General features: G+C 39.7%; 12 protein-coding genes and 1 long non-coding RNA gene across 23 annotated transcripts in view; 4 read left to right on the top strand and 9 right to left on the bottom strand.

Moving 5' to 3' along the window:
- Window positions 1-10898, bottom strand: part of fbxo38 (F-box protein 38) — a 33149-nt gene extending 22251 nt beyond the window's left edge. For both annotated transcript variants that reach the window (XM_077577918.1, XM_077577919.1), the window contains exons 1-6: window positions 10748-10898; window positions 9324-9549; window positions 8703-8836; window positions 5692-5855; window positions 5210-5375; window positions 1114-1389 (exon numbers count right to left, since the gene is read on the bottom strand). In XM_077577918.1, coding sequence (XP_077434044.1) covers window positions 1114-1389; window positions 5210-5375; window positions 5692-5855; window positions 8703-8836; window positions 9324-9490 — 907 coding nt within the window. In that variant the 5' untranslated portion in view covers window positions 9491-9549; window positions 10748-10898. The remainder of the gene's footprint in view (window positions 1-1113; window positions 1390-5209; window positions 5376-5691; window positions 5856-8702; window positions 8837-9323; window positions 9550-10747) is intronic.
- A 2397-nt stretch (window positions 10899-13295) lies between these two features.
- On the bottom strand, window positions 13296-14990 carry LOC144059022 (uncharacterized). Its single transcript, XR_013295544.1, has 3 exons — window positions 14919-14990; window positions 14076-14185; window positions 13296-13677 (listed from the first exon to the last, which is right to left on the bottom strand). It is a non-coding gene; the product is annotated as an uncharacterized LOC144059022 (long non-coding RNA).
- Window positions 14213-22420, top strand: magt1 (magnesium transporter 1). The gene is made up of 10 exons (XM_077577789.1): window positions 14213-14372; window positions 14938-15107; window positions 15280-15397; window positions 18365-18505; window positions 20520-20660; window positions 20781-20870; window positions 20980-21043; window positions 21373-21447; window positions 21677-21767; window positions 22143-22420. The coding sequence occupies exons 1-10, from the start codon at window positions 14292-14294 to the stop codon at window positions 22156-22158; spliced, it is 987 nt and encodes a 328-aa protein (XP_077433915.1). The 5' UTR covers window positions 14213-14291; the 3' UTR covers window positions 22159-22420.
- A 1308-nt stretch (window positions 22421-23728) lies between these two features.
- Window positions 23729-33691, top strand: tmem129 (transmembrane protein 129, E3 ubiquitin protein ligase). Of its 3 annotated transcripts, XM_077577787.1 has the most exons (8): window positions 23729-24020; window positions 24402-24460; window positions 25373-25630; window positions 27369-27529; window positions 27603-27762; window positions 27828-27900; window positions 28220-28395; window positions 32621-33691. In XM_077577787.1, the coding sequence occupies exons 1-8, from the start codon at window positions 23816-23818 to the stop codon at window positions 32621-32623; spliced, it is 1095 nt and encodes a 364-aa protein (XP_077433913.1). In that variant the 5' UTR covers window positions 23729-23815; the 3' UTR covers window positions 32624-33691. The 3 variants fall into 3 exon arrangements, with proteins under 3 accessions (XP_077433913.1, XP_077433912.1, XP_077433914.1); XM_077577786.1 differs by lacking the exon at window positions 32621-33691 and having other exon boundaries at window positions 28220-31987; XM_077577788.1 differs by lacking the exons at window positions 23729-24020; window positions 32621-33691 and adding an exon at window positions 24034-24219 and having other exon boundaries at window positions 24379-24460; window positions 28220-31987.
- A 5634-nt stretch (window positions 33692-39325) lies between these two features.
- Window positions 39326-55976, bottom strand: atoh8 (atonal bHLH transcription factor 8). Its single transcript, XM_077578918.1, has 4 exons — window positions 54478-55976; window positions 52812-52967; window positions 50877-51068; window positions 39326-39921 (listed from the first exon to the last, which is right to left on the bottom strand). Exons 1-4 carry the CDS (start codon window positions 55066-55068, stop codon window positions 39895-39897), a joined length of 966 nt encoding a protein of 321 aa, XP_077435044.1. The 5' UTR covers window positions 55069-55976; the 3' UTR covers window positions 39326-39894.
- Window positions 55977-62761: 6785 nt separating this feature from the next.
- Window positions 62762-75563, bottom strand: rnf103 (ring finger protein 103). Of its 2 annotated transcripts, XM_077578526.1 has the most exons (8): window positions 75509-75563; window positions 74945-75371; window positions 72522-72670; window positions 71591-71706; window positions 69189-69611; window positions 68984-69116; window positions 68780-68866; window positions 62762-63811 (listed from the first exon to the last, which is right to left on the bottom strand). In XM_077578526.1, exons 2-8 carry the CDS (start codon window positions 75168-75170, stop codon window positions 63005-63007), a joined length of 1941 nt encoding a protein of 646 aa, XP_077434652.1. In that variant the 5' UTR covers window positions 75171-75371; window positions 75509-75563; the 3' UTR covers window positions 62762-63004. The 2 variants fall into 2 exon arrangements, with proteins under 2 accessions (XP_077434652.1, XP_077434651.1); XM_077578525.1 differs by having other exon boundaries at window positions 74945-75537.
- A 1789-nt stretch (window positions 75564-77352) lies between these two features.
- On the bottom strand, window positions 77353-89866 carry abhd18 (abhydrolase domain containing 18). Its single transcript, XM_077578569.1, has 14 exons — window positions 89768-89866; window positions 88904-89012; window positions 87526-87610; window positions 87341-87441; window positions 85701-85776; window positions 85527-85611; window positions 85203-85230; window positions 84733-84871; window positions 83642-83731; window positions 83272-83373; window positions 82946-83184; window positions 81542-81678; window positions 81236-81398; window positions 77353-79507 (listed from the first exon to the last, which is right to left on the bottom strand). Exons 2-14 carry the CDS (start codon window positions 88993-88995, stop codon window positions 79450-79452), a joined length of 1395 nt encoding a protein of 464 aa, XP_077434695.1. The 5' UTR covers window positions 88996-89012; window positions 89768-89866; the 3' UTR covers window positions 77353-79449.
- A 2078-nt stretch (window positions 89867-91944) lies between these two features.
- Window positions 91945-94843, bottom strand: igbp1 (immunoglobulin (CD79A) binding protein 1). Its single transcript, XM_077578944.1, has 3 exons — window positions 94340-94843; window positions 92870-93199; window positions 91945-92736 (listed from the first exon to the last, which is right to left on the bottom strand). The coding sequence occupies exons 1-3, from the start codon at window positions 94814-94816 to the stop codon at window positions 92464-92466; spliced, it is 1080 nt and encodes a 359-aa protein (XP_077435070.1). The 5' UTR covers window positions 94817-94843; the 3' UTR covers window positions 91945-92463.
- Window positions 94844-95136: 293 nt separating this feature from the next.
- On the bottom strand, window positions 95137-112117 carry ccdc142 (coiled-coil domain containing 142). Of its 2 annotated transcripts, XM_077578786.1 has the most exons (18): window positions 111813-112117; window positions 111449-111523; window positions 109335-109369; window positions 109099-109144; window positions 108523-108761; window positions 108099-108326; window positions 105478-106490; window positions 104048-104328; window positions 103708-103794; window positions 102115-102297; window positions 101675-101841; window positions 100289-100441; window positions 99975-100089; window positions 98639-98816; window positions 98461-98571; window positions 98117-98217; window positions 96461-96629; window positions 95137-96037 (listed from the first exon to the last, which is right to left on the bottom strand). In XM_077578786.1, the coding sequence occupies exons 2-18, from the start codon at window positions 111504-111506 to the stop codon at window positions 95929-95931; spliced, it is 3273 nt and encodes a 1090-aa protein (XP_077434912.1). In that variant the 5' UTR covers window positions 111507-111523; window positions 111813-112117; the 3' UTR covers window positions 95137-95928. The 2 variants fall into 2 exon arrangements, 1 of the variants encoding a protein (XP_077434912.1); XR_013295684.1 differs by lacking the exon at window positions 95137-96037 and having other exon boundaries at window positions 96581-96629; window positions 98414-98571.
- Window positions 112118-112316: 199 nt separating this feature from the next.
- LOC144059235 (uncharacterized) lies at window positions 112317-117209 on the bottom strand. Of its 4 annotated transcripts, none has more exons than XM_077578182.1 (8): window positions 116924-117209; window positions 116753-116858; window positions 116372-116550; window positions 115722-115932; window positions 115495-115599; window positions 114453-114622; window positions 113606-113747; window positions 112317-113516 (listed from the first exon to the last, which is right to left on the bottom strand). In XM_077578182.1, the coding sequence occupies exons 3-8, from the start codon at window positions 116426-116428 to the stop codon at window positions 113089-113091; spliced, it is 1113 nt and encodes a 370-aa protein (XP_077434308.1). In that variant the 5' UTR covers window positions 116429-116550; window positions 116753-116858; window positions 116924-117209; the 3' UTR covers window positions 112317-113088. The 4 variants fall into 4 exon arrangements, 3 of the variants coding, with proteins under 3 accessions (XP_077434308.1, XP_077434310.1, XP_077434309.1); XM_077578184.1 differs by having other exon boundaries at window positions 112317-113473; XM_077578183.1 differs by having other exon boundaries at window positions 116753-116809.
- A 16539-nt stretch (window positions 117210-133748) lies between these two features.
- Window positions 133749-142169, top strand: slbp (stem-loop histone mRNA binding protein). Of its 2 annotated transcripts, none has more exons than XM_077578980.1 (8): window positions 133749-133964; window positions 136667-136786; window positions 139028-139141; window positions 139435-139500; window positions 140476-140598; window positions 140744-140899; window positions 140980-141088; window positions 141669-142169. In XM_077578980.1, the coding sequence occupies exons 1-8, from the start codon at window positions 133906-133908 to the stop codon at window positions 141738-141740; spliced, it is 819 nt and encodes a 272-aa protein (XP_077435106.1). In that variant the 5' UTR covers window positions 133749-133905; the 3' UTR covers window positions 141741-142169. The 2 variants fall into 2 exon arrangements, with proteins under 2 accessions (XP_077435106.1, XP_077435105.1); XM_077578979.1 differs by having other exon boundaries at window positions 133751-133964; window positions 139429-139500.
- Window positions 142170-143036: 867 nt separating this feature from the next.
- immt (inner membrane protein, mitochondrial (mitofilin)) lies at window positions 143037-167999 on the top strand. Of its 2 annotated transcripts, XM_077578541.1 has the most exons (15): window positions 143037-143200; window positions 143627-143694; window positions 143775-143964; window positions 144363-144507; window positions 145829-145846; window positions 147941-148033; window positions 148157-148279; window positions 148391-148524; window positions 148928-149031; window positions 150427-150562; window positions 152444-152573; window positions 152808-153031; window positions 153112-153243; window positions 155791-155920; window positions 167014-167999. In XM_077578541.1, the coding sequence occupies exons 1-15, from the start codon at window positions 143159-143161 to the stop codon at window positions 167619-167621; spliced, it is 2277 nt and encodes a 758-aa protein (XP_077434667.1). In that variant the 5' UTR covers window positions 143037-143158; the 3' UTR covers window positions 167622-167999. The 2 variants fall into 2 exon arrangements, with proteins under 2 accessions (XP_077434667.1, XP_077434668.1); XM_077578542.1 differs by lacking the exon at window positions 145829-145846.
- Window positions 168000-170360: 2361 nt separating this feature from the next.
- fgf4 (fibroblast growth factor 4) lies at window positions 170361-174397 on the bottom strand. Its single transcript, XM_077578188.1, is given in 3 exon segments — window positions 170361-170537; window positions 172513-172616; window positions 174136-174397. Coding segments are annotated over 3 exon segments (453 nt in total). The 5' UTR covers window positions 174308-174397.
- Window positions 174398-282649: the final 108252 nt, after the last annotated feature.

The raw sequence follows: 282649 nt of genomic DNA, 5'->3' as shown, positions 1-282649 counted from the left end.
CGGGGGTGGATGAGATCCGCCCGGAGTTCCTAAAGGCTCTGGATGTTGTGGGGCTGTCGTGGTTGACACGTCTCTGCAGCATCGCGTGGACATCGGGGACAGTGCCTCTGGATTGGCACACCGGGGTGGTGGTTCCCCTTTTTAAGAAGGGGGACCGGAGGGTGTGTTCCAACTTTAGAGGGATCACACTCCTCAGCCTCCCAGGTAAGGTCTATTCAGGGGTGCTGGACAGGAGGGTCCATCGGGAGGTCGAATCTCGGATTCAGGAGGAGCAGTGTGGTTTTCGTCCCGGCCGTGGAACAGTGGACCAGCTCTACACCCTCAGCAGGGTCCTCGAGGGTGCGTGGGAGTTCGCCCAACCAGGGGTGAGAATAGGGTGAGAAGCTCGGTCATCCGGGAGGGACTCAGCATCAAGCCGCTACTCCTCCACATTGAGAGGAACCAGTTGAGGTGGCTCGGGCATCTGGTTCGGATGCCTCCTGGACGCCTCCCTGGGGAGGTGTTCCGGGCATGTCCTACCGGCGGGAGGCCCCGGGGACGACCCAGGACATGCTGGAGAGACTATGTCTCTCGGCTGTCCTGGGAACGCCTTGGGGTCCCGTCGGAGGAGCTGGCTGAAGTGGCTGAAGTCTGGGCTTCCCTGCTAAAGCTGCTGCCCCCGCGACCCGACCCCGGATAAGCGGAAGAAGACGGACGGACGGTTTGATAATTACATTATTTTTTTGTATACAATAAAAAACTATTTTTTCCACTTGCTGTCAACTGAAGATGACATCACCTGTGCTGAGGACGTAGGTAACGACTAACAACCAATCATGACTCACCTGTTTTCTGAGTTTGGTCAGCAAATTGAGCCATGATTAGTCGTTTAAAAAAAAAAATGAGGAAAAATTGGGGGGAGGGTGATTACTCGATTAATCGATGGAATAATTGATAGATTAATCAATTTAAAAAAAGATTAGATATTGACAGCACTAGTTCTAAGTTACATCACTGCAAAATACAACCACAATAATAGCATATTGTTGAATTAATACCCCTCTAAAAGGGTCAAACAAATTATTAACCTGGATATCATTACAATGCAGTTTGCGGAAACATATTTTTCCTTACCTGATCTCCAGCTATCCTCCACTACATGTTGGATGAGCCCTCCAAGGAAGGGAACTCTCACCAACTCCAGCTGCTCAAGATTTCTGGCTGAAGCTAAACCAGTAACCAAGGGGACATATTTGAGAGAGTTGGTTGGACCTGCACAGTTCCGCATTACAAAGGATCTCAGGCTCACACAGAGGAACTCCTTAAAAGGCTGAGGTTTGGTGAGACGGACCCACTTTAGGTAAAGGTGGCGCAGCATGGACACACAGGGGATCTCTGGGACATTTACACCTGTAACACCCAAAAACAAAATATTAAAATAAATACACCAATGTAGCAATGGGTCATTACAGCTGTAGAAAAATTGGTTATGGTTGCTGTTGCATCAATAATATGCAGACTTCAAGAAGCAAGAATACTAACATTTGCCAAGAAGGTTATTATTTTGGTCTGTCTCTGTCATCGTGCACTGTACCTACTATCCTACTACCATAACCATCTTTTTACAATTTAGTCTTGTGGTGACATACTCATTTGTGGGCATAAAAACCTTGAAAAGCGAAAATAAATCTTGCAAATTTGACACACCACAGTGGCAAATGTTGTTAATGCCAAATTTTAATTAAATTAATACATTTAAAAAAAAAATCACCAATTATATAAAATTAGGTTTCAAAATCATGAAAAAATTAAGACAAGCTCTCAACACAATTCTGTTGAATCAGGTGAAGCCAAGTCATGCCCATGTTAAATCAACTACTACAGCTCGCAGTTTAGACATGCACCAAAAAACAAACAAACTAAAAATGGTAACGGCATGGCTCAGTGGTAGAGTGGCCATCTCCCATCTGTGAGGTTATGGGTTCCATCCTCACCCCTGGTGACAATGCAAGACACTGAAACCCAATTTGCCCCCAGCGGACCGGGCAGCGCCTTGCATGGCAGCAGCCGACCACTGGTGTGTGTGTGTGTGTCTTTAATTGTAAAGCACTTTGGGTAGATAAAAGCGACATATAAAAAGCAGTCTATTTACCATTTAGCATACAAGATGATCATATTAGGACGCTCACCGTAAAAATTGAATAGATATAGTACTCTGGACTGTAATAAATAAGCAAATAAAATAAGCGCCACCTTCCAACTTACACTTATCGGTGGGGACATAATGTCATTGTCAACTGGTCGCGATACCAACTACCAGTATGCTCTTTGGCAGCTCAAAATTTTATATAGTAGGAAAGGGGCAGCACATGCACCACTGCGGTCCATTTTAGCCATGCCTCACAAAAATATCAACAACAAAAAAAGTAAAAACAAGTTTACCGCCATCTTCACAATTCAGAACAACATAGTTTTCTGAGTCTTTTCAGCAATTATTTTCAAACTTGTACATGTATTCAGAAACAAATCTATGATTTCACTTTACATAGACTATTAAACTAGGTAAGTTTCCCTCAAGTCGGGAAATAACTGGGTTCAGATACTGTGCACATGTGAAAAGAAAAAAATAAGTCAATACTTATACTAGGCAATACCCTGCTCAACAAGAGTGGAATATCATATATATATACGTATATATATATATATATACTGTATATTTATATATACAGTATATATATATATATATTTCATTTTTATTATTGGTATGTTTTGTTGTTTTGATTGCATTACGTTTCCCTACATGATGCAATAAAGTTAATGGGACAATTAAGCCCCTCTTCCCTTGTACCAGTTCCACACTGGAGCAGCTTTACTTGGCCCTTAGTAGTTGCGTTCTCATGATACTTTTTCCATGCAGCGCGTTTACAATGTAACCGCTTTCAAGTGGTACTGGTTTACAGGCCGACCAGGGGGGTTGTGACATCACCGTCTTCCGATAGGCCAACAAATGTAGGAACTCCGCTGCAAACGCCCATTTCCTAGCTTTAAAGCCAGCGAGACAGACAAGAGCCAGCCGCTATTTCCGCCAAGTTATAAAAATGCAGTATACACTAGTGTTGCACGGGATACCGGTACCAGCACCGTACCTTTGATGTTTCAGCGTCAAAAATATCTTGGTAAAATTTTATAATTTTTTAGCACTGGTATTTGAAAAATAAATAAATACGAGACAGCTTGCCAACTCTGTGTTTTAAAAGGCAGGTACACATACATGCATGGCTGCCTTAAAGGTCTCATATTATTCAAGTTTTCAACATACTAAAATAGTTCTCAAATGAGTAAAAGACATGTCTGTGACATGCATTCTTCAAAATTGACTTTGGATCTAATATTTATGCTGTCCCTTAATCAGCCCAAAAAACGCTCTGTTCAAAACAGTCTGTTTTAGAGGTGTGTCACTTTTATGTAAATAGCTGCACCAGGCCACGCCTAGGCCATACTTTTCTCTCTCGAAGGGGCAGTGATTTTGGTCATGTAGCCATGTGCTAATGTTGTGAATGGAAACGACTGGCCATGGGAACTTACATCTTTCCCATTTGCAGTCGTGTCACACTGTTGGAACTGATCAATTATGTTTAAACGTGTTGCAAATCCAGCTCTGAACAGGCTTTCACTAACAAAACAGTCCTTTGAGAAATGATGTCGGTACATGTCCTTCAAAAATAAAATTAATCCACTGTCTTCTCAAAGACTTGGGACGAAGGAAGCAACCACTTTTTCCTGATCATTGCTTCCCCTCTCCACGGAGCATTTTCGAGCAGAAAAAGAGAAAAATAAAGGAGCAGTCAGCATCTCGAATTTCAGTGGGCGTGACAAACCTTTACCAGAGGTGGTGCCACTAACCCGAGGGGGCTGGGTTGAGTGCACGTCGGGGACTGACTTTTTTCATACCTGGTTGGATTGTAGACATGCCGAGGATGCATATTATTGATAGAAAACCCCACTAAAGTGCATTTTCCTCCTATGGTACCTTTAAAATCTGCAAAGGTTTGAACACTGAGTGTGTATAGTCCTACTGTGTTTAAATAAGAGATACAGTATGTAAGAAAATGTTAACGCCTATCAAGAAAAGTGCATGTATAAGTGTGTGGTGAGGTGTTAGCCTTAAAACGAATATAATAAATGAAAAAATATATAGTATGAACAAAAATACATTTAGAATAAACGAAAAAATATATACTGTGTTGTATAACAACTAATTAAATTTTAAAAAATACTTTTAATGGAAAAAAATGACTAAATGAAAAAAAAAACATATGTGATGAATGAAAAAGCATTCATAATAAAATAAAATTATACCAAAACAAAAAAGCATACATAATAAACAAAAAACAACAACATATAATTAACAGAAAATAAAAACTAAAAAATGTACGCGGATTTCCATTATCGCGGGTAGTTTTTGGAATATAACACCCGCGAGAAACAAGGGAACACTGTACTTCAAGAATATGGTATGCAACGTGATAGCTCATACAGTATGTACATACATTAACAGGTATACATCCTATTTTGAATTAATAAAAAATAAAAATAATTTGAAGTCCTTTTGTCAGTTTTAATTTAGCTGCTTTTGTTGATGTTTTAGATTTTTATCGAGATACTGTTTCAGTACCGGTATCGAGGTATAGTATTGAAGTCAAAATTTTGGTATCGTGACAACACTAGTATTCACAGTACGCATAATTGTTTTTTTACAACAATATTTAACCATATTTGGGATTTCATAATGGGTGCATAAATGTTTAGCGAGCGCAAGCACCGCTGTGTCTCGCTGACTTAAACCCGGAAATGGATTTTTCGTCTATATGTGAAAGCTTCTGTGTATTTGATAGGTTGTACTTTGCAAAGTTGCCACATACAAATCCGCAATATAGTGAATCCGCGATAAGTGAACCGCAAAGTAGCGAGGGACTACTGTAAAGCCATTGTCTTATTTCCATTGGGTGCCATGGACAAGATTGCAGTTGGGTTTGGTGCTCATCAAAATATGGATTGTTACAAATTCTGTTTTAGTTTTTTTTTTTAAACTTGGGAGGAAAAGCAACAGATGTGTGTGTGTGTTTCTTTAGTGACCAAAGAGAAACCATCAACTATTGGCCTATCATGCATATTGCTGTATTTTGTCAAACTGTTTTACTTGAACATTTTAGTGGCACAGCATACTCACCCACAAGGTGAAGTGTCTGAATTTTTGCAGTAATGGGGATGATCAGTTTATTCTCAGCAGGAATTGGGAAGGCCCCGTTCCGATTGCGGAACTTCCCAAGTATGTGAACCTGTGGCATGTAGTTCCAAATGGCCTCCACCAGCTTAAGGTGGGATGTCTCAACACCCTGAAATACAGTTAAACGGGACACTAGTACTTTGTTATATTTAAAATTTAGAACAGAACAGCTTTTCTAGCCATATGTATGTATGTATGTACCACCGATTCTCATCACACTGGTACAACATTCATATTGTCATCATCAATTGTATAATGCAAGACAACTGTTCATCACCCGTTGCTTTTAAAATCCTCATCTTGATCAAAACTTTAGTTTTGTTTTACCTTACTAACAAAACAACACATGATCTTATACTGTTATAACTAAGAATGAAGCGCCAGGCAGTCACAGTCACACACTGCCTAGTCAAGTGCATACTGACCAGCAGACTTGGACAGGCTTGGAGTGCCTCCACGACACCAGGTATACTGAAAGCCTCGTAGCCTCTGACTCGTCTCCTCTCGAGGTTTCGAGGGTGGAGGCCATATAGCTGTTCCAGATCAGGCATCTTCTTCAAAAGGAGCAAGAAGCTGCTATCTGTAAAACCTGAAGCAAAAAAATATATATATTCTCAAGCTGCTTACCTATTTAGTACTACTTACTGAACTTGACTAGTGGACAGCTGATGAAGGTTTTGGGACAAATAGTTTGAAATATCAGGTCCTTCATACATTTGTGTGTGTGTGTGTGTTTGTTGTGTTTCTGTCCATTTTAGGAACATATCATACTGTTCAAGTGCACTTTCCCAGGACAACATTTTGCAGATACATAGTCATAGTTTTTTCCTGCAAGGTGGAAAATTCCATAGTCACATTCGTCAAGACACACTTGAAAGATTTTTTCTCCATATAATCCATATATTCCCTTTAGCAAAAACTCATTCACCAGCATTATTATAAACACTAATTCATGTAAATAACAAACTGCTCAGATGTAATTTTTACTTTACAACCACTTGTTGGTTCTAGTCTATCATTACATAAATATTACTTGTGTCTGCTGCCATGTTGGCAATGCAAATGAGAATCCAATATATATTCTCAATTGCCTTGTCTGGAAAAATGTGATTTCACTTGTGTATCACGTTTCTACTTTTAAGTTAAACAAAGAACTTTAACACTACATTCACCGACTGATGACTCAGCACCAGGAGCAACAGGGGGTTCAATATCTTGCTCAAAGATACTTGGGCATCATCACTGGAGCTCAGGATTGAACCCATGACCTTTGGTTCTGGAGGTGACCACTTTGGCCACCAGAGCCATACCGCCCTCACAAAAAATTAAATAAAAATAACCTTAACTCCACCAACCATCATCAAGCGTCCCTTTGTGAAAATGTGTACTTCTTACTATTCGAATGAACATGTCTAAGATGCAGCTTTCTTATCAAATGTTAAAATACTGCTGGCCTTGCCACCAGTGCACTGCTAAAGAAGCCAGAAAATAACATTTGTCAACCCTTACTCAGGCTAACCGGCACACTCCACGTGTACTATTGAAAACCACTGACTCTATACTTAGGCCCCCCTCAGCCTATTTGCACAAAGTCTTGCCCTGAAATGTGCAATAGATTCCTGCACTTTTTCATTGATAAGGTTGCTACAGCTAAGGCTTTCATTTCAAACACCACATTTGAGCCCTCTCTGTCCATGTCCCTTTTCGGCAGTATTTAATTATTTTGAAGATGTTTTCTTGAGCTTTTTAGAGGATGAAGTTTGCCAGATTAAGCCATCTGGGTCCCCCCTTATTACTCTTTTCCTAAGGAGTCCTCCCGAGTATTGGTCAATCAGTTTTGGCAAGGTGTGCTGTTAAATTTTAGACTCATTTCCAAAGTGCTTTTTATTTAATTTTTTAAATCTGGAAAAAGTGATACACACTCAATTGAAAAATCTTTTTGGGATGAACATACAGGTAATGTCATGCAAATTTTCCAGTCAAGTTTTAAGATCCTGGACAGCACAGATAAGTTTTTGACACTGGAGACTACGTGTATCTTGTTCTGTTGGACATGACTGCAGCGTTCGATAAGGTGGACCACGGTTGGATGGTTTGCAGCCCCATGTGAGTATTAGTGGTAGTGCTCTAGCGTGCTTAAGATCCTATTTGGTAAGCAGGACTTTTTGTGCTAACCTAGGTTGTTCTGAGTCCCACTCTGCTCCACTGAAATATGGTGTTCCGCAGGGTTCGATTTTGGGACCCCTGCTGTTTTCATTGTATTTGCTGCCCCTGGGTTCCATCTTAAGAAAGCATGGCGTTTCCTTTCACTGCTATTCGGATGACAGAACTATGTCCTGCTAAGCAAAAAGGACGCGTTCTCCTTTAGGCCACTGAAATTCTTGAATTTCATTGAAAAAAAAACAGAGGCTATTATAGTGTTTGGTCCCAGTGGTCTTTGTACATCATGCCCCTGTTGACTTGGACCCCTCGGCATCTTATCTAAAGACAACAGTCTTGAACTTGGGTTTTAAATTGGTGTTGTTATTAAAATTCAGCTTTTTTTAAATCTTAAGCAGCTGGCGAAAGTAATGCCTCTCCTATCATAACAACACTTAGAAACAACATACATGCCTTCGTTTCATCCCGGTAGTGTTGCCAATTTGCCGACTGTCGCTTAATCTGAAACTTTCCAAAGACTCTTGGCAACTTTTTTTCTGGTGTTCTATAGGGTTTGTTTTTTTTACTCTTCGCCTCTCCCACGATGTTATTCCGCTCTCCTATAGCGTCCATTACTATTACATGCAAATAGCCAATTATGTAAATTAGGTAATGATGTCATTTAGCAACTTCTAGCCACTTTTAGGACAGCCAATATCCACTTCCTTACTGAGAAGCTGGCAACGCTGTACCTCGGCTGAATTACTATTTTTATTTTGGAGTGAACCAGTCATCCGTGTTGGTCTAAAATGCTGCAGCTCGCTTCCTAACTGGACCTCGTAGGAGGAAGCACATAACTCCAAATCTGGCCACCTCTCATTAACTTCCTGTACAATTCAGAGTTTATCTAATGAATATTTTGTTTTTAAATCTTTACATGGTCCCCAACTTACCTCTCTGAGCTTCTCAATCCTTAAACACCAGACGCGTGTCTCAGGTCACCGGACCAGACGCTACTGGAGATACCAAGGATTCACGCGGAAGCTCAGAAAAGATCGAGCTGGTTCCGTTGCTGGTCCCTGTCTTTGGAATGAACTCCCACTAAACAACTCACCCTGAGACCTAGTGTTTATTGTGTTTGCGTTTTTTATGTTATTAACTTATTTAACCATCTTTGTTTTTATATGTCTGATTTCTTACTATATGTATAGCACTTTGTATGCAGCTGTGGTTGTTTTTAAGGTGTTCTATAAATAAAGTTGAGTTGAGGTTTATGACTTGACATGGAGGGGCTTACCTGAGGGCATATATTCCCACCAGTGGCCAGCACAAAGATCCACAACTTTGATCACTCGCAGATAGAGGGTGACAGCTTCTCTGAGCTTTCGGGACAGACACTCCATGCATATGATGTCCTTCATAGGAAGGTACCTAGAAAAGATTGTGTATCTTTCAAACGTATGACAACTTTCAAAGATTTAAAATAAGGATCAACAATGACTGGCAAGGGTCTCATTTACAAACACTGCATGACAAATAAACCTAAAACTGCTTATCATCTACCACCATCATTAATGATTTTCACTAAATATCAATTGTTAAATATGGACATCTACATTCTACAAGCTTCTCTTCGCCTGGATCAAGGTTTCTAAAGGTTGTAGGTTTATGTAGGAGCATTAATAAAAATAATTTCCAAGCTTGTTTTTAGTATGATGTGTGTACATTGCTTGGCTAGATCTAACAAAGGAGCATCTTGATTTTTCCAAGCACATTCATCAGTTATGTGAATGAAAAAAGTAAGTGAAAATGTATGCATTTGCAATTCTTATTAACTACCTTGCATAATCCAGCAGTCAGGAATATACATAATATACGAACACAATAACTGTACTGTGTAACTGAAAAGGAAGCCTACCTGAATATATGACAGAGAACTTCATGGGACAGTTCATTGATGTAATCTTTGGGCTCATTTGACCTCAGAGGCACTTCCCATCCACAGTTGGCCCCTAAAGGTTGAAGTTTAGAGGCCTTCCTCCTTGGACCCATTGCATTAATCTTATTGGTAAATCTCAAAGGCATTTAATTTCTTCCCTTCCACAGGCTGAAGATTATTTCTCAGGCAGCACTCCACGTTCTAACTACCAAATTACAAAATGATAAAAAGTCATTAGGTAAAGGTATCAGACCTCATAGAGACAAAAGTACACTTATTTTTCACAATTAAATAATAAATGCTTTCAGTAAGTGATCAATTACATTGTAACAGTTTCACAAAATGGATAACTGGATTGGACCCGTTACAATGCATGCATTTATCCTGACAGAAGTTACAAATGCAAAAGAGAGATTAACAGCACATTTCCAGTTTCCTGCTGTCTAATATTTAATTCCATGCAGTGTATATTTTTTCAGTTGGCACAAAGATGATCACAGATGCATTCACAGTAAAATTGGCAATGTGCTCTTTGGCCTTTTCAGAATTTATTGTTTAACTGATGGTCAATAATAAATTCTAAAATACGACTAATAAAATATTCCTCAATATTGTATCAAAACAATACTGAGATACCTCTAACTATTGGTTACTGTTTCATTTCAACTGTACATTTTATTCTGCTATTTCTTCCCCGGTATTTTCATCATCTTTACATAATTGTAGTAATATTATATAATTTGAGTAGGGTGCAGTGGCTTTATTAGGTTCAAATATCACCAAGTCATCTGCAGCAACAACTACTTTTATTTAGAGGTGGTTTAAGACCATGCTCCTCTCCTCTTTACTACGTTGCTACATGTTGTACATGTTATATTTTAATAAACACTCGTGTCCCTGGATTAAATGTCAAGGAGTAAATTCTGTGCCCTTTCCCAAATTCGACATAAAATATGCTATATGATGTCTGCGAAAACACGTAAACAGAAGACAACAACACCAACAAATTAAATAAGTCACTTCGTAGGTTTGGAGCCGTTTTGACAAAGTTTTAGTCAAGGATGAAGCCAATGGTGGAAAATCCGCCACCAAACGTAAACACATGTTAAAGCAGCTGAGGTGTGCCTAGAGAAATCTCAAATATTGCTTGTAATCGCTAGCCTAAAAAAAGACAGTATATAAAACGAACACAGCATTTAAAGATCGACTCATACAATGCCGTGGGGAACTAAAGTAAATGGCGATTTGTACAAGTGTCAGAGTGATTCATATTAGCTTTCAAAATCAACCTGGGTCTTTGTCAAAGCTAGCTACTAGTTGTTAGCTTACCCGCAGCTAAAATTGTACACACAAGAAAAACCCAAGTTAAACAGTGTCACGTCGGCATTATTATAATTGAATACCTGTTTTATTGCTACCCATCCCACGATTACATTGCTGTTCAGTCATCGCTTGCGCATATCGGAGATACTCGTGTCGCATCACGGACCGAATGCAAGCACAACTTAACTTCCCATGCGACTCTGTGGACGGTTGTCATTTCCTGAATCTGGATCACTTGGGACCCATTACGCCCCGCCCCTTCGTACGTAGCTACATACCGCACGCTGAAAATGGGCAATAATTATTGCTTCAAAAGAAACACCCCCCTCCCTTCAAAACATTGAAATCCACACATCTGACATGTTCTTTAATTTACTGTGACCTGTTACAGACACGAGTTTGATAGTACAAAGCAGTGCGAGTCCTCAGTGGTATAAAAACTCAACCCAATTTTATCATGTTTTTTTATTATTATTATTATTATCATTTTATATTTTGATTATGTATTTGTTTGTTCATAGAGCACTGCAGTTTAGGGGTTAAGCAGTACAGTAGATTATAAGAGCGCAATTACACTCTAGGTGGCACTGTGGCGAAAAACAAGGGCCCTGAAAATACTTTACTTTCAAAGAGTTGCCGTATTTAGGTTGTCAAAGATTGTATTTTGTAAGAAGTAGAGTAGTTTATGATTCTGTTTCGTCCCTCCCAACCGCCAGGTGACGGTGCTGAAACAGCACGGTCGTTCGGGACTGAAGGCTATATATTAAAAAATCCATACTTTTGCGTGTCCAATAAATCAAATGATGAGATAAGACATGAACAGAGTCCCTGCGCAGGATGATTTATTCCGGAGATCTCCAGTCACATCATTGAATCAAACTCAAAGCAGTTTCAGATCAATAATGCCCTTCCTCCTTCGAAAAGCCAGCTTTTTATTACAATCAAGTCTAAAAGAAAAATACCTCTTCCTCCTCCTCTCATGAATAAGTAAATATGTTATATAAGAGACGAAAACAGATTATAAAAACAGAATTCTCAGTTGCACCTGTGTTCATTATTTTTAGACAAAATATACTTTCAGGGCACTTCTCGTACTTCTTCCCATAACAAAATCTCACAAACAAGTTGAACTGTACAGCTCCTAATGTAGTAGAGTTGTGGGAGTGCGCGCTCTCTCTCACGAAAGAATGTGTTTTCGCACAGAACACTGAGAAGGAACTTCTAAACCAAACAATGTGTACCAGCTTAGTTTAAGATAGAACCGTAGTTACATACGTTTTACAATTTCTAGTTTGTTTTAAAGGGGAAAACAATGTTAAGTAATAATAATAACAATACTACTACTACTACTACTACTAATAATAATAATAATTTAATCTCAAATTGGTGCTGGGACATAAATACCATGGAATAAAAAATGGAATTCTGAACCTTTTTGAATACTGTCGGCTATTTACGTTTTGATCTGATACCCAAATGTGTTCAGTATACAACAAAATCAAATGCATTATACTTCAGCATCTACACTTGCCATTCCAATACAATACTTTTGGAGTGGATTCTACATCACCAAGTGCAATGCAAAGTGCAGATGCAGTGGTGTGAAGCACACTGGAGTGACGAATGAGTTGACACTTCTCAATCTGATAATCTGATGGACAAGCCTGGGTTTGGCATTTGCCAAGAGAACGGTATGTCTGACAGCCAGGCATAAAGTTTGGTGGAGGAGAGATTATGGTGTGGGTTTTCAGAATCTGGGTTTGCTTCAGCATACCAAGAGATTCTGGACAATTCCGTGCTTCGAGCTTTGTGGAACCAGTTTGGAGCTGGTATCTTCCTCTGCCAACATGACTGTGCAGTGTGCACAACAAAGACATGTGTGACAAGAGTCTGGTGTGGATGGACTTGACCTGCCTTGATAGAACACCTTTGGGATAAATTAGAGCAAGAATTTAGAGCCATGCCTTGTCATCCAACATCAGTGTGTGACCTCACAGATGCACTTCTTGAAGAATGGTCAAAAATTCCCATAAACACATTCCTAAACCTTGTGGACAGATTTCCCAGAAGAGTTGAAGCGACAGTGTTATAGCTGCAAAGGGTAGACGGGACATCATATTCAACCCTATGCATTAGGAATGGAATGGGATGTCACTTAAAGAAGAAGTAAAAAAAAATATTTACAATAAAATGTTCTATGCACCCCTATGAGTCTAAACAACATAGCATTCTGGTTAATATTACATTTGTGAAATATGAATTAAGCAGCAAAATCCACCTGTTTTATACATCTCATTGGGCGGCCATTTTGCCATTTATTGTCAACTGAAAATTACATCACAGTGCCGCAGGGCTCAGGTAATGACCAATCACAGCTCACCTGTTTTCTGGGTTTGGTCATACTGATGTTCGCAAGCAGAGCTGAGGTAGATACGACACACTTCATTTTGAGCTGCATGCCTACTGTCAAGAGGTGAAGTTGTCAGCGCATTCCATGTGTGGATGACAAGAAAACCAAAATTCCAAAGATGCCAGCACATTGTGTTGCATAGAGTTGCAGACAACGCCTTACAATTACGACAAGGTAACTGGCCTTCCATGGGTATAAAAGTACATCTTTTTGTCAATTTTTTGGAAATGGTATAACACATTATAGCATTAACAAAAAAGTAAACCTTATGCAAATCGGTTGAGAAATGAGCAAGTTACAACTTACTGTCACTGTTTTTCCCCCTTCACTTTATTAAACATTTCTATGAACATACACTCGCAGAGGATGTGACGCCTGAACATGGCAACAATATAAAACAAAAATGAATATGAATGAAATAAAAAATAACATTTGCAAAATTCTAAATATGCACAAAAAAGTGATGTGCAGGAAAGAGTGTCATAATTAACATTAACATCTTTCAACTTCTTTTTCCCGAGTCCAGGCTTTGGCCTTCCTAGGTGGAGTTTGCATGTTCTCCCTGTGCTTGCGTGGGTTTTCTCCGGGTGGTCCAGTTTCCTTCCACATTCCAAAGACATGCATGGCAGGTTAATTGAACACTCCAAATTATCCATAGGTGTGATTGTGAGTGAATGGTTGTTCGCCTCTGTGTACCCTGCGATTGGCTGGCAACCAGTGCAGGATGTACCCCACCTACTGCCCGAAGCCAGCTGGGATAGGCTCCAGCGCCCCCCGCGACCCCGGTGAGGACAAGCGGTTAAGAAAATGGATGGATGGATGGAACTTATTTTTCCTTTCTTACTTTTTTACCCCCTTTCTTCTTCTTTGTCCCTTCTGCAACAACCCTCAACCAATCAAAATTGACAAAAACGCAAAATAAATAACAATACCTACACTAGATCAAGGCAACAATTGAACAGTTTCTCAATCACGATCCACACGCTGATTATACTTACTGTCAATGTCCATGCATTGCCTTGATAGGAAAGCCGCCCCTGCTAACATGGCCGCCACGTAGGCATTGCGTTCAGCCGGGCCGCCACAGCGCGCTGGCTGGTGTTCATATCTGTGCCAACCGCCACAAAAGACCATAGAAGAAGACACATAACAGAAGAAGAAGAAGAACGGCCAATAGAAAGTTGACAGGAGGCTGTAGGTTGCAGTGCAATAGAATGTGTGGAAAACTTTTATTTTCGTTGTTTATCCTTTTCATATTCTACCATGACTGCATTGACGCGCAGAAGAAAAAAGAGGTATTCTAGTTTATTTTTTATTAATGCTGAGTGGGAAATGTTCCTACAACACATGGGATAGTTTCACGTCATTTCTAACTTCTCTGTCGTTCTTCCTGCATTTAGCATTTAGGCTAACAGTCATCAGAGAAAAGCTAACATGCGGATTATTTATGATTAGGCGGTTAATAAAATGCGAGGTTTATATACTGTCCATGCAACGACAGGCGCCATTATGGACAATCTAATGCGATCTGTATAAAAAAGGGAAGAAAAGCTAGTAATGCTCAGTTTTGATTGACACTATAAATGCATTGTTGTTTTTTTCTATTAATGCCGCTCGGTTTGATAGGGATTTTGTGTTGGATCTTATTAGATTTTGCTAGGTCAAATGCTGCGTAAGTGAACAGTACCAAACTACAACTGTAACTAAGCAAATAATTTTATCATGTTTCAAAACCTTTTTCTCATATGAATACGGTGTCCTGCGCGTTTATTTTATATTGCACGTGCTATACTATTTTATCACTTTACAGAACACATAACATTATCATTAAACAACCATACCTGTGTTCTGTCTATGTAGACTCTCCTTTCTGAGAAAGTGACCCAGATGATGGAGTGGACCTCCAAGCGTTCTGTCATTCGAATGAATGGCGATAAATTCCGCCGCTTTGTAAAGGCTCCTCCCAGAAACTACTCAGTTGTCATCATGTTTACAGCATTGCAACCCCAGAGGCAGTGTGGGGTCTGCAGGTAAGGAGCAGACAACGTACTGTAACATGCATCTCTTGTATATATTCTCATTGTTTCAGGCATTTGTCAAGAATACAATTCCATATTAGTCCATGTGAAATAGTGAACAAACCCAAATAAGGACACGTGGTATAGAAGATGGTTGGAATTCAAATGCATGTTTTCATTACAGACAAGCAGATGAAGAATTTCAAGTGTTAGCAAACTCCTGGCGTTACTCCTCTGCCTTCACAAACAAGGTCTTCTTTGCATCTGTTGATTTTGATGAAGGATCGGATGTCTTTCAGATGGTGAGATGAGTTTGATAGCTTAACCACTCTGCTTATCAGCCTTTACTTATGCCAGCCATAACTAGTACTTAGTAATTTCGCTTAGGGATGCTCCGATCCGAAATGTGGCTAGGGTATCGGCCCAAATATTGGGGGAAAAAATTGATCAGTTGTCTGTCAAAATGGTCCTATCCACAGAGGCTTATCTCCTGGGTGCACACATGTGCACGTCTTCAATGATGAGGTGAAATGGGGAATGGTGAGGTAAATGTTTCCCCTTTGCTAAATTGGCACAACCAATGTCTGTCAAAATTGCACTGGGGGAACATCGGAAGGCGGGCCCTGCATCGCCAGCTAGCGGAAGCCGTTCGGCAGCGAGAAGCCGCCTCCTTGCCACAGGCTCGCTGCCTCGCCGCCGTCGGGGACCTTCGCGAGAGAGAGCGGGAGCGGTTTGGTCTCACCGCCAGCCAAGCGGGGACCTCCGTGAGAGCGAGCGGGGACTGGTTGGCTTCACCGCTGGCCAAACGGGGACCTCCGTTCTTTCTCTCGTGAAGGTCCACCGCCGTCTGATCAGGGCCTGTCTCGCTGCTGCCGCGAGCGGCGAGCCGGCAGGCTCCATGGAAGGACGGCCGTGTGGGAAGCGGCAACAGAGTTTGTCGAGGCGGGCGAGACAATGAATAATGTCATTAATTATGCCTGTTGTAATGGCATTTTGTACATAAAGGTGGCATTTGGTGATCATCTATTTTCTTAAACTATGAAGCGCAAAAGAGCATGTAGCCTATGAATATTTCTTTACGTGCAGACATGACAAGACGGTGTGTAGACAGAATTAAGTGGCGCAGGAGAGCCCTTAGTCACATCAAACTCATTTTGTAAACAAGCGCTTGGAATCAGGCGAGCCTTGGCCACATTTATGCACAGTTGAAACATTAACACTGCTTGAATGTAAGAAAATAAAAGTGTACCGTCACTTAAGTAACGATTACATTCATTCAATATACATTCAATACATTTGTTATGTTGTATTGGTACTGATTTGTGTTTGCATGAGACTCCTCTGTGGAGCGTTGGCCCACGTAAGGCTGTAAGTCACCATTTATGTTGAAGTACATACTTTTTTGTTAGCTTTAAAGAGTAAATAAGTTAAATCAAATGTTTTGGGAACTTAAAATGTTAGTAAAATTGTCTAAAAACGAGTCACTGAAGACGTTAGCATCCGTTAGCATCTTATGCTAGTGGACTTGAGCTAATTAAGCTAACTGATAGTGTACCTTGTTTGTGTTAGATTATTTATTTATATTTGTGATAAGTGTATACTAATTTCTTTACATTTTCAGTGCTGTATTAATGTTGTGTTATTTTTATTTGTTTCAGTTTTACAATAAAGAGATAAAGGCAACATCTCTTCTGTTAACTGTCTGTCTAGCTGGATAGAGCAGTCACACATCTAGTGAGAACAGAACAACATGTATTGAAAATATTGAATTAAAATCATACTCCAATAAATGTTAAAAATATATTTTGAAGACATTAAAGAACATCTAAAAGCATTTTAGTTTTTTTGTGGAAATATCCATCCATCATCTGCCGCTTATCCAGGGTCGGGTCGCGGGGGCAGCAGCTTTAGCAGGGAAGCCCAGACTTCCCTCTACCCTGCTACTTCAACCAGCTCCTCCGACAAGATCCCAAGGTGTTCCCAGGCCAGCCGAGAGACATAGTCTCTCCAGCGTGTCCTGGGTTGTCCCCGGGGCCTACCGCCGGTGGGAAATGCCCAGAACACTTCTCCAGGGAGGCGTCCAGGAGGTATCCGAACCAGATGCCCGAGCCACCTCAACTGGCTCCTCTCAACGCGGAGGAGTAGCGGCTCGACACTGAGTCCCTCCCGGATGACCGAGCTTCTCACCCTATCTCTAAGGGAAAGCCCGGCTACCCTGCAGAGGAAACTCATTTCGGCCGCTTGTATCCGGCATCTTGTTCTTTCGGTCACGACCCACAGCTCGTGACCATAGGTGAGGGCAGGAACATAGATCGACCGGTAAATCGAGAGCTTTGCCTTTCGGCTCAGCTCCTCCTTTACCACAATGAACCGATACAGAGTCCGCATCACTGCAGACGCTGCACCGATCTGACTGTCGATTTCCTGCTCCAACATACCCTCACTCGTGAACAAGACCCCAAGATACTTGAACTCCTCCACTTGGGGCGGGATCTTCTCTCCGACACGGAAAGGGCACTCCACCCTTTTCCGACTGAGGACCATGGTCTCGGATTTGGAGGTGCTGAACCGCTTCACACTCGGCTGCAAACTGCTCTAGCGAGAGTTGGAGATCACGGCTTGAAGAAGCCAACAGCACCACAATATCTGCAAAAAGCAGACATGCAATGTTGAGGCCACCAAACCAAACCCCTTTAACGCCTCGGCTGCGCCTAGAAATTCTGTCCATAAAAGTTATGAACAGAATCGGTGACAAAGGTCAACCTTGGCGGAGTCCAACCCTCACTGGAAACGAATTTGACTTACTGCCAGCAATGTGGACCAAACTCTGACATTGATCGTACAGGGACCGAACGGCCCGTATGTGGAAATATATTGAATATTATTGGGGGGACTAGTGCAAAGACAATTTAGTATGGATCGGATCGGTATCGGCAGATACTGAACCCAAGGTATCGGTAATGAAAGAAGTGGATCGGAGCATCCCTAATGTCCCTCTGTGTAGCTTTCTAATGTGTATGAATTTTTGATTAACTCAGTGTCAGCAAAACCTGACCATGCCAAATTCTGCTTAAGTGTCCAGATTTCCAGGTGTACGAGAGTGATTCATTAAATGAAATCAGTCCTAGTATAAATGGTTAAATGAGGTGAAAGCTTAAAAAGTGTGTATTCGGCCAGTAATTTCTATTGTAGTTTTCTTTGTCAGATAAAAATCTGTTTTAATAGGACCTTTGACGTGTTCAATATATAAATTTGTGTTTTTGTTGCAGCTTAATATGAACTCTGCGCCAACCTTTCTCCATTTCCCTGCCAAAGGGAAGCCTCGTAAGTCTGATAACTACGAACTCCAGGTCAAAGGCTTTGCAGCTGAGCAGCTGGCGAGGTGGGTGGCGGACCGGACTAACGTGCAGGTATGTGTAACACCTGGAAATTCATACTAATAGGCTTAACTTTTATTCATATTAACTATAAATGTTTTGATGCCCTGAATGAAAAAACAAAAATAACCAGACATTAAACTTGATATACTCATTTAGGTAAAATAGAAACCAATGCAAAAGCAAATCACGGTTGTAGATGAGCGGCAGTTTTATTAAACAAACACCGTAATTTCCTGTGTTACTAGAACCTCACAACCCAAATCCATGTGAAATAGCCGTGAAAAGGTATACTACACCCTTTTAAATGACATGTGTCACGCTGTATGACACGGAGTACATGCCATTGACTCTCACTGCCAAATTAATCTCTAGTCATTTACAACTATTTTTTTAGGAGTTGTGACTGAGTATGGCGGTAAGCCTGCAAACATGATAAGAAAAAAAAAATATTTACTTGCTTTTGTTTATTAAGTATTCGACATTTTGCCTGTGAACCTTCATTGATACCCAAATATACATCTTACAGGGCCACAACATTTTTTTTTTTTAATGAGTCAAAGGTGCATTCATTGGTGCATCATTTACGCGATAAGAGCAGTATTCAAAACAAAATGTCTTATATTCAAAACAACTAAATACAAACAAAAATTAAACGGCCAAACGTTAGGCCTGTTTGATATGACATAATTCCTTTTTTGAGTCATGGTAATGCATCACAAACTCTTTAGGTTTAGTCATAATAGATCAGAAACGCCATCAGATGGGAATCATCAGTGCTTTCGTCACACCTATTATCTCATGATACACATGTTGGTCACACAGGCACATATTGGCACATTGGTCATTTGCGGTTCGGCGGGCAACTCCTTCAATTGCTAACGTCCATGATTCTTTCAGAACTGAACATGGAACACCATTTTCACTTAGAACACACATGGACAAAATTGTTAGTGCTGTAATAAATTCGTACAAATTAATAACAACAATAATACCTAATTGAAATCAGAGATTGTTTTGTGGTTAAATAAAATTATTCTAAAGACAACCTTGTGAAACAGGCCTGGACAAAAAAACTGAAGGTACCTCTAGAGAAGATTGAAAATAATTGGACCATAGGGATAGATTTAACCAAGTTGTGTTCTCCAAGGAAATGGAGTGGTACTGAATTCAGGAAGTAGTGGATTTGTGCAAAGGGCCCATTAGCATCACAGGTGTCTTCAAAATTGTAAGCAGTCAGCCAGCCTTGGCAGCACAAGGTAAATTGCTGACAAATTTGAAGAGACGGTTAATGCAAATGGTTACAACAGAGCCCAGAACAACGAAAGAAATTTAAGGTGACCTTCAAGGTCACGGTACATCAGTGTCAGATCACACTATCCGTCGTCGTTTGAGCCAAAGTTGGCATTCATGGGACATGCCCACTGTTGAAAATAAATCTTTAAAAAAAGATTGCATGTTACCAATCCACAAAGCTTCTGGGAGAATGTCCTATGGACAGACGAGACAAAACTTTAACTTTTTGGGAAGGCACATCAGCTCTATATTAACAGCAAAAATTAAGTTATTAATTATTGAATCTGTACAGGGTGCAATACAATGTCAAGATATTCTACAGAAAAATGTGCTCCCCAGTGTCGGAAAGCTTGGTCTCTAGTGTGACCCAAAACACAAAGCTTAAAAACATTGAACAATAGTGAAGAGCAAACCCTTAAACTATTCTGAAGTGGCCTTCTGTGACACCTGATCTAAATCCTATTGAACATCAGTGGAAGCAAGTAATCACCCTTCAAACCTGGGACAACAAGAGTAGTTTGTTTATGAAGGATGGAACAAAATTTAAAAAACAAATGTAGAAAGAAGTCTCATTGAAAGTTACAAAAATGGTTTGATCACAGTAATTGCCTAAGAAGGTTGTGCAACGAAAAGGCTGCCATCATTTTTGTCCAGGCCTGTTTCATGAGTTATGTATACCATTTTCATATTTGTCTGTTTTTGTTTTTGTTTTCATTCTGGATTTATTTCAATGTTGAATGTTTGTTTTTAGATACGGGTCATTCGTCCTCCGAACTATGCTGGGCCTCTCCTCCTTGGTTTTCTCCTGGCTCTTATTGGTGGACTGGCATATCTACGAAGGAACAATTTGGAGTTTCTCTTTAACAACAACGTTTGGGCCTTTTCTGCACTGGTAACTATGAATGAATGGATCTCACTCGAGTTCAGACCTCTGCCAATGCACTTTTACACCTTCATAGATGTGTTTGAAATGGTAGAAGATTGCTGTTAACACTCACAAATCACATTTCAGTGCTTTGTCCTGATCATGACCTCTGGCCAGATGTGGAACCACATCAGAGGACCCCCATATGCTCACAAGAACCCCAACACTGGCCAGATTGTAAGATGACTACAAAATGCTTAGGAGTAATAATCATTTGTAAGCTTAACCAATTCACTGTCAAACAATTGTTTGAATGATGTGCTGGGTTTTGTGTTTTTTCCCCCAGAGTTACATCCATGGCAGCAGTCAGGCCCAGTTTGTGGCTGAGACGCACATCGTCCTACTCTTCAGTATCCTTCACCTGTGTGCAGTCTGCCTTTTAGTGTTAGAGTGATATTAATGTAATTTTGTGATGACTTAAAATTGAGTGTACTATTTTTATTTCCTAATTATAACAACATACAGAATGCCTTTATATTCAAAATTAGCATCTTATTAAAACAAAACAGACCATTTTAAAGCATTTGATAAATACATTGTTAATATGAGACATACAATTAAGGTTTGCTTGTTGGTGTGGCTCTCGACAACTTTTCCAGTTTCTCACATGGCCACTTGGGAAGTTAATTGCCCACTCGTGGATTAAAGTGATTAAACCTTAACCTCCATCCTCTATCAGATGCTGCTGTTACCATGGGAATAGTGCTGCTGTGCGAGGCCGCTACCTCTGATGTGGACATTGGAAAAAGGAAGAGTATGCACATGCTTCTTTTTGTTGACTGCAGCTCTTTAGTCAGTTTTTATTCAGTTCAATTTTGCTTTGATTGCATAAAAAAAGCAAAAAGTGGGCTCCCAATCTGGAGCTGCAAAGAATAATAACCTGATTGCTCACTTTGCCATTACTAACACACCAAATGTAAATCTGACTGTAGTGTTTTGCAATTTGTAAACATCCATAAATTGAATTTGTGTTTGTGTGTCAGTTATGTGTGTTACAGGTATTGCTCTGGTGGTGCTTTTCTTCAGCTGGCTGCTGTCTATTTTCAGAGCAAAGTATCATGGCTATCCATATAGGTAGGCATTTGTATTTATTTGACCTTCTGTTAGTGAGGTAGAGAGACTATGTATAAAAATGTTTGCCATCTAGTGGTGAAGTAATAGAATGCAATGACCTAATTTCGAAGTGTGCATTTTGAAGCACGTGCACTACGGTGCCTCAGAGAGATTATTACCAATTACTAGACCTACAATTGTATGTTTTTTTTTGTTTTGTTTTTTAGTATGTTGTTGTGCTAGAACATATCCCCCCCCCCCCCATATTATTAAAATTAATAGTGAATTTTAAAAATGAATGAACATTGAAAAAACACATTTCTCACATACTTTCCTTTTAAGGAAATGTCAGTTGTACTATATCGTATCCTAAAAATCTATTTGCTTCCGTTCCAGCTTCCTGATGAGTTAGGACAGAATGGCATCCTCTTCCTGATCTTAAGTAGCCAAAGTGCCTCCATTCTACATTTTATTTTCCATGGGAGCAATGTCACAGTGTTACTGTAAGAGCTTTTTTGTCCTCTGATCTGAACTGTTGAGCCAAAGATGTTTGTGTGTTCACTGTTCATGCACACATTCTCACGCAGTGCTTTACAAAGGCTTGTCTGAAAGAACTGATGATGATAACATACAAGTGAGAAAGAAGCAGTCAATAAATCGTCACTGTCAATACATTTTAATGCCTCATTTTCCAACTTCTGTAATATAAATTCCCAATTAGGACAATTTGATTTGAAAATTTAGTTTGTCTAGAAAATAGCAATTTTATACATGGAAAGGCATACTTCAGGAGCAACAAGTATACAAAAACGGCTTATTTAAAAAAAAAATGTTATCATTCAAATAAATGTTCTGCTCTGTTCAAATCCAACATTAACAGGTATTTATAATAATAATACAGATGGAAAATAGCCTTCTGGCTAATTCTGGCTTTTTTAACTCATGAATTTCTATGTGTTTTATTAAATTGCACTGTCCCCTTTTTAAATAAATCAAATTCAAATTATTTAATGTGAATTAAATTTGGGTTTCAATCTGAATAGTTTATGCTCTTTATTGTGATTTTCTGTTACTTTGTACTAAATTGTGTTAGTGTGTGTGTGTGTTGTTTTATACAGAGACAGCAGAAAACTGAGCTTTTGGAAGTTTTTTTTCCCCCTCCACAAAAAATTAAACGTACACATGGATACAATTGTTGGTGAAATCAATACCCACAATGATGACAAAAATAACTTGAATAATCATCAATAAACAATGTTAATACGAATTTCCTGTGGCCCAGATTCACAGAATTGCATAGCTCAGGATTGGTACCTAATTAGACTGATGACGTATGCAGCTGGAGGTGTTACCGTTACTCATTGACACCCCATGGCACTTAAAAATCATTGCAGTTAACAGAAAAAGCTTCTGACAGTTACCTTTCACGTTTAACAGTAACATATTGGATAACTTTAAAATCAGGAAATTATTTGTAGAGTAGTGTATTAAATGTTAAAGCTTTGATTTAATAGCACATTTCATACACAAGGCAAAAATAATTCATACACAAGGCAACTCGATGTGCTTTTACACAAGCAAAGACAAGACCTACAAGTATCAACAAACAACAGTTAATGGCATACGCAAGAAATGCAGAGAAAACAAAAGTAGCTTTCAAAAAATAAATAAAATATACATTAATTAGCAAACCTGGCTTGGCAGCGGTTAATTAAAATGGGCTCCTTTTTTTCAAGGTTTTAAAATGTTTATTATACTGTTATTTATGTGCGTTATCATTTGTTTGAAACCACTCTTGTTTTTGAAGTTGTACGAAACAATTTGATTCACGTTCCACCAAAATGTGTGAATTACGTAGTTTAGTTTCACAATGAATACAATAGATGGCGGTAACGAGTCGCTGGACAAATGCCAAAAAGCGAGTAGAAGGCGGAGGGGGCAGTATGCTTCGACTTCTTCGTGTGTTTTACATCATTGGCGCAAAGAAGAAGAACCTCATCAGGAAACAGAACAGCGGGAGCGGAATTCCTGCCACTGTCGTTGTAAACACTTGTTCAATTGGCCAAAATATGGAAAGCCCGGAGTTGACGTTCACGTTAGCCTACACAGTTTTCTCTCTGTGCTTCGTATTTACGCCAAATGAGTTTCGTTCGGCCGGTTTGACTGTCCAAAACCTATTTTCTTCTTGGTTGGGAAGTGAAGACATGGATTTCGTACAGTACCACGTCAAGAGGAGTAGCACTACCCTGCTTGTCCACTCCGCACTGCCACTTGGTACTGTTCGTAACAGGCTTTCATTAAAACTCTTACATTGGCCTGCTATAAGACTACATTCCAGTCTGTACTTTAAATAAGGGCACGTGCTTAGTAGTACACACACAGCGTGGAGTGACAGCCAATTTACAGTTTCTGACCAAAATAATCATGTCATTTTGACAACTACCTTCCTGCTACTTGACATGTGATATAGACAGTGAGTGTGAGATATAAAAGTAAACTCATAACACATAATTCAATATGTCACATTGAAACTTGTGTTTATGTTTTGTGACTGACAGCACAGTTAGGGGGAGCACATGAAAAACAATGTTTTCAGTGTGTGTGTATGTATATATGTTCTACTTAAGAAAAGGCATCTGTTGTCCATCTGTGCAGGTTACTACATGGTGATGTGTATCGCTGCTCCGGAGAAATATGTGAAATACATACACCAGGTAGACTGTCTTCTGTACTTCTTTTTGTTTTAGAAAAAACGGTACATGTCATAGGTTCTAATGTTTAATATGAATTGCTATATGGCAAACAATTTAAATTAGACTGTCTCACGGAATTCACTCTACTGTTTTTAGAAAGACCAAACACAATGGCAACACAGGCTTTTATTGATGATAATAACAAACCAGCGTAAACATATTTCAATAAACATAGCTTTGATGACATTAGCTTTGTGGCGATGTCAAGTGTTATCCTTTAAAACCACCATCTATCTTATCCTATTCCTCACTAAGGTCACAATGAGCTGGAGCCTATCCCAGCTGACATTTGGGTGATACTGTATACTATAATGTGTCGAATGTTTACACTGGGTTATTTTATGAGTATTTATTTTTGTTGGATTTTGCACTTTACCAACTATGCTGTATGGATGCTCCAAATGAAGTTTCGTTGTTTCTTTGTCACAATGACAATAAATATACTGAATACTGAGAGGTTGAGCCACCAAGGACTGGTTGACAGCCAATCACAGGGCATATATAGACAAATGCACATTTGTACCTAAGGACAGTTTAGAGCAGTGGTTCTTAAACTGCGTTCGATTGAACACCAGGGGTTCGGTGAGTCAGTCTTGTGACGTCATGCATCATGGGCTGCATGATCATGGCACATTGCTTGGACATTTTTGGTGTCAGTGTCATCAAATCCTCCTTGCATACTGTATCTTACATTTTTAGTTTACTTTCCTGAGCAATTTTGGTTGATTTGATGGTTTACGCAATGGCACATTCATAGTTCTCTGGAAACTAAAATTGCAAACTCGGTATGTTGTGCTAATGTTTACAAACTGAACGTATGGACTTCTTCACCACACATTTTTTAATTTATACAAAATGTATCTTCCCCACTAGATGAGTGACAACTGGAGGGTGTTTGTTGTCCTGTCTTTGTGCGTCCTGTTGGCCAGCTGTACACTCATCTTCTACTGGTCCCGCCGACGCTGGCACAACCATCCCATCAGCAGAGCTCTGCAGGCCCATGTGCGTCCTCCTTATTCCAACTGGGGCTCGGTGGCCAGCAGCATCAACACAGAGTTCAGACGCATCGACAAGTTCGCTACAGGGGCACCTGGAGCCAGAGTAATTGTCACTGACAGCTGGGTGTTAAAGGTCTGTTTGCATATATTCACTCATGTTCTGTAGCATGAAACAAAATGGGCTTTAGGTTTCAGATTCAAGTATTAAGTCTTTTTTAAATTTTATTTTGCTTTTGTTTGGATTTGGCATCAAAAGATGATTATGAGTAGTGCTGTCAAAGTTAAAGCGTTAACTCATTGATTAAGCACAAAAAAGTATCGCATTAATCGGGTATTAACGCAAATTAATCGCACTACTTGTTTTGACTGCAGATAATCCTTTAGCTTGACAGTGGATGGTTACGTTAAGGGTAGCGCATGCATTACTACAACTACATGCGCATTAAAGTAAAGCATTTAATAAAAGTTTGCGTATGACATTCAGAATATTTGTTGTAGTCAAAATATCGGGGTAATTTTTTTTCATTTTAAATTATGCAAGTAATTAACTGATTAGAAAAAGAGGATGTGCAGGTGTGCAGTGCAGTGGATAAAAAAAATGTGGACGACATCCTCATAACATTTAATGTAGAAAGAATTAACAAAAGGTGCTCTTCAAAATGTTGACAAAACGCCTTTTTAATTAAGTGGTTAATCATGATTAATCACAATTCTAAGATGTGATTCATCTGAATAAAAATGTAATAGTTTGACAGCTCTAATTATGAGACAGGTGGGCTTCACTTTACCGTTTTTATGATGTACAACTGAGAAGATGGCATTACAAAGTAACATATCACTCTAGTGAAGTGGATAATACTGAAATTCTAACAGTTACAAATTATTTGGTGTGCATGTTTATTTCTTTTGTGTGCCTTGGAACAACAGAAAAAAAGTCAAATGTGATCATTCTACACATTTCTCCCAAAATGGACTGGACAAAATGATTTGCACCCTACCCATAATATTTGGTAGCGCATTCTTTGGGGAAAAAAATTAATAGTAAATGAATCACATACTGTGAACAATAGGGATGTAATGATAACGGTGATATCATGATATTGTGATATTAAAACTGCCACAATATCGTCGTCTTCATGTCACGATATTAAAAGCAGCACATCTGTTAAAAAAAAAGTCAGGTAGATTTCCATTTGTGCAGTTCTAGCAACCCCTGGTGGCTATTTTTTAGTGCAATTTAATTTCCACGAGGCATGTTTTAGCCCTTCTATGTTTAAAATCCACGCTAATGGTCAGATGAAGGAAAACGTAATATGCTTGTAAACAGAGCCAATATGTGGAGGAACTTAATGTGTGTGTGTATTAGCAAGTACCAAGTATCGTTCTCAGCCGATACCCAGCCTTATTTCAAGGTATATCAGCCAATAGACAACAGTATCTGCTGCCCTCTTGTGGTCAGGAACTAGAAATTGCAAGAATAGAAAATTAGGGCCAGTAAAGAGAAAAAAAAGGGTTGGCAGGATTCTCACTTTATTCTCAGAATTCTGACTTTAAAGTGAGAATTTTCACTTTATTCTCAGCTCACTTTAAAGTGAGAATTAAAGTAAGTCACTTTAAAGTCAGAATGCTGAGAATAAATTCAGAATCCTGCTAACCTTTTTTTGTCTTCACTGGCCCTAATCCTCTTCTGTAGGTCTGTTTAAAATTATCTGCCATTATTTTGTTTTTGTTTGTTTGTTTGTTTTTTTTGGGGGGGGGGGGGTTCTTGTATGTATCTAGTAGTATCAGTATTAGTGACTGCATACTGTATTGGTCTGGAAAAAAGTGTTATTGAACATCCCTCGTATTGCTATTATTTTCCTTATGAGCAGGTGACCACCTACAACATCTGCATGGCTGCGCAGAGTGACTGTCATGTGACTGTGACGGAGTCCAGGCAGCACCAGCTGAGTCCCGACTCAGCCTCTCCCATACAGCTGCTCACCCTTAGAGTGCAGAGCATCAACCCCGCTGTTCGACCATTTCATATCAGGTACAAGTCCAAAACCGTTGCAACTGCATGTACGCTGCTGAAAAGCTTTTTCAGCCATTTTGTTTGCCCCCAGCCTGAACTCTTCAGAGTACGCCGAGCTCAGGGAGAAGCTCCATGCACCCATCAGGAACTCTGCTAACGTAACGATTCATCAAACAATTAGCGAACTTTTTTTGGAAACATTCCGAGCTCATGTAGAGCTCAACCCGCCTTACTCGCTCCCGAGTGGACAGGTAATGGATGTCGCCACTGCTAGTGAAGCTGATAAAAGATAAACAAATTTGCTGTGCATATGCAGGAGGTGGAAGCGTGTATTGGCTGTATGCAGGCGCCAGCTACCACCAAGCTGGTCAGACTTTGTCATGGAGATGGTAAGTGGATGCTTTGGGATTTTGTATTTTCATCATGTGATGTTGTTTCATGGTCTCAGTTTCACAAAAGGGGTTCATAGGTGGCAAATCCAGGTCCAGAAAGTAAAAAACCCTGCCAGCCAGTTTGGCTTTAGACATTGATGCTGGCTAGCTAGCTAGCTCCCTAGCGGGTAAACGAGCACCATGGGAGCTAGCTAGCACCTGGGGCTAAAGCCAAACTGTGACAGGGTTTTTACTTTCTGGACCTGGATTTGCCACCTCTATTTGTGAATTGTGACGATGTCATAGCACCTAACTGTGGAACTGCTGTTTTACGTAGGGGTTGACGTTGAGCCAGAATGCGAGCAGTGTTTCTGCAGACCCATGTGGTGTTTGTCCTGTCTGGGTCGGTGGTTCGCCAGCCGACAAGACCAGCAAAGACCCGAGACCTGGTTGTCCAGCCGAGTCCCCTGCCCCACCTGTCGAGCCAAATTCTGTATACTGGATGTTTGTTTGGTACGCTGACACACGCACACCTTCGCTCTCAGTAGAGACAACAGTGATTAAGGAATAATTGCTTTGTTTATGTGATACATGGAGTAATGCCAAAATGACTGAGTCTGACATTTTTTAAGAGGGTTTCGGTAGGTGTAATGCAGACAAATGCTTTAAGAGAGATAACAATACAGAACTTATGTTCAGTATGTCTTACCACACTAACTTGAAGGCAGGCAGAGTAAAAATGGTAACTTTCAAAAAAGTCATTTTTATCCCGTGGATTTTCAAAAGTCCATGTACCGCGGTATATTCTAAAAGAAGCCTCAACAAGGATTGTTAAAAGAAGAACACAATTTGGTTTAAGAAAGCAGACTTGCATTCATATTAAAAAAAAAAGATTGACGCCACTGTCTCACACATTTAAGGAAGATTGTTTCATTCTTAGTTTTGGTTAACTTATTTTATTCTTGTTTTATCAAATGAGAATCATGAGGCACATTTGCAACCAAATCCCCTTTTTAGTAGGACTTCATTGTTTTCTTCTTCACTATACAAATTGTGAATAAAAACTGAATGCAATTATGTGGAAGTGCCAAATTTCAATATTTTGTTCAGAATAGAACATAGATGACATGTCAAAAGTTTATGCTGAGAAAATGTATCATTTTAAGGGGAAAATATGTTGATTGTAAATTTTATGGTGCCAACAATTCTCAAAAAGGTTGGGACAGGTAGCAATAAGAGGCTGGAAAAGTAAATTGCACTTGTAAAAAAAAATACAGCTGGAAGACCAGTTACCACTAATGAGGTCCATTGGCAACTTGATTGGAGTATAAAAAGAGCTTCTCGGAGTGGCAGTGTCTCTTAGAAGCGAGGATGGGTAGAGAATCACCAATTCCTCCAATGATGCACAGAAAGATAGTGGAGAAATATCAGAAAGGTGTTTACTAGCAAAAAATTGCAAAAAGGTTGAAGTAATCATCATCTACAGTGCATAACATCATTCAAAGATTCAGAGAATCTGGTACAATCTCTGTGTGTAAGGGTCAAGGCCGAAAAATCATACTGGATGCCCATGATCTTCGGGCCCTTAAACGGCACTGCACCGCAAACAGGAATGCTTACTGTAAGGGAAATCACAGAAAGGGCTCATAAATACTTCCAGAAAACATTGTGGGTGAACACAATCCACCGTGCCACCGCCGTTGCCAGAATGAAACTCTACAGTACAAAGAAGAAGCCATTTCTAAAGCAGACCAAGAAGCGCAGACGTTTCTCTGAGCCAGGGGTTATTTAAAATGGAGTGTGGCAAAGTGGAAACCTGTTTTGTGGTTCACTTCTAGAGCACATTTGGTGCATCATAAAGGGGAAGGTGCAACAAAGAAAGCCCAAGACAGTTGAACAGTTAGAGAGACGCGTGTTAGACAAGAATGGGATAGCATTCCTATTTATAAACTTGAGAAACTTGTCTCCTCGATCACCAGACGTTTGCAGGCTGTCGTAAGAAGAAGTGGGGATGCCTCACAGTGGTGAAAATGGCATTGTCCCAACTTTTCTGATATTTGTTGACACCATGGAATTTAAAATCAACATAGTTTTCCCTTAAAATGATACATTTTCTCAGTTTAAACTTTTGACTTGTTCTCTGTGTTCTATTCTGAATAAAATGTTAAAATTTGGCACTTCCACATAATTACATTCAGTTTTTATTCACAATTTGTATTGTGTCCCAACTTTTTGGGAATTGGGTTTGTACTTTGACATTGTACTGCTTACCGTACATCGGCAAAGCTGATCATAAATAATCATTGATTATTATTTCACATGAAAAAAATTGGATACTAAATCCAAACCAATTAGAGGTCGATCTGCATCCCAGAAAGTATTGTTTGATCTTAGAGGTTCCACTGTACAGTATGTACGGAAAAAATAAATGTGCACTTTAGGACAGCAGTGGCAGCAACTGTTCACAACTTTACAATTACAACGTCATCATCATCTCTTTAATGCTTTCAAACCGATGAAACTGCTGCTTGTGTTGTCTCGAACATCAGTCGACACGCAAACCTCAGTGCCTTTGTTGTTGACCTCTACTCTTGCATTTATTTTTTTACAAATACTATTGGGGGGGCTTTCTGTTATTTTACAGAACACTTGCATCTGATACAAAGTCAAAAACATTTAGTCTGGTTAGGAGGACCAACATCCCATCCAACTGTTCAGGATGATCAATATACATTTGTTATCATAACTAGGGTTTAAGATAGCTAGTTCCATTTGCAAGAGGAAGTATTTGAACCCCTTCGAATGACCAGAATTTTGAATTAATAATAAAATGTGATCTAATCGTCATGTAAATCAATGCAGTTGACCAACAGAGTCTTTTTAAACTAATACAACACAATGAGATTGAAAGTGTTGTTAAAGTTGCCCTGCCTGCTAAGAAACATGTTTTCTGTTTGCTATTCTCAAGAAGCATTTATTGATGTAAAGCATGCTTGGCATGAAAGAGCTCTCTGATGACTTACAATTAACAATAGTTTGCTTGTATGAAGCTGCAAATGCTTCTAAAAATATCTATAAAATAAAGTCATCTGTATTGATACCTGGGCACGACCCTTTATGCTAGACCCTGGACAAAAATCGCTAGGTGGCATCAGGAAGGGCATCTGGTGTATTAAAAACTGCACCAAACTTTGCTGTGGCCATCCCTGACAAGACGTCATTGCTTGCAGTATCAACGTTCCATCAATAGTGTGTGCTAATGAGCTGTGAAAAGGTCATTCGTAGTTTGAAATGAGCGTCATGTGAATTGGAAACAAAGCCTCAGGGCAAAATGTTCGTGTCGACCTGTTGTTGTGGTCGACTAATTCGACTCTGTTGACTTCTTTCTCAAGAAGGGGATGGGCTGTAGCCTGTGTGGAGAAAAAAAGCCACCGCATAACCCCGAAAAATAAACTCATCTCAACCTTTAAAGTATGGTAAAGATGTCATCATAGTTTGAGATGGCTTTGCTAACTCAGGGCCTGGACCCATTGCGATCAACTTAAAAATGAATTCCCAACTTTATCAAGACATCTTGTAGGAAAACTCAATTGAAACTCAAAAGAGGATGAATAATGCAACAGGACAAGTAAATACTATGGTCTCAGGAGAAGAAAATGGCGCCTTCTGGAGTGGGAGATGTTGTGGCGTGACCTCAACCAGCATCCCAAGAATAGTATTGAAATGAAACACTTTTGTCAAGAGTAAGGCTCCAAAATTCCTCTTGATAGTTGTGCAGGTCAGTTCTCCAACTAGAAGAAACATAAAACATATTTTACGTGAACATGCTTTTTCCACTTTGCACTGTGACGTTTACATGGAAACATTAAATGTATGGTACAAGAAAACTATTATTCTATTATTGACATTAAGATGAGAAAATCACATTTTATGACCAATGCTGAAATCCAGGGTTCATGTAAGTTTTTTTTTTTTAATTATTATTATCAGCTGGTACAGAAGAGGAAATTGTAATACATGTGACACATTGTGAACCTTCTACAGATGATACTGTGTGGGAAATGTATTTATTTCTTGAAACATTTGAATAAAATAGGCGAACAGGTATGCTGTCTGTGCCAAATCCTTGAAGCCGAAATGCTGTTTGTATAAAGCATCCAGCCATCCAATTTAAGGAACTTTTGTTAATACAATTCATGTCAAATCTGTTTCAGTGATGCATTTGTTCCACTAAGCCAGGGGGGTCCCCAACCTTTTTGAAGCCAAGAGCTGCTGCTTGGCTCCTGATTATTAATGTACAGGGCTACCAATTTCTTCTGAAATACCAAATTTGCTCAATTTGCATTGAGTCATATGTTACTATTAGGGATGTCCCAATCAAATTTTTTCACGCCCGAGTCCGAGTCTCCTGATTTTGAAGATCTGCCGATACCGAGTTCCGATCCGATACCTCAACAAAGTATTAGGAGAAAAAAAAGTGCCTCCAATTTTTGATTTTTTTTATTAGAACAAAACCATCCCCATAATTTTGGGGGGTGCCATCAGAGGTGCACAAAATAATGTTGCAATTACATTTAAATTTCCTGTCTTACATAAACATATTAAAAAAATATTTGAAATTCCACTTATTACTGTAACATGCTGTAACAAACGTGTGAGCGATCATTCATGGCTTTCTTCATATTTTGTGCATTGTCCCGCAAAATGACATGCTCCCGTTCCTTCTTTAATCCCCCAGTGATAAGCATCCTTTCTATCGCCTCTTTCGCATGCTCCGGGTATCCACGAAGGTGCTGGATATGCAAAGTTCCACGCTGTAAATTAAAACGAGTGTCAACCCATTGCGCTGTGGGACTGAGAAGTGACATCGGGCACACGGACAAACTCTAAATGCCCGTACAACGAGCAGGTGGTCACGTACCTCCTTCTCAAGACGCGGGAGAACTTTGTCGCAGAAATAGTGATGAGAAGGTATCGCATACCGCGGTTCCAGTTACTCCAAGAGACGGCGAAAGCCAACGTTTTCCACCACGGACAAAGGTTGGTCATCCAACGCGATGAATTGAGCTATCATGGTTGTGATTGTCTTGGCTTTTTCACTATCCTTAGACATTTTTTCTTTGTTCTGTTAAGTCTGTTTCAGCGTCGGTTGGCTCAATGTCATCTTTACTACTTGCGTGGCTGCAGTAAACTTGGTGCGTAGTGCTGTTTTTTTTTTTTTGTATTTCAGGTGGCGTATTCAATTTGTTGTATTAAACGCACTCCAGTTCTTTCCGCCACGCAAATGCTCAACTTGAATACATTACAAGTTGCCGTTAGATTGTTGCCACTTACTAAGTTAAAATATTTCCACACTGTTGACATTGCTGTTGCTATTGTTGACATTATTAACATTTTTATTGGTTTATTTGACTTTTTACCTGTTTTACATTTCATTATAGATGTGTTGATGAAGGTGTAATTATGTTGACCTGATATAACCTGTGTGAGTAATGCTTTTGACATTCTTGCTATCTTTTCTACTGTTTTCCCAGAAATGAGAAAGTTAAAATGTTTCTATGTTTATCTAAGAAGTCTAGTTGCTGTTCATTAGAAATCCGGTTGTCAAAAGTTCAAGGACGAGCTAGTTTACTGGGAAAATGCAAACTCATTCTGTGCGTCACGGGATGACAGAGGCGTTTCCTCATGTTTTGAATAAAGAGGCTGTGTGGGCAAAAGAAGACACACACATTGGATGACACTGCTTGGGTGATGTCTAACTGTCTGACCAGAGATCTCTGTAATAAACCAACCTTGCAAGGACCCTCTCCACCAGAATCTCATCTTGCAATTATTTGAACACGCAAACGATTACAATTAATGGTAATTCCTTCACTACATGAAGCTAGGTTTTGGCCACAACTACCAGAACGTTGGCTTTGTTTACTTACGGTGTTGAAGGCTATGTAGCGATGTTGCATAGTATAAAGCATTTTTGTTTGGCAATATGTTTACCTCTGGGTGATTTTATTGCTTTGTGGCCCCTAAAATAATAATAATAACAAAATTGCCAAATATGAAAAACCCGATCATTTTCTCCCGATACCGATGAGCTGAAAATTATGTCATCGGGACTCGGTTTCCGATCAGGTAATCGGGATACTATTATTAGGGCCAAACGACTAATTGGTCGTGTAAAAGATACAAACATATTCTCTTTATGGTCATTTTTCACACTCAAGTTTCCATTCTCCTTTCTTCTTTATTTTTATTTTTATTCTTTCCCCCCCCAAAGGCCATGTGTGTCTCTGTCATCACAGGTCAACCCTGTTGACAGGTTTGCTCACCCGTCCCGAACGTGTTACCACCTGAGTAGTCGAGGAACTTGAGGACGTAGACTCACCCTGACTTACAGGAACAAGCTGGGGAACCGGCCCAGGTTGAAGATGATGGCGATGCCGCCTCATCTCTGCCCCTTGTGGCGTCCGGATGATGAAGGATCTTGGTGTTGTGCTTTGTTGTGAGACCACCGCTGGAACACACCCAAGACTTCTCGTGGTCCAATTTGGAAAACACCTGATCACCAAGCTGTAGGGCAGGCAAGGTTCTGGCTCCATGGCGATGGTTGAAGTAATGAGCTTGTTTCGCCTTCTCCTTCTTGTCGGTTTCCTCCACGGCTGTCCTGCTGGGCCACTTTGGTCTGAGGTTTTTCTCCAGAGTCGGGAGTGTTGTTCTGATTTTCCTCCCCATCAACAACTCAGCTGGACTGTATCCTGTGGTGGAACAGGGAGTAGCTCGATAGCACATGAGCGCCATGGTAGGATCCTCCTGCTGTAAGATCTTCTTCGCCGTCTGCACAGACCTCTCTGCATGCCCGTTGCCCTGTGGATGATGAGGACTGAACGTGTAATGTTGGAAGTCGAGTTGCTTTGCAAACTCCATTTGGAATGCCAAATTTTAATAATTTGCGTGCTTGTTGTAGATGGCAGGTGCAGTATTTCAATGAATCTCGAGTAGTAGTCAGAGATGACAAGGTAGTGGTGTTGTTTAGATTCACAGAGGTCCATAGCTACTCTTGCAGGGTCGCTCCGGAAGCGGTGTGGATAGGAGTGGCTCCTTCTGTTGAGTTTTTCTAATTTCGTAGCACACTTGACATGAAGTCACAAGCTTGCTTATTTCTGACGAAAGTCCAGGCCACCACACCGATGAAACTGCTCTCTGCCCACATTTGATAAGGCCCTTGATATGCCCTTCGTGAATTTTTTGAAGAACTTCATCTCTCATCAATCTTGGCACAACAATCCTACATCCTCTCAGATCTAGGCCATTGTACAGTGACAACTCAGATTTGACTTTACTGATGTGCTCAGGCCATCCTTTCTCTATGAGTGATGTCACACATAGCAGTTCGGCATCAGCGGCTGTTGCTACCCTGATTTCATCCAAATTGCTTGTAGACGCCACACTAGCCACATAGCTGGCCACATCACTGTGCGTTTCATTTGCTGTGCTAATGTTCGGCATTGGGCTGCGCGAGAGCGTGTCCGCAACAATCAGGGTTTTCCCAGGAGCATATTCGCATCGTTCTTTAGGAGCTCATGCAATTGGCTGGCCCACCGTCGAGAGGTTCTGGAATGTACATTCCCAGGTAATTCACCATTCCCAATATCCTCTTCAGCTCTTTCACATCAGCTGGTGGCGACAGCTGCCGAATAGCCTCCACCTTCTCAGGGTCGGGCCGGATGCCGGACCCATCAATGAGGTGCCCAAGGAATCTTAGCTGGTTTTGTTTAATTGAACACTTCTCTTTGTTTAGCTTTAAGCCAGCAGACTCAACCTTTTCCAAGCGGTCATCATGCTCCTCCTCTGTGGCCCCGTACACCAGGATGTCATCCATGAAGACCTCAACATCTTCCAGGCTCTGAAGAGTCTCCATCATCTTGCTCTGAAAGATCTCTGGTGCACTTGTGATTCCAAACGGGCGTTGTTTGAAATTGAAGCGGCCAAAGGGTGTAATGAATGAAGTGAGCTTCCAGCAGTCTGGGTGGAGGGGTATCTGGAAAAACCCGCTGGCTGCATCCAGAGAGGAAAAGACTGTATCTCTTCTGCTATAAATGTCCGTTCTCTTTTAACAGCTTCATTCAGCCTTTTGATGTCGACGCAGATGCGGGCTCTGCCTGTACTTTTCTTCAGGACTGGCACTATAGGTGCACACCAGTCAGTGGGCTGGGTAACCCTCTCTATTATGCCATTTTGCTTCATCCTCTGTAGCTCATCTTTCACTCTTTGCATCTTGGTTATCTCGGGGTTTGGGGGCCTGGGGGCGGCGAGGACTTAGTTGCGGTGGGTGGCGGGTGTGGATAGGGGGGCAGGGGATGGGTCGTGGGGGGAGCGGGGGCTGTGGGCCGGTGGGGTGCCTGGGCCTGCCGAGCCCCGTTATAATGCGTTGGGCTTCGGGCGTGGGCCGTGTTGGGGTGGGAGCGGGTCTTGGGGTGGGGGGTGGCGCTCCTGGCTCCTGGGTATGCTCTCTGGCCAGTGGCCCTTGCGGGGCCCGGGGGTTGTGCCTTGGCGCTGCCGTGTGGGAGGCCTGGGAGGTTGTGCTTGCTCTGTCCTGGCCGGGGTCGACGGCTCTCCTCTTTGGTGGAGGTTTTCATGCATGCCAGATTCACCACACCAGCATCTACCGAAATTCAAACACAATCTGCTTCTTCCTTTGGTCGTTGAATCGGTGTGGAGGCTGATGTCTGTGGATCTCACTCTGCTTCATCTATCCTTCCTTCCTTTCCTCAGTCTTTCCTTTGGTCTCTTGAGATCTCCCTAATGTATTGGAATTTACATGTTTCTGGGGTTGGTGAAAGATTCTGGTTGGTAACCCGATGGGTAGAAGGTGATGTCTGGTCGGTGCTGGATTTCACTTTTCTTTCTTTTCTTTGATCCTTCCTCGGGTCTTCTGACAACTTCACAACTCTAACTGGATTCTGAAGTATTCGGTATAGGTGAGTGGTATGGAATTTTTAATAGGTTTTAGGTGAATTAATGAGTACACACTCACACGCACGCACATATGCACACACACACACACACACACACACACACACACACATGCACATACGCACGGGAAAAAAAAAGAAAAAGAAAAAAAAGAGAGAGCAATGATGATGACATGTCGAACCGGTAAGATTACCGAATGAACAATACTGAGCTCTTTCAGAAAAAACAAACAAAAATTGAATTAAATAAAAAACTAAAAATAAGGTCTGTTCATGGATGACGTTCACGTCTGCCCCTGTGTCAATTTTAAACTCTACTGGTATACAACCCAGTAACAATTTGACGGCCCTTTGTTCAGAAGACCCATCTGCTTTTGTCACTGCCCCAAGGAAATATGGCTGCTGTAGTTGCTCTTGTCGTTGCTCAGCCTGCTCTGTGACCTCACCCACTGCTTTCTTATTCCTACACACTCGGCTCCAATGTCTGACTTTGTTGCACAAGTTGCACATGGATTTTTTAGCGGGGCAATTTTCATTATTGTCCTGCTTTGCTTTCCCGCATTTTCCACATTGTCCATTATATCCATCTCTTTGCTTACCGTGGCCTTTGGTGCGCTTTGTTTGTGACTTTACGTACCATCCCCGCTGTTTCTCCCTGCATGCTGATTTGAGACATCACCTCCTCACTCTGCCTGACCGTCTCAAAGGTCAGCGCCAGCGTCAGGTTGTTCGTCAGCTGCAGTTTACGTGAAACTTTGTCCAATATTCCCACGATGATCCTGTTGCGGATATTCTCCTCTCAGGTTGCGCCGAAGTCACAATGTTCCGACAGTTCGTACAAGGCTCGGATGAATATCTCCGCCTTCTCACCCGGCCATTGCACCCGCTGGTGAAAACATGCACGTTCATGTATCACTTTCCTTTGCGGCACAAAGTATTCATCGAACTTGCCGAGCACACGTTCAAAGTAATTTCTGTGTCCCTCCTCGTTGAAAGCAAACGACCTGTAGATGTTTTCGGACTTGCTACCCATGGCGTATATCAGGCTGCTAACTTGCACCGCGCCATCTTCTCTGTCGAGTTTCGTAGCGGTCCCAAATTCACAAAACGATGCCTCCAATCTGGCCACTCACCAGGCTTATCAAAGGGGAAGCTCGTCGGTGGAGTAAACTTTGCCATCGCTTTGAGTTTACTTCTGACACCATGTAAAAGATGGCAAGGAGGATCTCTTGTCTTTCTTTATTTTCTGACACCAACTTAACACGCGCATATATGAACTCTCTCGCAAGACTCCACGAGGTATTGACATTGAATTACCATGCAGCTATAATGTATGCACAAACACAAATCTAGCATCATTATATGACAGGCCACCGATTATAATCGGCCAATTATGGCTCTTCAAACATCGGCCAAATAACGATTGTTTTTTCCTTAAAAACATTATAATCAAAAAACAATGAATGTTTCCAATGATGTGAAAGTACCCTGAATGCACCATTTTGCCTGCATAGCATTAACAACTAGCAAGCGTGTAGTTTATGAGATTCTGTTGTCCCTAATCATCTTTTAAAATGTTTAATGACTCCCAGTTGCAATTGAATGCAAAGCTAAACACACAACAAAAAGAATTACACACATTGTACATTTGAATATAAAATGTTCTTCATTTTTAAAACATCGTTATTGCTAATGCTAAAGTCAATGGGGGATCCCATTGACATGCTAACAGGAAAGTAATATTCCTTCAAATAATGCATATTAACACACAAACAACTCTTCCCAATCTGTGAAAAAACAAGTTAAGGGTTCCATCGCAACTTATGTCATATTCTCATTGTAATAATGCAGTGTTTACACCATGGCTGCACGGCACCACACTGCCCCTAAGAGGTCAGTATTTGTTGTTACTGTTTTTTCTTTTTTTTTCAGTTTTTGCAGATTAATCGGTAATTTGTATTTTTTTTTTCCTGCCAAAAATTGGTATCAGCATTGATATCCATAAAGATCGGGCCTTAACTATTATAACATGTTATTATTTGGGTTAGGGTCAGCTAAGTCAACCACAAAAATTGGCTGACAAAAATGTCTGCCTTGAAACGGGCAATTATCTGAATCAGTAGGATAATCAATTCTAAAAAGATTTTTTTGTGACAGCCCTAGTTGTTACTAATAATGAATTACATTTATTTGCTGTATGTGACAACACTTATAATGTTTAATTGCTCACAGAAATTAGGAAAATGATTCAATATGCAATCCTTTATTTCTTTGTTTTGAACTTTTCAAATGATCATTTATACAACATTCCAAGAAAATCCCAATGCCCTATCACTGGTGAGCTATTTTTGAAACAGCTCCGCGGGCAACTCATGTTGCGGGCACCACGTTGGTGACCCCTGCACTAAGGTATGAAAATACCTTTTGACGAAAAAACGAACACCAATGGACAATCATCTCCATGGAAACACACACATGTATTACATATTTTTATTTGCTTTGCAGTTCTTATATTGTAAAAATACTGCCTTTTGTTGTGAAGATAGATTTCGATTTAAAAATTCACATTTGTTTTGTAATTTGCATTAGGAACCATGATCTTTTAGTAGTGCATAACAAATGGAAAAATGAACAAAAAGTGTATAAAGTGTATGAATTCTAGTGTAAACATGGTCAGTCTTTTTATATAGAAAACATTTTATGTTGACATTGCTAGCTTAATTACACTCATCCACAATATACTGGCACTCAATTTTCCACAGAGAAAAAACTTATTTGTTTTCAGCATGTTCATCACCAGCTACAAGAACGTACAAGGACGTTTTACAAACATAACAACAGCAAAATGTTACACATAATTGAACATTTGATATGTTATACATTTGGAGCATTTGTTACTTAAATAAAAATGCTTTAAAAATATTCTGCTCAGAACTTTGTTAACCATAACATGATTAAATCTGCCAGTTGATGCTGTGAATGGCTCCGTCCACATCAAAATGACATTTTGTGCCTCTTACTGAGAAGCTTCTTGTAAAATTCTTCAAATATCCTCTGGCATCCTTCCAACCTGTTGAAATAAAATCACAGATGTAAATCGAAACAAATTTCAGCACACAACACAACAAGCTGAACTAAAAAGGTCTGCACTTAAACAACATCAGCGCTTCATTATTCCTTGAGCAGTATTTGTCCATCACCTGAATGTGTGCATACACTCGAGCTGCATGGCTGAATCTTCCGTGTGTCTGGTGTATAGCTATAGCCTTTAGCTTAGTGTCCACCCCTTCATTCACAATACAACAGGGGGCAAACACTGAACTGTAGATACAACATAATAATGAGACCACTTTGAAATGTAAAGTAATTTTGAAATGCCTTTAAAGTGTTTTGTGACAATAGTTTGTGGTATGTTTGGTTTAAACTAAATTGGCATTTATTCATTGTTGGTAATTCATTATTTGCAGTTAGACTCCCTATCTCACTGTACTTATCGCTGTCACAATTTGGTAAATTTTTCAAATATCTACACTATTGATCAGTCCACATGTGTTGGTTATATTTATTATAGGGGTGTCAGGTAGTTAACACACGATTAATCACAAATTTGTATCTGTTCTAAATGTACAATTAAATGAATGAATGAAATGTAAAAAAAAAAAAAAAAGATTGGTTTTCATATTCTTGTTAACTCTTTCACTGCCATTGACGTTTATAGACGTCAAGTAAAAACCTATGGAGCACTGCCAATGACGTCTAAAGACGTCATCCAATTTATTATTATTATTTTTTTGAAACGGGTGCGGGCAAGGCTTCCGGAGCTGTGGTGAAAGTTTCCAGCCGGTCTGTTGTGCCTAATGACTATTTTTGGCCCCTAGAGGGCAGCGATGACTCTCTTTTGACAAGATCGGGTGGGCGTCAGTAGAGGCGGAGCTAGAGCGTCGAGCAGGAGATGAGAATGGAAAACAAAGGAAAAATGGCGGCCGGTCGCGAGGAGCTCACGCCCGAGCCGTTTTTTTCAAAGACCAAAAGCATCGCTGAATGAGCACATTGTTGACGACGATGATCATCATCGATGATGAAGATGAGGGTGGTGACTCCGTGGTTGGGAAGCATTGACGCGGCAGTAGAAGACGTTAGATGGAGCTAGATGGAGGAGGGAACGGGCAATGGCGAGCGTTTGCAAGCAGCTCTACACTTACAAGACGAAAGGCATCGACCAACGCTAAAATAGTACATTGGTGACGACGATGATCATCATCGATGATGATGAAGGTGAATCCGAGCTTGACGGCGAAATTGGAACTGCTGACGCGGCGGCTATGACGGTGTCGTAACACGGAGCATAACCGAGCACGCACAGGCGGACGTTCGATCGGACGACGGAGAGTGCCCCGAGTCCAATGCATATTCATCGGAGGAGTGTGTACAGTCTGCTACTTGCTTTTTATTCCCCGGAAAAAAAGGCCGTCAAGAAAGTGTAACGTTTGCACGCAAAACGGACCAATGCGAAAGTGAAAGTAATCTGTTGTGCGAGTCCTGGCGTCTCCTTGCACGCAGGAGAGCGTTACAAAAGGAAAAACTGTATTTGAAACATCCACATAATTGTAAGTAGTACCACAGTTGCACACATTTGTAAATAGTTTGCGAAATTGTTTTGTCAAATTGTTACACTGTTGAATGGAAAAAAATGTATTTTGCAATCAAAAAACACTTTTTCATTGTTGGTGAAAGCGTTTTACAGAAGTAAAGCACTATTTAGGTGTTTGTGGCATCATTCATGGACAAAAAGAAGTGTACAATTCACTAGAGTGCATGAAATAACATCGTTTCACAAAAAGCTCTTTTTCTCCGTTTTTTGTTTCAAAACAGAGAATTTCGGTGAAAGTAACCATTTTCTATTGTTGATTACTGAAGAACAGAATAAGGTAGAAACAAACTTTTTTTCTGATGAAAGCTGAGAGTCCAATCTTTCATTTGGTAGTATGTGTGTTTCCATAGTCCAAACACAACATTTTCTGTGGACCTTGAAAGATCACTCAAAATGCTTAAATCGGCTGGCAGTGGGGACAACCCGTTTCTGAAAACGTCTGGCAGTGAAAGAGTTAATATAAAAGTGGAAAAAGGTTAAACTAGTAGAAACATGGCTGCATCTTTTAATCATTGATACAGTAATTTCATAAAATTGAGTTAAAATTAAAAAGATGTACTGTACAGTAAAAAACGAGTGTGATATTGATTTGTGTTGGTCATAATTCTGCCACTAGATGGCATAATTGCATTTGTAAGATGGTGACAGCTCAGTGCATTTTTTTTTCATATTAAGAGCTATCTAAAAGAAACATGTGAAATTCTGCACATTTTTAAAATTGTAAAATATAACTTGACCCGAATCTGCACAAATATATGCATTATTATTACATTTATTACTGCAAAATTTTGACATGGATGTGTCTGCTGCATTGTGACTGGAATTCCCCCAGTACAGTGCGTTAAAAAAAATAGTGGTGTTAAAGGAACTTAAATTAACTCAAAATTAATACACCAATTTTGACTCCTCTAATTTATTTATTTATTCATTCATTTATTTTTATTTATTTTTACAAATTATTGACCAATTTTAAGTGTTTAAAATGGATTGTTATTTTTGATAATGTTAATGAAATAAATGTTAATGGTTGAACAAATACTGCGTTTTTGGGGTCTCTTGAAAAGTGACAATTTTGGAGGTACAAGGTTTGGGCCCGACAGCAGCGTTATGTCAATTGTAAGGGGACCAATGTCCTAGCCTTTATGGCGCATATACAGTTAAATAACGTGACTTTTATCAGAACAGTTGTGCCTAAAGAAGCATGAGGCAACTTGTGAAGGAGCTCTATGTACTAATTTGACTTTTGCATATCTTTTTGTTGATCCTGATCACTTTTCATTTTGAAAGGTCTTAGATGAATAGTGACACTGATTGAAATGTTGAAGAGAATGTAGCATCCTCTAGTGTTCTGATAAACCTTTCTGGGCCAGTACGATTTCCTGCACCACTTGTCCTTATTAGGGTCAAGAGTTAGCTGACGGCTAAACCCTGGTGTGGTCACCAGAAGCTGATAATTACAGCACATGCATGCAGTGAAATCTCAATACTAATGTAAAATTTCACCTGCTAAGGGTTTGTAAATGCTTGTAACCAATCACTGCATGTTGCATGCTTGATGCTGAGCAACAAAGGTTTTTTGATAGCAGGATGGAGATGGGATTTAAAAAAAAACATACAAAAAAAAAAGCACACAGGCACATAATTGTGGGACTGCTGAAAGCAGCGTTGATAGCTTTCAGCATCAGATGACACTTTTCAATAGTAAGTATGCCATAAGCCATGATTTGGAGCGAGACATGTTGGATCAGTGGTTTAAGAAATTGCCTGTGACCAAGGAGGACCTGGGTTCAAACCCCGCTTAGACAACTCTTAAGTAGAAATGCAATATTGAATACTAATCATTGTCAAATTATTTCACATCCGTTACTTTTGATGTCATTATTAAGTTTTGTTTCAATATTATCCGTTCTCTATTACAAATTAAAATTCAACGCAAGATTTCAACTTCATACCTCAATATTTACTACATTAACAAACAATGTCACCAAATTCTTCTATGGCAGCAATGGCCCAGTGGTTAGTTCAGCAGAGCTTTGACTAGTAGACAGAAGACGAGGGTTTGAATCCCATCTTCATCAGACTGCAGTTCTAGTTTTCTTTTTTTTTTTTTATCTTTCCACTACAATTAAAACTTTGTCTAATTGACCTGAGGGGACCTGTGGAGTTAGTGCTGCTTTTTATTAGATAAAAAGAAGCACACGCACACAAACGATGTAAAATCTTGAGTATATACTGTAAGCTGTTGAAATTCCTCGAGTCAACGTTGGCATGAAACCAAAATGAAACAAAACGGTGTTTTTCCTGCTAGCTGTGTACACAGACTTTGCGTCTCTAAGAAAGAAAAAAAAAAATAATTCCTGCCAGACACTCACTCAACTCCTCATCACACACACGCACGCGCGCACGCACACACATACACTTCTTCCTCCACTCGTCCCCCACCCCCCCAACCCCCGGTCTCTTGCTGTCTTTCCACCAGCTGCTGCTTGCTGTCTGACAAACTGATGATGACTGTGTTTTTCCTCTTCTTGTTTCAAAGTATGTCGGAGCAGATGGCTTGGAGAGGCAGAGTGGGGGAATGTGTTGGAAAGGCTGCTGGGGAATGTGCCAAATGTGTGTGTGCGCGTGTGTGAATGTGTGTGTGTGGTTTCAGTTCGCGTGCCTTTTCACTGCCCTCTGCCCTTCATGGCGCCAGCTCCACTTCCCTTCCACTCTAAACATCTGGTGTCTGGGACTTTGAGAACACACACACACACATGCACGCGCGCACACTGGCATGCACGCAGAAAGACGGCCTGCTAGCAGGGGGAAAGCCCTCAGAGAGTAAAATGTGAAGCTTGATGCTACCATTGTACTGTTTGATAAAATAGAGTGGTTTCATGACAGGTATGATTAGAATCTAGTAGGGGTGTGCGGGAAAAAAAATATATTCTCATAAGAATCGCGATTCTCATTTAGTACGATTGAGATTCAATTTTAAATGTCCCAAAATCGATTTTATTTAAATTCTTTTATACTGTCTTGCCCTTCCTTGTTTGTGTGTGCCTGCGCTGTTTATGTTGTACCCGATTTGGCCACTTAGGGGCAGTGTGGTTCCGCACGTTCTGATACAGTTAAGTTGTAGTCATATTAGAGAGTAGAAGGAAAACGTCACGTCAAGTTATTGCAATAAAAGTTGTTGTTTTTGCAGCGTAGGAAGAGCATATGTCGGTGAGTAATGTTAAGATGCTTCTCTGTGTACATTCCTGAAGCGTTTTGTATGAATAACCGTTCTTTTGAGTGATAAAAGTGCCGTAAGTAGCGCGCTAATTAGCATTAGCGTGTCAGACTGGAGTAGGTCATGACGATTCTTTGCACGTCTATAAATTGAAGCAGAAATCATTGTCAATCAAATCATTTTGAATCAAAAATTGTTTTAAATCGAAAATCGATTCTAAATCGAATCGCAGACCCAAAAATCTGAATCGAATCGTAAGACAGTCAAAGATTTCCACCCCTACTCTTTAGGCATTAAAAAAAATAATCACCTTCATTTTATTTTTATTTATTTTTTTCAGTTTTTGAAATTTTTTGATTTTTTTCAAGGAGTTGATGACATGTCCACTAAGGTGGACAACGTGCATTTGAGCAACTGATGAAATATGTTTGTAAGAAAAGAATAAATAACAAAAAAAATAATGTTAACACTATAGAAAATGTCTGTTTGATTTTTAACATTGTGTTCACATATTTGTAACATATTTCAAAACATGTATTGCAAAAACATTTACCCACTGAAAATGAGCTTTTTATGGAGTACAGATAGTAATTTTCTTTTTTCTGGCAACCATTCTATATCATTGCCACTGTCATCATCCCTACTTGAGTCAGATGGTATATGGTCAACTATCCTTTAGGTTTTGCTACCATGTTCTGCACGTGATGACTACAAAACATAAGGACCAGGATCCTTACTCTCATGTGAGGACTAAAATCAATAAAATGTTGCTATAATGAAAATTAAATGATGATTTAAAGCAAAAAAAAAAACTGCAGATGAATTATTTTTAAAAGCAACAAAGTTACAGCAACATTAAATTGTAGTCACAATACAGCTAGTGATGTCCGATTTAGTGGACTCATGATCATTCGCCATTTTCTCAAATGACAAAATCATTACTTGGATATTTTAACAATTATATTACTCCTTAGTTGTTGCTCCAATATATTTTTTATTTGCAAGGACCTCCTGGAATAGACACTTATTCCTTCCTTTTACGTCACATCTAAACTTCTGTCGGCCATCTTGTTGTCAGTCTGTTTTTTTTTGCACTTACAAATGTTGACCACTGGATGGCAGTGTATGTCTAGACTACAACTAGTGTCCACTGGAGTGGCTAATGGCCAACTGTGGCAAACAGATTCAATTATATAGGAGAAAACAATGTTTTAATAGCTGTCCACTGTATTAAATGTCAACTCCACAAACATCCATCCATCCACCCATTTTCTTGACCGCTTTTCCTCACAAGGGTCGCAAGGGGTACGGGAGCCTATCCCAGCTGGCTTCGGGCAGTAGGCGGGGTACACCCTGAACTGGTTGCCAGCCAATCACAGGGCACACAGAGACGAACAACCATACTCACAATCACACCTATGGACAATTTGGAGTATTCAATTAACCTGCCATGCATGTCTTTGGAATGTGGGAGGAAACCGGAGTACCCGGTGAAAACCCACGCAAGCACGGGGAGAACATGCAAACTCCACCAAGGAAGGCCGAAGCCCAGACTCGATCTCACGTCCTCTGCACTGGGAGGCGGACGTGCTAACCAGTCAGCCACCGTGCTGCCCTCCACAAAGATTAAATTCCAAATAAAATTTTGCGGCGGCAGTAACTGTTTAAATGATTTGGTTTATTAATGAAAGTAGCACGTGTTATAATCACTTAAGTGCTACACAAACACACAGGGAGGGGGGTGGGGGGTAATTTTGACACTTGCTGTCAAATGAAGATGACATCACAGTTGCTCAGGCAACAACCAATCACAGCTCACCTGTTTTCTGAAGCTGCACTGTGATTGGTTGTTACCTGAGCCCTGAGCAACTGTGATGTCAACTTCAGTCGACAGCAAGTGGCAAAATGGCCGCCCCTGGATTGGATAATAATGGCTGGATTTTGCTGCTTAACTCATATTCCCTTTACGCAATATCAAACAGTATAACATATTTAGACTAGTGAGGCTGCATGGAGCATATTATTGTCCCAACATTTTTGGGGGTTGGCTTCCCCTTTAAGTAACACAGATTTATAATATATATATATATATATATATATATATATATATATATATATATATATATATATATATATATATATATATATATATATATATATATATATATATATATATATATATAGCTCATGTTGGATATTGGCTGATTAATAGACAAACATGTCAGAAATGTAGGATTCTTTGATTACTGGAATGGCTGCTAACTCCTTCCATGCTATACGCTAACTAGCCTTAGTAATGCTAGGCAAAGTAATTTATGTCTCTACTGAAGTAAGCTCAGTTATCAAATGTTCTATTCTTACCGTGTCTTTGCACACAGTTTTGCGGTGAGAGATGTTTTAATGGTGTCGTTATCGCGGTTAGTTGGCCACAGAGGACCACATTGTCGTTGAGTCTTTGTCACTACAGCCAAAGTTTCTCTTTAATATCGACAAATAGCTGGTATTAAGTGATTACAATTAAAACAACCAAACAAAGGCAAAAACAAATCCGCTGTACGAGTCTTTCTGTTTAAAGTCCAGCGTATCGTTGCAATCTCGACGTCCGTAATGGCGGACAAACAAATATCCATCACATTCAACTAAGGACAATAGCAGAGAAAGAGGTAGAGGTGTGTACATCTCATCACTGTGGCCCTGAATCTATAATCTATGAAAGTTGGACTTTTGCTTGGAAGTTATTCACCTTTTCCAAGATCACATCAGCATAGTTAAAGGTACAGTGTGTAAAAGTTCACCACTAGATGTTGCTAAATAATAGAAAGCCTCTGAATCGTGTGCATTTTGAAGCACCTTGCATTACGGTGACTCCGAGAGACCACATTTCACAAGTCTACCACCAATTATTATTGGATATAGCGAGCGAGCATCTCAGTGAACAACGTCACTTGGCAGCCGGCAAGAACCCCCACGAGTGACACCAAAAGACCGTGCAAGCTGGAGTTAGTCGGAGCAATAATAAGAGCGGCTAGTGGGAGTTAGTCGGGGCCATAGGCCAGAGTGGCTAACAAGAGCGGCTAGCAGGAGGAGCTTGTAAAAAACAACAACAAAAACATGTTGTGAGACCAAAGCAGAAGGCAGCAAGCGGTGACGGGACTCAGCGACTATCACCAGCAGGCCCCAGCTGTGGGAGGTAAGCGGCGGTTGATCCATTAGGTCCTACACTAGCTACTAGGACAACCAGGACTAACGACGTTTGAGTTGTCCTTCGGACGTCCGTAGCAGGAAGATGTTGGCCTCCTATATGTAATATAATTAGCGATTACTCGACCTACGATTATATATAAAAAAATGTATGTTGTGATAGAACATATTTTTTTGCATATTATTGAAATCCATAGTGGGTTTTTAAAATGAATTATTAATTCACAACTAGATGGTGCTAAATGTTGCACACTGTCGCTTTAATGTAGAATATTTTGTAGCTTAGCTCACTACATTTTCCAAGTAGTTTCCGAAACACTACTTTTTTGGCAGTTAAGAATGTTACCTCAAATGTTAAATATAACTCCTTATAGGGCAAAAATCCCTCCATATTTCAGCAGTGGAAACATGCCACAAACTGATTTGATTTGGCCAGTTAGTGAAGAAAGTTATATTAATGTACAAAGTCATAATGAAAGTGTAATATTCTTGTATTATTATAATACAAATAGAAAAAAATGACAAATTATTACAGTTATAGCCACACTGTAAAAAGTGACTACAGGACGTGTCAAATCGCGATAGCATAGAATGCAGCCGAAATGCATTCATTTAGAAGCACACACACTATGGTGGCACAGAGAGATCACACTTCACAAGCTTACCACCAATTCTTATTTTACGGGAGAAAACGAACACCTCGGCAGGCGACGGCGACTTGGCAACCGGTGAGCGACACCGAAAAACAGAGTCAGTTAACATGAGCGGCTAGCGAGAGCGAGTTGGAGCCGTAGACTGGAGTGGCTAACAAGAGCGGCTAGTGGGAGAAGCTAGTAAAAAAAAAAAATCTTAAAAGCGGTTTGACTACTTATGGCAAATGGACTGCTTTTTATATAGCGCTTTAACTACCTTAATACTTGAGACATTTAATTTGATTGCTGGTTGATGGTGGCACCAACTGAGAGGAACCTTGTCTATAGACATATATGACATCAAGATCAGTTGCGGAAAGAACCTGGCTCATGAAGCATCATTGGGTTGGTCACATGGGACGCATGGAGCTTGAAAATGGCCAAGATGAGCGCCGTTGTATAACAGGTATATACATATATAGGTTATATACAGGTAAAAGGGACCAGGTATTAACGTCCAAAGTTAACGTACGCTTATGTTTAAGCACAAAGTGAAAGAAACCTTTCTTAGGGCTGTGAGCGATGAGGTTATCAAAAAACTGCCTTTCCAGTCCACTGTGTAGAAAAGTTAGTGAGTTGAACTGTGACGCGGTGAGTAGCAACAAAAGGCGCTTCAGCCCCGTTTCCACCAAGCAGCTCAGTTCATTTCTGTACACCGCAGTACGGTTTGGTAAACCCTGACCCAAGGTTGTGTTTCCACCACAGTATTAGCTAAGTTAATAGTCCAATTACATGACAGACAGAAAAGCAGCAAAAAAGAACATGAACAAGTGCTACATGCTGACGTTCATGTTTAATTCATGTTAGTGATTATTGAAGTCATCCAAGGTTTTTTTTCCCTCCTGTTACACTCTTACGTTCAATTATATTAGGGTCACGTATAAATATATTTTTTTAGAGGGTGGGGACAATATTCCAAGAAAAAAACTTTATAAAGTGGCAAATTTGCAGAACTCCCCAGAAACTCATGAGCAATACACATAGCGTACTACTTGGATGTTTGTGCCAATACTTTTTGGTCGGGTTTTCAAATACGGAGATAGTAATTGCTTTAGCAGAGATTAACCATATCAAATTAAGCATTCACACTTTGAAGCGTTGGGTACGGCTAGCGACAAAGACGCCTCACTTTGCGAAGGTCCACACCCTGAGGATCAAGCATTTCAGTTAACTTACTTGTTTCAGTTAACTAAAATGTATATTGTACATTTATGTTTCCAGAATTATTATTTATACATTCAAACATGTTGGTATTTTTTTGTACAAGTATCTAAGTTGATGTGTCGAATCTGCCGCTCTCCGTCATTCACTTGCATTTACCTCAAGTATGCTAGCTTCTGATTGGTCAGTGTTAGTCAGCTGATAGGGGATCTGGAAGTGTTGTTGCTCTCGCTGCCGTGTATGACGAGTAAAATTTAAATTGAGAACAACTCCCGTCTCCATCCTGCCTTTTCATTTTATAAACAGTATCCCTTTAACCACCAATGAATTCTCACATTAGACTATAGCTACACTACGTGTATTTGTCGGAAGTTTCTTGCAAATCTGACACTTTATAAAGTCGCAAATTTGCCAAAATTTATTTATATGTGCCCCTAATACACCATCGTACAATTAAGATAGAAGTTACAGCTCTCTGATAACAGCCGTGTCTAGCTCAACACAACCAGTAGCCTATAAAAGGCCACTGAAGAGTGAAAACTTTCAATAGAAACCAACAAAAGATGCATACCATCGGAACTGAACCAAACGGTACAACTTAATGAAAGTGTGGATTCACGTTTGTGTCCAAAGGGTTATCATCCTGCTATACGTAAAAGAAAAAACTGATACAAACGCTCTTCTGATAAAAAATTACATCAGGAGAGGAGTAACACTTGATTGCAGTGGTCAGAAAGAAGAGAAAAAAACACTCTACTGCAGTCAAGAGTTTTCTCTCCAGGATGAGGTGCAAGTGGTAAGCAAGGAAGAATGAGTGAGCACGACAGTTGGAATGCCGCAACCTGTACAGGAAGGGAACAGGCAGGAGCACAAATTCACACGGGCCGAGGTTTGTCCAGCGAGTCAACGTTTTTGTCCATTCGTCTACATTTTTCATATTATTCTACCAAAATACTCACACCCTTTTTATTGGGTGTATCCTGAGGCACTTCTTTATGGCAAATAAATACATTGTTAGTTTGTGTATGGCACAAGCGTTGATTCTCTCATCATGAGCCAATGCACATTAAAAATTTCTTTCCAGAGTGAGAATGAAGCCTCACCTTCCTCTTCTTGCTCCGACCCTCAGCCTGCAGGGTTCTTGTGCACTGCTCCACACACTGAGAGAAGCTTTGACTGCCATGCTCAGGACTATAGTCCAGCTCGGCCAACTGAGCGAGAGACAGGATGTAGTTGCATGCTATCCGTAATATAGCCAACTTGGAGAGCTTCTGCCCGTACGAGTAGCAAGGCACCTGCAATTGAATCATGCCAGAGAGAGGAGAGAGAATTATTTAGAATGCTATTAGATACTGATAACCTTGTTTTTAATCAAACCCAAAAACATATAAATACGTTTTTAATCATTTGTCCTTCACTCCCAAAAACGTATTTATACATTTGTTTGATGTTTTTTTTTTATGCTAAAGCATACAGAAGGCTTTGATGCAGCTTCTGGCATGAAGAGGTGGCTTAAAGCAATAGTAGTTATTACAAAAAAACGGCCAGCAGGTGGCAGCAGAGTATAAGAGATCAGCCAGGGCCATGTTGCAACAAGCTCTTTTTGCCACATTTTCAACCGGTTTGTGAATGATGATAAAACTTCTAATGCTAATTTCTGCAAAATGGAAACAGATACAAAAAAAAAATTCTTGATGAAAGAAGCGACTCTAATCTTTCTTTTGGTAGCTTTTGTGTTTTTATAGCAACAAACCACAATTTTCTGTGGGCCTTGCAAAATAAGTAAAAATCCAGTAAAACAGCCGGGAGCAAAGGGGGTAGCTTCAGTAAAAATAGCTGCGGGTGAGTGAGTTAAATCAACAAGCCGTGTAACAACTCTCACATAATACTTCCGATTTACACTGTTCAGATTTCAACTTGCTTCAGCCATTCACGCCTCCCGGGGTATATACCTTCTGATTTCACATTACCTACAGTAGTCGCACAATTTACTGTTCAATATCAACTTTTCCCCATTAATTTTCAATGGAACAGACATTGACATTTTTCTAAGTCTCACTTTTCACGCCCACTTCCATACATACAGCTTATCATCAATACCACGGGTTCGAATTCTAGCTCTGGCTGTACATTGCAAATATATCCTTGAAAATTATGCTAAGTGATATACATGTATGCCAACTGACTATCATATCAGGAAATGCATTATAATCTCACTGAAATGATGAAATGCTTGTTAGCATTCAGCATCAGATGACACTTTTCAAAATAAATACGCTATTAGCCATGACTTCAAACAAGTTAAGTTAGCTCAGTGGTTAGAGCAGTTACCTTTTGTACCTATTTGTGTTCAAACCCCGCTTGGACCACATTAGAGTACTTTAGTATTTTATCTTTCAATTTACTTCATAAGCACATGCATTCAAATCTTAGCATTCAGCAAATGGATAGCATTCAGCTTTTCAGCATTCCCACGCAATTTCTGCCGAAGATGCACTGTCTAGTTACTAGTGCTGTTGAGATGAAAATAATAATAATGAGAGATTGATTGATTATAATCTTTAATGAATTGATCAACCTAAAAATTGCTGAGAAAAGCCACGTTGAGGAAATGTTTGGCACATTTATCAGCAAATGCCTGGTTTCTGCTTTCACGACAGTCAGTGCAAAATGAGTTGAGGTTGATCAATAGTGACCAATCATCCCAAATAGTTGTGGTTGCCAGTTGACTTCCCGTCATCTTTGGTTCTAGCAACACAGTTGGCTGAATCCTCCACGAAAATATTCTCGCTACATTAGCACTTTTGTTGTGGCTGCAGCTGTGGAAAGTACCCTAAGATGCGCGGCAATACGTCTAAGGGGGAGTTAACAAGTACACAGTAGGTCCAATTTAGAAAAACATTTGCATTCTTGAGTACATTTTTAGGAAGATCATACTTGGCGAGTTCACCATATTGAGAAACAACCTGAATTTGGCAATATGTCTCCATAATTCAGGTCAAATATTGTACACTAAGAGAAACGTTGTCGTTTCCCACCTGTTTCCTTAAAGCCTCAAAAGCAGCACTGATGGTGTGGACACGGGTTCGTTCACGGGCGTTAGCAAGGAGCCTCCTTGTCTGCTGGATGGCTTTGACCTCCGGAAGTCGCCCACTTGCCTCAGTGTTCGTTCCAGTTCGCTTCCCCGAAGACTCCTAGCAGGAAGAGATGAGGGAATATCACGTCAGATCTATTAAGTCATCAGTTGGTCAAGTGCACATTAGGGATAGACCAGCTATCGGTCAAAATGCCAAATATCGGCATCAGCCTTTTTACGAATCCAAAGGCCAATAAAGCAGTGAATGCTAGCGAATGTATCGAAATTTAGGCTTTTCATCATGATTTGTAAGATATTCACTGTTTTTACTTGTAGCAAATTCATTCCAAAGATATTCAGACAATTTTTTGATGTCTGAAGATCTTTTGTTCATAAATGGTTTCACTTTTACGAACCTTGACGAAAACCCTAAATTAGCTATAAGTGCTGTCACTATCGACTATTTTTACGATCGATTAATCTATCGATTATTCAATTGATTAATCGACTAATTGGATTAATTTTGAGTAAAATGTATTAAAAGCAATTTTCCCCTGATTACTGCTTATTAACCAGTGATTGGTGTTTAATTTGTACTTTGTATTTGTATAGTGACGGAAAAAAGGGATTTGTGGTGCACTATGTTACCGTTTCGATCACCCCCCCCCCCCCAAAAAAAAATAATAATAGATGTTTGCAAATGTCTTCTTTTGATTAAACACAGAAGATAATCAGTCTTCTGTCAAGAAGGTCTATAGAAATCAACAATTACTGTTGATACGCTAAAATCTGAGGATTTGGACAATTTCAAATAAAAAAAATGGCTCCAAACGATTACTCGGTTATTTTAAAAAAAAGTTGTTTAATTTGATAATCAATTACTTGCCGATGAATCGATAAATTTTTGACAGCTCAAATTCACATACATTTGTTGCTCAGTGTGATACAGGGAACTTTTCATTTATGGATTTATTTAAATTTCCACTTGAGAAAAAAAATTATGCTGACACTGGGAACTTCCTACACTTTTTATTTTTAAAAATCAAACCAAAAAAATAATGTTGAAATTTTGGAAAACTTTTTTTACAGTAGAAATCTTTAGGGAACTATTTACTTTACTGTTTTAATTTAGCTTAACACATGCTGATGACCCCGGAAGCTCCTTGCAATTTTAGAATTTTTAAACAAAGCTGTCAATTCTTTATACATCTCACTGAAAGGATGAAATGCATATTAGCAGTTAAAGTGAGAATTCTGACTTTATTCTCAGAATTCTGACTTTAAAGTGAAAATGCTGACTTTAAATTCAGAATTCTGAGATTAAAGAATTCTGAATTTTAAGTGAGAATTCTGAATTTATTCTCAGATTTTAAAATCATAATTCCGAGAATAAAATCAGAATTCTTACTTTAAAATCATAATTCTTACTTTAAAATCATAATTCTGAGAATAAAGTCAGAATCCTGCCAACCTTTTTTTCTCTTGACTGGCCCTAATTCTCTTCCGTATTTCTGTTTAAAATTAAAAGAAAAAGTAATTTTGAATAAAGTTGCCACTATTTTATCTTTTACTGCCTTGAAAAAACATTTATCGGTCTATCACTAGTGCGCATTCGACATTTTCACTACCTTGGGCGAGTGGCCTTGATGCTCTCCATGTTTGTGGCCTTGAGAGTTCAAAGACGTTTGAGAGACGGGCCAAGCTGTAGTTTGTCCCGACATAGATGGATCCACGGAGAAGGTTGGCTGGTTGGGCGAAAGACTGCGAATGTTGCCGGACGACGCTGTTATGGAGAAGGTGGATCGGGAGCCTGTTTTGAATCTGTTTGAGAGAGGCTGAGAAATGCCTGTGGGCCAGTGGATGATCTCTGGACTGGCGAACGGAGAAGTGGGTAACTGAGACAGTTTGGAAGCCACGGCGCTCCCGATCCTCATGTCGAGAGCACCGCTCTGCGGCGGCGCTACCATTACGCCGGACAGGATCCCGGTGCCACTGGCCTCATGTGACACTGTTAGGTGTCTGTGGAGTGGGGCCAACCTGTTAATGTGAGTGTCCTCCAGCAAGTCCCCTGTGTATGCTTTCATTCGGTCAGATTCAAAGCCACTAAAAAGTTTTTTCGGCTCACGAGACTTTCTTTTGAACTTCTTGTGAGAGCCTTGCATTGGGGTAATCATTGGGTCTTTAATCCAGTTATTGGTAAGTGGATGAGGGTCCTTCATTTTCAAGAACCCAATCAAAATAAAAGCCAAAAAACAGTCAAGAAAAACAATCGTGTGATTTGTTTAAATCTCGGTTGTCGCTGCGCTTGCTATGCTGACAGCGGCTGCACTGTCATGTGTTACTTGAACTTGAGCAGCAGGTTTGCTGTGGCTCCACTCTGTCTGCATAGCAGCATCCTGAACAAGCCACACTCGTACACAAAGCTGTGGAACATATGCGATTCCGCACGAGTCGTTCCCTGGGATCACGGCGTGAAGAAAGAGAGATAGCTTTTCTCCTCACTGTGAGTGTGGCGCCCCTTCTTTTTGTTTCTCTCTGGGAAAGCAGTCCGGGCGAACGCACACACACACTCACGCACACACTCACACACACTTGAGCTTCAGTGAAGCCGTGACTGTCTGAGTGTGGCTCCAGCCAGTCTGCATAGCAGCACTGTGAATAACCCACACTGTTGCGCGCGCACACACACACACAGGAGCAGTAGTCAAGCCGCAGCTGCTGATCCGAAAGCAAAGCAGTGTAAAAACACTTCTCAAGAAAGTTAATTACCTCAACAACTCTAATGTAACAAATGAGTAACCAAACTACATCCAGAGAAGATGTCACGGATGAGTGTTTTCAAGCCATGCAAACCTCTCGTGACAGTTGTCATCAGTGGGGTGACATCGATTAAATGGACTTAACTGCTCCATCCAGCGCTCTGGTGTCCCTAAATGAGGCTCTGGATCCCGCCCGGTGGAACGTTATGTCCTTTGTAGATCCTCACTGACAACAAATCTGCTATTAGCTCCTCCGCGTTGAATCCAAGTGTCCGAGAAGCCCGCCGGGAGAAGAGCGGCGTGTGGCGCGCTCACGCAAACTTTCAACCTGACGACTGCTTGGCGTCTGACTGGCTGGCCAGAGCTCTCTCGCCCACTACACTCCCCCCCTCCTCTCTCTCTCTCTCTCTCTCTCTCTCTCCCTCTCTCTCACACTCACTCATCTCGATCGTTGTTGATCTATCAAAAATACAATAAAAAATTGTTGTCAGCGTATAGCGGCTGATCATGCACAATCACACACATCTGCCTGAAGACTTTAAACGATGACGTCACTCCTTCCAGGTGGTAGAAGCCGTATCAAGCTTCTTCGCTAGTCAGTGGTGGCGCTAATGGCGCCATGTGCGCGACCCCTCAATGCCCCCACCCCAATCATATTCCTAATCATCATTGCTAATGGCAGTATGTATGTACCATAATATAATATAATATAATATAATATAATATAATATAATATAATATAATATAATATAATATAATATAATATAATACAATACATAATTAGCTCTTTTACTGCCAAAGACGTTAAATGACGTTCTGCAAAAACCTACGGAGGGGCGCCAAAGACGTTAAAAGACGTCCTCCCATTTTTTTTTTTTTTTTGAAACGGGTGCTGGGAAGGCTTGCGGAGCTCTCCTGAAAGTTTTAAGTAGGTTTTTTGAGCCTAATGACTATTTTTGGCCCCTAGAGGGCAGCAATGACTCTCTTTTGACAAGATCGGGTGGGCGTCAGTAGAGGCGGAGCTAGAGCGTTGAGCAGGAGATCAGATTGGAAAACAAAGGAAAAATGGCGGCCGGTCGCGAGGAGCTAACGCCAGAGCCGTTTTTTTCAAAGACCAAAAGCATCGCTAAAAAAGCACATTGTTGATGACGATCATCATCATCGATGATGAAGATGATGGTGACTCCGTGGTTGGAAAGCATTGACGCGGCAGTAGAAGACGTTAGATGGAGCTAGATGGAGGAGGGAACGGGCAATGGCGAGCGTTTGCAAGCAGCTCTACACTTACAAGACGAAAGGCATCGACCAACGCTAAAATAGTACATTGATATCCATGATGATGAAGGTGAATCCGAGCTTGACGGCGAAATTGGAACCGCTGACGCAGCAGCTATGACGGTGTCGTAACGCGGAGCGCAACCGAGCACGCACAGGCGGACGTTCGATCGGACGACGGAGAGTGCCCCGAGTCCAATGCATATTCATCGGAGGAAGTGTGTACAGTCTGCTACTTGCTTTTTATTCCCCGGAAAAAAAGGCCGTCAAGAAAGTGTAACGTTTGCACGCAAAACGGACCAATGTGAAAGTGAAAGTAAACTGTTGTGCGCGTCCTGGCGTCTCCTTGCACGCAGGAGAGCGTTACAAAAGGAAAAACTGTATTTGAAACATCCACATAATTGTAAGTAGTACCACAGTTGCACACATTTGTAAATAGTTTGCGAAATTGTTTTGTCAAATTGTTACACTGTTGAATGGAAATAAACGTATTTTGCAATCAAAAAACACTTTTTCATTGTTGGTGAAAGCGTTTTACAGAAGTAAAGCACTATTTAGGTGTTTGTGGCATCATTCATGGACAAAAAGAAGTGTACAATTCACTAGAGTGCATGAAATAACATTGTTTCACAAAAAGCTCTTTTTCTCCGTTTTTTGTTTCAAAAGAGAGAATTTCGGTGAAAGTAACCATTTTCTATTGTTGATTACTGAAGAACGGAATAAGGTAGAAACAAACTTTTTTTTCTGATGAAAGCTGAGAGTCAAATCTTTCATTTGGTAGTATGTGTGTTTCCATAGTCCAAACACAACATTTTCTGTGGACCTTGAAAGATCACTCAAAATGCTTAAATCGGCTGGCACTGGCGACAACCCGTTTTTGAAAACGTCTGGCAGTCAAAGAGTTAGGGGTGTCAAAATTAGTGCGTGAATTCTGAGTTAATTTAAAGTTCCTTTAATGCCACATTTTTTTTAAACACACAATTGATGAACGCCCCTACTTGGAAAGCCTTTACTGGGGGAATTCCAGTCGTAACACAGCAGATACGTCCACATCAAAATTGAGCAGTAATAAATGTAAAAATACGGAGACATGGGGTCAAGTTGTATTTAACAGTTATAAAAATGTGCATTCACATGACGTCACCGACCCCTACCTATTGACCCAGCAGGCCTTTCGTGGGGCAAACGACCAGCAAGACAATGCAACCAATCGTTTTATTTAGGTGTGTGGAAGCAGAAAGGAATTACACATCTCCACCATCTCTTCTCAGATAATATATTTATATCATATACATCCTTGCTCCAAAAATACAAAATAAAAAACTGAATTCTTTTACATTATCTACAAGTTAAAAATATGATAAATAAAAAAATACACTTCAGGGTACGCTCCAACCGCCTGCTAAAGATATTACCAAGCTTTCTCCGACAACAACAAAAAAACTTTCAAAAATATATAAGTTACTTTCATATACTGATAAAATGTCTTTACCCATCTCGAAATGGGAGACAGACTTGTCTATAGCTACGGAATCTGACTTTTAGATTCAAGTTTGTGAAAACGCATTTAAAATGACAAAACACACAAATTTACAACTTATCCAATATAAAATTATTCATAGAACATACATTACTCAATATATGATGAAGAAAATGGGACTCTCAGACCTCCGACATTTGTCTCCAATGTTTACAAAACACTACAGACACTTATGTTCATGCTTTATGGTTATGTCCTCCGGTTATGTATTTCTGGACTAAAGTCTTAGAAAAACTTTCCGCTATTTTGGACTGTAGGATACCTTTATCTCCAAACTTGTGTTTGCTAGGTGACCTAACAACAACTGACTTACCACATAAACAATTTCAATCTACACTTGTAGCCTTTACTATCGCAAAAAAAACAATTCTTGTTAACTGGAAAAATAAACAAACTCTGAATATCGACCAATGGTCTAACCTCCTGATAAATCACATTTTAATGGAAAAAATATCTGCCTCAAATAAAAAACAAATATCAAAATTTATAGAAACATGGTCTACGTATATAGGATTTTTTAACCTAATTCTGGTTACTTAATTCTGCCTGTTAGCGAGAGCCACCACATCGTGATAACTTACATTGATGTTTCTGTATTTGGCAATTTGTAACTAATGGTTGTGTTTTTATAGTCAGTAAACCAGTTGCTGCCAACAGGATCGAGCAGATTCACCTCCAATGGGCACTAAGGGTTAATATTCGGATTCACTGCATGCCAAGGGGTTAATTCTATAGGTGCTGTCCCCCCCTGGCTGGGCGTGGGCGGGTCTGCCCCTCTGTTGGCTGCTGGGTGGCGGCTGCGTCTTGGCCGTTCCCTGGGTCTCTTGGGGGGTGCTGCGTTGAGGGGCTCTCCCTGGTGTACAGGCCGGTGCCGCCCCGGCACGGTCCGTCGCGGTTCGGGGCCTGTGGGCCGCCGGGGTGCTCCGTGGTTCCCTCTCCCCTCCCCCTTCCTCCCCCCTTGCTACCTCTCCCTCCTCGCCTCTCCCCGCCCGTCCCCCGCCTCCCTGTCCCTTCTCCCTCGTCACCCTTCCTCCTCCTCTCCCCCTCTCTCTGCGGTCCTGCCGCTGCCCCCTGCCCTTCTTGTCGTCTCCTTCCCCCTCCCCTGTCCGCCTTCCTCCCCCTCCCCTGGGCCGGGGGCTCCATCCGTGGCCCGGGTCTCGGCGCTCCGAGAATAAATAAAATTAAAAATAAATAAACTTATTTTGATATCAAAAAAACACTTTTTCATTGTTGGTGGTAGTGTTTTATAGAAGTAAAGCACTGTTTAGGGGTTTGTGGCATCATTCATGGGGGAAAAAAGTGTCAAATTCACTAGAGTGCATGAAATAATATCGTTTCACAAAAAGCTTGATTTCTCCGTATTTTGGTCCAAAACAGAGCATTTGGGTGAAACTAACCTATTCTCTATTGTTGATTACTGAAAAACTGAATGAGGTAGAAACAAACTTTTTTTTCTGATGAAAGATGAGAGTCCAATCTTTCATTTGGTAGTGTTTCCATAGTCCAAACACAAAATTGTCTGTGGACCTTGAAAGATCAGTCAAAATGCTCTAAATAAGCTGGCACCCACATGTTCTCTTTTCTGAAAATGGTTGGCAGTCAAAGAGTTAAGATCTCTCCAAAAACCCTCCTTAACTCTTTGACTGCCAGATGTTTTCAGAAAAGGGATGCCGTGGGTGCCAGCCGATTTAAGCATTTTGACTGATCTTTCAAGGTCCACAGACAATTTTGTGTTTGGACTATGGAAACTATGGTTTCGGATGTTTCCCTTCTCCAACACAGCTGATTCATATGATCAGCTCATCGGGAAGCTCTGGCAAAGCCTAATAACAATCCTTACCTGTGTTGGAGGAGGGAGACATCTAAAACCTGCAGGACTCTGGACCGAGGACTGAGTTTGCCCACACCTGCTTTAGATAGAAGCCAGGTTTTTGACATTTTGAAGCTGAGAGGAGTAGGAAAATCAATCTGAGCTTTTGCATAGCCAATACAAACCATTTGGAATGTCCTGAAAAAGACTGGTGCACTGAACAACAGACATCAAACAGGTTGGCCAGAGGGCATTCAACAGCAGTTGATGACACAAACAAACATTGTGTTATGATGACAAATAAATATTGTTGTCTTCTTCAGGGAATTACTCTAGGTACTCTGGCTTTCTCCCTGTTCTAAATTGTCTGTAGGTGTGAATGTGAGCGTGACTGGTTGTTGTCTACATGTGCCCTGATGACCAATTCTGAGTGTACGCTGTCTCTCAAACTCAGCAGAGATAGGCTCCAGCTCACATGTGACCCTAGTGAGAATAAGCAGTATAGAAAATAGATGGATCAATAACAATAATGAACTAGACAAAGTTGGGTTAAACTCGTTGAATTGTTTACTGATTTTGACACCGATCGATTTGTTAGAAAAATCAGATATGCAGTTATTTTACCAGACAGGTGGATAATTAATTGCGGCTTTCATAATAAATAATGGGATATTCCTGATTTGGAGGACTTTTGGTATTTAAAAAAACCCTTCACTTTTCTGATGTTTTGCTACATATTCATCGATAACAGGTAATAATGCTTGTTAAATGCTTGATTACCTCATTTTAAAAATCAATGGTAGCATTTGTTTGGTGTTTATAATAGGCTATGGTGCAACCCTGTCACTCTAATCACAGTAACAGGGTTGCAAGTCCGGGCAAATGTTAGCTTTCTCTCAGGAGTAGAAGCTAGCTGTTACTGCTGACCAATAGGACATACTTACTTCATGTAAGTAAAGAAAAATAAATAAACAATTCTCTTATTCTGATAATATACAGAGCAGTTGCCCGAGGCAGAGTAACTATGTTAGAAAAATATGAAGAATAGAAGAGATGCTCTCCTCGTACTTTTGGAAAACTATTTGTTTGATGATGTCAAGTCGCGTATCATATGATACACTGCTTTCTTTTTCTTCTACCATGCTAAAAAGGTTGTGGTGACAGGGTTGCATGCATGTGAGACACACGTTCTATGAATAATAAAATATTCCCACAGTTACGGAGAGAAAGCAATGCAATTAAAACGTGTTTTTTTTTTAAAGAAAAAGTTTTAAAGAAAAGACTAAATGCTGTTTCATTAGAGATAAGCACAGAAAAAGCAACAACGAATTTGACCATATCATTGTTGAAGTGTGGAATTGATTGAATAATTAAAATCTTTATAATTAAAAGCTTTGAAAGCAATGAAATATATGCTAATCTTCTATTTTGATATCCGCCTCGAGAGCAGTCAGTACTTCTTATTGCTGTTGGGGAATTACTGCCATCTAGCGGTGTTATTGCAGCATTACTGCAATAACACCCAAATACATGTCAATTTCTCAAATAATACTTGAGAATAAAATCGGGGCACAAGTTATACTGTATGTTTTTGCTTATCGACAAGGATGCATGGTCCCCTGCATATTTGTTTATTTTAAAATTCTATGTAGACGGAAATTTGCTGTTAATACATAATATACATTTAGATTACATGCCAAACTAATCCAATAACTGTTTATGATTTTGAACGATCATAGTATCCCGAGCCAATACGATAGGATGAAAAATCTGCCCTTCGCATGCTACCAAGTTTGTTTTTATCTACACACATTAAACATAAGAGAAATTTAATATTGTCCATGTATAAATCAAATAGTTAATCCAAATTGAGTGTTATAGGCTTTATATATATATATATATATATATATAAATTTGTGCTGGCTCTCATTCATGAAAGTGTAAGTATGCACGTTACCCTCGTAATAATTGAATGCATTTGCATTGAGGCGCTCCATTTAGTGCAACAATCGGATGCCCCTATAACATGGTCTTTATTCACCAAAGAACATTTAGCATCATTTCTGCTACTTGATGACATGCTTAGTCTAACGAGATGCCGTGATTGTCGGAAGTCGGATTTATCAAGAGTAGTTTTTTCCCAGTTCTGACCTGAAAGAGTTCGAGGCGAAAGTAAACAACCAAAATGGCGGCTAGTGATAAATTGTTTTGTTTTTTTAAATTTTGGTCCTCAAAACTCATTTTGACCTCCAAACTTGACTTCTCGCAATTTTACTCCATTTATTGCTTTTATCTTACCATTCACGGTCTGTGTTTCCAAAGGGGTCGCCATGTAGCCACGTCACACGTCACATTGCGGACTTCGCAAGTGGAATTTCCGAGTTCAAAGGGGCGCTCCCGGACACACTTCCTGGTTTGAAGTCGGAAAAGTCCGACTTCCAACCATCCTTGAATGCAGCATTAGTATGTTTACGAATTTCTATGTAAGCCCCAAATTCCGAGACCCAAACTAACCCAGAGACACGTGGTGACTGGCCATTACAAATTTATTAGCAGATGAGAGCATGAAGACACAACGTTCAGCACAGAAATGGGAAACAAGCAAATTGACGGTCATGACAGCAACTTGGATCACACACGCGTTAGCTTTGGCATCCCTCCCCCGTCTCCACCTAACCCCAAGCAAGTTGTGCTACACTCTTGCTTCTGGTGCTAATTAACCCAAAAATCATGATGAGAGAAGAGAAAGAGCTGAGGAAGGATCTTTTTCATTAAGTGTCCCAACTAAGACTACTGTGCACATGCTGCGGCTGCTTCTTCTTGTAGCTGGGCCAGCGACACACGGGACAGCAGTGCCGGCCCGCATCCAACCACAGCACAATGCACTGCTGGTGGAAGGCGTGGCCGCAAGGCAGACCCATCAGTAGTTCTCCACTCACAAAGTTCTCCAGGCAGACGACGCACTCGGAGCACCGCAGAACGTCACGGGGCCACCCCGAGACTCTTTCGGCTGATGCGGCCTCCGCATCGCCTCGGCAACAGCGGCGCGTTGCCGCCTTGGTGTTACTGTTCACAGAGAGAGCGTCGCCATCACTGCTGTCTGTATCTGAGCGACAATTATCAGTTTCTTCTTCCGTCTCGTCCGTGACGCGACATTGGAACTTCCATGCAGGTAAAGCTTTAATGTAGTCCATGTTCACTAATGGGCGGAGCCAGAGGTCGGGGAAAGCCAAACGCTCGAAGAGGAAGTTGGGGTCATCCTCCCAGTCTGATGGCACCTGTTGTAGCGATGCGATTGGGTGGAGCAGGTAGGATGTGTACCACTCCCACAAACTAGCCAGCCACTCCAAGTTAGTGCTGCTGTCCTCTTGGCTTCTGTTGCCGCAGCGACGTTTCTTCTCAAAATAATCCACCAGCAGGCCGTGGGCCAGGTAGGTGGATAGGAAGAGAGCCGGGTGGGATGAATAGAAGGTCCAGTCGGCTCTCACCACGCTGGCTAGCGTGGTGGTGTCAGCGTAGCGAAGCAACTTGAGACTGTAGCCATACAGAGCATCCAGGTAGGACAGCTGGAGGAGGGCCTAAGAGGAAGTTAATAACAGTTAAATAGTAGAGCTATAAACATCATTAGGAATTAGATACTTAGAATTAGATGCCAGAAAAGACCTCAGTATAGAGCAGTGCTGCGATCCCCTGTCCATGTACCCGCAACGCGCCACACCCCCCCCCCTATTTATTTTTTTAATGCACCACATACACTCACTGACATGACTGGGAGGCAGGCAGGTGAATCGGAGCGTGGGGATATAATTTCCCTCTGCTCCGGCTCACCTGCTCCCAATTTTAATGCACCACACACACACACACACACACACACACACACACACACGCACACACGCACACACACACACACACACACACACACACACACACACACACACACACACACACACACACACACACACACACACACACACACACACACACACACACACACACACACACACACACACACACACACACACACACACACACACACACACAAACACACACTTGTATATACACTGGGTGGGGTCACATTCAAGGTGTAGGGGTAGAGTTCGCCAGTCCTGCTGCGTTGGATGCGCGGGCCGTGTTGGGGTGCTGCTCCTGGGTTTGCTCTTCGGCCGGTGGCCCCTACGGGGCCCGGGGATTGTCCTTTGGCGCTGCCGTGGCCTGGGGGGCCCTGAGGCGTTGCGCTTGCTCTGTCCTGGCAGGGGTCGACGGCTCCCCTCTTTGGTGAAGATTTTCATGCATGCCAGATCCACCACACCAGCATCTAACGAAACTCAGACACAATCTGCTTCTTCCTCAGGTCGTTGAATCGGTGGAGGCTGGTGTCTGTGGCTCTCACTCTTGTTTCGTCTGTCCTTCCTTCCTTTCATCAGTCTCTCCTTTGGTCTCTTGAGGTCTCCCTGATTTGTTGAAATTTAGATGTCTCTGAGGTTGGTGAAAGACTCTGGTTGGTGGCCTGGTGGGTGGTGTCTGGTCGGTGCTGGATTTCACTTTCCTTTCTTTTCTATGGTACTTTCTCGGGTTTCCTGACGGCCTCACAACTCTGGCTGGAAGTGTTCGGTTTAGGGGAACGGTATGGGATTTTTTAATAGGTTTTAAGTGAACTAATGAATACACACTCACACGCACATACAAAATAAAAAATTAAAAAAAATAAAATTAAATTAAATAAAAAGAGAGAGCAATGATGATGACAAATCGGTAAAATTACAGAATGAACAATACTGAGCGCGCCAGAAAAAAAAAAAGGATTTAGATACTACTAAACAAAGATAGTCATAACAAAATGATGTTCATACGGTCAATCAAATCTAATGAAAGAAGCCTTGACAAAATTTGTGATATTCTAAGAAAAATTAAGATTATCGTGTTTGCCAACAGGATTCTGGCCCAAAAAAAACACAGCTAGGTTTTAAAAGTAAAATATGGATTATTCTGAAGCGGCCTTACAGTATCTCACAAAATTGAGTACACTCTTCACATGTCTGCAGATATTTAATGATGCTTTTTTTTCATAGGACAACACTTAAAGTGAAAGTGTGTAATAGTTGACTACTAGATGTTGCTATATCATGGGATACGTCCAAAGTAGATGCATTTTGAGGCACATACACTATGGTGGCTCAGAGAGACCACACTTCACAAGCCTGCCACCAATTCTTACATGAGTGAACACGCAAGCGGCGAGCGACGGTGACTTGGCAGCCGGTGTGAAGCCCGGCGAGTGACGCCGAAAGACCGAGTGAGCCAGATTTACCCTGCCTTCACGTGCTATGAATATTTCTTGCCATTCACAAATCCTTCGTCGCTCTCCGCCGTGTTGAAACTTAGAAGTTCTCTCAACTCGGAAACTCGGGTATCAAAATAAATTCCCAGTTGTCCAGTAGAAAATACGACATGAGGGGGCGTTCACGTGCAATTTTCTACTCGACATGTGGTATTTACCATAATTTCACTATCACATGAAGGCAGCATTAGCTGGAGCAGCGAGCGAGAAGCTAGCGGGAGTTAGTCAGAGCCATAGGCTGGATTGGCTAACAAGAGTGGCTAGCGGGAGAATCTAGTAAAAAAAAAAAAAAGCTAGTACAGACGCTCACCTACTTACGAACATTCGTGTTACGAACAACTGTACATGCGAACATGTCTGCGCGCATGTCAAAAAATGTTCGGAAAGAGATGCTGTAAGTTAGATTTTTTATTGCGCACCTTTTTCCGAGTACTGTAGTGCTTCTTTCCGCCGCTAATACCGACGCTTGGTGCTGTGAGAGCTCACCCAGCATTGGAGGCTCAGCAACGTGTCGAGGAGGGGGAAGAAGAAGAAACGCCTGTCGCTCATAGATAAAGCCATCGCACTCTTCGAGCAGCAAGACCCAAATATTGAACGTTGCAAATCAATTGAATGATGCCATACAGTGCTACCGCATCATTTATGATGAAAAAAGAAGAAAACTGTGCAATCGTAGTTAGATCGCTTCTTTCGGCCAGTTTCTAGTAAATCCTCCAAAGAAGATACTCATCAACCCTCATCTTCTTCCTACATTGAAGTTACGGAGGAGGAAGTAACTTTTGAAGCCCATTCCAGCGACGACGAAGAACCTCTCATGATATAAAATCCTCCTCCTCCTCCATCAAATCCTTAAGCATCGAGTACATCTTCCAAAAGTAAGTTAAACTTCATTTTATTTATCTTATTATGTACATGTACATACTGTGTGTGTCTCTCGCTCTCTCTCTCTAACATACGTAGTACAGTACTGTACGTATTCTCTTTAAACATAAATTATAATACAAAATATAGCACTGAAGCAACTTACGAACAAATTCACCTTACGAACGATCGCTCGGAACGTAACTCGTTCGTAAGTTGGGGAGCGTCTGTAAACAAAAAAAGCTAGTAAAAGCTTGCGAGAGCAAAGCAGAAGGTGACAAGCGACGGGAGCCCAAATCACGGGACCCAGCGACGACCACCTGCAGGCCCCAGCTGTTGAAAGTAAGCGGCGCTCAACCCATTAGGTCCGACACTTGATGCAAGCACCACCAGGGCTAACTACGTTCGCGAAGTTGTCTGTTGGGCATCCGTAGCAGGAAGATGCCAACGAAACATGGCAACTCTAGTAAGGTGAGACTCCAGCTATGTAATATAATTAGTGATTATTAGCAGACATACGATTATATAAAAAAATGAATGTTGATTTGATGGAACATCTTTTTGTGCATATTATTGAAATCAATAGTGGGTTTTTGAATTGATTGAATTATTAGTTCATCACTAGATGGCGCTAAAGATTACAGTACACACTTTTACGTCAAGAAATTACAGACGCAATGAAAAGTAGTCAGGGTATTACTGTAAATGTATTGTTCCCTCAAAATAAGTAAAAATAGAGCCATTAGTAGTTAGTAGTAGTTAACATAGTTAAAACCCTGGCAACAAAAGTGAGTACACCCCTAAGTGAAAATGTCCAAAGTGAGCACAGTTAATCGTTTCCCTCCCCGCTGTCTTGATTCGTTAGTGTTACAAGGGAGCAGGTGTGTTAAATTTTGGTATTACAGCTCTCATACTCATAGAGGTCACTGAACGTTCAACATGGTTTAAAAAAATAAAATAAAAACTCTCAAAAGAGCTGAAAAAGTCTACATGAAGATGGCCTAGGCTATAAACAGACTGAAAGTGAGCTGCAGGACAGTCGCCATTGGCCAAGACCATCCTGTGGTTTAATAGGACAGGTTCCACTCACAACGGGGCCTCGCCATGGTCGGCCAAAAAAGATCACATCCACGTCTTTGGAAAGTAGACACGAGTGCTGCCAGCATTGCTGCAGTGGTTGAAGGTGTTGCGGGGAGTCAACCTGTCAGTGCTCAGACCAGATGCTGCACACTGCATCTTAATTGGCCTGCATGGCTGGCATCCAAGAAAGAAGCCTTTTCTAAAAATGATGCACAAGAAAGCCTTGAAACGTATGCTTAAGACAAGCAGACTAAGGGCATGGATTACTAGAACAATGTTGTGTGGTCTGATGAGACAAAGATAAACTAATTTGGTTCAGATGGTGTCAAGCGTGTGTGGGAGTGTCATGGTCTGGGCCTGCAATTGGAACTCCAGTGAACTCTATACCCAAGAGTGTTAAGGCACTGCTGGAAAATAATGGGGCCACACAAAATATTGACACTGGGCTTTTCAAGTTTAGGGTGTACTCACTTTTGTTGCCAGGGGTTTAGCTCTTAATGGCTGCATTTTGAGTTACTCCGAGATTAACAATACTGACTACTTCCATCATTTCTTTATTGTTGTTCAGTGAAAAGATAATTAAATATCTGCAGAACTGTGAGGGGTGTACTCACTTGTGTGACATACTATCTAGATCCAACTGACCAATTGGGGAAGAAGCTGAAACTTACTAGCAAATCACTAAGATGCCTGGAGCAGTTTGCCCTCGGGAAGTGGGCCAAAATACAATGCGTGACTGTCATTTCATTAACTAATTCAAACCCCAAAACGTAAAACTACATTTTTTAATACTTTGTTCTTCACCCCCCAAAACGTATTTATACGGGCTGTTTTTTATGCCAGAGCATACAGAAGGTTTTGATACAGCTTCTGACATGAAGAGATCGCTTAAAGCAATGGTAGCTATAACAAAAAAAAGGCCAGCAAGTGGCAGTAGAGTATAAGAGATCAGCCAGGGCCTTGTGTTGTAACAAGCTCTTTTTGACAGTGTTTTCAAGTTTGTGAATAATGATGAAACTTAGCTATATTCCAATGCTAATTGCTGCAAAATGGAAACAGATAGAAATACACTTTTTTTTCCTGATGAAAAGAGACTCTTTCTTTTGGTAGTTTTTATAGCAGCAGAAGACAATATTCTGTGGGCCTCGCAAAATCAGTCAAAATTCAGTAAAACAGAGCGAAGGGGGTTGCTTCAGTGAAAATGGCTGGGAGTGAATGAGTTAATTACAAGCGTGTTTTTTTTACAGTGCAATATCAACTTTCCTACCAGAAATGGAAGCCAGGACACCAACAGGATGGAGTTGTAGGTCCCAAGTGTTCGGATTAGAACAACAAACCGTTTCACTGTTGCTCCCTGCACATCAAAATGATCAATATTAATGTACACATCAAACAACGTGCAAAATCACATTAGATTGAGTATCATTCAAGGCGTATCATACATTCAATGCAAATTAAATCAAAAGTCGACCTGTGTAATGAAGAGATCCATCCACGCCAAAAGGTTGATCAGGACAAGACTGAGGACAAAAAGATCATTGACCTCAGGTTGGACCGATCGCAGGAAGGTGTCCATGGCCGCCACAGACAAGAACTCGCCAGTACTGCACACAAAGACACAAACAATTCAGATACACAGAAATCTAAAGCGAATGCGTATGTTAGCGAACGTTCACCTGTTGCCATAGTGATAGATGCCCTCTGGCATCTTAAGTATGTAGGCGGGGCTCTGCGTCACACCGATTTCTAATAGGCTGCTGCGGTTGTCCCAGTGACTTATGTCCACAAATATGAACTCGATCCTGCCGGTGAACTTGACGGAGAGCGAGGAGAAGAAAACAGGCGGCTGGGGCAGGGGCGCAAACAGGAACATCTTCAAGGGGTGGAGCGGGTCGGGGCGCCACTCCTCCAGCAGTTTCTCTGAACGCCACAGCGTTTTGATGCGGTGGGACATCTGGGAGGTCATCCAACGGAAGATGTGCTCGGGCTCGATGCGACGGCCGTTGTATTCTTTCAGCATGACTTTGCCCTTGGATGCTGACGTCTGTGGGACCGACATGACCAGAGTGGAACGTTGCCAGCCGCGGCGGATGCATGACCTGGTGGGCACAACAACAGAATATCTTCACATGGGAAAAATATATTCCACCCTTAAAAAGGTATTATACCATTCAGATCATTTCATATTTTTGGAGCTAAGGTTCTGTAATCAACTCATTCACTCCCAGCCATTTTCACTGAAGCAACCCCCTTCACTCTTCACTGTTTTACTGGATTTTGACTGATTTTATAAGGCCCACAGAATATTGTGTTCTATAGCCATAAAAACATATAACCTACCAAAAGAAAGATTAGAGTATCTTCTTTCATCATATTTCTATATACAAGTTTTTTAAAAAAAGTATATTTCTATTTATTTTTTATTTTATTTTAGTTAACTAAAACTAACAAAAAAACTAAAACTAAAATTAAAAAAACTATTTTGTTAACCAAATAAAATGAAAACGAAAATGCTTTTTTAACAACAAAAACTAACAAACTACATTTTATGTTTACAAAACTAACTAAAACTAATAAGAATTATAGTAAAGATGTCCTTCGTTTTAGTCTTTGGTAACTTAATGCATGAGCCTTTGGGGATGGTTTTAAATGTGATTTCAAGTAGATTTATTTTGATATTAACCAAAATAAGGACGTTTGAAAGTGTGTCACACAAAAGTGATATCATCTAGCAGCAGCCAATAGAAAAGCACCTTCAGATGACGTTGCTCCCATGGTGTTTTTCAAATATTGCGCACACGTTTTTTTAAAAACTAATACTAAAACTAAGCATTTATGAAATAACTAAAACTAATGAAAACTAACAAAAGCAACTTGAAAACTAATTAAAACTAACTAAATTTAAAAACCAAAACTCAAAACGAAATCAAAACGAACTAAAATGAAAAATTACAAAACTATAATAACCCTGGTTGCAACATGGTTAATCTTTTATACTCTGCTGCCACCTGCTGGCCGTTTTTTGTAATAACTACCATTGCTTTAAGCGACCTCTTCAGGTCAGAGGCTGCATCAAATCCTTCTTTATCCTCTAGCATAAAATAAAATAAAATAATTAAAACACATATAAATACGTTTTGGGACCATGTCAATATTTAAAATAGAACTTTTTTTATACATTTTGGGAGCAAATGAGTGACAATTGATCACTCTGATTGACTGTTATCTGCGAATCAAAAAAGCATTTGCATTTTATTTCATGAAAACTATTTTTCTAATAGATTCAACTAACTATAATTTATTACACTAACTGATTGTGATTAATTTATTGGTTTGGACCGTAACATGTCAGAAAATTGTTTAAAATGTTGGTTGTCGTCCAAAGTAAAAGCAGATGCTCGCACTTTGATTCAACACAAAAGTCATCATCTACTTTCATGAAGGATTACAAAGAACATTCACTGTTAAGAGGCTGGAATTAAAGAGATAGTGACTGTAAACAATTAATTGATTATAAAAATAGTTAATTAATTGGATTGATTCATCGATTAATTTTGACACCTCTAGTTAAGGGGAAGTGGTTACATTATGATGAGTAGTTTGATCTTATGGCATGGTGACAGACATTTTCTTTTTCCCTCTCCCCTCCCACAAATTTCAGACTTTGTAATTTGAAATTTATATCCCCCTACATCACAATGTTGGTTTGATTTCGATTAATTGTTCAGCCCTATATTAATCAATATGAAAAGACATGAAGACTTGCTTGCACCATATTTAGCAGAAAGACACTATTTTACATTACAAAGCAGTGTACAGGTACCAACAAAATGATTTTGTGGTCAAATAATTAACAATAGTTTTCTAAATAGTGCTAGAAATCCACCCCCACCACCTACACTTTCATTTACACATGCTATTACATTCATTAAATGTCATTATCAAATACACTTCTCCATCCTTGACACCCAAATTCTGAGTTTTTCAGTTTGAGTTCATTCATTCGTAAGAAATAAGCAAGAAATAAAGACTTCAGAAACCAGAAGTTTGCTTTTGCCCTTAAATTTCCTGCTCCCACCTGTAGTCATGAGAGCAGTTAAATGTTCCAGTTCGGATTCCAAACTGTGACACTTTCTGTACCATCTTCCCCCAGTTGGGCTTACTGAGCAGAGCTTCTCGGTCCTGAGCAATGACCTGCATAGACACCATCATTATTAGAGTTAACCAAAACAAACAAAATAACAAAAAGCTAAAATTGGAAGACCCCCCACCACCACACACACTTTTGTTAACTCAGTCACTCCCAGCCATTTTCACAGAAGCAAACTCTTTCACTCCCAGCTGTTTTACAGGATTTTGACTGATTTTGCAAGGCCCACAGAATATTGTGTTCTGTTGTTATAAAAACATGGAACCTACCAAAAGAAAGATTATAGTCTCTTCTTTCATCAGGAAAAAACAAGTATTCGTATCTGTTTCCGTTTTGCAGCAATTAGCATTAGAATATAGCTAAGTTTCATCATTATTCACAAATCTATTTAGAAATGTGAGCAATGAACTTTTTTCAACATGGCCCTGGTTGATATTTTTTGCTCTGCTGCCACCTGCTGGCCGTTTGCGTAATAACTACAATTTATTTAACCGAGAGGCTGCATCAAAGCCTTCTGTATGCTCTAGCATAAAAAATATATAAAAAAACAAACAAAACAAAAACGTATAAACACGTCTTTGGGACACTTCAAACATTTAAAATAGAACCTATTTATACGTTTTTGGGAGCAAATGAGTTAACAAAATAAAAACTAAAGGTGTTTATAAGAAGAAAAAAAATAATGCACAGTACACAGTTGCGTCAATGTAAAACAGTTGCAAATAATCATACATCCATGATACTTGGTGCAGTTGCAAAGTTGTAACTTGCTGTGTTTCTTCTCCTCACACAAAAACGTTGTATCTGCATTCATATGTGTGTGGTGAAATGATTTTCTAATGGCAATAAATGAGATTACCTGAACCAACCAGATGCCATCTTTCGTATCCTCCACTAATTCATAGAAGTGCATCTCGCCACTAAAATGTGTGCTGCTGGCATCGCCTGCTTCCGTTTGCTCGTTCTCCTTCTTGATGACTGAATATAATTCCCCGTGTGTCAGCTCTCCTGTGGTTTTGAGAAGAACGGATTTGTTTTCATCAAATGCTGTCAACATCTATTGTCGAGTCGCATGACTTCAGTAATTAAACAATGGAAGCAATATGAACGGAACTAAATAACCTCTTGTAATCATTTAGTCCCCAAACTATGTGAACAAGTTAGTCAGCTTGTCGTTGAAAATATGTATTTTTTTTTAGCAACAATTAAGAAAGGTATTTTTGATGCCAATCTAAAAAAATTATTTACTTTTTTTTTTTCTAGCACACCAGGTTTTTGAAATATTTTCATTTATATCGTTTTGATGAAAAGACAATAGCAACATGCAATATCTGAAATTCAAAGACAAGAAACACATCTTTCAGACGCAGGGAAGCTAGCTGTGTGAACTGTCAAGTTAAGCTAGCTAAGTTAGCTTGACAGTTTAGTTCACCAATAGCTGGTCTACAATTAACTATCATGTCAGTTATGCATTTAAGAAGCCAATAAAGTGATAGATTAGACACCATGGAGACTGTAATGTTGAAACTTGAAATTATAGCAATCGTTATTTAAAAGCATAAACGTCATCTACACAAACTCCATTTTGAGTACTTTTCTGGTTGTGAGTGTGTCCCCTTATAATGTTTGATGTGGCAGGACCCCCGTAAACTACACGTCAACTTCACTCAACTTTAAAAAGTGTCAACGTGCACAAAGTGAATGCCTCTCATTTGCCTATTTACACACTCTTATTAGATTTGGAAAACAGATTGGCACCGGAAACAACATAGTCAGTTTATAAATCTGATGATTAAACTGATAAACTTTGACAAAAAAGAAAGAAAAAAAAGTGCTAAAAATATCTTAATGATTAATAGGTAATTTTGGGCTGCTGAGTCTGAAAATTACATATTTGAATTGGCTCTATTTTCTGAGATCAATATTTTTTTGCTGGTTGATAATTATTCTGATTTGACAGTTTACTGAAAGTAGTGTTTGTTCTTTGATGTCACCTCTTTATATTTGTTTACAGCTAATTTTGTCAAATTTTCTGAATGTTTGTTTGATTTTCAAATGAAACATGATTGGCATATAGAATATCACATCAAAAATAAAAGAATACTGTATGGACATATTTATTAAAAAATTTTTTTTTTAAAAAAGACAGATACAGTCTCATCAAAGTTGTAGCATAAAGAGAAGCCCAATGTCAAAATTTTCATATTTCTTTTTAAAACAAAAATATGGAATTTCTCAAAAACTAGAGCCAATTTGGACAAATCAATATCATTTTCAGTGACACACTGTTAAAATACTAGAATATGCTGAATGTGGGAGTAAACATTTATAACACTAGTCCACACACATTTTGGTGGTCTTGATGGTTTTAGGGTATTTTTGTGTCGCTGAATCTCATAGAAATGTAAGCGAACGAAACAGACAATCTTCTAAATAATTCGAGTTTGTGTAATTTTTGAAAATGTAAATGATCATTTTATTTTTGGGGAGAGAATACTTTTTTTGTGTTAGTGAAAAAACATTTTGTTAATATATGTTGTGATGAACCAAGATTTTATGACTTGCTTTATTTATTATTTATTGCTCGGTGCGCAATAGCTTGACTTGTTTGAAACCCCCGCCCACCCCACCCCCCACAGTGAGCCTTGAAAGCTTCATTTACTTGTGACTTGCATGTATGTCTGGATTTGTCAACTTGACAGAGAGAAAAATTGGTCCATACTTTGGAGGGGTGGTGAATGTCATCTTTGTCTAATGTTGCCATGTGTTATATGTTAAAAAAAAATTATCTACAACAACGATTTCAAAAGAGCTAATTTCAGCTGATCAAATCAGCCAGCTGATTAATCATTGGGCCCTGCAAAATACAAATCTAATATTGTCATACGTTTGGTTATAATACTAAAAGTATTCTCCTTTTGTTGACAGGTGGTCTTTTGAGTTGAACAGTTGTAAAATCTCTTTAAAAATGAAATATTGTTGTAGCGTATGGCCTCTAAGTTCCATTTCTGGTTTTATGGCTGTCCTCATCAGTGCTTGTGTTGCTATACTGTACAGTCACATTTTCAAGCTTCAAACCTGAAAAATCATTTCGTTCATATCAACACTGACAAGTGTGATGGCAAGTAAACACGTTAAAACAGATATTGTAAGGTTGCACTGTATTCCGTTAACCGAAACAGACTCCTGAAGCCAGGCCTCAGTGACTAAACAACCAAACAGTGTGGTACATTTTTGTAACATCGAGAACGGCACCGGCAGAGACAGGATAAGGACATCTACCTGATTTCTCCACCAGCTGGCTGACATCCTTCTTCTCTGCCAGCCCGGCGTACCCCAGCCCACGACACTCCAGGATGGTCTTCAGCTTCTTGTAGCTGAGCGAAACCGGGTCGACCAGCTGTGTCGCGAACACGCCAGTCTCATACCAAACCACCGCCTCGAATAGCCGAGCTAACATAAACAAAACGATGAAATACAGAAGCAAAAAGAACAACTTGAGCCACATGGTGTAGCTGGACGTCGACGGCGCAGAGTGCTAGACAATTCCTCAGTCAGCCTCCGCGGACTTCCACACAAACGTTCATGTTTGGTTGAGGGAGGTTGGGTCGGGAGGCAGGCAATTCCCTGACCAGCCAGCAGCACGAAGCCTGCCCACTGTCAACAGTTAGCCCGTTAGCTTAGCGTCCTGGGTGATTTTCAGCAGGCCCTGATGATGTAACGACAAGAAAAAACCGCGATTGAGTCTCGCGTCAGCAGAGAAGTGAATTCCAGACAGCACAGCGCAAAATGCAAGTCGCATTTTAGGTTCGAATCACACTACAAATGAAACACCATTGCACGTACGAAATCGATCGGATCAGCTGACGCTAGAAAGTGACGCCATTTCCGTCCACAACAGACCTTCCATTTGTTTTTGTTGTGGTTCATTTATTTTATCTCAACAAGTGAACATTTTCTGATCCAGGCTGTGTGTGTGTGTTTTTAAAAAAAATAATATATATATTTTTTATAAGAACTTAAATTAACAAAGATTTAGTTTTATTTTGGAAGCATGTTATTTTTGGTTTTGTTGAAAGAAATGGAAAAAGCAAGGCAAATGTGTTTTTGCTTAATGTATTTATTATTTTGGCAAAATTTCACATATATGAGTGTAAATTTATGGGAATTAAGCTATATTTTTGGCTTTCATTAACGAACTCAGGCAACTATTTCTGCTTGTGTTGTTGTGTGTAACATATTTGTATAATTGTATTTGACATGTATTTTTTATTAACTCCCTAGGGTCTTTTGTTTGATGTTCATGTTTGAAAGGTACTGATTTTTGATTATAAATTGAAATGATTGATTTTTTAAAAATAATTAAAAAAAAAATACTGTTAAGTTGTGGCAACTTGACGATGCATTCGAGAGAAAAAAATGTAAGAAAATGTTTTTGTCGATTTTTAAATATCACTTGTTTTGCATAAAGAAATGTGCTATATTTTTTAACATTTCATCACAAATTACAAATCATTGGTTTTAGGGAAAATCAATGTTTTGTTTTTGTTTGTTTGTTTGTTTTAAAGAAAATGTGATTGCTGCATTGAGTCTCTTGAGTTTATAAACAAAAAAGTCAAAAGGATTTTTGACATTCAAAGTTTCTCATTCGAAGTCTGTCGATGTATAATAGCTTTATGATGATGTATGTAACTCAACTGGAATGTCTCATTCTTTGTATATGTTGTTTGTTTATTCCTAGTGATAAGTGGGTCAGGAAAATAGATCGATCGATTTTATACAATGTTGACAAATTAAAAATTATGTGAATATGTTGTCAACTTGAATGGCGTGTCAATAACAACAAAACGTTCCAAAAATAATACAGCTTGCGTATGAACAACCCACAAATTGTCTTAACAAGCGGTTCTTCAAGTGGAAGTGGAAGGTAGACTGGTGAAGTATAGTAAATCACCAGACCTAAACTCGATTTTGGGAAATAAATGCTGAACCATTGGGCTTGTTTTACAGTCATCTTCTGATGTCAAACTCAAATGTATTCAGTCTACAGCAAACACAAACAAATTTGCGTTACTCTACTGTACGGATCCTTCAAAAAGGGCAGTGTGTCCCTTGTTCTCGCTCGGCCAGCCCTATCCACTCCGTGACAAACAATGGGCTCTTTATCTGCCTTCGTTTGATCACAACTGTGTTTATCACTACATTTCCTTGTGGCTTTACTGCATGTGCATGACTTCTGCCTCCCAGACAGACACTGGAAAAAAATTCTAAAACCCTTATCCTCATTAGGATAGGCAGCAGGTGAGCCAACCAGACCCTATCATATCATACTGGTAGCCAGCATGGTGGGAAATTGAAAATCTGTTCCACAATTAGAAGCTTTTTGGCAAAGTATAGCATATAGCATAAGGAACTTTTAACATTGATTAAGTATTTAATCATTGTGTCTGTGTGTGTGTGTAACTGTACAGTTTCTGATCCTAGTCGTTAGTATAGTGGTTCACATAGCATAAATTGCTGTCAATCAGTTCAAAGAGGTGCAAAGAGGACAGGCGAAGAATTTGTGTGGACAAGATAATCTTAGGACGTCACCCAGAAACCGGTGGCTGTGAGGAACCTCTAATGCAAGATAAAGATGAATAATTACAACATTTGTATAAGACAAAGGATTTTTTTTAAAACTTCCAAGATAGGTTGAAGGTCAATTTATTGTCAAGATTTCAAGAAAATTTTTAATGTTGCTTTCTTTGCTCCATAAAAGACAAACAACAGCAAACTATTATCAAATATATGAATAGAAAGCGTTTAAAACAAACATTGACAAATCTGAAGTGGTAAAAGTAATACACTTCAAGTGACACTTGTAAATGAAATTTAATAAGGTTTAAAATTGGCATTCTGAAAATATGCAGAAATCCATCCAAGTGCACAGTTTTAGTTGATTAAGATAAAATCATTTGTTTCTGTGATTTACTCACTGTGGCTCCTTTTTTAGATCAACTAGCGGTACATACTAATGAACAACTAATTCAATCGGTAGCTCAACTGATGAGTAGGTCATAAATTATAATAAATGTGACTTTTTTTTAAATAGTTTACTGTGGTCCACTGTAACACCAAAGGCATCACCACTTAACACATTCCAGTACATTCAATTCGCATGTCATTTTAGAAATTATGAGTAGCATTAAGGCAAACTGAGTATTGACATATTGTAATTACAAGACTTTACACCGATCTAATCAGCTGGATCGGGATCGGGATCGGATGATATTTTGCATTTCACGCAAAATCGGTGATCGGCTATGATGTCTTTATTTGGCCAATTGATCTATAACATCGGCTCCACAAAATCAAACATTACCTTTTTCAGCAATTTATACAGAACGCCCAAATGCATTTCAATTTATTTCAATTATACAAACGTGGGTTTTCATATTTATCCTAATCATGTAAAGCCTAAATTTTTTTTAATTATATTGAGTATTGCTCTATGAGAGTAACAACATTTTTAGTTAAATGAGTTCTTTGAACAGTTCCAGTTTATATTGTGATCAATTGATCAGCCTTGAATAAACTAGTGGTAGCATGGTATTTTATTCAGGGTAATGCTAAAAACAACATGCCCTCAATTCTAGCAAAGTACGTTGTCATGTATCAAATGTATATTGTTTCAACATTAGCAAATGTGCATCTAATTGTGATTTGACAACAGCAAATTTTGCGCAGACCCCACAAAATGTGCACTGCCATTCAGATGATGGTTTAAAAACCTGACTCATAGAAATGTATTTTTAAAATACTTTAGAAAAATTAAGGTAATTTCACGTTTTCAATGCCAAATGACAACAGTTTTGAGAACAAAACAAAATACATACTGCACATTTCTGGGAAATTGAATTACTTATTCTAACTTTGAAGGACCAACATTCTGTAGGAATAACATATTGCAACTGGTGTACAAATATTGACCATTTGGGTAAATGGGGGTCATTAAAAATGGGGTAGATTAGAAAACACAGTATACCATAACAAAAAAAACAAAAAACATTGTCAGCAAATGCGGTATGAGTTGCACATAATCTGTGTAGTCATTGACGGTTGTCATGTTTGATAGATTAGTGTTATCTAGTGGTGGATTTGGTATATAAAAAGAGAAAAAAAACGGAAGTCAATTTAATTGTAGACATCGTTCTTTCTACAAGTCATTTCAATCGTCAAACATCCTGACTTTACGTGGCATTGTCTTTTCACTATACGGTCTCCCATTTCTCGTTAGTGAGGAAGGCACCTAACAGTCAGCGTCAACATTAGAGAAGGACTATAGTGAAAAGATAATGCCACATAAAGTGAGGATTTTTGACGATTGAAATGATTTATAGAAAGAACGATGTCTACAAACAAATTTACTTCCGTTTTTGTTGTCTTTTTTTGTAAATATACCAAATCCACCACTGGATGGCACCAATCTACCAAACATGACAGCAGTCAACGACTACACATAAACAATACAGTAATTAAAAAAACCACAAGGCAGTAACATATTCAGAATTAAATGTTTTAAAACAGCCACATAGAAAATGTGTTTTAGGGAAGTCACAACAGTTATCACAATCCCTTAACATCATTGAAAAACCACAAAATATTTTAAAGCTGCACAATCATACAGGCTGAGAGAGAAGTTGCAAGTGGACGGTCTGGGAGAACTCATTTGCTCTGTGCAAAATACCGTACACACAGTGTAAATTACTTGTCATGATGAATATGGACCTTCAGGGCTGTCATAGCTAGACAAGGTGGGGATACTTCAGGCAGAATCTGTTGAACGCATCATAGATGGCCTGTCTAAAAAAACAAAAACATAAGTAATCCATTAGAATGCAAAAAACACAAACAAATAGTGGCTAATAGTAGAAACAGAAAAACTTCAGAACACAGTCCCTAATCTGTGCTAACACAGACGTCAAGGCATATTTACAGTAGATTTTGTGTGTGTGTGTGTGTGTGTGCGTGTGTGTGTGTGTGTGTGTGTGTGTGTGTGTGTGTGTGTGTATATATATATCTCTTTCACTGCCAGACGTTTTCAGAAACGGGTTGTCGCCAGTGCCAGCCGATTTAAGCATTTTGACTGATCTTTCAAGGTCCACAGAAAATGTTGTGTTTGGACTATGGAAACACACATACTACCAAATGAAAGATTGGACTCTCATCTTTCATCAGAAAAAAAGAGTTTCTACCTTATTACGTTCTTCAGTAATCAACAATAGAAAATGGTTACTTTCACCGAAATTCTCTGTTTTGAAACAAAAAACGGAGAAAAGGGGCTTTTTGTGAAACTATGTTATTTCATGCACTCCAGTGAATTGTACACTTTTTTTGTCCATGAATGATGCCACAAACACCTAAATAGTGCTTTACTTCTGTAAAACGCTTTCACCAACAACGAAAAAGTGTTTTTTGATTGCAAAATACGTTTATTTCCATTCAACAGTGTAACAATTTGACAAAACAATTTCGCTATTTACTATTACAAATGTGTGCAACTGTGGTACTACTTACAATTATGTGGATGTTTCAAATACAGTTTTTCTTTTTATAACGCTCTCCTGCGTGCAAGGAGACTCCGCTGGACTCGCACAACAGTTTACTTTCAATTTGTCCGTTTCGCGTGCAAACGTTACACGTTACACTTTCCTTTTTTGCCGGGGAATAAATAACAAGTAGCAGACTGTACACACTCCTCCGATGAATATGCATTGGACTCGGGGCACTCTTCGTCGTCCGATCGAACGTCCGCCTGTGCGTGCTCGATTGTGCTCCGCGTTTATGACGCCGTCAGCGGTTCCAATTTCGCCGTCAAGCTCGGATTCACCTTCATCATCATCGATGATGATCATCGTTGTCATCAATGTGCTCTTTTAGTGTTGGTCGATCCCTTTCGTCTTGTAAGTGTAGAGAGCTGCTTTCCAAACGGGCACCACTTCCTCCTCAGCCATCTAGCTCCCCCCCACGTCTTCTACTGCCGCGTCAATGCTTTCCATCCACGGAGTCATCATCATCATCATCATCATCATTGATGATGATCATCGTTGTCATCAATGTGCTCTTTTAGCTTTGGTCGATGCTTTTTGTCTTTGAAATAAAAAGGCTCGGGAGTGAACTCGCAAACGGTCGCTATTTTTCCTTTGTTTTCCATTCTGATCTCCTGCTCGACGCTCTAGCTCCGCCTCTACTGACGCCCACCCGATCTTGTCAAAAGACAGTCATCGCTGCCCTCTAGGGGCCAAAAATAGTCCTTAGGCACAACAGACCTAATTGAAACTTTCACCAGAGATGCGGAAGGCTTCCCCCCACCCGTTTCAAAAAAAAATTAAAAAAAATTGGATGACGTCTTTTGACGTCATTGGCAGTGCTCCGTAGGTTTTTACTTGATGTCTTTAAACGTCAGTGGCAGTGAAAGAGTTATATACACACACACACACACACACACACACACACACACACACACACACACACACACAAGTACAGCCATGTACCTGCCCACCATATGATTCTGGTTTGTCAGAGTGGTACCTGAAAACGTTCTGTTTGAAAAGATAAGCACTGATATGTCCTCCATTCAGATAGCGAACTTCACATCCAGGCCAGATCTCCTGCAGACTGAGGACCCCTGTACGAGGGACATAGGCGTCCTCTTTGGCCTGCACCACGATGATAAGACTGGTGTCAACGGGGACTAGCAATGACAGAAATACATTTCTCAGTTGGGACAATAAGTCCAAATCATACACTTTGTTAACTACCACAGCCACAAATGCACACAACTAACTGAAAATTAAGTATGATTGTGTTTACGACTGCATGCACATCTACACTCACCAGAGAAATTGGCCATGTGTGTACACTCGTCCATCACTCCCTTCATGAAGCTTATCGACTCGCTGTGCAATGATGGTCGACACGTTTTAGCTGAATTTGCCTTCATCCCAGTCAGTGATTTGTTTGCTTGGTAGCCACTTAAAAAAAGAGAGAGAGGAAAAAAACTGTTTCAGAGAATAGCTAACACTCAAATACAAAAACATTTAAATACGTTTTTGGTACTTTGTCCTTGACTCCCCAAAACGTATTTATACGTTTTTTTTAAATGCTAGAACATACAGAAGGCTTTTACGCAGCTTCTGACCTGAAGAGGTTGCTCAGAGCTATTGTAGTTATTACAAAAAACGTCCATCATTGGCAGCAGAGTATAAGAGATCAGGTAGGGCCATGTTGTAACCAAGGTTATTTTAGTTAACGAAAACTAATGAAAAAAAATACAATTCAAAAAAACAAATTTGTTAACGAAATAAAATAAAAACAAAAATGCTTTATAAAAAAACGAAAACTAACTGAAACTATATTTTATGTTTACAAAACTAACTAAAAATAACTATAATTATAGCGAAAATGTCCTTCAGTTTTAGTCCTTTGGTAATTAATTTAATGCATGAGCCTTTGGGGATGATTTTAAATGTGATTTTAAGTAGATTTATTTTGATATTAACTGAAATAAGGACGTTTGAAAGTGTGGCACATAAAGGTGACGTCATCTAGCAGCAGCCAATAGAAAAGCACCTTCAGATGATGTCGCTCCTAGGCGACAATTTTTTACGTGCTTGACTCTTAGCGCCAATGGCTTGGCTCGCCTACTTTTTTATTTAATTCAGCCAAAATGCAACACTAGGTAACTAATTTGTTATTTTACCATGGTGTTTATTAAATATTGCACACAATACACTTTAAAAAAATCTGAAACTAATACTGAAACTAAGTCAAACCAAGCATTTTTTAAATAACCAAAACTAATAAAAACTAACAGAACCACATTTGATAAACTAATTAAAACAAACTACATTTAAAAAACAAAAACAAAAAACGAAATAAAAACTAACTAAAACAAAAATTCCAAAACTATAATAACCCTGGTTGCAACAAGCTCTTTTTGCCAGTGTTTTCAACAGATTTGTGAATAATGATGAAACTTAGCTATATTTTAATTCTAATTGTTGCAAAACTGAAACAGATACAAATATGCTTGTTTTTCCTGATGAAAGAAGAGACTCTAATCGTTCTTTCTTTTGGGCCTTGCAAAATAAGTCAAAATCTAGTCAAACAGCCGGGAGCGAAGGGGGTTGCTTCATACGAGACTGTACTAGCAAAACATTTGCATTCCAGAAGTACAACTGCATCTTAAGTGTACCAGAGTACAAAATGACAACACTGACATGAACCACAAATGATCACCTTGGTAAAGTGTCGAAACTTGTCTTGGTGTTATCCACTGATAATATTGTGTCTAATTTGTCCCCAGCCACGCCTTCTCCGACCCACAGACCAGGCCCCATTTTTGCCTTTCCTCCTACTCTGGAGCAGCAGTCCACTGGCACGCCATCTTCTGGAGGCTGCTCCAGTAGATGCTGGAAGGAATTCACTCTACCTGAAGAGTGTTTTATAAACTCTTGAGCCATCTTGAAGGAGTCGGCCTAACAGATGGAGACATGCCAGAGATGAGCTTACATTACAAAATAATAAGCCCTCAATAGTTCGGAAAAGCAAGACTGTCAACAAACCCCGCAATACTCCAACAGCTTAATGATCTCTTCTTCATACACTGAATCAATGGCATATTGCTTCTCCAGCTCCGACCAATTCACTGCTTTACTTAGCACACCCTATAAAGGAATCAAACACACAAAAAAGAAGAAAGAGAAGAAATTCAAGATTTAATAGTTCTCTTAAATGTATTTTGTATACAATACCTAATGACTGTAATAGCGTATATGGATCTTGTCGATACTTTGGGAAAAATATAATGCATACAATCAGAAAGACAGGTTGCTGGAAATGGAAACTGATGGCGGTTCACTATCTTCTCAATTTCATCAGTCAGCCAGGACGTTGGTAATGCAATTCTACTAATGTGTGTAGATTACCGCTTACCGTGGTGAAGACACTTGAGGCAGTGGACCATGACAGGCAGGGAATCAGAGGGATGGGCTTTGGCCAATTAGTCACTGCTAAGGACGACATCTTAAGACAAACAAACGTTGAAAAAGATAATTAAACTCTCATTCATGGTGTTTACAGTACTAGGGAATTTTGCATATGTCTTCAGGTAAGGAGAGGAAAACACATTGATGGGAAAATGTTCTCATTCTGACTTCACCTTGTCATCTCACTTTATTTTGGAGATTAATTACATAACTCAGTTTAATGTTTTGTATCATTTCAATTGCTCCTCTTTTTACCCTGACTGGCCAGTTACTCGGTCAGGAACTCAATAAATTCAGACTAAGTAATTAATCCAGTCTTTATGTTTCCAAGAAAACTGACGGTTTGCTTTTCATTAGCCTTCATGACTTTTACATAAAGCAGAACAAAACAACATTTGGCTCTCGTTGATTATAGCGGCACCTTTGGACAAAAGCGGTGACTTGTTTTCCCTTTAATTTCCCTTAAAAGAATGACATTTCCCATGAGGCCAAGCGCATATCATCGTGATATCCGGACGGCCAAGGCGCCCGTAGTTGGACTGAATTACATGGTTTCTTTTCTGTTTTCTTTATACAGCACTGTAACTTTTCTCATGTATGTTAACAGCAGACGATGGTTGTGATCCTACCTTCTTTATTGTACCCCCCCCCCCCACCTGTCTACTAATATTGTCTACATGTCCTGGTAATTATTTTGACATTTTAGTGCATGTTTGTTGAAATTGGGGGCAAAAACCATATGTATGACGCCATCTTTAGGTTAAACACTGGGATAAACACAATTTGGCTGTTTGTCCTCTCATGGACGAGCAGAGATTACAGACATTGTTGGGAATGTTACTTTATAAAAGTAATAATTAGTTATAGTTACTCATTACTTGCTCAAAAAAGTATATATATATATATATATATATATATATATATAGCTGTGAGTTGTACTGTTTATTTTTTATTTTCTTTTTTATAGCTATTTCGTTTCACCAAACTACCAGATCACCAGAATGAGATGACAGAATGCGGGATGATATTGTCACTTACATAGCCTCCCATGGAGATACCGGTCATTCCAACAGGTGAGTAGCCCTCCCTCTCCAGCCAATGGAGAAGCACAGAGGACTCCAAAATCAGAGCTCCACCCATCACAAACAGGTCTGACACATTCTTTAGACAGGACCGCCTAAAAGAGATAATTGGCCATTAGATTCTGAGTCTTAAAAAGCCTACAATACAGCGACAGGCCAAATAAAACAATATGTATACAAAATTGTAATTTTCAGATAGAAATAATTCAAAATGACACTGCATTGCTCATCCATTGAATGGCATTTTATGGTCATTCTTAATAAATTCATTCTTGTGCGTTTATTGGTTCTCCACGTGCTTCGACTTCCTCTCACAGTCCAAAAACATTTAAGTTAGGTAACAGTCTGTTAAACACCAAACTGTCCATAGGTGAGAATGTGTATGGATGGATGGTTGTTTCAGCAAGTAAAAAGGTTGAAACTTACAACTGGTCTTTTGGTTTACGATAGCCATGTGAAACGGAAAGTCAAGGTATAACATTTTTGGAAGCGGAAAGACAACGGGACAAAAACAAACGATCGGCAGAACAAATTCAGACAGGGCAACTCACTCAACAAAGGAAAAATCTATTTGAAAAATAAATAAATTATACACTGCATGAAATAGGGCCGCTACAGTGAAAATACTTGTAGTCCGATCTATTTGAAATGAGAAACTACGTCTCGACAGTAACAAAACCTTGGGAGCAGCAACCAATGTAAACAGGTTACGTTAAATATCGCCAGTGTGCAAAACCAACAGAAGGATATAATAAGGGTTCTCCAAAAGGAGAGAAGCCATTCCTGCTTCTTTGACCATAGGCCTGGCCATCAGGGTCCTTCGGCGCCAGAAAAACTACAATGAGAACATCTCGTTAAAATGACGTTTAGTGTATAGACATTTGTACAAATGGATTCAAAAAAGTTTAAAAAAGAAAAGCTTACATGATCTCCAGTGCCAGCCAAGTGAATACATACTGGTCTGTTGATCTGCCATCTTTTAGGAACTATAAACTGGAACCTGAAAATATGTCACTTTAAATAACAATGCATTTGAGGACATTTTAAGCGTGTTCATTTTATCCCCTTGACCAACTAGGTGCTTACATCATTTATATCACACACACACCAACAATTAAAATACTACTTGCATGATCAACGACATGTAGTGTATTGTATACCCAAACATTATTGATTCTCTTCCAGACATATAAATGACATAGATTGTACACTCTACACTGTGGTCAATACATTCACACTCAAACAGCAATATTTTTTTTGTGTATTCAGAGAGCCATGTTGACCGTTTGTTACACAATATAAACGTTTGGGAATGTAGTACTTAAGTCCAGTTTTACATTTTATTTTATGCAATCCAAAGAGTGTCATTCACATAATTGATTTACTATTTATTGTTTCATTTGTTTAACCTCTATTTATTTGACCTTTATTGAACCAGGTAGGCCAGTTGAGGACCATTTCTTATTTAGAATCTGGCCAAGAAGGCTGCATAATTAAAGGTGCATTGTGCCGTTTAAGAATATAATATTAAAGGTTTTTCTACATCATGCATGCTCGACCAATGCTCAGATGAGTACGAAGAGCCCTGACTCTTTTACTCTGACTGCACCTATCAGCTTTTATCTTCCTTTATAGTAGAGTGTGCGGACCCTTACACGTTGCAGTTCCTTTGGGGAGGGGAGGGGCGGAGCTTTTCTTACCTCATTTGAAGTCATATTTTCGTTTGTCAACTGTGGCTGTCACTTTATCGTGCACGTACTCACACGCGCACCATGAACAAGCCTGACACAGATGCTGCAGTTACGCTTTGGGCCAGAGGTGGCAGCCGTGAGCAAAAAAGTGACAATCTTTTCAGATTCTGTGTAGTCCCTGTTCTCCCACTGTACAGTGATCATTATAATATTGGTAAAACATATACAGTACTGTGAATCCCTACATACTGCAAGTTTGGCCTTAGCAAATTTGCCTATTAGCAGATTTTTTTGAGGGGGTTGGGGGAGGCTGCACTAAAAACTCACCTATTTGCTGTTTTGTCCCATATATGGTGTTATTTCAGTGGCAAGTAACAAATGATGAACTGGGAGTAGCTGCTTCCTTTAGACAATTTTCCCCCCCACTGTACTCTTCTAAGTGTGGCCATGATTGTTGTTTGGAGCCTTGCAATGCAGCAAACATGGCAATTATCTGTGATATGCAAATGCAATATTCATTTAGCTGGTTGTGCTGTAACTCGCTCATTGGGATAACCAAGCAAAAAAAAAAAGGGGGGGGGATAACCAAGCCAACCACTAAATTATCAGCAACGTTAGTATAATTAACTTAGTATTAATTAATTACCGGGGAGTTTTCCCAAACACTAAATGCATTGACCATGACCAGCTCAGTGGTCTAGTTAGTGGTAGAGTGTCCGCCTTGAGGTTGGGAGGTCGTAGGTTCTATCCCCTGCCAGTCATACCAAAGAGTATAAGAAAATTACGCTAACTTGAGTCATTTCGACTGATCTAATTGTGCAGATGTGCAGTCAGCTGCTGTGTTGTGTGTTAATCAAGTATCAGGTTTAATACCTTGCTTTCACAGCCTCGGTTGGCAGGATTCCAGGTACTAAGTGCTCCAGAGGTGAAATGAAGACACCGTCATGGATGTAGCAATCAGCGTGTGCCTCTGTCTGTGTAAAAATGCACTTGTACATAAGAACCAACAGAAACTGTAGACTTATGAAGAGTACTCAAAGAGAGACAAGCTGAAGTACCTTGTTTATATGAACTGGATAGTCCCTGGGCACCAGAAACTTACACCTCTCTCTGTCTGCAATGATCTTACGGAACTCAAAAATTCTGCAGAGAACAAGAGTTCAACATCAGTACAAATCCATTTGCTCCATTCCTGATTGTCAGCACTATCTCAGAGAAGTTGTACAGTACTATTATTTTCAGAATTAGCTGCCAAGTAGGTAAAACATACACAAAATGTTCCTTCACAGTCACAAGTCATCCAAGAAACATGAAAATAACAATGACCAACAGAGGGAGACAGTACGGGAAGCCTGGTGGGCCAGTATCAGGGTCATTATAGTTTTGGGATTTTCATTTTAGTTAGTTTTTATTTCGTTTCTAGTTTTGTTTTTTAAAGTTAGTTTAATTAGTTTTCAAGGTGATTCTGTTAATTTTATTAGTTTTAGTTATAAAAAAAAAATAAGCTTAATTTTAGTTGAGTTTGTTAGTTTCTGTATTAGTTTTCATTTTTTTAAATGTACGCAATATGTAATAAACAGCAAGGTAAAATGAAAAAAAATAATGCATTTCTTACCTAACATTGCATTTCGGCTGAGTTAAACGAAAAAGCAGGCGAGCCGGGCCATTGGAGGTAAAGGTCAAGCATGAATTGTCGCCTAGGAGTGATGTCATCTGATGGGGCTTTTCTATTGGCTGCTGCTAGATGACGTCACTTCTGTGTGACACTATTTCAAACGTCCTTATTCCGGTTAATATCGGGAACAAATACTGTATACTTGAAATCACATTTAAAACCATCCCTAAAGGCTAATGTATTAAATTAATTACCAAAGACTAAAACAAAGGCCATTTTTGCTATATAATTATAGTTTTAGTTAGTTTTGTAAACATGAAATGTAGTTTCTGTTAGTTTTTGTTTTTAAAAAAGCTTTTTCAGTTCATTATCGAAATTGTTTTTTGAATTTTATAGCTTTAGTTTTTTCGTTCAGCGGCCCAAGTTCCTTAGATGAGAACAGATAACATGGATTTGGGGTGGCATCTCAATATCTGTGCTCCCTCAAAGGGGCGCACAATATGAACCTGGAAAACCCCCCAGCACATACAGACACATAATGAAAACCATTTTTAATAAGAAACCCAAATTCAACAAACAAAACAACTTAAGTTGGTTGACTCAACCTATGTGATGATACAAATATATATATTAAAAAAAGTATTTCATCTCCAGTACACTACACAATTAAGAAGTACATCATGAGTGGGATCTCTCGCATTCCAAAAATAATAATATATGCTTGCGATGGTAAAAATAGGTATGTGTATAGAGGTTAACAATGGTGAACAATCATGACATGCAACCAAAAGAGCCCTGGCATGATTTCCTTCACTACCTACCTCTTGAGGTCTTCAGGCTTTCCCCAACCCCCAATGAAGAGTTTGCTGAGGAGTAGCCTTCTGTAAAATACATCAAGTCGACTCACACCCATGGACCAGCACCAGGCATCTAAACAGAGAAACACGTACAGTAGTTTCAAATCAAGTAATCGGTTAAGAAAATAGATGGATGACCAGTGTTAAGCGCTACTGACTCAAATCAACTTCTTAACATCAGAGTTTAAAAAGGAGGTCACCATAAGGTCCAGGAAAACAAATCACACATAATTTGTTTTTAGTCAACGCGACTACTTTGGTGAGCAAGTAATAGAATTGTAACACACAAGGTCAGTTGTAATAACTTGGGTGTGTGGTGACCTTTAATCTGAATTCGCATTTAGAGCAACAGCCGTAACTATGCAAACACTTGCGCAACAACAATCTACAATGCATGTCTGTTCACAGCTCAACAGGAAATCATTGCAGGGATGAACAACGAATTCGAACCTACCTAAATACTCCACGAAAATTCCAAGCAAACGCGTATCGGTTAGCGGACACAATATTTGGGCAGATGTTATAAACGTGCATCAACTCGCAGTCGCAATGCTACAGAACAAGTTGTGGCTCCGAATGCAACCATCATATCCATTGACCATTCGGTGACTTTCATGCGTGAGTCGCGACGCTTCCCGGTTGAACGAAGAACGTCCGCACGTTTTCTTCATGTCGGGTTGTCCAAAGTTTCATTCCGAGTAACTATTAGCTTAGCATTGCTCATTCATTCTGCAAGGTTTTCAGTCGGCCTGCAGTGAGTCAGATGAATAATATGTCAAGCGAACAAGCAGAGACATATTTCTGATAGAAAGTGATAAATGACATTACCTCACTGTGTGTAAAAACGTTTCTGTTTGCTGTGAATTTATTGGTAGAACGGGTTGGCAGCCAGTAACCCTTCAGATAAATGTCATGGCCATGGCATGCACATCATATATGAATAGATTCGATCTTAATCTCTAACGCCTACGTCAATTTAGCTGCCATATTGGATGTGGCGCAGTTGCTGGTTTGTTTTTTTAATGCTTTTATTGTGCTTTTATTTAATGCAATTCAACACAAAATCACATTCTAGAAACATAAAAACACATCTTACAAAGTTACCTGACAAAATCTTTGTTCATTTTAAAGAAGGTACAATACCTAAAAAACAAAACAAATAAAACAGACATTTCACATGAAAACAGGTCAACCATCTTTGGATATGACACAAACGAATCATCATAGAAGAAAAACATCCAAGAGATTCGCCAATTTACTGATTTTCTTATTGTTGATTAATTTTATAGCTTTTAAAATGGATTTCAATTCCAGAAGAAAACACACAAATCTGGAGTAGGACTTGGAAAATGTTGGTTTGAGAATAAAAATCTTAGCATAAATAACAAAATTAAATAAATATTCCAAATTGTTGTCTTCTAAATTACTATAGTAGCAAACTACATCTTTTAGATTAAGACTGTAAGGGATTTGAGAGGCTTTAAAGAAAAAACCCACTAAATACACCCAAATTGTTTAGTGATCACAGTCAAAAAATAATTGAGATACTGTTTCAACTTCATTGTCACAAAAAGAACAAATGTTGCTAATATCGGCAAATTTGGATATTAAGTAATTAGTAGGATATATATTATGCAAAATATTAAGATGTATTACTTTGGCTTTATTAGTAATACAATATTTATAAGGTAAAAGCCACACCCTTTTCCAATTTATATCTGTAATTTTAGAATCCCAGAAAAACTTTCCTCTAGGCACAATTTTGTTCTTTTTTTGTAGAATCTGGCATATGTTTATTATTACATTTTCTGTCTGTTAATTCAATTCCGTCAAGCTTCAGAACAGCAACTGTTAAAACAGTTCTATCATATTTTAAATGATTCACCATAAGTTGAATCAGGCCATTAGGAATAGCATGTACTACTAAATTCAAGGTCTTGAAAGGAACTGGAAAATTATGTACAGACACGAATTGTTCATAAAACAGCATATTACCAGATTCATCAAATAAACTACAAACATGATTAATTCCTTTTTCATACCAAGTATGAAGGAATACAGATTTGTTTCTGATAAGTATATTAGAATTGTTCGAAAGGAAAGGCCCGTTGACAACTGTGTGCTACGAGTACTGCTAGTAGTGACGTCACGTTGTGAAATTCTACTAGTCAACATGTAGTTTTTCACTAGCAGTACTAGAAGGGAGCAAAATCAACATTAGTAATATTTACAAAAATTACAAATCACATACGTTCACTTTTTATTCATGCCTGCTTTCCAAATACGCTTATATTAGTCTGCGTGTGGATGGGTGAACGAGAGGCATTATTTCTTATTTTTTTAGATGAACGGTTTCTGAAGTTCGGCCCATTCACTTGCATTAGCTACCGTGGACTTAGCTATGAATGGACTGTCAATAGGACCCTCGTGACTGATGTGTGCACTTTTACTGACAAATTATTTTTTGGATCAGTGTGTGTTTTATGCTAACATCCCTGTAAGAAGTAATGAGATTTTCTCAAAGAGCAATCTTCGCTGTTCGCGTCGACCATTCAGAGTATTTCTATATTGTGAATTGTGACTCACAGAGGTTAGGTTACATTTTGCAGAGAATTTCTTCCTTATGGGCTTTACTTTCACTCAGGGCTAGACTGAGAGACACACGCACACACATGAGAATTGGCCCTGGCATTGTGACTTTTAGGCCTACCTATCGGCCTCGACCACCCCTGGCTACCATGAAGCTCTGATGTTGACTGGTTTGGCTTGCTATCTAATCATAAATAGATTAATGGAAAAAATGGTTCAGATTATGGATGGATGGGTCGTTCACTCTAAATTGTGGGCTGGTCTGCTGGGGTCAAATTGAGGAAAATTATTATTAAATAACAGAACACATAAGCACTTCAGTCGTCGATGCCCACCTTTCGGTGCGTGCTTCGGTGACAGTTTGTATAAAATCAGTGTTGTATACAAGAGGTGTGAAAGCAATACGATACGTTGACTTGACTGTATTTCTGCTCATTTAATTTCATTTGACAAAGTCTGACAATTTTTGCGAAGCCAGAGACATGTGACAAATCAAAACAAAAGCATTCCTTACTGTTGGACAAACAGTCTTCTCACATAATTGTAAATGCCTCACCTGGAGGTAATGTGGAGTTTGCACCCACACACCTAATGTTATGAATTATAATTAATTATTATTGTAAATGGACTGCTGACTGTTTCCGTGCTTTACTGAGGCGTTTGATCTTTGTGGCAGGACTATTATACACATTTAACAAAGCTGGATTCCATTCAGTCAAGCCAAAAAGAGAAGTTTAAGACATACCAATAATTTAACGTCCTTTTAAGAAGAATACTAATGGAAATTGTCGAATGAATAAATCAGTGGCACATTTACCAATCATTTAAAGAAAAAATACATTTTGGTGACCTATAAATAGCAACCGTTTTTTCAGAGAGTTTCTAAAGCGTGTGCACAGAACAAGGCATGTTGGGGCAATTGGTGTTGGGACCAGTTAGCCCATGTTTTGGCGGTTTCCATAACCTCTGCGATGATCGTCTTTCCAGTCATCCCACTCCCTGGCTTTCATCAAAGACTCTTCATCGTCGTCCTCAGCCTGTCTCTCCTTTTCTTCTTCTTCACGCTCCTGTGCATCAGTGTCCTCCTCCAATGCAACCCTTCGGGGAACTCCCTGATCAGGCAGGAGTCCATGTTTCTTGTGCTGATCATACCAGTCATCCACTGTCATGGTGGGAAGGCTGGGATAGCCCGCCCCAAACACCTGCGCCTGGTGAACAAACAAATATTAAAGTGAAATAAATATTTGCTTTTTCAAAATGTTTTTCTCTTGCATTCTACTACAACGCAATGTCAATTTGAAGCCAATGAATTGTTCAGCTGTACCCCATATCCAAACTAACCTGCATAGCATCCTTGGTGAGGATGAAGGGTTTCATGGGGGGCCTGCTTGGTCTCGCGGGCTGTGTGGCACCAAGTTGCATCTGATCCATACTCTTCAGTATTTCCATCTCCTGGTCTATGCTCTGTACTTCATCCAGGCACAGAATCACCCATTTCTGGACATTGAGCAAATAAAAATCCCTGCTGGTTTCATCATCAGCCTGTCCACTCTCCACAGATCTCCGCACGTCTGACAGTCTGGCCTCCAGCTCCTTCTTCTGACTGTAGCGCTCAATTTTAGCTTGTCGTTGTGCGGCCATGGCAACCAAATTTGAAGTACTAGGCATAGGCTGGGGAAGAAATACAGTGCATCATTAATAATACTGTTGATAAAGAATTTTGCTGAATATATGAATTGCTAATGACAATTCATCATTGGAAACTGCTCCATTATAAATTAAAGTAACTCAACTGACATTTGTCTTGATAGAATAGTCAGGCCTTCTCTGCTGGATTAAACACTAGCAAAAGCAGTAACCACTATTTACAACCAAAATTAGGAAATTGTAATTCAGTGTTTTCATTTTTCTCTTTGCTGCAGTTTTCGTCCAATCAGATTTCAGCCTTGATGTGCTGCCATGTCAGTCTAATCTGCCCAGAGCTGTTACAGCAGTAGTACTACTACTGGCAGACTGAAAATTGTAATTTAACTACATTAGTAATTATACTGATTCTTTAGCAAATCAGATTTCAAATTTTGCTAGCTTGACCCCGATAACGTCCACAGTTTTGTCAAGTTATTTTATCCTTGGTGTCTGTAAAAGCGATAATGATAACATTTTCACCAATAATTTTTAAACAATAAAACTAACAATTAATTAATGACATTACAGTAAAGACATATGAAAGATTTCAGCTTTCAAAAAAGGATTTAATATCTCAGTATTTGGAGGTAGTTTAAGAGTTGGATAGGGTCAGTGTTTCAATATTGGTTACGACATTTAAATCATGGATATTTTTGCTGTGACCTGCAGCTCTCCGGTAAAACAACACTAGCAGTTGAAAGATTTCAGCTTTCAAAAAAGGATTTAATATCTCAGTATTTGGAGGTAGTTTAAGAGTTGGATAGGGTCAGTGTTTCAATATTGGTTACGACATTTAAATCATGGATATTTTTGCTGTGACCTGCAGCTCTCCGGTAAAACAACACTAGCAGTTGACTTGTCGGAACCGGTCACAGCAAAATAACCACTGCTTAAATCATGACACTGCAAATATCTGCAAAGTGTGGGGAGTAAAGTCGCAGTAACAAAGTACAAAAAATATTTAGAAAAACCTTATTTGTTATAAGTAATTTGATTGTGTACATGGAACACGATATTAAGAAATGTGAAATTCGATTTGAAAACTAAAATATGGAGCAAGTAGCAAATATCGTTGAAAACAGCCTTGAAGTGCACGAAATGGATACAATCCCATTTTACACTTACCGTGCAGGTAGAGGGGGCATTTTCTGCTGCTTCGTCAGAAACTGTGCTTTCGGTCACGGACTCCGGCAAGTGAAATTCAGATACGTTATAGTCTTTACATCTCTTCAAGAAATCCATAAAGTAAGCCCGAGCTGTTTGGACAATCTCCAGTCTTTTGTCGCGACCCGTCAGCTTCATGGTCAGGGCTCCTAAGAGAGCGGAGCTTAGCAGATATTTGAGGTCCGCTGTGGCAATTTCCTCCAACTCTTCGTTGGGACTGAACAAATCCAGCTGAGCAGCCATTCGAGATGTTTCTTCTAACATACTGATCGCACGTTTAACTCGGATCTGAACACTGTTTGAAGCAAGAGGATCATTTGTATTGTCTACCTCATCAAATATTTTCCACCCACGGTCAAACAAGTCCGATAATTTGGGCGCTTCGGCACCTGATTGCGAGTCGTGCCTCTCACTGCCGTTTGTTTCACATTCCGCCATGTTGGTACAATTTCCGGGATATTTCTTCTTGGTTTTAATTACTACACGAATTCAAGGGGCGTTACTGCCCTCTATCGGTACAAAATATCATCTCATTCTTTTTTTACAACATGTATGACCTCCTTCAATTTATTCCTCCCTGTTGAAAAGGTCAACATGTACTAAAAGACAAAGTTTGGGCTCTCATTCATATTTTATTTAGTAAACTGAATTCTTATATCAGCTCATCTGCATTATGTTCCATAATAAACATTGAAATACCATGGGAGCCCATTTCCGCCAGTAAAAAACAAACAAAACCAAACAAAACTGTGAACCTGTTTCCGCCAGTTGGTTATTTATTTTTACTGCAAGAACTCCATTTCCGCCAGTGGGGAATATTTATTTATTTGTGTCCTTTTTCCACCAGTGGAAATACATATACACACTGTATGGACTGTTTAGATAACCTTATGAAATTGGCAGAACCAGGGAGATGAAATGAACACAGCAAATATAACGATGAATGGCTTTGCAGCTAAATATGAAGTCTTATTCACATTAATCTAACTCTTCCACCACCTTCAGCAAAGGTCCTTCGGTCGCTCACCTAAAAATGTATCGTTTCATTGCCCATCATCATGATCTTCTAATTCAATGTTTTGTATCACATATAGATGTAGATAAATGGTCACATGGTCCATGTTAGTTTAATCTACAGAAATTTTGTTCTAGTACTTTTGGATTTAGCAGTTGGTGGCAGGTTGCCACAAGAAAAGAATTTCACATTCCCAGGCAAACTCATTTACTGTATATACAAAGGGAATGTTGACTGCACAGCAAGGAGCCACAGTTTAAATAAACAGTTTATTAGAAATGAGATGATTTTGTAATTTTTTTTAGTGCACCCGAAGAGAGTATAAAGTTGAAAATTGATGGTTGGCTGCATTTTACAACACAGACCAACAGGTTTCAAATGTTTACTCATGGCTCAGAGAAACCCTTACCAAATAACTTGTGTGATGATGACTATATCATCACATTATTTCAAAGTAACTTTAAAAACATTTTTTATTGCTTGTAAAACGCAATGTCCCATTAAAGGAGTTGGAGCTCTGGTCAGTGCTTGTTGTTCAGGGTTCAGACTTGGAAAGACATTGCAGTCCTGGCAACCGCCAGCGGCGAGAACTGGTTTGGATCCTCAAGTCCAGCCAATCCTGTTGAGAAGCACCCAGAGCTAAACTGGAAAAAAAAGAAAGCACAATATTTATTTTTGGTGTTCAAAACACTGGTGGTTTGAGACATGAACATGCAAAATGTAAATCATGTTGAATTTTACTATATGCTGTGTCGAGATTCTTACTTAGGATAAAAGGTAGTAATTAGCGTATGAAATGAAATAACCTCATATAATCAACCTCTGCTGTAAATTCACAAGTTATTGACACCCACCCAAAGATGTTTATAATTGCCTACAGATACCACAATATAGAAGACAAAAGTTTTGCCTTTGAAATGGTTTCACTGCATAATATGGGAGTTTGGATTCGAGAGGAGAGAAAAAAGAAGAGAGTTTGTCTTTTTACACGTGTCTTACCTGGGTCAAAATGCTATAATTTTCATAGATATCAAATATTGGACATGTTAATATAGTTGAAAGTCTACCTTGGTGCAAGGTAGGGCTCTCCCGGGATAAACGGGTCCACTGAAGGAATGTCAGTGCTTTGAACGGAGGGATTAGACTGAGTCATGTAGTCCCCTTCCATACCCCTCAGGTTGGTTATGCTACTCCCCACCGCTGCACTCAAGCTATCTCCACTGCTCTTTGTGGGACCTGGAAATAGTTTGTTCCATTCATTTGGGCCGGGTGGCACAGATTGGATTTAAACAGTTCAAATATGGCATCATTGTACAGTATTTATTATACAGTGGAACCTCAGAGTTTGAACGTCTCGCAACTTGTACTTAAACCAAAAAAGTTTGAACTAATTTTTGGAGTTTGACCACCCAAGGAAAGCAAGCTAAGATGAACATACCTTGAAAACAGGTAGCCGAGTGAAGCCGAGCGAAGCAGAGTGAAGCCGAGCAATGCCGAATGCTCACGTTACGGTAGTTGAGACGATACACTGCTCATTTCCAGTCAGATCGTGAATACTCCCGGGGGTGCTCCATACTTGCGAGTGCATTTAGATTTTTCCACGACAATTTTTCTTCGCCATGGGCCCAAAGAAAGACAACAGCGCCAGTGGCAGCAAAGAAAAACATACAGTGCTACGAACCACAGTGGATTTAGGAAGGAGATTATCGCGCCGTTGTAACTACTGTCACTATTTCTGTAAATACTGGCACAAGGACCCCCCCACCAGCTGTTCAACAAAGTGCCTGACGTTAAACAACACACGCAAGGACCGCTTAGTAGCCTAACAATATGCCCAATGTAAAATACACAAACGCAGCACTGAACTAAAGCAAGCATTAACATAGCATTTATAGTCCACTGATGCCATCACACCACAACGAAAACGGTAAAGTATTTTTTTTATTGTTTAAATAGTGTACAGGGTATAAATGTAAAAAACATAAATATAAATTAAAATAGCAATTTTCTGTTTTTGGAGCTTGGGAACGGATTAATTGCATTTACATTATTTCCTATAGGAATTTTTTTTTCAGAGGTTGAACAATTCGGACTTTGAACACTTCACAGGAACGAATTATGTTCAAACTCTGAGGTACCACTGTAGTTATGGTAATTAAGAGTATATTGCGAAATACGAAAAATTACAGACACCAAACGCTAAGAGCCTATTCATGCCCTCCATATCCACATGCCTGCAGGCTGAATGTTGGTCCATCTTACTTAAATATTATCATCCACATGTGTGCATTGGCCTGTGCAGACCCCTCTGTGGTTGAACGCATAGAAGTGCGGTGGCAGAACATCGAACAACATTGCCTCACGCTTGTGTGAGAGTCGCTTGTATCCCAATCCTTATAACTCAAATATATGAAGAAAGCAGGCGTAAACTATCACAAACATTTAACAACAAACACAGAAGCTCTGTTTCTTTTCACTTTCACAAGAACTAATGCAGATGTGTGGAACATGTGCTTGTATGAAAGGAACAGCTTGTTTACATTAAGGTATTCATGTCAGAAGCTGTATCAAAGTCTTCTGTATGATGTAGCATAAAAAAACACCCATAAAACAAACATATAACATATATATACATTTTTAGAAGTGCAGGACAAAGTATTAAAAACATATTTTTACATTTTTGAGTTTGAATGAGTTAATTGACTTAAAAGTACACAACTCACAGCAGCGTATGAAAGGTTCCCAGGCTCTGCTCTGCAGGTATGGTCTGACCTGTGGCTGCTGAAGCAGGCATAATACTGCAGAGTCCATCTCTTGAAATACTCTGAGAAAGACAAGGGAAATAAGCATCCTGCTCATCAAAACAACTGTTTCAGAAATTATACCAGTATACATTTTCACATTATATTGTGATCTATGTGATGCTTCTCATAATGATTAAAATGATTTGTGCACGTTACTTAAAGTAAGACAAACAATAGGCCTTTAATAGCATCTCAATTAATATCTAGAATACTCACAATGCCTTCATATTATTTATGTAAGTTACACCAGGGCATGATGATACCTAAGGCTGAGCAGTTGCTGAAGGAGTTCCTCCGGCAGGCCATATTTGTCAGAGCAGATCAATTCTCTGATAGAATCAAAGTCCTGCTTTAGTTGGAGCGCCCCCTGCACACTGAGGGAAGCAGAAGACATTTTGATATTATACTTAAGTTAGTAACATAATAGTCGGCGGAATATACCTGAATTTTATGCGTAGTTTTAGGATGTGCTCCATCCATGCCTCCATGAAAGCCGTCATGGTTAAACTAAGAGCTTGGATGCGGACATCATCAGAGAGTAATGCCACACCATCCAAAACCTGACCAATCACATCCTGAGCAGCCTGTGATGCGTACTCACTGGGGTTGATAGGAAAGCCTGTTTAGCAAAAGAAACAAAAAATGTCAGCAAAACAAATGTCACAATTTCACCTTCAGCACATTTAAGAGCCAGCATATCCTATAAAATCATTGCATGATTATTTTTTTGCAGGAAAAATACAGATTCCCAATTAATCTGCCAATTATTTAAAAAATATATATACACTGCAATGCATAAAATTACCTTCCCAATTCCTTTTTGATGGGTGTCACGCACAAACCTTCGCTATTAAGATTCTCTGCTTTGAATGGCAAGTCCATAGAATGACCTTAACCCTAACCCTAAGTCTTTGAATCCTTGAAATAGCTATTTTAAATAAAACTTGAAAAGACAATGACAAAATAAAACAATAAGAAAGTGAAAAAAAGATTAGAATAAACTAAAAATAATAGCAACTGAAAAAAACAGTAAGAACAAATACTGACTGTTCCTGTGTGTTTTGGCCTCTTGGTGGCAGTGTGGTGCCGTGCATCCATTGCGTACACACTTAAAGTAAGTACAGAAGAAAGTTGCTATTGAATTCTATTAAAATAACTCGTTTTTTTTATACATTGGGAATAATTTGTTCCTTTCCGTAGTGTTATCGCACCTGTGGGTATGTGTTCCCACACCATTTGTGTATGAATATTCATTATTTGAAGGAAAAACACTCCCGAAGCCGATGCTAACTTCCTGTTAGCATTTGAATGGGATCCTCCCTTCCCTTTTAGCATTAGTGCTAGGCTAGCGATGTTTTAAAAACGAAGCATGTTTTGTATTTAAATATACAGTGGATGTAATTCTTAACGTCGTTTGTTTAGTTTTACTGTTAAAACTGAGGTGTCACTAAACAGATTGAAGGGGACTACAGATAACAGAATAACATACGCTACACACTTGCTAGTTGCTAATGCTACACAAGCAAAATGGTGCATTCAGGATGCGTTCACAGGGTCAAAAACTTTAGATTTCTTCGATACCATTTTAAGGGGAAAATAATCAGCCAATTGGCCGATATTTTTGGTCAATGTTTGAAGGCCAATAATCGGCCAGGCCCTATTTTCATTTTCTACATCGTATCCCGTAGGCTAAATTAGAGAAAAGGGTTCATACACATTTCTCTGCAAAGAGGATTTTTGTATGGATTTGCAGTCATACTGAAATCCAGTACTGTACCTGGCCTGGGGTTGAGTCTCCAGTGTCCAGCAGAGGGCATGGTCTGCTCAAAGAGTTTGGTAGATATTCTTTTGCAGTCATCAGAAAAGGTTTTTAGCACCAAAGAGGAAAAAGCCTGTTTTTTAAAAAAAAACAGACAACAGTATCAACAGTCTGTGGGTTGCCTATTGCCACAGTAAGGATGCCTGAATTAAAATGGAGCCAAGGTATCTCCATGGATTCTACACATCTGAAGTATGTCTGCTCATGTACATGCACCAAAATATTTCACTTGACACGTTAGTTTCTTGCCTACAGAGGATGAAGTGTGTCACCTGAAGCTCGGAGGAAGCTGCATCAACCTTTTGTAGCTGCTGCTTTAGTACAAGTTGATGATGGACATGAAGAGTGGAAAGACAATTGCTGTCTGAGTTCATCACCAAACATTTAGTCTGCTGCACCATTTTGTCCAACGACTCTTTCAGCACCTGTTTAGAAAAATCAATCGTCTTATTTATTGACATACTATTGGCCCTCATTTAATGTGAGTTGAGCGTACTTATGCAAAATATTAGTCATGACAAATGCATAGTGGCCCATTTTCTTCGCACCACTACAGATATGTTAATGAATCAGAATTCATTGCAACTGACAGTGTGCCCCTGCAGAGCTCTAATTTGTTTTGTTTTTATTGTTCATTTTTCCTTTCGGACAATCATAACAATTTACAAAAATCCCTTTTCACATACAAATATACCCGAAAAGAAAAAGGGCTGACAGGATAAAGCCGAAGCTTATTGGTTCCCGTTCCCATTCTCTTGCATAACGTTTCTCTTTTCACAATCTTACTGCAAAAGTTGTTACAATAGAACGTAAGGAATACATGTATTATTATTGATTGAAGAAATTACTACTTTCAATACATTGTGTAGTTTGGGTAAAAGGTGTGATTGTTGGCAAAGTATGCACATATTCCAGAACGGACATGTTGATGAATCACAGATTCAAATACGCACAATCACGTGAATGAGGCCCATTAACATTTCGTTTTTTTGTACACTTAAGGCTAAATAAGGACAGCAATTACTGAGACTCACCTGTCACTTCACAACCCAATCTGATCTTAACACACAGGTGTCAAACTCAAGGCCTGGGGTCAAGATGTGGCCCATCTCATCATATTTAGTGGCCCATGAAAGCAAATACAGTGAATCTACTGCACCTTTTTTTTTTTCTAAATGGATTTGTTCTTTTTATTTTGGCTTAAAATATGTATGAACATTTTTCACTTTTTTTGCAAATATTACAAGCATTTTTGTCCCACCAAGTCCCTTGTCTACATAAATTGAATAATAGTATTTATTAGTTGCTGTTTGCCATAACTTCTGATTTCAAACTAAATTGCTAAAATGATCGCAATGAAATGCAGGGGCAATCATGAATACGCATGGTGTGGAGATGACACATTTGTAAGATTTTTAGTCATAACAACCCTCTGGGGGAAGCCATAATTAAAATATGGCCTGCGATGAAAATAAGTATGACACATCGGCATAATGCTGTCAGGATAAGACATTTTGGAAAATAAATGACATCGCAAAATTCTTTGTCCAACCCATCAAACACTTCTGAATGAACAAGAATGCTAATAAAGCCTAGCCCTCCAATCCAACATCAGTGACCCCAGCCCAATTACTTTCATTTTTCATTAGACGACTTACTTTGAGGTCTCCTTGTGTGATGAGTAAGAACTTGTTGAGGGTCCATGAGGCAAGGAACTGGTAGGCCTTTGACATGACCCACACTGTGGACAATTGCACTGTAGCTAACGTCAAGCTAACAGTCCATCTGTGGAAAACGAGCCGTGTTGGGAAGAAGCTCAAAGAACCTAAAATAGAAAAGCGTACTTAAAAACTGTGCTGTGATTGACTTTAATCAACAAGGGTGAGATTAAGTGATTAATAGTATTTATTTTTTAATTTAGGTTCTATTCAACTTGATGATGCCTGATGGGCTTTTTGGTCAGATATGCATCAAACCTTTATGTTTCTTGCCACTATTCAAAAACTGACCAAGTACATGTTGAAGCTTTTGAAGTGCTCCTAGGCAAAGATCTAATCACTGCTATTAATTCATCTGGTAATAACCGCAGCATGTTTACCTGGTGCATTGCAGCAAAAGAGAGAGGACAGTAGAGGCTGAGTAAGCTGAAGCAAGTGCTCAGCAGTCACAGACATCATCAGACGGTCATCTTGATTTGATAAAGGCGCCAAAGACCTGCTGTGTTGGTTTGCAGCTGCCAGACAATTGTCTCTCAAAGCTGCACCCAAACCTCTGCACACCACTGAGAAAGGACAGCATGAGGAGATGGTACAGTATACAGGTTTTATCAAAACATTGTCGAGGTACACAACTCACTTTTACTTTTCAACTTAATCAATTTACTGGTTCGCTAGATTAAATATTGATCAAGTATGCTTGCTGTTGAATTTTTGCGACAATCCACTTATAAGACCGGATAACGTGTCCAGTTTTTTTTGTGTGATAAATTTTTCTTCAATCATAAAGGACATCAAGGCCAAACACAACCAGGGTGCCGTTTTTAATTCTTATTCTAGGATGCGTCTAAGGACCTTCAGCAGGTATGACTTACCAGTACATCCGTAGCAAAATAAAAAGTGACAGTCAAACGTATCGCCAAATGATTTACTTACTTAAAGGGGAAGTCAACCTGAAACATTTCTTGACAACAATATGTTTTATGTGACATCACTAGTCTAAACATGACATTCTGATCAATACTACACATTTGTGGAATAAGAGTTATGAAGCAAAATCGAGCCATTTTTATCCATCTCAGGGGGCGGCCATTGTGCCACTTGCTGTTGACTGAAGATTACATCAATGTTGCTCAGGGCTCAGGCAATGACCAATCACAGCTCACCTGTTTTCTGAAGCTGAGTTGTGATTGGTTGTTACCTGAGACCTGAGCAACATTGATGTCATCTTAAATCAACAGCAAGTAGCAAAATGGCCACCCCAAGATGGATAAAATGGCTGGATTTTGCTGCCTGACACATATTCCACTAACACTATATTAACCGGTATACCATATTTAGATCAGTGGGCTGCATAAAACATATTATTGTCCCCCCCAAAAATTGGGGGGTTGACTTCCGCTTTAAAAACACTTTGCTCAAATATTAACTCATTCACTGCCATTGACGTCTATAGACGTCAAAAATTAATTTTAACTATTTTTATTAGTTTTACACTTTTTGAGTATGAAAACCTATTTTTTTTTTTTAACATTTAGAACAAATAGAAAATTTTTGATTAATCGTGAGTTAATTATTAAAGTAATGTGATTAATTACAATTAAACAAATTTAATCGCCTCTAAAAAAAAGAGAAAAGATTATTAAAAATTAGGGGCATCAGGCAATTAAATTTTTAAATTGTAATTAATCGCATGACTTCACTAGTTAACTCACGATTAATCACAAATGTTATATCTGTTCTAAATGTAAAATAAAACAAATCTAGGTTTTCACACTCTGGTTAACAAAAGTGGAAAAAATATGTTAAAAAGAAATAGTTAAAATGAATTTTTGACGTCTATAGCGGTCAATGGCAGTGAATGAGTTAATAACAGTGGATACAATCTGTAATGCTGGACAGTAGACAAAACCCTCAGTTTGGATTGCTAATGAAATCTGGGGTTTTGTGTATGTGTGCTTGTTTTCGGCACTAACCATAGTCCCACTGAGCATGTGCTGCACTGACTAACATATTTAGATTGAACTCCTCCAGCATGGCTTTGCACTCCGTTGGAAGTATACCTGCAATAAACAGAAATGTCACATAGAATTTTTTTTTTAATAAAATTGGCTGATGAAAGTAAAACTATTGTTGGTTTGTGAGGTTGTGATGGAGTAGAAGACCTCAATAGAAAGAGTTAATAAATCATTTAAGAGTTCATAAATCTCTGCTGTGTTTGTTGTTCACCTATTACAGTACTTATGAGTTTTTCTCATTCCATTTCCGAGTGTGCTGGAGCCTATCCCAGCTGACTCGAGTTACGCAACTTCTTACCCGTCTTTGAGGCCTGGCTGATTATCTGAAGGACTTGGAAGATCCTGAGGTTGTCCTGGAGGTTGATGCTGCCTGCACTTCTTGCTTCGTGTGGCACATGCATCTGCAGCCACAGCGCTTTGCTGCAGCGAGCCCACAGCAGTGTACGATACTGTCCAAACAGATCCTCAAACAGTATTGATTGACCGAGGTCCAGCCACTGAACGGAGCGTGGCTGTCGAGCACATTCATCCTCAGCTTTTTTAACATCTTCACTGAGATCTTGCTGTCCAGCATCTGAGCTATAAAAAAGGCACAAATAGAAGAAGGCTGTCATACAAGATGAACTTGGCATGTTGAACCTTCTTCCATTTCCATTTATTCACGCTGTGGTCATGAATAGTGTGTCAGGTCAAGCATGAAAGCAAACATCTCCCAAATTGAAGGCAGACATGATCATTACGCTTTACACTTCCGAATGTAATAACCCCTCAAATGGCAACCAATTCAATATCTGACATCTCAAGTCTTCACAGAAACCACCAAATAAGAGCAATATATTTATTTTCTGAAACTCAGTAATGTTTGGTTTGCCTCCCCCAGTGAAGCATCCAATTCCATTCAAAGTTCATTTTTCGCTTGTGGCACTTTATAAAAAAAAATAATAATAATAATAAAAAAATAAATATATATATATATATATATATATATATATATATACATACTAAATTAAAGATCCATGGATGGGTAACCAGCCTAACCCCAGACAAAAAAACGTTTTTAATTTATTAAGAGATTAGTCTCACTAAACAAATATCAACAATTTAAAACATTCAGTGATCCCTAGCACCATCTTGTGGTGAACTAATATATACATACCAAAAACTCTTTTTAATTAAGTTTTGACTACATAATTGATTAATTGATAAACATACACCTGTTATTTCATATCAAATGTAATGGTTCAGATTGAACAACAAAATCAGGTTGAAACAATTGGAAAGTCCAAATTACTCAAGAGGTTCACAAACTTTTGAGCAGCACTGTATATATAAATAAAATCGTAGGTTTAAAGACAACTTTACAAATGTAGTAGTTAGCCCGGGTGGTATTGCATCAAGTGTCGGACCCAATGGGTCGACTGCAGCTTACCTTCCACAGCTGGGGCCTGCAGGGGGTCGTCACTAACTCCCGTCATTCGGACTAGTCACTTGTCACTTTCTGCTTTGCTCTCGCAAGCTTTTACTAGTTTTTTTTTTTTAAACTGTCTCCTCCTATTAATGCTATTCTTTGACCACTAAATGGCGCTACGGACCTTTAACTGATTTTTGCCACATGGGAACTTTTTCACCTTTTTATGCTCATATAAAATCAAATGGCCCAAAGAGTGATTCAGATTCTCTCATGTCAAAGCATCTAAAAACCGTGACGTTGGCTGATGAAACAATTACCTGAGATTGGCTGCTAGCCTGTTGGTTATGTCCAGTTCAACAATCTCCTGGTGAGTCCTCTCCATACCGCAGTCCCTTATCCTTTGATTAGGATCAGCCTTCCCATTTGGTGCTAGCATGTGTATTGCTACGGCGTGAGGAAACATTTGTATAGTGGGTGTCAAAGGATGTGATAGCAGCAGGTCATTTGAGGAAACAAGCACATGAAAAAGAAGCTCAACTTTGGACCGGTCCTGTTGGCAAAAGCATGCCAGTGGGTTGCAGGTGGTGGGTTGACTTGACTTCTGCAAATGTTGAAAGCTTCTTAAAGGGCTGTTATGTTCTAGATCGGTCCGTACTGGACCAGTTTTGGAGATACATGATTGGCACTGAAAGAATAAGTTCTTCCCATGGATATCCGTGACAAAGGAGGACTTTTCTAAATCCGAATGATGCTGCTCCCAAGTTGCCGTTGAGGGGAACCTGGCAGAAATCCCCTGCTTAGTATGGGATTTACACACACATTGCTGAGTGCTCCACAAAAGGAGCTGATTGGCTGCCGTGTTGGCATGATGCGCTGCCAAACTACTCAGCAGGTTTTTCACTGAAACAGCAGCAGGTTGATGTCTTTGACTGTTGGTCAGCGTGGTAGAACAAATCTGTTGTAATATTTTAGTCTTCAGGTGGGTGGTGGTGTGCTGTACTCTCTGCTCCTCCAATGATTTGTTATAAAGGTCTGTACACGCTAAAATATCTACCATGAGTTTCCTGGGTATTTGATCCAAATCAGACTGTCCCATCGCAAACAGAACAGCATGTACATAACGTTCCATTAAAAGTAGTGCTTGCAGGCCAAGCAAGTCAAGAGTCTGTCGAATTTGTTCCAGCAACTTGTTGTGCTGTGCCAGAGCACGCCTGAGGTGGTGGTCCGACTGGACTTTTGCATATAGACAAGACCAGTGGTTGAGGTGAACACGAAACTCCTGGCACACGGAGACAAGATGAACTTTGGCTGATGAGCAGAGATGGGGGGTCTGCAAACCATAGAAGAAATGTTGAACAAATCAAAACATTGTAACTTCAGCATCAAAATCTCCCTCATCAAATAGTAAAGCATGCTTTTATATTTAATTTTGGCATCTATAAAAGTGCAAAATAAACTAACACAATAATAATGTTGGTTTAATAATACTTATTACTGTACTAGGGGTGTCAGGTGATTATTATTATTTTTTAATTAATCGCATGACTTCAATAGTTAACACACGATCAATCGCAAATGTTATATCTGTTCTAAATGTACAATAAAATATATATTTTTTATAAATGTTCATACTCTTAACATAAAAGTAGAAAAACATTTAAACTAATAGAAATATGGCTGCATCTTTTAGTCATTGATATGGTAATTTCATAATCATTTATAAAATTGAGCTAAAATTTGAAAGATGTCCTGTACTGTAAAAACCCAGTGTGATAGGTAATTTTTCTGCCACGAGGTGGCATAATCGCATTTGTAAGACAGCTTGGTGCATTTTTCTTTTCATATTAACTCATTCACTCCCAGCCATTTTCACTGAAGCAACCCCCTTCACTCAGCTGTTTTACTGGATATTGAATGATTTTGCAAGGCCCACGGAATACTGTGTTCTATTGCTATAAAAACACGGAACCTATACCAAAAGAAAGATTAGAGTCTCTTCTTTCATCAGGAACAAAAAGGATATTTATATCTGTTTCCTTTTTGCAGCAATTAGTTAAGATTCATCATTATTCACAAACCTGTTGAAAACTCAAGAGTTTGTTGCAACATGGCCCTGGTTAATCTCTTATACTTTGCTGCTACCTGCTGGCCGTTTGTTGTAATAACTACCATTGCTTTAAGCAACCTCTTCTAGTCAGAAGCAGCATCAAAGCCTTCTGTATGCTCTAGCATAAAAAAAGGATAGATTTTTAAAAATCGTATTTATACGTTTTTTGGGGTTTGAATTAGTTAAGAGCCATTTAATCATTAACTCATTCACTGCCATAAATGAATTTGAACTATTTCTATTAGTTTTACATTTTTTTCCACTTTTGTTAACAAGAGTATGAAAACCTAAAAACATTTTATTGTACATTTAGGACATAAAAGAAAATAAAAGATTATTAAAAATCTGGGGCGTCAGGCGATTACAATTTTTAATCGTAATTAATCGCATGACTTCACTAGTTACCTCACGATTTATCACAAATTTTATATCTGTTCTAAATGTACAATATTTTTTCCCCTCGGTTTTCATACCCGTTAACAAGTAAAAAAAAATCAAATTAATAGAAATAGTTCAAATGAATTTTTGACGTCTATAGCCGTCAATGGCAGTGAATGAGTTAACATAAAGTAACTTTTTTAAAATTGTAAAATACAATTTGACCCCAGTCTCCGCAAATATCTGCATTACTATTAAATTTATTGCTGCTAAATTTTGACATGGACGTGTCTGTCTTGTTGCGACTGGAATTCCCCCAGTACATGCTTTGCAAGTAAGTGGCGGTCATTAATTGTGCGCCCAAAAAAATAGCGGCGTTAAAGGAACTTCAAATTAACTCAAAATGAACGCACTAATTTTGACACCCATACTTATTACACATTTTGTACATACCTGGTTCGATGAAAGATATGAGGTCCTCAAATGATTCTCAAGCAAGTGACCCACTTTCAAGATGTACACAGCAGTTAAACGAGCCCTCCTGGTGTACTCGTGGAGGAAGAGCAGCAGTGATCTCTGCTCCAAGAGCCTCCACAAAGCTTGGTAGTGCTTATTCAAGAAAGCCGCCGCGGGCACGAGAAGAACACTGTCACCTGACGCAGTCCTGCCCTTGACACAGAACTGGACAAGGATTACAGGAAAAAACAACGATTTAAATCAAGTTTAAAAAAAAAAGAAAAAACCTTGGCCTGACTTAATTCCATGCTCATTTCATTGCTTTTACATCTGTGTTTTAGTTTTAAGCCTTTTAATTCATCACTTTGACACCAGCCTTTGTGCAAACCAAATTACAATGAATATAACTCCAGCAGCTGACCTTGGGAGATTCCATCTGTGCCCCGCTGACGAGTTGCCACTGCATTGACACACTCAGAAGAGCATGTTGCAAACGCAGTATACGGGTCGAGGATCGGGACACCAGGTTGCAGGCCACAATAAAGTTTCCTTCTTCCCCTTCTTCCTCATCATCTTGACTGTGACCAGGTAAAAGCCACTTCATACCAGGGTTTAAGGTGCTTCTGAGTAAACGAGAGATGGTCCTCTGTGACCAAGACCCTGAAAGGCATAAGTCGAACATCAGATGGATGTGACTGTAAATCTCAAAAAAACAAAGCAAGTGATTAACTAATAACTAAATGTTTTTTCAACATTGACAAAAGTTGTTTTAAAAAAATACTAATAATGCTGAAACCACTCTACTTAAAGAGCAGTAGGCCAACTGTACAATGTTTATTAAAATTTTTGCCCTCACTGTCACAAAGGTGTAAGAACATCTTATTTTATTTTTAGGTCTGCCACTCCAAAAAAAAAAAGAAAAGCAGAAATTTGACTAATGCCTCTTTTCAAACAGGTTATGTTACAGGAGCATATGTTCCATTCACACCGACTGTACCATTAGTGTTCAGATCTTCTTCTGCTGTACAGGATATGCACCCCTTCTGCAAGATAGGGGATATGAAAATTAGTATCTTCAGATTGAAGATACAGTATGTTCTATATATGTAATCCTACTGCTGATATAGCCGTACTGCATCAGGCTAGATAGGATTAAAGATAACAGAAATAATGACAATAGACAGATACATTGAAATGTCTCAAAGGGGTTCTTTTTTAACCAAAACAACTTACCTTCTCCTCTTCTAGAGTGAACGATCCGGATTTCTCTGAAAGCGAAAAGAAATAAAAACAAACTGAAAATGAAACATAAATGGAAGCAAAACAACATGAAGGACGCTCATTAATTTTACCTTAAGCCATGCATCTAAAATATATATTCTATCTGAGCTCAAACTTGTACGGTTCCTAAAAAGATATATATTTGGATTGCACACATGGCACAAGTGTATGTGTGCTACATAAGACCTTGCCACTGCTGCATAAATAATTAAATTTACAGTCCACCAATGAGATGAAGGAATTCCACGTGTTGTTATGTTTAGTATGCATGAGTGACACATGGTCCTCCCTTATTAAGTGAGCTATCCCATGATCCCAGTAAGCCCTGATCACAGTCTCAGTAGTTCCTGTTAATACCTCAGACACTCGGTGAACACACTTTTACAGGTATGCTGGGACTAATACGTCTTGCGTTAAGTAGTGATAATATTTATCATATTTAATCATACTGCTCATATTGTACCAATCAGCCAGCCACTTTTTATGTTGTAGCCAGTAATTTTCATTTCCTGTTCAGTGGTTATCAATATATTTCATATATCAATGGTTGAATGAGCCAAAGTCTCACAAGATTTGTTGACATTTCACATGATAATTTTTTCAAATCCATTTCACTTTTGAGGCATATTTTTACAGAAAAAAATTGGTTGAACTTCTAATGGTACAACATTTGTGGCAATTAATTCTGGTTGATGATCCACTGTGTTACTATTTGTATTACCGTGCGGGCCGTGCGTAATGATGCTACGATACATACGGTATTATAATTGAGAATATTAAAAGTTATCTTTCAAAATCAAAATCACCACCAAAGTCTATCGAAGTGAAGTCATAATTACAAGCAAATTTGTAGCCCATAAATATAAAAGAATGAAAATAATATTTAGACTTGTCGCTCTGAACAACTCAAAACTGAAACAGCCCCCGACTCTCAAACTAGCAACCATCTCATCCAGTGTCGTGTCTGTTGACCCATCTGATGGTAAATGTATGGTGCCTGAACTCTGATCTCATTTCCAACCTTCCCTTCATTTAAAAAAAACAAATCAGTAACAGGCAATTGCTGCCCAACTTCAGACAGACTAAGAGCAGCATTAAACACCATTTCTCACATGCTACTTCTGGACTGCCTGACTGGCTTCTCCTAGTTTTCATCCTACATCACTGACTGTCAACAATTTGTCCATTTTGGCAATAGTAAGTCTGGGCACACGGATATCACACTGGGTGTCCCTCAGGGGTCCGTATTGGGTATCCTTCTCTTCACTGTCAACCTCCTACCATTACCATTACATGGGATCCTTCTGTACTCTCATGCTGATAAGTGATGACGCACTGATGTCCTCCAAACCACCTCTGCCACGCCTACCATTTCTCTCATGACATGGCCGAATGAAAATTTCCACAAACTAAACCCCAATAAGACTGAGGCTCTATTCATCGGATCATAATCCAACCTCTCCAAGTCACAGGTTCACAAGTTACAACACACCCTTATTCCACTAATGATCAACGGCTTTTCCTCACAAGTCATGTCAAAAGTCTCAGCGTCACCCTGGATGGCACATTCTCATTTGCACCTCACAACATCACCCAGACTGCTTTCCTCCACCTCTCATCTCCAGATTCCGCCCCAAAATGCAGCACTGAAATCCTGATCCACTTATATGTCACATCCCGTAATGATTATTGCAATGCCCTCTTTTCTGGTTTTCCAAAGTAGTGAAGAGACCCAAACCATCCATAACTCGGCTGCCAGGATCATCATCCACGTCAAGTCTGACCTCTTCACCCCTGTTCTAGTCCAGCTTCAAAATCTAAATCAAAACTCATCTGTTTAACTCGTCTAATCACAACCAGCCACTTGCACTACGCCGACTTGCTTTGTTTTCACTCATTTTGGATAAACGGTTAAGATCATGGATGTTGTTCTTGTGTTTTATTGATGGTTTTAATGATGTTTAATTTGTATTATTCTAATTTGTAAGGTGACCTGGGGTGGCATGCAAGGCATCACTAAATAAAATGAATTACAACAGTACTGTGCGTGCGTATGTCAAGATCACCTGCTAGTGCAGGCTTCCCGGCAGGGTCTTTCAGTAAATCGAAATTGTTTTCATCCATTGCTGTCTCAATTTTTCCTGAAAAGAAAACATATAATTATGTATTTCATGCAGTTTCATGTATAAATAAATATATTAAATGATCATACAATATGGAAAAAGAAAGGCAACTATGGCGTTAAACTTCCCTGAATTTATTCAATAATCAAGCACTTGATATGTATTTAAGGCAAAACAGAAACAATGAGAGACATTTTTAAAGGTGAAGGCTTTGTGTACAGTTATTTTTTTCTACTATTGTACAATGTAATATCTGCCATGAACAATGTGTATTTTACAAGGTAGCGAGCTGAAGCCTAAAACTTACATTTTTCTGAATGAGCAGCAGGAAATGCTCCTTTAGGTCCAAGCCTGGCACATCCTTGTGAGTAACAAGACCAAGTAGTTGGACAGTAAACATGTCTCCATCGTGGAGAGAGCTAACGCTACAACCAGATGACGCTAGTCTGACATCGGATAAACTCACGTTACATTTAGGCAGAGAAGAAAATATCGTTTTATCCGTGCTCGTGAAACAAACAATAATCCTTCAATGGCATGTTGGACAATAATAAGGCTTTGTGAAATGTCCATCCATGTATTTGTTAATCCTCGCGGGTGTTAAAAATAGCGTTTGCTCGCGAGACTATAAATAAGGCAGTAGCCAATCCAACGTTTGCTTTTCTGTTGTCATGAAAACACAAATGAAGACTTCCGGGTTGTTTCTACTACGTCACAGGTCACCGACGTGCCTGTTGCTGCAATACTGTCATCTTTTGGAGGCACGTAACTACTGCAATGGCAAACTTATTTTTACTTGCAACCTTTATTTTACAAGGGCAGGGCATGTCATACATTACAGATTAATTTTATTTTAAACAAACCCCACAACGAATCAAGACATTTATTTTAGGTATTCATACAAAACGTGAGGCATTTGAGAGCTTACAGTATTTGGCACTTTAAAACAACATATATCACTTCATATATTTTAAACATTTTTTTTGTGATGAAATATGTCTTGGCTTCATTATTTTAATAAGCTGATGTCAATATGGTCGTTTCAGGCATGTAGGTGAATAAAAGTCTGACAAAGTAACTGCATTGTTTTGTTTCTCTCTTTTCCATTGTCACCTGTAATGTTATTTTAATAAAACAATCAGAAATGTGAATATGCCTTTACTTATGCCTTACATGTTCCGCCTCAAAAGTTTCCCACAAACGCCTATAGTAAATTTACACCAGTAGTACTGTACATCTTATGGCACAGTACTGTTCCACAATGGCAATTCACATCCAACACGTATCTTGGGAAGGGAACATTTGTTAAACAATTACATCTTTACTCTAAGCAACGAAATCACAGCTAGCCTTCAACATTATGGCACCAAACTAAAGTCTTCTCAATGTCAGGCTGATGCCGACATTCCTTACATTTATTTTTAACTTCTCAATAGTTTTTCTCTCTTTTCTTTCATTGTAGTGGTGGATAATATTTCTCATGAGAAAGAAGTGTGTTGAAGGAGACATATCATTCATGAAGTAATTATTCTCTTCCATCTCTGAGAAAAACGGTTCAGCTCCTTGGGTGTCGAGCCACCCTGCTAGCTCAGGAACAAGACTGACCGACGAAGAAGGTCTTTCTCTTCCTTGCTGGTAGGGCCATGTAGTTCGTCACACAGAACATAGTGATGAGAGGATCCTGTTGATGGATGACTGCCACCTGTCTCATTTTCACCGTTTCGCTCCAAAAGCCAGGGAAGGTGTATCGTCAGTGTTTGGTTCTTAGCTGCCTGTATGTTCTCAGCTGTTGGTGGAGCAAGACGTCCTTCATGTGGCTGGAACGGTACATTTTCTGCCTCTCTCAAGTTGGTGTGGTTCACAAGATCGTGCGCAGAATCATAAAGTGATACGTTGGGCAGATGTGTCCATGCCAGCAACATATCCGCAAAGTCCCTAGGGCCGTCTGCCCTGATGTTGGATTTCAAGCTGTACACCACACCACAGGGACACATAATCACAGCAAAGCCACCTTGATGAAAGAAAATAATTCAATAAATAACATGTATATACAACAATAGCATAAAATTAGAGCCGATCAGAATAATGCGAAGCTCTCACCTGATGCTCCCCAGATCTTTTCAACCAATTTATCATAGACTTGCCTATTTTTCATTTTAGTCCTGATGCGCAGCATGAGATCAAAGTGAGAACCTTTGGCGTCGACACGACATTCGTTACAGCGCTTACGCAATTCATTCATCTGTGTAGGTCAAGAGCAACAATCAATACACTTGACGTGTGGTGAGTGTATGTTACATCTGCTGGAGGCCTTCTGTTGTGAGTGACAAATGCAAATTTCTTCAAAATGCTATTTGCTCCATGCAACTGCAAAACAGCCATTAAAAAAAAAAAAACACAATAAAAATTTAGATTACAATACGATAACAATTATAATCACGATTATTTTAGGAATAATTGAAATAACGATTATTTTTTTGGTACAAAACAAGAAAATGTTTGAGCATTTAAAAATATTAAGACCACTTTAAAAAAAAAAAATTGAAACACTATAATTATGTAAGTTCCTTTTAGATCAAACATAATTTATAATAATATATATTTATCTATTTATCTTGGCAAAAACTTGAAATTGGAGTGCAGCATGTGCACTGTGCAGTAGGACGATCATTTATGTTTTGGTACAAAACAAGAAAATATTTAAAACTTAAAAATAAAAAAAGACAAATAAAATGATTTGAAACACTATAATTATGCAAGTTCGTTTTGGATGAAACAAATATTAAAATAAATTAGTTATTTTAAAATTTAAAAAATGTCCAAATGTATGAATTTAAACAACTCAAAAATTAGAATTAATCATCTTTTTTTTTACGATTATATCTTGTATTTGTGGAGTGTAATAATTAAAATTGAAATTGAATTTTGATTAATTGCACAGCCCTACCTCCAATTTCATCAATTCATTTATGATTCTGTCTTCAGTTATCTTGATGTCACTTTTAACTTTTAAGAATTCAGTGTTCAACACTGTGTTGGAGTTTCGTGTGCCCCGCCCAATCCAAGGTGCCCAAAAATGGTAACTAGGAGGGACAGTAAAAGGGTTCTTCCTGTTACCTGTTAAGATAGGACAAATTTGTTAAACATGAAGTTGTTAAACATATTGCAAGCAGATGCTTCTGTTGCTGCATTTAACAATAAATTACATTGTTCACTTTTTTATGTTCTATGTACAGAATCAGAACTACAGGATAGACCAATTATCGGCCGGGCCGATTACGGGTGCCGATGTTTGGCATTTTGAAAAATATCGGCATTGGTCTTTTAAAAAATCTGAAGGCCAATACAGCTGGTATCTCACGGAGCGGTGAATGCTTGCCAACGTAGCGAATTTTGGATATTCATCAGGATTTGTATGATGTTTTTACTTGTCGAAAATAAATTGTTCAGACCATTTTTGAGCATCTGCAAAGATCTTTTGAAACCTTTTACGAACCCAGACTAAAACCCAAATTAGCTACATTCCCATGCACTTGTTGCTCAGTGCGATACATTTAACTTTTCATAAAAAAAGTTGAAATTTATCATTTAACTTTTTTTTTTATTTTTTACAGTAGATGACTTTAGGGGGCTATTTACTTGCTTAGTTTTTAATCTAGCTTAACACATTCTGATGACCCTGACAGTTCCCTGCAATTTTTGTTATAATTTTTTAACAAAGTTGTCTTTTCTTTATATGTTTAAAATTAAAACAAAAACCTTCTAAGTGTTGTAAAAGTTGTTTTGACAAACATACCAAATGACATTTCAATAAAGTTATTTTTTTTAAATTTTGATGCTAATATTTTCTTTTTTAACTGCAAATTAAAATCGGCTTGAAATATCTGTTATCGGCCTCCTTGACCACCAATAATGGTTGACTTTTAAAAAAACATATCGGTCTATCACTGCTCCAAATCTGAGCCAACATAAAAGAGAATTACACTTACTCAATATAAGCCCTCTGGCAATCATCTCCATGGAAATGGAATCCCAGAATTCTTCTATGTTCAGCTCACCTGTGTAATCCTCAGGGACCTCCTCTACATCACTGACTTGAAAGATAAGTCAAAGTCACACAACAGTGTCAACATCATCTAAATGTTACTCTCAAATATGGTGAAATGACCTCATACAATGATCAAATCATATTTTGTTCTGTTATGAAAGGTCTTACCAGGCATGCTAAACAAGCACGGCGTCTGTTTATGTAGATCCATAATTACAATAGGTGGGAAGGATCCACAATTCACACATGAGAATTTGTAGTCATGCGCTGTGATAGCTTCAAAATGCAAATACGCATGAAGAACTTTATCCCTGCTGAGTAACACGGTGTTCCAAGTCGCTTCCAAGACATCAAAAACTCGACCAATGGATGTGTGAGACTGTAAAGTCAAACAAAGCGTTCATTCAACAGATGTCAAATACTGCATTCAACATGTTCACTATATGATTTATAGGGCCCGACCGATGTGCATCTTTTTATAGACTGATGTCAATAAGTTTTTGCCCGGAAAAAATACCGATTACCGATTAATCTGCTGATTATTTATAAATTATATATTTAATGCATAAAATTATCCCTTCTCACGCAATTATTTTTTAATGGGTGTCACGCACAAACTTTCGCTATTAAGATTTTCTGCTTTGAATGACAAGTCAATAGTAAGACCTTAACAAATTTGAATGAAGTATACAAGGTTTTTATATACATTTATGGGTCAATAAAAAAAATTCTCACTTCTTTACAATTGCTGTATAGCATTAACCTTTTCTTTGATATATTTTTTATCTTGTGTTATTTTCACAAGTCGTGGGACTTACTGGGCTAACCAAGGACCCCGGGATATTGCGTTTTGTGCCATCCATCCATCCATCCATTTTCTTGGCCGCTTTTCCTCACTAGGGTCGCGGGGGTGCTGGAGCCTATCCCAGCTGGCTTCGGGCAGTAGGCGGGGTACACCCTGAACTGGTTGCGTTTTGTGCCATGTCATGTGGAAATGCTGTAAAGACACACACACACAAATCCTTGGATGTTTGTATCCTTGAATTTTGAGGGGAAAAAGGTCTTTGAAATCTTGAAATATCAACTTTAAATATAACTTGGAAGGACAATGACAAAAATAAAACAATAAGAAAGTGAAATAAGAATAGAATAAACTAAAACAATAGTAACTGAAACAACAGAACAAATACTGACTGTACCTGTGCGTTTTTGGCCTCATGAGGGCCGTGTGGTGCCGTGTGTCCATGGTGTACACACTTAAAGTGAGTATAGAAGAAAGTTAGAAGACTGGACTCCGATTGAATTCTAATAAAATAAATAATTTTTCACACATTGGGAAGAATTTGTGCCTTTGCTTAGTGTTATCTTACCTGTGGGTATGTGTTCCAATACCATTTGTGTGTGAATATTCGTTATTTGAAGGAAAAACCCTCCCGAAGTCGATGCTAACTTCCTGTTAGCATTTGAATGGGATCCTCCCTTCGCCTTTAGCATTAGCGCTAGGCAAGCATGTCTCATAAACGAAGCATGTTTTGTATTTAAACATTTAGGGGATGTAATTCTTATCATCGTGTGTTTAGTTTTAGAGTTAACTCCAACTGGGGTGTCATTAAACAGCTTAAAGGACGCTTAGGGACAACGGAATAACACGCTACACACTTGCTAGTTGCTAATGCTACCAGGCAAAATGGTGCCTTCAGGGTACTTCCACAGCGTCGGAAACTTCGGTTTTCTTCGATGATGACGTTTTAAGTGGAAGATGATTGGCCATTTACCCCAATTGGCCGCAGTTTGAAGGGCAATTATCGGCGGTCGGTCAGGCCCTAAATTCATTTATATACAGTACCTGGAGTGAGTTCCTTAAGAATATGCACAGATTTAAGGTCAATATGACTTCATTATCAAAATTGTGCAACCCGTCCTGATACTCTTGGTACCTGTAACGCATCCCACATTTATTACATTCTTTGCAGTAAGTGTGGACACCTGGGAAGAGAAAAGTAAAGTTTAAGCCTTTCCGTTTGTAATGCAAAGAATTAAGCTTATACAAAATGATTTGAACTGACCTTGCAGAACACCATTCAAAGAAACAATCTGTGCTTGGCTTGTAATGAGCACTGGTGGGCCAAGAAGTGTCCCCGGACATGCAAAGCACATGGTTTCCTGAGGAATAAGATACTTGGAACGCTCTTCATTTTTCACAGTCAGCACATGCTCGGGTAGAACAGCTGGGTACTTTTTCGAAGCGTAAATGTACAAGACCATTGGTTTCAGGTGGTCTTCTTGAAGAGGATACATGTTGTCTACATCAGATGATGGTTCTTGTTCAATAATGTTGTCTGGTTCAGTGATCTCTGTGCTCTGTACCGTGCTGAACAGATAGCGTTGCGTCTCATATAAATGCCATTTTGACATACATTTATGAAGGCATGACGTATTTGATTTGCAACATGGACAGTGCCATGTATTCATTTTGATGTCATAGGTCACCATGACGCGCCCTAGGGGGCAGAAATAGCTTGTGTCATAGACTGATATGTAGCGTTTGTACTCTGACCCCATGCCTGACATCAACAGAGACTGACACATTGGCCGTCTCCGCCTGCGACTGCAGCTGCAGACATTGCTGTTTCTTGTTTTCTCGAAACCATTTGTTGTTCACCATGTCACTGATTGTGTCTTCACAGAGCACAGTCGTGATGGCATTAGTATTACAGTACTGTAGGGCGTGGACATGATGACACTGAAATGTTGTCAAGCCATTCCCAGTGGCAAAGTCACAGGCCTGCTGGCACTCACTGGACTCGCATGTGATTTGGTGCTCCTTCCCCCACGTTTTCTTCTGCACATGGAGAGGCACAACTGGACCGAAAAATGACTTCTTCACTGCATATAAGCCATTACGTTCATCGATGCATACAGCCTCGAGATGGGAACCTGCAGGGATGTTTTTGACACCCCAATCTGTGTGTTTCCTGTAAGTGTGTTTTTTCAGATTCTTCCTAAGTATTTGCACTCCACATTGAGGGCAAAGCACAATTGGTTGCTTTGGAAGGTGCATTCTGTCAGCAGTGCTGTCCCTCACACTGCCCATCGAGGACACCTGCAGGGAGCTTGTCTTGTTTTCTGATCCTGCTGAAATGGTTCCTTCCATTTTTGCACCATCTTCCTCATTTGTCTCCATCACATTTCCTCGGTCTGATGTTGGTGCACTACAGACCTGCAAGTGCCTTACAAAATCCAGCCGTTTAATGATGGTCTTCAGGCAGAGAGTGCAGTGGAAGTGACCACTACGTCCACTTCTGCAGGTATGGTGGCACCTTATAATGCGAAAATCTATTAAGAAACAAAAGCATTATGCTTAGTGAAGTCTTAAACTAAGACATAAAACAAACTAATGGAAGTTTTAAAGCCTAATTGACATTTCATGAGACAAGTTGTGGTTCATGTCGGCCATGCAAATCAAGCTAAACACAATTTGGATACAGTGCCTAGACATTCCATTTCAATGGCAGCCATGAAACATGACTGAGGAGATACTGAGGTTTAAAATAGTTTGGTTGCGTCAGTATAAAAGACCCACACATGTATATGTCAGGAGTAAAATTGCTCAACAGTCAGTCCACAGACAATGCAATATTCATCCTAATTCGAAACATTGTAGTAATAAAAAGGTGGGTTGCAGCAAGAATTTCATCAGTACTATTTTAATGAGTGTCTACCATGGACAAAAATGTATGGCTCACGCTGCATACACATTTCAAGGTCTAACCAGTTAGTAATCTGATGGCCCTAATTGCATGCAGATTACAAGTTTAAATAGTACCACAGTTGCACACATTTGTAAATAGTTTGCGAAATTGTTTTGTCAAATTGTTACACTGTTGAATGGAAATAAACGTATTTTGCAAACTAAAAACACTTTTTCATTGTTGGTGGTGGTGTATTACAGAAGTAAAGCACTATTTAGGTGTTTGTGGCATCATTCATGGACAAAAAGAAGTGTACAATTCACTAGAGTGCATGAAATAACATTGTTTCACAAAAAGGTCTTTTTCTCCGCTTTTTGTTTCAAAACAGAGCATTTCGGTGAAAGTAACCATTTCCTATTGTTGATTACTGAAGAACGGAATAAGGTAGAAACAAACTTTTTTTTCTGATGAAAGATGAGAGTCCAATCTTTCATTTGGTAGTATGTGTGTTTCCATAGTCCAAACACAACATTTTCTGTGGACCTTGAAAGATCAGTCAAAATGCTTAAATCGGCTGGCACTGGCGACATCCCGTTTCTGAAAACGTCTGGCAGTGAAAGAGTTAAGGTCTCGCGCAATTAACGGCAAAATAACGCTAGTGGCGAGTTGCCGGTCAGGGCAAAATAAGCACCGCAAAAAAAGTCACCTCCCAAAACCCATTGTCTTTGCAATGAGACGGTGACCAGAAATTGGTGCACTTTCAACAGTTGTAAAGCGTCAAAACGATTTTTCCATTCAAATCGGTTTTCGTTACACCCCTTCTATCTGTCTTGAGTACTACACTGATTCGTCTGGATTTTTATTTATTTTTTAACTAACATATAATCTATAACGTAGCTAGCAAACGATAGCTAATATACGCTAATCAAACATGTCCCTAACCATAAAATCTTTTTGGGGGCACCTCCACCGAATATAGCAACATAGCGACTTACCCGCCACGACTCCATTTTGGTTGTTTTGAAAACTTAATGCTAAAAAGATTACTTCCGGTACTAGCATCGTGATTCCGGTCATCGACCGCTCACGCTTGCCGTTGCTAGAAGTAAAGCCACCGGCGGTCATTTTACGTTGCTCCTCGCTAAGTGGGACAATTCCGAACATCTGGGCATTTCAAATTCTGACAACGCAATGCAAACGTCGTATTGTATTGCATTGGTCCGTGACTAGCTAGCACCAAAAAAAAGCAGGCAGAATAATAGTTAAACGACATTTCATCACATTTTTAAATTAAAATAAACAACACTCCAGCTAATTTTTTGTGAACTGTTGACATTATTAACATTTTTATTGCCTTATAATTTTGCTCATACGCGAGAACATTACTTAACCTTTGTTTTCCCTCTCTGAATTTTTTTTTCCCACAATCTGCTGTCAGCCATTTTGAGGGGCATTCCCGAGACTTCAGTACAGTCCTTGGAAGCAACTTCCCCATGTCGACGTTGACCGGTGTTTGTTAAACAAAAAAAAAGGAGGGGACAGTTTGTTGAAGACAATAATTTATTCGTTGTCTCTAAGTGTGTGTGACAGATAGGAATATTGAAAAATAGTAGATATGTGTGGAGCATGTGTGAATTGTGTGTTAATGGGGGGGATTTGATTTTTTCTTGTTTGTGCGCTGGGAGAAGGTGTATTGTGTAATGTCCTGGGGGAGTGTTGAAGTAGAAGGGCAGTTTTTGTGTTTTTTCCTCTGTTATGAAAATGAGAGGAACAGACTTTTTTATGAAATAGGCCACTATCTATGTTATTTTTAATTAGGTCTTCTTTTTATAGTTGAATATTGAGTAATAATTATTATTTCTTTTTTAATTAAAAAATAATTGTAATTTTTTATTTTTCCCCTGCATCTATGATGACTTATTCGTAGGGGTGAAAATGATTTAACCTCTGAGTCCCATTTCAGAATTTGAAGGCGGCCATTTTGCATGCAAGTCCTGAGGCTTGACAGAACTTCCCATGAGGGCGCCGACTGGGAGTTGTCACATTTTAAGCATTGAGGGAATATATAAAGATGGGAATAAAGGAAATAAGGGTTTGAGTAAGGATGTACAAGAATGCAGTGCTTCAGAGTAAACAGGAGCCAGCTTCAAGGACGAGATAAGACCGAAGGCCAGAAGTCCGGGGGAGATTCCAGCCAGAAGCAGCCCGAAAACAACTTGGCGAAGAAAGGACGTCCAATCATAGAGAGCTAAAGTTAAAACTGCAGTAACACATAGCCAATAGAATTATGTTAGGATGTCTTTGTCTTGTGTGATTTGCATATTGTGTTTCGATTCATTGCTGGGGCGTCTCGGATGAGACTACGTTGGCTGCTTGAGACAGAGACGTACAGAATTGTATTGATAGGGACCCGGGACCCCAGCTGTTTGTATTAGATTTGAATGTTAGGAATAAATCCACTCGTGTGTGAAAATGCCGGCTTCCTGATACCTTTCTATTGCAGAACGAGCATGCTATTGTTGGATGAGTGATAGTTTGGTAAGGTCACAAATTGGAGTCAGATTATTAACTTAAATTTATATTAATATAGCAATAAATTCCAACAATTTATGGTGACCCCGACGTGATGCAAGAGAGGTAAAAAAGAAGTCTGGGACTTCGAGAAAACCACAAGAGTCTGGGACTCGAGGATCTGGGATCCAAGTCCACACCAGGTGACGACCTGATAAAGAAGCCATACCTCCGACCGTCTTTTCTCTTGGATCCACAGTCAAATAAGGTAAGCAGATTCCTTTTCAAATTCTGCACATTGGCAACGCTAAATTATAAGAAAAAGGAGGAGCGGAACGGCGTAAAAGTGTAAAAGTGTAAAAGTGTGGACATTAGTAGGGTATAAAATCTGGGATTTACCTACTAGAATAGGTCGCAACTATTCGTGGTTAGATACGGTGTAAAATCTGGGATTTACGTATCGATACGGTTTAAAATCTGGGATTTACGTATCAGTGTGGAAGCGGTGTGAATGTAAAAACTAAAATTAAACTGCAAGAGAAGTGATTAGGACACGTGCGAGTGGATTTAAGGATGGCAGAGAAGAGAAAGTGTGATGAGGGTCTCGGGTCCCCTGAAGTCTGGTCGGAGATTAATGGTCATTACGCTAAGATGGAATCACAGTTGATTAGTGGAATAGAAAGTAAGAGAATTAAGAAGGAAAGAGAACGGTGTCAGAAGTTGTTTTGGAAATTAAAGAAGGATGAATTGTTTCGCGGAGAACCTGGAACGTGGGATATGTCGAAGTTAGCGCGGCAGTTACAGGAAAAGGAGAGCAGAATGTTGGCAAATATTCAAGATATGGAGGAGGAACAGAGCCGAGTTGGATGGCGAAAGCGTCATAAACTCAGAAAAGAAGTTGAAGATGTAGAGAATGATAGACGGGGCATTCACCAATTGGCGACTATTGCGACTGCGCTGGCAGCAATAAGAGAGGAAAAGAAAGAGGAAAAAAAAGAGGAAAAGAAAGAGGAAAAGAAAGTGGAAAAGAGAGAGGAGGAAGTGATTGATAAGGGAGAAAAGGCGGAATGTTTTAGAGGCGTTTATCCACAGTTGCCGAGCTCGGGACAGTATGTATTTGCGCCCCGCCGTATCCGACGGCGTCAGTGATGGCCCCCGTAGTCACTTTGGGGGGCAGAATGGTTTTAGATGTGGAAGATGACGGGTCACGGATGACGCCAGCAACAATACAGTTGATCGAACAGGCTGTGAATAATGAGAGGAAAAGGCTGAGGGGGAGTGAGTCGCCCGTGCGCACGTCAGGGGCGGTGTTAGCAGGAGAGGGGGGCACCACTAGTGCAGGGAATAAGAGGACTCCGAAGCTGATAAGGGAGGAGGCACAGGGGAAGTTGTTTGATGGACATAAGGTGCAGACTGAGGAAAGAGAGATGTTAGAGAAAATGGTGAAATCAAAATGGCCATTTGGTCTGTTTCTCCTCACTGCCTTTGTGGAGATGAGGAAAGTGCAGAAGTTAAGTGAATGGAAGTGTAAGTTTGTTTAAGACAGTGATTGTTAAGTGTGTGAAAAAAAAAGGGTGAAAAAGAATGGTAAGCAGGAAATCTGCGTATTTTGAAAGGATGGGGGCCGTGAGCTGCTGTTTAAGAAGGTGGTGATTTGTACTGTTGTCTGTTAAAATTAAATTAAACTAGATAAAAAAGGACAGGGGGGTGTGATAAGTTTAGTCCTCTCTCCCATTGTCTCCATTTGGGAGACTTGTAGTCTGTTGTGTGTGTGAATAGCAGGGGTCTTCTAGTCATAAAATCAAATTGTTCCTGTTATGCGGAAGGATATAGAGGTCTAGGTGTTAACTACAGGCCACTATCATATTATTTTTAAAATCAGATCCGTGTTTTTTATAGTTGAATAAGTAATAAAACCAAATTTTAATTGAAATAGACTTTTCATTTTTGATTTTTATCTCTGATAACTTATTCGTAGGTGTGAAAATGATTTAACCTTTGTCTTTATCTGAGTCCCATTCTAGAAGTCTGGAAAGGACTTCCATCCAAGTGGCCAGGGTGACTGACAGCTGTCACATGTTTCTTAAATTTGAGGTAACACGTAATGAAGATGTCTATGGTAGACATATGCGTAAATATAGTACTACTACTTGCTATAGTGTAGTGATCAAATTCAAATAAAACCACAAAATGAATAAATTAGGGGTTTGAAAAACAAAATATTTTGGGGGAATTTTTTATTTTATTTTGTCTTGGAAATTGAATGACAACAAGCAGTGTTCTCTTGCTATGATCTCATCTCCCTCTGTCTGTTCCGAGTGTATAGATGTTTCGGGCAGGTTCAATCTTTGACTGAAAGGTGTTTCACTTGGGTGACTCAACCAAAAAGTGCTGGAAATGGAATGAACAGCATTCTCCTGCTATGCTTGATGTTCAGAGTGGACGGCAAACTGAACAATGGTCACTTTCGGGGGGGAAGTGACCACACGGACTGCAAAAAGGATGGTACACTGTAAATCCGCTCGTCCTGTGACTGTTCAATGACTCTTATGCATTGTTTGAGCATAATGTCCAGCAACTTTTTGAGCAGACAGGATTATTATCGATTCTGCCATGATGAACCTTTCCTGAGAACTCCAGTACACAAAGCCCAGTGCCCGCTTTGAACTTTGCCCTGCATAAACTGCTATCGACAAGGACAGGAAGGAATATGAACTACAGTTGTGGACTCAAAGTTCTGGAATCATCTGAGTTTGGTGCCTGAGGTCGTATGTTGTATTCTGTTTGTAGACATTTGCACTCTGTACTATGTCAGAAAGGAAATGTGATCTATAGCAACGCAGTTTCGGAAATTGAGAACAGCTTATGTGAATTAGGGTAGTATAAAATTTAGTCTAATCTTTAAATACTATATTTTCCGTTGTTTGATGCTTGTTGAATTTGGCCTTCTATTTTTTCCCATTTCTCTTTTATAATTTTGGCTTCTCAGAGTGGACTCACTCAGATATGGAACACTTACGCCGAATTTTCTGGTTAAATTTTTAATTTTGATTAAGCTCAACAACACTGATCTTTGGATTCCACGGGGAATGCACAAAGGCAAAGTTCCCTGCTGTGTTTTTACAAGCCCCCACTACTCTGTAGAAGAGGTGAGGTTAGTTAGCATTTTAAGAATACTTTTTGGTTGGTTTAAAGTAGGGATTTTGTTTTGTTTTTCTGATTATAACTCGTTTCTTTTATTAGTTGAGATGGCAGATATTTGGAAGATTCGTGACCTGCAATAGATTAATGGGGTTATTTTAAATCTTTTTCTCATCTCTCCCTGACCCTAAAAGTCCTCCGCTGCAGTATCTTAATTTACATCTGCTTAAATTGGTTGTTTTTCTAATCTACAGGATTCAAATTTACATTACAAACTCTTGCCTCAAAGGCTTTTGTTTTTATGGCTCCTGGCTAGCTCAGCTGGAGATCTTTTTATAGTTCTGGTGTTGGCCAAATTGTCACAATTTGGTTGTTTTTCTAATCTACAGGACACAAGGTGTCTGTTTTTCCTCTTTGAAGCAGCAATTTGGAAGCGGCTGCAGTTTTCACATTCGGGTCTGAAATGATCAAAATTGATCTTTATCAGATGGGGGAATGACTGGTCTGTCTGTGTATGGTTGAAAAGGAAGTCTGATGTGAGAATGAAGTTTGGTGTGAGGAATTTACAGGCAGCGAATGAAGAGGATGGGAGTTGGAAAAATAAGTTCTACAAAGATGACAAAAGACGACCCTTATAGCAGAAATACGGTAAGTATGTTCCATCTCAGAAACAATTGAAAAGTATAATTTCTAGAGCCCATGGAATATGCCATTTAGGTGTGGAAGGAACATTGACACACCTGGGTGACATTTTTTCATGAGACAAGTTGTTAAAAATGAACTGCAGTGTTTATTTAAGGTATAAGTATAAATCTCTTCTCAGACTGTTCATGGCCCGGCCGGACATGAATAGTTCTGAGTTAAGATGATGTTGTTGTTAAATGATTTACACTGCTATAATAAGAAACAAGCGTTAAAAATACAGAAATTTGATGTACGATAAAGAGCAACATTATGCTCAGGCATTGGAGCTGTGGATTGAGACCACAGGTAAACACCCAGGCAGCTACCCTGAAGCTGAGATGATGTTCAGGACGGCGATGCTGAACGGCCTCCCAAATGAGGTGCAAGCGATTATGAGAATTGAAACTAAAGGACAAAAGTGGTACCATTACTCACAATTGCGCCCGGCCCCAGACTTTGTGCCTGCCAATGGTGAGCTTAAAGATTGACTGCTCGGACGGGCAGGTCAAGAGAGGGAATGTGACGATGGCGAGAATTGGATCAAAATCGGACTCGGAAGTGTCTGAACAAAAACGACGACGATGCAAATGTTTAACTTTATTGACTATTTTGTTTGCAGGCTTGTGCTTTGTGTGGACTATGTTAGCGTTTGAACATATGGTGCGGGATGATAGAAGTGATGGAACGAAAGGAGAACGAGTGAGGGTGTATCATTCCTGTAATGGAACGGTATGGTATGAAGCAGAGCAAGATGGTGGTAAGACGCTGACACAGACACAACAACTACTGTTAAATCTGAAGTGTAAACAACCGACACAGGTATTTCTATGGTCACTAATAATTGGCTCCTGATGGCTGAACAGGCCGCTAAGAATACTAACGAGGATTGTTTGGTATGTTTAGGTGCAAGACCAGTTTTGAAAATCATGGCAGCAACTGTTGTATCCAAAACCTGTCTCTTTGGTTTCCTGTATAACAAAACTCTCCAAGGAAAGTGCAGCCAATTGGATTCGGCCTTTCCACTGACAAATATGGAAAAGCAAAAGCCCATTTTTGACATCCATGTTGCACAACAAAATTTTACCTGCCTAAAGTTACATGGGAGTGGCCCTGGGATTGGAAACATCCAGGAGTCATGGTGTAATGAAAATGTGTCTTTGCCAGCAGGAATACCTCTCGCTCGGGCTGATGTTTGGCTGTGGTGTGGAGAGAGAGTGTTGTACGATAGGCTTCCCCCCAATGCCTCAGATCATTGACTGTTCAGACAATTGAACGCACGTTGGGGCCAATACCGCCGGGTGGTCAGTATATGATGAGCCCCCAGATGGACCCCCAGGAAACAGCTGTCGCCCTCCGGGAGTCCGGGATGTAAGTATGTGAAGGTGGTCTCAGGGACCTGCGGCCATGAGAGAGAGTGAAAGTTTTGTAGTAATTTTTTATTAGAAGTGAAGTTTTTTATAGATTTTTTATAAGAGTGAAATCTTTATTGATGTTTATTCATTTTTGATTGTTTAGTGTTTTTTTAGCTCGTGTTTAATAGATTTTTAGCTTAATGGCTAGTGTTTTTTAGCTCGTCTTTAATAATAAAATAAGGTATCTGAGTGATGACCTCAGTAGTCTGAGGTCATGAGGGGAAATGAGGGAATATATAAAGATGGGAATAAAGGAAATAAGGGTTTGAGTAAGGATGTACAAGAATGCAGTGCTTCAGAGTAAACAGGAGCCAGCTTCAAGGACGAGATAAGACCGAAGGCCAGAAGTCTGGGGGAGATTCCAGCCAGAAGCAGCCCGAAAACAACTTGGCGAAGAAAGGACGTCCAATCATAGAGAGCTAAAGTTAAAACTGCAGTAACACATAGCCAATAGAATTATGTTAGGATGTCTTTGTCTTGTGTGATTTGCATATTGTGTTTCGATTCATTGCTGGGGCGTCTCGGATGAGACTACGTTGGCTGCTTGAGACAGAGACGTACAGAATTGTATTGATAGGGACCTGGGACCCCAGCTGTTTGTATTAGATTTGAATGTTAGGAATAAATCCACTCGTGTGTGAAAATGCCGGCTTCCTGATACCTTTCTATTGCAGAACGAGCATGCTATTGTTGGATGAGTGATAGTTTGGTAAGGTCACAAATTGGAGTCAGATTATTAACTTAAATTTATATTAATATAGCAATAAATTCCAACAGCATGATTTGAGGTAACACATAATGAAGAAGATGTCTATGGTAGACATATGCGTTAATATAGTAATACTACTTGCTATAGTGTAGTGAACAAATTTAAATAAAACTATAGAATAAATAAATTCAAAAACAAATGAATTACAACAAGCAGATAGTGCTCTCTTGCTACGATCTCATCTCCCTCTGTTTGTTGCGAGTGTATAAGTGTTTCAGGCAGGTTCAATCTTTGGCTAGAGGTGTTTCTCTTGGCTGACTCAACAAACGTGCTGGATTAACCTGGCTGTTGGGCCAAGAATATGGACAGCATTCTCCTGCTCTACTTGGTGTACAGAGTGAACGGCAAGCTGCATGAAGGCCACTTTCGGGGAAGTGGCCACACAGACTGCGACAAGGATGGTACACTGTATATCCGCTCGCCCTGTGACTGTTCTATGACTCTTATGTATTGTCTGAGCATAATGTCCATCAACTTTTTGAGCAGACAACTCGAACTCTCATCACAGCCGTCTTGATGAAACTGTCAGAGGGTCTCCAGTGAAAGCCAAGGCCCGCTTTGAACTTTGCCCTGTGCAGCTGTTGCCATCTGCTGGACAGGAAGGGATATGGACTCCAGTTGTAGACTCAAAGCTCTCGAGTCATCTGAGATTAGCTCCTTGGGTCATGTTTTGGTCTGTCTGCGTACATTTGCACTCTGCACTATGTTAGAACGGGAGATGTGATCTATAGCAACGCAGTTTCGGAAATTGAAAACGGCTTATGTGAATAAGGGTAGGATAAAATTTATTTCAATCTTAATTATTATATTTTCCATTAATTGATGCTTGTTGAATTTGGTCTTCTAATATTTTGCCCATTTCTCTTTTGCAATTTTAGCCTCTGAATTGGGACTCATCGATGTGGAACACTTACGGCAAATTTGCTGGTTAAATTTTTATTTTTTCATTAAGCTCACAGCACTGTGATCTTTGCATCCCACGGGGAATGCTCTCTACAAAGTTCCCTGCTGTGTTTTACAAGCCCCACTACTCTGTAGAAGAGGTGAGGTTAACTAGCATTTTCAGATTACTTTTTGGTTTGTTTAAAGTAGGAATTTTGTCTTGTTTTCCCTCTGATCTTTTATCTTAATTAACAGTTAGTTTGTTTTTCCTCACTTTGTGTTGCCTGGAAAGCATTCAACTTTGCGTCACAAACGCTTGCCTCAAAGGCTTTTGTTTTTATGACTTGTTGTTGCAAGTTAAGACGGATCTGCCCCTGTAGTTTTGGTGTTGGCCAATTTTGCCCCAATTTGTTTTTTCTTATCTACAGGACACAAGGTGTCTGTTTTTTCCCTCTTATGAAGCAGCAATTTGTTCACTGCAGCCGTTTTTACATACTGGTCTGAAAATGATCTGAGTTGATCTTTTATCAGATGGGGGAATTACTGGTCTGTCTGTGTGTATCGTCACGAAGGAAGATATGCACACAAACCGTTCATGTTGAATTAAATAAATGTAGAACTATAAGTTAGTCTGAATGTGATAACTATATAGTTCGTGAGAATGAATGAATTCACAGGAGGACAATGATTGGTGATTGGACCTACAGACATCGAAGAGAGTAGGTTTTGGCAAAGACGGCGAAAATAAGGTGAATATGTTCTATTTTATCTCTCCCTAGGGTGCTCACGGTCCGGCCGGACGTGGCCCTGGGGTCAGATGTTATTTTTATGGGTTTTACTTGCTGGTGATAGTTGCATTTATTTTATGGCTGGAAGCACATTCATGCCATATCTATAACAGTAAACATTATGGTAAAACATTTCCTTAATCATTATAAGGTGTAGACAAAAATTGGCCTCGTCAGATTTGAATTGGCTATAAGATTTTCATTGCTGCATTAATGAATGTGCTTAGGTCATTAAACTCAGCCAAAGGCTGGATTCTGATTGAATGTCACAACAAACAGAATTTTTCCCCAGGACGGACCTACAGAACTTCACTAACATTTACTAACTCCAAACTAATAAAAAGTACCAGATGCTCTTTCAAAAAGAAGGGATGTGAATATGTATGTTTATTTGTGACTAAATGAAAATGTCCTGCATCCAGATGAGGTGACGGAGAGGTCAATCTGGTCCAGTTCAATGGGAACACATCGTTCCACATCTTGCCTATCAGACCCGCCGGGTCCGCCACCTGCTCAACCCCCACCAACGGGAACGACCTGACGATTCAACTGGAAAACCAGGCCTGCTTCCAGTGTCCACCTCGACGAGCTGCTCTCGCTGAGGACATCACTCAATGGAGATTGAGTTTCGCTGAGGACATCCCTCACTGGAGATAGGAGGAACGTATCCCTTTTCTGGGGCGTTCCACAAAGATTGAGTCACGTGTCCTTTCCACGGCAACATTCCGCAGAGATTGAGTCACACCTTGGGAAGATAAATCCCGGTGATCAATCCTTGCATCTCTGGCAGTTGACCAGGGTTCTGAAAGAAGCTGACAACGCCCTTTTCAAAAAACAAACAACACAATACACAAAAACAAAACAGAACTGACAAACGCCTTTCTCATTCTACAAAGAACTTCACCTCGAGATGGCGTCCAAGCGACAACACTTCTTCAATTGCGTCTTCAATTGCGGTTACATCATGACACTCTTTCTCATATTGACTGTTATGCCAATCTGGTATTTCTGGGATCCCCTCGCCACAACTTTGAACGTAACTACAACACTTCGTGTTAAGCGAGACATTGCCCCTCCACACATTCCCTGGATCATATCCTGGACTTATGATGACTCAATTGCTGTGACAGTTGCCCCAAACACGAACACCTCTGTCAAAATGCCCATTACATCATTGAAGGGATTTAGAAGTGGCCAGCAGATAACGGGAGGGGACTGGGTGACATATTGGTGGTATTTGACAGGAAATGTTTTGCGGCGAGACTGGGGTGCTTTTATAACCACCCAAAGCGGACAATATTGGCTACCGGGAACGAGCGAGGAGGCTATTTTCTTTAGCAAAAGGGTAACATTGCGTAAAATGGGAGGCCAACTCGAATTGAACTTTTCTCTTCCCAATGGAAATATACGGCCGCCTAATGTAACTCTATATAACAATTCTTGTTTTGGGTTATTGTTATGGGCATGGTCCTCTTGAACTGACCCCTATTTTCCTATTTTAGTTTGTGTAAATAAGACAAGTAAGTTAGAACAACCAAAAATGACTAAATACACGATGGAGACCGGGATAGAGGCTGTAAGTGTACCGACTCATGGCGTAAGAGAGTGGTTTCGTGTTACGACAGGAGTGTCCGACAGCAGTAACAATTGGCTACTGCTGGCGAACGAAGCAGCGCGTGCCTCTGGCAAAGATTGTGTGGTATGTGTAGGACCACGACCTTTATTGCGAGTAATCCCTGCTAAAATAGAGGATCACTGTGTAATGGAACTTATGAATAAAACTGTCCCCAATGCCAAATGCTCTCAATGGGATAAGGTGTACCCACTCGTAAATTGGCAGACAACTAAACCAGTATTTTCAAATGAAGTTGCGCATGGTAATTTTTCATGTTAAATTGACAGGTACTGGAGAACAATTGGGAGAACTAAATCACATCACCCGCTGCATTTCAGCAATAGATGTTGGACAAAAGTTCCAACCTCAATCTAGAGCTGACATTTGGTGGTGGTGTGGTCATAATCAAATATTTGACAAGTTACCTTTGAATGTAAGAGGATATTGTGCTCTCATCACCCTCCTTCTGCCAGTACAACTTTTCCCCACCTCTGTTGATAACCTTTTACAAATGATTGATGCATGGGAACCACAATCTTCTCCTTTTCAGAGATTCAAACGGTCTTCTTGGCAAGAGCAAAATGTTCCCACCTACATTGATGCAATTGGGGTACCACGGGGTGTACCAGATGAGTACAAATTGGCTGATCAAGTACTCTCAGGGTTTGAATAGCTAATTTGTTGGTGGTGCACCATTAACAAAAACGTAGATAAAATTAATTATGTGCATTATAATGTACAAAGACTAGGAAATTGGACTCAATCTGGTTTTGAGGCTGTGCACGGCCAGTTAGCTGCTACATCTTTGATGACATTCCAAAATCAAATTGCACTAGACATGTTACTGGCAGAAAAGGGCGGAGTTTGCTCAATGTTTGGAGATCAGTGTTGTACTTTTATTCCTAACAATACTGCACCGGACGGAAGTTTAAGTATTGCAATTGAAGGACTCCGGACACTCAATAGAAAGATGAAAGAACATTCTGGTATAGATACTTCAATATGGGATACTTGGATGGATGTTTTTGGCCGCTATAAAACTTTGATTTCTACAATTTTAATATCTGTTGCTGTATTTGCTGCTTTGTTAACCATTTGCGGATGTTGCTGTGTTCCATGTATACGTTCTCTCTGCCAAAGAATTATTATTACAGCTATTGAAAAACGTGATGTACATAATAAGTCTTCGTATATGATGGTTGAGTCTGTTGCTTCTCCACTCCCACCTACTGCGACATCCGATACAGATCCAGCTGGAATCTTTCTGTAAAAATGTTTAAATGCTTAATTTTTGGGCTCTTTCGAGCCCAATTGAAGGATTGTTGACATTATTAACATTTTTATTGTTTTATTTTACATTTTACCTGTTTTACATTTCATTATAGATGTGTTGATGAAGGTGTAATTATGTTGACCTGATATAAACTGTGTGAGTAATGCTTTTGACATTCTTGCTATCTTTTCTACTGTTTTCCCAGAAATGAGAAAGTTAAAATGTTTCTATGTTTATCTAAGAATTCTAGTTGCTGTTCATCAGAAATCCGGTTGTCAAAAGTTCAAGGACGATCTAGTTTACTGGAAAAATGCAAACTCATTCTGTGCCTCACGGGATGACAGAGGCGTTTCCTCATGTTTTGAATGAAAGAGGACACACACATTGGATGACACTGCTTGGGTGATGTGCAACTGTGTGACCAGAGTTCTCTGTAATAAACCAACCTTGCAAGGACCCTCTTCACCAGAATCTAATCTTACAATTATTTTGAACACGCAAACAATTACAACTAATGGTAATTCCTTCAGAACTCACTATAGCTTTGATGATGAGAGCCATGAAACGGTTGTTCATTTATTTTAGTGCCGTCCGTCTTTTAGTTTGTTTTGGAAATACTTGCCTTGCCCTATAGCATGTTGCAGCATAACCCTTTTCTATCTTTGTTTTTGTTTTTATTTTTTCCACGGATGTATACTTGTTCGTCTTTTTATCGACTGATTGTTCTATTTTTATTGTATTTGTATTGATTATTGCACTTGAGCTTTATATTTGATAAACGTTTACATTTGTATCATCTATATCTTTTGCAATAAAAAATAAATAAATAAAGAAATAAGCCATGGCTTTAACCCGTCAGCACTTCTTTCGGATTTTGATGTTGCAAATGATGTGATCGGTGAAATCTCTTGTAATAAATATGTCCAAAAATCTTCTCAAGTCCATCGTTTGTTGCAGCATAACCTTTTGTTTTTGTTGTTTCCCCCCTCTTTATTTACATTTTCCTTTTTAAATTATTATTTTCTTGTTTTGTATTTGTTCATGTTAATTTGAGCGTTTGTTTCAATTCTAATGATATTGTATTGATTGTCTTACGATGTTTATATTTGAGAAATGTGTGTTGTCTGTTGTTTGCAATAAAAAAAAATATACTAATAATCATTCACACACAAAAAAACAGTGGAAGGGAGCCTGACAAATCAAGATGGTGTTTCTCGGCAGAAAAGCAAAGATATTTCAAAATATATAAAACATTTCTGACCATAATTCTAATTGAGGAAACACATTTCAAAGAACAAAGTTATATTTGTAAGAGGGCGAGAGAGAGAGAGCGAGAGAGAGAGAGAGAGAGAGAGAGGGGGGGGGGGGGTTCAATGAGAGCTCGGCGCGGCGTGATGACCTCGCAACCCGACAAATGCAAGCATACACGTAGAGCCGCCCTTTCCGGTCATGTGACGTTTAGGACCCGCGTCTTCCAGTGTTGGCGGGTGTTTGTTGACTGCCAGACCAGGGAAGGTTCGCCTCACGCTTTATTGCAACACTATTTTACTATTTGTAACCGCGTTGACGTGTACATAACAAGAAGATGTCTGACTTGGCCAGAGGTAGAAGACGTGACGAAAACAACACCGAACTAGAGGACAGGTAACCTGAGTGGAGTTTCAGTAGTCTGTTCGAAGATGGGCCAATCTTTGTTTTGTTTTGCCTTTGTTTTAAATATGTATTTGGTACAGTTACGACTGCAATGAGCTGCTTTCTCGTGCTTAAATGTTCACTAACTTGATAGCTTTAGATTTAGCTTTTATCTACTTTGAGGGTTTTATCATGGTGGTTATAGAGCTAGTTGAGCTAACTGGTCCTTAATCGTCAATATTTTCTCCGTCCTTATTGTAAATCGCCACTGCTAAGTGAAAATGAAAGAAAGGAGCGATTTTTTCCTATTTGGGTAGCCCATTTGTGAGCAAAGATCTCTTGCATGGCCGGTTAGACGAACAGCAGGCAGTCGGAATTAAGGAGCAAATGGCGGGAGAAACAAGTGGCCCCTTGTTCTCTTGAACAAAAGAAGACAATGTGTACTATTTAGTTGACAAACTAGTATACAAATATATGCGATAAAAATGTGAGAGCTTTCAAATGGATTGAACCAACCACCTTTTCCCTTCCCAAACATGGCGTGCACAAATTTTTGACCCACTTGCCAGTAAGACAATTCCAAATGTAGAAATTAATAAAAAAACAGAAAGAAACATGCCACGTAAATTACTTTACCCTTTGGAATTGGAAGCATAAAAGCAAGGTATATAGTGATAAAAGTAAAGTCTATTCAGTTAAAAACAACAACAACACTGCTTCATCAGCAAAAGAAAAAAGCAATTGATTAATATTTGAGGCACTGATTTAACATTTGCATACATTTTAAACTGCAGCATAAGAGCGTACCTGGGAGCAGTTTAATTAAACATAATTTATGCAGATAATGCAGTCAGTATTTCTCTGGACATGATTGGACCTCACCAGGGTTGTTCTACATTAACAGTGGCCCAGTGGTCAAAGTCCATTACCTGACTGTTGGGCCACTTGAAGTTAATTGATGCTGGCCTGACTGTAAATAAATGTAGCAAAATCAGTATAGGTTCTTACTCTTTTTTTGTTAATTTTTTTACCATTTCTTTTAATATTCTATACTGTAGGTTTTATCCACTTAAATTTTTTTTTTTAGAGCTCAGTATTGTTCATTCGATTTGACATCATCATTGCTCTCCTTTTTTTTAAAAATAAATAAATAAATAAAAAAATTCCTAATTTTTTAATTTTTTTTTTATCCACTTAAATTGATCAGTGATCATCAATCATTTTACCGTGCTGCATAATGTTTTTTTGCGTTTTGTTAAATCTCTCTATAAGGAATGGCTTGAACAAGAGAACATGTTAAATATTCAGTTAGATTTTATATTGGAAAAAAAAATAGTAAAAAATAAACGACACAGAAGTAATATTTTCTTAAAGGTTTAAATAATACAGTGTAAAGTAGCAGTCCTATATCACGTGGTCCAGCTCTTCGCGGCCATACCATTGTGGACAGTCCAGCAGAACAAACATGTTTGCAAAAACAACAAATGGTGCTAATTGCAAAAATGTTGCATGCTAAGGTGCAAAGCAACTACCGCCATCGATACCATCACAGTCCTGTGTAGAAGTTTATTGACCTGACTGAACTATAAGGTGTTGGAAAAGCCAACGTGTTGTCTTTGTGAGATAATGAAATTGGCTTGGTAATACAAAACATTGAAGTTTGATAAATATGCAAACAAATCTGGAAGCGGGTAGATACTTTTTAATGACACAATATATGATACTTCAGTATTTTACTGCTTAGATTTATTTATTTATATAGATTTATTGACCGTATGAATGTTCTATGGGCTAGAAATGTACATACAGACGCTCCCCAACTTACGAACGAGTTACGTTCCGAGCGATCGTTCGTAAGGTGAATTTGTTCGTAAGTTGCTTCAGTGCTATATTTTGTATTATAATTTATGTTTAAAGAGAATACGTACAGTACTGTACTACGTATGTTAGAGAGAGAGAGCGAGAGACACACACAGTATGTACATGTACGTAATAAGATAAATAAAATGAAGTTTAACTTACTTTTGGAAGATGTACTCTATGCTTAAGGATTTGATGGAGGAGGAAGAGGAGGATTTTATATCATGAGAGGTTCTTCGTCGTCGCTGGAATGGGCTTCAAAAGTTACTTCCTCCTCCGTAACTTCAATGTAGGAAGAAGTTGAGGGTCGCGGAGAAGAAGATGAGGGTTGATGAGTATCTTCCTTGGAGGATTTACTAGAAACTGTCCGAAAGAAGCGATCTAACTACGATTGCACAGTTTTCTTCTTTTTTCATCATAAATGATGCGGTAGCACTGTATGGCATCATTCAATTGATTTGCAACCTTTGTGCAACGTTCAATATTTGGGTCTTGCTGCTCGAAGAGTGCGATGGCTTTATCTATGAGCGACAGGCGTTTCTTCTTCCTCCTCCTCGACACGTTGCTGAGCCTCCAATGCTGGGTGAGCTCTCACAGCGCCAAGCGTCGGTATTAGCGGCGGAAAGAAGCACTACAGTACTCGGAAAAAGGTGCGCAATAAAAAATCTAACTTACAGTATCTCTTTCCGAACATTTTTTGACATGCGCGCATGCGCGCAGACATGTTCGTATGTACCGTTGTTCGTAACTCGAATGTTCGTAAGTAGGGGAGCGTCTGTACTGTTGAAATATGTTGATTTAATACATTTGTTGATTTCAAGTCTTTTTTTTCCCCTCCCGTCACCACTTTAAAGGTCTCATGGCCCAGCACGGTGGTCCCACTGCAGGAAACGAGGCGTTGATGGAAGCTTGCGGTCCAGGAGAGATGATGATGATGGCGAAGATGACACTCACATTAACAGCAGAAATGCCAGGTAAGCGTGTTTTTACTAGGGCTGCAACTAACGATGACTTCGATAATATATTAGTCTATCAATGATTTTTTTCTATTGATGAACCAGTTTAAAAAAAGTTTAAATTTACGTCCCTTTAGTACAACCAGGACATTATTTCAAATTGACGGGAAGCAGGGTGAACATCTCAGAGCTCTTAAATTTTACACTAAGGCTACACTGCATTGTGTGATGCCCACTTCGGATTTTTTGTTAAATCTGATCTTTTTATGTTCTCGTTCACATTACAGAAGCAAATCCGACTTTTAATGTAAACACAATGAACCCGTAATGTGACACGCATGTGCAAATATCGAGTGACGTGCAAAAAACCCCGTCATGGGGCAGTGTTTGTGGAAGAAAATATGGTCCTGCGTGTAAAGGGCAATTTTTTTCATATCTTATCGCCTGAGTAGCGAGGTTGGAAGAGGTAGAAACTTTTGGGGAAATAAGGCGACATTCGTTTGCGTAATGTCTCAAATGTTGTTAAAACTTTGTTAAAACGTCACAAAATGAGAGAGACGACAAACTTATAGTTGGTGAATTCAACATTCTGCAACATTCGCAGTTCAGTGGGATAGGGGCTTTATATGTCAGTTTTTCTGTAAATTATAGCTGGGAGTAGGGGTGGGCGATATTGCAAAAAAAGAGTATCGCAATTTTTAAAATGATAAAGTCACGATTTTGATTTCATCGCAATTTTTTTAAATTAAGAAATACAAATTTAATTACATAAGAAATAAGAGAAGTATTGAATAAATACACTAGCTTACGGAAATAAACACCTTTTGTAAAGAAAAATATAAATTATAAAGCATCCAAAATACCTGAGTAAAACAATCACAAAAATGACAGTTCTGCTTTCAAGTAGTTAAATACAATCAAAATAGCAAATGTCTTAAAAATGCACTTGACAACTTGGCTGGTATTAAGTCATGGTTAAAAAAACGTATAAACACAAAGTACAAAAATATACTGCTGCTGGTAGCTACAGTGAAAAGCACCCAATAAAGATAAATGAAGATCACATTATGAATTACGGCTGGACCAGAGGTCGCTTGTTGTTGTAAAAAAACTGCACATTTGTTAACTTTTTTTGTGCCACTTTTTCTCTACAATCCGTATACATGTGGGCAATAGAGGAAAAAAAGGAGAGAGAAAACAAACGACCTGGCAGATCAGCTCGTAACACGGACCCAATGTCATTCGGCGCGAGTTTGGTGAACGCTTCTGTGAGGGTCTGCTCTTTTGGAGTTGCATGCATGAGCTGTTGGATACACTACGCTATAACTCAGTTCCAGCCAGACGTCTATCAAAGTGTACACAATCACACAAGCACCTAATCATTTCAGTGTTAAATATGCTGGCTAGTACCCCATAGCACTTAAGAGGAACTCTTCCTACTGTGACAGGAAAAAAAAAGTTTGAACATCGATAGTCATTATGGTGCTCGGTGTTTGTTTCTTTGGCTGCTATCTTGATTGACAGTTCAACAGATATAATACATTCATCACCGGATATGACACATTCCTTGCTCACCATTCTCCAGCTCCTTTTTGGCTGGGTGATTACGGACCGCAATGATATTGTCCGACACTATTTTTATTTCACCTTGCTGTGTGTGGCATAGCAAAAGAAGCAACACAATATGTTTGGCTGTATGGTAGCCAGCCGAAGCTCGTTGCAAGAAGCGAACTCCTTGAACTCGCGTGCATCTATGCGGCTCAAGCCTACAGACTGTCTCAGTGGTTGATTCACAGTTTTGCTATTCAATGTGTGTTAAAGGAGAATAATATGCAAATTTTGCCTGCAAACTGCAATGTAAAATTGCTTCTTTCGAGCCTTGGCACATAGTATATACTTTGGGTCAATTTGATCAAATAAAAATTTGATTAGTGTTTCATAAAGGAGATAATTTTCTTTTGTTTTCACCATAGTAGACTGCACTAAATACAATTTTTAGTGTATTAGTTATGTATATATTTTTTAAGGTTTACTGGACTTGCAGGTCTGATCCCAGCAATAGGCTCCCATTGTGTGTTTGTCACAAGTGATTGAAGTCATTTCAACTGCATTATCATGACAAGCAGCCAAACAAGTACCTACTTATGCTCACATTGAACAGTGGAGATGTTGTGCACTCTCTCTTGTTGACTATAAAATGAAGTATTTTTTAAATATCTGTGATAAGACATCAAGGTTTCCCGTGTTTTTCTTCTCCAGTTTTACCACTCCAGAAAGCAGAGGCCCGGTGTCTCGCTATGCTCGACGGGCTGACTGGGGCAGCCAGGTGGAAGCTGACGAGATGATAAGAGATGTGCAGAGAGACATGCAGCGGTAACAAACTGCTTCTCCTAATCTGTGGCATTATCTTGGACTCTTGTTTTTCACGCTTGCTTGTGTGAATTCAGATAACAAGTTCCAGTTTGCATTTCTGTTTTAAAGTGAATTATGTCATTTTCATTCATTCATTTATTTATTTATTTCCTTTATTAAATAAAAGAAAAGATGAGAATTAAAATTACTATTCAATACTTTTGCTGCTCTATTATACTGTAAAATGTTTTTGAATGGTACACACACAAATTCAGTCATTGCTAATCCACTGTATGTTTACTGTTCAGCTACAGGAGGAGGATACTTGCTGCAGATGTCACCCAGAGAGAGAGGAAGACATCTTCTGGCTCTTCTGGCAGGTACAAATTAGGGCCCGACCGATATGCTTTATTTTTAATTTTTAGGTCGATACAGATTTTGGCAGAAAAAAATAAAGATTAATCTGCCAATTATTTAAAAATACATATTTAATGCATAAAATTAATTTAATGCATCCATGCTGTACATACTTAAAGTGAGTACAGAAGAAAGTTGCGATTAAATTCTATAAAATAACTTGTTTTTCACACATTGGGAATAATTTGTGCCTTTTGCATAGTGTTATCTTACCTGTGGGTATGTGTTCCCACAGCATTTGTGTGTGAATATTCGTTACTTGAAGGAAGTCGATGCTAACTTCCTGTTACCATTTGAATGGGATCCTCCCTTTTCTTTTAGCATTAATGCTAGGTTAGCGAAGTTTTTAAAACTAAGCATGTTTTGTATTTAACTCCTAGGCGGTATGGTGACCCGTTTTGGGCTTTTTGTTGGTTCTGACCAAGCCATTTCAAAATAAAATACTGCCTACGGGTTAAACATGCATTGGATGTAATTCTTATTGTCACGTGTTTAGTTTTACACTTCACTCCTATTGGGATGTTATTAAACAACTTAACGGAAGCTTGGGGGGGACAACAGAATAATCATAATAACTTACGCTACACACTTGCTAGTTGCTGATGCTATGCAAACAAAATGGTGCATTCAGGGTACTTTGACAGCGTCGGAAACTTTGGTTTCTTCGATGATAACGTTAAGGGGAAAATAATTGGCCGATTGTTTTGGCCGATGTTTGAAAGCCAACAATCGGCTGATTAATAGGTCGGGCCCTAGTACGAATGTTACACATTCCGTTTGAATTTCTTTTTCACTCGTTAAATTCAGCATGAATGACTTGTGATTTTTTTTTGCAATAGATATACGCCATGAGATTTGTGATTGTGTCAATAAATTTAATAGTTTTTGTAAGAACATGTCCATCTATCGCTACTTCTTTTTTTGCATTGATTCTGCAGCTGTGACTCCAAAGAGGGTGAAAACGTCGAAATGGATGAAACTGTGTTGCTCCGGCGACAGAAACAGATCAACTACGGCAAGAATACACTGGCCTATGATCGATATCTCAAAGAGGTTCCCAAGTAGGTCCAACGCGAAGACACGCACGCACACACGCACTCTCCCTTAGTGTTATAGCTACATAAAGATAAGTTAACTCCAATAAATAGCACCGATGGGAAACTACAGCTGGAACCTTGTCTTAGCTACTTTCTCTACCTCTTCCAGGCACATGCGACAGCCAGGTGTTCATCCAAAGACTCCCAATAAATTCAAGAAATACAGTCGGCGTTCCTGGGACCAGCAGATCAAACTGTGGAAGGTCAAACTGCATGCGTGGGACCCCCCAGCACAAGAGGGAGGAGAAGTCGATGCCAACAATGTGTAAGCAAACGTTTCACTTCTTTTGACTGAGCCTACGCTCTTGATGTTCTTTTCATCTGTTTTGTACTCTGCTCTTGCAGCGAGGAGCTCTGTCTTGAGGACGTCATGGACATTGAGCTGGACTTTCCTATATTATCGGATACTGGAAATGGTACATGCTCTTTCAGCACATGCAATCTGACACTGGAGGTGAGATTTATATTTTTTACGGGTGAAGCTCATCTCTGAGAACGTACACGTGCCATGGCAGAAAGTATTGCGTCTTTGTCTGCAAATAGACGTGGGGCAAAACATCAGGAACGAGGAGGCATTTTTGTTGAAGTGGTGAATGGCAGGTCTTCACTACAGTAGCTTATTTTATTTGGCTAGTATTAGTCAAACGTTTAAAAATTCATTTTCCATAACGCACTACTGCTAAAAGCATTGGCTCATTTGCCTTATACAGTATATACACTCTCCCACGCGCATTCCCACTATAATGTTCCTGACAGAATAAAAAATAAATAAAAAATTCAGATAATTGATAATCAGATTGTTGGCTAAGTGATTTTCTATATTGTAGGTTAGCAAGAGCTGTGTATTATTTGGGCAAAATAAAATAAAAGCTTGTTTTTCCAATTAGTTATGTCAAGTACCTGTTTGTTTTTTGCATGATCATTTACATTTTTTTATGCAATAACGTGTCACGTAATTCATATTGATAAAGGATAGATGGTCATGCGTTCCTGCACGAGAAGGATTTCTTATTGCATTGTGTGATCTGTTCTAGGAGGATGACTGTGCAGGAACTCCAGTCAAAATGCAGAAGACCGAAACCACAGCAGATCTTGACATGCCATAGCTCTTATGTTGGCCCTGTTGTCAAATGTTCATAAACATCTCAATTATTTTATGTTCACTCTCCAACTGTAAAACACTTTGATTTACCTTTAATGAAGGGCTCTGTTCTGGGAGTAAACTACTTGCCTTACTAAAACATATTGTTTATTACAAATCACTCAGGGATTGTTTCTTTACAGTGTTACATCAGTGTAATTGGATAATGTGTTTGTGTTCATAGATAGCACTTGAAACACACTGTTGTTGAATTACGGGGAGAAGTTTAAAACCATTGTTTTCCTTTTAATGGCTCACTGTTGTGAAATTTGATTTCAGTGTACAATTTTAAGTGAGATATAAAAAAAATCATAGAGATGGAAAGTTTTACAATGTTTTCTTCTAGTTAAAGACTGAAATAAAAAACACTTGTTTGTGGTACCATGTTAAATAATTTGTCTCTCCCTCTTTTCCTCTCTCTCACAATCTCACACACACACACTTGTCTATATCATCGAGGGGACAGCTCATTGACTTGATGCATTTGTTAGCCCCTTCCCCTAACCCCAATCATTAAACATGATTGCCTACCCCCATTCCTTTCCCTAACCTCAACCATAACCCAATTCACACCAAAACTCTAAAACCAAGTCTTGACCCTCAAAAAGAGGTCTGAATTTGTGGGGACCACCAAAATGTCTCCACAATTTCAAGTTGGTCCCCACATTGGTAGTTAAATCTGAAAAAACATGCCTGTATGGGCCTCACAATGTACCAAAGACAAAACCACACACACACACACTTTTGTACATTACATTAGTCGTGTTTAAGCTATAAAGAGATTTGGTTTGAAATAATGGCAACACCTCTAACTTAGACATAATCAGTTCAGAAATCCATATTCTTTTTTTGGTTTAATTGTAACTTGTGAGTGCACTGGCGTTTATCCCGGCTGACTTAGGGCAAAAGGTGCCACCGTGCCGCTAAAGCACTGAGGAGTTGCCTTGTGTGTGTACGGTGCTATACAAATAGCCTTCCCCGGCTTTACACCCTGCGTGCGTGGATCAGTCAACAGCCTTTTGCCGTTTACAAATGTAGTGTTCAGATAATATAAATGGATGACATATATTTTTGTTTTTAATGTTTATTTTCACAAACCTGCAAATGCACGTTGAAAATCAACTACAATACAGTATGCTTGTTTATAACGTAACATAACTACAAGCAGCATCTGTTGAATATTTTACTTTATGCAATAAAAAAAAAGAAGACAGAAAATAGCGCCGTACTCCAACCAGGTGGTGGCGCTGTTATATTTTTCTTTCACCAAAAGACAATTTCCGCAAGAAGAAAAACGTAGCGGACAAGGGGATCAAGCAAGAGTCACGGCTACGGCGCAAGTTAAATTCAGTTGAAGTTAGGGACACAAGAGTATTGAGGACCATGCTGAGGGCTTGTGTCAGAGGTGCCAATTCTACACTCCGGGTAATACTTCCACACTGCGACAGCTGCTGTTAATGTACTACTAGAACGTTACACAAATCTCAACATTAGCATAGCATGCTAGTAAGAGGAGTTGTCATTCAGTGACCCACAGCCTGACTCTATGGGGCCGGCGCGGATCATGTATACTATATTATTTTTATTTTACATGTTAGAATACGGGAAATGTATTGGTTTGTGTGCTACGTAAAGGCAGGCCAGATTTCGCCCTAAGGCCTTGAGTTTGACACATAGCACAACCCTATGCAGGGCTCGGGGCTAATCACTGAGTCTTTCACCTCTCATTGTTGTGTGCATTTTCTGCTCTAATTTAAGACGTTTACAAGCTTTACCCCCCCCCCCCCACACACACACACACACACTCAAAATAAACTTAATATAATTAATTCACTACCTTTTACTTTTTAGAAAAACTACGGGCGAATCCCTCTCACCAGTCTGCAGCCCTGCAGACACTACACAGCTGGAGAAAGCAGGTGATATACACACGCGCACACGCACAAATGCCAATGCACTATGGAGCAAGAAAACAATTCTCGTCTTTTCCATACATCAGTGGTGCTGCCAAAGTGGTTACTGCTGGTTTGATGACAGTTGGCGGTGGCATTGGAGGAACGATACTGTACGCCAAATTGGACCACAAGTTCAGAGAAACTGTGGAGAAAAATGTTCCTTATTCAGATCGGCTGTTGGGGTTGGCACTGGGACCTGCTCCCAGAGAAGCTGGACTTGCTGTCAAAAAACAGGTCAGGACACAAGAAACTATAGTGAAGACATTTTGAAATGCCACAGTTTCAGACCACATTTAGGAAATTAAATTGCTGTAAGTTAATTAATTGTGACATTGACATGCATAGACGTAGGGCTATTCCCCAAACCAATTGCTGTTTGTTTATTTGGTTGTAGTTTGGTCTAAAACTGTAGTGCATTATGCTATAGATATTTGTAATATTTTGGTTACCTTTGCTACATCATCTATTTTAAAATAATAGCCAGTCAAAAATTGACATCTATGTAAAGGCAGAGTTGTTGATGCAGTTTGTGTATTGGTTCCCATTGGATTGTGTTGTGTTTATGTATGTTGAGTCTGTTGACCCATTTACAAAATCTCACATATTAAATGGAATTCTTCTCTTCTGTGTAGACTGAACTGGCCCAACCTCATTCAATGATGGAAAAAGCAGTGAATGTGTCTAAAGCCAAGCAAGAGAATAAAGTGAAGGAATCTGCAGAGAATCCCATAGAAGTGGCTAAAGCACTCCCAGTACAGCCTGCACAGAGCCTTGAGGGTAAGATTCTCATAAATAATTAACCCCAACACACACACATTTATATCCAACCTCAACGTCATCAAAAGTCCAATATGCGCTCCGCGCAGGCGGGGGGCATTAAGCATGATTTATGCTTGATTTATACTTGACGCATCCGCGAGGTCCGGGAGACGTCACATACGTGAATCGGCAAAGTTGTTCCGAGTAACAGTTGTGACTTTATATTTGATTTTAATTTAATCCCACTTGAAACATGAAGTATAGAGATGACATTTGTGGTAGTGATATTAGTACACTATACTGCTCTTTTATTATGCGCGGCAATGACGTGACGCCATCGTTGGGGATAAAAAAGAAAAGAAAAAGGAGAGGTCACTGTGAGATGAGGCACTCAAACAGGCTCGATTCATTTTCACAAAATATTATTTCTACCTCCATCGCTCCTCTGTAGATATGAGATGGTAAAAAAATCTGCCCCGACGACAGACTTATAAAAGTCCGTGGCCTTGACATGCTTGACCATACGTATTTACTTCCGCAAACACAGTGTTGTGACTTTGTATCCTCTGCTGTGCATGCGGGTCACTTTGGGGACGCATTACGTCCACACAGCAGACAGACTGAGGTCGCATTTAAGAGGTAATGTGAACGCTTATTAAAAAAAAATCGGATTTCACCTCAAAAATCGGAATTGACCACCAAGACCTGCAGTGTGAACGTAGCCTTAGTTGTCACATTCCCGTTGAGAAGATGCGTGAGTGTTCCAAAAACGTAAAAAGTACTGCACAATTGAAATCCTATTAATGTTGGTTTGTCCAAATTACAAACCAATTTGTCAGTTGGTTGTGTTAAATTAAGTGACCGGTATATGTTATCTAGAATATGAAGTCAAAATATTAAAAGTAATACTTGAAATGAAGACAAAATAGACAGTGTTGTTTACAGCCAAAGTTACTCCTAAATATTTCAGAAACCTCTCTCAACTTCCAGTCACACATTTTGAGGAGGATAACACAGAGCAACAGCACAAATCTATAAACCAAAGTGGAGCTTGGTACCTATGATTAAAGGTGTTTAGTCCAATAGTTAATTGTGTGAAAAATTCCTCTGAAATGCTAAACACTGTTGGCTACCCCCCCTGAAACCAGGACTTGGTTATTATGACATGTTCAGGACTTGGTGTGCCTCATTAATTTGACACATTTTGAATTTTAGTTTTAAACTTTAATCATGACGTGCAGCACAGACTGAAAAACAGAACCATGAGCCTCAAATACATTGCTACTATACTAGAGATGTTTGAAATGTAAACATTTATTTGTCCTCTATTTTCAAACAGTCACCGACATCTCTGAGGGTAAGCTGTCATCTGATGCATTCGTATGATTTGACAAGTTTGGTAAATAGTTTATAGAGGCTGTTGTATGCTGTAGTAAGTGTAGTAGTTCTTTTCAACATTTAATTTGGGACGGGTGATCTGTGCTTTTGTCTGTCATTATAAACAGACAAACAGCAGATGATTGATCTGTAAATGATGTAGTTGTAGCACCGTTAAAAAGGTTTAGTCTGTCAAGTCTTGGAAAATTCCCTTAACATGTTTTTTTTTTTTCATTCTAATATTCTGTGTTCTTGGCCTGGATTTTAAATCATACAGTCTCACTGCTTGTTGTCATACAGTCTCACTGCTTGTAGGAAAATTGTTGTCTTAAGTAGTTGTCGGAGTAGAATCTCATCCTGTTTCCTTCCACACCCTTATATAGAGAAGGTCATGTTTTGAGATTATAATAGCATGAAATAAGATGATGGTATTGTAAATATTGGAGTACCTCGAGTCGTTTGACAATTTTCACAAAAAGGCTGTCACCGTCAATCTGAGAAGTGAAATGCTGCCCTCTGTTGTCAATTAGAAAACTATGCCACACGTCATTCTGCGGGAAGCTACAGAGATCTAATTTCTCTTGTTGCTGTCATAGTATATGGATGATGGAGATGCTGAGAAGTGAGTTAAAATTCACCTTCAGCCTTTTTAAATGTGGTTATGTTATCAAACCTTTGTAACCTACTGTACCAACAACCTGCTGAGTAACATGAGCAACAGTGGTCTAAGTTTTGCCAGTTTCCAGAAAGGTGTTGATTTTGGAGGTACGAGGATTCCGCCCAACACCAGCATAAATGAATTTGGCAAAGGTTTTCCATGTCACAGATCATGCTCTTGACAACCTTTACATGTCACTGCACTATGCACATATTTTAATTTTTTTTTTAGACATATTTGTCAATTGATTTGCATGCTTGATGCGAGGTGATATTAATTGCAAGTAGAGGTGTAATGATCAGTTTAGTTTAAAGTACATTTAAACTGCTTAAAGTATGCATTGATGTTGAAATTTTTTTATTTATTTATTTGGTAAAATAGCAAAAAGTTAGTACAATGAAGGTATTGTACATTGACATTTTCATATTGTTGTATCCTGAGTAGTGATGTAAAAATAGGTCCACACAAGATGTGCTCAGTTACTCTGTTTTCACATTTCATATGCATGGTCTAGTATTGCTATTCATACGTCTTGTTAAAACCTGACATTAGCGTTCCCAGCCATTGTATTTCTTTTGTCAGGCGTGGACCAAGCCAATAAACGTTGAAGGTTGTGTGTCAGGAAGGACATCTGGCATGAAACATTGTCCAAATAGAAGGAAGTAGCTCACCAGAGGGCCAGATTTTAGATGGTTTAGAAATGTGCACAGGAGGAAGTGTATATAATTGTAAAAAGAGGAAGGCCAAATATGATTTATGCATGTGGTGAGCAAAGATTTGAAGATTGCTGGGGTTAAATAAGATGGAAAAGGATCATTCCCTGTGGCTACCGCTGGATAAAGTTAAGCCAAAATGAAAAAAGTAGTAGTAGTAGGTTACTGTGGTGCTTTCCGACTTGGCGTACAATTTTGGGTTACTTAACTCATTCACTCCCAGCCATTTTCACTGAAGCAACCCCCTTTGCTCCTGGCTGTTTTACTGGATTTTGACTGATTTTCAAAGCCCACAGAATATTGTATTATATTGCTAAAAAAAACAAAAGAAAGATTAGAGTCTCTTCTTTCATCAAGATTTTTTTTAATCTATTTCCGTTTTGCAGCAAATAGCATTAGAATATAGCTGAGTTTCATCGTTATTCACAAACCTGTTGAAAACACTGGGAAAAAGAACTTGTAGCAACATTGCCCTGGCTGATCTCTTATACTGCTGCCACCTGCTGGCCATGTTTTTGAAAAAAACTAACAAACGTATAAATCCGTTTTTGGGAGTGCATGACAAAGTATTAAAAAACTTATTTATATGTTTTTGGGTTTGAATTAGTTAACTGAGGACCCCTTGTATTCAAAAATACTCTATATATAGTAGTTTTCATGTAAGCATTCCTACATGTTGTCATCTTCATTGTGTTCCAATCAGAGGCTTCAACCGAGGCGACTCATATAATCTCAGCCATCAGTGAAGTACCATCAATCCCTGCTCCATGCGACACAGAGGTGACGCCAGTTAAAGGTACTGCCATCAGCGTCTGCTTTTCCTCCACATATACTGCATTCTTCATGTCTGAGAAATTTAAGAGAACCATCTAAATTGATTATGCTCATTAGCCACCATAATTGTGTTTGGGTCGTCTAGAGGAGTGCAAGGGGGGCCATGACGATGAGTCAGCAGCAGCAGAACCACTCAAGGAACGTCCAGTAGAAGAGGTGATGGCTCGACTTGCTCAACAAGACCTTGACGAACAGGAAATCTTGGCATGTAAGAGAGCAGCACAGCGTAAACAAAATAAAATCTTAAATCACGTGTCTTTTATACTACACCCATACAATAAACAGTATATGCTTCATAGCTTCTCTTTGTGTTTTTCAGCTGTGTCAGGAAATCTTGACGAGTCATTGGCCAGCTCAGCTAATGCCACGTTGCGGGCCATTGGAGCTCAAGAGGCAGCCTTACAGGCCATCGCACGACACACACAAAAACTGAAGGAAGCTATGGAAGCAGAGGTATTACTGCCCATAAGCAGGCGTTGCTTTTGTGTTAGTCAGCGTTCCATTTAGAATCTAAGCTTTATTGGAGACTCTACAATTTAACGCAATGTGTTGTGTTGTCACGTCAAACATTTAGCTGTCCATTGATATTCTGCAAATGTGTGTTACGGGCTCAGTTTAATGGTTTGATGCCCACTCTTCCCAATTACCTTTTCTATGTATTCTTGACACACACAGTACACTGAAACCAGTTGCTCTTGATGCATTTTTTGATATCAAGGAACCAGCAGTTCACCAATGATTCAAACAATGTATCTGTTTGTGAATTAGAAATGCAGGTGTAATTTCTGAGAGGTGGGTTACTGGGTTGCTCTCCAGAAAAGAGAAACACGACGGTAACAGCCGTTCTCCCATTCAGGTTCCACCGCAGGAGAAGTCTGCCCAGTGGAAGGATCTTGAAGCTTGTCTTGCAAATAGAGCGGCTGCAGTGAATGATGCGGGGGCAGCTCTGCTGAAAGCCAAGTAAGCAGTTCTATTTTGTACACGTACCAGGCTAGTTGAACAGGGGCTACAGTTTACTTTGTCCTAAAACTAACTTACTTTTGGATTTTGTCATCGGTAGGTTAAAGTCACAAGTTATGTGAACCAACTGACTTAACTTTTATTGTATATTGTTTTTCTTAGTTTTTTTATTTTTAGACCCACCTGCAATAAGTGAAACTCAAACCATTATTCTTAATTTGTACCCCTCCCACTTGCTTTTAACTAGTAAATGGTAAATGTATTCTTTATTCCCATAAATTCTCAATTTTTTTTGAATATTTCCAACTTGCAACACTATTTTAAACACATTTAAACTTATTAAAACACACTTTTAAACATATTGTAAAAGTATTTGAACACAAACATTTGCAAGCTAAAAATATATAGAAAATACTGTACAACAGTGATGACCAGCACAGACATTTTTTGACGTATTGGATAAAAACCCGATTAAATATTCAACTTACCTTTTTTTCTCAATGTAAATGTGATAAGTGGGGCCTCTGCATAAATGTTTTCTCTTCAATTAGGCAGCCAGTCTTGTGTTGTGTACCATAGTATAGCGTGGCAACCACAGTTAACTTTTTTTCTTTCTTAAATGGTCAGGTTCTTCCTCTGATGGGTAGGCTCACTACCAGAAGCCTTGGAAGATACAGGACATTTGTGGTCATCGTAGGGCTTAAAACAAAAAAAGAGTATTCCATCTGAGAATACATGATGTTGTGAGCAGCCAATCAGAGCCCAAGAGAATAAAAAGCTAGCGAGATTGCTTAAATGTGCATATTTTATATACGTATTGATTTTTTTACTGCATTTAAATCCAGCCTCTCCATTCCAATTTTTACATAAAATTTTAAATTAAAGACAATTGCTCAATGGACAGTTTCATTATTATGAGCATAGCGTTTATTGCTGTAGAAATACTAGACTTTTGGAGGTATTCGATATACGTTAATATATGATTGGAAGATGTCTTTTAGACAAAAATTGAAAATATACTGTGAAATATCACAAATGCTTCATGTAGTTTCATGAACATTTTTTTAAACTCCTCTAGATGGTGCTTTTGATTTAACGATGAAGCTAGTGCAATGGAAATTGATTAAATTTACATTGCATCTTTAAACCAAGAGTGCCATCTAGAGGAGTAAAAAATATCACAAGTGCTTCCTGAAGCTTCATTTTTTCATCACCAGTGTCAACCAAACTTCAATACTACGAGGCTTACTGCAATACTGGGAATGTTCCCACGACATCACCATAATTATTGTACCGTGAGATTGATACTTTGTGACAACTGAACAGTGAGATTCAGATATCATTACACCACGACGTGTGTAATTTAGCGGTCTTATCATCCTTCTCTCACCATAGTGATGCCTTGGACAATCTCAAGTCTGTCATTGACAAATCCAAGGGGCGAAATGTCGCTGCCGTCCGCCCGCTCGTGTTGGCAGCAGAGGAGAATCTCCATAAAATGGTGGTGGACTTGGATAAAGTGGTCAACAAGGTAAGGGTGTCTGTCTGGTCCTAGAAAAGAAAGAAAAAGTGGAAAACAGTTAATAGTTATTGTTTTATGGGCCATGCACTTCAAGTCAGGTAAAATCCACAAGTGCACACTTTCTTTAAATTAAAATTTAAGACTCCATCTTTTTCCATATTAAAATATCTACACAATATTATAAACAACATGCACTTGGGGAGCCTTTCTTGATGCTATCCAAACTAATTCTAGTGGATTTAGCATGTGAGACAGGGTAAAACATTAATTATTTAGCTTAAATTCACACCCAAAGTCAACTAAGACTCTTCAGTTGACTTAACACAAATATTCATGTTCGGACTGTGGGAAGAAGCCAATGCAGATAGAAAACAAAGAAAGGTGTTTCTCTTATATACCCGTAACTAGGGATGCACTGAATTTTCAGTCACCGAAAATAGCAAAAATAGGCCTTTTCGGACGGAATAAAATTAAAGCCGAAAGACTATAGCCGAAATAAGATGTTGGGGTGACGCGAACAAAAAAAACCCCCACTGCAAGCAAGCATCTGTTTGACTTAAATACCAAACGTGTGGAGGTGAGTTTCCGCCTCACTACTCGCTGACGTTGTACCGGTCGCAGCATAGCTTCATTGCGCACAACGGAGAAGGAGAGGGACGTCGCTTGGTAAACTACTGTACAGCATTTCAACGGTTCGAAAAAAGAGAGCACTGCCAAGTACTGCACTACAGGTGAGCCACTCTTTCTCCTGCAGTGCCTTCCTTTTTTTTCTTTGTACGGATTCTAAGTGCGCCACACCGTGTCTCGCTCCAAATACAAACGCGTCATCCGCACCGCAACCATGCCCGCCCGTGCGAGTGTAATCGTCCCGCCAGAAAATGCTCACCCCGTGTTTGGTAATTTTACTAGAGCTGTCAAATGATTACATTTTTTCATTAGATGAATCACATCTTAGAATTTTGATCAATTAAAAAGGCTTTTTATCAACATTTTTTTGCCCGCCAAATTTGAAGAGCACCTGTTCTAGTTAATTCTTTTGACATTTAATGATATGAATGAGGATGTCTTCAACATTTTTTGATCCGCTGCACACTCTCATCCTCCTCTTTTTCTAAACAGTTAATTACTTGCATAATTTAAAATAGAAAAAAGACCCCAGTACTGTAGTCTGACATAAACAAATATTCTGAATGTCATATGTAAACTTTTATTATATGCTTTACTTTAATGCATGTACTTATGTATATTGTTCATGCATTACCTTTTAAATTAACCATCCGTTGTCAGCTAAAGGATCATCTGGGGTCAAAATTAGTGTGATTAATCTGCGATAATAAATGATTAATGCGATATTTTTTTGTGATTTATCAATAACCTAACGCTTTAACTTTAGTTAATGCATTTTCAATTTATTGAGCATGCCAGTGCTAAATAAATATTTCATACTAATATTAATTATAATATATACAATGATAGGAAAAATTGGCATAATTTTTTTCGGCATTTTGGTTTTCTGCCAAGTGTTTCTCATTTTCGGTTTTGGCCCAAAAATTTAATTTCAGTGCATCCCTACCTGTAACTAAACTGCCTTGTCCAATTCCCATTTTGAAATAAAAAAATATGAACCCTAACACCTATTTCAGTTTGATGAATGTCTTGTGGTGTGTGTGTTTTTTTTTTAACATTGATAAAATAGGGTTGAAGTTGCCAATTCAACTAAAAAGCTGAGGGAATCCCAAGATTTGTTGTCTGATTTGTACCCGCAAGCGTCCCTAGAAAGAAACTTTTTTGTTGTTGTTGTTGTACTGTATTCACCCTGCCAATCTCGCAGGTCATTTTCAATCTACTGTTAGTGTCAACAGCTGACAACACTACTTGTGTGTTGTATAGGTGCTGTCTGCAGAGTCAGAAGCAAAGATTGTCGCCCAATACAGCGAACTGGTTAATGAAGCCAAACTACAATTCCAAAGAGAAGTGAGCAGCCTTACTCCAGAGATTCAGGCCAACTGGAAAGGACTCAGTAAGACCACTTAATCAGATAATTGTAGTTATTATTTTTATTATTATTATTATTATTATTATTACAAAAGTGATAATGTTTCAGTATGATTGCAATATTGCTAAAGGAATGCTAACAAAATATATCACAGGTAAAGCAAGTTTTACACTGTAAATTAAAACAAAACAATCAGCATTAACCAAAATGACACTTCATGCATGCATTTGTGTGTGTGCGTGTCTGTGTATCTGTTAGCTGGCAAGCTGTCAACAGATGACCTGAATGCTCTAATTGCCCATGCACACCGTCGCATTGACCAGCTGAACCGAGAGCTGGCTGAGCAGAGAGTCAGGGAGCAGATCCATATTGATGCTGCTCTGGAGCAGCAGAAGTTGGAGCACCTAAAAGCCCAGGAGGTGGCCATTAACACGTCCCTGCAGCATATCAAGGAGGACACGCGACTTGAGCAGGAGAGGAAGGTACCAAAAGGCTGCTTCTGAATTCTTTGACCATCGTTAGAAATTAATGGATTGCAGTCAATGATTGTATATTTGTTTAGCTGTCTGAATTGAGGGAAGTGATGGAGGCAGAGATGAGGACTCAACTCCGACGTCAGGCAGCTGCTCACACGGACCATGTCCAAGATGTCCTCAAAGTGCAGGAGCAGGAACTGAAAGCAGAAGCTGAGCAGGTCACTTAGTCAAACACACTATCTCCATTGAAACTTTAAAGCAGTTTTTTTGCACAAAATAAAAGGCAAATTAATACAGGGCATAAAGTACTCTGGCACAGTGCCGTATTTTCGGCGTAAGAGCCGCTAGCGCAATGACAAATCCAGAGCAGCGTGTGGGGAATATTTGACACGTCTGGCAAAACACCGCCAATGCGGAGAGAAGGCCAACTTCAAAATACACCTTCCCATACCATGTAATATGTGGAGCGCAATGCCAAGAAACGCTTTTATTTTGAAGTTTTTCCCGGGAGCGTTTTGCCAGTCGCGGCGCAACGGATGATCAACTTTAATCGTCCTGCAGAACGTGTGTCTGCCGCTCTTAAGCGAACAAAACAACTTCGTCCTGAAATCGATCGTTCAATCGCCAATTAAGGGCACTAAAAGAAGACTTAATTAAGCTGACATTGTATTGCACTGTGCCTGTTGCCAGTCTTTAGGGCATCTACAGTTTTAGCGTGCTAACGGTGCTAGCGGCTGCAGCTAGAACCATTGAACTACTTTTCAAAGGCAGTCTAATCGACGTCATGATTGCACACTTTGATGCTGACAGCCGAACACAGTTGCCGTTCCTCGATCAGTTTAATAAACAGAGCTCACTCACTTGTGCATTTGACAGTCGACAAAATCACAACTGTGGTTCTGACGTCTCACAGATCAAAAACTACTCAACTCGGAATTTCATTTTATACAAAGTGCTATTTCTGGAGTAAAAATCAGTGATGGAATCAAGACATGAAAAACAAAAATAACACCAAATTAATCATTATCTTAAGTGGGTAAATAAATGTCAATAAAATAACAAGTTGGTAAGTAAATAAAATAAATATTAAATTAATAACAGCAGGCTCGATAAAACATTGAAACAATGATGAGTCTCATGCCAAGTCAAACGCCAAAGAACAAAGATGTGTTTTAAGAGTGGGTAGAATAGGGAGGTTGCCTAATATTTAACAGAAGGTCATTCCAAAATCCATGGGAGAGATTTGTCTAAAATCTTCCTAATTTTCTAGAGAGGAAAATAATGTGGAAACATATTTTTAATGTCTACTGTATTCATAATTGTTCTTTGACCAAGCAAAAATATTATATTTTTATCCAAATACCTAATTATTCAATAGAATTTTACGTAGGCTATTTGAAATCCAAAATAATTGATAGCTGCAGCACTAGAGGTGACTGCCACCCGCTGTGCGCTACTGTACTATACATAATATAAATGGATAATGAAAGAGATGACCTGACACTTGGGGAGGACTGGCCATCGGGAATTTCATGAGTTTCCCAAATGCCCAGTCATCCACGGCGACGAATCGAATAGTAATGGCTTGATGTCGGTCGAACAACGAATAGGCACGTTGGACACTGCATCACCGCTTCCCGGAAAAAGTTCAGGCTCAGGATTTTTTTTTTTTTTGACTTTAAGCCCTGTGTATGGAGAGCAAATAATACACAATATAGAAAATACAAAAATAGCATGCAAGAGAAAACATTTGTACGAGAACAAGCACAAAATAGAAACCTAAAGTAAACAGTTCTGTTTGTTGAAAACAGAATTGGTAAATTGGTAAATAATCCATCGAAAGACATTTTTGCCTGTGGCACATTGAAGGTTGATAAAGCAGTGAGTGTTGTACAATTGAACCATATTAATCCCTTTACATAATGTCCTGCGATACCATCCCACAAATTATTCTTGACAAAATGTTTTTTTTAAAAAAGAGGAAATTTTGACAAACTGCTCTGGAAGTGAATTTCTGTAGGTTGGCATTTCTGCACAATACTATGATTAACTCTTTGACTGCCAGACGTTTTCAGAAAAGGGATGCCGTGGGTGCCAGCCGATTTTAAGCATTTTGACTGATCTTTCAAGGTCCATAGAAAATTATGTGTTTGGACTATGGAAACACACATACTACCAAAAAAAGATTGGACTCTCATCTTTCATCAGAAAAAAAAGTTTGTTTCTACCTTATTCCGTTTTTCAGTAATCCACAATAGAAAATGGTTAGTTTCACCTCTGTTTTGAAACAAACGTCTTCTAACGTCTTTGGCACTCCTCCATAGGATTTTACTAAACGTTATTTAACGTTTTTGGCAGTCAAAGAGTTAACAAAAGTGGAAAAAATGTTCAACTAATAGAAATACTTAAAATTAATTTTTGACGTCTATAGCCGTCAATGGCAGTGAATGAGTTAATGACAATACAACAATAAAATATGCAATGATATTGTAACTTTTTTACTCTGACACAAAATCAAACTACAACTAATAAATACCATACTTAAAGGGATACTTGACTGCAGCATAGCCTCATTCTTGGGTTTGAGGTAATTTCTTCAGCAATTACCCCTAATTGAATTTAATTCTGTAATCCTGCATCCTCCACTGTAAAGGTTGTAGAATTTTCATTAAGAGTTGTTTTAGCTAAATTGGCTTTGGCTCCATATCAATAAGGGCCTGTCCAACATTCCATTTTTCTAAAACCTTTTTGTGCTTTCTCTTTAGGTCTTAAGCAGTAATCTGTTAGAACAAGAGACCCGATACCGTCAACTGAGCCAGGAACAGCTGGATAACTTCACTCTGGATATGAATACTGCCTATGCAAGACTGAAGGGAGTGGAGGAGGCCATAGACAGTAAGATTCTCTCAATTTAGTTTCATAGATGTTATTTGTGAAGTAGAGTAAAACCTTGATTTAATGAGATAATTGGAGCAGTACAAAAATTATTGATCTGTACTATTTTCATAGCCTAAAAACGCCAAGTACTGAAAAAAAAATATTGTAAATAAATATTTTAGGAAAAAAGCTTAAAACTGTAAAAGGTTTTAGTTTATCCAAACTTACGTTGTTGGTGTTTGTGGCGGAGGATAATGGCATGCATCTGATCATGTTCATGAGCCTTCGATGTTATTGCTTCCTTTTTTCACCTCCCTTACAATTAAATGTTGTAGCTATTAGCAATGCTAAAGAAGGTGGTGCTAATGCACCAAAAGTATTTGCCAACCGCCAAAAGAAAGTAGAAGAAGAAAAGGAAGAAGAACAAGTAGTAGAAAAGGCAACTAATATATGAGGTAAGCATGCAACTTCCTTCACGACAAAGATTTCATATTTGCAGCAGCAAAAGGCACAATAACCAATCAATATTCTACATTTGACCACAATATGGCACAGGATTCTGGTTCAGTTTTATTTTTTTGTGTTGTTCTAGTTTTATTTAAACTAACAAGAAAACATTTTCTGTAGTGACAGTTTAGAATCCAACCGTAACTCGTTCACTGCTGTCAACACAGGGTGTTTGGAAATTCACTCTGACATCTTAACACCACTCGGAGAGTGCGTGTTTGGAGAGGCAGAGCGTGCCTCCTTCCTTTTAATTTTTTTTTTTTTCTCCTAGGAGAGCTCAGTATGACATCATCATTGCTCTCCTTTTTTAAAAAAAAAAAAAAAAAAGTTTTTTTTCTCATTTATTTTTTTTATTTTTATTTTATTTTATTTTTTTTAAATATATATATATATATATATATATATATATACACTTTTTTTTGTGTGTGTGTGCGTGCATGCGTGCGAGCGTGTGTGTATTCATCAGTTCACCTAAAGCCCATTAAAAAAAAATCCCATACTAATAATATAATGTAATAATAAATTGCCAAATGCAGAAACATCAATGTAAGTTATCACGATGTAGTGGCTCTCGCTAACAGACAGAATTAAGTAACCAGAATTAGGTTAAAAAATTCTATATACGTAGACCATGTTTCTATAAATTTTGATATTTGGTTTTTATTTGAGGCAGATATTTTTTCCTTTTTTTTTTTTTTTTTTTTCTGGGAGATCTCAGTATTGATCATTTCAAATGTCATCATCATTGTTCTCCCTTTTTTTTTTTTTTTGTATGTGTGTTTGTGCGTGCGTTCACCTAAACCGAACACTTCAAAATCCAGCCAGAGTCATGGGGCCGCCAGGAGACCCGAAGGGGGACCAAAGAAAAGAAAGAAAAGCGAAGCCCAGCACCGACCAGACACCACCCACCGGGCCACTAACCTTCACCAACCCCAGAGACATCCAAACTCCAACAAATCAGGGAAACCTCAAGGGCCCAAAGGAGAAACTGAGGAAAGGTAGAAAGGACAGACGAAGCAGAGTGAGATCCACAGACACCAGCCTCCACCGAATCAATGACCTGAGGGAGAAACAAATTGTGTCTGAGTCTCGATAGATGCTGGTGTGGTGGATCTAGCATGCATGAAAATCTCCACCAAAGAGGGAAGCCGTCGACCCCCGCCAGGACAGAGCAAGCGCAACACCTCAGGGCCCCCCAGGCCGCGGCCGCGCCAAAGGACGACCCCCGGGCCCCGCAGGGGCCACCGGCCGGAGAGCAAACCCCGGAGCAGGAGCGCCCCCCCCCCACCCCAACGCGGCCCGCGCCCCCAACCCAACGCAGCAGGACGGGGCACTGCAGGCCCACCAGGCACCCCACCGGCCCACAACCCCCGCTCCCCCCAACACCAGGGGCAGAAGGGGAGATGGGGGCACCGGAGGACGGGCGGCATCCCCGAACCCCAGGCCCAGCGGGGAGAGGCCCCGGTCGTCACCCCAACGATCTAAGTGAAAAACTAACCCTGTTACTAAGTTCGCCAGCTCGCCGACTGGCGAACTCTACCCCTAAACCGTGAGTGTGACCCCACCCAGTGTATATACATAAGTGTGTGTGTGTGGTGCATTAAAATTGGGGGCAGGTGAACCGGAGCAGAGGGAAATGACACGGACAGGCGACCGCAGCACTGCTCCATACCGCGGCCGCCCCAACCGATGCCCCCCCCCCCCCCCCAGTTGTGTGGTGCATTAAAATTTGGAGGGGAGCTGCAGGGCGGAGACGGTGTCTCCACCCCACCCCACTCCCCCCCCCCCAAAGTGTGTTATGTGCCCTAAAATGTATTGTGCAAAACTAGTGCAGTGAGTTAAGAGGAGCGACCAGCTGGGCCCCCCCCAACCGGGCGGGGGGGGGGGAGGCGCACCCGCCCACCAAAACCCCCACCCACCCCACCGGGACCCCGGCGGGGCTCGCCCCCCGGATACCGGGGCCCGCCCGAAGTTCCCGGAAGCCCACCGGAGCGGGGCGGGCACAACACCAATCCCGCCCACTCCCCCGGCCCCCGGAGCGCCGAGACCCGGGCCACGGATGGAACCCCCGGCCTAGGGGAGGGGGAGGAGGGTGGACAGGGGAGGGGGAGGGGACGGGGGAAGGAGACGACAGGAAGGGCAGGAGGCAGCGGCAGGGCCGCAGAGAGAGGGGGAGAGGAGGAGGAAGGGCGACGAGGGAGAAGGGACAGGGAGGCGGAGGACGGGCGGGGAGAGGTGAAGAGGGAGAGGAAGCAAGGGGGAGGAAGGGGAAGGGGGAGGGGAGAGTGAACCACGGGGCACCCCGGCGGCCCACAGGCCCCGACCCGCGTCGCCGGACCCCGAGCGACGGACCGCGTCGGGGCGGCGCCGCCCCGGACACCAAGGAGAGCCCCGCAACACAGCACCCACCACGAGACCCAGGGAACGACCAAGACGCAGCCGCCACCCAGCAGCCAACAGAGGGGCAGACCCGCCCACGCCCAGCCAGGGGGGACAGCACCTGTAGAGTTAGTCCCCTGGCATGCAGTGAATCCGAATATTAGCCTTTAGTGCCCATTGGAGGTGAATCTGCTCGATCCTGTTGACAGCAACTGGGTTCCTGACTATAAAAACACAACCATTAGTAACAAACTGCCAAATGCAGAGACATCAATGTAAGTTATCACGATGTGGTGGCTCTCGCTAACAGGCAGAATTAAATAACCAGAATTAGGTTAAAATATTCTATATACGTAGACCATATTTCTATGAATTTTGATATTTGTTTTTTATTTGAGGCCGATATTTTTTCCATTAAAATGTGATTTATGAGGAGGTTAGACCATTGGTCGATATTCAGAGTTTGTTTATTTTTCCAGTTAACAAGAATTGTTTTTTTAGCGATAGTAAGGGCTACAAGTGTAGATTGAAATTGTTTATGTGGTAGGTCAGTTGTTGTTAGGTCACCTAGCAAACACAAGTTTGGAGATAAAGGTATCCTATAGTCCAAGATAGCGGAAAGTTTTTCTAAGACTTTAGTCCAGAAATACATAACCGGGGTGCATAACCATAAAGCATGAAAATAAGTGTCTGTAGTGTTTTGTAAACACTGGAGACAAATGTCGGAGTCGGAGAGGCCCATTTTCTTCATCATATATTGAGTAATGTATGTTCTATGGATTATTTTGTATTGGATAAGTTGTAAATTTGTGTGTTTTGTCATTTTAAATGCATTTTCACAAACTTGAATCCAAAAGTCAGATTCCGGAGCTATAGACAAGTCTGTCTCCCATTTTAAGATGGGTAAAGACATTTTATCCGTATATGAAAGTAACTTATATATTTTTGAAAGTTTTTTTGTTGTTGTCGGAGAAAGCTTGTTAATATCTTTAGCTAAAACAGGCGGTTGGAGCGTACCCCGAAGTGTTGGAATTTTTTTATTTATCATATTTTTAACTTGTAGATAATGTAAAAAATTTCTGTTTTTTATATTGTATTTTTGGAGCAAGGATGTATATGATATAAACATATTATCTGAGAAGAGATGGTGGAGATGTATAATTCCTTTCTGCTCCCACACCTAAATAAAGCGGTTGGTTGTTAAGTTGAAAGTCGGGGTTATGCCATAGGGGAGAAAGCCCACAGGGCTCCACTTGGGCTTTTGTCAATTCTAGTGCCTTCCACCAGGCAGTCACTGTGGCGGAAATCATTGGGTTTTTAAAACAATTATGTCGCTTAATCGATGTTGTAATAAAGAGTAAATTTCGAAGTCTGAGGTTATTACAATCCTTTTGTTCTAGTTCCAGCCAACAGTTAGTGTCTTTGTTGGGTTGTGCCCATAGAACGATATATTGTAGCTGGTTAGCTATACAGTAGTACATAAAATTTGGTGCCTCTAGACCACCTTTGGATTTACTTTTCTGAAGAGTAGATAGACTAATTTTTTCTTTTTTTTTATTCCAGTAAAATTTTGTAACGGCTGAGTCCAACAACTGGAACCATTTAGCCGTAGGTTTAAATGGAATCATTGAGAAAAAATAGTTTATTTTGGGTAAAACTTTCATTTTGGCTATTCGTCCTATTAGAGAAATAGGAAGATTATTCCAGCGCTCCAAGTCACTATAAATGTTATCCAGAAGTGGAGAAAAGTTTAAATGAATTAAATCAGTTAATTTAGGTGAGATTTTTATGCCTAAGTATTTTAAATTACCTACAGGAAATGAGTAGTGTGGGTCCTGGCTTGCAGGGTTCCATGAATTTTCTGTAATAGGGTAGAAGTGTTGATTTTGTCCAGTTAATAGAATAATCTGATAACTGTGAGAATTTAGTTATTAAGTTAAATACGTCCCCTAGCGAAGTAGCCGGCTTTTGTAAATAAAGTAAGATGTCATCGGCATATAGATTAATTTTATGTTCTGTTACCCCAGAGTGAATTCCTTGAATCCTTCTTTCCTGGCGTATGGCTAATGCAAGTGGCTCAATAAATATTGCAAATAATAAAGGGGATAGTGGGCATCCCTGTCTTGTGCCTCTCTGTAAAGCAAAGCTCTGAGATATAATCCCATTAGTAGTAACTGTAGCTTTAGGAGAATCATATAATACTGATACCCAGTGGATAAATGATTTCCCAAAGCCAAATTTATTTAAAGCAGCAAATAGGAAGGACCAGTTAACTTTGTAGAAAGCTTTTTCTGCATCCAATGATATAATAACTGCCTTTTTATCATGCCGCTGTGACATGCTAATCAGGTTAAAGAGGCTCCTAATATTATTAGTAGAGTGACGATCTTTAATAAAGCCTGTTTGGTCGCTATGAATGATTGTCGAGATTACTGTTTCTAGTCTAGATGTGAAAGCCTTAGTAATAATTTTAATATCAGTGTTAATTTGTGAAATCGGACGGTAACTTGATGGAAGGGTGGGGTCTTTTTCTGGCTTTAATAAAAGTTTAATTGCTGCTGTATTCATATGTGGGCGTATGTAACCCTTAGTTTTAATTTCTGTTACTACTCTTAAGAATAGTGGAGCAAGCATTAACCAGAAGCGCTTAAAAAATATAGCCGGATAACCATTCGGGCCAGGTGCTTTGCCATTAGGCATACTATCTAGAGCACTGTACAACTCGTTTATAGTAAGTGGCGCATCTAACATGTCTTTATATTCAGTAGTTAACTGAGGTATATTTAAGCTACTGAGGAATGCCTCAATATGCTCAGGGTTAGGCTTGTTAGTTTCTAAGTATAGGTTACGATAATAGTTATAAAAAATGTGATTAATTTCTTCTGGTGATTGTGTGCATTCACCAGTTGTCCCTTTAATAGCCGTTATAAGAGACTTTTCCCGATTGCGTTGAAGTTGGTTTGCAAGAAATTTACCTGATTTGTTATTATATTCAAAGTTGTTGTATCTCAATTGTTGTATTATAAACTCTGTCTTTTTAGTTAGCATATCGTCTAACTGTATTTTTGTATTTTGTAAGTCAGTCCATATTTGGTTATTTGGGTTTATTGCATACTCATCCGTCAGTTGTTTAATTTTATCTTCCAAGTCTTTTTCTGATTTTTGATCCTGTTTCTTTTTATAAGATGAATATGATATAATTTTACTTCTAATTACTGCTTTCCCAGAGAAGAGATGGGGTTAGGGCTGGAGAGTCATTGATTTCCAAAAAGTCTGCCCACTCTTTTCTTATAATTTTGTCAAACTCTGCGTCGTTTAGCAGTGAGATGTTAAACCGCCATGTCGGTGGTGGTTTAAAGGAATAATCAACTTGTAGGGAGAGGGAGACTGGTGCATGGTCGCTAATAATAATAGGATGTATTTTTGTAACAGTTTTATCAGCAATAGAGTTATTTGTAAGAAAATAATCAATTCTTGAAAAAGACCGGTGCACAGCGGAAAATAAGGTAAATTCCTTCTTATTTGGGTTTTTAAGTCTCCAGCTGTCGACGAGGCCAAAGTCATCCATATATTCCCCTATTACTTTAGTAGATTGTAATCGCCTACATGTTGTGTATTATTAGAACGGTCAATTAATGGATTTAAGACTGTGTTAAAGTCTCCTCCAATAATAATAGTAGAGTTCGCTGCTAAATCAAACAGCTGAGAGAAAAATTCATGGAAAAAGGCCGGATCATCATTATTAGGGGCATATGAATTACCAAGTGTATATATTTTATTAAATATAGTCACCTGAATAATAATGTATCGGCCCTCTGGGTCTGTTATTGTATTATTTAAAGTAAAGAGTAAATTCTTATGTATGAGTATACAGACTCCTCTTTGTCTACTGTTATAAGGGGCAGAGTACGCTTGGCTAAATTCTTATCAATAAGTAATTTTTCTTCAGATTTTTGTAGGTGGGTTTCTTGTAGGAGGCAAATATCTGCTTTTAATTTTAAGAGATGGTCTAAAGTTTTTATTCTTTTTGCTTCTGAGCGAGCGCCACAAACATTCCAGGAAACCAGAACTAATTTATGCATACAAACAATATAGACTCAGTCCTGTGTATATATCTGCATAGGCCATTTGTCAATATTAGCATGTTATAGGATAGAATCAAAGTGGTTAGGTGGTTTATGTAATTTGTGTAAAATATAAGGTGACGAGTAAGTAAATATAACAGTGAAAAAACGGGTAGGGAGGTAAAAGTAAAGGAAGTTAACGGGGGATTAAACATAAAAATACACTAGTAACTGGTAACCTAAGCGAGATTTTTTGTTTAAATATACTTTAGATATAGTTATGTATTTAATAATATATTTATAATATCGCCTAAACATAATGAGTATTCATATTTTAGGTTTTATAACCACATATACAGTATATGTATAAATCTAATAATCAAACAAAGTTTAGTTCCACCAATGCCATTTAGAACAGCCAGGGAGTGGAGTTGGGGTTCCGGAATAGTTGGCCATCGATGTATAGTTTATCGACGACCATCGCAGTCCGTTTACCCTCCTGCCTATTTTGTTTCATTATAGGAAACAGTACCTTTTGCCGCTCATTAATCTCTCTCGGGAATTGGTCGTTCATTCCAAATGAGGTCCCTTTAAGTTCCCGTCCTTTACTTTTAACAAATTATTTCTGTTTAAAATGCTCAAACTTGGCGATAATAGGACGGGGTCTGTTGCCCCTAGGGGCTCCAAGCCGATGTACCCGGTGAAAAGAGATGTTATTTACCGACTCCTGAGGAATTTTTAACGACGTCGTCATAATTTTTTTTATCTCAACCTCTGGATTGTCAGAGGTATTCTCGGATATTCCTGAGAATATTAAATTCTCCCGCATGCTACGGGATTGAATATCTAGAACAGTTTCTTTTAGCGTTTTGTTTTCCTTTTTAACGGTTTCTAACTCGGCTGAAACAGTCACGAATGTAGAGTGTAACTCGGCATTATCCCGTTGGAGGTCACTTGCCTGTTGGCTGAAGAATTTCATGCTTACCTTTAATTCTTTGACGTCCTCGCTGATTAGGGAGAGGACCTCTAATTTTTTATTTATGGACTCCAGCATACTGACCGAAACCTCCGTAGTGGCTAGGTTCTCCGTGTCCGTCGCTGAATCATTTTTCTTCTTTTTCGAAGGTTTTTTCGACAGTTTCTCGACGGAAGGATTCTCCATCGCGCAGCTGTAAAAATATCAGTCGATGAAGCGTTCGAGGTCCTCCACGTTGGGTGGTATTCCAAATCTGTCGGATGAAAAAGAGAGGGAAAAAAAAGAAAGGCAAGATATATGATGGTTATATTTGGATTAGTTTAGTATAATAGAGCTAATTCTATTTTAGCAGCAGGGCGCCGCCATGTTGGGGTTTCCTGGTCTCGCTGTAGGTCTCGCGATAGTCACAGCATCTTGCGCATGCGTCCAAGCTTCAGAATCCTGCCTGAGCGTCCTCTTCCTTTTAATTTCTGAACGCAGCCTATCTTATTAACTGATCAGCAGCTTGTGCTTGAACTTGACGCACTGGACTCTGGCACTCCTTTTTTCGAGGCTCTCTGAATAACAGAACAGCACATTTGAACGACGCTCTTAAGTTTCTTAACTTAAGTTATAACAGTCTGAGTGAAACGGTGTGCGCACAGCGTATTTCCAAACGCATTCACGATTAGGGAACAGGGATTTTGGGGGCAAGTCCGAAATTTCCCCCAATAATGTGACTTATACTCCGGAGCGATTTATGCAAGGTTTTTTTTTGTTCTTGATGCATACTCCCAAACGACTTGTGTTCCAAAAAATACAGTAATTTTCTCTTTTGTTCTAAAGAAAACTGAGTCTGTTACTGTCAACAATGTCCAATGTCCCACCTAGTGGCAGAAAAAAAATCCTCAAAACAAATCTGACTCAATGTTTTACATCCCTTTTAATGTTATTGTAATATCTTTTCTTAATTCAAAAAACTTTATGAATTACTATAAAGCTACTGTAATGATACATTTGTATGAAGTAAACGTACGAACCTGATCAAAATCTTAAAACCATTAGAAAAATAGCTAGAATTTACCTTTTGCACATTTGAATCTTAATGAGGTTTTAAGTAGAGCCACAATATGCAAACGCAAGGACAAGGAGTGTGACAATAAGCACTTTGAAAAAGTAATTTATTGAAAACAACAATTAAACTGAAATAGGCTGAGTTTAAGACCATGGCTCAACCCCCCTTCAAAAAAAACCTCTCCAAACCAGAACAAGAAAATGTACTCTGTAATGAGTAGCTCCACCGTTTTTGTGAATCACTTCAAAAGATTTGTTGGGGCATGCTTGATGAGTGTTTCCAGTAAGCGAGTGGGAACATTCCTCCAAGTGATAAAGAGGGCTTCACGAAGAGCATCAACTGTCTGGAACTTATGGTCATTTGCATAAACTTCCCTTGCCGTCCATCACTAAATGTTCTCTATGGGATTTAAATCAGGGGAACATGCATGATGGTCCAAAAGAGTCATCTTATTCTCCCCGAAGAAGCCCTTCATCGAGCGAACATTGTGAACTGCAGTGTTGTCCTGTTGAAAAAGCCAGCTGCTCCCACGCAGACGAGGGCCCTCATTCATAGGGATGCCCACTGCAACATAGGCACGTAACCAGCCATCATTTGACAACCCTGCACCAGCATCAAATATGGGGCATTGAAAGGTGGAAATGTTTCACTGAGATTTGTGAAAATTGGGAGGCATATCTACCAGCCTACCACCTATAAAAAAGTATTTTGTAACCATATGCTAAACCTTACAAGAAGTCCTCATTTTGGGAATTGCATACCATTTTTGGCCTATTACACAGATCTTATTTCCATGAATTCTCATGAAACTTTGCACACGCATTAGCAGCCTGACAGTTACATTTACATTTAGAGGGTTCTTCTCTTGTGTGACAGGACCCCAACGTGCACAGGGTTGGTGGACCCTTTATAGCTGTTCGCAGCTCTTGTCATGTTTTTATATTAATTTATTTTTTAAACAAACTGTGATTTTAAGTTGCATATAAAGTGACATCCAGGTTAATTGTGTGTAGCAGTTGCATTGATTGTGAAACAAAGATAGATGATTGGTTTTGGATGGTGGATTAATGAATCGGTCCTATTCATTTCTAACTCATTTCGTGCGCCGGATTTAACCTCTTTGCGGGCCTCATCGTCACCCCTGAATTAGATCAACAATCTTTCCTTTGTTTACTAGTACTGATAGACAGATACCGATTAGTAGTATTCAAGGAGAGCGATAACCAATATTCATTTGCCGTAAAAGAAAAATTTGCGTCAGAATTTTTATATATATAATTTTTTTTAATAAAGAATTGACAGCTTAAAATAAATAAATAAATCTAACAAAAAAATGCAAGGAGCTTTGAGGGTTATCAGCATGTGTTAAGTTAAATTTAAAACTAAATAAGTAAATAGTTCCCTAAAGTTTACTAATGTAGATAAAGTTTTCCAAAATTTCAACATCATTTCTTAATTTAATTATATATATATATATATATATATATATATATATATATATATATATATATATATATATATATATATATATATATATATATATATATATATATATATATTTTATTTTTGTTTTTTTTTTAAAAAGTGCAGGGAGTTCCCAGTGTCAGTATAATTTTAATTTTTAAATCCAAAAATGAAAAGTTCCCTTTATCTCACTGAGCGACAAATGCATATGAATATAGCTAAATGTTTGTTTGTAAAGTTTTGTTGAGGTTCGTAAAAGGTTTTTACATTTTTTTGTAATAAATGAAAAATGTTATGAATATTTTTGAATTTTTTTTTGCGACAAGTAAAAACTGTCTGTGAACATCTCACAAATCCTGATGAAAACTCAAAATTTGCTACGTACAAGCATTGACCACTCAGTGAGATACCAGCTTTATCGGCCTTAAGATTCGTAAAAAGACATTTGTCAAAATGCCAAATATCGGCACCGTTAATCGGCCCGGCCGATAATCGGTCAATTCCTATTTACTAGTCTACTGTAAATAGCTGAATCGCTTGAATTTGTATGACAGTTTGCTTACACATCTTTAGCAAGTTATCTGCTATGTATTTGATTGCATCCAAGGGTTGTCCTTGTTGTCAGCCTTTATGATAACTGCTGTCTTACCATTGCTTGTCTATGCAGGCCACGTGGTAGCGGAGGAGGAGGCTCGAAAAGCTCACCAGCTGTGGCTCTCAGTAGAAGCGCTCAACTACACCTTAAAGAGCGCCGATGCCGGTTCACCCACCAAGCCACTGGAAGGTGCCGCTCAGGCCGTGCGAGTCAGCTGCCACGACAACGAATTTGCCTTGGCTTTGGCTTCAGCTCTTCCGGAAGAATCGCTGCAGCGTGGCGTGTACAGCGAGGCCTCTCTCCGAGCCCGCTTCTACGGTCTGCGCTCGCTCGTTCGCAGGGTCGCCCTTATCGATGAGTCTCACAACTCCTTGTACCAGTATTTCCTCTCCTACCTGCAAGCAGCACTGCTTTTTGAGGCAAAACATGAAGCCCCGCCCTCTCAGCTGAGCGGCGAGGATTTAGACCCGTTCAAGCTTCTTTCGTATAGCACCTACTGTTTGGAGCACGGTGATCTGGAGTTAGCTGCTAAACTGGTCAACCAGCTGACAGGAGAGGCCCGGAGAGTGGTGGAAGACTGGCTGAATGAAGCCAGGCTTACGCTGGAAACCAGGCAGGTGGTCAGCTTGTTGTCTGCTTATGCAAATGCAGTGGGGCTTGGAACCACACAAGCGCCATAAGATGACTAAAGGGACTCTTCATTAAAAAGTATCAAATAGGTTTGTTTTCCACGCTTGAAAAGTAACCGATTAATAGCTTGCTTTTTGCTCAGGGGAGAGATTTTCAATGGTTTTGGCAGATATAAACCTCATTATGGATGTTCACTCGTCTGTTGTTAAAAGCACTACGTCACAATAGATTATTTAAAAACTGTCATACACACCAAGTCTGGTGTTCTCTATTTAGACCCACTTGAACCAGGTATTTATTTTTGGCATCATTAATTCTTTTTTGCCCAAGAAATTGTAATTAATAAGGTTGTTGTATAAAAATATGACTGCATTTTATTTTTTTGCCAGCAATGCACTTCACAATAAATCTTGAATGAAAAAGTGGAAGTTGTGTCTTGAGTTTTCCTCCTTACACAGTTCATGCAAGCATTATGACCTTGTATAATCTAATAAGATTTGTTTTTCTTAACAGTATAAGCGAAGTGTGCATCTCGGCAGCTCGGTGCATTATGGGTAGGTAGGCTGGTAGCCTGCTACCAACTTGCCATTGAAAACGTATGGAGTCTAACCGGGGAAGCGCTGATTTGGACAATATCAACCATTGGAAAGTTGATGTTTTTTATTGAATATTTTAAACATGCATAGCATGTCGTTACTGACTACCCTCTGCCGGGACCCGACAGTTAAGCCTATTTAAGTGCTTATTATTTGACTGGATGTGTGCACTTTACCGGGAGTTGGACCGAGGACACAACACCGGGAAGCGATCAAGAGACGGGTCGGAGCTTTCTTCACGGAAGGTTGAAGCAGGTTCTTAAATGACTGTCACTTCATTACGTATGTCCGCTAGCAAGCTTCATGATGCTTCCGTCTGCTCCCTTGCTTTCAGGATATTGACAAAATAAATGTGTTTTTAAAAAAAAACATTTTAGCCTCTTATACGTCCGTTTAGATCTTTGTTTTCTGTCTGAATCCATTTTAGCCTCTTTGTTTTTTGTCTAGCAATTGGGAAGAGGTTTACAAGCGTACACTCCCGTCTTCTCCAGCTTTGCAATGGTGTTTTTTTTTTTTTTACGATGAACTCCATTAGGACAGTTAAAAATGGCACCAAGTGCACCTGTCGTTTTGTCACTTAAAGCTGAAAGTCGTTTAAACAATGCTTGCAAGCTTTAAGGTGTGCAGTTATGCAAACACTTTTAACGCTCCATTCGTCGCCATTCAAATGGCTTTGTTTGGTAGTTGTTTGTTAAACTTGATTTTCATGCATGCGCAAACTTAACCCTGGAGAACCCAAGAACCCTTTTCTTCTTTGGAAAATTATGAATTATACATTAAATGACTGCTATAAGTTCACTGAACACCAAAATATGTTTTTTTTTCAATTTTAACCCTTGTTTTTTGAACTAGCTCAGAGTTGATAATTTATCAAAATATATATATATATATATATAACATACTCCTAGGCATTCTGCAACATGATATGAAATAGATTAACAAAAAAAAAACACAATTTTACCATCTGATGGTTTGCTGAGAAGATGGTTTTGTTTGGATTGATTTCCAGCTCAACAAAACAGCATGTTGCCAGCCATCTTGTCACCACCACTGGCTCATGTAAGTGCAATATTCATCCACTAGATGGCCCCATGCAGGGGTCAGAAGTGGCACTCTGGACTTTTGAAGTTAAATTTGTAAAAAAAAAAAAAAAGGTCTTTGTTATTTGAGTAGCAGAATTTATAGGGGCCAAATTTGACCCCGTTTCTTCTCCAGGGTTATTAATGTGCACTTTGCTTATTAACTCATTCAAACCCAAAAGCTTCTGACCTGAAGAGGTGACTTAAAGCAATGGTAGTTATTACAAAAAACGACCATCAGGTGGCAGAGTATAAGAGATTAGCAAGGGCCATGTTGCTACAAGCTCTTTTTCCCAGTGTTTTCAACAGGTTTGTGAATAGTGATGAAACTTGGCTATATTCTAATGCTAATTGCTACAAAACGGAAACAGATATGAATATACTTTTTTCCGGATGAAAGAAGAGACTAATCTTTCTTTTGGTAGGTTCCATGTTTTGATAGCACCAGAACACAATATTCTGTGGGCCTTGCAAAATCAATCAAAATCCAGTAAAATAGACATGAGCGAAGGGGGTTGCTTCAGTGAAAATGGCTAGGAGTGAATGAGTTAAACTACTGTATGTTGTATTATTAACAATGTGTGTGCAGCCTACGGAGAGGTTTGTCTAATTTGGGAAATCTTGGAACTAAAACGGGTTTCAGTCCTAAAAGATTGGGGGGGATTGTATTTTTACAAGTTATTGACCAAGCTAAAGCAATAAAGTAAATAAATAGTAATAAAGTAGTATAATATGCATGATTTTGAATGGACTGGTGTTTAACAGGAAACATTACAGGTATTTGAAAACAGAGGAACACCACAGTGAGCAAAGGCAATTAACCCAATGAAATGATAATACATTTACAGACAAGTACACTTGTCACTTGAAGCATCCATGTTTGTGTATTCTGCCCTCTTGTAGGGTAAAAAAAAGCGTAACAGCATGCACATTTGAAAAACTCGTTTTTTTTGGTAACAAATTGCACATACAACATTTGAGTCAAATGTAAATTCATGTGTTTTAAGATGGTATAATGTAATATTGTGCTGATCAAATGCATCAATCGGTCAACCAACTAACCAACCAACCAACCAACCAACCAGTTCTGTATTGTGAGGTATGATATTGTAATTCAAATCCTTGGAAGAAAGTGTGCCATGGCCATGGAGGGTGAGATCTGGTTTTCTCTTTTGGGTTTGCCAGTCTTGCTGAGACCAATGTACATGCCAGGGTGCGCTGCTGATTCGTATGCATTATAATTGTTGTCCAGGAGGCTTTCCTTGAACTTGCATTCGTCACTGTAGTGACCCTATAGAGAACAAGAAAGTAATAAAACACACCCGTTCATGCTACACAAATTGACTGTCCCTGCAATGATTTTAACATTTCTAGTATAAAAGTCTTCTTGTTCTTGGCCACTGTAATTTAGCTGATTTTATACCATAGGGCCCTCAGGGTCTGTTTTAAAAATACCTGAAGTCAAAAACCAGGGCGAGATCAATCTACCGCAGAAACGGACTTTATTGTCTGTTATTACCTGTTCTTTGAAGTACATTGTATTGCTTTTTTCTTTTTTCTTTTTAAAGCTTGAAATGTGCTATAATTGAAGTACTATATTGATTGATTTGTATGGGGTAGATGCCACGGACTTCCGGGTTTTTCACATCAGCGCCGTTTCCGGCCACTGCTGGCCGCGTTCCAACACTCGCACCCCCACCACTCGCACCCCCACCACTGCGTCCCCCAACCGCGCGCTCCCGCTCATCGGCGGGAGGGCATCTCGGCTATCTGAAATGCTTCAGACACTGAGACAAACACTACACACTCGCAGCCTCGCACTCGTCGACGGGAACGCACAATCGAGGGGCACAAAGGCAGAAGCGCAAGTACTGGGACACGGCCCACACGTCGCAAACCGGAAACGGAAACAAAGTTGATGGGTGAAAACCCGGAAGACAGAAGTCCCGCCTCCTCCGTGGCATATAGTCCATAGCCTAGCTCAGCACGTTCACTTGTGTAGCTCGACAGCCAAGCCAGCAGTTTTATATCTTCTATGAATCACACAGTTTGGTCTTTTCTTGTGTTTTAGTGAGGCAGCTTCGAAGTTGTAAAAACTAACACAAAAAAGTAAACATGAATCAATACAGCTCACGCAAGGTGCGAGCTAATCAAAATGAGCATGCTTAATCTAAATCACAAACACGAAGCATCAGATAATTTAACAGTGCTGTAGTGGCACACTACTTACAGAGACACATAGGATGTGATTTGCGAAAGCTTCGTGTAGAACCTGAAATGGTATATTTTCTTTTGTATGACATTGTATTTGATTCATGACACTTAGCATATTTACTTTGTTATAAGATGTAATTTAGCACACTATCTTAGTGAACAGTGGCTTTGGTTTTGAAAGGACGGTTGGTCAAGGCCTTGTTCATACTGGGAGCCCAAATCCAATTTTTAGTCCATCCAGATTGAAAGTGGATGGCTCTTTTGTAGTCTGAACATCTTTTTGATGAAAAACAACTTGGCACACATTCAACAAGTGGGTAATATCGCTCCATGCTATGAGCTAGTAAATTAGCCAGCATTAGTTAACGGTTGGATTAACATTATTGTTGGAATGTTACGGCCATTGGATTAATGTTACGTTATAACTATAATTGACTTCTTTTTTTTTTAACCTTTCAGCGTGAATCCACCTCCTGTCTGTCCCAAGTTAATGTATGTTGCACTTGCGAGCTGCAGATTTGAAAGGAAGTGAGTCACTGTGTGTCACATGACAGATTAGCAGAGACAAGATTTTACAAAATCATATACTTTCCGTCTCGTTTTTGTTCATGAACTAAAATGCCCATAGATTTTAGTCCAGTTTTTATTAAGTGAAGTACATTTTTGTCTCGTCTTCATTAGTCAATGAAAATGCATACTGATTTAGTCCCAGTTATTGTTTATTAATAAGGGTTTTAGTCCACCCATGTCTAGTTTTAGTCTGGTAAAAAATGTGCGTTGACGGAATTATTTTTTAGTTTTCATTGACGAAATTAACAGTATTGTTGACAGCGACCGTTGGCCATGCACCCTTTTTGTTCACATTATTTATTTTGTTTTGGCCGTCTTTATTGCATGACTGATTTTTACTCCATGTCCAGCACTTTGTATGCAACAATGGTTGTTTTAAAATGTCTTATAAATAAAATTGAGTTGAGGTCAGTAAGTGTCAAAGAAAACGCCCTGTCATAAAATACATTAAGCAAATGAGAATTATGTACAGTATATCTTACCGAGCCATATAGTTTCCCTTTGTCAGTCATGGCAATGAAGAGATGACTTATAACTCCAAACAAAGTCAGAACTCCTCTCTCCACAGGAGAAATTTCAAGAAGGCCTGAATGAAAAATGATTAGCTACATTATTGGAACATTTCCTTTATTGATACACTTATGGGTCATTCCAGAATTGGAGGACATTTCACGTCCCACCTATTCAAATTTTTAATAATTCACATACAAAATACTAAAATGTGCAGTTTCTCAGAAAATGTACTTGTCCCGGGACCAAATCTAACAATAAATAAATAAACTAACCAAAAAGAATGCTTGAAAATAGTTTTAAAAATATGAAATAATTCTGGAGTATCCCCTAAATCTGTGTTTCTCAACCTTGGTCCTCGGGGAACACTATCCAGCCAGTTTTCCATATGTCCATTCACCAACACAGGTGAGAATCGTTATCATGCTTCTCCAGAGCTTGCTGATGATCAATGGATTCACCTGTGTTGAAATAGGGAGACATGGAAAATAGGCTGAATAGTGTTTTCCAAGGACCTGGGTGGAGGAACACTGCCCTAAATAACATTTTTTTCCATTGACCCCACACCCCCTCCCATCCCCACTGACCACAATGAATGTCAAATTAAAATGTCATTTAAATTTGTTGTTATTGTTTGTTTCATTGCTGTCTCTTGTAACCGGGTGAACATTTGTTTTCATAAACATAATATTGCAAATAATAATTAATCATGGAACATGCAACACTGTTACCATCCCCCTTTTTTTAGCGTGGTAGAAGAAGAAGGAAGCTGTTATTCAAATGATACACTGGAGTTGACATCATCAAACAGTTTTCCAAAAGAACGGTACAGCAACGGTATGTCCTCTTTTTTTTCCCTTCTTCATATTTTAGAAAATAGTTAGCCTTGAATGTCTCACTCTACCTCAAGCTATGGAGGACCAAAATTGCCAAAATAAAGATAAATAAATACAAGTGAAAATAAAAACCCACATAAAAATATAATTTAAAAAATGAAATACAACAAAATATATAAATGGAAATAAAAACAACAAAACTACAAATAAATAGGTAAATTTAAAAAATGATAAATTTTTTTTCATATAATATAAAAATAAATGAGAAAATACATACACTATAAACATATACATATAATTGAATATCAATAAATAAATAAAAAACACTGTGCTCTAATATTTATTTCATGCTGCAGACGTCAGCATGAAATGCATCATGAAATGTTATTCAAATTAGGGGTAGGGATCCTAAGTGTGTCTTGGGTTGAACTATTTGCCTATTGGTTGATCGACATGTCAGTCTCTCTGCCCGTTGCACAGCAAGAGAGAATTCGCACACACGAAACAATGGACCTTTTTGTTTAGAGAAACTAGTAAGAATTTCTCCAGTAACCAGACATTCAAGTTGCTGAATAATCCATCAGAAGACACAAAGGAACAGGACTGCCTATGTATTATGTGTGTACACAGTATAGGATCCATGCACAAAAGACTGATCCAAATAGATGGGCATAAAACTGAGATAGTGGGAAAAAGAAGAAGAAGAAAAAAAAGCACACTTAAACAATGGATTCGTAATGAAGCATCAAAAGTACTTACTGTATGTGTTCTCACTATGCACACCTGTGATCTTCCCATTTGGTAAAACTTGTATGTGAAAATCGATGCCCACATTTCAGTAGAGTCTTCGAATTCTCTTGATCCCCCTGAGATATTCTCCATCTACAGCAGTGACCTCTCTCTTGTCCCAGGATCTGTCTTGGTGTCCCATCCGTGAACTGTATATGCTTTGTGTCTTCCTGCTGCTGACTGAAGAAGGGGCAGTAGCACTGCATACAATGATGCCATATATTAGTAGAGAGACCTTGTACCTTAACATCGGTATCCTCTGCTCATCAGTTTGGAGAAGTGGAACACAGTTCTTGTCCCTCATTGTCCAATTAGATCTTCTTTTTAACCGTAAAATCGATTCCCGCTTCAGTTGGACTGCCTTTCCCCCAACAATGTCATCTACTCTTCCGAAACACACAATACAAATAGCACTTTTATCCATACATCTAATCTTTGAATGAAACCATGCTAAATTTTCCTTTTGTGGCGATTTATATTCATGTAGACTTATAAGTGCTACTACATATGACATCATATGCCACCTGCAGTCTTGTTTGTGAGTGAGTCACAGATGCTAACTGGGAAATGCATCACATACTGATTGAAAATAAAGATGGACCAAAAGTAGTACAGTGCCTCAAAATTGAAGTTGTGCAATTTGGAGTGTCACCAACATTTTTAGGAAAAATACACATCTAAAGTCGCACAATAATCCAGCGATCAATCTGACACACAATCTGTGTAGAATTTTTCGGTGTTCATTCATTTAAAAAAAACAGTATTAATTTCAGTAACATGTAAAAAATGTTTGATCACATCAACGTACATTTAAAAAAAACACATATAAGCTGTAGTAATCGCTTTTCTATTACATACTGTAGGGCATGTCACGCCACTGACATGTTTCAAAGCCATCTTTCTGCTACGGATACCCGAAGGAGAAGAATTTAGCGAATGTAGTTGGTCTTAGGTTTGTGAAGTGTGGTCTCTCAGGTATCCCAGTGCATTTTGAAGCACTACTACAGTATAGAACGACTTCCAACTTTAGTCGATGCATTCTATTAGTTTACCATTAGATGGCACTAAACACACATTACACTGTCTCTTTCAATTCTTGCTAGCTTGAAACACAATTCAACTAAACCTCACAAAACAACTACACAACAGTTTGCATATTTGATAGTCAATGTAAAAAAAAGTAAAAGTGAATTACTGTGCGGTGTTTGGCTGCAATATGTTTATTCTGAACACTTTGTTGAAGATAAGCTTCACGTTCTTAGCAATGTTAGAACACAAATGTTAGATCCTGTACATGGCAATGTATCTTCATTTTCAATGTGCCCATTTTATTTCAGGACTCTAGTCTTCATATATAAAATATACATATTATATTGGATATGGGTCGATTGCCGTGGTATTATATTTAAACATACGTGCATGTTGGAAATGTTGATAATTTGCATGCTAACCGGTATCTAGCCTTGAGGCTATAATGTTAGGCAAAGTCAATGTTGTTTAGCTTAAAGCCATCCATGCATCCAAGGCTTCTCTATACTCTGCCAGCTTTTAGCCCTTATTTTAGCACATCTCAGGAGATTAGAACATTTAGTACATAAGGACAAGGGACATAAAATGGCATTTTAGGGGGTACTCCAGACTTATTTGGTATTTTAAAACATATTTTCAAGCATTTTTTCCTCTTTATTTTTTTATTTTTTAGATTTGAACTCAGGACAAGTAAATTTACTCAGAAACTGCATGTTTTGGTATTTTGGACGTGGGTTACTAAAAATTTGATGGGTGGGACGGAAATTGTCCTCCAATTCTGGAATGACCCGCATATTTCTATCAGATAACATTGTTCACTAACATCAACACCACCCAAAATCATGCTCAATCTAAGTTAGTTTGCTGTATGTAGTAGGAAGTAACAAGTTTTGTGTAATTTTTTTTTTAAAAAAATCACAATTTTCTTACACTGTCATGGGTTAAAATGGTATGGCACGTCACCAGTGCCAGACGGCCACATCACTACTTCAACCTATAAGCCCCCCGACTAGACAAAACCAAACGACTGTGGCAATATCATCTTCCCAAACTCTTTTTCAATGGTCTTAGAGCCATGAGTGCTGCAATAAATTTGAATAACATACCTCGTGTCTGACGTATCTAACCTACCTTTTAATTTCTTCCTTTGTAATTGTCTATAAAACATTCAGATTTCAATTGTGAGGCGGCAAAAGATTGAGTTCTGCAGAGTGAAAAAAAGGCGGAGTTTAACACTTCTTAGACAGTTCAAATGTCCAAGAGAGTTAAAAGATTTGTTCTCAAGCTATTTTCAACACTGTAAAATGGTTAGTAATGTACAAAAGTAACAGACGACATGGCAACATACTAGTAGTATTGATATGCTGTACGAAAAATATGAAACTGACCATATTTGGACGTACGGGGTTTTTGTAGTTTATTCTTTCATCGTATCTGACGTGTTTGCATTAGTTTGCTGTACTGTGCCATGCTGTGATAACACACATTTCCTTTGAGTCTCCACAGCAGAGGGGCTGTCGTTCTCATGCACCACATGTGGAGCTACTCAGAACATGTGTAAATACAATGAGCGTTTACTGTAACAACCTGATTTGTAGGATTTAGAGATTAACATAATTCCTGAATAATCAATGAATTGACTGTAAAGTATTTGGTCAAGACTCAAGTCAGTGGAAATCATTTTTATTGAATGAGGTAAAATGGAGTACACTACTTGGCTGCAATCAGCACTGTCAATTCAGCTAGTGTACAGAAGAACATGATTGTTTTTTACATTATTTTGAGATATTAACACGAAATACTTGAAGTTGTGCCTTCAACAAAATTTTTAAAAGAAGTACAGTACAAATAATATTTACATATAGCATGTATAAGCATTTCTGAATCTCAAGGCGACAAAGGTCAAGTCCTCATTTTCACCATAGCAATGATTACTTTTGGGCAGCCAACACATTGTTGAGGCATTACAATCAACAATATGAATATGAATATGAATCATACACTCGCGCGTGCGCACACACAAGACGAGGGTTAATGTCTTATGACATTTGGTGCGTCGGAACACTGCTTGTGTAGGATAAAAGTAGCAAATAAGAGAGACAACAACAGATACGTAGACTTGTGAGAGACGAGCCATCTTACTGGAGGGTAGAACTTACATACGTAGTTGTGACGTCGAAAGTCTTTTCTCAGCATTTTCTTTTCGACATTATGCATTGACCACCAGTTTCCCTTCAAGCTAGGAAAAAAACAACATTCTAATGTCCCAATCCAACATTCGAATTGTTCATTTATGGGCTGCAGGGAGCTGAATTCTATATGAACATTTGGTGGTTAATAGATACCGCAACAGTCTAAGATACCGCAACAGTCTAAGCTAAGACATACATGACACTCAGAAAGTTTTCCTACTCTATTTTGAATGCTTAAAATACTTTTTCCATCTTCCTTTTTTTCTTTATATATAATTAAAATACAAATAAAAACCCAAATATTATTAATATTATTATTATTATTATTATTATTATTATTATTAAAATCACAAATGTGGGCAAGACTATCGTCTATCAAGGCTAAAAAAACTGAAATTATGCATATTATTTGGCAATGCTATAAAAAAAATCTGTTTTATTTAATGTTTCCATGGCAACAATGCCTCTGTGAGCTCTAACACACCAGGTAAACCTGTTTCATCTTTTTTTCCATTAACAACAGATTTTTATTTATTTTTCACTTACATAAATTTTTCTTCCCATTGCATGCATTGTACTTGCGTAGAGACTTCACTGGCATAATAAGTTTATCCATCAATAGACTACATGCATGTGAGGTGCACTTAGGGTAGCCATCCACACATTCTACACAATAGTAAGTGTAGTGTGCCTTTAAAATGGGGCCCTCTTGTCAACACTTTTTGTCATATTTTCCTTGTGGCCCCCGTAGTACTGATGAAAAAATGTTGCCACTCTATCATTTATGTTGCCTATCCTTGCTGTAATTGATCAATTGTGTTTATATTTCACTCTTTTTTTTAATGCAGAGAGGCACCTCCCTATTTTGAGCTTATAACTGAATTACTTTTTTTTGGTTTTTTAACCGTTTGATACACTCATATACACACATGCCAAATTCTGCCAATAGGTGGTGGTGTAGTCCAACTGTGGAAATGTAGCTCAGCCTCATACACAGGCTCAGAATAAATGAATTCACGCATGATTCACAACATGCTTACTTTGTGTGGTTTGTACTGATTCACAGGCATGGAAAAGGTTCTGCTTCGAGATCTGTGCAGTAGTGAATGTGAACATTAATGCTAATTATTATTATTATGAATTATTATTATGATTTTGAGTATGAATAATAGGTTCAGTTTGAGGTTTCATGGGTCAGTGAGCTAAGTAGTTTTTTTTTCTAACACTAACCCTTGGTAACAGGGCACAATGTGTTGGGCTATTTTTAGAAGCAGTTTGCAGTGTGTGTTGAACAGCAGAGGTTGCAGCAATACTCACTGACACTCTGTACTTAAGTAGGAGTAGAGATACTCAGAAAAGAATCCTGGTTCAACACTTTTGGTGCATTCACATACGAGTTTCATTCCATGACATCGATCATAACTTAAAACACTCCCATCTCAAATGGAATCAATGATTTCTATGTAGACAAGCAATCAGTTGTATCATTTCTAAATTGTTAATAAATATCCAAAATTGTACTATTCCTTTTTTAGTAATTTCTAGTTACTTCTAGTTATTTCTAGCTCATTTTATGACAGTAGTAGAGTAAAAGAATATCTCTTTTATGAATTTTCCCTAACTTTAACTGACTTATCAGCAGCCATCAAGAGCAGTCTCGACTTTACTGTTTTATTTAGACCATTTTTGAATTGTCACTTTATGAAATAAAGTTAGAACTAGCACTTTTAACAATCTTTAGTTGACTTATTAGTGATTAGGAGTTATTCAGACTAACTTTTGTCCAATTATACCTTTCTTTGAGTTACTGTTAGATGATTTGAAGGTAGAACTATTAATTTAACACAGTTTAAAGTTCTATTTTGGGCTTTAGTTAATTTTAAATAAGTTTTGCTAAGTTAGAGTAATTATCACTCTGCCTCTTATTTTTAGTAGATTTAGTCCTTTTTTGCATTATCATTGGTTTTGAAGATTTTTTCTTAGTTTTTAACCCCAATAGATTTTATTCAAATCATTTTAATTATTAAACCCAAAATTTTCCTCAAATTTACTTTAAATCTAATTTTGTTATTTTTCCTAATTTACTTTAGACTTTTTGACGGATGAATAGGAACTAGGTTAAAACATTTTTTTTTTAAAACTCAAATTAGAATTGTTTAGGTAGAATTTTTTTAATTGTTTTTTTTAAGGAATTGACTCTTTTGGCCCAAATATTTTGGCAAAATGATAATTAGATTCCTTTCTTTTATTAATGTGTTTCTCTCTAGTCTCAGAGAATACCACTTCAATTCTTGACATTATTAAGATGCAAAGCTAATTTATTTAACTCTATCTTTGTAATTCTTCTTAACACCACTTAGATTTTTCTAGCGAATGAACAGCTATACCCATAACATTGGTACCTGCTATCACTGAACCTATAAAGTTACTTTGGCTTATCTAAATAGAGTTAACGAGCCCGAGCCGTTTTACTAAAAATAGCTAGACTTATCCAGGTCTTTCCAAGTGCGACCGATCATTTAGAGAAGGAGCCGCTGTAAAATTAGCGTGGTCTGTTTATACTCTTACACGGTTACTCAGAAAGAGTGTTACTTGACTTAAGACCGGGCTGACGCTATAAAACGGAGGCAGTGATAACCTGGAAGAATCCTTCTCGACGCCGGCTTAAAAACCCCCGTCACCCAAGATGCACCTGCTAGGCAGTGGACCGGGCTTAAGAGGAGTTTTAACCCTTTGAACGGAGAGTCGGTGAGGTAAGCGAGATCTGACACCTGACATTCCAGCTTCCACATAAACAAATACATATTTTTTTAAATGTGTTGCCATTCAATAATAGTTTACTATTGGTAGTTTTTAACAGCGGATAAAGAATATGTGAGTTCTGTATATTGCCTGTGTACATTTGTTGTTGCATCGGTTTTGTCCATAGCTGTTGCTCAAAGTTTTAAAACACTGTCACATAGATAATTCGATTGCTTGTCTGTGTTAGCATTAAGCTAGTAGACTATAAGACAATAAGTTTTAAATCCACAATGTGTAATTCTCTTTTTTAAGTTTAGTTTGGCAGCTAAGGGAGCGGCAATAAACAGCTTGCGTTCTCTTTTTTTGAAGAATTCTTCATTAAGTGACTTGACTTGCATTCATTGCCACCATACAGTGTCCGTATATAAAATGTTTGCTCGCAAGGCAAAGAAAAAAAAAAAAGAGAAAAGAAGAAGATTTGCTACAAGCTCCATTATGACATTTTCACTGAACTGACAACTCACGTTCTGTTTGTATGTTGTTGTTTTTTTAAATAGAGGGAGAATTTTTAAACATCAGAATCTGGTGGCTTTTAGACTGGCACAAGACAAAGCATTAGCCAAGAATCATTTTTGTAGCCGCCAACATCAGTTATGATAAATATGGCCATTATTTTCATCATTACTTCCCCTAGTCTGTTGTCGTTATCGTTAATGCTCGCTGGTTCACATTCCTCCGTGTCACTGCTGTCCCAGTTTTTCCGCTTTATAAGTGCAATATCTCAAACAATCTAGATCTCAACTGAGGTTGACTTTGCCTCTTGCTTTTTATGTATTTTATGTTGTGTCATCATCTCCGGAGGTTGCAAAAGGTAAATGGTCTATTTTGACAACGTTAAGAGTAGAAATGTCTGCTTTCAAGTGTAGAATAAAAAAAAAAGTGGCGAGTTTTCAGACAATTAAATGCACAAGTGAAGTTACCTGAAAAATCGACATAAGTACAGTAACTAAGTATTTTTTTAAATTACCAATCACTGCAGCACAGTATCCCTATTTTGTTAACTAAGTATTTTTTTAAATTACCAATCACTGCAGCACAGTATCCCTATTTTGTTAACTCACGTTCTTATAAAAGCATCTACAGTTCATGTCTGCATAAACAAAATGATATTGTTCTTATATTTATTAATCTGTGAATTTTGTTTTGTGTGTGTTTTGGTGTTATTTTAGGACATACAGTATCATATTTTGTATTGATGGGCAAGTATTGATTACAGGGATTCTATCTATATCCGGCTGATACAAGCCTCATTTCAAGGTATTGGATACTCATAAGGAAAACCGATACCAGCCACTACTTATCTTACATCCATATACATCTTCCTTACTACTGTAGTAGTTGGTGCTACATTGCAGCCATTTGACACACATGTGAATTATCACGTGCGTCAGAAAAACTGAAAAGTCTATGATCAGGATGTCATTGTGTTCACTGAAATTTTATGTATCATAAATAATACTGGTAGTGGTACTTTGTATTGGTGTGTACTCAATAGTGAGTACTCGTACTGGTATCGGTCTGAAAAAAAGAAGCTGGTATCGAGCATCCCTAATATTTTGGTTCAGGCAAATTTCTGTTCAAATCACATAATTCCATATAACTAATATGAAGTTATATGTCTTATTATCTTAACTCATTCACTTGCTGTCATGATTAGTATCAGCTGTGCTGTTTCAGTTGCAGTTGCTGGGGAGACAGCTGGTGGGCGGAGCCCACCACACTCACCTGTAACCCGTTAGCTCATCAGGCCAAGTTAAAAGCCTGAGAGAAACAGCAAGGAGTGTCGGGATATTCCTCTGTGACACTACTCACTTGACCCGACTGGTAAACGCTTATCCGAGAACCAGCTGCTGATCTCCATGACTTACCTTTTTGCTGCCACTGTGCATGCTTTTGTGTTTGTTTGCTATCCGCCTGTGTGCGTGAGTTTGTGTTTCCTTTTGTCCGCCTGTGTGCGTGATTTTGTGTTTTCATTTATTACTATTATTAAATCTAAGTTATCCGCATCCCTGCCCTGGCTCGCCTTCCTCTCTGCATCTGGGTCCTCCTTTCTCAAGCCGTGACAGAATATCCCGACAAGTTATGGACCCCGCAGATCCCAACAGCCTGTGCCAGGCCATGGCCAGCCATGGGCGCTTACTGGGACAGCACGAACTATATTTCCGCGAGCTGAAGGAGGCACTGTCGACGCTGACCGCCCAGATCGGGTCGCTCACCTTGAAGGTGGAGCAGAGGCCGGAATCCACGGCAGCAGAGGACTTGCGTGCAGCCGTGGCGTCACCTGTCGTCTCCGCGTTCCAATCAGCTGGCAATGCTGTAGCTCGGGAACCCAATATTCCCCATCCTCCCCGCTACGCTGGCCAAATTGGGGGTTGCGACCAATTCCTTCATCAGTGCAGCCTGGTTCTAGATCAACAGCCGCACACCTTCCCGACTGATGGCGCCAAGGTCGCTTTCGTAATGAGCCTACTTTCCGGCCAGGCGGCGCTATGGGCGATGGCGGTGAGTAAAGCCAATCCCGAACTCCGAGCTTCATTTTCTGCCTTCCTGCAGGAATTTAGGAACGTTTTCAACCACCCCGTAAAAGGGAAGGAGGCGGGCAGCCGCCTGCTGGACCTCCGACAGGCCGACTTGTCCGTGGCAGAGTACTCCATCTCCTTCCGGGTTTTGGCCGCCGAGAGCCATTTCAACGAGGCGGCGCTGTGTGGTATCTTCCGGCGGGGACTCAGCCCGCGAATCAAGGATGAGCTGGCAGCACGGGATGAGACGTCCGGTCTGGAAGAACTCCTCAACCTGGCCATCCGCTTGGACAATAGATTGCGGGAGGAGGACCGACGACCAAAGGAGGCACACACGGCTGCTTCACCGTTTTCGACCACGTCCGCGGGGCGCTTCTTCGGCGCCTCGCCTCCCGACGCCTCGTGGCGACGCCCTCCGACGGGAGATGGTATCGAGCCAATGCAGCTGGGGGGAGGACGGCTCCCTGCGGCGGAACACAGGAACCGATGGAGAAATCAGGCGTGCCAATATTGTGGTCGGCTCGGACACCAATCGGCCACGTGTTGGAGGCGGCCGGATAGACGTCGGGACATCGCACCCGTTCCAGCTGCAACCACTCAACCCCAACGCAACAACAGTGTGAGTACTCTCAGTCTCCAGGAGCATGTGACCCTAACAGTCCATTGGACACTAAAAGACTACAACTGTCGGGAGAAATGACTTGGGGTGGGGTGAATGTAAAAATGACGGCGTTGGTGGACTCGGGGGCGGATGATTGTATTATCGACCCGAAAATTGTCAACATCCTAAAATGTCCGATGATTAGACTCGAGAAAACAAAGGAGCTGTATGACCTTAATGGGCGCCTCTTGGGGGTGATTACCCATAGAACAGAGGGTCTACACCTGCGCTTATCAGGAAATCACGTGGAGACTAGACAGTTTTTTATTATGCCCTCCCGGTCAGCCCCAGTGGTCCTGGGTCTGACTTGGCTGGCCAGGCACAACCCAGACATAAACTGGGGCAGGCCTAGGTTAGAGAGGTGGAGCTTGTTTTGTCACTCCCATTGCCTGCGGTCAGCGGTGGACTACCACTGTGGCCCAGCGAAGGCAACTGGGGAATCAATTAACCTGGAAAATGTGCCAGCGGAATATCACGATTTACGGGAGATATTTAGTAAAGACCGGGCCTTATCTCTCCCTCCACATCGGCCTTATGATTGCGCGATAGAATTGCTTACCGGCGCACCGCTGCCTAGTACACGCCTATACCAAATAGCTAAGCCGGAACTCCAAGCCCTTAAGGAGTATGTCACAACATCGCTGGCTGCCGGTCTTATTCGGCCTTCTAAGTCACCGCTAGGGGCAGGATTTTTCTTTGTGGAAAAAAAAGACAAGACCCTTCGCCCCTGCATCGATTTCCGTGGTTTGAACGATATTACAATTAAAAACAAATACCCATTGCCACTGATGGATTCAGCCTTTGCTCCCTTACACTCTGCTACGGTGTTTACTAAATTGGACCTTCGTAGTGCCTACTACCTGGTTAGGATAAGGGAGGGTGACGAATGGAAAACAGCTTTTAAAACACCCATTGGGCACTTTGAGTATTTAGTTATGCCTTTTGGCCTCTCAAACGCCCCCGCAGTATTTCAGTGTTTTATCAATGACGTCTTGCGTGACATGCTTAATCATTTTTGTTTTGTTTATCTGGACGACATTTTGATTTTCTCCAGAGACCTAGCAGAACATCAGCAACACGTTCGGCTGGTTCTGGAGCGACTGCTGGAAAACCGGCTGTACGTGAAAGCAGAGAAGTGTGCATTTCACACCCGTTCGGTCCAGTTCCTCGGGTATATTGTGGAAAGAGGTCAATTGAGGGCTGACCCGGCCAAGATCCAGGCCGTGGTCGAGTGGCCAACACCCACGTCTAGAAAACACTTGCAGAGATTCCTGGGGTTCGCTAACTTCTATCGTCGGTTCATCCGCGATTATAGCTTGAAAGCGGAACCTCTGACAAGGCTTACATCTACAAAAACTCAGTTTATTTGGACTCAGCAGGCTGAGGCCGCCTTTGTTAAATTGAAGTCATTGTTTTCACGTTCACCGGTCTTGACACACCCTAACGAAACTCTTCCATTTGTCGTCGAGGTTGACGCTTCAGAGACAGGAGTGGGGGCGGTGTTGTCCCAACGATCCCCGGTTGACCAGAGGCTGCATCCCTGCGCTTTCTTCTCTCGTCGGCTCAACCAGGCAGAACGCAATTACGATGTGGGCAACCGTGAGCTGCTGGCCATAATTTTTGCCTTGCAGGAGTGGCGGCACTGGCTGGAGGGCGCGGCGGAACCCTTCCAAATTTTCACGGACCATAAAAACTTGTCATACTTACGGTCCGCTCGGAGACTGAATCCCCGCCAAGCACGCTGGGCCCTGTTCTTGACGCGTTTCAATTACTTCATTACCTACCGACCTGGATCCCGGAATACCAAGCCGGATGCCCTGTCCCGCTTGCACGGTCCGGCCGCCGAGGGGTCTCTACCCGGACCGATTGTGCCGGAGTCCAGAGTATTGGGAGCTCTCCAGTGGGAGGTTGAGCGGAGGGTGGTGGAGGCAGCTGACGGCAGGCAGACCCCGGTAGCGTGCCCTGGCGATAAGTTGTTCGTGCCCACTCACCTCCGGCCAGAGGTGCTGCAGTGGGGGCATGCATCGAGGGTGGCATGTCACCCAGGGGTGGGTCGCACGCTGTCCCTGGTGGCGCAGAGATTTTGGTGGCCCGGGCTGCGCAAGGACGTTGAGGACTATGTCGCGTCTTGCGCGGCGTGTGCCCGTAATAAGTCCTCTCGCCTGAAACCATCCGGCCAGCTCCGTCCCCTGCCCATTCCCCACCGTCCTTGGTCGCATGTGGCGTTGGATTTCGTCACCGGGCTACCTCCTTCCAACGGGCAGTCGGTAATCTTGACAGTGGTGGACCGGTTTTCAAAAATGGCCCACTTTATCGCCCTGCCTAAATTGCCCACCTCGCTGCAAACAGCTGATGTCCTGATAAAGGACGTTTTTAGGATCCACGGGATACCAGTGGACCTCGTCTCCGACAGGGGGCCTCAATTCGTGTCCCGGGTGTGGAAGGCCTTCTGCAAGTCCTTGGGGGCTACGGCTAGCCTGTCTTCAGGCCACCATCCCCAATCTAATGGGCAGACGGAGCGGGCCAACCAGGACTTGGAGTCGGCGCTCCGATGCGTATGCCATCAGCACCCTTCCTCGTGGGCGTCCCACCTCCCGTGGGTCGAATACGCCCACAACACTCTTGTATGTTCTGCCACAGGGTTGTCCCCGTTCCACGCGGCCTGTGGTTATCAGCCCCCCTTGTTTCCTTGCCAGGAGGGCGTGGTGGCCATCCCCTCGGTCCATACTCACCTCCGCCGGGCTCGCAGGGTTTGGCAGGACACCAGGAAGGCCCTGTGCCGCACCTCGGACCGCAACAAGCGGCTCGCGGACAGGCACCGGCTTCCGGCACCATCCTACCGACCGGGTCAGAGAGTTTGGCTCTCCACCCGGGACCTGCAGTTGGCAGGGAGCTCCAAGAAACTGGGGCCTCGGTTTGTCGGCCCGTTTGAGGTCGACTCCGTGATCAACCCGGTGGCAGTTCGGCTCAACCTGCCACCCACGCTCAAGGTACACCCAGTTTTTCACACGTCCTTGCTCAAGCCGGTCTCGGCCAGCCCATTGTGCCCGCCGGCCGCGCCCCCACCACCTCCCCGGGTCGTCAGCGGGCAGCCTATCTACACGGTTAGGGCCATACTGGACTCTCGTAAGCGCGGCAGGGGGATGCAGTATCTGGTCGACTGGGAGGGGTACGGCCCCGAGGACCGCCAGTGGATCCCCCGCTCCTGGATTCTGGACCAGTCACTGGTTCGCGACTTCCATTCGTCACATCCTTCTCTGCCAGGTGGTCCGCCTAGGGGCGTTCGTTGATGGGGGGGGTACTGTCATGATTAGTATCAGCTGTGCTGTTTCAGTTGCAGTTGCTGGGGAGACAGCTGGTGGGCGGAGCCCACCACACTCACCTGTAACCCGTTAGCTCATCAGGCCAAGTTAAAAGCCTGAGAGAAACAGCAAGGAGTGTCGGGATATTCCTCTGTGACACTACTCACTTGACCCGACTGGTAAACGCTTATCCGAGAACCAGCTGCTGATCTCCATGACTTACCTTTTTGCTGCCACTGTGCATGCTTTTGTGTTTGTTTGCCATCCGCCTGTGTGCGTGAGTTTGTGTTTTCATTTATTACTATTATTAAATCTAAGTTATCCGCATCCCTGCCCTGGCTCGCCTTCCTCTCTGCATCTGGGTCCTCCTTTCTCAAGCCGTGACACTTGCAGCCATTTTCACTGAAGCAACCCCCTTCACTCTCGGCTGTTTTACTGGATTTTGACTGATTTTGCAAGGCCCACAGAATATTGTGTTCTATTGCTATAAAAACATGGAACCTACCAAAAGAAAGATTAGAGTCTCTTCTTTCATCAGGAAAAAAAACATTTGTATCTGTTTCCGTTTTGTAGCAATTAGCATTAGAATATAGCTAAGCTTCATCATTATTCACAAATCTGTTTAGAACTAGGAGAAAGAGCTTGTTGCAACATGGCCTTGGATGAGCTCTTATATTCTGCTGCCACCTGCTGGCCGTTTTTGTAATAACTACCATTGCTTCAACCATTCTCTTCAGTTTAGAGGCTGCATCAAAACTGTATTTTTTAAAAGTATAAATACCTCTATGGGTGCATGGCAATATTTAAAATAGAACGTATTTATACGTTATTGAGAACAATTTTTTCATTTTGCTGATTTGAAAATGTTGATATTTAGTGAATTACATGTAATTTGTCTCCGAATAAAGTTCAGAGTTCAAGTATGACAAACGTGATTTTGTGTCCTCCCTCAGAATTAGTGTACAGATTGTATACAGTAGCGCTTCCTGTCTGTTTAATCCTTGCTGCCAGTCCAGATTTCCCCTCGGTCTGGTGCGAATAACATTTCCACAAATAATTCCCCTCTTTATCAGACAGTCTGACTAGAGTGCTAGTTCCCTTTTCTAACAATACACATTTGCAATTATGAATCTAAGCAAACCCTTTGGCCCAGGCTCAAATGTCAGTTTCAAAGATCTCGGGATGTAAGCCCATCTTGTGTGATCCGGGGGCTGTGGCGGAGTTCATCCCACACATTTTATGTGATTCAGAGTCGCGGTGCAGCACTGGGTTGATAAATAATCCATCAGGTGGCTCAGAGAGAGGCTTACCGGACACTGAAAAAGAAGACTTGGTGAAGGAAGATGGAATTTCTGGCTGCCCTCAAAAGGGCCTTTTGGAGGGGTGTGTGTTGGGGGGGGGGGGGGTGTCATTTCATGTTTTCTCATGGCATGTCAAACTCACGAACGGTCTTATACTAACAGGCTTTGAGGTTTTATAACTTCACAGCTGTGGTTTTCTTTTGGGTCCAGTCTTTCTAATCCCTTTACAACAATGCATTGCTGACAAATTTAATGAAAAAATATTCTTATGTTATATGTGATTGCATGTTGCATGGACAAAAAAGTGGACAGAAATGTCAATTACACCTACCAGAAACCTGCCCTGCAATTGGCTGGCAACCAGTTCAGGGTGTACCCCGCCTACTGCCCGAAGCCAGCTGGGATAGGCTCCAGCAACCCCGCGACCCTTGTGAGGACAAGCGGTTAAGAAAATGGATGAATGGATGGATGGACCTACCAGAAACTCATATTGTTCCCACACATATGGATACATAAAATTGTCAAAAATGTCTTGGTAAAAGCAGAACGGGGAACGGCAGACCCACCAGGCACCCCAATGGCCCACAGCCCCCGCTCCCCGCTAGTTTTCATCACACTTAATTTGCCATATACATAGTATTACTCCACATTTTTATTGTAAATTTGCTGCTGTGCAAAATTCCTTTTTCATGTGGTACACAGCAAACCGGTCAATGTTAAATTTCCAGTATTTAGTGTTGGAGTGGATGTTGGGTGTAACCTGAATAGCACTACCATGAGTGTTAAATTGACCACACCCTCATTTACCGTGAAGGCAAAACAATTTCCAATTTTCCAGCTCGCTGTCAACATTTCAATAGCGAGACATCCAGTTATTGTTGTTGAGGTGCCGTGGTCGGTGGTAGAGTGGTCGCCTCCAAACCCTGAGAGCATGGGTTCGATCCCAGACGAGTGTAACTATGTCAAAGTATCCTTGAGCATGATACTGAACCCCTAGTTGCTCCTGATGTTGTGTCATCAGTAGTCAAAATGTAAAGTGCTTTGAGGGCCTTGTAAGGAGGAAAAACACTGTACAGTATAAATGAAGTACCATTTACCAGAGTAAATGTGTGTAGTTTGAGGTCAACTTTTAACATTGACACTAGTGCAAAACACTCATAAGTGTAGTTTGGCAGAATTAAATGTTTAACACTGACACCAGTGTCGAGTACTTTCAACACTATTCTGTGTTTACCAATTTTTTAACACTATACAATGTTGGAGTAACACTGGTTAAAGAAGTAACACTTTGAAAAGTGTCAGATTTACAATCCTTGGTGTGGACACATATAAACTATAAACTTTTCTAGTGTTAGATTTAACCCTCTCAGTGTTAATTTAACTGGCGATTTTGCTGTGTAGTGAAGGGATGCACATTCAGAATGTTTTTTTAAACCCATCAGTTAACGTTTATCGATCAACTTCCATAACATATTCCTAATCTGGATGTGACAGAATATTTTTTATTTCTGATTCCCCAAAAAATGTGATGCACTTAACAGTCATGTTGTTATTTGCAAAATGTATTAACTATTAAAAAAGGGCATTTGATTTGAATAATTTTGTACCTATTTATTGTACATTCATATAATAAACACTAGGCAAACATGTTTTCAATGAACTAATTACATGCAATTTTCTGTAAACAGTGCTACATTATCATAGTACAGTTTCAGCATTTTTTTTTTATTCCTTCCCTCACTGCCTGCCTTCCTCCTCAACCAAGTTGTCATCTCGAACAAAGCCAGTATTTATCTCACTGCTTCTCAGCCACATAAAGACATTCGACCACTTGCTTAGCACCTTCCTGTTGCTGGCCTGTCCGTTGTCTTTTTTCAAAGTTATGCAAGTATGTGTATGGGTGGCAACATTATTGAAATGATCCAAAGCTGAACAAATAACAAAACAATTTCATTTGCGTATCGTACCAGCTCCACACTCACACACCAAGTGAATGTCACATTCTTGCCAGTTCACATCACATCATACGAAATGAAAATATGTGTGCCAAACACGTGTCTGTCTATCAAGTCGATATTTAAATCATTTGTTGAGAGATGGCTTTCAGTACTCTGCAGTTGCCATACACTGACCGTAGTAATATTTTTTACCTAAGGGGGGCACTGTTGCTCTACAGGCTAATGTGACCAGTCAGTGGCTGGATGAACCCTAATGATCCCACAGGAGAAAGTGAAAGCTGATAAGCAGCAAAATTGTCTCATTTAAAGCAAAACAGATAAGTAAGGAGGTTAGAGACATTACATGTATTACAAAATGAAGGCAAATTAGGAGCTGATACGTCTGTGGACTTTGAGAAAGAGGTTGAGTGGCTGCTGGTGTTGCTGATATTGTCTATTCCCTGATCTGGCTCTCAACATATAATAAGTGTCACTACTAAGATGAAAGGAATCTTGTGTTTGGATAATTAAGATTCTGTTTCTTCACTCTTGGCACATGAAGAGCATATGGCATAGGAAAATCCTTGATATAAAGGCATTGAAGCCAAATGAAAGAACGTAGACCTGCTGATGACAATAAACAGATGGAGGAGGTGAAACAGCGACATAAATATACAGATGTTTGAATATGACTGCCACAATAAATGGGGGATGGAGGGATGCTGGATGAAGGTGGGGGTTGGCTCTCAGCCGTCTCGCTTGGTGAGTTGCATGTTCACATCCCTGTAGTGATGTGACGTTCACAAACGAATCGAGTCTTTTGAACGGCTCTTCAATGTGAATGATTGGAACCGAGTCTTTATACCGAGCCGTTCAACCCCCTATCCCCCCCTCCCCTTCCGCGCGAGTCGACCGTTTACTTTTGGAGGGAGTGTCATCTTCGCATATTAGCATCAATCAAACAATTAAGGTAAAGGTAGAGTGGGTCGTTAAACTCTGAAACAGGGCAAAAAAAAAAAGGAGGCCCGCTGTGCCTGCTTTAGCACCATTGCAGAAGTTAGAACACATCAAGTCACGAGCTGGAGCGAAGAGGAGAGGACAATATCGATCAGTGCGGGAGGAAGCGGGGCAGGGGGAGAGGAGGAGGAGGAACTCGCGACTAAGTAGAAGTGAGTGGCTACAGGATAGATGTGACAGCTTGACAGTCAAAACATCGCTGGTGCAGTGTACACACGTACTGGCCAATCTATGTAAAGTGTTGTACATATTTATATTTTCTTATGTTCCAAAAGAATAAAACATTATTGAATGTTTTTTTTTTTAAAGACTATTTCATATGTCAAAATGAAGCAATGTTTGGCACAATTCCCAACATGCCAAATGTACCACCTACTATGAAATGAATACCACGTCATTAAAACTTAAAAATAATTTAGAAGACCATGGTTAATGTCTTAACTAATGCCTATACACTTAAAATATACTGTAGTGTATACACTAACTATGACATGAATTGCGATGTATCACTAACCTCAGTGTTGATTTTATGAGTAAAACATTGATGATTCTCAATAATGCTAAAAAGAGACAGTCTTTTGAACAGCTCTTTTAAGTGAACGTTTCCTGGTTGAACGGCTCCCGTCAAAGAGCCATAAGTCCCATCACTACCGCTCTGCTCCACTCATATTACCAAAGAGCCAGCGTGTACACACACTGTCAAGATGCGAATAATTCAAAGATCCTGGAAAGTGAATTGAGTGATTTGTTCCTCAATACTGTCCATATTTGAAGATAATTGCTGCAAACATGCAAAGACTAAGAACAATGAGTTCTGAATTATGGAGTACAGCGATAAACTGTTTTTCACCATTTCAGTTTTCCTGAATTTTTGCAGAATCTTGTGACGCACTATAGAGCCCAGTATTGAGTCTCCCCTCGCGCACTATAGAACAATTGAGGGTCTTTGTCTGCATTAGTGGTTGATTACTGTACTTGCCCCACTACTACTACTACAACATGCAGTTACCTAGCTTGCTATGTCTACATCCTAATAATCAATTTTGCCCAAATAACAAAATTTACAGAACAGCTTGGTGGTGTTATTTAAAATCTCAAGTGTACTTTCCCTTAACTCATTCAAACCCCAAAACGTATAAAAATGTTTTTTTAAATACTTTGTCCTGCACTCCTAAAAAACTTATTTATACATTTGTTATATTTTTTATGCTAGAGCATACATAAGGCTTTGATTATTACAAAACGACCGGCAGGTGGCAGCAGAGCAAAAGAGATCAACCAGGGCCATGTTAAAAAAAAGCTAATTTACCCACAGTTCTAAACAGATTTGTGAATAATGATGAAGCCGAGCTATATTCTAATGCTAATTGCTGCAAAACGGAAACAGATACAAATGTATTTTTTTCCTGAAGAAAGAAGACACTCTAATCTTTCTTTGGGTAGGTTCCATGTTTTTATAGCAACAGAACACAAAAATCAGTCAAAATCCAGTAAAACAGCCAGGAGCGAAGGGGGTTGCTCCAGTGAAAATGGCTGGGAGTGAATGAGTAAATAATACTCTTTACTGTGGTGTATTCCAAATTTGCAGGACATTTATTTTCACTTTACAGGGACTTAAATAATTAAGAAAAAATCATCTTATGAATGTCACAATAATTCTCACCAATGATTTGCTAAGGTAGAAAAATTATAAATATCATCATGCAACATTTAATTTCTGCAAACCTCTGAAAGTGCTTACATTTTTAAATGATAACTTCTAGAGCACTCCTTGTAGATGAGAGTTCTACCACTGGTGAGCTATTTTCAGAACAGGCCCGCAGGCTACTCACTTTGGCGCTCGTGAGCAACATGTTTGTGGCACCTGTTCTAACCATCCGTTCTTGGCCGGCTTCAAGACAACTACAGATTTGATGTATTGAGCACACCAAACCCACAAAATAAAAAAATAAAAAATAATCTGATTTTTTTCCCCACACACACATGCCAGATTGGTTTGTAAGCCGACCATACAAATTGCACATACGAATTGTGCTGCCCCCTCTGATGTACACTCCTTAGCCTGATGGTGGCAGTAGTGTGACAGTTGGAATCACCACACACCAACTAAAGCTAAACTTAGGCATTTTTCAGTCCTCTGATTGGTTCGGCTACTTGATTCCTCTGATTGGTTGTGCTTAAAATGCACATCAAACACTGATTTACAGGGGAGGATTAGACAGGCAGGCGCAAAAAAGGAGCTATGCTGTCACTGCATCAGCATCTCTGGTCATTATGATGTGTTTCATTTGAAGTTTTTATATTGAGAAATATTGATTGCCAACTGCTATAGTGTAGTGTTGATGTTCGGAGTTATTTGGAGGCGATGCATTGGAAGATCACCGCTCACCGCTCCCTCAGGGGATGGGTCAAATGCAGAGTACGAATTTCGCACAGCAATAGGATTGCATTTTATTTTAGGATGGTATCAAACCTTACAAAGACATTCTGAAAAAGCTGGCATTGCAAGCCTTTTGATGAGAGCAGGCTACTAAAAGACAATGAGGTCTCCAGCAAAGGTGTGCGGCATTTGCTTTTCCAGATATCAATGCTGCAGAGTGATGTGCAGCCATGACCTAATGACCCAAAGTAGTCTTTTTATATGTTGTTCTTTTCATGTAGATTGTATTTGACTGTACTTCCACATGTATACAATTAATCAAGTGGCAGTTTACCATTGGAAAGAGTACTTGGCAAAAACCCAGCAAGCATGGGTAGGATGTGTCAACTCCACTCAGGAAGCCTGGAGCCAAAATTTAAACAAACTTCAGAACTGTGAGCATAGGTGGCAAATTCAGGTCCAGAAAGTAAATACCCTGCCACAGTTTGGCTTTAGCCCCTTGTGCTAGCTAGCTAGAACGGTGGCAGTTTTTTTTACTTTCTGGACCTGGATTTGCCACCACTGACTGTGAGGCGGATGTGCTAACCACCAACCTCTCGCGCTGCCAATATACGTTCATACAAACAAAAGTGCAAAATTCCAATGCCACACACTAACACATTCCATGTTGTTGTTGTGTGTCGCTGTGACAGACAGTAGTCATTGTTTGTAGATCTGTGGTCTTTTTGCTCTTAACGTTGTAAAAACCTTGAGGCTCTCAGTCTTTCTGGTGACTTGCAGACAGAAAGCGAAAGAAAAGGAGAAAATATCTCCTGAAAAATGTTCAGGGAAAGCACAAGCAGAGCCACAAAGCTTGTTTCCTCGACAGCTACAGACAACTTCTTTACAGGTTTGTTACACTCCTGTGATCATCCCTGCAACATGGGAGCCAATACTTTCACCTGCCTCAATGCGCTCAAAATAAACAGCGCAAATAAGAGCCCCTTTCCAATAACGACTATCTGATGTTCTCCTGCTACCGCTCGCAACCCATGGCACACATCTGAGGAGTTAGCGAGATAGCACACATTGCTCCTCTGGTTGAGAGCAGAACAGCTGAAATCAGATGGGGGCGAAAGTGTCTCTCTTCTCTTTTTTTTTGTTGTCTTTCAGCAACCTACGTTGTTTCTTTCTTATGAGCAAGAATGACCCAGAAAGCACACAAACAGCACAAGAGATTTGCACACCCTTTGTAATAAACAGGATCTGTTGCTTTATGAGGCTCTACTGAAACAGCATCATTGAGCTTTTTATCCATTACCGTACACGGTGGAAATATACTCCCCCAGGCCTCTTGTAGCTTTGTTGTGTGTCTTGTTTGATTTACCTGCCAGGGCTACATTAATGTGGCATATTGTGCTAATGCGCAAATGGGAATAAAGCTTGGATTTCAGTTTGTGTTGCTAACATGCTGTGTTTAGACAGTCGGTCCCAAAAACAACATGATAGATGAAGGCACTCAGAACAGTGTGTAAATGTCTAACAATATTAGCTACTGAGATTTTTTTTTGGTCTCTTTGTCAGATTATTAATGATCAAAATGTTTTTTTTAATTTAAAACTGTAACTGTTGCATACAGCAGGTTTATAGTTGGACAATGGAACCCATGTTATCTTTAGCTTATAAATATGGTAAATATATGTAATACGAACAAACAAAATAAGAACTTGTCAACTACCTTTTTTTTAACTTTTTTTTTTTTAGCCTTTAGTATGCTCAATTAGTCTAGGCTAGTCTTGGCTCGTAGTCTTTAGCTAGGTCTTTTGTTCGGACATGTCTACTCATTTATTTATTTATTTTTTTATTTACATGAAAATGACAAATTTTCATTGTGTGGCAAGTGGGAGGCAGAGTGCACTGCACTCACAGAAATATTTTAAGCCTGGCCAGATTTCTATAATTTTTTTTTGCATGACAAATTCCTCTTTACTTTTTTTTTTTTTTTTAAAGATCATTTTAACACAAACCTACCAAATAAATATTTTATGATACACATCCACTAGTCTAATTAAGCCTATTCATTTACAATGCATAATCCTCAGGTATATGTATTTAGTATTAATAAAGTAGAATTACTTAAAAAAAATATTTGACATTTTAGGATGTCTGCATTCAGTTTCATTCCAAAAAACATAAAAATGTAAAAAAAAAAATAAAAAATAAAAAAAAGGGAGGGGGGGTTGACATAAGTGTTTTTCACACAGCAGTATATTTATCATGTACAGGTAACCTGATTATTATGCAATTCAAACAATATATTTTATGTATTTTAAATAAATACTCTCATCATTATTAATTTAGATTAATTATACTTTATTAATATTTAATACATACATCTGAATATTATACATTTCAAATAAATGGGCTTTATTAGACTATTAAATATGTATCATATAAGGTCTATTTGGTAGGTTTGTGTTAAAATTACCTAAAAAAAAACCTAAATGGGAATTTGTCATGCAAAAAAATTACATAAATTTTAAGTTAGGCTTGAAATATTTCCGTGAGTGTGTGTCCAGAACTGGCCCCTCAGGGAGTCCAATATGGCCCGTGAGGACCAAACACGAACTGTAGTTTTTCACTAAAATGATCTGCTGTTGCTAATTTTGTCCACTGGAGGGCACACTGACAAATGATTTGATGCAAAAATTCTGCGCTCATTTTTGTTGAAAAATTTCAGGTTACTCTGCAATAAGACAATAGCATACGTGTAATTACCTCCAAAAAATGAAATATTTTTACCTGTCATTCTTTATAGCTAATTAGGGCACAAACATACTGACTGATTCGGCCCACTTGAGATCAAATTTGGGTGAAAGTGGCCCCTGAATTAAAATGAGTTTGACGACCTTGCCTTACAGCATTGTGTCATTATTTATTCATTTGTCAAGTACTGTACTTCAAAAGAGAGTTAAATTTTTTGGGGTTTTATTTTTTACCCATACAGGGGTACCCATGCCCACACATTGAAATAGTTCAAATGTATGGCTATGCGCAGCTTTTTTTTTTTTTTGTGATGCCGCCACATAAAGGGTAATGAGCATAGATATGCATATGACAATATTGTCCTGACAAAAGAGGTAATAGTAGGTACAGTCGTACCTCAATTTACAAGTGATCTGACTTTTTTGTTTTTTTGAGCTGTCCAATTTTTAGTTGTGACTAAATGACTTTGGCAAACTTCACAACAAGCAACTGATAGCGAACAATTCAGTGTGTGACCATCAATTAATTATTAAATTAAACATCCAAGTAAATCTTTTGATATTGGCCCATTTCTAAAAATGTGTCTCTGAGTGAGCTGTCCCACACTCCGCTCTCTGCTAATTTACATAATTACTGATACCACACTGAGTTTCCCTGCCCATGACAGTGAAGCCCGGTTCACGGATTTACCATTGTCAAGTGACAGTTGGAAGCATTATCATGCTAAAAGCCAAAAGGTAATCAGATCTACTAAACACAGATTAGAGTTAACTAACAGTATTATGGGTATACTACTTACCAGCACATACTCAAATGTTCTACTTAGTTGATGATGCAGAGGTGGGAGATATTTGTGTTTGTCGACGTTATGCGCACACTGCTACGCTATTTGACAAGTGGTGTCTGGATGCTGGAGGGTGAGCATTTGCTTTTTTTTTGTACGAAGAGAAGATCTGAAAAGAGGCTGAATATGGTCTCTAAATTGGCAACATTTGGAAGCCGCTTTTGATAGGGTAATAAAAGCAGGACTCTTCCATGAAAAAGCCACCCTAAAATGGCTTGTTTTGAAGCACAATGTAATATTTGGATATGAAGTGTGCTGCAAGTCTTCATCGTTTGTGTATTCAGACCGATTGATGACCTTTAAAAGGAACCCCGACTGTAATGACAAGTTTGCTCCATATAATTTAATTGGGATTAAATTTCATAAATCATTTCCAGTTTAATACATTTTGTAGAAACTTTATTTGGACGATCGCCGCCATTGTTATTTACATCGCAACATATTCAGTGTGTAGTGACGTAGAATGGCAGCGGCTCTCTTTCGAAGCAATGTGAAACGCCTATGAAGAAAGCAAGGTAAGCCTCCGTAGCGCTCCTAAAGGGATGATCAAAACGCTTGAATGCGTCTGGTAAATGATGAGAACACGGCATGGGGGAGGGTGACTCTCCCAATCGCATGTTGTTTCTTTAGGAACACTACGAGGCTTAACTTGCTTTCTTTACTGGCGTTTCACATTGCCCGGCAGAGAGCCGCCGCCATTCTACGTCCCTACACACTGAATGCATTGCGACGTAAACAACAATGGCGGCGTACGTCCAAATAAAGTTCATACAAAATTTATTAAACTAAAAATTTTTTGAAAAATGAATCTCATAGTTATGTTAGTAACAACCAAATAAATAATATAGCGCAAACTTGTCATTAGTCAGGGTTCTTTTAAACCCTATAAACCCAAACCTATCATATTAAATAGAAGACATTTAAGCTATTTCATGAGTATAATATTTTTTTCTCACATTGAAATTCTGACGTATATGATCTGACACATGCATTGCACGGATAATCAGTTAGAGGGCAGTATCACCTAGCTAATGGCCTTTCCAGCGACTTTGCAAGATTCCCCCAATTGAGAAAGGGGAGACACCTAGTGGGAAATGTTCTTACTAATATGCTTAAATGTCTGTTTATTATAATATTTTTGACAGTTATAAATGTACAAATTTAAAGCATTATGACTGGATGTATCAAATATGACACAAATCAAATGTCATATTTGGAAGTTGATTTGTTTGTTTGTTTGTTCAAAAGGACCAATAAATACACTATTTACCTTATAGGGACACTTGGGAAATGTAATCTATTTAAAAATAGTGTTTCTGGAGTCAACATGATCACATAACACAGTAGCGTCCCCAGAAGCTAAATTTCTCCAGGCAGTTCTAAACTTTAAATGCAAGTCTTTCCTTTGACGCCACCTACCAACCTGGCCTAGATAGACTGAGTATAAAAAGATGCCTGCAAATTATAACCCTAAATTCTTCTTCTATAAACATTCAACACAATTTTAAGAACACACATTCAGGTATGTCATGAAGTTCACACAATAGACACCTACAATATCCCCACAACTCAGTCATAAGACTAATGTAAAGTAGTTGTTTGAAAATGTTGAGTATTAAGTTTTAAACATTTTTTTTGCTTCACCTTCCTTCAAAGTTCATTGTGTTCCACAGGTAATTTGAGTAGCTTGTTTAAATCCCTTATACCTTCTTATGCTATACTAAAAGTAGAGTGAACGTTGCTATGACTTCAGAGGCAGGTGACACCTCTTCGATATATTAATATATGCAAATGAGAAAGACCTTTATCAGCATAGTTTAACATAAGAAAGGGACCATCTGTCTTAGGTTTTTAATAATTTTCTCAATACAAAAATGTCACAAAAACTCAGAGCTTAACTGATTCAATGCCTAACACCTACACTGTAAAAGGGAGCCATAAAAAATACATGATAATAATTTAAGAGTATGACAAAAGAGCAAGTAGGAAGCTGAAGCTGTGATGAGAAATTCATGCTGAGAGTGAACACTTAAGATTAGATAAGAATAATTACAGGTGCTTGACACATCTCACATAATTACATTCTCATATTAGTAGTGTAAAATTAATAAAGAACATTCAACAGCATGACAGGTTATATTTAATGCAATCCATTGTATGAAATATAAACTGCAGCATCCTCTCAGTTGTCACATCTCGTCCAGCTGGCAGTTCTTATTGCTACTCAAGTTTGATTTGAAGTCTCCCCCATTTTGTCTCCACCCAAGGGCGGCTGCTACTGCCAAAATTCAGCCACCGACGTTACTGTCTCAAGTTTGTTTATTACCAAACAGGTAACGTCACTGCGTTCCTGCTGCATTGTCATAAACAAAACACAAGTGCATTTCCCTCCCTGGCTCCATTCCCCAGCCAAAGTCCCGCAGCCATCTCTCAACATTTACAACCCCATTAAATTGGATTTATCCAACAGCTGTTACCTCAACAATGCAAGTGGCATTTTCAAAGAATTCATCCTGGACAACAGAGGGTATTTTCTGTACTCACTGGACTTTAGCCCACTTCATTTGAGCACACCAATAGGCTGTTCTTGTTTCTGAGGGCTGACGTGGCGGCATTGACAGAAAATAAACAGCCTCATCTCCATCCCGCCTGTTTCATTTGAACATGGAAGCTGACACACCACAAACCTAGTTGCCGCTGTGTTCACTGTCCTCCAAAACCTAACTCATGATTCCTGACTCATAAAAGTCTGTGGCTGCAGACCCCGTTACAAAATGGATCTTGCCGTTTACTCTAAACCCTACATGCATCATCACCATTTCTAATATAAAAAAGCTTGCTACTGGCCTTTTCTAAATACTACTCAGTGATCATACACTGTGGCTCTGGAAACCCCAAACAACTCTTAACCGCTAATAATCAATTAACTAATAATCCCTCAACCACCTTGGTCATCAAGTGCATTTCTTACCATGTCACTATCGAATATCTGGTTGGCGACCAGGTCAGGTTTAGGGTTCCAGCTCTTTGTGAGGATAAGCGGTTAAGAGAATGGATGGATGGACTTCGGATGGATTTGAATAATTTCAGCCAGTCAAGTAAATTAACATCATGTAAATCAATTGGGTAAGAAGCAGTCCAGGCTGACTAAACAGCATGTATTATTTATGATTGGTACTATTTAAATTGTAATATCTCGTTAAAAAAATTTTTTTTGCCCCAAAAATAAAATAATATAAATTGAAAAAAAAGATAAGATGTTGATAAGAAACAATTTTTTTTTCACATTGTTGTTGAGCCATTTACTAGTACCTTGGCAGTACCAAGGAGTGGAAAAAAAAATCACGTATATATAGCCTGTTTCATACACAATGTAACTGAATATACTTAACATACCATAATTAAAAGAATAAGATTTAAAAGCAGTTACGAACAGTGTTAAAGAGATTTAAAGACAAAGTAAAGAAATAAAGAATAGTCTACACAAATTACAATGCAAAAACAATATTTTCATAAACATGCTTGTAAAAATACTTTGACAGGCCATAATTATAGTTATGGGAAAAGACCATGGTTTTAAACCAAGCATTTACACTTTATTGGCATGCTTTGAATCTTCATTCATTCATTCATATTATTTAATCTGATCATGAAAGATACCAGCAAATTGGTATTATACACTAGTACAGAGAGAATAAACTGCTTTTTTAAGGGTTTTGGGGGAGTATACACGGTTGCATGTTATTCATAAAATTTTGTAGTATTATTTGCTCGGGATGTAACGATAATGACAATATCGTGATATCGGGATATTAAAACCGCCACAATTTCGTCGTTGTCATGTCACGATATTAAAAACAGCACATCTGTTAAAAAAGTCAGGTTGATTTTCATTTGTGCAGTTCTAGCACCCTCTGGTGGCTAGTTTTGTTAGTGCAGTTTAATTTTCACAAGGCATGTTTTGGCCCTTCTATGTTTAAAATCCACACTAATGGTCAGAAGAAGGGCAAAGTAATGTACTTGAGAACCGAGTAAATATGTGGAGGAACTCAATGTGTGCGTGCATTAGCAATATTGTGTTATTAGAGATTGTGGGATGTTTGTTTATATGCATTGCTGTTATGTACAAAAGCACAATATTGTGTTTTTTTAATGTATGAGGTTTTTTTTTTTTTTTTACAATATTGTGACTTTTTTTTATATCACCAACCTCCCCACAATATTGTGATAATTATCGTATCATGACCTTCATATCGTGATGTTTGGATATCGTTACATCCCTGTTATTTACAGTCCATTACACACACATATATATATATATATATACTGTATATCCAGTAGGTATTAAATCAGAACTTGGACATGAAGCCTAAACAAACCCATACATATACATGAAAAACATTTTTGTTCAATAATTCAGAAATCAAATGTACAATAATATTGCTGTAATAATATTGACAGTTGTCAAAATGGCTAATGTGGAAATCACACCAGCAGAGAGGAAGTGGTTTGCACAATACTCTCAACACAAACTGTAATTCACGTATATGGCTAAAACCAACCTTGTAGACTTTATAATATTGTCCACAATTCTTACATAATGTGAACCAAATGTGTAAAGTCCGAATTCCACGATATCCATTAAAAGTGCGTCTGTGTATCTGATGCGGCTCATTCATGTATGTGCTTGCGCTCCCTAAATGTCATGGGACATTTAAACATGCAGAATTTTAAATATGTTTATCAAAGCACAGTTGACTCAATTTGAAGTGTACACATACTGTATTTGTGTCCGCTTTTTTATGCCTCCACACTGTCCCTCAAATCTTTATATTAAAGGTTAATCTTTGGCTGCTGATTAATTTTTGAGCGGAATGAGTTTCTATCACATCAGACAATCCCAAGTGTGTGCGCGTGTGTACGTACGTGTATACAGTATACGTGTTTGTGTGTGTGCATGTGCTTGAGTGTGTCAGGAGTACGATCATGCTAACAGCGGCTGACAGCCTGTATGAAAGTGAGCTGTTTAATTTTGTAGAATGCTCACGCCCCTAATTCACAGATCAAATTGTGCAACCTTGTGCTGTCACAGCGCATCCCTTTCAGCCAGCCGTGCACTTTTCTCCAACAGTCACCAAGGCAGCATTAAAAGCATCTGATGGGTGTAGTCAGCCTTATGGCCTTTGATTTTGAATTGCTGTGAAAAGGGTAGAGGAAGTGAACCCAGACCCGGATCCAGGGTGAACGAACAAAAGAGAGGGTGTGAAAGTGTTGCAAAGCAATGCATCTGATTGGTTCTGCTCCAGCAAGTAACAGGGCCAAAACTAGATCAAGCCAATGCCTTGGAAAAAGCAAATCCTCAATTTTCTTGTGACGGCTTACATTCTACTTATCCTTAGTGAATGGCCACATAAATTATGGGCCTTTGTGCCCACTCACTGAGATCATTAATTCTCCCTCAGGACAGAATCAACGTTTTGCTGTGGACAGTTTGGACAGCTACATTACGGCACATATTCGCTGGATAAAGGCCAAATAAGTAAGCGGACACATTAGTAAAAGCGGAAGCAATTGGCTTCATGATGGCTTGTATCCTTCCATGTTCTACTACACACAAGCTCTTCAAGTACTTATAACGTACGTGATCTATTTCAGTACATTTATCACAAGAGTAGAGCTTTCAAAGGTCTTACAGTTTGGAAATTCAACCAAGACGTCCTAGAAAAACACTCCTCTAAACCAGCACAAAGTTTTGCATGACATTTAGAGTAATTTCAGCATATTGCTCACTTCACAAGTGCAAAGATGGGGATTTTGTGTGTGTGTGCAAACACCACTGATGGCTGAGATTTGTCCAAGTCAGAAGTCAGAGATGCATCATTCTGAATGAGCTGCAGCGGTTTGATGCACATTTGAGAGAATACCCTTGCAACATGTACTCAAGTCTAAGCATGGATAAGTATCTCCTGATCTGTAGCATGCAAGACTGGATATGCTTTTCAGCTGCTAAAAGGTTGTTTTAGTAAGTGATATGATACGACTGCTGTAAGTCAAGTGGGCGTGGTCTTAAAAACACACACACAAAAACACTGGCCCAGGTGTTTACTAAGAGCATCCCTCTTCTTTAAAAAACAATTATTTCAGTTTTGTTTTGGTTAAGACGAACCAAATTTAGGTTAATCAAGTTGTTAATTTTGTGACACAAATTGTTAATTGAACTGCTGTCAACTGGGGATATTGATCAATATAGTTGTGTGTCATCTACATAGCATGATAGCCAACATTGCCGCTCTGAAGCATTTGACCCAAGGGTAACATGTACTAAACATGACTAAACAACAAGGGTCCAAGGATTAAACTACGACAACTACGACTAATTACAAACAAAAATGAGACCTATTCCGAACCTTGACGAAATGTTCACAAAGTTCGGCAAAGTTGGCAGCTCAGCGAGATAGGGGCTTCACTGTCACATGAGGTACAAGTATGAATGTGAATCAACTGCTGCTAAAAATAGCAAACATATGCAACAATGTGTACTCGATAAAATGGCTGTAACGTGTGGTCCCACAATATCAAAATGTTACTTCAAACATGCCTCTATAGCTAAAAAGTTTATGATGCAAGTGGTTTGACTGATCTAATTTCAATTGTAATTAATCCTAGCCACTTAATTCCTATGCCCCATGTCCCTTTGCTTGTATCATGTGCCCGACTTCTGGATTAAATCATAAACAGTGCTTTGTTTGCATGGAAACTGTTTACGCAAACCCACTTTCTATGACAGTTATAGAATTTACTCATGTGGGAATGCCACACTGGGGGGGAGGTGTGGGGCTGGTGGATGGGGGGTGTTCTTGGCACTGAAAAAAACAAAAAAACAACACTTGTTTCTGGGATTTTTTTTTCTTATTTTTTGCCGAAAAAGAAAAATAATCTTGTATAATATTTTTTGCAGTATAAATTCATAAAGACACTTTACCGGGGTCGACGGCTCCCCTCTTTGGTGGAGGTTTTCATGCATGCCAGATCCACCACACCAGCATCTACCGAAATTCAAACACAATCTGCTTCTTCCTCTGGTCGTTGAATCGGTGGAGGCTGATGTCTATGGACCTCACTCTGCTTCATCTATCCTTCCTTTCTTTCCTCAGTCTTTCCTTTGGTCTCTTGAGGTCTCCCTAACTGGTTGGAATTTAGATGTTTCTCGGGTTGGTGAAAGATTCTGGTTGGTAACCCGGTGGGAAGTAGGTGATGTCTGGTCGGTGCTGGATCTCCCTCCTCTTTCTTTTCTTTGATCCTTCCTCGGGTCTCCTGACAACTTCACAACTAGCAGGATTCTGAAGTGTTCGGTTTAGGTGAACAGTATGGGATTTTTAATAGGTTTTAGGTGAAATAATGAGCACACACTCACACGCACGCACATACGCACACACAGACCCGCACATGCACATTCTCACGCACATACCCCCCCCCCCAAAAAAAAAGGTTAGATTACCGAATAAACAACACTGAGCTCTCTCAGAGAAAAAAAAACTAAAAACTAGCTGTGGGGTATTATTAATTATTATTATATGTGTGTAATGTTTATTTAAAAACTTTTATTGAGATTTACGAACATCCGGATATTTCTGATATGTCCCCAATGCAACACAATGCAATTTCTTCCTTTATAAGGTGAAAACAAACGGCAGATTGTAATGCTTTTTCCGGTGATTATCATACAAACGACATCTCATCACATTTTGCAATCAAAAGAATCCTCACAAATAAAATTACAACAATCCAAAGTCCAATGCTTTTCAATGAGCAGATCAAAAACTGCCAAATTGACGGCCATCTTGACTTGTGACGTTATCTCGGAATTGTCAGTAAGATATATTCCTTGTGCACAAAAGTAAGATGTATCTGAGGCATCACAGAGAATAAATACATTAAAAATGTGCTGCTTTTACCCATTACCAACTCCCCTGGCAATTTGCATCAACTCCAATTTAGATCTCAGATGCAAATGAAAGGGCAAATTAAACCAAAACAACCTGACAGTCAGTTAACTTGGCATCCAATATAAGGACTGAAAAATATTTAACTATTCAGTTGGCAGTATCATGTTGATTCCTGTTACATTTTGGAATAATTGTTTTCCCCGTGTGTTTATTGTACATTTATGCTACAGCCTATTCGCAAAGCACAATGGAATTGAGAAGGGTTGCTGCTCCACCCTAATAAATGCCCACTCAGATAGACTCATGGAGATGAATAAAGAAATACAACCCACCTCTACTAAAATAAATATGGTATGCTGATTTTAATAATGTTAGAGAATTGTGGATGATATGTGTGTCATGGCACAAATATTAAGATGGTCGCCTCTGTTAGTTGCTCCCTACTAGTATTGCCGTTTTGTCATTTTCATTATCTAAGCTGACCCTATGCGACTTTCTTACACAAGAGAACACTTGCTAAGCATTACACTTTGTCTAGCCAGTGTTTTCACCAACTTTTACAAGTTTTGAGCAGTGGCACTCTCTGGCACATGGAGGCGGTGATGGGGGGAAGTGTGCCAACATTCTGGTTAAGCTTTAATAGCGAGCATTTCGAACTCTGCTCCCATCGATTCATCTTGCAAACAAAACGAGCTTCTCCTCACAAAGATTTTGCATGTTTTGCTGCTCTCTGCTTTACTGAAACTTAGCTCACTGTACATCTGCCAAGCCTCCAAGTTCATCATTCGGACCGTTATCAGGGAAACAAAAAGTGACAGAATATCGTTCACGCCAACAAAAATGGTGTACTAATGTCACACAGCTCAACACACAATACAGCTCAGACTTGGAGATGCTGTTTATGAGCTGTAGATCTATTCTCCTCTTGTAGAATTGCCGGTGTTTACATGTGAGGTTAGGTGTGTCCGACAAAGACAACAAGAAGCTGTGATTCCAAACGTTGCAAGGGCAGGCAAAATTCTCTTGGACCCTCCACATCTTGGTCACCACCTCTTCCAGCTTCTTCCCCAGGTAAGCGCTATCAGACTATGCACACAAAAACCAGCAAAGATTCCAATACCATCGTTCCTATGGCCATTACCTCCCTGTATAGTTGACTCGTAATTCTATAGTGGCATTTAGTGGCTTCAGCATTCGTATTTGCATATTTGTAACTACAGTGGTACCTCGGAGTTGGAAGACAATTTGTTCCTGTGAGGTGTTCAAAGTCCGAATTGTTCAACCACTGAAACATTTTTTCCCATTGGAAATAATGTAAATGTAATGAATTCGTTCCCAAGCTCCAAAACCAGAAAATTCCCATTTTAATTTCTATTCATGTAAAAACATGTACACCCTGTACAGTATTTATACAATAAAAAATGCTGCCACTGGTACTGTTGTCTTTCTTTGGGCCCATGTTGAAAAAATTTGTCATGGAAAAATCTAAATGCACTCGCGAAGCACCTCCGGGAGTATTCACGCTCTGACTGGAAATGAGCAGCGCTTCGTCTCGACTGCCGCAACGTGAGCATTCGGCATCGCTCGGCTTCACTCGGCTACCCGTTCAAGGTACGTTCGGCTTTGCTTGGGTGTTCGAACTCCGAGAATGAGGTCAAAATCAGAGGCATTTTTTATTCTTACTTTTTTGGTCGAAGTCCGATTTCTACGAGCTCCGAGACATTCGAACTCTGAGGTTCCACTGTAGAACGTAATTATACCGCACTAATGAAAACTTTAACGTACTCAAGGACTCTTAGCATAATTTGCACAATTGTCATTGTATCATAATTACTGCACTACTGGCCACTTTAATTTGTGTGACAATTCTCTGTAACATCTGCATTTTGTCATAGTGTCAATATTACTGCACTAACAGTTACTTTATTTTGCATGACATCTGCGTCATTGATCAGTATTACCACATTAACGGCATCTTCTCATTGCTTAATGACTCTCTGTGTTTATGTGTTACATCCTAAATGTTCTTTTTGTTAGACTGTAATAATAGAGTGGCTCAAACAACCAGTGACAAATTACTTGTGCTTTTACATACTTGGCCAATAAAAATGATTCAGATTTTGATTCTGAGACGGGATCTTATCCACCAGCCATCTGTGTGTGAGGGAGCTGGACCCTTGGCAGAGCCCATCAAAATGTCAAACTCTTTATGAATTTCCTCTGGTCCTGTGTCAATTCTGTGGATCCTCTCATGTGTCAAGTCAGCATTCAGCATGTCTGCGAAAAGTGTGACTGCCCTCTTGACATCATCCCAAAATATTTCAGTGCAAGCTGTTACAGAAACATGCTAATCCTTCCTGACATTTCAACTATTACAAAGGCTCTTGTAGTATTTTCGAACCAACATTCTACGCATGTAAAAAGTGGCTTCATGGTTTATTGTCTCGAGCGGGGGCAATTGACTCTACAAAGCTACATTTAAAGAAAGACAGCGAATGTTAATAAATTGATCAGTAAAAGTTATCACTTTTTTTTTTTAAATAGTTTTTTTAAAGATACCAGTTCATTGAAATACAATTGCTGGATCAAGGCTGGAAAAAAATAGGGCTGCTATTTCTGACAACAACAGCCTCTAGTCTGTTTCATTCTGTGTACATCACAGCACATCAGAAACTTTTAAACTTGCTGCTAGTGTTAATTTCGTCAACCAAAACTAAACAAAAATAAATTCGACAACACACATTTTTCACCGGACTAAAACTAGACAACACTAGATGAAAACCCTAATTAATAAACAATAACCGGGACTAAATTAGTATGCATTTTCGTCGACTAATGAAGACGAGATGAAAATGTAGTTCACTTAATAAAAACTGGACTAAAATCTATGGATATTTTAGTTCATGAACAAAGAACGAGACGAAAATTATATGATTTTGTAAAATCTTGTCTTGTGACACACAGTGACACACCCCCTTTCAAATATGCAGATAAGCGAGTGCAACATGTACAAACACATGGGACAGCCAGGAGGTGGATTCACTGTAAAAGGTTAAAAAAAAGTAAGTAAGTAAATTATAGTTATAACATAACATTAATCCAACAACTATAATGTTCCACGAATAATGTTATTCCGACAGCTAACTAATTCGGGCTAACTTACTAGCTCATAGCATGGAGCCATATTAGCCACTTGTTGATATACTCTAATCGTGTGTGAAGTTGTTTTTCGTCAAAAAGATGAGAGAAAATTTTATGTGAAATAGTTTTGGATCTGAAATGTTCAACATTATCTGCTTACAAAAAAATACAGGGGTTAAATGAATGTCCTGACTAAAACTAGACTAAAACGTCGACAGTTTTTGTTGACTAAAACTAGAAGAATAAAATTATGTTCTCTTGGACTAAAATAAAGACTAAAATGCTAGACTTATAGTCGACTAAAAGTGAATAAAAAAATAAAAATAAAATAAAAACGGGATGAGGTTGACTGTGATGAAAACATGATTGAAACTGGACTAAAACTGAGACTAAATTTAAAAATGGCGGATTAAATTACCACTACATGCTGCTCACATAAATCTAATATTGATTCATTCACATACATCAGAAATAAAAATGCAAAATGACTAGTAATTTCATCCGGACAAGCTTTCTATACCATTCCAGCATGCATGGATGTACATACTGTATGTACTGTATAGTGATTATGATACAATGGCATTTTAAATCCTATATCAAACAACTTTAGAATCATAATTCAATAAACTATTATTTTGCTCAATCACAGCACACTTATAGCAAATGTGTACTGTATAAGAATTCTGTTGATGAATGCCATTGTACATAACAGGGATATAAAAACAAGTTATTGAGAAGAATGGCACATGAATGAGCTCCACGTAGGTCATTTAGTGGCAAAAAATAAGTCTGTTTCTCTAAAGTTTATAAACATTTCAGTGATGGTACCTTCACACCGTCCTTACTGTAGGGCCTCAAGGCTGGTCCAAACCTCTTCTCGCACTGGGTCAAGCTCAGTGGCCATCTTCAGCCATTTATGGTTGAATTTCACCTTGTAGACTGAGACATCATCTGAGATGGTGTGGTGCAAGTGGCAGAGAACAGATAAAACCACTGAACTTGAGGCATGTCTCACCTCCAAGGAGCTCAGTCGATTTGCAGTAGACAGTTCAGGAAAAATAAATATGAATCTAATGTACAAAATAGCTGTCAACGAGAGCTTTTAAAAGCTTGGCCAGAATTAATATTGACTAGCTTCTGCTTCTGTTTATCTTAAGCAGCAAAAATAGCCTCTTGATTCTTCAGTAGACCGTAGATAATATCTAACGTTGAATTCCATTTTGTGGAACCATTTTGTGTGAGAGGCTCTTTTTGTTGCCCCAGTCTTGATTGCTCCCAGCGTAGTACTGTATTTGACATACAGTATGTTGCTAATGCATCATAAAACCACCATCAGAAAGGCTAACATTAATGGTCCTTTGCAAGATGTGAGCAATACAAGGCATGTGTAGGAGTGGGAGGTGCCTTGCTGCAGCTATTGTGGTTTGTGCACTGTCCGTTCCAATCGTGGTGACCTTTTGTTGAATTCACCATGCCACAGAGAGAAACTGGTCAGCGTAGTCTTCCACATAGTGTCTGGTCTTTGTCTTCAGTATAGTCAGAGCAAAAGACTGTATAGTAGATGACATATGCCGTCTGTGATATCAGCAATGTGCACATAACACCGATGTCATTCACATTACAAATTGAGCAATCTGTAGCACAATCTCTTGCCCTTTATATTCGACCACTGATGGTTATCTGCAGTCCAGTGCAATCCACTTTGAGTGTGAATTTGTTCATTATTCCAATGTTAGCTTACTTGTTCTGGTCATGAGCCAGTCATTTCATTGAGTTAGTTTTGCCGATGACCAAGGCCGGTTTTTGCTATGGCAATGTGGGCGACCACCCAGGGCGCAAATATTTGTAAGGGCGCCCCCCCCCCCCCCCGACCTAAACAAAACTTGCTAGACTACCACACATTTTAGCGGAGTGGGTGCTGGGGCGCCTTCATCGTCTCATCAGCTTGCTGCAGAGACTCAAATCGGAAGAAGAAAGGGGGCGGGGGGAGCGGTCAGTAGGTCAATTTGCGACTGCAGAGGCAGACAAGGGGGAGGGAGTGAGGGTCAAAGGATCAAAAAACTGCTGCCAAATAAATTGTATTTCATAATTAACGTAGACCCATATGCCTATTCTTGAAGGTGCCCCCATCATACTGTACCTGTTTATCCAGAGAATACCTGCTCTGCTTCAGTTTAGATGAGCATGGGCACAAATCCCCATGAGCGAGCGAGCGCGCACACACACACTTTACTGACATTAAGTAGGTACACAAGAGAGAGGTTTAACTGTGTTTTACACCACTGCACTCTGCAAATTGTTCGCTGAGAAGGCCTGAGCCTTTAAGCCTAGTCGATTACATTCTCCCAGATTTTGCTGTCAATCTCAAAGTATTTACCAGTGGGGGCTTATTAGTCACCACGCACCTTCCCTTTACAGCTCAAACTCTGTCATAAATAGATGTTTCCATGACTTACAAGGACAATACAAATTCCCCATGTTCCTCAACAATAACATATCACTTTGCTGAGAACCTGTGGATGTTGGTAATCCTTTATCGTTGTATCCTCTGCAGCTTTTGCCAACATACTTCTACTGATGGTGGCAGTGGCAATCTTAACCACTCAGTTAATATGAATGAATCAATCATAAATAATCGCAGCAGCAGTGGAGTAGTAGTTAGCATGTCTGCTTCGCAGTTGTGATATGGTTTCAAAACTCGGCTCAGGCTCTGAGAACACACTGGATTCCCATCCTTGAGCTTAACAGCCGGTCCTCAAAAGTGCATACCGAGGACACACCCTGGGTAATCAACTGATCCTTCAAAGAAGAAGATAGGATTCAAAGAAAAGGTGTAATTTAACCTAAAAATAACGCAGAACCTTTGTCTGTACACAGTTCCTGGTACACCTATTACTCTGATGGCATGTAAACGTGGAGGAATTGGGTGACACCACTGTGCTTGGACTGTTGGAGGCAACTTTATTTAAAAAAAAAATCACCCAATGGAAGCATTACTAAAAGTTTGGTTTTATGTATACTATGCAAAAAAATGTTTGTATAACACCGCAGAGCTTCAACCCTCCACCATCTGAATGTAAGGCACATTCAGCCAACACAGATATTGCTGTGGCAGTTAACGTGAGTCATCGGCAGAGGCGGTTCTGGCTAGATTTGCACTAAAAATGGACTTGCCACCAAACCCTACCAACAACCTACAGTATATATATTACAAACCCAATTCTAAAAAAGTTTGGACATTATACAAATTGTGAATAAAAACTGAATGCAATTATGTGGAAGTGCCAAATTTTAATATATTTTTTTCAGAATAGAACATAGAGAACAGGTCAAAAGTTTAAACTGAGAAAATGTATAATTTTAAGGGAAAACTATGTTGATTTTAAATTCAACAAATGTCAACAAATCTCAAAAAAGTTGGGACAATGCCATTTTCACCTCTGTGAGGCATGTGAGAGCAGAAAGTTAGAGTGAGGAGCTATTTGGACTCTGTAGAACCACCATCGCTTCCTTGCTTCGAAAGAACGCACTCAGTAGTGCCACCAAGCTAGGTTTTTATGGCTCTGAAAGAGGTCGGCATGTGCTCTCTGAAACCCTTTGAGAGCCAAGAGTCGAGTGTATGCACATCTTGTCACTTGGAGTGAGTCCAAGTCACTTGATCTTTAGATGTGAGGCATATTTTATTCAGCAGCTCCAGAATATAGCTCCTGTAACACATCAATATTATTTCTGGTTCGTTTGCAGGACAGCTGTGTCAATTCACAATGTGCATCCATATAAAACGTGATCAAATAAAAGTATTCAATGTTATGCAAAGGAGTCACTATAACACAATTTAGCATTAAGAGATTTAATAATAATGCATGTATTTGTGGATATTGGGGTCAAGTTGTAATTTACAATTTAAGTTACTTTATGTTCAAAGTTAAGCAGCTCTTATTAAAAAGAGAAAAATGCACTGTGCTGTCACCAATGTCTAACAAACACAATAATACCATCTAGTGGCAGAAAAATTACCTCAACATAAATCACAACACCATTTTTTTTACAGGACAGTACATCTGTTTAATTTTAACTTCAAATAACTTTATAAATTACTAAGAAAATTACTGTAACAATGAACTAAAAGCTACAACCATATTTTGTATTAAGTAAATATATTTTCAAATTTTATATTAATAAGAATAAGAAAAACATTGAAACAAATATTTTATTGCACATTTAGAACAAACAAGATGATTTTAACTTTCCCAGTGTAGTAAATTTAACAGTTATTTTACATTTCTTTATACTTCTTCTCAGTGTGCCGATAAAAGTTGGATGTTGTGCAGAAGTGTCAAGTAACGAATTAAAAATACTTTGTTACCTTACTTAAGTCGAAATTTTGGGTATCTACTTTAGTGGAGTAGTTATTTTTCAGCCTACTTTGTATTTCTACTCCTTGCATTTTTACACAAATACTTGTACTTTTTACTTCTTACACACACACACACACACACACACACACACACGCACACACACACACACACACGCACACACACACACACACACACACACAAAAGGCCTTGTTTCTATTGTTTTCATGAAAAGTATAAAAAATGCCATTCCAACACTCTATTGCAGGCTACCCCAATCATGGTCCTCATGGATGTTTTTGATGTTTCTGCCCTTCAACACATCTGATTCGAAAGATCAACAAATCAATGAAAACTCGCCATACTCAAGACTTTATGGCTTGTCGATAAGATGTCCATGTCGCAACTGAGTACCAGCAGCCAGAAAATCCAGCCGACCCTCGCGCATCCCTGGTCGTACTTGGAGGAGTTAATTTCGGATGCATTTCAAATGCGCTGCAAACATAGTGAACCGAAGTGCCACCAGCAAATGGGTTTCAAAAACTCGCCGTCAAACTTGAAAAAGCATATTGAGGTATGCTGCAAGTTTATTATCAAGCAGTGTCGAGGGTGTTAATGTTAAACTTAATTACACTTCAGCCAAATGTTATAAGGAGTTGAATTTATTGCTATATGGAACATTCAAGTGCTAGCTAATATTAAATGTCCTACGTTGGCTATGAATCTAGCTTTATCATCATATTTTATTTATGTCACACCTATTTTTGCAACATTAATGCAACTCAAAGTGCTTTGTGATAAAACATCCATAGTAAAATGAAAAAACACAAACACAACTTAGAACTATGAAGAACTAGAAAAAAATGGCGGGGCACAGAGAAACCATGTGAGAAAAGGCACCCATGAGGAAACATCTAAGCAAGACAAGTCATGGTTTGCTGCCTAGCAATAAGCTGTGATTCAACGTTGCAAGCTCGTTTGGTGGACTCTGTGTTACATGTGAAATTCAAATTCGAGCCAAATCTGAACTGTCTGGTAAAGTAAACTGAATAAAGTCACAAGATATGCTAAGATTTTGGCTACTCTAAAAACTAAAAAAAAATATACAAAGCATTCTCATTCTCTGTTCTTCATGGTACTGTGTCTTTTATTTTGCAAGTATACCTCTTTCCCAAACTGAAAAGAAGAAAAGTTACCTCAGCTTCACCTGCAGAAAATAAATTTTTAACGCCACCGAATTCACAAAGCACATCAGCATAAAAACCAAGCCATGAGGGCAAAAATAACTATTTTAAGAGCCAGTGTTGAAAGCGCCATACATAAAATCTGGGCAAGGATACAGAATTCTGATGCACTTAACTTTCCAAAGAGCACAGTGGCCTTTGCTATTCTTAAATGGTAAAAGTTCAGAACCTGCTTGAGCAGGTCACCATCTCGAACTGAGCCCTAATTGGTGTGAGAGGGAAAAAAGAACCCAATGGTCTGTGTGGTCACTGTGTGAATGCAGGTGAAAGTACGGAAGGACGTACTGGTGAAATGTACACAGTAAATTTTGTACACTGTAAATGTGACTATTTAGAGTCGGACCAAATAGACTCAGTTTTAGAGTAAAATTTACAATTGGAAGAGAGTAAAATAAAGAGTCTGAACATCCTACTGCCACAGTGATTACAATAATTATAAAAAAAGGACCTAATATACTATTTAAGATGAACGTCGGACTAATTTAATGAAAATGTTCAAGCATTACAATTGTTCCTGAAGACAGAAGCACAGCTCTGGAGTAGAGAGAGAAGATTGATTTCCTCTGTCAACACATGAATCCTTCCCATTGCTTGCAGAGTACTCATCCAATTTTCAGACTATTAGGGAACGTATAATGAGGATCAGAATTGTTGTCATTTTAATAGTTTTAATGTGGTATTTAAAAATCATATCGGACACAAATCTCTGGTCTTATTAGAGTAATTATGTCTGCTTCTTTGCCAAGGATAACGTTTTTAAAGATAAATCTGCCCTTTTGAGTGAATAGACTGAAAGGGCAGAGAGGAAAGACTAACATGCAACAAAGGTCTCCTGCCAAAGATTTGATGTAGACTTGACTGCACTGTAATCATTTTTAATACTTCCATCTTGTTTACTTAATTTATAGCTGCAATAATGTATAATGCGGATTTATCCAATCATCCAAGATCAAAGGAGAGAGATAGAGAAAAAAGTGTGTGTTGTTGTACACATGCCAACAAGATTCATTGCATGGGCGTATTTAATAACACTGATGGCCTCTGCAAAGTGATGATGTGTATAGTTTCACACGCCTAATGGTGAATGATGTGCATAACATATGGTCATGAGCACAATGGTGAATCACTGCATGGTCATGGATTATGCAGTTTAGTGACAGTAATGCTAGATGGATTTTGGTGGTGCTGTTTGGCTGCTGGGCCAATGGACATTAGTAATCATTACAAGGTCCATGAGCCGTCTGCTGCTCTGTGAACCTTGAGCAGGTGGTGCAGTCATGGCTGACTAGAAGCCCAGTAAACACCACAACGGACGGACAAAAGCCTGCTAGCTTACTGGAAAGTGAAGCTCAAATTGTTCACACGCGTACAGTGTGCATATGAATAAATACATCCAAAGCTGTGGCAAATTAACAGTTTTTTTTAATGCACTTTTTTTTGTCAGGAAGACAATAATTTAATTTGTAATATGGCTGTATCTTTTAGTCATTGATACAGTGATTTTATGATAATTCATAAAATTGAGTTAAAAAACAAAAAAAAAAGTGTGATATTGATTTGTGTTGAGGTCATTTTTCTGCCACTAGATGGCATAATTGCATTTGTAAGACGGTGACAGCTCAGCGAATTATTATTTTTATATTAAGAGCTACCTAGTATTTAACAAGAAGTAACTTGTGAAATTATGCACATTTTAAACATTGTAAAATCCAACTTGACCCCAGTCTCCACAAATATATGCATTATTAATACATTTATTACTGCAAAATTTTTACGTGGACGTGTCTGCTGCGTTGTGACCTAAATTCCCCCAGTACAGGCTTTCCAAGTTAGGGGCTGTCATTAATTGCACATTTTAAACAAATTGTGGCATGAAAGGAAATTTAAATGAATTCAAAATTATTTCACTAATTTTGACAACGGCGGCACGGTGGTTGACTGGTTAGCACGTCCACCTCCCAGTGCAGAGGACGTGAGCTCCAGTCCGGGCTTCGGCCTTCCTGGGTGGAGTTTGCATGTTCTCTCCGTGCTTGCGTGGGTTTTCTCCGGGTACTCCGGTTTCCTCCCACATTCCAAAAACATGCATGGCAGGTTGATTGGACACTCCAAATTGTCCATAGGTGTGATTGTGAGTGTGGATGGTTGTTTGTCTCTGTGTGCCCTGCAATTGACTGGCAACCAGTTCAGGGTGTACCCCGCCTACTGCCCGAAGCCAGCTGGGATAGGCTCCCGCGACCCTTGTGAGGACAAGCGGTAAAGAAAATGGCTTGTTCAAGATGCCAGGTGTTTAAAATAATTTAAAATAATAATAATAATTTAAAATAGCTTGAGAAAGGAAATCCTGGGCATTTCCAACCCATACAGTCCCATAAAAGGACATCAATAATTATAAATGTTTAATGTTGAGCGGTGTTTGATCAACACGCCCCACAACTAACATTAGGGCCTAACCGTCTCCTTTCATCTCCACGCACCTCTCTCTTCTCCCCAAGGCAGGTTCCAAGGCCGCTTCCCGCTAGCCAGGTTCCACCATGGGTCAGGCATACTCGGCATGGCAATCCTCCTCGTCTACCCGTCTAACCAGCTTCGTTGTTGGCGGGCAGTGGGAAGCCCCGCTGCAGGCGGCAGCGCAGCTTGGCTGCCTCCAAACTCCCAACTCTCTTCCCGCCGCTGGCATCGTTAAATCGGCACGGATGAATGTCGCCGCACTCACTTTAGGATCTAACGAGATTTTAAAATAATATAGCTCATATTAACTGATTATGATGACACAGAAAACGGCCACAATTTTGTCCATTAAACTTTCTCTTCAAGCCTGTACTAGTTTTTAAGGCCAGTATGTGCAGTACATGTTATTTGAATAGCTAACGGTAGCCCATTTTTAGCCAGTTTTAAAATTGAAAAAAAAAATATGTTACTTTAAATAAGCAAAATTATGTGCCAACAGAACAAGACAATTTTACTTAAATTTACCTGTAAGATTTTTAAAAATAAGAAAATAATACTAGGCCCATATCAACCACAGTGGTCTTGAAAATAGTATTTTTAGACTAAAAAGTAATATTAACTTTTTTCAAGCTGTAATATATAGAACTATTTCTTAAAATACATAACTATTCATTCACGTTTGGCAGAGGGGGCAAATCCAGGTCCAGAAAGTAAATACCCTGCCATAGTTTGGCTTTAGCCCCTTTTGCTAGCTGGCTAGCTATCAGGTAGACGAGCACTAGGGGAGTTAGCTAGCTAACACCGGGGGCTAAAGCCAAATGGTGGTATTTTATTATTATTTTTTTAACATTGTGGACTTGGATTTGCCACCTCTGACATTTGGCCTACTTAGACCGAGTGTCAAGCAGGGAGGTAACAGGTCCCATTTCTGTTGTCTTTGGTATGACCCAGCCAGGGCTTGAACCCACAACCACCCAGTCTGAGGATTGACACTCTACCACTAGACCACTGAGCTGATTCCGGAAAGAGGAAAAATGAGCTTAGTAAATATAATAAAACAAACCACTTAGCTACTTTTGTTTTCAAATTTATATTTTTCTCATTTATCTTATTACTAGACTATGCAAAATCTTAAAATAAGAAAATTCAACTTATGAAACCCCAGTTTGGGGCCTTTGATGTTGGTTAGTAGTCATCTTAAAATGTGGGAAAACATTTGTTTTAAGCCTCACAGTACTTAAAACTGGCTGTTGACACTCAATGCCAAGACTGCTTGAGCAAATAAGATACCGGTAATAAAGTAATAATAGGCATCTTAAAATAAGCAGAATGATCTTGTCTGACAATTTAAGTTAAAGTATAAATAACTTGTCAAAGCAAAATAAGCAAATTTAGGTCAATTTTAAGAAATGACACCTTACTTAAAATTTCAGTTTTTGCAGTGTATAGCCCACCAAGTAATTGTATTTTCCACAGTCGGCCACACCACCTTTTTGTTCAACAACAATGATTCTTGGCTAAATGATGCTATTTTTAAGCCATTGCAGGAAAAACAAATTACACATCCCACACAAACAAAACAGCCACTGATTGCAGCCTGTGCGGAGTAGAAAACCAAACTCCAGGTTGGTCTGTGCAGTCATGCGTGGCTCATGATAATTGAACAGAAGTGTATACATATGATGAAAATGTAATCCACTCTGGCAGGTGGCAGCTGTGCTGGAATGCTGCCGTCCACTTGACCTTTGCCCTCTGTGAGTAGACAAGCAGCCAGTGAGAGAGAGGCATCTGTTGAGATATTTCACCTTTGGTTGGATTCCAAAAACAGTACATTTCTTGTCCAGTGAACAGGTGGGCTCAGGTAGGGACAAATTCTATTCATCCCTCCCGTCCGTTCCTCCATGGCACTGGTGGAAATAAAAACAATTACTTGTGACGTGTCCCTGGGGTTTGGGTGTAGAACTTGTGATTTCACCTCTGGAGTTGTAAAAGACACAGTTGTAGCTTGTAAAGCCTCATTAGGATTCAGGCAGGTGGAATATTTTTTCTTTTCTCCCCAAGGTAACGAGCCTTGTTTTTCCTCTTCACGCTGTCATTTATTTGTTTGTTTTTCAGCATATAGGGCACGAGGTGTTGGCTGCACCGAAAAAAAGAAAAGACTACATGCTTTTACAATAATAAGAATAATAAAAAATATACTTGGAAAGGTTACTTGAAAGTTATAACAACTTAGAGGATATTATGTCTTTTGTTGTTGTTTTTAAATCAATAGATTATTGCTGTTTATTGTGTTCCATCTCCCTAATTGCTTTCAAAGACGTATTCATGGCTCATTCAACAAGAGCCCTTCAGCATCTTTCAAGTTTTGTAGTTTCCCCCCACATAACTAGTTTGTCATACATATGTTTGCCATTTGAATTTAATACAAGCATTGCCAAAAGCAAAGATACAACTTGATGCAAATCATGACTTGAATCCAATTGGGATCTTTACAACTTTTAAGCATCTTTAAAAAAACAAGTTGAATTTTCTTTGTTCCTCGTTTCTTTTGGCAGCAGGTCTCCTTTTAAGTGTGTTTTGCTTACATTTAAATTGATACTTAGTAAGTGCTTAATTCAAATAGTTTTGTCCATTTTCAATTTGATCTGTGCTACAAATTATTCATACATTCCACTGTTGCTGTATATTTCTCATAGTCAGTCCACTTTATAGGCTTTGAAACCCCCCCAGAGCATTGTCTCCGAGGTTGAAAACGCAGTCACTTATGCATAGCATTTCCTTCAAAAGTACCCATTTAAAACGCATAAACAATACATTCAATATACATGCAGTGGGGCCGCTTTGCAAAGCTGCCTAAAAGGTACCCCTTTCTTATTATGTCTTCTTGAACCCATCCCAATTAGTCCACGTTGGTCATCTGCTTATTATTTTTTTAAATTAAAATGTATCTTTTACTGTCTGATCTCCAAGCGTATTTTTTCCAAACTGAGCAATTATTTTCTCTGTCCAGCAAAAATGATGCAATAAAGACTATTCTATTTTATTTTGTAATGTGGGACCTTCCAACTTATTGCGGTAGTAAAATACTCAAAGTGTAACATTGTGCAGCCTGGCAGATGTTCTTTTTAGTACCATGGCAAGCTCCTGAATGACAGCACTTTCCAAAAAAGCAGAAAGAGGTAATCTAAGAGTAAAAACGATTCTCCCCGTGTGATTAAAGGTTTATTCACGTACTAGTGGTGCAGCACCAGAAGCAAACGAGGATTCCGTTTCTTGCCCAAGGACACTTTTAGCATGGCCATGGATAGGAAGGATAGTTATGGGATTGGGATGTGAGGTTGATTGAGAATGGACCCACAGTCTTTGTTTTGGGACTTAACGACTAGCACCTGCGGCAAGCCGCCTTCAGTGTGTATTGCTGACAGGACATCCAATGCTCTTTATATATGACAGTGGCTGATCACCAGCAGCTACATTACATGAACATCTGGCATTTGGGAGGAGCTGACACGTGCAAATAACTTGGAATGGGAGATAGAGGGGGGGTTTCCTTCAGCATTGCTTGCAGCGAGTGGGACTTCCTAACCACATATGACAAAATGCCATTTTAAATTCATATACAAAATATGTGCTTTTGCCTGTTTTTTTTATTTTTGTTGGACCAATGTACATCACAGTATTGCAATATTCTTTATGCTCAGATGCATGTAGAAATAATAATAAACATTGTTTGTATAGCACCTTTAAAAACAAGTGTTTACAAGGTGCTTTAGTAGACCAACTACAAAAAACAATTCCAGACCATAAAATGCAAACAACCATAAAAACAAAGCTGGCGCATAGGTGATTAAAAGTTCAGATACAGTACAGTATCACAGCCACACAAAAATATTGACATTGAGGTGCACTCACTTTTGTTGCTAGGGGTATAGTTATTAATGGCTTTATTTGGATTATTTTTTTATTTTTATTTTTTTAGGGATCTTGTATCGATATGTATCTTGTTGGAGCAATTATCAATTATACTTTTATCTATCACTATTATTTGTTAGATCAATGATCACGTTTACTTCAATACATAAAAAAATGCATAGGAACACACATTGGCAATATAAACTTATCTTTCCTTTGTGTGTAAATTTATTTGATTATGTTGATAATTTTATTCTAAGATTATTTATTTACTGGACCAAATTTATTTAAATTAAAAAAAGGCAAATATTAATCAAAAGCAGTAATCTCCCACCATAGAGTTGAAGCATTTAACATTATACCCCATGCTATACTACTTTGGTTTAAGATTCTTAACTTAACCATCTATGGTTGCAAATTTTGCATTAAAAAGAGAAGTCAAGGGCGGCACGGTGGTTGACTGGTTAGCACGTCCACCTCCCAGTGCAGAGGACGTGAGATCGAGTCCGGGCTTCGGCCTTACTTGGTGGAGTTTGCATGTTCTCCCCGTGCTTGCGTGGGTTTCCTCCGGGTACTCCGGTTTCCTCCCACATTCCAAAGACATGCATGGCAGGTTAATTGAACACTCTAAATTGTCCATAGGTGTGATTGTGATTGTGAGTGTGATGGTTGTTCGTCCCTGTGCGCCCTGCAATTGGCTGGCAACCAGTTCAGGGTGTACCCCGCCTACTACCCGAAGCCAGCTGGGATAGGCTCCTGCACCCCTGCGACCCTTGTGAGGACAAGCGGTTAAGAAAATGGATGGATGGATGAAAAATAAGTCAAAATCATTATTAAACAAATTAATCCCAAATTTAAAACAAAAACAAAGTAACTTAAACTTGAGTAACTTGTTACTGTCAGACGGTTATATTGTAAAGAAAGTTATTGTTTTCAAATGCAGTAACTTGCCTAACACTGCTCATTGGTAATTTTTGATTTCCAATGTCATGCTGCCGACGTGCAGGAAATACGTAGATAGACCAGTGTAATTGTTTGATTCTCGCGGTTTAGTGGAATGGAAAACAAAATTGGAACCCCGAAACACATCAGATGGTGGAGATGGCGGAATCCCTTGTGCATATTCTGTGTAAAGCACACACTCGAGATCAGGGGTCCCCAATCAGAGAGCCTGAACATCAAAAATAGCTTTTTGTGTCGATTGAGATTGACTTGTAGTGCAAGGAATGTTGCGGGCCGCTGCCAAAATTGTTATGTGCTCTCCTGATTATAGCTGATGATCTCTAAAATAATTCAGAGCCTTCCTCCTGAAAAACATCCTCCAGTGCAGGCAATCCCTTCAGCAGTTCTGCTTTAATTAGAAGAGAATATAACAAGACAATCACTCCATGACTCTCATGGAGGCTCTTATGTAATCAAAAGTGTGCTGTACCTGTAAGCCAGTGGTGCCCAAGTCCGGTCCTCGAGAGCCCCTATAAAGCCTGTTTTCCATGTCTCCCTCCTTCAATGCAGCTGAATCTAACGATCAGCACATCAGCAAGCTTTACAGAAGCCTGATAACGATCTTGATCATGAAACAGGTGTGTTGGTGGAATTGGTGGCAAATCCAGGTCCAGCAAGTAAAAATACTGCCAAAATTTGGCTTTAGCCCCAGGGCGCTAGCTGGCTAGCTCCCATGGTACTTGTTTACCTGCAAGGGAGCTAACTAGCCAGCTAGCATCAATGGCTAAAGCCAAAAGTGTGGCAGGGTTTTTACTTTTTGGACCTGGATTTGCCACCTCTACCTATAAGCAATTCAAGATAAATGCATTGATATTAAAAGCAAATAACACTAAATTACACTGTAAAGCGTCCAGTGGTTCATTTAAACAAATAAAAATGTAAAACATGTTTATCTGTTTCCCAGAATGACAACGCAGTCGCAGTATTAAAATAACCAAACCCCAAAGGCACACAGCCAATATTGCGACTTGTCAGAAATATTCCAATTCTCAACAGTTTTGAGTCATATACTGTACAATAAGCACATCTCCATCCTCCGAGGTAATTTGAATCTTATATTGAGCTGCTGGCCTGCAATTTTATTCCTAATATAGCTGAAATGTTTACGGTGATTACTGTCCTACTTTTGTTGCCAGTGCCACATACTTTTGTGTTAAAAAGCACAAAAAGTCACCCATTCTTTCAAAGGTGATATCTTTGGCCAGGTGGCCAACTGGTGACCTTGGTCAAAATGACAAATAAGAAGCAATTTATTCAATGCAAATATGCCTTACCAGATATAAAATGTGCCATTGTTCCCAATGTGGCAGGTAGACACTTGAAATAAAGAACCCTCTTCGCAAACTACTCCAATTTACATGCATAATACAACTTAATGTTTAATTCTGCTTGGATAATTAGGGATGTTAAATTATTCAGCAAATCTGCCCAATGTATTTTATTTCACACTGAGTTTATTCAATGCGGCATGTAAAAGATTGGGCACTGCTCCCTATTATGCACATTAATGCCAAATAATAGCACTATGTTAAAAATAACTACAACTAAGTTGGTGGATGACGGAGAGAGATACTCAAACAATGATAACAAACTTGTGGGCCGGGGGCCATTTGCGGCCCATAGGATGCTATTTTGCGGCCGCCTGCTTGACATTAATGTGTCGTTGACTTGGGCGTTTAGTGCGAGACAATTGGATTAGTTGTACTTGTTTTGAATACTTGAAGCACTGTTTGTGGAATGCCTGTAATAACCAGACACCCAGAATATCTCCAGTGCCCCCCACATAAATTGAGTTTGTGCTCGGGGGCTGGCGCTCAGATATGTATGTGGTTGGGGTGGGCCCGGACCATGCAATCCTACCCTTCGTTCCAACATTTTGGAGACTTGGAATTTAGGCCAAAATTTGGAATTTTTGTTGTAATTTGCTTCCACTTGGAACTCTCTTTTTGTATTCATTGTGTATGGGAAGACTGTACTCCTGAGCTTAATCAAAACAAAATAAAGCGGAGATCATTGCATTTGGCAATAAAGAAAAGAGGATTGCTGTTTGAAAACATGATCAAAATGAGGCCAAAACTTTCTTACCAAAGTTGGTATTTATAGAAAAGAAACTGAACGTGAAACTTTACGCGCCGCCACGTCAAGTCTGGACCTACCGAACATAATCCGCACATTCTGGAGACATGGGAAAACAGTGACACAAACAGCTTTGTGGTGCATTCCGATTCCTAAAACGCCATGTATGCTGGATGTTATGGGTCACATTAATGTTTGCTTTGCTCCAGACTTGCTCCGATGACACAAGTACACCGCGGAGCAGAAAGCACACAAATTAATTTAATTAAACATATTAAATGCTCATCTTTTCTCATTGATCACCTATCTTGAAAAAGCCTCATGCAATAAATGTCAAGTTTCGGTTTTGTATGAGTTAGGGTTTTGTTTATTTTGGTGTGTTTGTTGTGTCTTTCTACGATTGGTGATTGTGTTTCTGAGTGTTTCCCCTGTCTCGTTATGTCTGATTACGTCCACCTGTGTGCCTGTCCCCTTCCCAGTGTGTTTGACCAATCGGTGCCCTCTTCCTATTGTGTTCCCCAGGTGTGTCTCATTAGTGTTGGTGTATTCAGTCTGTTGTGTTTGTCCAGTCGGTGTGGGATCATTGTCGTTGCCAAAGTCTTGTGTGGGAGTCTGTGTTTCCCGTCGCATCAAGCTAGGCCTCGTTACAGTTAAGTTGTCTACGTCTTAGTCTAGTTGTCTACGTCTTAGTCTAGTTGTCTACGGCTCAGTCTAGTGGTCTACGTCTCAGTCGCAGTCAAATTATTATTATTATTGTATTTTTCTTTTGCCGCTGTGCGCCTTGCGGCCACTGCAATGAGGGTTTCATAATGTACATCTTTGTTTTAAAAAAAAAAGATATATTTTGTTATTATTCACACAAAAATGTAATGTAGCCTACATCATGGTGAAGTTAGCCTTCATTCTTGCCTTTCCCTGTCCGTCATCCATTGTCTTGATTTGATGATCGCCGTCACTGCTTATGAATACGCAAATCCATTAATTAGTAGATTCGCATTTCCTAATATGGGAGAAATAATCAGACTTAGGGCGGGGAACGGCGTTGAATCAGCTGTGCACACCAGTTGGGGCGTGTGGCATTTATAAAGGGAAATTGTGTGTAGGTGTGTGTATGTGTGTCTATGCATGGTTTTATAAATCTCAATTTTTTTCTGCGTACGTGAAGTTTGGGTTTCGTTTTTAAGTACTCTTGTACACAGGCGCTCACGCACAGTTTTACAAATGAGGTCCCTGGAGTCGCTGTCTTTACACCAAGTCTAAAATCTTGGGGTCTGATAGACTCAGACCTGACTTTTCGCAAGCATATCAAAACAATCACTAAAACGGCCCTTTACCTGCTGAAAAACATATCCAGACTAAAGGACTGCATGCTCCAAGCAGACCAAGAGAAGCGTATCCATACTTTTACCTCTAGTAGACTCTTCTCAAAAGAGCATCAAACAGCTGCAGCACTTTCAGAACGCTGTAGAGATTGTGTTTTGACTAAAACAAAGAGATCAGAAAATATTACTCCAGTTAAAAGCTTTACATTATGGAAGCCCATTCCCGCCAGTAAAAAAAAGAAAAAGTTTTTTCGCCTCCTTTTTTTTAATCTTCAGAAGCCCGTTTCCGCCAGTATATATAAAAAAGAGATTTGTTTATTTTTTTTTAATCGTCAAAAGCCCGTTTCCGCCAGTAAATAATAATAAAAAAGATATATATATATGTGGTATATATATATATATATATATATATATATATATATATATTTTTTTTTTCCATCGCCAGAGGCCCGTTTTTGTTTTACCGCCATCTGCTTCATTTGAAACCGTCTACTTTGAAACCGAAGTTTCATACTGTATGTTGGAAAGCACTGCATGGGATGACGACGTTGAAATGTAACTATATTCCACAGAGGATGGGAGTGTGAGAAAATGCTTTTGAGAGCAGCAATATTGTTTTTATAGGAGATGTCTCTGAAAATGAGCCACTGAACTTGGACGATACACTTGCTGTTTCACCCCCACCTTCTTTGGAGCCAGTGAAGAAAATATTGGTTGTTCACGGAGGGCAATTATTACAAGAGCTTATTTCTCTGATGCTGACATTAAAGAAGATGACTTTTTAAAATTCAGCTTTAATCACGTGAGATTGTGTATGGTGGGGAAGAAGTTGTGAGAGATTGTCTATCTGAATTCTGGTCATTCCAAACAGACTTCATTAAATACCTCCTATAAAATTGACAGAAAAAAGAGGGAACATTTATTAGAAATAGATTAACACAGTTATAGACACAAGTAAATTTGACTCAACTAAAACTGCATTGGCGGAAACGGGCATTTTGCAGTAAAAAAATAAAATTAAAAATAAACATAAAAAAAAAATACATATACAGACGCTCCCCTACTTACGAACATTCGAGTTACGAACAACGGTACATACGAACATTTCTGCGCGTACAGTATGTTGAAAAATGTTCGGGAAGAGATGCTGTAAGTTAGATTTTGTATTGCGCGTAGTGCTTCTTTCCGCCGCTAATACCGACGCTTGGCGCTGTGAGAGCTCATTGGAGGCTGAGCAACGTGTCGAGGAGGAGGAGGAAGAAACGCCGGTCCCCATGAAGGAGGAAATAACTTTTGAAGCCGATTCCAGCGACGACGAAGAATCTCTCATGATATAAAATCCTCCTCTTCCTCCTCCTCCATCATCTCCTTAAAAATCGAGTACGTCTTCCAAAAGTAAGTTAAACTTCATTTTATTTATCTTATTACGTACATGTACATACTGTGTGTGTCTCTCGCTCTCTCTCTCTAACATACGTAGTACAGTACAGTACTGTACGTATTCTCTCCATTTTATTAAAAGTTTTTTTCAGTACAAACCAATGCAGGTTACTTGTACAAGCCTTAAACATACTTATATAAACCTTCAATATACTTATATAGGCTTTAAACATAAATTATAATACAAAATATAGCACTGAAGCAACTTACGAACAAATTCACCTTACGAACGATCGTCCGGAACGTAACTCGTTCGTAAGGTGGGGAGCGTCTGTATATTTAAAATATTGGAATGGGCTTCCATATTACATTATCTTCCAGTCAGCTGTAGAATAGATTACAAAATTCAGCTACAGGTCTATAAATCAATGAGTGGTTTGGGTTCTGAATACATTCAAGAAATGCTGATTGAATAAAAACCCAGCAGGGCTCTGAGATTTGCAGACTTAGGTCAATTAGTGGAACGCAGAGTTCAAAGTAAGCTGCATTTAGCTGTTATGCTGCAAACAAATGAAATAAGCTGCCGACAAAAGTGAAGTCTACCCTGTGTGTAAATGCTTTAAAATCCAGTTTTTCCCTATACCTTCAATTAGTCTTTGTGACGGAGCGCCTGCCTGTCACGTGAGCGTACGCTGCTCGCTCTTAGTTTCCACGGAAACGAGCTCCGCTCAAACCATTTCCCCGCAGACCAATACAAATGTCCACCAATTCTACACATTCACAAACATTTCATCTGCCACCTGGACTCTTTTCTTTCCTTTTGCTGGTTCCGAAGGCACGCACGCACACGCACACACACACACACACACACATCTCTCGGTGCTATCTTTGTGGGGCCATCTCAATGACATAATGCATTTTCCTAGCCCTACAAACCATTCCTTACCCTAACCTCAACCATAATCCAATTCAAACTTAAACTCATGCCAAACGCTCACCTGCCTGAACCACTAAAGCAGTTTGGTGTTTTATTTCATGTGTTTGATTTTTGGTTAATAAGTTATTGATTGTGAAGGGAGAATTTTTGTGTGGTCAATATATGTTGTTGAATATAATTATTATTATTTTTTTTTACTTTTTGCTTTAAACTCTAGAATTTGTTAAATGGTTTCCGAGGGAGGGGCTAGGAGGTATTTAAGGGAGCCTAAATTAATTTGTGAGAGTGTTCAGTCTAGCGGTCTAGTAGTTAGTAAAAGTCTGTTGAACTTAAGTAAATTTGTAAATATTTTTGGGTGATTTGGTTTTTGCACTAGACTGCACTGTAAATATTTTTCACATTTTTTAATCTGTTGTGTTGTTTGTTAAAAAAAAAAAAAACACTCCCTGTGCCATCATTTTTTAAAAACGAATCAATGACTATCTTGTAATTATTTTCAAATCATTTTTTTCTTTATTTTAGAAAACTACTCATTTATTATAAGTTATCTGTTAATGTGTTTTAACGTTGTCAAATGTATGTTCCGTCTATTTCTGCTTTGTTTCTGAATGTCATTAACTGTTGTTTGTTGTCGCATCTAGCCTTGTGTTGTGTTCTGCTTGTGTAAAGCACATTGAGTTGCCTTGTGTGTATAATGTACTGTATGCTGTAAATAAAGCTGGCTTGCCTTGCCTCTTTTTTTCTTTTCTATTAATGTTGTGCAAGTCTTATCAGACCATACAGCCCATATTGTCTTGATTATCATTATGTAACATTTCAGACATTGCATTATCTGAATTAGATTTTTTTTCTCCTGCTATAGAAATAGGTAACTTTTATTACTACCTATTAATATGTTCTTTGTCGAGTGGTTACCAGTACTTCCATTAGTATAGTCACAAGAATGATTCTATAAGTTGTTATAGAAATTCAGGATCAACCCCATTTTCAGTCTCATTTTGGTTGTGAGTATGCAAGCGTAGTTATTATGCTTGTTTTAACGTTTTAAATTAATTTTGCAATACTTTGATCTGTCTTGTCATTTCCTGTATTGGTTTCTCAGGTAACTAGACAAAGTGCAATTTCTGCAGAAATTGCGTGGGAATGCTGAAAAGCTGAATGCTATCTATTAGCTGAATGCTAAGATTTGACATTGAACGATAAATTGTGAAAATTACAAAATTTTAAGTGTAGTTAAATGACAAATGAATAAAAAGAAAACTTGAACTGCATAATTTCAGTGAAATTATAAATCTATTTCCTGATCTGATAGTCAGTTGGTATCGAACCATCGAATATATTAAAATGTGGTCCAAGCGGGTTTTGACCCAGGTTCTCCGTGGTGGCAGGCTATTGCTCCAAGCACTGAGCTGACTTGACTTGCTAATAGCGTATTTATTTTGAAGTGTCAATTGATGCTTTTCAGCATTCCCACAATCAGAAAAACTTTTTTTGTGTGCGCAGCAGTCGAGTGCCTCTGTTTCTCTGTTGTGTCTTCTGGCTTGAGGCCTGCAGACGCCAGCATGGACAGGCTAACTTCACTCATTGTCCAACATGCAGATATTTAACAACACCACACAACTAAATACATGAAAATATCATTCAAATAAAAGCACGTTTACTTTTATTTCCAATACTGTACTTTTAATGTGAGAATATTATAAGTCCCTGTGGCATCACACTGACCTTGGTAACAGAAAAGCACCTTAATCATAATGGAGTTTTATTGTTTATATATTATATTGCTTGATATTTTGTGGTGGGCGTGCCCTCTCTGAGTTTGCCTCCGAGTGCACGATAAATGATTGCCATCCCATAAGTCATGCCTTGTGAGTGTGATTGGTTGTTTTTCCTCAGGCGCGATGGTTTCTTGCAAATCAAATCGGAGGCACATGAGGCCAGAGACAGCTGACTTTTTCACAGATTATATTTATCTCCAACTACTGTCTCTTTGTCTATATTTTTACTCACGTTTTGCTTTAAAGTACTTTATAGGAGATTGGTTGGATGTGTTTTTTGTTGATTTAAATACCTTTAGACTTAAATTAAAGAGATGAGTTGTCTGATACTGCATTTTCTCAAATTTTCCCCAAATAATCAATGAATAGTACTCAGGTTTGATCCCTAACTCTAATTAATGACTTTTTCTGGCCTATCTTTGCCGGTACAAGCATGTGACAGCGGTTGTGTGTGTGTGTTCATTGGAAATAGGGTTTGCGTGTACATGCTTGTTATCCTCTAGGATCTTTAATTAGACCCCAATTTCCATTTCTATTTGCATAGAAATGGAATAAATTATGCAGAGGCTGCCTCTCTTCACGAGATGATAAAGTTCATTTGATTAGGGCTAAATGCATGAATGAATAAATATACAATGTAAAAATTGCTTAATATTCTGCAGGACCAAGGTCTCTGTTGTTGAGGTCATGTGAAATAAAATGAGTTTCATTTGTTGTTGCTTATCTGATTCAATACCAATTCCAATTGTACACAGTCATTGGCTCACCTCTCAATAGTTATCAATATGTGAGGCAGCTTGGAATACAATCTTCATTAACTCACCTTTGTTTTCAGGGTATCACAATTACAGTATTGTAGATATGCAGGGATAAAGGAGGGTGATTAGTTTTGCTCTTGATCTTATGTATGTATTGTAACGAATATTGCCCGTCACCCTCAATTTTTCCATTTTATGAGCCTTTTTAAATATTTCCTCCTGGGGAATGTGTTGCGTGTCTTAACTCTGTGTTTTCAGTTCAAAAGGACTCTTTGAGTTTCCCCCCAGCAGGGACTGGACTTCGTTTTATGACCCCCAGGAAACGCATATCACAGCTCCGTCAGACCTGAAATCCTGTCTGATAAGCAGTCCCCAGACCATCTTTTATGGTCTGGCCTATCCACAGGAATTAGCCATGTGTTTTTTGGGGGGAAACAACGCCCCTTGGAAGTTGTATGGTACAACAGTGCCCTCCAGCGGTCACTATCGGTTATCCTCAAGAATCCTGCCGTTCCTAATTAATCTGAAGTCTACATAATTCGGGACATAAGTCTATGTACTTGACTGACATCAAGTAACTCCTGTTGTTTATCTTTGTACACAACCTGTATGTCTATCTCAAATGAATGATGTGTGTAATTTCTGTAGCTACCTAAGTTTAGCTAATTAGTAAGCTTAATGATTCAATAACTTTATGATGGCGGTAATGTTTGAAATGTGTTCAGAATGATAAATGAAGCATCTGGCTTGTCAATTCTGAATCCAAAAATTATTAAATACTATCCCAAAAGCTTGGTCTCAGTCGACCAAGTCTGCTTCATGCGCACGTGACTCCGCCACCCCCTATGAGTTGACTACGGCCCGGCCCCCTGGGACTACGGCCCGGCTTCCCTGGTGACACAGTTTTAAAAAACAAGCGCGCGAAGAAACTTCTCTCTCTTTTCCTGGAACTCTTTTCCTGAACTCTTTTCGCCCTATGAATTGCTCAAGGACTCTCCCGTTCCTGCAACTCCTCCAACCTCTCTCCACCTCACGTCTGGCCCCATTAACTTTTACCAATCATCACGAGAAACATGGTAGCTGAGGGTGACCACACGGCTTCTTCCTTTGAGCCACAGCGCGCGTCACAAAGCGCGCATCCAGCAAGGAATGCAAACATCCTGCGCATCCCCAGGGCGTGCGTGTCTGTTCCAGCCGTGAGTCCGAGGCGCTCACACAAGGACCTGCCGTGGCCTCCACGCCGCGCGTGCACCTCGCCACCAACCGGAGACCTGGTGCAGCATTCCAGCATTCAACTGAGGATCGACGCTCGAGTCTCTCTCTCTCCCGTGCGACTGAACCAGTCCGTAAATTGCGCCTGCATTGCAATCTGACCATATACTACTGGTGCAACGCTTTTATTCAAACATAAAATAATTGACAGGTCAAACGCTTCCATCTTTATCCCCCATCTACCTTTTTCATCTACCTTTAAAAAAAAAAAATAATAATTTAATCTTAGTTAGGTTGCAAGTTTTCTTTTTATCTTAATTCACATTTTTATTACGTTTCATTAATAGGTTAGGCTGTGACTGATATATGTGTGTTTACTAAATAAATTTGTTGTCTAGAAATTCAATTTCTGACTAATCATTTGTGTTTACTGAGTGGATTAGTAATTTTCTTATGAAAGCAAAGAACTCCATGATGAACTAAAGTAGTGAAGACATTTAACATTTTCTATGCATATTTTTACTGTTTATGAATTTACTTATAGTATATAGATGCCATTTAACTGATAATGTTTGTGTGAAATATATTGGACATATAACTGTAGTGTAAGGAATAACACTTTTCACTCCCTTCCAGCTGGTGAGACAAGAATGCACATGGGAGGCATGCATGTTCTCAAGTTGATAACACTGTGGGTTTTAGGGAGTCTAGGTCGCAGGGTCGTACCTGTCTAGTCATATATTTCCGGCTCTGGACGAAACTGGAGTAAACATGTCAATGAATCACTTGTCTGTTTATTATAATTGCTAACCCTTTGTCCAGCCTCAGAGGAGGAGTATGCTTTTTTCCTCTATAAAACGACTGTGTGTTTTTCATATGGACACACTCGAGGCTTAACATCACCTTTGAATGTAAGCATGTCTTGTGTCTTTTAGGAGCTCCTAAAATAAATCTTTTGCAAAAGAAGCTTCTTCATCAGATCTCATTTTTCAATTATTTTGAACACGCAAAGATTACACTTAATATAGTAATTAAGTGATACCTTCAGTAGCAATTTCAGATTATGAATACTTGATAATAGGATTTTTATCGTTTATCTTGCTCCTACAAACAAGCAAAGTCAACGTGGTGCCCCAGAGGCTGTTGAGGAAATTACAACTCCGCTCAGTACCATCTAAATTTCTCATTAAACAATTACGGCAACCTAAATAATCGCTATAGTATGCATGGTTTTTTTGTTTGTTTTTTGCAATTTTTGCAATTTGTATACTTTAGTGTATACTATATTCACCGTGTACAATATAGGATAGCGGCATTCACACTTGAACAAAACAAACTAATTATTAGAGTACTCATAGTTATTTAAAATATTTATTTGGCACATACACAACAAACAATATCAGAAAACAATATCATGGTATTAGATTGTGTGATCAGAAAACTCAGATAGAGTTTATAAAATGAATCTCACCTCTTTATGTATTTGTAGAGTACAGTACAGTACAGTACAGCAAATATGCAAATTTGATAATGGTTTATGTGGAAAAGAATACATATCACCCCCATTTGATATGGCAATATATAAAAGATAAATTAAGCTAAAACAAAATGTTTGGAAGCATTTCTGACAATTTCAATGTTTATTTTATTAGATTTTACAGATTTTTCCTATATTTTTAAACTATCATTTCATTTTCAAAAATAGACTGTGATCTTATATGCTGGATGAATACATAATATATAAACAAAATGTATACCAGATGAAAGACCAAAGTCTTACTTATATTTTTTGTATTCCTGTCTTTTTCATACTTTGTGTATATTTTTTGTATTCCTGTCATTTTCATACTTTGTGTCGGTGCAGAGATTGTCCAGTGTTGTGAAGGTGTGAGGTATAGGAAGGTGATGTAGAGCATGGCAATTGGCAAAGAATGGGTTAAGTCCCAGGCTCAAAAGATACATTTGTAATACCAAATTTAGCCACCAGGTTTCAAACAATCCTATTTATCCAATATTGACTGCTTGCTGAAGCAATAAGTACTAATTACAGCTATATTCGGTAACAGCCACATATATACATTTTTATGTTGTCTGAATGTTATACAGTCCATAAACCTCATATCACTGTATGGTTTATGTGTTGGAATTGAAAAGAGTTAGGCCCCGTCATAGCATGTGGATGTATTATGCGATGAGTGTTTTATTGACAAAGAAATATTTTTGTTTTCATGAAATGTATTATAAAATGTATTTCATAGTTATAAGGGTAAAATAATGTAAAACGTGGTATTTAGTTCTATGGCAGAAGTACAAACCTTTTGATGGTTTGGTCATAGTCTAATAGCCCAAAACGGAAAGTTCTTGCGACTCACACCCAAATAAGGAAATACTTCCTGAAGCCTGACTAGGCAAGTCCAGACATACACATAGCCTTAACAAGCTCATATCAGTTTTGGTATGATGACTCACAGTTTCAACAAGCCTAAACCAGTTGATATGATGATTCAGAATTTCTGAAGAAATTACCCAATACCATGATGTCAGGGAGTCTTTCCAGTGAAATTCTTAGGAATCGGGCTGCTCCGCTATAAAAGCAGCCTCAGAAGAGACTCAAATAGCTCTCTTTAGCCGAAGCTCGAATTGGCATTTGCTCTATCTGTTATATCCTGATATTTTTATAAATTGTATTTTCATTTAAAGATAGAGTTTCCCCGCTGACTTTTTTATATTCCGCAAAGTTCTCTCTCGTGAATGAATAGCTAAAGAATAACAACACATAGTCTGTATCAAACATTATAGGTTATACTGGTATAATTTTAACTAAAACGAGCCCTTGAGGTCCTGCTAAGGATATCTAAAACCATCTAGGTGAGTACCAAGTGCACTAGATCGATAGAGAGGGAGCTACCATAAAAGGAGCGTGGTCAGACCGACACTTTTTTGTCTCAAATCGGTGGTTACTTGACAAATCAGTGTCAAGTCAGTTTGACTTAAACAGGTCTGGCGCTTTAAAAGTGGGCAGTGAGAACCTAGACGCATCTCTCTCGACACCAGCTTTCTGACTTCCGTCTCCCGGCGTTACCGCGAAATCGGGATTAAGGGAAGTCCTAACCCTGTGTATTGGAGAACCAGTCGGGACCTTTCGGAGCTCGGAAAACTATTGTAAACTCCAAGGGAGGGTTCCGCGATAAGCGAGATCTGACAAGATATAAGCCATCAAATAGAGGGAGTGAACATGTGACATGTTGCCCTACCAATGGGTAAGTTGTCACACTACATGGGGTAAAATGTCACCCTGGATTTTGCATCTAATAAAACAAGGACAAAATTATCCTTGCTCTCCTGTTTTTTGTTTGTTTGTTTTTAGAGCCAGATAAATTGTTTGTCATTGATCTTGAAAATTTACCATAGTCATTAATGTTCACATATATTATGAAATATGAATAAAGTCTTTAAAGGAACTGCTGGCATTTAGGTCTTTCTTCCCTTAAACTAGACATTTGAGATTAAATAAAAATAACAAAAAAAACAACAACATTTCAGTTAATGGATGGATGGATCATCATAAAACTTAAACCAGACCTGACATGTGGGCATACTGTAGTTCCAACAACTGGAAAATCTATTTTCAAACAATGAAACAAAACCTAGCAAACTAAATTCCTCACTCTCATCATCTGAAGAACAATTCTGGCTTACGTAAACAGAGTTGCTAAAGGCGTGTTTTTCATTGACCCATTCTTTGCATATGTGACAACAGATGACTGAGACAAGTTGCCCCAAACTACCATGTTGGCTAATACTTGCTCCAGTTTAAAGTTTAAAACAGAGCTGTGACTGAGGCATGACAAGATGCCTAAATCTCTCCTCTAACGAGTTCACATGATTTCTGTAGAATTTGTCTATGTACGACGCCTGTTTCAAAATACATGAAGTTGATTTTTTTTTACTTTGGATCGTGCAAAACAGATAAGTGGCCCTCATCTCAGTTCACAATGTGCAATTTTCTTCTCAGACAGTACACAACTCCTGACCAGTTATACGAAGACTAATATTCCACTTGTTCGTTGCGCCCTCTGGTGGAGAAGGAAACTTACCCGTGATACAACTAGCCGCGGTCTCCTCTACTGAATATACAACTTTAAAACTAAAAAAAAAGAAAGAGAGAAAAACATTTTAAACTACTGAGCAATTAATAGCATACATTTTGAATTTCAGGATAAATTCTTTATGAATTGATATATTTTTTTTTATTATTGAAAATAACTACAATTACTGTAATGTCTTAGATCAGGTGAGTCAAACGTACGTCCCGCAGGCTGGATCAGGCCTGCAAAGGTATTTAATCCGGCCTGTGAGATGATCTTGTAAAGTAAAATTTCAAATAAAATAAAAGAGTAATGTCGGACCAATTAAGCAGAAGGCAAAATTCAAAACATATAAATTTGTAATTTCACAAGCAATCCTCAGATGTAATTTCCAGATGATACCAGTGGACTTGCATATTTCATTACTGACAAGTTGAATATGGCTCTTCCGATTTAAACTTTTGTTGATCAAGACTCTAAGGAAACTTGTTGATGAGATACAGTTTCTTTTAATTGACTCAAACTGTTTTGCGTAGTGGTTCTCAGTGGTATAGCCCCTGTGAAATATTTTTTTGAGCTAAGTACCCCCTGACCACCGCAAAGCATTTTTGGTAAAAAAAATAAATAATTAAAAAAGACTTTAAACTGAGTGGTGTGCTGTCATTGTCTGATTTATTAAACTTTGGAACTCTGTTTATATTTTTGTGGTCTCTCTTGATGATAATAATAATAATAATAATAATAATAATAAAAAAAATAATAATAATAATAATAATGAACAAAGATTTGTGCACATAAAAATTATTATCTACATAAAGTGCCCTCTTTTGGGATCTTGGTAAAGATCTGTTCTGAAAAAGATTTATTAACTGAAATTGAAATAAAGTTATCAAGTGACTGATTGGTGATGCTAGGTGGCATATAACAGATTAGGTCGAACCATCCTGGTGTGGGGGAGATGCTGGGTTTTTAGGATATTGAAATTGAATAACCTCCTGAAAATAAAATTTATTTTATGAAGTTAGAATTTTTAGGGGAATATTTTCATATACTTTTAAAATATATGTTAAAATCTCACATAGCCCCTGGAGTGCCTTCAAGTACCCCCAAGGGTACATGCATCCCCATTTGAGAACCACAAGTTCAGTGTAGTAATAGGCAGGGTACAAACAAACTTAAATACAATTCTTTTTTTCTTTTTTTTTTTTCCTGGAGAGCTCAGTATTGTTCATTTGACATGTCATCATCATTGCTCTCCTTTTTTTTTTTGTATGTGGGTGTGTGTTTGTGCGTGTGTGTGTGTGTGTGCGTGCGTGCGTGTATTCATTAGTGCACCTAAAACCTATTAAAAAATCCCATACCGTTCACCTAAACCGAACACTTCAGAATCCAGCCAGAGTCGTGGGGCCGTCAGGAGACCCGAAGAAGGACCAAAGAAAAGAAAGGAAAGTGAAGTCCAGCACCGACCAGACATCACCCACCAGGCCACCAACCAGAGTCCTTCACCAACCCCAGAGACATCTGAATTCCAACAAATCAGGGAGACCTCAAGGGCCCAAAGGAGAGACTGAGGAAAGGTAGGAAGGACAGACGAAGTAGAGTGAGATCCACAGACACCAGCCTCCACCGATTCAATGACGTGAGGAAAAAGCAGATTGTGTCTGAGTTTCGGTAGATGCTGGTGTGGTGGATCTGGCATGCATGAAAATCTCCACCAAAGAGGGGAGCCGTCGACCGCCGCCAGGACAGAGCAAGCGCAACACCTCAGGGCCCCCCAGGCCGTGGCAGTGCCAAAGGACGACCCCCGGGCCCCGCAGGGGCCACCGGCCGGAGAGCAAACCCAGGAGCAGGAGCACCCCCCACCCCAACGCGGCCAGCGCCCCCAACCCAACGCAGCAGGACGGGGCACTGCAGGCCCGGCAGGCACCCCACCGGTCCACAGCGCCCGCTTTGATATTTGGTTTTTATTTGAGGCCGATATTTTTTCCATTAAAATGTGATTTATGAGGAGGTTAGACCATTGGTCGATATTCAGAGTTTGTTTATTTTTCCAGTTAACAAGAATTGTTTTTTTTGCGATAGTAAGGGCTACAAATGTAGATTGAAATTGTTTGTGTGGTAAGTCAGTTGTTGTTAGGTCACCTAGCAAACAAAAGTTTGGAGATACAGTCCAAGATAGCGGAAAGTTTTTCTAAGACTTTAGTCCAGAAATACATAACCGGAGTGCATAACCATAAAGCATGGAAATAAGTGTCTGTAGTGTTTTGTAAACACTGGAGACAAATGTCGGAGTCGGAGAGTCCCATTTTCTTCATCATATATTGAGTAATGTATGTTCTATGGATAATTTTATATTGGATAAGTTGTAAATTTGTGTGTTTTGTCATTTTAAATGCATTTTCACAAACTTGAATCCAAAAGTCAGATTCCGGAGCTATAGACAAGTCTGTCTCCCATTTTGAGATGGGTAAAGACATTTTATCCGTATATGAAAGTAACTTACATATTTTTGAAAGTTTTTTTGTTGTTGTCGGAGAAAGCTTGGTAATATCTTTAGCTAAAACAGGCGGCTGGAGCGTACCCTGAAGTGTTGGAATTTGTTTCTTTATCATACTTTTAACTTGCAGATAATGTAAAAAATTTCCGTTTGTTATTTTGTATTTTTGGAGCAAGGATGTACAGTATATGATATAAATATATTATCTGAGAAGAGATGGTGGAGATGTGTAATTCCTTTCTGCTCCCACACACCTAAATAAAACGATTGGTTGTTAAGTTGAAAGTCGGGGTTATGCCATAGGGGAGAAAGCCCACAGGGCTCCACTTGGGCTTTTGTAATTTCTAATGCCTTCCCCCAGGCAGTCAGGGTGGCGGAAATCATTGGGTTTTTAAAACAATTATGTCGCTTAATCGATGTTGTGATAAAGAGTAAATTAAATACAATTCTTATTGCTAATAGGCAAATGCTATTATTAATTTGTTTCCAAATTCTGAAACTACTGTATGTAATTGAATTGAATTTAAGTGCTAGTAACAGCAATTGTAACAGAAGCGGAAGGCAAAACTCCCCTTTCCCTAGCCACTTTGTCCAAAATTTTAATTTCCAGGCTTGCAGGAGGACGTCTCTCCGGCATGTCCTGGGTCCTCAAGGTGGGACATGCCTGGTACACCTCATTGGGGTGCAGACGAGACCACATCAATCTTGCTGTCAATCACCGTGTGCACCATACTTGCCTTGCTGGTGAACAAGACTGCAAGATACTGGATAATATACATAAAAGATGCTTGTTCACTTTGGATAGGATCTCATTCCATACTCGCAGAGGGCACTTTTGCCAGCGGAGGATCATGGTCTTTCATTTGGAATTGCTGATATTACCTCAGGTACTCTAGCTTCCTCCTACAGTTAAGAAATGTGTATGCTACCTTAACTTCATACACTATGTAGTTTTAAAAGGTTGTCTGTATGTCTTTAGTCATAAGAGCATTAGGGAGAGTCCTGTTGATATTAGATCAATTGCATATGAATCATTACTGTTAGGTATGTTGCCAAGTTGCCATAGACCATAGTTGAAAAAGACCATATCAATGTATAATAAAAACACATGGTAAAATTTTGCTGCATAAAAAATAGTTATAAGAAATGACACAAACAAATTCTCTTACGAAATGAACAACAGTACAGCTTTTATGGAGTTGAATAAAACTGCTTGCGAACATCTTTGCAACCTTCAGTGTTGGGAAAGTTCATTTTCGACGTAAACTAGTTCAAAGTTCAGCTCACAAATTTGAAAATGAACTAGTACAGTTCAGAGTTCATAATTAAAAATTTTCTAACTAAGTTCATCGTTCCAAAAATGAAATAGTTTAAAATTATTTTGTTTTGTTTTTATTATGTAGCCCCCCAACCGTTATGGGAAAAATAATAATCATGATTATTTGTTTGAGATTAAAAAAAAAAAATCACCATTAACGCATTCACTCCCAGCCATTTTCAATGAAGCAACCCCCTTCGCTCCCGGCTGTTTTACTGGATTTTGACAGATTTTGAAAGGTCCACAGAATATTGAGTTCTATTGCTATAAAAACATGGAACCTACCAAAAGAAAGATTACAATATCTTCTTTCATCAGGACAAACGTATATTTGCATCAGTTTGTGTTTTGCAGCAATTAGCATTATAATATAGCTAAATTTCATAATTATTCACAAATCTGTTTAAAAAACTGGTGAAAAGAGCTTTTTTTGCAACATGGCCCTGGTTGATCTCTTATACTCTGCTGCTACATGCTGGCCGTTTTTGTAATAACTACCATTGCTTTAAGCCACCTCTTCAGGTCAGAGGCTGGATCAAAGCCTTCTGTGTGCTCTAGCATAAAAAACATAAACATATAAATACGTGTTTGGGACCTAATGAGTTAGTAAAAACGATTATTCATTGATTTCTGTAATTAGTATTTATTCAACTAATAAATCATTATAGCCTCATGCATATTCATTAAGCAAAGGATGCTTATGTGCGGCAGGATCATACGCTCCGCATCTGCAATGCAAGGAACAACGGGCAAACGCATTTGCATTGGCGCCTTGCGACTGTTGGTGGCAGCTGGGGTTTCCCAATAATGGCCTTTCCCCGCTATTTAAGGCTTGTTTACGGTGTATTTACTCAGGTTTTCTCCTTGTAATGTAACAACAGAAAACCTGCCACTCTTGAACAAAAATTAGTTAGATTCAAAATCATTGATTGAACCCGGAATGAGCTTACTCACAGAAACGTTCACGATGCAAAAATATCTATTTTGTTTCATGAAACCATGACTGTGGATGTTAAGATTAACGATGACTCCTCGGCCATGTTGTCTGCTTGCTATAGTGTGAAAATAATGATTTTGAGTGAGTATGAAATGTATTTTATTAAAGATAGATTATTTCGAGTTTATATTCAGGTCAATTGTATATAATATGCACTAAATTTAAATAACTTGTGGCAGCATATGATAGGGTCTATTTATGATCTGTTTGAAAATGGCAGAAAAATCACAGATATCAAAACTGTCATTTCTCTCTTGACCAAAAGCAGGCTAACAGTTAAGAACTGTGCATGAGGTGCATAGATAAATACTTCATTTATCCTGTGACTGAAATTAGATTTATGAATAAAACAAGAGTCTTGTAGCACTTTTATACAAGTTGTATAAGAGTTAGGTTGAAGTATTTAATATTGCCTTGTGGGGAAGGAAGAAAAAGTCAAGGTGTGTTTCCATTCATCAGTCTTTCCTGATTGTAGTTGCATCCTTAACAAATGATTGCGTGACCAGAGGTTGATAATTCAAATTACTCACTTGATTAGCAATTGACCTGATTAAACATTAGCTGCAGCATCTCTGGATAAACAAAAATGGGTTTTTGCGTTTTACTAAATGGTGTCATGACACACTCACATATTGCTGATAAATCAAAATTTCTATATAATTGATTGGTTTTTGGTAGAGTTAACTGTGTTTGGCTCCAATAAATTAATCATAACTCGTCTAATTCCTTACCGATTTTGACATGGGTAGGTCTGTTGGAGATATCAGACATAGTTTTGATACCAGACGTGGGTAAATTTATAATCGGGGCTTTCCTACCATTAAATATAAAGGTGAGCCCAAATGTTTTTTTCATTTTAAAAAAGAGAGCAACAACTTCACCTTACACGACATTCTTTTGTTTTTCACATTGTTGAACAGTGTGGAATTGATTGAAGTACAATAAAAAACTTTGAAAACAAATACAGTCTTAAAAAATAAAATTTTTACCTTTTGGAAGTCAAGTCAAAAAATGTCTTTACAATAATATGTTCTACGTGCCCCTAAAAGTCCAAACATTCTGATTAATATTGCATTTGTGGAAAAGGAATTAAGCAGCAAAATCCACTTGTTTTTATCAATCTAAGGGGCATTTATTTTGTCGCTTGTTGTTGACTGAAAATTACATCACAGTGCCTAATGGCTCACCTATTTGCTGGTAATGGTCACATGACAATTGCAAATGGAGCAAAAAAAAATTTCTGGCCCACAGTGCGACATCTTTCTTTGGCATTAGCCTAGTTCCACACCCAAATGGCATTTTTTGGCCCCGGATGTTTGCCTTTCTATTTGACCTGTTTGAGGCCGAACAGTTACAATGGAACCACTTTTTAGAACCAACTCAGTGGTGCTTCTGAAGCGCCGAGCGGCAGGGGGCAAGCGGGGCTGTATCATCATTGTCATCTGATTGCCCGTCAGCGACGCAGCAAGCAACTCCGCTGGACACGCCCATTTCTTGGTTTTACATGAGCAGAGGCAGACGCACGCTGGTCGTCGCCAGTCATAAAAATACAGTATATGCAATAAACTATAGTGTTTTACAACAACTCTGAATCATAATTACAATTCCATATGTACTGATGGATGAATTTTGATGGTCAATGGTCAAAATTTTTACAAGCACAGGTATCCATCACCAACTTAATTCACTTGAATGAGGCATCTCCTGCTTCCCCGACCCAACAGTCATGTCTCCTGCTTCAGGGAAGGCGGCTTGAGAGAAGGAGCAAAATGAATGACACTGAGCTCTCTATTTTGAATGAATGAGCACTGGCCTTGTGTGTATTAAGTGAATTTCATCCATGGTCCATATGAAATTTTAAATATTGTTAAATGTTGATGTATTTATATGTAATTCAAAATGTTTGTACTGTATATAGTCAGGGCCGGCGCTAGCCATTTTGGTGTCCGAAGCATAAATGCTTTGTGGTGCCCCACCCATCACCCACTCCTGACAGAAATGAACAATATGAACAAGAGTATTGGTCAGTTTTGCTTTATTTGACAAATGAACGTGTCAATATTAATGTTTCAAAATCTTTCACAAAAATAAGACTTCTTTTTGTGAAAGTTTTTGAACAAGATACCTACTGAAATTCACTATGGATATAAACGATTTCATCACAAAAATTTGGTGATATAACAAACCTTTCCACCCTGGTCCTCTTCACGTTGTACACAAATGATTGTGTGACATCACACTGATAGATATTGTAACATTTTTAATACTTCATTTTATTTTATTAACCATTGTTACACATTATTAACATTTTAATTCTTTATATTAACCTTGTCGAAATGTTTTGTGTCCTGTGCAGAGCAGATGGTGTTGATTTCGGTATAATTTGACCTTAAGCTGGGACATACTATTTAGTCTAAAAAAGTTCCTTCTCAGCGTTTTGTGCGAAAACACATTTGGTCCTTGAGAACAGAATCTGTTTTGAACACCCACACCTGACTCTGTTTTCGCCATAGCTCATGGAAAAATACCCAGAGAGTATGTTTTGTCTACAAATGAAAGAGAGGAGGTCTTTTTAACTATAAGAAACCATTGTACATGCGGAAGAGCTACATTTCGATGCTCTGAATCCCACCTGTTTAAGTGATGAATTAGAGGCAGTTTAAGTGTCCAGAGATCTCTGATAGATAAAATCATTTTTGCAAAGGTGTTTTTTCTTACATTAAATCTGTCTTCAAGTTTTGGAACACGCAAAGAGGGCAAAATAATTTTATTCCTCTTTCAACACCCAGAGAACTTCATCATTAAGTTCTCTGATGACACAGCTATCGTCAGCTTGCTGCAGGCCGGCGGTAGCCCACTGGACTATTTCTCAGAAATAGAGAAATTTGTCCAGTGGTGTGACCAGAATCATCTTGTGCTCAATGTGGGGAAGACAGAGGAGGTGATATTTGATCCAAAAACTGTTGGTGACCACAGGCCAGTCGTCATTAAAAGCAACCACATGAGCCAGGTGGGTTCATACAGGTATCTGGGGGTCCACATTGACAACACACTCAGCTGGAGGGTACACGTTGGAAGTCTCTGCTCCAAACTCCAACAGCGTCTCTATTTCCTACGCAGACTTCGGGTCTATGGAGTGGAGCAGAGGATCATGCTGTTGTTCTACCGGGCTGCATTGGAAAGTATCATCAGATACGGCATTGCGGCCTGGTACGGCAACCTGACTGTGCAGTCAAGGTCACAGATTGCCGGTCTGGTGCGGACTGCCATGAAGATCATGGGGGTCAGGAATCATCCTTCCCTACAGATGCTTTATGAGCGGTCCGTCACCGGACTGGCACAGAAAATTGTTAATGACCCGACTCACATTCTGCATCATGAGTTCCAGTTACTGCCTTCCGGCAGGCGATTCAGGGCCCCCAGAACCAGGCTGAACCGCTACAAAAACTCATTCCTGCCGACATCCATCAAACTGCTTAGCAACCGACATTAACTCAGTGCAACAAGATATATGGTGCAATGTTGTGTACATACTCATGTGTGTGTATATATATATATATATAAGTGTGTATATGTGTGTGTGTATATGGGTGTGTGCAATGTACTTCTCTACACATGTATACTCCTGTGAAGACTTCTGGGAAGTCTTCTACTTATTGCTGCACTTCTTATTTATTTAATTTTCATTTTATCTCTTTCTATTCTGTTGTTTTCTCTTTACTGTAAACTGCAGCTGGACGGAGTCCAGGAAAAAGTTCCCCACGGGGAAAATAAAAGTATATCGTATTGTATCGTAAAAAAGCAGTAGTCCTTCACTCAAGTGTGTTGATTCTATAAAAATAGAATGGAGCAGATTATGATGGAACATTTTATCACATTTCATTAATTTGAGCATTTATTTATTGGGCATTGTCTTCTTTGTTTCTCCAATTAATATACTATACATATATATATATATATATATATATATATATATATATATATATATATATATATATATATATATATATACACAAAATAAAGAATAAACCTGCATTTGTAATATGTAATTTTCATAACATTCACCACAAAAACTCTGGAGCTCCTTTGAATAGGTTTGCTTTACAGGTATTAACAGCATGAACAGAACACTAAAGAGAATAATAATCAGACTTGCTATAACATTTTTATTTTATTTTCATCAGGCATCTGTAATGATGGGGCAAATAAATAATAGAATGTTTGCACTTACCCCTTGCAATGTGCTCACGTAGGACAAATCATCGCTGTTTGGTGCACTGAATTAGTTTTTCTATGGAAATTTGAGATGTCCTACTGTGTGAGTGGTCATTGGATGCACTTTGAGTCTGCTGCCAAACGTGAGTTTGAGTAATTGCTTTTCTTTTGCTTCTCCACGCAGTTATCGGTCGTTTAATACAAGCATTATAAAACTGAAATATAAGGATGCTATTCGTGTTTTTAAATGAAAAGTAGTAATCGCGCGTGGTAGTGTGACATCATTGAGTGTGCGCTCCCGCCGCAGGGGATACAATATTTTTCGGGGGTAAGTACATTGGCACAACACCTGTTACGCAATGTGCGCTCTCTGCCCCGCTTTGTGGAGCCTGGACTTGCCTTTACCTCCGCGTACGTGAAATAATTAATTTAATTTCAATCAATATGGGCTTCAGGAGAGGACCGCAAATTTACTCGGGGAACGAACTAGCGATCCCGACTACGCACAAGGCCCTCTCACATGCCCTCCAGGCACTCTCGGCCTTTGCCTTTAGCTCCGCATACGTCCAAGAAATTTATTTAATTTCACTCAGTATGGGCAAAAAAAGAGGAACACAAAATGTATGCTTTTGAATTTTTTCTTTTAAATATTACATACTGATATTATTATAGCGGCACGGTGATTGACTGGTTAGCACGTCCGCCTCCCAGTGCAGAGGACGTGAGATCGAGTCCGGGCTTTGGCCTTCCTGGGCCTGGGTGGGGTTTGCATGTTCTCCCGGTGCTTGCGTGGGTTTTCTCCGGGTACTCCGGTTTCCTCCAACATTTCAAAGACATGCATGGCAGGTTAATTGAACACTCCAAATTGTCCTTAGGTGTGATTGTGATAATGGTTGTTCGTCTCTGTGTGCCCTGCGATTGGCTGGCAACCACTTCAGGGTGTACACCGCCTACTGCCCGAAGCTAGCTGGGATAGGCTCCAGCGACCCTTGGGAGGAAAAGCGGTTAAGAAAATGGATGGATGGATTGATGGATATTATTATTATGAGTTTTTACGAGCTTGATTATTTTTGTTGCACGTGTGGCGTCGTCCTGGGCTGCGCGGTGTAGTGTTGTGCCGTGCTGTTTGGGACTAATGGAACAGTTGCATATATATATATATATATATATATATATATATATATATATATATATATATATATATATATAGTGGGGAAGGGGCACTGTCGACCTGGACTCAGGAAGTTGTGAATTGGTGGGGAAAATACGCCGAAGACCTCCTCATTTCCAGCAGAGTCTGAGGACTTTGAGGTGGGCTTTCTTATTTAGTTCACAGAAGTGATTACAAAGCTCCAATGTGGCAGGGCCCTGGGGGTGGATGGGAAGGTTCTTGCTATTGTGGGATTGTCCTGGTTGACATGGACATTGGAAACAATGCCTCTGGAGTGACAGGCAGGTGTAGAGAGTGATCACACTCCTGAGCCTCCCTGGTAAGGTTCTGGGGCAGGGTCCGTGACCCTGCTCCCCCAACACCTGCTGTTAAACTTCTCCAGATTCGCCATTTAGAGCTTCCTGACTACTATTGCTTCAGCAGCTGTACTCACCCACTTTTCCCTCAGGAAAACGGCACACTACATTTAAGTCTAGAACTACAAGACTCAAAAAAACAGCTCCTACCGCCTGCTTTGAAACGCATCTGTCATCACCATAACGGCTGTCTCACAACACACTAGAAATTAACTGAAAGACAGCTGTAGTACATCTAGTACGTTTTTACTTAGGATGCGAACTACAACTAGGAAGTAGAACCATATCCGTGTTGTTCTCCGGTCTCCGCACTGGCTTCCTGTTACCCAGAGAATAACTTTAAAACAAGTCTCTTCACGACATTGTACCAGTGGCACCTCCCTAAAATGTTGGTTCCATGTGAAGCTTCCCAGACCCTGAGAGCCTCAGGGACAGATATCCCGCTGGTGCCTAGCATCACGGCTAAACACGGTGAAGCTGCGTCTCAGTTTAATCTTGATGATGCAAGACAGGCTTCGACTCTAACAATGTTTAGTCCAGGCTAAAAATGGTTCTATTTATCTCTGTACATTACAAAAGAAAGTCTTTCAGCTGCAATTCTTCTGTTTTAGTTTATTCAAATTCATTACTATTTATATTATATTGGTTATGTTTTAATTGTAATTGTGTCCTGTTAACTTTTTGACACAACGAGGCTGTTTTGGACTCAGACGCAGAGGAAGAGGTGGAGGGTAAAGCAGCTTTTAATTAACAAAACAAAAGCTCTTCAATGAGAGGGGAAAAATAACGACTATACAAACATTAACTGAAAGCGCTCCAAAAGGGAGGAAGTACAAAACTACATTCAAAACAAAAATCACTCTATGACTAAACAAAACTAAGCTATACAAAATTACAAACAAAGGTTCTCTCACGAGACAAGGCAAATAAAGGCAACAAGGCAATTGGATATCAAGGCTGTGGTCTATGGCAGGCTTTAGTGGCTCAAACGAAAACACTTCGGCACAAGACAGGGGAAACGCAGACTATTTAACACATGAGGGTAATGGGGAACAGGTGGAAACAATCAGGGATCAGGGTTGACACAGACACCACACGAGGAAGGGCAAGTGACCTGAAACGAGAGGAGTCAGACTTTTCACAATAAAACAGGAAATTACAAGACACCCTCACCGCGGTGTGACACTTTTACCATGTGTTTATAAAGAATTGTGACTCATCCTGTGTATGAATTTTGCTACACAAATAAATTTGCCGTTCCTTGCCTTACGGCTGGATTTAGATTACATGATTCACTGATGAAAGTTTTTTCTTGCAAGTGGCACAATTCACGCATGTAATTAAACATCCATAGATTAAAATCAGGCCTCTTCCAATTGGACAGTTTGGATACACACTGCAAGTCTATTAACACAAATACAGTAAATGCATTAAGATCTGCTCTTGAAACAAAAGTACACTGCCAGCATGGACTATTTAATATTATGTCAATATGTTCCATTAGAGGTGTACTGTAATGTAATTAAATAAGGAACATATTTGCAGCTGGTGTAATATGCACAGGTTATTTTTCATTGTTGATTAATCTAAATCTTATGTGTGGGTGCTGCTAAGTGTTGATGCTTGTGTGGTTGTTCATGTATTTTGGACATATACAAAGTACATGCAGATTCTTTCAGGGTGTTCAATAATGCAAATGAAAGAGATATATCCGATGTGTCACTTCAATATGTAAATACACTGTAGACATAATATGATTCAAATTTGACACTTTGACCTGTAGTCTAAATGATACCGGATTTGTGTCGCCTGTTATTCAGTGGTTAAGAAAATGTGACAGGCGATCTATCTAGGATATATGTAAATTTGAGCAGCCACAGAGCATAGCGCTAATTACCTCAAATAAACTGGTCGCACAAGACACGCACGCTTTCACTTCTTTGCCTGAAGGGGTGTATTTATCATGACACCGAACACTATAATTACCTGGCAAAAAAAAAGTAATTACACTTGGAAAAGAGATCTTTGGAAGGCCATTAGGAAAATAAAAGAAAGGAACAGTAATGCTAAAAGTTTTGTCTGAAGACTTTTTAGATTAAAGACTGTATTGTGACTTTAACTCTTTGACTGCCAGACGTTTTCAGAAAAGGGATGTCGTGGGTGCCAGCCGATTTAAGCATTTTGACCTTTCAAGGTCCACAGAAAATTTTGTGTTTGGACTATGGAAACACACATACTACCAAATGAAAGATTGGACTCTTACCTTTCATCAGAAAAAAAAGTTTGTTTCTACCTTATTCCATTTTTTAGTAATCAACAGTAGAAAATGGTTAGTTTCACCCAAATGCTCTGAAACAAAATACGGAGAAATCAAGCTTTTTGTGAAACGATATTATTTCATGCACTCTAGTGAATTTGACACCTTTTTTTTTGCCATGAATGATGCCGCAAACACCTAAACAGTGCTTTACTTCTGTAAAACACTACCACCAACAATGAAAAAGTGTTTTTTGATAGCAAAATACGTTTATTTACATTCAACAGTGTAACAATTTGACAAAACAATTTGGCAAACTATTTACAAATGTGTGCAACTGTGGTACTATTTACAATTGTGTGGATGTTTCAAATACAGTTTTTCTTTTTGTAACACTCCCCTGCGTGCAAGGGGACGCAGCAGGATTTGCACAACAGATTAGTTTCACTGCGATTGCAGACGCTACACTTTTTTGCTGGCTTTTTTTCCCGGGGAATAGCAAGTATATACTGCAGTGTGTGTTTGGCCATGTTGCCATCAAGTCTACTCTCAGGATCATGATACGGTGACGTTACGGTGGTGTTACGTCTGGCTTCCTCATGTCCTTCAGTTCCTATACCGGCTGGTAAGAGATGTTCTGATCCATCTTATCCGCTCCATTCATGGTGGCATCGTAGTCCATAACAAGTGTCTTCTCCCTGATCAGTACCCACTCCTCCGATGAATATGCATTGGACTCGTCGTCCGATTGAACGTTCGCCTGAGCAGAAGTGCTCGGTTGTGCTCCGCGTTTTCCGGCGTTAGCATCTCTAGCCGGTGAGGCTTTATGACGTGATCATAGCCGCCGCGTCAACGCTTCCAACTTCGGCGTCAACCTCGGAGTCGCCATCATCATCATCATCGTCGTCATCAATGTGCTCTTTAGCACTGGTTGATGCTTCTCTTCTTTGAAAAAAACGATCAAGCATGAGCTGCTTGCCACCGTTTTTGCTTTCTCAGCCATTGTCCCCTCAACACTCTAGCTCCGCCTCACGTCTCCTACTACTGACGCCTACCCAATCTTATCCAAAGAGAGTCATCGCTGCCATCTAGGGGCCAAAAATAGTCATTATACTAACTAGATCTGCTTGATACTTTCAGCACAGCTGGCCAAGGCTTTCCTCCACCCGTTTCCAAAAACAAAAAAAACAAAAACAAATTGGTGAACGTCTTTTAACGTCTTTGGCGCTCCTCCGTAGGATTTTACTAAACGTTATTTAACGTTTTTGGCAGTCAAAGAGTTAAGTTCTTATATGCATCAAATTATTAACAAACCATAGAAAGATAGTAACAATTTTAGAGATGAAACAAAGTATTTCTATGGCAAAAGTTTAATTGCGTTTCAGTTTAAAAAATGAACAATGACGTAATCACAGCTAAATGAAACCAGTCCAAATGTCCCTGACCATTTCGCGTTTTACATTCTATCAAGTGATCATGGTCATTTGTTCAACCTCATACAAAAGGTTAAACTGTCATGTTTTCTCGCTGCTCTTAGCTGAGAGGCATTGCAGGGAGGAGTTGAGCACTGTCACCTGGCTGCAATTGTAATCAACTCCCAGTCTTAAAGCTTAGACCAGGCTTCCCCAATTTTAGTCCTCAAGGTTGAGTGTTATGGGCCGGAATCCTGCAGGTTTTCGATGTTTCGCCCTCCAACGCACCCGATTCTAAAGATCAGGATCGTTATCAAGCTTCTACAGAGCTTGCTGATGAGCTGATTATATGAATCAGGTGTGTTGGAGGACGGAAACATCTTAGGCCCTGTCCACACGAAAGGCAGTATCAATGTATCCTCACAAGTTTCTTACCGTTTAGGCCATTCTTATACACGATGGCGCGTTTTCGGAGCTTGAAACCGATTACTTTTGAGACCGGGCTTCAGAGTAGAAAGATTTCAAAACGCGTCCCGTACGCATTCGTCTTGACACCATATGCAGGATACTCCTCCAGTGATGACGTAATGGTCGCAGCTCAATGACGCATTGTCGCAGTTTGATGACCTTTACTCCAATTCTTGCGCGAACCGTCAGTCTGTCAACAACAATGGCAGACAGCCGTGTCATAGTCTTTTTGCGCAGCCTCCTTAGCTTGCTTATGCTTTTGCAGCAAAAATATTTTGCTTCTTTATTCCCACGTTCAACAAGCGGTGTTGTACTTTAATCACCCGCCATTGTCACTTCTCCTGTGTTTGTCTTCTTCATGTTGTTTCGATACATGCAAAGCCATGTTTGTTATGTAGATTGCAATAAAGTTAGAAAAAAAAAGTGTTCGTCTTCTTTGCTGATTCTTTTTCTATGCTTTCAGTTAACAGAAACAGTGCCGCTCCAGACTTGGCATATACACTACAGCCATTAAACTTCCTCAGCGTCTTCTTTTGGACACACGCAAGTCTTGAAATGCTTCTGTGTACACGAGATTTGTTTGACGGGCCCCCTAAGACTTATCAGCCTTCCAGAAAGATGCTGGATCCAATCCTTTGTTTTCGTTTGTTGTCGGCATTCTGTCTTGGTACATTCGGATATTTTATGGTCTCCTTGTTTCTGTTTTTTATTTTATGTTCTGTTTTCCTGGTAATTTCCCCTGGGTTAGTTACTCTTTTTTTATTAGTCACTATTTGTACAAACCCAATTTTCCAAAAGTTGGGACACTAAACAAATTGTGAATAAAAACTGAATGCAATTATGTGGAAGTGCCAAATTTCAATATTATGTTTAGAATAGAACATAGATGTTGGAATTTATTTCTATATTAATATAAACTTAAGTTAATAATCTGACTCCAATTTGTGACCTTACCAAACTATCACCCATCCAACAATAGCATGCTCGTTCTGCAATAGAAAGGTATCAGGAAGCCGGCATTTTCACACACGAGTGGATTTATTCCTAACACTCAAATCTAATACATAACAGCTGGGGTCCCGGGTCCCTACCCATACAATTCTATACGTCTCTGTCTCAAGCAGCCAACGTAGTCTCATCCGAGTTGCCCCAGTGAATAGTTATACTACACAATATTTAAATGACACAGAAACAAAGGCATCCTGGCATTATTCTATTGGCTATGTGTTTTCTGCAGTTTAACTTTAGCTTGCTTTTCATTGGCCGATCTTCATCCGCAGCGTCACTGGGTGGCTTCTCCTGTTTTGTACTTTTCCGCCCCGGTGTAAAACAAATGTGGTTTACAACATACTTTGACCTTATCACGGTTCTGCATCTCCCCCTGCAATTAGCATCCTTTGTTGGCAACATTCCATTCCTAAAACGCCCACGTCCATCACACACATCCTGTATTTCACCCCCACGCACACAAACTCTTATATTCCTTTATTCCCTCTCATGACCTCAGACGACTGAGGTCATCACTCGAATACCTTGTTTTTTATTGTTAAACATGAGCTAAAAATCGATAAACAACTAAAAATTAGTAAAAAATTTCATTCTAGTAGAAAATCAGTATAAACTTTCATTCTAGTAGAAAATCAGTATAAAATTTCATTCTCTCTCATGGCCTCAGATCCCTGAGGCTACCTTCACATACTCACATCCCGGACTCCCGGAGGGCCACAGCTGTCTCCGCTTCCTGGGGGTCCTTCTGAGGGATCATCATATACTGACCACCCGGCGGTAGTGGCCCCAACGTGCGTTCAATTGTCTTAACAGTCAATGATCTAATACATGGAATACAACAACAGCCGCATAACACCATAATAGCCTGAATGCTCTTTCATTTTATTACTTAGCGTGCGCAGACCCTCCAATGCCTTAGTAAGGCGACCATCAGGAGATGTATTGTTGGGGATCAGAGTACAACACTGCTCCCCAAAAATACCACACACTCCTCCTCTTTCAGCTAACACCATATCTAAACTCATTCTATTTTGGAATGCCATAAGAGACGTGGCTGCTAATTGCTCGTGCACTGCCTGGAGTGCCGAGGTGGTAAAGTTCGCCAATCGTTGGACATTATAGTGGACATAATTAATCCGGTCCACATTTTTGTTTACTGTAATAAACAGAAAAATACTCTCCCATCCTGCCGCCACTTGATCCACCAATTTGTATTCATCAGGGACCCCTCTCGGAACTCCAATTGCATCTATGTATGTGGGGTCTCCTGCATTCAACCATTCTTGCATGTCCCTTTTCTTCCTCCCTTGGAAGGGGATTCTTCCCCACTGTCTAACTCCTTCCCAATTTATCCTAGCCATGTCTAATGCTGTCACACTAATTGGCATGATCAACGTTACTAGGGCGCACTTACCTGAGGCATTGGGGGAAGCCTATCGTACAACACTCTCTCTCCACACCACAGCCAAACATCAGCACGAGCGAGAGGTATTCCTGCTGGCAAAGACACATTTTCATTACACCATGACTCCTGGATGTTTCCAATCCCAGGGCCACTCCCATGTAACTTTCACCCAAGTGTTCACCTGTGTCGGTTGTTTACACTTCAGATTTAACAGTAATTGTTGTGTCTGTGTCAGCGTCTTACCACCATCTTGCTCTGCTTCATACCATACCGTTCCATTACAGAAATGATACACCATCTGTCGTTCTCCTTTCGTTCCATCACTTCTATCATCCCGCACCATATGTTCAAACGCTAACATAGTCCACACAAAGCACAAGCCTGCAAACAAAATAGTCAATAAAGTTAAACATTTGCATCGTCGTCGATTTTGTTCAGACACTTCCGAGTCCGATTTTGATCCAATTCTTGCCATCGTCACATTCCCTCTCTTGACCTGCCCGTCCGGGCAGTCAATCTTTAAGCTCACCATTGGCAGGCACAAAGTCTGGGGCCGGGCGCAACTGTGAGTAATGGTACCACTTTTGTCCTTTAGTTTCAATTCTCATAATCGCTTGCACCTCATTTGGGAGGCCGTTCAGCATCGCCGTCCTGAACATCATCTCAGCTTCAGGGTAGCTGCCTGGGTGTTTACCTGTGGTCTCAATCCACAGCTCCAATGCCTGAGCATAATGTTGCTCTTTGTCGTACATCAAATTTCTGTATTTTTAACGCTGGTTTCTTATTATAGCAGTGTAAATCATTTAAAAACAACATCATCTTAACTCAGAACTATTCATGTCCGGCCGGGCCATGAACAGTCTGAGAAGAGATTTATACTTATACCTTAAATAAACACTGCAGTTCATTTTTAACAACTTGTCTCATGAAAAAATGTCACCCAGGTGTGTCAATGTTCCTTCCACACCTAAATGGCATATTCCATGGGCTCTAGAAATTATACTTTTCAATTGTTTCTTAAATGGAACATACTTACCGTATTTCTGCTATAAGGGTCGTCTTTTGTCATCTTTGTAGAACTTATTTTTCCTCCAAGTCAAATCCTCCCCATTCGCTGCCTGTAAATTCCTCACACCAAACTTCATTCTCACATCAGACTTCCTTTTCAACCATACACAGACAGACCAGTCATTCTCACATCAGACTTCCTTTTCAACCATACACAGACAGACCAGTCATTCCCCCATCTGATAAAGATCAATTTTGATCATTTCAGACCTGAATGTGAAAACTGCAGCCGCTTCCAAATTGCTGCTTCAAAGAGGAAAAACAGACACCTTGTGTCCTGTAGATTAAAATACAACCAAATTGTGACAATTTGGCCAACACCAGAACTATAAAAAGATCTCCAGCTGAGCTAGCCAGGAGCCATAAAAACAAAAGCCTTTGAGGCAAGAGTTTGTAATGTAAATTTGAATCCTGTAGATTAGAAAAACAACCAACTTAAGCAGATGTAAATTAAGATACTGCAGCGGAGGACTTTTAGGGTCAGGAAGAGATGAGAAAAAGATTTAAAATAACCCCATTAATCTATTGCAGGTCACGAATCTTCCAAATATCTGCCATCTCAACTAATAAAAGAAATGAGTTATAATCAGAAAAACAAAACAAAATCCCTACTTTACACCAACCAAAAAGTATTCTTAAAATGCTAACTAACCTCACCTCTTCTACAGAGTAGTGGGGGCTTTGTAAAAACACAGCAGGGAACTTTGCCTTTGTGCATTCCCCGTGGAATCCAAAGATCAGTGCTGTTGAGCTTAATCAAAATTAAAAATTTAACCAGAAAATTCGCCGTAAGTGTTCCATATCTGAGTCCACTCTGAGAAGCCAAAGTTATAAAAGAGAAATGGGGAAAAAAAATAGTAGGCCAAATTCAACAAGCATCGAACAACGGAAAATATAGTATTTAAGGATTAGACTGAATTTTGTACTACCCTAATTCACATAAGCTGTTCTCAATTTCCGAAACTGCGTTGCTCTAGATCACATCTCCTTTCTGACATAGTACAGAGTGCAAATGTCTACAAACAGAATACAACATACGACCTCAGGCACCAAACTCAGATGATTCCAGAACTTTGAGTCCACAACTGTAGTTCATATTCCTTCCTGTCCATGTCGATCAGGGCAAAGTTCAAAGCGGGCACTGGGCTTTGTGTACTGGAGTTCTCAGGAAAAGTTCATCATGGCAGAATCGATGATAATCCTGTCTGCTCAAAAAATTGCTGGACATTATGCTCAAACAATGCATAAGAGTCATTGAACAGTCACAGGACGAGCGGATTTACAGTGTACCATCCTTTTCGCAGTCCGTGTGGTCACTTCCCCCCCCGAAAGTGACCATTGTTCAGTTCGCCTTCCACTCTGAGCATCAAGCATAGCAGGAGAATGCTGTTCATTCCATTTCCAGCACTTTTTGGTTGAGTCACCCAAGTGAAACACCTTTCAGTCAAAGATTGAACCTGCCTGAAACATTTATACACTCGGAACAGACAGAGGGAGATGAGATCATAGCAAGAGAACACTGCTTGTTGTCATTCAATTTCCAAGAAAAAATAAAATAAAAAATTCCCCCAAAATATTTTGTTTTCCAAACCCCTAATTTATTCATTTTGTGGTTTTATTTGAATTTGATCACTACACTATAGCAAGTAGTAGTACTATATTTACGCATATGTCTACCATAGACATCTTCATTACGTGTTACCTCAAATTTAAGAAAATGTGACAGCTGTCAGTCACCCTGGCCACTTGGATGGAAGTCCTTTCCAGACTTCTAGAATGGGACTCAGATAAAGACAAAGGTTAAATCATTTTCACACCTACGAATAAGTTATCAGAGATGCAGGGGAAATATAACAATCAAAAATGAAAAGTCTATTTCAATTAAAATTTGGTTTTATTACTTATTCAACTATAAAAAACACGGATCTGATTTTAAAAATAATATGATAGTGGCCTGTAGTTAACACCTAGACCTCTATATCCTTCCGCATAACAGGAACAATTTGATTTTATGACTAGAAGACCCCTGCTCTTCACACACACAACAGACTACAAGTCTCCCAAATGGAGACAATGGGAGAGAGGACTAAACTTATCACACCCCCTGTCCTTTTTATTTAGTTTAATTTAATTTTAACAGACAACAGTACAAATCACCACCTTCTTAAAACAGCAGCTCACGGCCCCCATCCTTTCAAAATATGCAGATTTCCTTACTTAGCTTACCATTCTTTTTCACCCTTTTTTGAGGACAAAGAATTTTGGAGGGAAAAAATTACTTTCCACCCGTCTTTTCTTTCTTTCCTACACTTACAAATCACTGTCTCAAACCAACTTACACTTCCATTCACTTAACTTCTGCACTTTTCTCATCTCCACAAAGGCAGTGAGGAGAAACAGACCAAATGGCCATTTTGATTTCTAAAATCTCGCTAGAACATCACACAACACCTTTCCCATAATTAAAAATTGTTGGCATCACATCCACTGGGGAGGGAAAGGCCGCCCTCAGTTCCCTAACCAACACCTCCGCGATCTCCGCCAGGGGCGTTTCTCTCCCCAGCTGGCGGGTGCCAGCTGCCCCCTTGACCTGCTCTCCTCACTATCGCCCCTCCTCTCTTCCTCACTCAGCGCTCTGAGCATCTGCCGCTGCTCACGTAACATCACCTCACCTTCCTCATCACTCTCCACTTCCCCCTCGCTGTGATCAGCGTTGCTGGGCGTTGCCTGCCCCCGTCTCTGTGTTCCTGTCACCATTTTCTCTATCATCCCTCTTTCCTCAGTCTGCACCTTATGTCCATCAAACAACTTCCCCTGTGCCTCCTCCCTTATCAGCTTCGGAGTCCTCTTATTCCCTGCACTAGTGGTGCCCCCGTCTCCTGCTAACACCGCCCCTGACGTGCGCACGGGCGACTCACTCCCCCGCAGCCTTTTCCTCTCATTATTCACAGCCTGTTCGATCAACTGTATTGTTGCTGGCGTCATCCGTGACCCGTCATCTTCCACATCTAAAACCATTCTGCCCCCCAAAGTGACTACGGGGGCCATCACTGACGCCGTCGGATACGGAGGGGGCGCAAATACATACTGTCCCGAGCTCGGCAACTGTGGATAAACGCCTCTAAAACATTCCGCCTTTTCTCCCTTATCAATCACTTCATCCTCTCTCTTTTCCTCTTTCTTTTCCTCTCTTATCGCTGCCAGCGCAGTCGCAATAGTCGCCAATTGGTGAATGCCCCGTCTATCATTCTCTACATCTTTAACTTCTTTTCCAAGTTTATGACGCTTTCGCCATCCGACTCGGCTCTGTTCCTCCTCCATATCTTGAATATTTGCCAACATTCTGCTCTCCTTTTCCTGTAACTGCCGCGCTAACTTCGACATATCCCATGTTCCAGGTTCTCCGCGAAACAATTCATCCTTCTTTAATTTCCGAAACAACTTCTGACACCGGTCTCTTTCCTTCTTAATTCTCTTACTTTCTATTCCACTAATCAACTGTGATTCCAGTTTAGCGTAATGACCATTAATCTCCGACCAGACTTCAGGGGACCCGAGACCCTCATCACACTTTCTCTTCTCTGCCATCCTTAAATCCACTCGCGCGTGTCCTAATCACTTCTCTTGCAGTTCAATTTTAGTTTTTACATTCACACCGCTTCCACACTGATACGTAAATCCCAGATTTTAAACCGTATCGATACGTAAATCCCAGATTTTACACCGTATCTAACCACGAATAGTTGCGACCTATTCTAGTAGGTAAATCCCAGATTTTATACCCTACTAATGTCCACACTGTTACACTTTTACGCCGTTCCGCTCCTCCTTTCTCTTATAATTTAGCGTTGCCAATGTGCAGAATTTGAAAAGGAATCTGCTTACCTTATTTGACTGTGGGCCCAAGAGAAAAGACGGTCGGAGGTATGGCTTCTTTATCAGGTCGTCACCCGGTGTGGACTTGGATCCCAGATCCTCGAGTCCCAGACTCTTGTGGTTTTCTCGAAGTCCCAGACTTCTTTTTTTACCTCTCTTGCATCACGTCGGGGTCACCATAAATTGTTGGAATTTATTTCTATATTAATATAAACTTAAGTTAATAATCTGACTCCAATTTGTGACCTTACCAAACTATCACCCATCCAACAATAGCATGCTCGTTCTGCAATAGAAAGGTATCAGGAAGCCGGCATTTTCACACACGAGTGGATTTATTCCTAACACTCAAATCTAATACATAACAGCTGGGTTCCCGGGTCCCTACCCATACAATTCTATACGTCTCTGTCTCAAGCAGCCAACGTAGTCTCATCCGAGTTGCCCCAGTGAATAGTTATACTACACAATATTTAAATGACACAGAAACAAAGGCATCCTGGCATTATTCTATTGGCTATGTGTTTTCTGCAGTTTAACTTTAGCTTGCTTTTCATTGGCCGATCTTCATCCGCAGCGTCACTGGGTGGCTTCTCCTGTTTTGTACTTTTCCGCCCCGGTGTAAAACAAATGTGGTTTACAACATACTTTGACCTTATCACGGTTCTGCATCTCCCCCTGCAATTAGCATCCTTTGTTGGCAACATTCCATTCCTAAAACGCCCACGTCCATCACACACATCCTGTATTTCACCCCCACGCACACAAACTCTTATATTCCTTTATAGATGACAGGTCAAAAGTTTAAACTGAGAAAATGTATCATTTTAAGGGAAAAATATGTTGATTGTAAATTTCATGGTGTCAACAAATCTAAAAAAAAGTTGGAACGAGGCCATTTTCACCACTGTGAGGCATCGCCTCTTCTTCTTACAACAGTCTGCAAACGTCTGGGGATTGAGGAGACAAGTTTCTCAAGTTTAGAAATAGGAATACTTGTCTAACACGCGTCTCTCTAACTGTTCAACTGTCTTGGGCTTTCGTTGTTGCACCTTCCCCTTTATGATGCGCCAAATGTGCTCTATAAGTGAAAGAAGTGGACTGCATTTCAATACCCGGATCCTTTTCCTACGCAGCCATGATGTTGTAATTGGTACTGCATGCGATCTGGCATTATCGTGTTGAGAAATGTAAGATCTTCTCTGAAAGTGGTGATGCCTGGATGGGAGCATATATTGTTCACGAATCTGAATATACCTTTCTGCATTGACAATGCCTTTCCAGATGTGGAAGCTACCCATGCCACACGCACTCATGCAACCCTATACGACAACAGATGCAGGCTGATAACAACTTAGGTTGTCCTTGTCCTCTTTAGTCAGTATGATATAGCACCCCAGTTTTCCACAAAGAACTTTGAATCGTGATTCGTCTGACCACAAAACAGGTTTCCACTTTGCCACACTCCATTTTAAATAACCCCTGGCCCAAAGAAAATGCCTGCGCTTCATGGTCTGCTTTAGAAATGGCTTCTTCTTTGTACTGTACAGTTTCATCTGGCAACGGCGGCTGGCACGGTGGATTGTGAGGTCTATGTTAATTTTAAAATCAACATAGTTTTCCCTTAAAATGATACATTTTCTCAGTTTAAACTTTTGATCTGTTCTCTATGTTCTATTCTGAATAAAATATATAAAATTTGGCACTTTCACATAATTGCATTAAGTTTTGATTCAAAATTTGGATAGTGTCCCAACTTTTTGGGATATGGGTTTGTACTTTCTGGCACGGTGGATGACTGGTTGGCACGTCTGCCTCCCAGTGTAGAGGACGTGAGATCGAGTCCGGGCTTCGACCTTCCTGGGTGGAGTTTGCATGTTCTCTCCGTGCTTGCGTGTTTTTTTTCCGGGTACTCCGGTTTCCTCCCACATTCCAAAGACATGCATGGCAGGTTAATTGAACACCCTAAATTGTCCATAGGTGTGATTGTGAGTGTGGATGGTTGGTCTTCTCTGTGTGCCCTGCAATTAACTGGCAACCAGTTCAGGGTGTAAGTTTGGGCTACTGCCCAAAGCCAGCTGGGATAGGCTCCAGTACCCTTGTGAGGACAAGCGGTTAAGAAAATGGATAGATGGATGGTTTGTACTTTCCAATTTATCGTAGTACTATTTGTTGCGCTTTAAATTCATTATTTTCTTCTTTTGGTGTTTTGTAAATTACTTTTTGTTACCTTCATATGTCTTGATTAGTCTTCTAGTTAAACTGCATACTTTTCCCTACCCGTTTGGTAGCACTTTTTGGTCCCCTGGTTTCGAATTTTACCATTTTACTTGGTACTTAAACTTTTTGTAATAAAAACTTTTGACATTTTTCATACATCCTGTTACTGCTTTGTCGTCCAATAAATCACACATCCAGTATGGGGAAACAGAACTATTTAATTTGCATAATACTGATAAACTTACTAGATTAAAGGTGCGTTACTGTACTGAGTTGGTGCAAAGTCAGAGAAATATCTAAAAAAACAAAACAAAACTGCTCTCCCTCAATATTTTAAAATGTATGTAACTTGAGTGATATCAGAGGTGCTCATTAATTTATTCATTCTCTCCTGCTTAAATATCCTGTCCAGGGTTAGTATGCTAATCACTTACTGAAGAGCAGTGCTTTCCAAACATTATTTTTTTTACAGCCCCCTCATGTTTGCATCTGAAACTTTTAATTGCTACAGTATAATTTGCATATAATCCATCCGTCCATCACATAGAGTGTGGCAGACAATGGAAAATTCCACTCTTTCCTTTAATTAGCTTGTTTTTTGTGAGCGGTTGTCTTTCCTCCCTCCTAGATAAGCAATGTCCAGAAATAAATGGACATTGTTTACTCAAATTCAGAGCACAATTGTGCCACCAAAATGTATTTTATTTATTTTGTATTTAAGGTAAAATGATGATCTTGATTATTGTGAAAATGAATACAATAAATACTTTTTAAATTAGGACAAGCTTATGATGATGTTCAAGACCACTAAACTGTTAAACATAGCAAGATGGAAGAGTTAATTATAAGTCAAGAGCACATTTTAAAATTTGTATCTCTCCTTGTATGTTACCATCTGCCAAATATTTTTCAGCTCAGTGAAGAAAAACATTTCCCCTAAAGCTATGGGATAAGGAATCAGTGCATGTACTGTAACTGCTTCCCAATGCATGCCAAGCACATCAACTCTGCTCATGCACTGTGCATGCACGCGTGTAGAGATGTATGTGTATAGAGGCCCGACTTGCCTAATCAAGATTCGGGGGAGGCTTCAAGGAGGAATAAATTATCAAAGTGTGATAGACTCTAAACCCCTCTTCATACATAATAAATTATTCAGAGCTCTACAAACTAAACTCAAAGTCAATGATAAATGCAGTGCAGTCACCATAGTGCAAAACCACACTTCATTAGGCTGGTGTGAATGCAACAGACACAAAAATAACAAACAGAATAATAAGGGGTTGTAGACTTTTCAAATGTGGCTGGCAGCAGGTTGGAGCAGGCGTGAGGTTGAGGAGTGGCGGAAGGGAGGGGAACTTGCAATGAGTTCAAATAACACTTTGTTAGGGCATCATAGAGGAAATTGATCATAGTGATTGATCATTCAATTGTACAGTATGTACAGATAAATATTCTGGTCCAGGGGTTCTTAACCTTTTCTTTTTTTTTTACCTTGGGGTCCAACTTTTCTTTTAGAAAGTGGTCTGAGGCCCATTCAGAAATTATGATTTATGTTGACTTATTATTGTTTGTATTTAATAACTAAATTGAATATAGTTGAAGTTTAAAAAATCATTATCAAATAACATGATACAATGTGGTCATCAATGACATTTATTTATGTGTAAACACTGACACCCAATAAGATGCCCAACAAGCAAAGAATTCAATTTTTCGGTGTGTTTATGTCAATGTGTGTGTGTTTTAACAAACGAGGCAGTGAAACCAGATTGATAATTCTAGGGAGTTCAAGGGAGTTCTTCACATTATCAATCTGGGACTGCTCCATGGTGATTTGCTCGGGAAAGGTGGGGCATTCTATACATTACTTCGAGCTGATTGAACAATGCAGCATTTTGTGCATGTTTGTTTTGACCAATCACGGCAATGGATGTAAAAAATGCAAGAAGCGCCTCTCGTTGTTCAACATTCAACAAGGTAACGGTGAGTCATTTTGCGAGAACAGAATTAATTGCAGCGTCCATTCGTCTATGTTAGAGTAAGGGGACTGTTTTTCACATTGAGATATGTATTTGTGGGGATGTATTTTGTTTCTGATTTGGGGGGACGGAACTTTGTTAAATGAGCACGACTGACGGAAGGATATGTGGAAAGGAGGAGGGAGTAATTGAGACCGTTGGTGTGTTGTGACTCGAGAGCGAGACGACGCAATAAAGTTGTGGTGTGCTGGAGCTTTTTGCTCTCCGAATGCTGTTTTTTTCCCCACGACCTTCATTTGGAGTGATCCACGATACACTCTCATCTTCTCATAGAACTAGTGTTACATCAGGTTTGTTCGTTTCCCCAGTGTCGGCACTTTCTGGTTTCATTACAGCTGCATGTCCCGCGAAAAATACCGCGAAAATTCAGCTTGCTGGCAAGGTTAGGGCAGTGTGGCCCACTAGATGGCGCTCGTGGACCAGTGGTTAAGAATCACTGTTCTAGTCCACTGGAAGCTTTGTCGAACTACAGTATACACAGAAGCATAGTGTTTTTTGAAGGATAAGTGAAATGATACAGTAGACTTCAATAAGAATTCCGCTGCTTCTGTCTATGTGCATCTTTTCCGACCTAATTGGCTCATTGGGAAAATGCAACAAACAAAAAATGCCAGAGAAAAAAGGGTGAGGTTAAATCCCACAAGCTTAATTTTTTCCCATAAAACAATGAAATCAAAAACACAAAAAGGACTGAGTGGAGACCCTGACAAAAAAAAAAGTGGGGTCACAGCTGGACCAACCAAACCATAGACACAGTTGTATCCAGTGCTGTCTCCAGAAAAGGCAAACATCTCATGATACTATTTGACATAATCAACAAGCATGAACTACCTAATTGTGGTGGGTGGTCATAGAGGCACCAGTGAGTTTAGCATCCATTTACATAAGATCAGTTGAATAATTGTTTATTTACAATGTGCTCTACACTGTTTACGATGCCCACCTGCAGCCGCAGCGAGTTTGTCAGCGTCAAATGTGGGGCTGGCGTGCTGTGGGAAATATTGAAAAAGAAGGAGCAAGAGGCCAACTGATTAGCACTTCTGCCTCACAGTTCTAAGGTTGAAGATCTAAATCCAGGCTCCCCCTTACTGTATGGAGTTTGCATGTTGAAGACGCTAATATATGAGTGTGACTGGCGACCAGTTCAGCGTTCTCCCCACCACTTGCCCAAAGTCAGCTCTTTTAGGGTGCAGCACACCTGCTACCCTAGTGGCGATAAGTGATACAGAGAATGGATGGACAGAGTGAACAAATAGAAGAGACCTGGCATCAAAAAGTTAGTGAGGGGATTTATGGTGCCAGGACATTTCAACTGTTCCATCCAACTGCTATAACTTTTTATCTACTGGCTCCTCATAGCAACGCATAACAGCAATTTCCAAATTGGGCAGTAGCACCATCTTAATAATTAATCCAGATGTGTCGAGCCAGCATGTGATGCCTTCCTGTCGCCAGCAACGTAGGTGCACGTAGCACTGGGGTTATGGAACATTTTCAACTTTGCCCTTTCTTTAAGTGCCATGCATAGCAAACATGTCAAAATCCAAGTGTTTCCAGATTCCTGTATATTGAGCTCAGGACTCTTGATTTCCATAGTTTACGGCTTTCACGGTTTAAACACTGCCTGTCCTATGACATTTGCCAACAATTCATGCTGTGTAAACATTTCACAGCCGCAATCAAAACTGTGGACAACTCCAATGCATTCTGGACTGGATTTTTCATCATTTTATGATTCAATAGTTCACATGACCTTTTCTGAGAAGTTGGAGTCAAATGTGCCGATGCTTTATGAACTCAGAGAGCCAGTCCAGCATTGAGATTTCCTGCCTTTCAGTCTACTTTTTTCCTTTACATTATCAGTCAAGAGGATACTTCCATTTCAGGCGTTCCCTTCTTTTCCCATACTTGTGAAAAGTCTCACAAGGGGTTTAATTCTGTCTTTATATTCTTTAAATTTGGAATTGTAATGATGACGATAATGGCAGATCTCCTTGCACAAGGGTGATGGCATACTTGTCCCCGCGGACATGAAGTGTTGTGTTAACTAGTGTACAACACAATTGAGATGGAAACAGAAAAAAAAAAAACAGGAAGATTCAATCACAGTCCAAACTCCAGAAAAACAACAACAACAACAAAGAGTTTATTCAAGCGCACGTACTTGCACACACACCATTTATGAGCTTGACACAAAGGCTGCAGCTGCGCTTTAGGCCAGAGGTCGCGAGATAAAAAATTGACAAACTCCACCATGCATCTTTAAAGATGACATCACATATTAATCTCCTTATTTGAATTATTACAATTACAGCATATCTACTTTATACCTTGTGTTCCAAGTAGAAATAAATTGAATTAAAACATGGTCAACAATGTTAAAATACTGCTGTCTGTTTGTTTATGCCATTTTAACTGTACACAGTAAATTAAAACTGTAGTAGAATTGACTGTATATATTGTAAATTTTAGAGTGGGACCAAATAGACTCAATTTTAGAGTAGACTAAGATTTACACTTGGAAGTAAAATAAAGAATTGAAAAAAACACAAACACACAAGTCACTCAAAGGTTGAGGAACGAACTTGAGGAACAAACTCACAACCTTCAGACTTCATCTGAGCTATGCCCCTTCTATTTGCTTATCTCTAAGAGGAGACCAAAACATTGTTCATGGTCTAAGATTCCAGCTGATAGGAGCGATATACTAAAACATAGAAGGAGCTGGGTGGCTCAGGGAGTAGACCGGCTTTCTTCCAGGCTGAAGGTCGTGAGTTTGGTCCTCAACCCTTGAGTGACTTATTTTATATATATTTTTCAAATCTTAGCTAAATTTGAAATTAAAATGTCAAGAAGTGATGTCGCGGCAGCCAAAAAACACAAAAGAATCAGATGCATACCGCCCGGTAGTGATGGCAAGATGAAGCCTCATGAGGCTTTGAATTATTTCAGCGAATTGATTCGAGAAAGGGTTCATTTCTTAAAGCTTCATGTGCACATGAAGCCTCCTGTTGGTCACGTGTATAATGATCGGGAACGGCATCTTAATCACAAAATGTGTCATGTCTCCAAATGTTTGGTTTGTGTTGGTGAGAAGGGAGAAGGAAAAGCATGCTTGACACGGGTTTGGGATTTGAGAGTGGGCGGGGCAGATGCCGGTGCAGTGCTTACATGCGTGCAGAAGGCGGAAGGAAAAAGTAGCTCATATGCACAAAAATATTTAAAAAAAAAATAGAGATAAATAAAATATAATAAATTAATTTCAAATATTGATACTTTAGCTTGGGGATCAAAATATTGATATTTTAGTTTCGATCCGCCCAGACCTTGAACTAACAACAATTCTTTAATGACAATTTGCAAGTAACTGTCGGCTGTAACTACGCCAGAACACAACACAACAGCTTTGAACGTGCTTAGCTTACCAAAACACAAGTCTGCGTTGCCTACAGGGCCTGTCCAGACCATGGGAAACCTGCCAACCCACGACCCACCCACAACAATTGCTACAGAATGCTAGTGGTTTTTGAAATCAAATCGCAAAATGTTACGTCATATAAGCAGGTACAATTTTACTTTGTCTACACTTTAGCATGAGTTTACTGACTGGAGATTGCTAAGTTTTATTTTTTAAATATGTATATTGATTGAATTTATTTATTGATAAATGTAGTTTAAAAAGTGCAGTGTTTACATGCCATGTTTCATGCAACATGAAAAGTTGGATATCTTGAAGTGGCTTCCTCAAAGGAAGGCGTCCACTTCAACATATCCAATGAAAAGTTGCATATCTTGAAGTGGATGCCTTCCTTTGAGGAAGCAGGGTCTGGGGACTCTGAGGTGGGCTCCCCTATCTCTGGGGTCGAAGTCACCGAGGTGGTTGGAAAGCTTCTCGGTGGCAGGGCCTCGGGGGTGGATGAGATCCGCCCGGAGTTCCTAAAGGCTCTGGATGTTGTGGGGCTGTCGTGGTTGACACATCTCTGCATCATCGCGTGGACATCGGGGACAGTGCCTCTGGATTGGCAGACCGGGGTGGTGGTTTAAGAAGGGGGACCGGAGGGTGTGTTCCAACTATAGAGGGATCACACTCCTCAGACTCCCAGGTAAGGTCTATTCAGGGGTGCTGGAGAGGAGGGTCCGTCGGGAGGTCGAAACTCGGATTCAGGAGGAGCAGTGTGGTTGTTCGTCCCGGCCGTGGAACAGTGGACCAGCTCTACACCCTCAGCAGGGTCCTCGAGGGTTCGTGGGAGTTCGCCCAACCAGTCCACATGTGCTTTGTGGACTTAGAGAAGGCGTTTGACCGCGTCCCTCGGGGAGTCCTGTAGGGGGTGCTTCGGGAGTATGGGGTACCGAGCCCCCTGATACGGGCTATTCGGTCCCTGTACGACCGATGTCAGAGTTTGGTCCGCATTGCCGGCAGTAAGTCGAATTTGTTTCCTGTGAGGGTTGGACTCCGCCAAGGTTGCCCTTTGTCACCGATTCTGTTCATAACTTTTATGGACAGAATTTCTAGGCGTAGCCGAGGCATTGAGGGGGTCCGGTTTGGTGGCCTCAGCATTGCATCTCTGCTTTTTGCTGATGATGTGGTAAAGCAGAGATGCGGTGCTGTTGGCTTCTTCAAGCCGTGATCTCCAGCTCTCACTGGAGCGGTTCGCAGCCGAGTGTGAAGCGGTTGGGATGAGGATCAGCACCTCCAAATCCGAGACCATGGTCCTCAGTCGGAAAAGGGTGGAGTGTCCTCTCCGGGTCGGGGATGAGATCCTGCCCCAAGTGGAGGAGTTCAAGTATCTTGGGGTCTTGTTCACGAGTTAGGGCAGGTTAGAGCGGGAGATCGACAGGCGGATCGGTGCAGCGTCTGCAGTCATGCGGACGCTGTATCGGTCCGTTGTAGTGAAGAAGGAGCTGAGCCGAAAGGCAAAGCTCTCGATTTACCGGTCGATCTACGTTCCTGCCCTCACCTATGGTCACGAGCTGTGGGTCGTGACCGAAAGAACAAGATCCCGGATACAAGCGGCCAAAATGAGTTTCCTCCGCAGGGTAGCCGGGCTCTCCCTTAGAGATAGGGTGAGAAGCTCGGTCATCCGGGAGGGACTCAACGTCGAGCCGCTACTCCTCCACGTTGAGAGGAACCAGTTGAGGTGGCTCGGGCATCTGGATCGGATTCCTCCTGGACGCCTCCCTGGGGAGGTGTTCAGGGCATGTCCTACCGGCGGGAGGCCCCGGGGACGACCCAGGACACGCTGGAGAGACTTCTCTCGGCTGTCCTGGGAACACCTTGGGGTCCCGTCGGAGGAGCTGGCTGAAGTGGCTGGGGAGAGGGAAGTCTGGGCTTCCCTGCTAAAGTTGCTGCCCCCGCGACCCGACCCCGGATAAGCGGAAGAAGACGGACGGACGGACGGATGTTGAAGTGGTAAATTGTAACTGTAAAAAACTGTGATATTAAGGCTTCATTTGCCTTTATCTTAAGATCCTGTAATCTATTAGCTATTTGATATTGTTTATTATAAAAAACTTTTTGTTGGGTAAAAAAAAAATCATTGAAAAGGACCTTGAAAAAAATTATAGCAATCACAATTTTGGCGGGAAAAAAACGCAATTAGATTATTTTCCGTAATCGTTCAGCCCTACTTCTAACCCTGCTTATACAGTATATCATAAAGTGATCATGTGACCATGCATAGATCTATTTCGATTCTGCTTGATTTTGTTTTTCAAAATGCACTAAATTGAAGTGTTAAAAAATGAAATATTCCAAGGGAGCATGCCCTCAGACACCCTTAGAGGGGTTGCATATAATTTTCACCTTTATCCCTGATCCATTTTCATGCCAGGAATCGACATGATTTTGTTTTATTTTTCTCCCCATCTGAGGTTAGACTATCTTGAAACTTATTCTCTACTTTAATGTGTATATTACGCTGTTTTCTGCCTTTATATTTACTAGTCATGTACAATATTATTTTTAAAAAAATATCAGTGTGCACCTACTGCACTGCAACATTGTGTTTCATTGACCGTCACCTCAGTCATTTTAAGCATAAAAAATTGTCAGTCAAATTACTGGTAAACTCGACATGTCATAAAAGTTCCGTTTGTTTGAATGTTTTATATATATTTTTTGGGGTCTCGAAGTTGATCTAAAACTCACCACTACAAATGTCATCTTTATACTTCATGTTTCAAGTGGGATTAAATTAAAGTCAAATATGAAGTCACAACTGTTACTAGAAACAACTTTGCCGATTCACGTACGTCTCCTGAGTAATGCCCCCGGCCCGCGGCGCGCTATTGGACTTGATGATGTAGAGGTCGGATATATGTGAACTGGCTGTTCAGACTGCGGTCGCATTGCAAAAATTCGGATACGTATCCGATCTAGGACCACATATGGGAGTGATCAAGGTCAAATGTGAAAAAAATCGGGAATTGAGCCACTTAGACTGACATAAAAAAAAAGTCAGATACAGGTCACATTTGGGCAAAAAAATCCGATCTGGGTCGCATTTGCCTGCAGTGTGAACGTAGCCTTTGACACCAAAATTTATCAATTAAACCCACAGTTCCTTTAATACCAATAACATTCTCAAACCTCTGTAAAAGGATGTGATGATCAAATGTGTTGAAGACTGCTGTAAAGTATAACAGGACATGTAAGGCGATGAGGCTATTGCCGAAGGCACTTGTACAAACGCTGTTTCAATTGTGAGTAATGATACATTCAAGCCTGTCATTGTTTCCACCAAACTATTGCAGCTCTGTTTAAGTATTTTTTGTTTTCTAACAAACAATGAGGCTAAGGCTTTCACATCTAGACTAGAAACAGTAATCTCGACAATTATTCATAGCGACCAAACAGGCTTTATTAAAGATCGGCACTCTACTAATAATATTAGGAGACTCTTTAACCTTATTAGCATGTCACAGCGGCATGATAAAAAGGCAGTTATTATATCATTGGATGCAGAAAAAGCTTTCGACAAAGTTAACTGGTCCTTCCTCTTTGCTGTTTTAAATAAATTTGGCTTTGGGAAATCATTTATCCACTGGGTATCAGTATTATATGATTCTCCAAAAGCTACAGTTACTACTAATGGGATTATATCTCAGAGCTTTACTTTACAAAGAGGCACAAGACAGGGATGCCCACTATCCCCTTTATTATTTGCAATATTTATTGAGCCACTTGCATTAGCCATACGCCAGGAAAGAAGGATTCAAGGAATTCACTCTGGGGTAACAGAACATAAAATTAATCTATATGCCGATGACATCTTACTTTATTTAGAAAAGCCGGCTACTTCGCTAGGGGAAGTATTTAATTTAATAACTAAATTCTCACAGTTATCAGATTATTCTATTAACTGGACAAAATCAACACTTCTACCTATTACAGAAAATTCATGGAACCCTGCAAGCCAGGACCCACACTACTCATTTCCTATAGGTAATTTAAAATACTTAGGCATAAAAATCTCACCTAAATTAACTGATTTAATTCATTTAAACTTTTCTCCACTTCTGGATAACATTTATAGTGACTTGGAGCGCTGGAATAATCTTCCTATTTCTCTAATAGGACGAATAGCCACCATTAAAATGAAAGTTTTACCTAAAATAAACTATTTTTTCTCAATGATTCCATTTAAACCTACGGCTAAATGGTTCCAGTTGTTGGACTCAGCCGTAACAAAATTTTACTGGAATAAAAAAAAAGCAAAGATTAGTCTATCTACTCTTCAGAAAAGCAAATCCAAAGGTGGTCTAGAGGCACCAAATTTTATGTACTACTATATAGCTAACCAGCTACAATATATCGTTCTATGGGCACAACCCAACAGAGACACTAACTGTTGGTTGGAACTAGAACAGAAGGATTGTAATAACCTCAGACTTCGAGATTTACTCTTTATTACAACATCGATTAAGCGCCATAATTGTTTTAAAAACCCAATGATTTCCGCCACCGTGACTGCCTGGTGGAAGGCACTAGAATTGACAAAAGCCCAAGTGGAGCCCTGTGGACTTTCTCCCCTATGGCATAACCCCGACTTTCAACTTAACAACCAACCGTTTCATTTAGCTGTGTGGGAGCAGAAAGGAATTACACATCTCCACCATCTCTTCTCAGATAATATGTTTATATCATATACATCCTTGCTCCAAAAATACAATATAAAAAACGGAAATTTTTTACATTATCTACAAGTTAAAAATATGATAAAGAAAAAAATTCCAACACTTCGGGGTACGCTCCAACCGCCTGTTTTAGCTAAAGATATTAACAAGCTTTCTCCGACAACAACAAAAAAACTTTCAAAAATATATAAGTTACTTTCATATACTGATAAAATGTCTTTACCCATCTCGAAATGGGAGACAGACTTGTCTATAGCACCGGAACCTGACTTTTGGATTCAAGTTTGTGAAAACGCATTTAAAATGACAAAACACACAAATTTACAACTTATCCAATATAAAGTTATTCACAGAACATACATTACTCAATATATGATGAAGAAAATGGGACTCTCAGACTCCGACATTTGTCTCCAATGCTTACAAAACACTACAGACACTTATGTTCATGCTTTATGGTTATGTACTCCGGTTATGTATTTCTGGACTAAAGTCTTAGAAAAACTTTCCGCTATTTTGGACTGTAGGATACCTTTATCTCCAAACTTGTGTTTGCTAGGTGACCTAACAACAACTGATTTACCACATAAACAATTTCAATCTACACTTGTAGCCCTTACTATCGCTAAAAAAACAATTCTTGTTAACTGGAAAAATAAACAAACTCTGAATATCGACCAATGGTCTAACCTCCTCATAAATCACATTTTAATGGAAAAAATATCTGCCTCAAATAAAAACCAAATATCAAAATTTATAGAAACATGGTCTACGTATATAGAATTTTTTAACCTAATTCCGGTTACTTAATTCTGTCTGTTAGCGAGAGCCACTACATCGTGATAACTTACATTGATGTTTCTGCATTTGGCAATTTATTATTATATTATATTATTAGTATGGGATTTTTTTTAATGGGCTTTAGGTGTACTGATGAATACACACACGCTCGCACGCACGCACGCACACACACACACACACACGCACATACACATACTCACCCACATACAAAAAAAAAAGTATATATATATATATATATATATATATATATATGTGTGTATATGTATATATATATGTATATGTATTTAAAAAAAAAAAAACATTTATTAAAATTTTTTTAATTGATTTGTTGTTTTTTTAAAAAAAAAAAAAAAAAAAAGGAGAGCAATGATGATGTCAAATCGAATGAACAATACTGAGCTCTTCTGGGAAAAAACAAAAAAAAAAACAAAAAAAAAAAAACAATGAGACTTTTTTGTAACATGTTCACACAGAACTAAACATTCAATTATTATAATGTGAGCAAATCCCATTGCAAAGCCTATTGGAGGCTAATTATTCAGCCATTTTAATTACATTCCTTTGGGACATGGCACAGTCCAGCCACATGCCTTCCTGTTATTTCCACAAATGTGACATTTTCTTACAAGCTGCAGAGAAATGTCAATAGTACTTGCATGGTTGTGGTGATTCAAGTATCAAATTTCATGCAGTGATGTAAAGTATGTATAATATTATAGTAGTGATTCCAATAGTGCCACAAAGTACTTACAAAAATGACTAGGTATTTGCTGAAAATGTAGGGACTCGCCAAAAATGTGGGCATCCGCCAATTATGGGAAGATACACTTTTATTTAACATAAAAAATGATCAAAAATCATCCCACCGTACTATACACAGAGTCATAAAAATCCAGTTTTTTTTGTTTTAATTTTTTTAACATTTGATAGACGTTTACCAGTACCTAGACGTTATAGAAAAAGCTATACTTACATTCTAACATATTTAATGTCCAATGTTACAACTTTATGTAATTAACTACCTGACATAACCCAATTGAGCATCACTAGAAAAACTCTTAAGATGGCTTTCCACTAACGTTCACCATCCAACCTGATACAACTGAGGATCTGCAAAGAACAATGGCAGAGGATCCCAAAATCTAGGTGTTGTTGCGTTATTCCCCAGAGGACTCATGGCTGTACTGGCTCAAAAGAGTGCTTCGACTCAATACTTGCAAGTTAATATTTAAGTGCGTGCCACATCATACATTATGGTACAGTATTGTACTGTAGTGCCCCTCTCTGCCACAACCCCGCCGAGCAGCAACTTCCTCTCTGTTCGGCGATGAACGGCACAGCCTGGAGCAACGGCCAGTGGCCAAGGCGCACGCACTCTTCATGCACTCAATATTGGCGCCACACTGTGAATACATTTCAGAGGCTCTCCCGGAGGATATTCATGAAAAGCAGCCCTCAGTTATCTTCTTTATTGGCGTAGTAGCAAAATAAACAATATCTCTTCAGTGTCTAAATCAATTGAATGCATCCATCCATCCATCCATCATCTACCACTTGTCCGGGGTCGGGTCGCTGGGGCAGCAGCTTTAGCAGGGAAGCCCAGACTTCCCTCTATCCAGCCACTTCAGCCAGCTCCTCCGACGGGATCCCAAGGCGTTGCCAGGCCAGTCAAGAGACGTAGTCTCTCCAGCGTGTCCTGGGTCATCCCCGGGGCCTCCCGCCGGTGGGACATGTCCGGAACACCTCCCCAGGGAGGCGTCCAGGAGGCATCCAAACCAGATGCCCAAGCCACCTCAACTGGTTCCTCTCAACGCGGAGGAGTATCGCCTCCCGGATGACCGAGTTTCTCACCCTATCTCTAAGGGGGAGCCCGGATACCCTGCGGAGGAAACTCATTTCGGACCGCTTGTATCCGGGATCTTATTCTTTCGGTCACGACCCATAGCTCGTGACCATAGGTGAGGGTAGGAACGTAGATCGACTGTTAAATCGAGAGCTTTGCCTTTCGGCTCAGCTCCTTCTTTACCACAACGGACCGATACAGAGTTTGTATCACTGCAGACGCTGCACCGATCCGCCTGTCGATCTCCCGCTCCAACCTACCCTCACTCGTGAACAAGACCCCAAGATACTTGAACTCCTCCACTTGGGACAGGATCTCATCCCCGACCCGGAGAGGGCACTCACCCTTTTCCGACTGAGGACCATGATCTCGGATTTGGAGGTGCTGATCCTCATCCCAACCGCTTCAAACTCGGCTGCGTAACGCTCCAGTTAGAGTTGGAGATCACGGCTTGAAGAAGCTAACAGCACCACATCATCTGCAAAAAGCAGCGATGCAATGTTGAGGCCACCAAACAAGACCCCCTCAACGCCTCGGCTGCGCCTAGATATTCTGTCTATTGAAGTTATGAACAGAATCAGTGACAAAGGGCAACCTTGGCGGAGTCCAACCCTCACTGGAAACGAAATCGCCTTACTGCCGGCAATGCGGATCAAACTCTAACATTGGTCATACATTGACCGAATAACCCGTATTAGGGGGCTCGGTACCCCGTACTCCCGAAGCATCCCCCACAGGACTCCCAGAGGGACACGGTCAAACGCCTTCTCCAAGTCCACAAAGCCCATGTGGACTGGTTGGGCGAACTCCCATGCACCCTCGAGGACCGTGCCGAGGGTGTAGAGCTGGTCCACTGTTCCACGGCCGGGAAGAAAACCACACTGCTCCTCCTGAATCTGAGATTCGACTTCCCGACGGATCCTCCTCTCCAGCACCCCTGAATAGACCTTACCTGGGAGTCTGAGGAGTGTGATCCCTCTATAGTTGGAACACACCCTCCGGTTCCCCTTCTTAAACCACCACCCGGTCTGCCAATCCAGAGGCACTGTCCCTGATGTCCACGCGATGTTGTAGAGGCGTGTCAACCACGAAAGCCCCACAACATCCAGAGCCCTTAGGAACGCCGGGCGGATCTCATCCACCCTCGGGGCCCTGCCACAGAGGAGCTTTCCAACCACCTCAGTGACTTCGACCCCAGAGATAGGGGAGCCCACCACAGAGTCCCCAGACCCTGCTTCCTCAAAGGAATGCGTGTCGGTGGAATTGAGGTCTTTGAAGCATCCTCCCCACTGATTCACAACGTCCAGAGTCGAGGTCAGCAGCACCCCATCTCCACTATATACAGTGTTAATGGCGCACTGCTTTACTCTCCAGAGATGCCGGATGGTGGACCAAAATTTCTTCGAAGCCGTCCGGAAGTCAATTTTCCATGGCCTCACCGAACTCCTCCCATATCCGAGTTTTTGCCCCAGCGAACGCCGAAGCCGCATTCCGCTTGGCCAGCCGGTACCTGTCAGCGGCCTCCGGAGTCCCACAGGCCAAAAGGCCCAATAGGACTCCTTCAGCTTGACGTCATCCCTTACCGCTGGTGTCCACCAGCGGGTGCGAGGATTGTCGCCACGACAGGCACCAACCACCTTACCGCCACAGCGCCGATCGGCCGCCTGAACAATGGAACATGGAACATGGTCCACTCTGACTCAATGTCCCCCGTTTTCCTCGGGATAAGGGAGAAGTTCTGCTGGAGGTGGGTGTTGAAACTCTTTCTGACAGACGTGCCAAGCAGACCCTCACAATACGTTTGGATCTGCCCAGTCGAATCAGCATCTTAACCCACCATCGGAGCCAACACACCACCAGGTGGGGGGGGGGGGATGTGTATGCCACACCTGCGCCTCTCACCATGGGCAACTCCAGAGTGGAAGAGAGTCCAGCCCCTCTCGAGAGGATTGGTACCAGAACTCAAGCTATGTGTGGAGGCGAGTCCGACTATATCTAGTCGGAACTTTTCAGCCTCGCACACCAGCTCCACTCCTTCCCTGCTAGAGAGGTGACATTCCATGTCCCCAGAGCTAGCTTCAGTAGCCAGGGGTCGGACCGCCAAGGCCCCCGCCTTTGACTGCCACCCAACTCACTGCGCACCCGACCCCTTTGACCCCTCCCACCGGTGGTGAGCCCATGGGAAGGGGGACCCAGGTTGCCTTTTCGGGCTGTGCCCGGCCGGGCCCCATGGGTATAGGCCCGGCCACCAGACGCTCGCCTTCGAGCCCCACCTACAGGCCTGGCTCCAAAGAGGGGCCCCGATGACCCGCGTCCGGGCAAGGGAAACCAAGAGCCAAAGTTTGCATTCATCATTGGGGTCTTTTGAGCCATGCTTTGTCGGGTCCCTCACCTAGGAATTGTTTGCCATGGGTGACCCTACCAGGGGCATGAAGCCCCAGACAACATAGCTCCTAGGCTCATTGGGACACACAAACCCCTCCACCCCGATAAGGTGATGACTCACAGTTTTTTAACAAGTAAAAAAAATAAAAACTGAAAATATTAACAAGTGGACGGTATGTGCTGATTTGTGCTTTTGTTTTATCGCTCAGTTCTTTAATTCCCAATAATAGATTTGGCAAAGGCATCTTTTGTTGAATTACATTTATAATTCTTTAATTAAAAAATAAAAATAAAATTTTCTTCCTGTAAACATCATTAAATATATAATTTATACATGTATTTAAGGCAAGTTCTAAAATGTCTCAAGTCCTCTTGTATATGTTTAACAAAATTAAAACATAAATCATTCTGTTTTTATTAAGTACTGTCTCAAATGTTCTCCAATGATGGATGATGTAATTTAATGTATGTTTTTTAAATTAATTTATGTACTGTATAGAAAGTATGTATATTGTATATAGTTGAATTTGTTTATTTTTAAAATGTATTTTATTTATTTTAATTTTTTTTACAGATTTTTATTTAATTGTATTTAAAAAAAAAAATTTGGTAAAATTTAATTTTGAAACAAAATTAAATTTTAATTTATAAACAAATTTGACTTGCAAACAACCTCTCGGAACCCATTGTTTTTGTAAATTGAGGACTACCTGTACTTATGACCAGGTGACATTTCAGTTTTTCTTTTTTATAAAGTTACAAAAAATTCTACATTTTCTGTTTTTTTCAGTCAAGATGGGGTGCTGAGTCTGCATTAATTGGAAATAAAATGAACTTTTTGATTTCAGCAAATGGCTGCAATGAAACAAAGAGTAAAACATTTAAGTTAAGAATTGCTGCTATTTTTCCTGCAAGCTGTAATAACCACATGCTTTTCATCTTGGAAAAAGTACAGTACAATAACGATTATGAGACACTAATGCAATAACTTTAAGAAATTCAACATATCCAGTCATATTGCTCCAATACGACTTTTTACACTGGGTACGGAAAGTATTCAGACCCCTTTAAATTTGGCTTTAGGGAATTGTAAACTTTCCTTAAAAACCCTTTTAAGGCTTAGGCTTACTGAGATTGTTTTTTTTTAAGGAACCCAGACAATACCACGTACTGCACTTGTCAACAACCACCCAGAATTTTCTTTCCATCTTTTGTCCCCTTTCTTTTCATGTGCAATTTATCTTCAATCAAAGTCGAAGCCTGTCAGACACACAGAATACTAAAGGCACTCTGAGGTTAAAATTGGAGATAATGACCCGTTACAACTAATTTCTCTACATCCTCTTCAGAGTCTTTAAGGATGACACAAACCAAATTTGGCAACCAAATACTCAACATCAAGCAGGTCTTAGAGAACAAAACCCCTTTTGTGGTGCGATCCTTGACTTGCCGCCATCTGTAGAGTGATGTTTGTCTTAAAGATCAGTCAAAGATGGAGGAAATAAGCCAGTTGATGAAACTTTGAAGGCACCAAGTCTGAAATAATGGCAGCACTTGACTTGAGCAGCGGCATCAATCAGTGAAATAGATCTGAGTAAACGATGGAGAGCGCCTGCCAAAATGAGACTCTAGGATGAGAGGTATGGTGATTTGTTAGCCATGTGTCTCTGTGTACATGGATGAATCATAATGCACTGTGAGAGCTGCTGGGAAATGCCATCACCATCATTATCATTATGTCCCTGTGCATGGGAAGAAACTGTGAACAGTCCTTAACCTCATGACACACTATTTATTTCATTTTAATATAATTTTATGCAACAATTATGACCAAAAAAAACAGCATTTGTACCACTGACCCAAAAGGCAATGAAATTATGTAGCAATTTTGTTCGAACTCAAAGTACTTTAGCTCGTAAGAACATAGGGTAGAAAGTTTAAATTTAAAAAAGTGAACTGACAAGGTGGAGACAAAAACAAAAGCAGAAAGGGAAGACATATACAGGAGACAAAGGAGATCAAGACCTGATCATAAAAAAATTCAACAGAAAAATTTCTGGCGTCAAACCAAAACTCATGAATGATCACAGTCACTTTCTCTTTAGCAAGTGAAACGGGCTTAAAGGGATACTTGACTCATTGAGCTATTTTCAGCAGTAAAAAGTTCATATTTTGTCCAGAATTAATTTGGTAACTTCATTATTTTTCATGTAGCCTACAATTAATACCTTTAAAACAAATTTTGTCACTTGCTGTCCCCTGAAGATGACATCACTTGTGCTGAGGAAATATGTACTTAACAATCACGACTCACCTGTTTTCTAGGTTTGATCAGCAAACTGAGCCATGATTTGCCATTACCCATTTCCTCAGCACAGGTGACGTCATCATCAGTCGATAGCAAGTAGCAACATTAAGTTTTTAAAGATATTAATTGTTCAAGAAAAATAATCAAGTTATCACATTAATTGTAGACAAAATATTAACTTTTTAATGTTGAAAATGGCTCAATCAATCAAGTATCCCTTTAAAGTGGAAGTCAACCTTAAACATTTCTTGACAATAATATATGTGACCTCAACTAGTCTAAACATGACATTCTGATTAATATTACATTTGTGAAATATGAGTTATAAAGCAAACTCCAGACATTTTTATCCATCTCAGGGGCGGCCAGTTTGCCACTTGCTGTCGACTGAAGATGACATCAACGTTGCACAGATCTGCTTGGCAACGGTCGGGTGACGGTGGTACTTCGTGAGAGAAAGAGCGGGCGGTCCCGCACGGCCGGAGGTGAGACCAGCCAGTCCCCGCTCTCTCTCATCCCCTGACGGCGGTGCGGGGCCTGCCTCGTTGCTGAATGGCTTCCGCGAGCCGGAGACACGGGGGCGGCTTCCGCGAGCCGGCGGCCCTGTTGGGCCCATCGATGCCAAACAATTTCCGCGATCCAGCGGGAATGCATATTATGATCAAAAACCTGAACAAAAATTGTTTTTCTTTAGGAAGAAAAAATACAGTGTATATGTTGAAGAGGATCTTCTGCCCAGATTTAGTCATAACTGTTTTAATTTACTTATTTCCTCAGTAGAACTTTTATCTGTGGATGTCTCTTTGTGAGTGCTGTCGCAATTTCTGCTCGTGCCGGCATGTCTGGGGGGCCTCCTCTATTTCCACAACAATAGACCATTTGTCTGTGGTTGAAGTCAATGTGTTAGTATGATTTCTTTGTAAGTCTTATCTCATGCCGGCTGTCGTCATGTCTGGAGGACCTCCTCTATTTCCACAACAATGGGCCATTGTCTGTGGTTGAAGTCAATGTGTTAGTATCTCATGTCCGGTGAACTCCGGGTGGACTGTTTCCTGGGGGCTTTGTGGTACCGCCCTTCAAGATAGTATAAGAATGTTGTAAGTTCTCTGAAACTTCGCACTTGTGAGAGGCTGCAGCCATTGCTTGGAACTCACTTGTGCCCGGAATATTCTGTAGAAATAAAAGCTTCGAAGTGACTGTTCATCGATCTCCAGCCTGGAAAACATGTGGAAGAAAAATATCCTTTTCTTCAACAATGTGCATGAAACAAGCACAAACGCTGCAACAGAATAATTGTGTAATTCTGGGTCAGTTTCTCAGCAGATGGGGGGGCTGGGTGAACTCTGGATGACCTAAAAAATATTTGCTAGTAACTGCAAAACAGTAGCAGCACAAACAAAACTTTTTATGGCAAAAACGTAACAGACTATTCCCCTCAAATTTTACGTGAGGTGGTGGTGCAACTTCACAACAAACAAAAGGCTGAATTTGACTCGCATCAGGCTAGACTGCTGGCCCGGGCGGGATTGGCGACCCCGCGAAGGACGTCCGATCCTCCGGATTCATGCCAGGCTAGGCTAGGTGCCGCGCTGCCTTCAAAGGGCATCCAGAGACTTATTATCATCTACTTCCAAATACCTCTGCGCTATTTCCTTGTTTAGCCCTCTCGACGGTATTATGCCAATAGTGTCACTATAGCAAAGTGACGCCATGCCGCACGCTTAGCTGTGTGGGGAAAGGAGGTATCACTTTATGCCACAGCCTAACTCCCGATTTCCAATCACGTGATCGGATCGGGATATCCCTATTATTGTCAAAAAAAAATTGGGGGGAGTTGACTTTCTCTTAATTTCTCAGCAGCAACCCAATCATTAAAGGTGTTGTAATCACCAAATAAATTAAGTGATTAAATTATTGTTTTAAATTAGCTAATTTCTGTCCTCACAGCTGCACTTCACGTGTAGTTATAGGTTTAGAAAATCTGACTGTATCAGGTTGCTACTGTACGTTTGCTTGTATAATCCAACAGCTAATGGCCATGTGCAATTATTTGGAACAATGTAATGGTTTTATGGACAAGAACTAGTTGACACGTTCAAAGAGTGTAGATTATCAGCTGATAACGTACACAATATCATTTCCTGAGCCAATCAGTAGAAAGTCAACAGTGGCAGCAAAGAAAAACATAGTGCTACGAACCACAGTGGAATTAGGAAGGAGATTATCGCACCATTGTAACTACCGTGACTACCTCTGTAAATACTGGCACGAGGATCCCCTGACGTTAAACAACGCACACAAAGACCGCTTAGTAATCTAACAATATGCCCAATGTAAAATACACAAACTCAGCACTGAATAAAGATAGCATTAACATAGCATTTATCATCCACTGATGCCATCACACCACAACAATAAAGGTAAGGTATCTTTTTTTTTTAAATACTGTACAGGGTGTAAATGTAAAAAATATATGGAAATTAAAATAGGAATTTTCTGTTTTGGGCGCTTGGGAACGGATTAATTGCATTTACATTGTTTCCTATGGGAAAAAATGTTTCGGAGGTTGAACAATTCGGAATTTGAACACTTCACAAAAATGAATTATGTTCAAACTCTGAGGTACCACTGTATTTATAATTTGTTTATGCTTTTTTTTTTTTTTTTGCTAGAGTATACAGAAGGCTTTGATGCAGCCTCTGAACTGAAGAGAACGCTTGAAGGAATGGTAGTTGCTACAAAAACATCCAGCAGGTAGCAGCAGAGTATAAGAGATCAACCAGGCCCATGTTGCAACAAGCTGTTTTCCCCAGTGTTTTCAACAGATTTGTGAATAATGATTAGACTAATCTATATTCTAATGCTAATTGTTGCAAAACGGAAACAAATAGAAATATACCTTTTCTTCCTGATGAAAGAAGAGACTCTAATCTCTCTTTTGGTTGGTTCCATGTTTTTATAGCAATAGAACACGATATTCTGTGGGCCTTGCAAAATCAGTCGAAATCCAGTAAACAGCCGGGAGCGAAGGGGGTTCCTTCAGTGAAAATGGCTGCGAGTGAATGAGTTGAAGAACAAAATTATGTTATAAATTATAAATAAAAAACACACAAAAAAGGAAACATTTTCACTTCATAATGAGCGAACATACTAGTTAATTTTTTTTAGCTAACTTTTTTTTTCTTTAAAAAAAAAAATTTGCATGGCAGAACAATATTTTCCTCGCTACAAATCCTCCCTCTAGATTTTGGTCTATGAGAAAGCACAGTAGAAATTTTGCCAGCTAAATCAGAACATTTGCTTTGGTTTGTTGAAATGTAATCAACACAGCAACTTTGTAAGACTGTCATCATTAAAGTGTGCATAGTCATTTTCGCTTTTTAAAAGTAATCCAACAGCTCTTGCACTCAGTGTACTATCTATACTGAAGTTGGACCAATGGACCGCTACCTCTAAACGTGGGCCGATTTCTTGAAGAGAGAAGAGCAAATCAATAGTATCACATCGATCTCAGAAGACAGTGGCCCACTGAGCAAACACATTTTTTGGGGGGTATTCAGTCTTTTTTTTGTCGCTGTGTCATCTTAACGATTGATTCTCGATCCTGTCAATCAATCTGCTTTAACGTCGTGCGTGTTTGTTCCATTTTAAAAAAAATGACAAACGGCTTCTACTTTTTAAGAAAATCCTTGAATACACCTTTAACTCTTTGAGCGCCGTTGATGTGAATTGTCGTCAACAGGACTCTTTATGAGATGACAGGGATTATTTAAATTTTTGAGAAGTGATGATGTAGTGGGACCATAAGTCTGTGTCACACAAATCAAGTCATCAATACCATTTAATAATAAGTGATTCTCAATTGCAGCTCATATTGATGCACTGTTGAGTTGAGTCTATAGACTCAGGATAGGAGCCTTTCACTAAAAATACCATCTCACAAATAGTGTATCTTACAAGAGTGACAGCTGTTCAGTTTTTCCATCCCTGGCCTCATATGCTATAACGGCTTTGACTGCCTCATCTCGCTAATGACAGTTACTGTGACCTCTTGTGAATAACACTGACTGTCAGATGAAAGATGCATATTAGCTCCACAAGAAAGGGTACAAACCTTTTCAAGGAGATCTGTGCATTGCAAAAAATTCCCCCGATGTTGCTCTCAAGCGATTCATTTTGACCCCTAAATCCAATACCATTTTCCCAGCATATGTGTCACATCCACAATACACTTTAAGTACTCCCTTCTCTTGCTTACCTCAGAGAAACTTAGAGAGTCCATTTGCTGTACATTGCCTTTTGATTGATTTGCTTTATAGCTATGCCAGAAGACTACACTGTCTTTGTGGCATTGTGTGGTTTCCAAGTTTTGATCAGAGCATTCACAAATTCCTCCTGTTTTAGTTTCTTGCCAAACACTCTACAAGCAAAACAGAATGCAACATTTCTTCTCAAGGAAAATTCCAGTCATGTCAATCTTTGGAGCCAATTGTACTGAAACCGAGGCAACTAAAGTTGTTTTTGACAAGTGACCTTATCGCCTAAATCAATAGCAATATCTGCATACACTGTCCGTAAAACTGGTGCCCTCTCACCCTCACAGACTCCATCTCCATGGTAGGATCTTGTCATCAGCTCCCTCATCTAAAAAAAGGCTCAACAGAGGATATTCTTCCTGCAGCAGGTGAGCAAACTCAAGTTGCCTACCAAGATGGCGTATTCAGGACCTGAACATCTCCAAGACCCAAAGGCGTGCAGCACGGCCTACAGTTAATCCTACTCACGCTCAGAGGTGGAAAATCTAGATCCAGAAAGTAAAACCCTGCCACAGCTTGGCCCTAGTCACAAGTGCTCTTACTCAACCTGCACGTAGACAAGTGGTTGAGCAGAAGCACGAGTGGCTAATTGCACCATCGGACTGAAAAGGAAATACTAACTGTGAATGTATGTTTCACTAACAGCGGCAATCAAATCGATTGATTGCTTCCACTTGTGTATCTTTGTGTACCATTCTCTGGTCTGCTGCTCCCTTTCACCTCCAAAACACTCTCCTTGCCTTTTTATTTCTCTTAGCAACATAAACATAAATGTTTAAAGACAGTGATCCATGAAACGAAGTGGAGCTATAATGTGGTTTCTTTATGTAGTTAATTAGTGAGGTTGTTTACTCCATAAAAATCAAAGCCCCTTTTCACCTGCGTCTTTTCCAGGTTTGGCTCCCTCTGTCTGCAATCTCTTTGCACTTGCACTCTTTCCATGCAGCTGAAGAACGTATGTTCATCTATGGATGAATTTCCGGGAAAATCTCACATTGCACCGCCTATTCCGGTAGTGGCCGTCGTTATTTGTTTTTTTCAGAGAATCTCGATTAGTTGCCTGAGTTTTTAAGTATTTTTTCGGCCGAGTGTGGTTGTGTGCATTTGTCAAGGCATCGAAGAAGAGGAGAGACGACAGTACACCAAGTGATCACTGCTGTGTGTCCACATAGACAGGTTGCAACTCTGCTTTGTTTTTTTCTCTTAGCTGACCACCAGAGACTTTTGTTGTAACTTGTTAACATTCGCAGGGATAACTTTGTAGTTGTTGACCACACAAGGGCGCCTTTTGTTAACAGTAGAACCAGAGCTGTATTGAAGCTTAAACTTTAATGTGTTGTTTCTCCATCTATCCATCTATTTTCTTAACCGCTTGTCCTCACAAGGATCACGGGGGGTGCTGGAGCCAATCCCAGCTGGCTTCGGGCAGTAGGCGGGGTACACCCTGAACTGGTTGCCAGCCAATCGCAGGGCACACAGAGACAAACAACCAGCCACACTCACTCTCACACCTATGAACAATTTAGAGTGTTCAATTAACCTGCCATGCATGTCTTTGGAATGTGGAAGGAAACCGGAGCACCCAGAGGAAACCCACGCAAGCACAGGGAGAACATGCAAACCCCACCCAGGCCCAGGAAGACCGAAGCCTGGACTCGATCTCACGTCCTCGGGACTGGGAGGCGGACATGCTAGCCAGTCAGCACGACTGTGTTGTGAATGTTAAAAGACTTGCAACTGGACTTGGACTTGACCAACAATGACTTGTGAGTTCACTCGGACTTGAGCCCTTTGACTTGAAAAGACTTTGCGTCTTCCACCAAAACAAAAAGATTAAAATGTATTTTAACGAGTAAGTTCCTCTCGTTTGCACGCGTGTGTGCGAGCTGGGCTGACAGCGCCATCATTCAGACATGTCAGGGAAGCCGCAAAGGCACAAACACAACCCGCCTACGCTTAACCCCTGGGCGTTATTATAGTTTGATTAAATTCTTGTAATTTTTGCCAAAATCTGGCATTTCCTTTGAAGTGTGATAACTTAGTCATTTATGAATATT

The sequence above is a fragment of the Vanacampus margaritifer genome, chromosome 10 (assembly GCF_051991255.1).
Source record: "Vanacampus margaritifer isolate UIUO_Vmar chromosome 10, RoL_Vmar_1.0, whole genome shotgun sequence".
Classification (NCBI taxonomy): domain Eukaryota; kingdom Metazoa; phylum Chordata; class Actinopteri; order Syngnathiformes; family Syngnathidae; genus Vanacampus; species Vanacampus margaritifer.
Note: the sequence above shows the minus strand (reverse complement) of the source record. Positions and strands in the feature narration are given on the sequence as shown.

Excerpts from the sequence above, each read along its gene's own strand:
- magt1 (XM_077577789.1), top strand. The coding sequence starts at position 14,292 with ATGTGTGGAAAACTTTTATTTTCGTTGTTTATCCTTTTCATATTCTAC. Across the intron at positions 20,661-20,780 it reads TTTGGGCCTTTTCTGCACTG|TGCTTTGTCCTGATCATGAC; the intron begins GTAACTATGAAT and ends ATCACATTTCAG. Across the intron at positions 20,871-20,979 it reads ACCCCAACACTGGCCAGATT|AGTTACATCCATGGCAGCAG; the intron begins GTAAGATGACTA and ends TTTTTCCCCCAG.
- tmem129 (XM_077577786.1), top strand. The coding sequence starts at position 23,816 with ATGGAAAGCCCGGAGTTGACGTTCACGTTAGCCTACACAGTTTTCTCT. Across the intron at positions 24,461-25,372 it reads ATGTGAAATACATACACCAG|ATGAGTGACAACTGGAGGGT; the intron begins GTAGACTGTCTT and ends CTTCCCCACTAG. Across the intron at positions 27,901-28,219 it reads CAGACTTTGTCATGGAGATG|GGGTTGACGTTGAGCCAGAA; the intron begins GTAAGTGGATGC and ends TGTTTTACGTAG.
- atoh8 (XM_077578918.1), bottom strand. The coding sequence starts at position 55,068 with ATGAAGGACCCTCATCCACTTACCAATAACTGGATTAAAGACCCAATG. Across the intron at positions 52,968-54,477 it reads ATCAAGGCCACTCGCCCAAG|GAGTCTTCGGGGAAGCGAAC; the intron begins GTAGTGAAAATG and ends TCTTCCTGCTAG. Across the intron at positions 51,069-52,811 it reads TTGAGGCTTTAAGGAAACAG|GTGCCTTGCTACTCGTACGG; the intron begins GTGGGAAACGAC and ends ATTCAATTGCAG.
- rnf103 (XM_077578526.1), bottom strand. The coding sequence starts at position 75,170 with ATGTGGCTCAAGTTGTTCTTTTTGCTTCTGTATTTCATCGTTTTGTTT. Across the intron at positions 71,707-72,521 it reads ATGGCATCTGGTTGGTTCAG|GTCATTGCTCAGGACCGAGA; the intron begins GTAATCTCATTT and ends GTGTCTATGCAG. Across the intron at positions 69,117-69,188 it reads ATCTATCACTATGGCAACAG|TACTGGCGAGTTCTTGTCTG; the intron begins GTGAACGTTCGC and ends CTTTGTGTGCAG.
- abhd18 (XM_077578569.1), bottom strand. The coding sequence starts at position 88,995 with ATGGGTGTGAGTCGACTTGATGTATTTTACAGAAGGCTACTCCTCAGC. Across the intron at positions 87,442-87,525 it reads ATCCAGTTCATATAAACAAG|ACAGAGGCACACGCTGATTG; the intron begins GTACTTCAGCTT and ends ATTTTTACACAG. Across the intron at positions 79,508-81,235 it reads TTCAAACAGAACGTTTTCAG|ACAGGCCATCTATGATGCGT; the intron begins GTACCACTCTGA and ends TTGTTTTTTTAG.
- igbp1 (XM_077578944.1), bottom strand. The coding sequence starts at position 94,816 with ATGGCGGAATGTGAAACAAACGGCAGTGAGAGGCACGACTCGCAATCA. Across the intron at positions 93,200-94,339 it reads ATGCCCCCTCTACCTGCACG|CCTATGCCTAGTACTTCAAA; the intron begins GTAAGTGTAAAA and ends TTTCTTCCCCAG. Across the intron at positions 92,737-92,869 it reads TCACCAAGGATGCTATGCAG|GCGCAGGTGTTTGGGGCGGG; the intron begins GTTAGTTTGGAT and ends TTTGTTCACCAG.
- ccdc142 (XM_077578786.1), bottom strand. The coding sequence starts at position 111,506 with ATGGATGAAAACAATTTCGATTTACTGAAAGACCCTGCCGGGAAGCCT. Across the intron at positions 109,145-109,334 it reads TCACTCTAGAAGAGGAGAAG|AAGGGGTGCATATCCTGTAC; the intron begins GTAAGTTGTTTT and ends CCTATCTTGCAG. Across the intron at positions 108,327-108,522 it reads CACAGATGGAATCTCCCAAG|TTCTGTGTCAAGGGCAGGAC; the intron begins GTCAGCTGCTGG and ends ATCCTTGTCCAG.
- LOC144059235 (XM_077578182.1), bottom strand. The coding sequence starts at position 116,428 with ATGGATGGATGGATGGATGGCACAAAACGCAATATCCCGGGGTCCTTG. Across the intron at positions 113,748-114,452 it reads ATGAATTGATGAAATTGGAG|ATGAATGAATTGCGTAAGCG; the intron begins GTAGGGCTGTGC and ends TGACCTACACAG. Across the intron at positions 113,517-113,605 it reads AAAGATCTGGGGAGCATCAG|GTGGCTTTGCTGTGATTATG; the intron begins GTGAGAGCTTCG and ends TCTTTCATCAAG.
- slbp (XM_077578979.1), top strand. The coding sequence starts at position 133,906 with ATGTCTGACTTGGCCAGAGGTAGAAGACGTGACGAAAACAACACCGAA. Across the intron at positions 133,965-136,666 it reads AACACCGAACTAGAGGACAG|GTCTCATGGCCCAGCACGGT; the intron begins GTAACCTGAGTG and ends ACCACTTTAAAG. Across the intron at positions 141,089-141,668 it reads CATGCAATCTGACACTGGAG|GAGGATGACTGTGCAGGAAC; the intron begins GTGAGATTTATA and ends GATCTGTTCTAG.
- immt (XM_077578541.1), top strand. The coding sequence starts at position 143,159 with ATGCTGAGGGCTTGTGTCAGAGGTGCCAATTCTACACTCCGG. Across the intron at positions 148,034-148,156 it reads AGAGGTGACGCCAGTTAAAG|AGGAGTGCAAGGGGGGCCAT; the intron begins GTACTGCCATCA and ends TGGGTCGTCTAG. Across the intron at positions 155,921-167,013 it reads AGTGGAGGAGGCCATAGACA|GCCACGTGGTAGCGGAGGAG; the intron begins GTAAGATTCTCT and ends TTGTCTATGCAG.